This window comes from Balearica regulorum, chromosome 1 (assembly GCF_011004875.1).
Source record: "Balearica regulorum gibbericeps isolate bBalReg1 chromosome 1, bBalReg1.pri, whole genome shotgun sequence".
Taxonomy (NCBI): Eukaryota; Metazoa; Chordata; class Aves; order Gruiformes; family Gruidae; genus Balearica; species Balearica regulorum.
Genome location: NC_046184.1, coordinates 94165442 through 94452484, shown reverse-complemented (window position 1 = coordinate 94452484; position 287043 = coordinate 94165442). Strand labels below are relative to the sequence as shown.

Genomic DNA, 287043 nt, shown 5'->3' with positions numbered 1-287043 from the left:
CCTGAGTAGGAAAGCAGGTCTCAAAATTAAGTTTGGTAGGAAAAGGAAGGAGATGCAAAGTGTATCCCACCAAAGTAATTGGGACATCAGCAGAAGAAAAACCCAAACCACTAGCAAAGCAAGAAGTAAAAGAGATAGGGGAAATTGGACAGGCAGAGGACATCAGAGCATGCATAAAGGCAGAAAGAGAGAAGACAGAGCAAAAGAAATCCACCACCAGCCCTGAAAAGGCAGGAGGATGCAGGCTGTGGAGAAATGAGGCAGCAGGGAGCTGGTGGCTTAGGACAAAGGAGGAGGGTTGCAGTAAGACCATAAAGGCTCACAGGAAAGGATGGGGATGATCCTCCATAGTATGAACACAAGACACAAAGAGATGGGGAAGGAGGGGCAGGGAGAGATGAGAGAATGGCCAAAGCAAGCTGAAAGCAAAGCTAATGGATTTAACAAAGGCGCAGAGGAGTCCCCAGCAGTATGGCAACAATAATTAAGAGGATGTGGCACCAAGATATGATGGCAGCAAATAATTAAAGGTTGGAAAGAGGCAGTAATTTAAGGCTAATAAGAGGCAGTAATTTATCAGGAGCCAACAAGAGTAAAGAGTACAGGAGCAGTTAATTCAACAATGGAATAAAAATAAACAGGCAGAGCAAGAACCAGAGCCACTAGCATGATAACAAGGACAACAACGCAGCAGCATATAAGCTCTGTACACACACGGAGAGCAGCTGATGGAAGCCCAGATGGAGCTGCCGGGTCTCCTCCCTCTCCTTACTCAAATCTTCCCCAAATACCCACCTGCACCAGGAGGTCTTTAGGAAGATGTCAAGCCAGTGACCAGGGAAGATGTACCTTTTTGAAGTAAAGCCCCTATTGTACTTATCTCTGCACCTGGCATCTAGCCCAAGAGCTCTTTGGGCCAGAGGCCCATCATAAGATCCCCACCATGCATGGGGTGGACAAGGTGGGGACAGCCGCAAGGAAGGGGGGCATTTCCAGGGGACAGCAGCCACCACTAGATCCCTGAAGGAAGTTGCCATCACCAGGCTTGTGGAGCACAGGCAGCCCAACAAAGGGGCAAGTGGGCTTAATAGTTGCAGCCCCAACTAAGGAGCAACAACCAGGCACCTCCCTGGAAAGCAAAGGACCATACTCCCACAGGAGCGGGGAAACAGGAGTCCAGGCTTCAACTGGGGAGGGCAGGAGGAGCAGGCTGCCTTCCCCATAGCTCTTGCTTTCCAGCACCTTCCTAGAAAGCACATCAAGCTCACTAGCCCTGCTCCTGGTGCTCCTGCTCCTTCTAGCCCAGATGAACAGGACACAATTGCCTTTGTCCCTGCAGCAAGGATACCTGTCACTCACTCATGCCCAAGGACCGAAGCCAGGCAGCCAGAGGTATGCACCCACCCCACTGCTGTCTGCACCCAACCTTGAAAATCCCGATCCTGAACTGGGGCCACTCCAAAGCGGGTCAGTGCCCAGCGACTGCATGATGGCGGTCAGGTTCGCTCCAGCTCTCCCGCCCGTCAGCTGTCCCCAGGCTCAGCCGCCGCAGCCCAGCCTGTGCTTACAGCTGGGGACACAAGGCGTGGAAAGAAAGGGCTGCCGTGAAATCAAGAGAAGTGCCTTGAGACACTGATGCAGAAAGCGTGGGAAAGAGGCTAACGACATTCATGTTCATCAGGAGACAGATAAAACCACTACAATAATAAAATTTCATTATGACATCTAAGGAAGAAGAAACAAAAATTCTTTGTTTACTGTGTCTGTAATAAAGTACAAAGGTATCTGCCATTGCACTACTGGTTGCACAGGCAGGTTTCAGCCCCGGGTGAGGGCTAAAGTTGCTTATGCTCTGTATGTCATTTTCCAGGCAGCAGATCAGCCCTTTGCAGGGCTAACTCAGCCCTCTGTGGCACAAGGTGCATGCAAAACTCCTTTCCTGGGGTCCTTCTCCTTACAGGTACAGAGAGAGGAGACTGCAAGATTTACTGATTCACACAGACTTACAGATTTATGAATTTATCGAGGAAAAACAGGGAGGGCATTAGGGCCCTCACCAACTGCCAAGGACTGTGCTTCATCCTTACTAGGCATGGGAGAGTCTACGTTGGCGTTCATTCTCAGGACAGAAAGCCATTAGAAACCTGACTTTTATTCCTCATAGAGCTTTGGTTTTTACTACAGGTCTTTACTAGTGCATTCAATTTGCAAATCCAAGGGAATAATATGGGAAAAGTTTCTATTTTTAACAAAAGAAAGTAAAAACTTCTGAAGTAATGAACTACTGGATAAAAAGATTAATCTTCTTGAAAGAGCTTTGCTGCCTTATGTACTCCCACACAATACATTTTACATACTTACATTTTGCATGCATATATACATACAATTCTCCTGCAGAGTACAAAAATAAATTGATCCATATTATAAACGTACTCTACATATGCATGTTTCTTATTCACAGACGTGTGTGAGAAAGTTTGAGAAAACGAAAAACCGTAACAGCCTGCTACTAGGGCCAGGGGCAAGGACAGAGCTGGATAAAAGCTCTCTATTCTAGGCAGTAAAGCATCCTCTCCTATCTGCTCACTTTTAAAGACTTTTTTTTGTCCTCCCCTATTATTTTTGTTAAGAAAAGTCTGTCTATCCTGAGCACCTGAGCAGCTGGCCCAATAGCATAGTTACCTCCTGGTGAGTCATCCATGTCCTGAGCTGAATCTTGCCACCCCCATCCCAACAGTAAGACTTATTTTATATAGCTCCAGAGCATTCATGGTGATGTCTTAAGCACCATTAAAAGCCCATATCACTAAGACAAATGTTTATTTCTCAGTTTGAATCATCTCCCTTCTTTTTTGAGAAAACCATTAATGACTAAGCATGTTTCATGACCAGCTCTTAAATGTCTTTATACAATTTCACGTCACTTAAAAAAGCTTTCATACCTTTGCCTCAAATGTTCACAAAATGCAATGACTAGAGATACGGGTCTAGCTCAGAGTTCCCTGCAGTCATACCATACTGAATTTGCTTCAGTGTATTTTTTCCTAGTCTGGGTCTGCTTTTTCTGTTCCTCTTACCGCAATCTTGGCTTATAAAGATGAAAATTTTCAGGGGAAAAAATAGTTTGCAGCTCATTTTTGAGTTTTTGTCCAATGGCTGATCTGAACAGTCTGGCAATCCTAGAAGTGAGCAAAAGCAGTATCACAGGCAGGGTCTCTGATCAATGTGAGTGCCCAAAAGATATGAACTAAGCATGAATGACCTACAGATCAGTCACTGCACACTGTGTTATTCAGCAAATTTAGAAAGAGCAAGCAGGTCGAAAGATAATTGTAAGCCTGCACTGCCTTTGGATGAAGCTCCTGCGGTTCTTTGAGTATGTTCAGATGAGCTTCTTTCTCCCTGCCTCTGGTTTCTTATCTAGCTGATGGGATTAGTGATTATTACTGGCTTCTGAAGCCACCTGGAAATCTACTGATGAATAATGATAATAGCACACTACTAATGGTTTTCCTCAAATTGCTCCTAAAACACTTCCCCTCAAAATGTACGTGGGCTGCCACTGGTGACCCAGTTCTTAGTCCTACACCGTAGGCCCAACTGCAGTGCAGTGTAAAGGATGAGGTCATAGGTAGCTCTGTAATCACGTCTCAAGATCTTTCATTGCTGTGACCTCAAATTGCCAATTCTTCTTACAGAAACCCCAAATTTACTGGCATCACTTACTGGGCTGTTTTTAGTGGTGTGAAAGTCCTTGGGCAAGGACCAGTGGTCTGCCTGAGGATAACAACAAGATGTACCTGCTCAGCTCCACAGGGTTTAATGGCTGGCCACGAACAGCAGTGTTTATGTAGTCCCAGTCCTCTTTTACAGTAAGCCTGAGTTTGAAGCTTACAGGGCAGAGCTGTAAGCTCTGGGCCTTCCCAAAAATACCTCAAGAGCCACATGAGCAATGACTGAAGGCTGTCCCAAGGACCCACGGATGGAAATGATCCAACTTCTACCTCTCTCCCAGGTCAAGTTGATGGAAAGAGCTCAGCACTGCTCAAGAGATCTTTTATTTGGGGCCTAAAAACCAGCCACAGGCAGCCAACACACAGCATTTGGTACCGTGACCTACCATGGTACTAAATGGTGCCTTCCACGGTACCACAAGGTCATATATGTGACTGATGCTATCTGAACAGAACTACAAGCTTTCATTAAATGTATGCGAAAGCATCTCTGCACTGCATCCACGTGAAGTCATTTTACTCAGACTCTTCGCAGTCTGACTCGCAGCCCAGACAAGTTTACAGAAGCAATGGGCAACTTCTTTCAATTGTCTGCTCCCCCTCCTAAATCTGAAGCACCACCTTAGTCATCTTTCCCTCAGGCTTTCTGACTAGCAGAGGGGACAGGAGAAATTTCACTAGAAACTAAGATGAAAACCACATGTGAAGTATAGGTTGGTTAGTGCAGCAACCACTTTCTCAAAACAGCCTAGATCACGTTTTCAGAGCTAAGAGTAAGGTTTACCAGGTGAAACAAAGACTTATTGAGTCAGCCTCTTAATCACGAGCACTGAAAACAAATACACACTAAACAAACACAGCCCAAGATATATTACCTTTCTCCAGCAAGGCCAAAATAGGCACCTGAAAGAGAAACCAATCCCCAAATCCCACTATTTGAAAAAAGACAACCTCTTGTGTAGCATCTCCATACTAGTGCGGTTCCCAGTTTCATTAGTGCTGCGTTGAGTTTTTTGCTAATGGTGATCGAATCTAAAGAAATACTGTCAGATTAGACACTGGTCCATTAGCCAGCAACACTTGCTAAATTTTGCCAGGTAACAGAGCTGCCCATATGGGCTTTGTGTACAGATGAGCATTCCCAGATAGCAAGGCCACCTGTCATGAACAATTTCATTTAGAGGCAGAAATATCAGCAGTCCATCCCTTGAGCAAACTAAACCTTTCTCAAATTAGTATTTCATCTTCTAGAAGAAATTCAAATCTGCTATGAGAGGCTTCCGCTCAAAACAGCAAAATGCTGCCAAGGGAGCCCTCACTGCAGCCCCGAGGAGGGCGGGATGCTGCTTGAAAGATGCCCTGACATCTGGGGGTGCCGCTTGCCTTTCTAAACCCAGGCACAGGTCAGTGCCTGCACCAGCAATGCTGGTCCATGTCCTAATCATGAGAAATGGAAGGTAGCAGTATTGGAGGCTGGATGGCACTTAGCCAGCTTAATGAGGAGTCAGTTGTATGACTCTCCCAAGCCATTAGTATCTCAGACCAAGACCACCACCAAACACTCAGGAAAGGTAATAGATAACAATAAAAGAATTTGTTCTGAATGCACTGAAAGACCAGGTCATTTTTTGTCAGATACTTTAATTGCAGGAACCTGTTCTTTAGCTTCCCCTGTTCACTGCACTTTAATCATCCTCAGCTCTTCCCTTACACACAAGAGCCTATATATTTTTAAAAGAAAGGCAACCAGATAAGCAAACTGTCAGGCGAGAAGAACAAGCAGTTCGTGTCATATCTTTGAAGTCGCTTCTACCACACCCAACCTCTTTAAGAATGCACTTCCTGTATATGTTTTTTTTTCCTGATAAAAATATAAAATGAGCAATAAATGTGGGAAATGTACTTTTTCCATCCCCAGAAGCAGAACACATTTCTTGTAAATCGTGGATTGCCACCTTCCACAAATCCAGCCAAATGAATTGCCCACAAAAATCAAAAAGCAACCCTTTCCTGAGGTTTGGCTTACTTAGACAAACAAATCAGAAACATCCTGGGAACAAAACTCCATGTGTCTTAATATCCCTACTCGGACCCAAGCCAGAGTCTCTTCTGCCTCTACTCCAGCCAGAGAAATAAATGGTGCACCTGCATCCCAGTCAATAAAAGCTATTCAGCACTTTCCCAGCACCATAAGTTTTCAGGTAACCACTATTAGCCTGCTAAATATTTAGTGCCACTTTTACCCTTCAGTAAAAAGGGATTGTTTATAATAACTAGTTATATCATGTCAGATACACCAGAACTTCCCAATATTATAGAGGAGAAAAATGAGTCAGTTATACTCAGAGTAGAATCATAGAATCATTTAGGCTAGAAAAGACTTTCAAGATCATTGAGTCCAACTCTAAACCTAACACTGCCAAGTCCACCATTAAACCATGTCCCTAAGTGCCACGTCTCTTAAACGCCTCCAGTAGGGATGCTTTCTTGTGAAATTGCCTAATGAGCTCTTGAGACAATGAAATTAGGCTCTAGGCAGATCATTTTCAAACACTTCAGTCTCCCCTCAGGAATTTTCTAACTTGGAGTGCCAGGAGCACCCCTTCCAGAAGGGCACAAATGCTGCTGAAAGCACCGCGCCGCTTCCTACATGCCTCTCACCAGCAGCACCTACTTCGTGCTCAAGCACTGACTGAGCACATGCTTGTGCTCCGCCACCCTTACAAGCCCAGGGTAGTTTATTCCTGTGTGAGATGACTCAGTCGACACCACCCAGAAAGGAGTGCCAGGCAGCCAGATTGGGCTGATCTGAAGGGCCAGAATTTCTCATCAGTAATTCTTTTTTCTGTGTAATCACCTCATATAAAGAAAATGGAAATGAAGTGAAAACAGTACTATCAGGCTCCTTATACCAAAAAAAATAAAAGACCTAAGGCAGGCTCATGTGCAGTGAGAGGTGCAGATGACTGCATCTTCAACACAATCTAGGCCCAATTAGCTGTTGACACAAAGAGGTGCCACTTAATCTTTGGATACCCTAACTAGAAATTCAATTCCATTTCCAGTCTCCATCATTTCCCACTCTTATCTGCTAAACAACATACAACCTCCTCTGTCACCTTACCTCAGCACCAGAAGCCATTTTTGAGATTTCCAGGGACAAGTTTTTACACAGAACAGAGGATCTACGAGCACCCCCCTGAAGCACTTGACTGGCTGTAAGATGATTTTCCTACATTTTCTGCTCCTTAAAGGTGCAACCAATATCAGTGGAGCCAGACTGAAGCCATGAGCCACTAAGTCTAACCACAATGATTTGGGTGAAGGATATAATCTAGTCTGGTATCAGGTCTATGACAGTGTCCCCAGGGGACAGCTGGGAGCAGGGCAAGCCTGTGGTACAGAACTTCACCCTCCAACACAGAGAGGACTGCCTCATGTGATTAATGTCTTCAGTAACCCTCCACTAAAAGGTCCTTCTTCTAGCCCTCCCCACATCAACAAATGTCTTGTTTCTACTATATTCGTCAACTATCTCAAGGAATTGTATCTTGTTGTCTGTCATGTACCTGGTATCTTCATTAGTAGCCTCCAGCTTGTGCTGGAAGGGACAGAGAGCAGTTCATCCCAATCCAGTTTCTCTGGCCTGACATGACTCTGCAGGCCTGTCATGACTCCGCAGGCCTGTCATACCTGCTTGTCAGCCATTGCTTTTCCAGCTGAAGAGCCCTCATCTGCTCTGTTGCTCCCTGCAGAGAGGCTCCTCCACACATCTGGGCCTCTGCCAACCCTAAAACACTTCAATCTGAGAGGACACCCCAGCCACACACAGCAGTGAGGCAGGGGCAGACAACAGGTTTATACAATAGCAAAGAAGCACACTTGTTTTTCTTCAGTTCCTTTCCTACAGATCCTAATGCTTCATCTGCTTTTCTTGGCTGTTGGCATCTCCCCAGCTCAGTGCTCAGCAAGGACAGTCTGATGACAGTTCTTCCTCCTCAAAGGTCATGGCCAGCTCAGAGCCCATCTTTTTTTATTTGTGAAGCAAGGAGAGCCTTTCCCCATGGGTATAGCCTCATTTGCTCACACAGACTTCCACCTGTGCCAAGGTGACTGCTTGTACCTAAGCTGTACGAATTGAGGACCAAGGCAAGGAAGCCACGGGAAAGACATGACGTTGTCGTAACTGCTATCATTCCTCCAACTATACAGGAACAAGTGTTCAGGTAACAACCTGCAACTTGGACAACCTGGTGACTATTAACTCTATTTGGGGAGTATCTACTAAATACACAAGCAATACAACTGCATGGTGCATGATCCAAAACACTCAAGCACCAGTTTCAAAACCAGCATCAAACAAGAGAAAGCATAAACAGCGGGATGGAGATACTTCATTTCATCCTTAACAAATGGACCTTCACCAGTCTCACAGTATTACTGTGCTAAGTCAGTTTTGTCTCAAGCTTGATTTCATCACAATTATTTGTATCACAGACATTAACCACCAAAATTTAATTAGCATGTTTATTCAAACACAAGTTACATGAGACCCCTCAAGAAATACATTGCAACCAGGCCTCAACATATCAGATTTTTTCACTTAGCTTGTCTACAAGACATACTTTGTCAAAATAGCACGATCAGACTAATTAAATGGTTATGGCAGAGAACTGCATGTGATGCAAAAACAGTTTAAGAGCAAAGACCAAACAGAGAACATATTACTGGATTACAGCCCAGCACGGATCGCTCAGAAAGTGATAGGAGGAAGAAGTTTTCTCCAACAGAACACAAGTATATAGCATCATTAGTATACATTTTGCATTAATACTCATAATTATTAAAAAATAGAAAAATGTTAACTTCAAATATTACTTGGCTAGCCACTATACCTATAAGGTAAAACCATAAATGGACTAACTCTGCTTAGGAGGTGAAAAACATTAAGACTCTAGTATTAACTAGAGCCCAATTCAGCAAACTTCTTATGCACGTGCTTAAGTCCTACTGAGACTAGTGGGGCTTACACATATTGAAGTATTATAATTAACATGGAACAATTTCAGTATGCATCCAGTTAAGCACATGCTAAATATTTTCACTGAATCAGGATCATATTCCTTAAAGTACAAAGTTATATATGCTATAGAAGTCATGATCTTTCTCCCTTAATCTATTGTCCCATCAAAAGAAAAACCTCTACTGGGTACAAGAAAGACCGATACAGTCCCCTGAAGAAGCATGGCTTTTCATGTTTTATTAACAACTCCAAAAGCATGCACAAATCAGTGCTAGGGACATAGGGACAATCTATCTTAGCTGTACTTTCAGTCTTCCAAAACAACAGAATTTACCCAATTTGCACCAGTATAGTATTAGAACTCTATATGCAATTTGCAAGTTCAAGATCAAGGAACTTGTTTGTTCAGTTCATTCCCCAAGCGATCAATAGATTCTTAGAACTATACAGCTGTACAATAATGCCAGTGACTATATACAATCCTGCATGAGATACTGGAAGAAAGCTACAAAGTTACATAAATGTTCAACTTCAAAAATACTTGCTTTCTCTAGCACTTAATACTTAAGTGTTTTTAATAACACAACAAAAAAAACCAACTCTGCAATGTTGACATGTATCAGCCCTCTCTAAGAAGATTTCCTGTAGAATTGTTCTTGTCCAGAATTTATCTGCATGGCTGTTTAAATAACATCAGTCTTGCCGTAGCTATGAAATCCAGGTATCCAGGTGAATGTTCTACATACTTAGGAATGAAATATTCCCGTTTGCTCGGAGGAATTTGATTGTCGGCGTTCGGGTTGTTGTTTTTTTTTTTTTTTTACTCTTATATAACCCACTATATGATAGTGAACAAAATACTTTTGTTTCATAGAAACAACTAACATTTGCCCACACTGGGCAAATGGTCTATTTACAGATACATTAGGACTGCCTGACTGACAGTGAGTGTGAGTTGCTGAACTCCAAGAAACATGGAGCTTAAAATGGCGACACTCTCTGCTGAATCGCCTTCCCTTTTAGGATACGTCTTATCTGCAGAAGAGAAAAAAGACAAAGCATTAGTATTTATCATCCCAAAGTGAGTCATCATCTGAAAAAAAGAACACCTAGACCCAGCTCTGCATTCCTTATTTATCCGAGCCTAGGTTCTGAGTTCAGTTACACCAGAATTGATCCAATTTTACAGCATTTGGACAAAAGAAAGGCAACAGAATTACTCAGTTGCTTAAGTTATTAGCTTCTTAGGTCAAGATACACCTTTTTCATCATGTATTTGTATAGCTCCTAGGAAAAAGGGATTTTCTTCAATTGTTATTCAGGCCTAAGAACTGCCATTACTAATTATGACAAGAGCAACAAAAGCATGATCTCAGGCAGTACCAAGATGAGCAAGAGAAGGGATATTACAAGGTTACAAAGAAAAAAAACCCTTAGTTTGACAGGAAAAAGCTTTTGAGATGGACAAAGTAAAAACTACAAGTAAAACCTGTAATTTCAGGTATTTGTATAGTCTGTCTGATCCAGACATTAAAACTAAAGATCCCTGAATAAAATGGCATTTGCTAAGGTTTTTTTGCTTAAAAGCTGCAATTCAAAACCCAAAAGAATCTTTTGTAGAGGAATAAGGCTTTTGTGTGAGGACAGATGGGAGGAGAGGAGAGGGTTGCTTGTTTTGTTTTGGTTTTTACCTGGTCTCCTATAAGGCCATCAGGAACCAGATGAACTGGCTGCTCATTCTCCAAGTTTCTGGCACTTGGATCAGCTCCCTTCCGCATTAGCAGGCGCACAGCATCCAACTGACTCACCCGATACTGCAGGCTGGCAGCCACGTGGAGAGCTGTGTTGCCATTGTAAGCCTGCAGAAGACGAAGTAACGCCGTGAAGCAAAGGCAAGGGCACGAGCCTCAGGACACTCGCGGTGCCACACATGAACATCCTGGATTATACCTGCACTCTGGAACAACCAACGTACCTTTGCATTAACAAAAGAGAGGCAGTTGGGCAGCTCCAAAAAGAGACGAATGAGCTCCAGGTTCGCTTCTTCTGCTGCCAAATGTAAAGCAGAGCGACCACTTTTGCGATCCTATCAAAAAAGAAACTGTTAGCTTTCCCTGCAGGTGCTTCACCTATCCAGGGTAAACATGCAGACAAATAAAACAGAAAGCAGAGTAACTGCAGAGTGTTGAACAAACATTTGCACTACAACTCACTGAAAGTCAATCTGAGTATCTATTTTAATATGAATATGAATGAATGATGGACCAGATCTCTTTTGGCAGTAAGCCTACATAGCCAAAATATCAAATGTTATACCAAGTAATGATCCGGCCCAGCACCGACCTAAACTGGACAGGGAAGCAGTTTTTAATTAAAATTTACAGTTCAAGAACAAGGTATCATCAATGCCCTATTACTAGGGATACCTCAGAGTGCTCCAAACATATTCTTACTTTCAAGACACAGCCAGCTACAGCCAACATAGCATCATTCTTAATCCAGAAATTAGACTGTCACCTCCCTCTTTCCCTATGGTTCATTTGCATTGATAATACCTTATTCTGAATATATGCAACATTCTCATTCCACTTGGGTAAATTAAGCTGTAGGGAAGCTTTCTAATTAGTCTACTTCCTTTGTAATAAAGCTAAGATGTGGCGTGGGAGAAAGGGACATGTTCTGCTTCCACATTCTCTTTGGATCTGTAACTTCACACAAAGCCGCTGTACTTACTTTCGCTTCAACGGATGCTCCCATTTGTATTAGAGTCTTGATGGTTTCTACCAGGCTCTTGTTCCTCAGCAGAAGCTCCTGGACCTCAGGGGAGTGAGGTGGTTGACTGTTTTGCAGTTCATGCAGCACAGCATTATGGGCCAGAACAGCACAGTGCAACGCTGTCAAACCTTAACATTAAAAACAAATCATCGTTAATGAACAAATGCAATATAGAAGTATTGAATGGCTGCTTGGTTTGAAGGATGGATAAAGGAGCTTCTCCTCCTGTCAAGGCCAGGGACGGTTCCACATTTTTAAGCGACAGTGATTGCTCTTGAATGGCTCAGGATGTGGGTTGTCCATTGCCAGAGGAGTTAAGTAGCAACCTACTATGACCTTTGAGCCAGAAGATAATAAAAGAATCAATTTCTGATGTGGGTTTTTGTTTTTTTGTTTTTTTGTTTTTTTTTTTTTACAAAATACACTTTAGAATGAGCTATTGTGTGGAAAGTGGTTCAACTAAAACAGCTCTCTGGTGTCAGAGATTCTGGCTTCTGTATCCACCAATGTATCCCTGGCACTCACACATTTTTACCAGCCTGTTACCACCTACGCTCTCCACGTCAAACATGGCGATCACACATAAGAGGGAAGAGGTCCTGACAGGCACAGACTAACCATGTTTTTATCTGACAGATATGCCAATTGTAATGTAATTTCAATTGTAATTGTAAATTTCAACCTGGCAAAGGTATATTCCATTTTATTGCTTCTCAACCCAGGATAACGTTCACATCAGCAGCCATAAAACATTACAACATCCAGTAACTCTGTAAATTATAAACTCTTAACTACTCACCATCATAGTTTGTTGCCTCAAGGTCCACATACTGATTGCTTCCCATGGCTCCCTTTTGGATCGCCTACAAAAGTGGGAACAGGTATGCATTTAGGTCTTATTCAAACCACATATTGCTTCCTCAAGCTTGTATAGTCTTACTGCAACAAAGTTGCAATAAACAACAGCATTAAGAGGAGATCTATTTATTGTTTTTGTATACTGGAGGATTCAACCAAATTACTTTAAAACATTGGTGACAACCTTAACATGAAACTCAGTCTCGCTTTAAGCCATTACTGTGGAGCCCTCAGACATACTCACAAGGCTACAGAGAAAGATAAGGGGAGGAGTGGCATTTTCAGAGTTTTCCAAGACAACTCTGAAGAAACATAAATCTTACGGACAGGGCAGAGCTACACCTGCCTGGTTCTTACCTGAAGGACCTGGGCATGCCCCTTCTCAGCGCAAACATGCAACGGCGTTCTACCCCAGCAGTCGGTGGTGTTGACTTGAGCCCCCAAGCTAACCAAGTCCTGCACAATGAGATGCTGATTGGCAGCCACGGCAACCTGGAAAGCACTCTGCAAACATCGAGAAGAAAATTTAAACTATCAGTCATCTGATCGCTAACAGGAAAGAGCAACTAAAACAAATAAAAAGCCTAGCTACCTGGCATTATTTAAACAGTGATTATGAATACCAGGAAGCCAGGACAATGAAGCAGAGCACATAGTTTTACCAGCTCAAGGTGATCCCAAGAAGTATTAATAGCTCAAGGTTAATATTAGTATGCAGGCTAAATCTCGGGGTTAATATTAAATAAGCATTTCAAGGTCCAGACACACAGAGCACTCAGGTGCAAAGATTTTGAGAACCTCACCTGGCCATTGTGCTCTTTAATATCCAGCATGTGCAAGGCAGCCATCTTCCTCGCAAGAACATAGGAGAGCGCTCGTCGGCCCTGGGCAACCGCAATGTGAAGGAAGCTGCAGGAACGAGGGGAAACAGAGTTACACCACCATACAACCCGGGGCTCGAGACATTGCAGAGATGCAAACGTACGGGGATGGTGTTATGCTGCCAGCTTCAGACCTCTCTGGGTGACTAAGACAGGAATACAGGCACCTTCTTCAAAGGACAATTCAAAGCATCTAAATTAGAATCTTTTTCTCCCCATTTACTTGATGAAAGTCTAATTTCATGTACTTATCGTTAGAGGATACAAACGCCTCATCTATTCAATGTGCTGCAACTCTGTGCGTCACAGTCCACCAGCAAGACCACATGTCATTTGATTAGCAGAACTACTGCACCCCTGATACAAGCACTGCTAATGAACAGCTTCCATTAAACCCCATGGTCCACCAGAACCCAAATAGAAATATTCCCCAACCTTCCACATCAGAAACACCGAGATAAACAGCACTCACGTGTCTCCATCCGAGTCTTTTGCAAGGAACTGGTCTTGAGAGATGTTTGCTAGTTTGTTTTCCTCCTGCTCCACTTGCCATTGAAAAAATGACTTGCCCAGCTGCGTCGTGCTTCTGGCGATGTTTTGGTCAGGTAGAGAGACATTCAAAGTAGCCAAAGAGACACTGCGCTCCAGATTACCACAGACGTTACTGGAAAGCAAGCTGAAGTTCGGAGGCGGGGGGCCGACGTCAGCCTGTGGGTGGGCACTGGCGAGCGGCTGGAGGGGAGCGGCGATGCCCTCCGAGCCTTCAGAGTCGTTCAAAAGGGAGGAGAAGCTCTGCGAGGGGCAGTACTGCAGTTCATGGCTCTCAAAGGTATTCTGCTGGTAGCCAGGAGACTGGTCATTGGCAGCAAACGGCCTGTACTCCAGGGAGGTGTCCGAAGGATAGCTCTGTGACAAATCTTGATTCTGGGACGGAGGGAACTGGTAATGCTGCGGCGGATCAAGCATATGCTGGGAGGTGTGATCTTGGAATGCTTGGTACTTCTGGGACGGGGAAAAAGCCTGTGTTCCCGGGCTGTCCTGGTACTGCTCGCCGGGCGAGCTGTGAGTGGAGACAGTGTGCAACCAGCTAACCTGCACTGTGTTCAGAGAAACGGGGCTCGACTCGTTCTTGATGTTTATAATGCTCTGAAGCAGATCAGAATTGTTGTCATGCTTTGGGTCATTTTTATGAGTCTCTTCCATGTTATCCATAGAAGTCGGTGTCTGGGGTGGCGTCTGTCAGGAAAAATAAAGGAAAATCAAAACAAGCCCCAGAAAGTTAGAAATGTAGTTGTGTCTGGTAGTTTCTGATCACATAAAGCAAACTGAAAGATAAAGGCACAGAAAAACATACTACAAGCTTACCAGGAGGTGTGGGTGAATAGTAGCTTGGCGTTTGAAAGAAGGTCCATCAGAAAGGAGCTCAGGAGCCTTTCTTTTGCCACTGTGACCTAGTATGCTTTTCAGCTCTGCTAAAGACAAAATAAATTTGGGGGTTACTCTCACAATCAACTTTTAAAATCTTATTGCAGGGTATTTTAAAAAAAGGGTTTGGTTTGTTTTTTTTTTACCTGTGTACTGCTCGTAGTTCACCAATCCTCCTTGTGCCTTTGGAAAAAAATCCAGATTATTCCACTATTATAATGCGACTTCAGAAAAAAAAACACAACAAAAACCCAAACCAAGAGGGAAGCAGCAGCAACTTCAATAGGAGCAAACATAGAATATATATACCTTAGAATAATTTTAGTACATGATTGTCTAACCCTAATTTAATTGCTTTTAATTACGGTTAGAAAATGGAAAGACTTTTATGGAACTTAAATGAAAGCCACCATTTTTCTTAAGGCTTTTTAAGCTATTTGTTACAATACCACAAAACTCAAGAAAATCTAGGGAAAGACACTGTTCCTTACTGAGGTCTGAGGACTTTTTTTTTTTTTAAACATAAATAAACCAGCCGATTTTATACTTCTTCAATGCCGTGAACTTTTCTATGCAAAACTGTTCCTGTGACAACACTTATCTAGGAAGCTCACAAACACACACTCAGAAAGACTATTAAAAAATATCCCCTTTAATCTTCCCAGAATTCCTACATTTTTTTCCAGTTTCCAGACTGGAGGGGTCTGCCTTTATGCTGTGTGCTCCAGACAGTGGAGCGCAATTGCATGACAAACGATCCTCTTCTGAGAAGATTCCCCAACTCTTACAATGAATGACCTCATTCGAGTTAACAGGGAGTTTCTGTGGTTTCATAACACAAACGTATCTTTATCCAAACTCCTTTTCAAAAACAAAGCTTAGTAAGAACATTTTCAAGTGCCTCCTTCTCCCGCACTAAACCTTCCCACTAACTTCTTCCCAGCTCTGTTCTTCCATTACGTATTGAAAAGGAAAAACACTGACTCCAGCCACATCAGATAAAGCAGCAAGCGCGTTTCTAGCGTTATCGCGTGCCTGTTTTTGCCAGCTTCATTAACAGCAATTAAGTCAGTGCTGAAAAATGCTGGTTACCTTGCTTTCCTCCGCGGCGGAGCCCGAGGACATCTGTTTGCTGCTCCTGAAGTGCAGCAGGAGCTCCTTCACCGAGTTCTTCACACGGACCCCCTGGAAAGGTCCCCTGTGCTGCTTTCCCCCCGCCATGTGTTGTTCAACTGTTGAGACATGAAAACAAAACCCCGATTTAAGCCACTGACTCCGCTTTTGCTTAAAAAAAATAAAGAAAACCCCCAAACATAAAAGCGGGAACGCTCGGGGAAAACAACCTAAATCCACGGTTCAGCAGAGAGGAGCCAAGGCGGTGCCCCCCGCACCCTCCCAGCCGTGCGGCTCCCCCCGCCGCCGCCTCCTCCTCCTCACCCGGGGACCCCCCCGGCCGCTCCCGCAATACCCCGTGCGGGGGCACGCAGCGCCGCCGAAACGCTCCTGCCCGACGCGGAGCTCCCGCTTTTCACCGCTTCGGGGGCTTTTAGGCCCGAAAGGGTCCGCGACCGGCTTCACTCCCGGTGGGGACGGAGCGGGAACCGCGGCTTCGCGCCGTCCCCCGCCGCCGCCGCCGCCGCTCCCCCGGGCCCAGGGGGCCGGGACCGCCGCCGGGGCACGCCGTACCTTGCAGCGCGGGGCGGGCACCGCCCCGGGGGTCCCTCCGGCCGCCGCCGCGGCTGCTCACCGAGAGGTCCGAGTCGGAGCCCGGCGAGCCCGGGGCGGAGTGCGCCGGCGAGCAGCTGCCCTCGCTGGAGTGGGGCGAGGCCCCGTAGAAGTAGGCGAGGTTGATGGGGCTGCTGAGGGCGCTGCCGTCACCGCCATCGGGCGCCGCGTCCCGGCTGCTCTCCACGATCATGGCGGTGCCGCGGGGCGGCGGGCGGCGACGGCGGCGGAGGAGGACGGCGGGCGGCGGAGCGGGCACGGGCACTGCCAGATCCAGGGCTGGGCGGACAGCGCGGCGGCGAGTGGAGGGCGGCGGCCTTGGCGCCGCCGGTTATAGGGGCTCCGCCCCCCGCGGGGGCGGGACCGAGGCAGGGCGGGGACGCGCTTCCCGTAAGGGAGGTGGCCGCGCCCGGGGCGGGGCGGGGCGAAGTAGGCTGGGCTCGGTGCCCGCCCCGCCCCGCCCGGGGCCCCACCGCCCCCGGGAGCGGGCACGGGAGGGAGGGGCCGGCGGCGGCGTCCCGCTCTTCCAGGCCGGGCACCCCGCAGCGCCACCGCGGCCCCGCCGGGGAGGGGATGGGGGTGGTGGGGTGGGGATGATGGGAATGGAGATGATGGGGATGGGGTTGGGGTGGGATGGAGACCATAGAATCACAGAATGGGTTGGGTTGGGTTGGAAGGGACCTCAAAGATCCTGTAGTTCCAACCCCCCTGCCATGGGCAGGGACACCCTCCACTAGACCAGGTTGCCCAAAGCCCCATCCAACCTGGCCTTGAACACTTCCAGGGAGGGGGCATCCACAACCTCTCTGGGCAACCTGTGCCAGTGCCTCACCACCCTCACAGTGAAGAATTTCTTCCTAATTCTAATGATGGGGATGGTGATGGATGTCACCTCGCACCCTGTCCTCCAAGATTGCCCCTGGAGGCCTCCTACAGCTTTTGCAGGCCCCGCTCGCAAGGCACACAACCCCAAATTTCCAGCCTCTCATGCAGCTGCAGAGATGGAAACCACGAGCATCGCCTTCAACCTCCCACCACTGCTGATGCAGGCTCACATCCCCACGCGCACGTACCCCTCACCCCAAGTGCGATGGTGCGGGACCGTCCGCCCCGCTCCTGCCAGGCTTCGGCTCCGGAGACACGGGCTTGGGAGTACGGGGATTTTTTGGTCATGTGCATCAAGTGGGCAGCATCCAGAGAGAAGGGGAACGTGAGTGGTTACTCACAACAGAGATGAGTCATCTCTTTTCCTCTGTTATCGGAGCATGTAGGAGGCAGGGAGCAGGCACAGAAGTTATTTTGGGTTTAGGTTGCAACATACTGCGGTGGCAAAGCCTCTCGGTCGAGGCTGGCAGGGAGAAGCGGGTAACCAATACCGAAACAAAAAGTGGGCAAAACCATGTGCCTGTGATTACTGTTAACAACACTACCGAGTTATTACCAATATTGGCAGGGGAGACTCCTCAGATTTCTACTTTTCAAACAAATATTTCTGCTTTCCTTGTTTCCACTGAGGTCACCATCTTCTAAAAAACGAGCATGCATTTATCTCCATGCAATGCTGCGATTAGGATGTTTTTAGCGCCGCAGATCCCCCAAAAAACACGTAGTAAAACAACACGGTATTTCTAAAGTATATTATGCAAAAGGCAGTTCTATAATTTAGATTATTATACATGTTTTAATTGTATTAAAAAACATGGGACAGGTGCAACATGAAATTATATTAATCGACCCATGAGGAGGCAGGAGGGAATTACTTTATATTATTCAAATATTTCTTCTGCTGCCAGATGGATGAAGGGTTTTACTGGGAATTAGCTAGTCAGTTTTCTATTCCAAAGACTGTTGGTTTATGCCATAGATTGAATTTATGCAGTCACAGTAAAATTTGCAAATGTAACCCATAAAATGAAATCAGACACCGAGTAGTACCAGAAATAGCATCATCCAATAAAGGTAAAAATTTGCTCGCTCCCTAATCAGCAGCTATCTCCCAAGCACGTGTTCTCACCGATTTCAGTGAACCTCTTTATGCATGTGAGGATTTGTGAAATCAGGCTGTATGTTTTAAACATGCAAGGAGACGGTTCTCCGTTGTTCTTCAAGCCTTAAATCTCAGTTAGGATACCTTAGCCTTAGGTAGACACTTCAAGCGTTTCCCTGTCGAAAAATGTTTGCTGCTCATAGATCCTTTAGCCCCCGAACGCTCTTTGCAGGCTCAGTGGCTGATGGGAGGATCCGCAACCCAGCTTTCCGAAAGCAGATCCGACCGATCAACCTTTGCATTCACATCCCTGCCAGGCAGCCAGGAAAGCGAGCCATTTTAATCTAACCAGGAGGGTCTCCAACTACAGCAGCAAGTGGGTCTTGTCTTTTAACATGCCAATGGTAGCATGAATCCAGAAAATCAGATTTGGCACACAATTCCCTTCAAAATATCAAGCCTAAAAGTAGTTTTCAAACCAAAAGTGGATTTCTGTCATGGTAGTCCTACTGTGTCCTGGAAGGTCCTAAAGCACACGCAGGCAAGGACAGACAGCACCTTTATCCTTGCTATTCAGTAATTATTTTGGAATGGATTTAACTGAAGATTAGTCTCTGCATATGAATGAGAACTATCCTATAAAACAATTTAATGAGGTTTTTTTCTTGAAGAGGGCGTGGAATTTCTTTTTCTCTTCTATTCCAAAGTTTCTACTCTACCGAAGGCTGAATTGCTGACTTGCTGTCATCCTACCAAGCAAAATCCACTTCGGGCAATGCTCTGATACCTCAACTTATACTTGTTTCATCAGCAACATCTTATTTATCAGGTCTTCTGGCATAAATCGACTCCCAGTCAAAGCAGATTAAGACAAGTCTAATTTCACCAAGCTCTGTAACAAAAGGCTCTTTCAAAAATACACACACCCATCGGTTGCACAAGATGAGCTGGCTCCCAGCAGCCTTGTGCTTTCAAAGTGCTTCCATGCAAGTTACTGGTAAATTCTTGCTACATCTACAAATCCTAATTATTTATGCTCTGGACTGCGAGCATCTGCTTTTTGGCCCAAACACTACGTAACATCTCTGGTGACCCAAACCCCATGAGGCGTCTTCAGTCTAAGAAAGTTCCTCCTGGGTGAGGTGGTGACCAAAAGCACTTGTCAGCTCTTCTCCTGACGGAAAACCTGGCTCAGCCGGTACAGACAGCAACAAACTGGGGAAAAGGAGGGTCAGCTGGGAAGGCACCACAGCGCTGCGGCGGCCGGCTGGTTTCAGCTTCCTTTGGCCAGGCTGTGCCACAGTGCAACCCACCAACCTCCAGAGCTGGAGAAGGCTGCGAGGCGAGCAGAGAGGAGGATGCCTCAGCTCCCCCAGCGGTGCCCTCCTGGGGTTTTATCGCACCACTTCCATTTACTGGGATGCATCAATAATGCCAACTAGCGGCCAGTATTAGCCATGTTTGTCCTGAAACCTGTCTTATATACACCTGCAGACAGTGAGATGTGCTTATCTTGGTAGCTCAGACCACTGTATAAATAGGAAACAAAATGCATTTGTTTCTGAAAACTCTGCTTCTTCCCTCACTTCAGAACACAGCCTGGACAAGTATTGTGGAATCAAAGCTAATCAGTCTTGGTTTAGGTTATGCCGATATACTCAATTACCGAAACAGCTTTTGAGAGTGTGACTTGTGCGTACCCATGAGCTACTTTGAAGGGATCTGAAAATTCTGATAAGAACAGAAAAAAATCCTGTTGTGTCAAAGCTTGCACTCACTGGGTAGGGATGTCATTGCAAAAGTCGGAAAGGTTGAAAGCCAACACCTTAGACTTTCACCACCAACTAAGCATCTAGGCTTATATATCGGTCATATATCTTATATTATATCTTATATATATCTTATTATATCTTATATAACGGTCATATATCTCCCTTCTGCTATCCTATTCAGAGCCAGCGCAGAGGAAGGATACACTGGACCTGCTGTGCTGGATTTCCTGTGCGTTAGGGCCTCCAGCAACTGTGTCCTTGTTACATGGAAACAGCTGAGCCACTGTCCTAAGTCAAAGCAAAATCAAGGACCCTGCTTAGTGTTTTGGGGTTTTTCTGTTAAAACAGACTTCCATGTATTCAACATCCTTTCTAACGCTAACCATGAGTTCTTCTCTCATGTCCGGGCCCTCATACTGAGGACAGCGTTTCAATAAAGATTGCATGAATTCAGACTGAGGGAGAGATTTTGCTGCCCGGCTTTCAGCCATCTCTGGTTTATCCTTTCAGACGTGAGCTTTGCAGTCCGAGCTGTGACACCGCAGGGCAGGGGACCTCCGGGTCATCCTGCAAAGCGGTAGCAAGGCAGCCAAAAGGAAACCTCCAGCAGAACTGCCTGTGATCAGCCCAGCAAAGCCCACACACAGCACAAGGCAGCGGAACAGGTACCCGGCAGACGGGTTGAGGACTCTCAGCTTGGAAAAATCTGGGCTGTAAAGCTCAGGCAGAGATTTGTGCGTGCTTGCAGAGACATCCTCCCAACACCCTATGCCATCCCTTATAGCTTTGTGTGTAAGTGATCACCGCTGATCTAATCTCTGATGTAACTAGTCCCAACCTCTATATGGTCAAAGGATGTGGCCCCACAGTTTCCCCTCATGTCCTGGTCTCAGGATTGCTCTTATGGGAGCTCAATTCTGGGGTCGCTGGTGAGAGAAACTAGCTCCTTTTGGGTGAAGCCTGGGCATGGTTTGCTCCAGGACTGCTCCCTAGAGATGGCATGAGCAAGACTGCCAGTTGTCTTCCTCTATGTTAGCTTACTCTCCAAAAAGGCATCTTACCTCCTGTTCCCCCTCAGAAAAGTCCCCTTGAAGACGTAGCTCCAAGTCCCACGTGCAACAGTTGAAAAGGAAAAAAACCCAAATGAACAGAAGATGTGTCCCAGGGAGGCCAAATGGGGCTCAGGAGAGACCAAGGCTGCGAAAGGGTTGTTACACTGTATGGATGTGGCCGGTGGGCCGTAAGGAAAGGGCTAGCCTTTACAGCATTGGTGTGCCTGCACTGCTTGGTCCCTGGGGCATGAATGCTATAAAGGATGTAGGCTTTAAAGAAATAAACCAAGCCCAGAAAGTGGAGCTTTGCCTTCCCTGTAGAGCAGCTCATAGTCGCTCTGCCAGGCACGCAGCCCCTCCTGACTGCGAGAGAGGAGCGTGCCAGCTTTCAGAGCAGCCCATGGTTCAGCGGCATGGGAGCAGAATAAACATCTCTCTTTGGACCGTCTCCTAAGCAGCAGCGCAGGACAAGGGTCAGCCTCCAGTAAAGTGGCAGAGCACAAACTACTGGTAACAAGAACTTGGTTTTGCAACACGTTTCTGGAGCAGTATAACTTTTGTGGCATTTCTTAAACTGGAAATCAAAGTGGTAGTTCACAATCCAGTTGCTTAATGCACGTGAATATTTGTTATATGGATGTCAAATGCTCCTTATTTTCCAATGGGTGTAATTAGCCTCCTGCTGCAGACTGTGAATGGAGACGTGCGAACACCACCACCACGCCTCTGTACGCTTGCAGCATTTCCACACAGCGCGCAAACCCCAAGCCATCCAGCGTAACGCTCTGTTTGCTTTCAGAATAGCATCAAGAAAACCAGAGGTAAAAGCGTAGTAACTATTCCACTCCTAGAGACTGTTCAGGATCGATACGTGTGTTTGCTTTAACGGTTTAGGAGATCACATGTCAGCAGGTTGGAAATGGTCCGTGACATGATTTTCCTCTAAAAGCCAGTACAGAGGAGTCAGTGTTTCCTCCTTCTTTGCTATACTTGTATTGCCACATTTTTCCTAGACGTTGGTCTCCAAGACTGACATTCTGGGATTAGCCTGAACTTCAAAAGGGGACATGTATAATTCTTCATATTAAAGGAAAACTCAGACTATTTATTTAACATAAGTCTTTTGGGGCTTGCTCCTTTGATCTGAAGAATGCCCTCAATTCTGCTTTTTTCTCCCGGGTTGTTTGATATTTAAAAAAAAAAAAAGGAAAAAGAATAAAAAAATTGGGTTGCTCTTAAGTAGATCCTTTCACACCAGGTATATAAAGCAGCTGAAATCAGTATGGAGGAAAAGAAAGCCCAAACCCAGCAAGTGTTACAAAGCTGGCTAAGTGGATCTGATTTCTGTACAAGTAAACAATTTCCCTGTACGTACACCTTGTGTTTGTAGACATTCCTCTCAACGTACTCACTGCCCTGATTAGTCACATTTTCTCGTAAGCTTACATATCTCATTAGTTCATTAGCACCTTGCAGTAGGAATGCATGGCTAAAACAGACACGCACAACTGATGTCACAGCGTGTAAACAAGGAGCAGAAGGCCATTTCCCCATAGCAAAGGGCAACCTGTAAAGGATGCCGTGTATACCTAGATGAGGTAAGTAGTGCATGTTCTTGTCTCAAAATATTTTGCTCGTTACGATATTCCAGTTTAGAAAGGGAGGTTAGCACAGTTTCTCAGTGCTGTCAAGGACTCTCAGTGTAGGTCTAAAGGAGTAAGCCTCAGTTTTCCTCGTGACGCACGCTGAAGACCTTTTTCCTCTTAACTTGTGCAACCAACCTGGGCCAAAACCTGTCATTCTGCGCCCGTATCAATTTTATTTTCTGCTCGCAGATGCAAGAGCCTGTGCTGTAACCACAGCAGGTGTGTTAGGCTCTGGTGGACTTCCATTTCAGTCTTCTTACCTTCCACAAACAAGGACCACTTCAACCACCTGTAAACCAAAATCACTTTCTAGCATGGACTGCAGAGCTGTCCCAATGCAGCATCGCCATCACCATTCAACTCTTTAGTACAGGAACAGGAGGAAAAGCTGCTTTATCTCAGTCAGACTAACCCAGAAAAATACGATTTGTCAAACTGCAATCTATCCAGGGCCCCACTTTTCTAATCTCTCAATTTATGTGTAGCAATGGGTAACCTCTCTAAGGTTAAGGTTGCCGTACATCCAGGGTTCCCAAACACATGTTTTTGCACTCAAAAACGTTGTCCAGGCAGATTTTGAAAATTTACCCACTTCTTGGACATGGCAAACCAGTCACATCTACCGGACAGCAGATCCAACCAGGCTGATCAGTCCAGAAATCCCAGGCACACCAGCAGCACGCGTGCAGATCAGGCGTGCTGCAGTTGCGTGGCAGGATCAACACCTGCAGGAAGCCTCAGCACTGATTTGCACAATCCTACACAGCCCGTGAGCATACCCTCAGCTCAAGGGTGCACATCGGCATGGAGGAAAGCCCAGGCAGAAACAAGACCACCACAGCAAAAGAAAGAGACTTGTAGCATGTTAACACTGCAAAGATCATCAATCCTCTTATGTCCTGATCTTATTTCACTGTGTTTTCCAGCTTATAAATGCCTTCTGTTCAGACTTCCATTCACTAGAGAAACCCCAGCTTTCAAAACAAATGGCTATCTGACCTTGGGAAAGTCCTGAAACTCAGCTGTAGAGCTGTTCTCCATTAGTCAGACAAAAATTCAATAAACAGGAAATTTTTTCATTTAAAAAAGCACCTAAAACAAGGCAGCCAACTAAAATTTTATTATGGTAGGGAAAATCTTAGGTTGCTTCCAAGCAGCGGTATAAGAACTTTGTTGGTGCTTGGGAAGAATTGCATATACTAGGGTAGGTTTTATCTTTAGTTAAATGTGTGCAGTCATCTCCATCTGGAACAAGGTCGCTCCACCTATGGGTCAGAATTTGCTGCCACATATGTCTGAACCATAGGTGTTCTATATCTGATAAATTAATATCGTGGAAAAGGATACTAATACCACGTTCTTTCTTGCTTCTGCTGACTTAATAGCCAGTTGCTACACATTTAGAAAGAAATCCATGACAGTAATGACAAATTTACAGTAATATGTAAATCGTGCTCGAGTTAGCATAAAACACCAAGAAAGTTGGAAATAAACCCTTTGATTTGGTGGGGCACAGTGCAAAGCTCTGTTCCCAGGCATTGGCTCCCTCCTCCAATTCTCAGCTGGGAAAAGACACCGACCGAAGCCAGACACATCCTGTCTTACAGGACGCTGCTCTTCACAGAAGCTAGCTTATGGATGTTTAAGTTTCCTTTTAATTTCCTGCCAATTTCTTAACAAGAAAGGAAGAGTAAAGGCAGCTCTTGTTTCTACCTTGCACATTTTGTCTCAGGAGCTTGTGACTGGGAACGTGAAAAAAAACAACAAAAAACTACCACACAGAGGTTTCTCAGCAGCACCGTCGGGATTGAGTTCTGCTGCTCCTGGAAGGCCGGGGGGTGGAAGCGAAGCCAGGTCAGGCCACCCCGGCTGCGGCGGGAGGCAGAGCCGAAGGGAGGGATGGGGCTGTGCCCGCCACACCGCTGCTCTGGGCAGCCCAGGGTGGGAAGGGAAGCTTCCCAGCACCCAGGAGAGCTGCTGGAAGCCCATTTCCAGCAACTGGTTGCTGCTGCTGGTGGTGGTGGTGGTATCCCAACCATTGCCTCCGGGGCGGCAGCGGGGCTCTGGCAGAGGCAGGGGGCAGGGCTGAGGCTGCTCTGCTGCCTCAGGCAGCCCTGGACTCTGCCAGAGGAAGAGGGCATTTCCTCCCCACACACCCCCTCCTCCTATCCACTGCCATTAAACGCAACGGGAAACACGTGGCTTGCTGTAAAGAAAGTCAATAAAAGGTCTAAATAGCCAAAAAGAAACCGCTCGCCTCAGGAACAAAGCTGACGCTGGCGTTTCGTTTGGAGCAGAAATGTCACCTTCTTCCCATTTGTCCCTGACCGATGGTCACCCGGGCTGGCTGAGGGACAGCCCAGGGTATCCCCCTTTCTCTGCCCCCTGTGTGCCTCCAGGCAAACCACGATATCCCAGATGAAAATACCTGACTTCCATCTACAGTACTTGCAAGCTACCCGTCCCCAGCCACATGCGAGACTCTGATGACACCACGGTACAAACATGCCTCCAAATTTTGAGGGTCTAAAATCCAGACATCATTTCATCCTCTGCAGGAAGCTTAGTGCTGAGCTGCCTTCCCTGCCTGCCAGATACGGGACGGGTAATGGCCTGGGGTGCTGTGAAATCCACCTCATGTGGTAAGCTAGAGAAACCCTCACCAGGTGATGAAAAGAAGTTTATGGTTTGGTTTAATAAACACCTTAGCATAACAAAATTTAAAGTGAAGTTTAAGTTCATTAAACTTACTTCTTTTCATTCCTACAGATTTTTTGCTAAATCATAAGAAAGTAAGCATAGATCCCTATTTTTATATATGTTTCCCTGTGTTGTCTCACACTCTGCCATGACAGTTTAATCCTGTCCTACTGATGCTGGCAGGCTTGTATGCTGATGATGCTCTGCTATTCCAAAATTACTGATGATCTGCCAGGAAAAAAACTGTAATCAAGATTATACAAAATACTTGCTCCCACTAACAATGTTTCTTCCATGCATTGCCCTCAGAGCTTAACTTCCCATCCATCCATCCATCCATCCATCCTCGGAAAAGCTACTACATCCTCTCTGAAAAAAAGATTGTTTCTGAGAGAATTTCCCCAAACATCTAAGTTAATTAGGGGTATTTTGTTCATAGCTCCACTGTGGGCTCTCAAAAATCCCACCATTTATTGTGGTTTCTTCGATATTGGTTATTACCTGTTACCTTCCCAAAAGCCAGCCATTCTTCCATACCTGACCCCAAAACACACATGAATAATTATAGCACAAGCCACGTGCAAGTCTATTAGAAGTAAAAAAATAACGAGAAGCCAATATTGTTCCCATCAATTACAGGTTTTAAACAATAAAGCAAATAAAATAATAATAGTGTACCTTCATGTCGGAGGAGTGAAGTTAGAATTAGCTCTACAGGAGACAAGCCAGGTCTTTGTACCCCACTGGCAGCTGATCGTCCCTTACAGCCACGTCTGTGTGAATGATTGAAAAGTTCCTCTGAGGTTTAACGGTATGAAACAGAGAAGCAGCAACAAGGAAACTTCCCCCCCCCCCCAAAAAAAAGTCCTGCTTACTCTGGCTTTCTGGTCACAGAAAAAAAAATATTTAAAAAAAAAAAGACACCGTAAATACACCCCCCAAGTTTATTACAGCTCCAGGCTGAGTACTCATGGGGCTTTTTTTATTGCAGTGGATCACACACCACTTATCTTTGAGCCCTGGTTAACCCGGGGGGATGTTATGACATGTGAGAGGAAGCAGCAGGGTGGAGGAGGAGGGCAGTGTGAGCGTAGCTCCCTGGACTTTTTTCTGCGCGGTGGAATTTCCCAGGCAGGGTAAGCCCTGGCAGGGACATTCCCCTGCCAAAGAGGCTGGCAGGAAACCCCAGGCTGGCGTAACACTGCCAAAAAAGGGTCTAGAAGATGCAAATGTCATGACAAGAACAATGAAAAAAGGGCTGTACAACAAAGGGGCGAAGAGAAACCTGCAGCGTGCGACATGCCGGGGTTTCTTTCCTGACAGGGTCAGGTTCTCCTCCTTGCCCACCTCCCGCCCGCACCGCTGCCTGTACGACCGCGAGCAGTCACGCTGCGTCTCGTAGCCCTTCCCCGCCTTGGCACTGCAGGGTAACCTGGACAAGCAGGTGCCTGCATAGCGGTCGTATAGGAAGCGAGAGAGATGCAGTGTCCCGCAGATAAAAAAAACCAGCTCCAGCCTTTGGGAGGTAGAGCAGGGCAAACACCTCTCCTTGGCGACTGCCTGGATTTCAGTGGGATTTTGCCCTCAGAAACGTCGGAATGAGTTTCACGGAGACTTAGTTATGCATGAGTTATGAATGAGTTTCACTTAGCAGGAAAGCTCCATAGAGCCAGAAGCCTGGCTAAAATGGAGGGGCTGTAAAAAAAAAAAAAAAAAAAAAACCACCCAGGAAAAAAGTACTCCCCTTTGTCACAGATGTATCACATGTAAGAGTCACCTGCTCCAGTAGATACAACAACATTCAGCATGGAGGAAGTTTTCCAGGATTTTCCTAAAAGGTGAGCGGGTCTATCTGAATCGTGCTGCCTGCTCTTCTCCTTTCAGCAGCGGCACAGGTCAGGATTCGCCATGCTTATCAAACATGGCAAGTAAGGACAGGACACCCAAATCTTCTCAGAGCAAACACGCCCTGGCTTCAACGCCCTTCATTACCCCTTCTCAAACGCAGTTAACGCATACAGTTCCCGGCAGCTGGCACCAACAAGGTAAAAGCACTGAACCACTTGTCCCCTGCCCGTTGCATCCCCAGTGCCTCTCGCACTGGAACGTAGATGTTCAAACCAACCAAACAAAAAACCCCCTCAGACTTTGCCCTGTCTCAGCAAGCTGCAGGAGGGAGGTAGGAGAGAACTTCTCCTTCCCAAAGGTGATAATTTTGAAACCTTCCCCCTGCAGGCAGGAAACGCTGCGTGGGCTCCATCTTCCTGTTCGCAGATGTATTATATCACTGGAACATGTTCAACTGATAATCTTGATGGGCTCAATATTTTTCTTTGAAATAAGGGCAGTTTGTTCCAGCCAGGGCTGGTATTTGTTTGCTCTCCAACGGACGGCCCACGGTGCCCTCAGCCTTGTCTGATGCATGGCAGGGCATTGCCCCGGCCAGACCCTTGCCCTGCTCTCTCCCGCAGCAGCTGGGGAGCAAAGCGTGCTGCCGTCGGGGACCTGAGAGGCCTCTGGGTGGTTTCAGAAGGTACCAAGATCTCTCTTTGCAAAGAGGGGAAGCTGCAGCCCCAGGCGGGGGATGGATGGTCCAATATCGTGGGAGGAAGGAGCAGCACCCGGAGCACCACTCAGTTCATCCAGCTTCTCCATCTCTTTCTCCCCAGGTTCCCTGCCTCTTGCATCAGGGCAGCTCACGTGCTCTAGCTCCTAAAGCCATGGGGGACACTCATTATCAGCCTTAATTGTAGCAGTACTTGTTGCACAAAAGAACGGGGACATCAGGAGGTCAGAAATAAATTTGTGTAGAGAACCTGCATTTCAAACAATGGATATTAAATTGTTGGGATTAGAAGATACACATATATTGGACACATTTTACAACAATGTAAAATAATTGTAATATCTGCTTGTTACTGGAGACCTTGAAGGTTTTTTTTTCATTGGATTTTTAAGACAGTATCTTTTTTCTGTAAAGTAACTATTTTTTTTCTATTTTTACTTATCAAAGCAAAGGCAAAACCCAGACACAGCAGAAGCAAATAATAATAACACAAATACACAGGGCAACAATCGTAAAGGTGGAGCAGAAAGAGAAGAAACCATCAGAAGGAAGAAACAGCTAAAGACAGAAATAGCTGCCTTGCCAGAGGCAAGTGACAATTCCCTGAGAGAAGCGATTCAGGCAGAGAAAGACAGCAGGCAGGACTGGAAACCGTGACTCACCAGCCCAGGGAAAACCAGAGGGTAGGAAGGAGTGGAAAGAACTGAGCACAGGATGGCAAGAGGGGGAAAAAAAAAAAAACCAAAACCCTGTGAATTTGTCATGGTTCTTTCACCACAGGTACTTTTGCCATGCCTCTCATCTGCTGAACTCCAATGGGCACGTCCCACCTGGAAGCTCTTTTGCGAGACAGCTTTCAGAGCGGGCTGCCATGCCGCAGCAGAGAGCTTGTCATGTAGCTAGTCCCGATCGTCGCAAACAACGTGCAGCAGAGATTTAGAGTGAAAAGGGAGAGCCTCGTATCAAGCTGAACCAAAAAATAACAGGTCCATACAGAGGGCCCAAAGGTGAAAAGCAGTTGTCTATTTTCAGAGCTGGCCAGGGAAGGGAGAGAAGAGCAAGAAGAGGGGCAGGACGAAATGTTTAACGGATGGCTGAACCAGGGAACACTGACTGCCATAGCCTGGGCTTGCTGTCAGATCACAGAGTCTGCTAAATCTTATGTGTTGCAGGAAGAAGGTTTGACTTGAGATGGACTGTTCTATCCCAGTAAAGTTTACTCCTCTGGATCCTTTTGTGACTTAGGGAAAAAAATCAGATTTAAGAGAATATTCAGGGTGAAAAAAATCATCCTCTGAAGGACAGTCGTAAGGCAATTTAAGCGTTACAACTTCTATGTCATCAACTGAATTTCATTCGAAAATGAACTCCAAGAGCTTCATCCAGTGGTGTTTGTGCCATTTGTTTTCAAAACACAATTACCCAGGAGTTAGAAAACAAACCACCATGAAGACTATTATATTGTGGCTTATGTTCTTCATTTGAGAGTCATCCCAGGCTGTTTTTCAGTGCCTCAAAGCCCTCTTCTGGCCACATTCATTAAGAATTCACTAATCTACTAAGCCCACGCCAGCTGACAGTCAGGATGTGGGGGAGGGCATGTTGTACTTTCACTTGGGTTTAGCGATGTGCTTACTCTGCGTCTGGGGCTCATACAAAATAACTCACATGCTCTTAATTCTCTAGCATCCTCCCACAAAATCCCTCTCTCCCATTCCAGGCAGAGAAGCTACAGTGCAATTCACCATGACAGACCCACAGAGCAGACCAGTTTATTGCACCCCAAAAGGCTATTGAATATGGTCACGAGAGGCTAGTAACACCAACAGTGAAGGAGGACACAGTAATTTGGACAGGATTTGGCCGGATGGTCACACTCAAAGAGTTGTGGTCAATGGCTCGAAGTCCAAGTGGAGAACGGTAACAAGTGGTGTTCCTCAGGGGTTGGTGCTGGGACCGGCACTGTTCAACATCTTTGTTGGCAACATGGACAGCTGGATCGAGTGCACCCTCAGCAAGTTTGCCAGCCACACCAAGCTGTGTGGTGTGGTCGACACGCTGGAGGGAAGGGATGCCATCCAGAGGGACCTTGACAGGCTGGAGAGGTGGGCCCGTGCGAACCGCATGAAGTTCAACAAGGCCAAGTGCAAGGTCCTGCATGTGGGTCGGTGCAACCCCAAGCAAGACTGTAGGCTGGGCGAGGAATGGATTGAGAGCAGCCCTGAGGAGAAGGACTTGTGGGTATTGATTGATGAGAAGCTCAACATGAGCCGGCAGTGTGCGCCTGCAGCCCAGAAAGCCAACCGTGTCCTGGGCTGCATCCAAAGAGGTGTGACCAGCAGGTCGAGGGAGGTGATCCTGCCCCTCTACTCCGCTCTGGTGAGACCCCACCTGGAGTACTGTGTCCAGCTCTGGGGGCCCCAGTACAGGAGAGACATGGAGCTGCTGGAGTGAGTCCAGAGGAGGGCCACAAAGCTGATCAGAGGGCTGGAGCACCTCTCCTATGAGGGCAGGCTGAGAGAGTTGGGGTTGTTCAGCCTGGAGAAGAGAAGGCTCCAGGGAGACCTTATAGCAGCCTTCCAGTACCTAAAGGGGACCTACAGGAAAGCTGGAGAGGGACTGTTTATGAGGGAGTGTAGTGACAGGACAAGGGGTAATGGGTTTAAGCTGAAGGAGGGTTGATTTAGATTAGATGTTAGAAAGAAATTCTTCACTGTGGGGGGGTGGTGAGGCACTGGAACAGGTTGCCCAGAGAGGTTGTGGCTGCCCCATCCCTGGAAGTGTTCAAGGCCAGGTTGGATGAGGCTTTGGGCAACATGGTCTAGTGCAGGGTATCCCTGCCCACAGCAGGGGGGTTGGAACTAGATGATCTTTAAGGTCCCTTCCAACCCAAACCATTCTATGATTCTATGATTTGGGAGTCACTGCCCAGATATGAGCTACGTTACCTTATGTGAGAGTTCAGATCCAGGTGACAAGCCCCATTCCAACCAGATCAGAAGCCACGTGGTCTCGGCTCTTTGCCAGCCCCGGTGAGCCTCCCATCCCTCTGTGTGGTGGTATGATGCTCAAGCCCCTTCCCTGCCAAGCACCTGTGCCATCTCAGGAGAGTTACACGTCTTCCCTGACTCACCACAGGCTCTGAAGAGCACACAACATACGATGAAAGGCTGCCTGTGCACTCCTCATTCTGGTTATAAATGCTTTGGTTTTGTTTTAAAAAGTTCCCCACCTATGATATCTGTCACATCTACACACATGTGAAAACCCAATATACATGGGTTCAAACCAACGTTAAGCAGAATGTTTGGAACAGTACCTAACATATGATTGCTGTGACCTTGCTGTCCGGAGGGAGTAGAAGAAGAGATGGGTGAGCAGCCTGGGTGGGAAGAACTGCTCCTTTTTTGACACATTTGGAGAAATACGTGTACGCATGTATCGGTCTGCTGTATCAGAGGAGTGACTCTGTCCCACAGAATTGATATTGCCTTTGGAAACCTCCACATGAGCAAATTCCCAACCTTCTTCCTCTCTTTAAACGCTGTCCTTCCTTCCGTCCCACCCTACCCTTTTTGCTCCCCGTCTCCTTCCTATCCCTCACTCCCATTTCCCCTCTAAGCATGCCTGGGGCCTGACCTCACACCCCACTGAAGAGCAGCTCATCCTTTGCAGCCTTTCTCCTCCAGTTTTGGCTAAGCGAAGGCTGACATAGGTGGCACATGATGGCAGTACACTTCACTTTGAGTTTCCAGAGCAAAATGCTGGGAATAAGGTACTTTGCCTTCGCCCTGTTAGGTAGTGGCTGTTGGGTGGCATCGGCGAGAGCAGGCTGGGGCGGGAACCAGCTCTTTGTTTTGGAGGAACTTAAGAGCAGCACCCTAGATCACTCCACCGGCCACTGCCCCCTACCCTGCCTCCTTCAGCAGTCACCATCAAATGAGAGGGGGAGCAGAGAAACAGAGCAAACACTTAGCCATGCTGCCTCAGTGTACTCTCTTCTAGTTTCCAGGAATTGGTAGTTCAGGGATTTTTCCCAGTCGAAAAGGCTATTTTTGGCTATAGGGGTAGGAAATCAGCAAACGGGGCAATGCATCCTGCTTACTTCTTTTCCAGCTATGAATCCTGGCTGCAAACTAACGCCGAGACAACCCTGTAGCCATCCCCCAACTCCTCCACGCTGGCTCTCCAGCCACCCCGGAGGCTCCCCAGTCTGTGCCATGCAGCCACTCTCTCCTGCCCGCCACGGCCCTGCCAACACGGCTCTTGGGCTCCCATGGCAGCGGGGCAGTGCAGGATGCCCCACGGCCCTCGAACGCACTGACTGACTTACAGGACAGATCTCGCCTTGATTTTTCTTCCATTACTTAAAGTAAAAACTGTTTATAAGCTAGAGAAGCAATGACCACATTGCCATCTCCTCTGTTCTTCACACTGCTTTTTTAAATGAAGTAGCTTACAGAATCCTGTTGGCTTGCTGGGTTGCAAAAGCCGCCAAAGAAGGAAGCCTGGATTCTGTACAAGCTTTTATTATGTGTCACATCTGATACACTGACAACAGGAAACATCAGTGTGCTGCAGTGCTAGATCTCACGTCAGGCTCGTGCTGCTTGCACAGATCGCTCCCCTCCAAATACACATTATCAGAAAAAAAACTTTTAAAAGAGATTTTAAGCTATAAACCATAGCATGAAACTTCTACTCAACACACAGCACAAAACCATAATAGGTAAAACTAAGGGAACTACTACACAACTACAAAAACATGAAGTATGTGGGGTTATGGCAAACAATAAATTGAGACTAAAATCAGATGAAACAGTTTACTTAAACTTGCCCTCTTTATTAGGAACTTTTTATTCTTTGAGCTGTTTGGCTATTTAAATTGTTTTTCTGATCACAGGAAATAAAAGACATTAGAGCCTTCTTTGTATTGTAAGCATTTCAATGATATACGTGTAATAGGAAAAAACCCTCTTTGAAAACAAGTTCTTTCTCTAACACAGAGATACGGAGTCCTTCGCTTCTACCAACAGATAACAAGAGTCTTCCAAATAGTCGAAATATATATGAGTAGAACCTAAGCATGAAGTGATCCGGACTGAGCAAGTGCTTTATAAATTAAATACACTTTTGTGATGGAAGTTTTTTGCTGTTACTTGAACTGTCATGAATGGAACAATATTTTAACCCACACTTCTGCAACAAAAACAAAGCAAAACACCAGCACCCTCAACCCTTCCCAGGAGACAACTTCAAATCTTTGTTTTTGTAATGCATACATGGAATTGTCACATGTAGTACATTAAATGTCGTGCAGACCCTTACAGTCGTAAGCAAAGTTGCCGTTTTTAAATGCTTACCTCTAACAAGTAAAGCAATAAAGAATGATGATTTGAATCTCGTAAAGCCGAGCTGCAATAGGGCTGCATAGCAGATGAAATTGGAAGCAACTGAAAACTTGAAAAAAGGAAAAACTTCTGCTTTTTATTCTCTCTTTTCATCAACATTTCAGCTAACATTTCTACTAAATTTCTAGAATGAAGAAATCAGCCTAGCATGATACATATGAGACACAAGATTCTCAAAATATCAGGTGCAGAAAATCACCATGTATCAGTCTAATATGTAAAATGGAGTTTACTTATTTTATAAATAAACTGCTCTGAAATCTTCTGATGAACACCATAAAAATACAGTCTTCACTGGGATTTGAGTGAGCTAGATTTTGAATAAAGAAATTAAAAAGGAAAAAAATATCTGTATTGAAAGATTAACAATTAAAAGACTCAGAACGAGAATGAAAGTATCAAAAAGAATATAATTTCTTCCCTTCAAGTGAAGAAAATAGAAAAAGGAAGACAGGGCTTTGAAAAATCTCATGAAATAAATCTCTACATGTAAAGGAAGATACTTAACTGATAACTGAGAAATTCCTTTCCAGTCCTGTTTCATGTTAAGTAACTCGAAAAATAACCAACTTCTTAACCTAAGTCCTTATTAAAATACATTTAGAGGCTTACAGGTTTAAAGAAACCAAATTAAAAATATTTTATTGCTTCTATGTTTCCATTTACAGTACATACACAACTGCTGCAACTGGTAACAAGACGAGACTAGAAATGAAAAAGCATTTATAGTTCAACTGAATGACATATAAAAACATAGTGTCCCCACACTTCATCTTAAAACATGAGTAAATCCTCAGTTTCTCCCTTTCTCCTCCCTGTCTATTCCAGAGCCCAAAGAAATGAAATATTGGTCCTCATTCCAAATCAACGCGCAATTTCCCTCAAGTTCATTGCCTAAAAGTTAGTTAATCTGTTATTAAAAAATTAATCTAATTAATCTAAAAGGGAGACGTTCTACTAGAACGTTATTAAACACCTTTGCTAATAGCAGTCTTGTTCTCTTTCCCTCAATTGTCCAAACATTCCAAAAAAATACGCTTTTCTCTATTTGTTCTTGGCTGCTAAAAGCGATATAAAGTTGCTGTGGAAGAAAGGGCAGTGGTGAGCACTACAACATTTGGAGAAGAAACATGCCACCACAACACTTTCACACATGGTATGGCTTTATGAGGAAAACCAAATGGTTAGTCCACAAATTAAGTAGTTTCCTTCAAAGTAAAAGTTTGAAGTCTTATTTTCATTAACATTATTTGGATAGATTTGTTATTCAGGATGAAAGCCTTATACTCTACCTATTTAAAAAAAAAGCATACCTGGAAAAGATGAAAGGTCATTTTACATTGTGGTGGTTTACTTTCCCAGACCTGAATTGGTCTGGTCTCTTTTTAGCAGAGAATAAGTTGCCATTAACATATTAAAGTAAGAAATAGTTACCTAAAGCTAATGTATGGACAGATACTATGTGAGACAGTTGTCGATAGGAACCGGCAAATTGCACCTCCTTAATTCTGATTTCAAATAAATAAATGCTATTCCAGTGTATGCCACTCCTCCAGTCATTTTAAAACATTTTAAAATTGGTATGTGTATAGATGGATGCTACTGACAACTTTTACATGCTAAAAGCATTTACGTGTTTTTAAAACAGTTCTCAGTTGTCTTTTAAAATGAACAAAACAAAAATACTGTTCCTGTAGCTGGCAGCATTAGCTCTCTTGGGGCTCCAGCAGTAAGAGTACAATCTTCCTAACATAGCAGCAAACCTGGCAAAGAGTAAAACATTTCTAATACGAAGACATTTCAACTATTCCACTCTCTGCAACCTACCAATTTGCCTTACTAATCTTCTCAGTTAGCTCACAAAGACTCAACTTTCATATTCTACTTAAGCATGATGAGCTGCTTCAGAAGCACTCCACTACTGTTTTGAGAAATAGAATCAGAGAATTGTTTTGGTTGGAAAAGACCTTTAGGATCATCAAGTCTAACCGTTAACCTAGCACTGCCAAGTCCACCATTAAACCATGTCCCTAAGTGCCACGTCTACATGTTTCTTAAATATCCCCAGAGATGGTGACTCAACCACTTCCCTGGACAGCCTGTTCCATTGCTTGACAACCCTTTCGGTGAAGAACTTTTTCCTAATATCCAATCTAAACCTCCCCTGGTGCATGTTCCTCATGTCCTTTCTCAGTGAGGCCGCTGATAAAGACGACATCTGGCCTGAGTGGGACCAGAAACATGGAACACTTCTCTGCTGTTTCATTTGGGGGTAGAATTTAATCAAAACCTTCTTTACAAAACGCTACTCGTTAAAACTATAGACAGGCTCAGTCAAATTAGCAGTGGCAAACGCCACGCCAAAAGGCCCAAGAGCCACCAGCTTTCACATCAGCAAAACCGCAAATACTTACCAAGCATCTGTATGAAGGGCAACCCTCTGTGTGTTTGGCTTTTGGATGCGGGTTTTTTGGCCTTTCATACTGGCAGCAGTGAAGCTCATGAATAAATGAGAAAACTGCCAAACACAGAAGGGGCATCATCGCATGGCGTTGACACCAGTGAGTACCCGTTACTGTTACCCATTGCCAAACATCGTCAAGTGCATTCAGGTCACTTGGCTTCTCCATGCAGGCACAACGTATAAATGATGTACGAGAGTAATCATCAGAAGTTCAGCTTTGCAGGAGCATAACGGAATAGCTTTGTCTTACAGGGAAGGGAAACACTTTTAAGTTGTAAATGCTTCAAGCTTCAAGTAGGCGAGCCTGCAACTTGAACTTGCAGAAACTGCCTGAGACAATGTCTTCACTGAGGTCATAATATACACGTTTCTTCATTACAGATAAATGAAGAAGTAGACAGTGTATCAAAGCTCAGAAGAGATTCAGTAGTACAGGAAACCAAACTAAAATACTGGCTATTTGCATTATTTAGCAGCCATCTGTAAACACCAAGGGTGCCTAACTAGTGTGCTCTATTAAATTTCAGCAAATTCTTGAAAACTTATTACTACAGATACTTTGATTGTGCTTCCTTGATTGATATTAGTGATTTTGGTACACTCCCTTCATGTTGCCAATCAGGACTTTGAAACAAGAACAGACACTGTGCTTCCTGAGGTACAACTGGAGGGGATGTCCCTCAAACTCCAGAACACTGAGGGAAAGACCCCTCCCAAAATCCTTCCCAGGTTTCACACACAGTTCTGAGCAGCAAGACCCTGGCAACAGAATCAGTATCATATGGATTAAATCAAGCATACGGTGCAGACAACTAGTAAAGCTAATAACCCACATAATTTCTCACTGAATCCTGTCAATTTAATTTAAGGTGCTCTCTAATAATCTTGGATATGACTGATAAGGTTGAAAGGAACCAACCTTGCAGGAAGAACAGTCAACTCCTCTTTACCACCCTTCACAGCTACCCAGAGTTAAGGCCACCCCGCCTGTACTGCATGCAAGTACAATAACCAGAGTTCTTCCATACCATCCGACATAATTCGATAGCTCTGGCAAAGAGCAACTTTACTTCAGCTATAGCAAAAGATGACATAGGGATACCCACTTCTGCTAAGTTTGCAGAGGGCACACATAAGATAAAAATGCATCTATTTGATTCTTAACAATGACTTCTTTTGGGTGCAAGTTATGTGGCAAGTAATGAGCCAGAGACATCTCCCAAGCATCCACAAAGTGCACAGCAATTCCTGAGAACATTTTCCTCATGACAGAATCAAGCTGAAAGGAATACCAGTCACTGTTAAAGAGGCTCACTTCTGGTCCAAGCTCCTGAACGTTAGCGGTTCTGATGACGATTAAAGTCTTGGGGCTGCGATCCAGCAGTTGAATAATTGATCTCCGAATGTTCCTCAGCCGCCGGATATACACTTCCACAGGGAAAGTGCTGAAGTGGGACCATATAGTGATAGCTATCACCGTGTTTCTCCCACCCACTATGCCATTCAGTTCGTTGGCAATGTAGCGCAGTTCACTGCTAAAGACTGTTGAAAAGCGAATGGGTGGCCCGTGACAGCGGAACTTCAGTAGGATACTGTGCTTCAGATCCACAGACATGAAAGGGCCCACGTTCTTAGGACTCCCCAGGTTAAATTCCACTAGATCTGAAAACCCAAGAATAAGCATTAGTGAGAGATGGCATAAGATCAACAAGATGCTAGGACCACAGGGCAAAAATAGCAGGAGATAAGGAAATCTGAACATAATTCTAAGAACTCTAAAATGAAACAGAAGATGAATGTCATACACGTGCTAGCTGCATATTTCAGAGTGGAGTTTCTGGCTATTGAAATTTGCAGGACAGCACACTTCAGCTTCTAAGGCTGTCAATGCCTTTTCCAAGTTTCCCAAACTATTTTCTTCTCTCTCTCATAAAAAAGACATTTTCCAAATAGACTCCTTCAGTCATTGTTGCCCTATGAATCCAGTGCTCATGGGAACCCTTCTGGCAACTTTAGGACTCCATTAAATTTAAAGATGACTTCAACTTGTAGGCATTAAGGAGCCTCAAAGTCTGTGCTCCAACACAACTTAACTGCTTTGGGGCTAAGGGGTGAGGGAGGAATATCTAATTGGCTACCGAAATTCTGTTATTTAATTTAAAATAAGGGAAATACAAGAAAGGCCCCAAGCCCAATCTACAGTAATGGAAGTAATTTGCTACTTCATTCCAAAGTCACTGGTGTGACTGGGATGCTACAAGGCCTTATGCAGGCACCCTAACTGACTTCTGCCATGCCCCCCAGGTGGCCACCTTAACTCACAGCCACAGCATCGGTCCTCATTGGTGAAAAGTTTTACAAGGGCAACTTCGCAGACACCTTGTGGCCCCATTTCCAAGGCCTACATATTTCCCGTGTCTGCCCAAGCATTTGACTAACTGCCTTTCTGCCAGAACTTGTGATGATGTTTTAACTTTCCTCTTTCCTTTGTTTTGTCATTGTCATTCAGTAAGATTGACTCTGTATCTGAGATGCAAGAAATAAGGCTTTGCATAGGTCTTTAAGGACAAAACTAAATTAAAAAAAAATAACCTGGAACAAATGCTGTCAGATATTCAAACCACTGCCTTATTGTAGAGTCGCCAAACAAGTGGATTACTTTTCCTTGTAAGCACTTGGTTATATCATCTGAATTGTTAAAATGATGGATCCAGTGTGTTCTGGACCTCCACTGGTCTTCATAATAAAAACCAGAAGGAGAAACTGTGGGATCTTCAGCTTTGTCCATACTGCTGGAATCTGGAAGAGAAAAATTCTTTGAAATTAACATACAACAAAATTAGCCACCATAGCCTTTGTGGACGCATAGCCAGTGATGGATGATCTTCCCTAGTTTAAAGCCAAAGAGTATGATGTACTGTGTAGATTAAAAAGCTCGATGCGTCACACTTCTGTAAGCTCAAGTATTTCACCCCCTATTTCTGCAGCAAAACCTGCAATTACTGACAGAGTTAGTTGAACAATTACAGTTTAACTTGGTTTAAATTAAATGGTATCTCTGATGATAAGTCAAAAATAGTAAGTGTCTGACATCTTTCACACTTTCACACTGAAGTGCTCAATCGTGGATGCTTGCAAAGGGTACAGAAGAGCACAGGCAGAAGGATCAGCAGAGCACCTTCTTCTCCCAGCCTGGGCCAGGTGCCAGAACGCCCAGCCCCACCGTCCCTTGGCTGGGGACACCTGCAGCCCCTGTGCCAAAGCGCACTGCTCCCCTCTATTGTCTGTGCCCTTTGCACGTATGAATTATGAGACTCTCTAATTCCACGGATTTCATTCTTTCTCTCTGCCATGTAGCCCCTTTCCCCTTTTACTGCCTGGGATAGGTGGCCCCCTGAGGAGTAACTGGACTACACCAGGAGAGCTCTGTCCTGTAGGATGCCCATTTCACTTGCAGAAGTTGGATGATACCTTGCAAGCAAGGTCCAGCGATTACAGGAAGAGAAGCTGCCATCTCATGGTTATGTCAGTCAAATGTTGCCATATTTCTCTTAGTATCCGGTGTGATACTAGGACGTTGAACTTCCGTGAGGTCGTTACAGGTTCCTCCTTTACCACATGCATATTCAAACACCTAAACTAAACAAGCACGGAGCTGCTCCCTGACACAAACACCAGCTGCGTGGTGCAGACACATCCAGCTGTTTAAACACTTTTACTGACCTTGGCGTGGAGACTACCTGTTAAGAACAGCCCCTGCCCTATCCTAACTTGCAGCTGTTTGCAAAAGCACACATTGCCATGGCCAAAATCATGTCAGGGACCATTCTAACTATGTAAAAGTACAGGCAGTGGAATTCCAGGGCCCAGAAGCATCCTCTGGTAGATGCTTCATTATAACACAGGTATAGCCAAACTCTAAACACTCAAAAAAATCAGACTATAAGCATCTATAAACACCCATTCCTAACAGGCATTTTTGGTCTCACTGTTTCTATACAATATTCTCTATGTCTTGTATTAGTAGATCTTAACCTCCTTAGACCTCACAGGGACACTGTAAAAAGCAAACTACTATTATGTTTGTATAACTGTCCTGGTTTCGACTGAGATCGAGTTAATTTTCTTCCTAGCAGCTGGTGTAGTGCTGTGGTTTGGATTTAGGGTGAGAATAACGTTGGTAACACACTGATACTCTAGTTGTTGCCAAGCAGTCAAGGACTTTTCAGCTTCTCATACTGCCCTGCCAACAAGAAGGCTGGGGGTGCCCAAGAAGCTGGGAGGGGACACAGCCAGGACAGCTGACCCAAACTGGCCAAAGGGATATTCCATACCATATGACGCCATGCTCCGTATATAACTGGGGGGGGTGGGGGGGTGGGCCAGGAGGTGGTGCAGCTCAGGAACTAGCTGAGCATTGGCTTTGGGTGGTGAGCAATTGTGCTGTGCATCACTTGTTTTGTATATTCTTTTATCATTATTATTAACTTCCTTTTCTGTCCTGTTAAACTGTCTTTATCTCAGCCCATGAGTTTTACCTTTTTTTTTTTTTCTTTTCGATTCTCTTCCCCCATCCCACTGGGGTGAGGGGGAGTGAGCGAATAGCTGTGTGGTTGGTTTAGCTGCCAGCTTGGTTAAACCCCGACAGACCTTTTGGCACCCACCATGGGGCACAAAGGGTTGAGATAATGACAGATCTGACCAGAGCATGTTAAAACAAATTCCTTGTAAGCATTCGTTATATTAGTTTAATAGTCACTGGTCACAATGTTGTATTATTTGTTTGTATGGTTGTGTAAAGTAATTCTTTACATGCGTTATGTATTCCCTACGGTGCTGTTTATCACCTCTGGGAGCTAGATTAGAACTTTCCTTTTGCTGCACTATGTCCTACTCGCTTATGATAACGTTATTGACCATAAGAATGATTTGGTCTGTGTAGTCAGCATTGCTGTCATTTCTGTACCTCGGGCGCCATCTCCTGGGAATTATTAATAATCACACTCTCTACCTTTTTTTTCCCCAGAGAACAAATCTACAGGGGAGACTGTGGAAATACTTTCAGCTTCACCTCCCCTTTTTCCTTCAGGCTGGTTACAACAGCTCTTGAGAATGTTGAATATCCTTAGGATGTTCAGACCAGCACGCTGCTATTGCTGTTTCCCCCGAATGTGTTTCAAGTCTTGTTTAGGGTTAAACAACTATTTAAAAATATCGCCCAGAGATCTGCCCCGAGGCTGGATAGTTCTGAGTGGCAGGGTATGTGGGATAGCATGGGCAAATGCCTAGGACAGTAGGCATCTCCACTGCTTTGGAACTTCACCCCTGAACAAGTGCAGAATCCTGAAAAGCTAATAGAATATTTGGAAGAAGTATACTGTCACCCTGGCAGTTCTAGAGAGACACAAATCACTGCAATGTGCTGGGGCCTGGCCCATGCCTACCGAGCTCTGTTCAACACTATTCAGTACCCTCAGAGGGAAAAGAAGGTCTCTGGATCTGAGGACAAAATGACAAGCACTGCAGACATTCCAACCCCAGCAACAGGCACTGCAGCTGAACCAGAGAACCCACCCATGCCACTATCAGTCACCCCTAAACACAAGAAGAAATACACAGAAAAATCAGTTCCCTTAGTAGGGGATGACGATGAACCAGGACCATCACAAGAACAGGAGGAGGAGGCAGAACCAGAGGTAATCACCCGATCCCTGTCCCTGAGTGAGCTGCGAGACATGAGAAACGATTTCAGCCGCCGTCCAGGCGAGCACATTGTCATCTGGCTGCTCCAATGCTGGGATAATGGGGCCAGTAGCCTGGAATTAGAGGGCAGGGAAGCCAAGCAGCTGGGATCTCTGTCCAGGGAAGGGGGGGCATTGACAAGGGCGATTGGGAAAAAGACACAAGCCCTCAGCCTCTGGAGGCAACTCTTGTCAGGCAGAGGAAAGGGACAACCAGGACTGTGTGCATTCAATGGCCTGGCACGTCAGATCCACAGGAGTGTAAGGCTCTAGTGGACACCGCTGCACAGTGTACCCTAATGCCATCCAGCCATGAAGGGGCAGAACCCACCTGTATCTCTGGAGTGACAGGGGCATCCCAACAGCTGACTGTACTGGAGGCCAAAGTGAGTCTAACTGGGAATGAGTGGCAAAAGGCCCAGTCACTGGGCCTGCAAAGTGACTGGCCCAGAGGCTCCCTGCATCCCGGGCACAGACTGCCTCCAGAGAGGCTATTTCAGGGACCCAAAAGGTACCGGTGGGCTCTTGGCATAGCTGCCTTGGAGACAGAGGAAACTGAACAGCTGTCTACCTTGCCCAGTCTCTCAGAGGACCCTTCTGGTGTGGGGTTACTGAGGGTCCAAGAACAACAGGTGCCAATCGCTACCCCGAGGGTGCACCGGCGGCAATATCACACCAACCGAGACTCCCCAACTCCCATCCATAAGCTGATTCGTCAGCTGGAGAGCCAGGGAGTGATTAGCAGAACCCGCTCACCCTTTAACACTCCCCTGTGGCCAGTGCGGAATGGGGAGTGGAGACTGACGGTAGACTGTCGTGGCCTGAATGAAGTCATGCCACCGCTGAGCGCTGCCATGCCGGACATGCTAGAACTTCAATACGAGCTGGAGTCAAAGGCAGCCAAGCGCTATGCCACAATTGATATCGTGAATGCATTTTTCTCAATCCCTTCGGTGGCAGAGCGCAGGCCACAGTTTGCTTTCACTTGGAGGGGCATCCAGTACGCCTGGAATCGACTGCCCCAGGGGCGGAAACAGCCCCACCATTTGCCATGGACTGATCCGCACTGGAACAGGGTGAAGCTCTGGAGCATGTGCAATACATTGATGACATCGTTATATGGGGCAAGACAGCAGAAGTTGTTTCTGAGAAAGGGAAGAAAATAGTCCAAATCCTTCTGAAAGCCGGTTTTGCCACAAATCTAAGTAAGGTCAAGGGACCTGCACAGGAGACTCAGATTTTAGGAATAAAATGGCAAGACGGGTGTCATCAGATCCCAATGGATCTGATGTGATCAACAAAATAGCAGCCCTGTCTCCACCGACTCGCAAAAAGGAAACACAAGCTTTCTTAGGTGTTGCAGGTTTTTGGGGAATGCATGTTCCAGGTTAAAGTCTGATTGTAAGCCCTCTCTATCAGGTCACCAGGAAGAAGAATAATTTCAAACATGGCCCTGAGCAACAACGAGACTTTGAACAAATTAAACAGGAAAGAGTTCATGCAGTAGCCCTTGGGCCAGTCCGGGCAGGAGCAGATGTAAAGACCGTGCTCTACACCACAGCCAGGGATAACGGCACCACACGGAGCCTCTGGCAGAAAGTGCCTGGAGAGATTCAAGGTGATGCCTGGGGTTTTGGAGTAGGGGATATAGAGTATCTGAAGGTCATTGCACTCCAACTGAAAAAGAGATATTGGCAGCACGTGAAGGGGTTCGAGCTGCTTTGGAAGTGATTGGTGCTGAAGCACAGCTCCTCCTGGCACCCCAACTGCCGGTGCTGGGCTGGAGGTTCAAAGGGAGGGTCCCCTCTACACACCACACAATGGATGCTACGTGGAGTAAGCGGGTCATACTGATCATGCAGCAGGCTCCAATAGGAGACCCCGGTCATCCAGGAATCTTGGAAGTGATCACAGACTGGCCAGAAGGCAAAGATTTCAGAATGATGCCAGAGGAGGAGGTGACACCTGCTGAAGAGGCCCCACCACATAAGAAACTGCCAGGAAATGAGAAGTCATATGCCCCGTTCACTGACGGGTCCTGTCGCATCGTGGGAAAGCACCAGAGGTGGAAGGCTGCCCTATGGAGTCCTGCATGACAAGTCGCAGAAGCTGCTGAAGGAGAAGGTGAATCGAGCCAGTTTGCAGAGGTGAAAGCCATCCAGCTGGCTTTAGACATTGCTGAACGAGAAATGCGGCTGATGCTCTGTCTCTGTACTGACAGAGATGGACGGTGGCCAATGTCCTGTGGGTGGTGGTTACAGCAATGGCAGCAGAGCAACTGGCAGCGCAGAGGCAAACCCATCCGGGCTGCCCCAGTGTGGCACGATACTGCTGCCCGGCTAGAGAAGCTGGTTGTAAAAGGACGTCACGTAGGTGCTCACGTCCCCAAGAGTCGGGCCACTGAGGAACATTCAAAGCAACCATCAGGTTGCTCAGATTGAAGTGGCTCAGGTGGATCTGGACTGGCAACATAAGGGTGATTTATTTATAGCTCGCTGGGCCCATGACACATGAGGCCATCAAGGAAGGGATGCAACATACAAATGGACTCGTGATCGAGGGGTGGACTTCACCATGGACACTATCGCACAGGTTATCCATGAATGTGAAAGATGCGCTGCAACCAAGCAAGCCATGTGGTTAAAGCCTCTGTGATGTGGAGGACCTCATAGACACTTGGGTCAAAGAGCATGGCATGGAGTGGTGTATCACATGACCTGTCATGCACCAGCCTCCAGGAAAATCGAACGATACAATGGACTGCTAAAGACTACACTGAGAGCAATGGGTGGTGGGACCCTCAAGCATTGGGATACACATTTAGCAAAGGCCACCTGGCTAGTTAACACCAGGGGGTCTGCCAATTGAGCTGGCCCTGCCCAATCACAACTTTTACATACTGTAGGAACGGATAATGTCCCCACAGTGCACATGAAGCCAGTCTGGGTTACTCATGCTTCATGCAAAAGTAAACCCATCCGCAGGATTGCTTTTGCTCAAGGGCCTGGATGCACTTGGTGGGTGATGCGAAAGGATGAGGCAGTCCCATATATACCTCAAGGGGATTTGATTTTGAGTGAGAATAGTCAGATTTAAATTGTATGATGTTAATTGCTACATAATAATGCATGTCATCACTAGTTTGATTGCTATATGCCATAACAACAGTATTACAGTAAGAATCACCCATATTAATGAAGAATGAGCCTCGATGAAACCGAGCAAAATGCAGCAATCATGAAACCAGAACTAGCTTCAGCAACTGGCGCCCAGCAACTTCCTCAAAATTGACATCTTTGACCTGTAGAGTGTGAGCAAGGGCCACGTCAGATACATCATCTACAAGCTCCAGATGCAGCATGCAACAATACACCACATAGCATCTCCCCCACCCTGAGAGACTGTTACAACAGATGGAGCCCAAAGTCATGGACTAAAGGAACCCAATGGATGTTTTGTGGACCTTTATGACCGTTTTACAGACATTTCACAGCAGTGGTCCATTGACTAAGGGAATGATATTCTGTGTGTATATAACAAAAGACAGGAAAAGTGGTGGTGATTAATTGCAATGTATTGCAAGGTGTGGGACCCGGGCATGACGTAGATGGTATAGAGTAAGAGGTGGATACTGTCCTGGTTTATGCTGGGATAGAGTTAATTTTCTTCCTAGCAGCTGGTGTAGTGCTGTGGTTTGGATTTAGGGTGAGAATAACGTTGGTAACACACTGATACTCTAGTTGTTGCCAAGCAGTCAAGGACTTTTCAGCTTCTCATACTGCCCTGCCAACAAGAAGGCTGGGGGTGCACAAGAAGCTGGGAGGGGACACAGCCAGGACAGCTGACCCAAACTGGCCAAAGGGATATTCCATACCATATGACGCCATGCTCCGTATATAACTGGGGGGGGGGTGGGGGGGTGGGCCAGGAGGTGGCGCAGCTCAGGAACTAGCTGAGCATTGGCTTTGGGTGGTGAGCAATTGTGCTGTGCATCACTTGTTTTGTATATTCTTTTATCATTATTATTAACTTCCTTTTCTGTCCTGTTAAACTGTCTTTATCTCAATCCACGAGTTTTACCTTTTTTTTTTTTCCTTTTCAATTCTCTCTCCCCTCCCACTGGGGAGGGAGGGGAGTGAGCAAACAGATGTGTGGTTGTTTTAGCTACCTGCCAGGTTAAACCATGACAATAATACAAAGACTATAATCATGAGTACCACAGAAAAAAAGCCACTAGAAAATTTTATCTTTGGATGATTCTTTAAATCAGACAACAGGGACAATGAAGGAAGAGAATAAAAACCCAACTAGTAATGTTGACTCATCTAATACGTATGAAACAGGAATCCTAAAAGAAAAGGAAAAAAACCCTCTTCATACGGTCATATAATTAAAGACTAATTCATAATATGAATTCATAACTTCAGATCATTTGTTTCTTAAGTGTTGATGTAAAAACATTTCCATTTTTTACCTTTAGAATTGATGCTTACACTACACATATTTTTTTATATATATAAAAATGGTACTAGAACAACTTTTTGGTGCCTCACACTAGAACATCAACATTTCAAATCTGTGTATAGTATCATACCAGTTTTTGCTCCTGAATTCAGAAAACTATTACTTTTGGATTTTATAGAAGAGAGTAAAAGCTCCAATCTGAATAGCTACAAACCAATAGAAATAAAAGCTTATATTTCAGAAAAATAAAGTTTTTTAAATCAACTTGATCTACATTTACCCCCAAACAGAAAGGTATGTGCAAAACCAACAACGGCAGAACAGTAATTTAAGTGTGCCATCAATCCTAACAAATCTAAACATCCATGATCATTATACCAATGTATTAAGTTTGTTTATTCAGAGACTATTCTTCTTAGAAGGAATTTCCCTGAGGAATACTGTGCTACTCCTATCAACCCTTTCTAACCCAGTATTAATCCTCAGGAAATGCAGACAAGCTTTGATCATCTGTAACTCCTGAAAGATGGGCAATATAATCAAATTTGCAGCAGTTTCTGTGAGGAAATATATAAGATTAAAAAAGCAACCAAAAACATGTCATCTAAAGGATCTGGAGAAAGAAAGAAAGGGAAGAAAGTGCTGCTGGCCTAATAGCAGCACTCTGGTTCTTTCAGTGAACAGCAAAACTAAAAGCAAAAAATGCAGTAGGCTGTTTTCTGTTAAGACTTTAATGCTCAGGTAAGAAGTCTACCTTTATTGTCTCCTACAACCTTATAAAAAAAAAAAATTCTGAAAAGCTTTTGTCCTGCTTTTCATCTGGGATAGAGTTAATTTTCACCAGAAGCTGGGAGGGGACACAGCCAGGACAGCTGACCCAAACTGGCCAAAGGGATATTCCATACCATGTGATGTCGTGCTCAGTATATAAAATGGGGAGCTGGCCAGGGAGGAGTTGGGGACGGCCTGGGCATTGGGTTCCAGGCAGTGAGCAAATTGCAGTGTGTATCACCCACATTATATATTTTAAGTATTGTTTTTGTTATTTCCCTCTCCCTTTGCTGTCTCAGTAAACTGTCCTTATCCCAAACCATGGGTTTTACCTTTTTCTTCCCATTCTCGTCCCCATCCCGCTAGGGGCGAGGAGCAAGCGAGAAGCCACGTGGTGCTCAGCTGCCGGCTGGGGCTAAACCACATCAGCTTTGAATTAAGAAGTAATTTGCTGTGTATCACATTTTATGCAGGCTTTTTAGAGGCATAAAAAGCATGCACATGGATATGAATGAGATAAAACCTCTTAGTACAGACTGTCACTTTGTTCTGTTTTTAGACAGGGTACAGAACAATTGGGTTCTGGTCCACAACTGTAGGTTCTGACATCCTGTGGTAACACAAATGGTAGTAATACTTAAATGCAAATTGTTGAAATCTGTTAGATAAAATTCTTAACAAAGCCAGGAATTACGAAACACCACACAGCTGCTTTTGCTAGATTACCTTGAGAGTTTGGTGAGCAGTTACTGTAAGACATTTTATATCTCTGAGTAAATGCTAGAAAAAAAGATACTTTTGGCAAGAGAACAAACTTTTTTTTTTAATTATTTTTGCTAAAAATCCCATTTATGTATATAATTTTAGAAATTTTGTTATTTGCACTGACCTTGTATTACAGTAATACCTAAAAGCCTTCACGTTCTCAATACGAATTTAAAAGTTAATTTCTAATGCATGCTATGAAAATGAATCAATTATTGTCTCATGCCTGGTGTTCTTTTTTATAAATTTAATTACAAATTACAAACAAGAATCTTTTAAAGTTCACTTTACCTGTTAATGCCTTGGGCTTTACAATCACTGAATCAGGTCCACTGGAGAGTATTGGCCTTTTGATATTCACATCACTTGAACAAAAAACAATAATAATAGTTGTAAAATTTACCGTAAAATTTGAAGGTAGTATTAATCTCATTTTTTCTTAATCCACTTCAAATAAGCACATAGGACTCACACTAAGAATTTTTTACTTTAAGTTTAGTCTGCTTCCTGTAGCTAAATTCATTCTGCACTCATTTCCTCATTTCCTATCATTATTCTGAATCAGAATTCAAAATTTCATAGCACTAGGACACAAATCTCGCGCACGTTTTCACTAGCACAAACCTAGATCAAGCTATCAGAGGTCTGCAAGAAAGTTTGGGGGATTTACTACAAAGATGGGAAGTTCCCAGCTTGCGGTACGTGTATCACTGCCAGGAGACAAGCCACTGAAGGGGCGTGCTGCAGCAGCAGCAGCTCCCAGCTCTCTTCCACAGGCGCTTACCGCAGTAAATCCCTCTGTCGAGGTAATTGCCCCTTTCAGCCCCCGTAATCCCACAGCCTGCTCCCCAGCAGATAGCGGAGCTTGTGGCGGTCCAGCATCACCACCACCTGCAGTGCCAGCTCTAGACTAGGCTAGCAGAGGTCTGTCCTGCCTCTGGGGGAGACGGTAGCACCAGCCAATGTCCAACCAACTTCAGAGATCCCTAGGAATGAAGTCTGCCAGTAGGACAGCAATTTGCTGAATACAGAAACAAAGATCATCCCCCTAAATACCAACAAACTTCACAAGCATTTGTTTGTGGACAACAATGAATTCTGATCAGGTTGTGTTGGACACATCACTATGGTACAGCTGTGACAGATGAGGAGATTTAATACTAGGTTCTTGTTTTGTCTTTTGTTGCTGTTTTAATGAGAATCCCTCTCTAATGTTTTTCTCTATTTAAGAAATAAATTATTTGGAATTTCTATAAGCCATTTCAGTCAAGAATCTCAGAGCTGAACGAAACAAACAAAACAAGCTAAAAAAAAAACCCCAAACATTCCCACTCCCATTTGGAAACATCATCAATCAGTATCAGCCATATTTTACAGATGAACTGCCCAAGGCACAGAAAGTCAAAAGACCTACTTACAAACTTGATAAGGAATAGCGAAAAAACAATGCAACTGATTTTGATTTCTGGTCTTCAGTTACAAACATGCATACATACTTTCCTAATTAAATATCTGGAGCTGCTGCTCTAAAATCTTTCCCAATTTAAGCCTCAAGTGGACACACTGCTAAAACATTTTCCTTCAGCACCTTGTTTGGAGAGCAAGGCAGTAGCCTACATCTACTGTAGTTCTGACACTACACAGTAGCTAACTTTGTCTAATTTCAGCTGAGGGTACACCCAGAAGCAGTCCTGTCACATTTAGCCATTCACTAAGAGATGTATCTTTTTAAAGTGCTGAATGCAGCAGAAAAAGATGACTGTGAAACTAATTTAACTTGACGCTTTATACAATATGCACAGATGATTTCCACTTGCACAGGTATTGCTCAGCAGTTTGTTGTACCAGGTGTTTTCTTCATGAATGACTTAAAATTATTCCTAAGATTTGAAAGTCACACTGAGCAACAAGGAACACATTGCATTATATGTAAGATGACTTTTGCTGAGGATAAAAGCAATTGGTATTTTGCGTAAAAATAAGTCTAAAACCTAGACCTTTCTTAGGTAGTTCAGACTTGGCCAAAAATACATCTCAAAGCATTGTTACTTGTATTGCAAGTGCAGGTGTGGAAACAAAAAAATAAGGAAACAGTCCCCAGACTACCACCTGCACTGGGTCTGGCTGAGGTGGGGTTAATTTCCCCACAGCAGCCCTCGCAGCGCTGTGCTGCGTACAGGCACCAGCAAGGTGTTGGTAACACACCGGTGTTTTGGGAGCTGCTGAGCAGCGCTGGCACAGCACCACGGCTGTGTCTCTCCAACAGCCCCCTCACCAGCAGGCTGGGGGTGGGCAAGGTCTTGGGAGGGGACACAGCCAGGACAGCCGACCCCAACTGACCACAGGGATATTCCATACCATATCACGTCTGCTCAGCAATAAAAAGCCACCAGATTTAGACAGCATACTCTTGTGAAATTTAGCAGGTGTACCAGGGTTGAATTCAGAGCACAGAGAACCACACTCCAAGTTTCTTTAGTTTAAGATGACTGTGTTCTTGCATGGCTGAATGGAGGGGAAGAGAATATTCAACAACTCACATCAAACACCCGCTCCTGCAGATGCACACCTCCTGTAAGGCAATCTATCATATTTCACCAATAACCTAGAGTTTGTGTTTTAAAAAAAAAAACAACACATAACACACAAAACCAAAAACTTAACTGAGTAGATATAAATTCAACAACATACGTACCTTTGGAAAAAGAGGCTTTCATCTTGTGTCAGAAGACCTTTTTGATATCCACCCTTGGCGTGGCTGATTCGGCTGGCACAGGACAGCTTTCGAGGCTTATAACAAAACCATGGCTCACCCGTGTAAAGATCTGTGAAGTTGCAGACCGGGAGATCTCCAGGCAAGCAAACATTGCACTCGGTAGTTTCCGAAAACCTCCCAGACTTGAACGAGCTTTTGAAATAGACCCTGTCCGGCCTTTCTTCTCGCAAACGCAGGAGGACTTGGATTGCTTCACTCGGATGGACAAGTGACACAGAAACTTTAACCTCTCCTGGCCAAAGCAAGGTAAAGAAGACTTTGTAAAGGCCATTACGGCAATCTACAATCCTTCCTGTTGCTCCAGCTTTCAGGAGAGGAGAGTGAATTCGTGCCTGTAGATAGTCTCCACCATACTGCTTGGGTTTGCCTTGGAAATCCTTCACGCGAACAAGCACCTCTAACTCATCCCCCACCTTGAAGAACCTGCTGGGTTTCACAATCACAAAGTCACTATGTGCAGGATCAGTGCTTTCTACGAAGGCAATTTTGCCATCAGGGGGTTTTGGCCACAGTATTGCAGCAAGCAACGATTCCTGTTCCACTTGTTCTCTTTTGGACAATGTCTGCTGCTTGTAACTGCAGTAAGGCTTCCTGGTAGTTTTGGTTGTCTGGGATAGAGAATGCTGGACATTGTTTTCAGTTATCCAATTTGATCCCGAAATTGTGTCATCATCCAGGTGCTGGGGAGGAAAAAGATTACCTGAAACCATGCTATTAAATGAAACACTATGAATAACAGATGCTTTGTCAGGAAACGATCCCAAGAACTGGGTTTTGCTTTACACAGTTATGAAGCTGACTTCACCAGAACACACAAATCTATTACCTTGACTGTGGACTTTCTAAGGAGACAGGTAGGCAACCTCTGGTTACCCTGCTCTGGCAAAGCTTTTATGTAAAGCAGGCCAAATATTTTCTATGGCAGTATTCTGGCTACCAGTATATTCTGCAAGTATCGGCAATGTGAAAAAAAATAATTACAAAAGATCGCATGGTTAAACAGTAAATTGTAACTCCTGATTAATTTTCTTACTGTAGGAACATTTTAGTGTTCGAGCACAGTAAGTCTAGTAGCTGTCCGACATAATGCAAGAAAAAGGGGTTTCTTTGAGACATTACACTGCAGATGGATCCGATGCACCGCCTGCATGTGCTTTCTGGAGAAGTCTGCTGCATGTAGCAGCCGCAGTCATTTATCTGGTCACACTCACATTGCTTCTTATCTAATTATCTGAAATGTGGTTTTCCCTGTAATGTACAGATGAAAGAAATGGAGGAAAAAGAAGGAATGTTTCCTTTGCATTTGAATGCATTGGAAGGGCAATGAATTTATGAACTGGTGGGCAAGTAAAATAGCCTAGGACAAGCTAGGACTAAACAGGCAAAAAAAAAATCTGTTTACTTTTAAGATTTTAAAATCTATATGCAGCTTCTTCTAGAGCCGAATGAAACACAAGCAAAGCATCCCCTAATCCACACAAGAGTTTAAAAATTCAAACAGTTAAACACAGTGCTAGACTAAGAGAGGGGGCTTCTGTTGTGATTTGAGTCTGCCCAACACTGTATTTTTATGCAAATAGCCACAGAGATACCATCTTCTTCATGACATAGCACAATTTTGCAGGATTGCATTAGGAAAATTTAAAAAATAGGACAGTCTAAGACCCCAGAGCTACCTGTAAGATTCCTAATCAGCAAATCCAAACTTACACCTCTAATATGCACAAAATGAGTACTTAATTATCAGGTGTATATAGTAGAACTTATCCATACTTGTATTTCATAGAGAAGCAAAATACGTCAAATCATTTTATAAGCAAAGATTAAAATTATACAATGTATCGTTCACATGGCATCAGAGAATATGCTAGTTTAGATTTGAAAGATTGCTAAAAAATTAAAACTACACTATTTGAAATTTGTTAAAAGATCATTGTATTTACCAATATCCTAGTGTTTTCCATTCACTTCCTCCATAATTAACTGCCCAGTAAGGTACTAAAATTCCCAGCACTTACATTAAAGCCTTACTTGTTGTTATAAACCTTTCTTAGTTCATTGAAATATCACCTAGAGTACATGTACATACCAAGTAGTTCCCCCCGCTACAATTTATTTTAATTTGCCAGTATATTACAGTCATTTGAACAACACAGAGATTCAGTATAGTTTTTTTAGAAGAAAGATAAAGCTAACAAGCAATTGAAACGCACAAGCATTTGAAGGCTGTTACAGAAGTCGGTTTTGATCAGCTTAAGAGTAAGAGGATAATGAGCACACTAGGATACACAGAATCTTCTCTTTGATATCCATGTTAATTATAAAATCTGAAATTGTAAATTGTTACATTTTAACCATAAAATGTAAATTACAGGTATCCACAGATACAGAGAATGTTATTATCACAATAAAAGTTTTTGCTTCTCCTTTACATTTCCACCCAGGATTTAACAAATTTTCCCTGAAGGCCACCTGAGGTAATTTGTAATTATTTCTATTTCCCATCACAGCAGGCAAAAACACAAACATCGCTGCATGTTACTTTTATTAATCCAGTAAATTTCAGGCAAAGCTGAGAATGAATCTCAGGCATAGTTCTACTTTAAATCTTGCCTACGTGCATTCTTGAATTAAGCCAAGTTTCTATTTTTGGATACCTTCACAACTTCACTTTCACTTCTCATGCATATATACATAACACAGAAAATACTGTATGGAAATATTTTTAAAAGATAGCTATATATTTTGATGCATCCAACAAGCTGGTAACTATGTCTCAGTCAGCAAAAATATTTAAGCATTTTCCTAAGGAGGGGTGGAGAGGAAGAGTACCTGTGTTTGGACACTCTTGTGTTCAGTGCCAGCTCCCAAGATAAAGTTTCTATATTTCAGTTGGTTCTTCAATGGTTGGTACTTCAAGGGGGGAGGGATGCATGGAAAAAAAATCCTTTCAGATAAAGAAGAGAGATGACTATCTAAGGACTTAAAAACAGACCCATCACTATTTTTAACCTTCTATAAATTTCTTCAGGGTTTTTAACCCAGTCTTTTTGTCAGAGATCTAGATGATGTTGTTTATGGCCTAGCTAGCCTTGCTGAAGTCTTTCCAAGGACACACCTATATATTTCTGTGGAAAAGGGTGTAGAGAACACTAAGCCAACAAACTCATACCTTCAGAAAACAGAGCAAAGAACATAGTTCAATGTCTCTAAAGCAGTCCACCTACACAGCCTTTTTAGTAAAGCCCCAGGTCAAAGCTCTTCGTTTGTATGCAGCTGAAGTCCTGGACAAGCACTGTCACTTCAACTCCAGCATCTCTAGGTTATGACCCAAATGTTTCCTCAGTCAATCTTCAAGGGGGAAAAAACCAAACAACCTCTATGAAGGTAAAACCAGAGCTTCTTCAACATCCTGAAGGACCATTCTTTCTGTCACATCCTTGTTCATCCTTACAGCCCTCTCCCAACCCCAAACAGGAACATGTATTATTGCAGAATTAAAGCTTACATGTGAAAGTAAACTACACCATGTATGCTATTCACAGGAGAAAATATCACAGAGATTCCATTTTCCAGTTAAGGCAGGGAAAGCTTGACGGTCAATTCATATACCAAAGATCCTTGACTGGAATAGAAAACCTTTCCAAACCATCTCCCTTTAAGTGCTTCCCAGGCTCATCTCCAAAAAAGTGCTCAAGCTCTCCTACCCCTATGGATACACTTGGCTTGCCCTGAGGCAGATTAATAGCTTAGTCTGTCCCCACTCTATTCTCTACTCTCTCTTTCACTGGCATTTCCAAATCTCTCTGGCTCCTGTACGTTAAGAAGTCATACTGAGACCATGCAGAACTGCAGGGTCTCGTCTCTAGCTAGCAGCCAAAATGAAATAAAATTTCCTTTAAGGAGGGCAGATAAAGAGCATTTCTCAAGATCTCTCTAGAGTCCTCTTCTTTGTCATGGTTTTACCCCAGCTGGCAGCTCAGCCCCACACAGCTGCTCACTCACTCCCCCCCCTCCCCGCACCCCCCCCCCCCCCAGCAGGATGGGGGAGAGAATCAGAAGAGTAAAAATGGGAAAACTCATGGGTTGAGATACAGTTTAACAGGTAAAGCAAAAGCCACACACACAAACAAAGCAAAGCAAGGAATTCATTCCCCACTTCCCATGGGCAGGCAGGTGTTCAGCCATCACCAGGAAAGCAGGGCTCCGTCACGCGTAATGGTTACTTGGGAAGACAAACGCCATCACTCCAAACATCACCCCCCCCTTCCTCCTCCTTCTTCTCCCAGCTCTATACACTGAGCATGATGTCATATGGTATGGAATATCCCTTTGGTCGGTTGGGGTCAGCTGTCCCAGCTGTGTCCCCTCCCAACTGCTTGTGCACCCCCAGTCCCCTCGCTGGTGGGGTGGGGTGAGGAGCAGCAAAGGCCTTGGCTCTGTGTGAGCGCTGCTCAGCAGGAACCAAACCATCCCTGTGTTAGCAGCACTGGTGCCAGCACAAATCCAAACCATAGCCACATGCTAGCTACTATGAAGAAAATTAACTCCACTCCAGCCAAAACCAGCACATTCTCCACCCCTTATTCCATACCATTTACATCATGCTCAGGTCCCACACTATCCAATACATCCCCATTAATGCCCACCACCCTTCCCATCCTTTCATAGATTACAGAGATATCATTCCCTTAGTCTATGGACCACTCCTGTGAAATGTCTGTAAAACATCCGCAAATGTCCATGAAAAGTCCATTGAATTTATTTAGCCCATGACTCTGGGCTCTATCTGTTATGGTGGTCACTCAGGACAGGATAAGTGGTGTGTTGTGTAAGTTACTGGGCACCAAAGCCAGCTCAGGTCAGGTCACTGCTGCACTTGCACTGCTTCTTGTAAGGTTTGTCCTCCATTGGTTCAGAAGGTTCCTACTATAGTAATTTCTATAAAATGGAACTCAAATCCCAGGTTAAAACAATTTCAAGGTATTTCCATTACAATCTCCACCCTTGGTCCCTTTGGGCCAGGTTATAGAGTTTACCACTGCAATGAACTCCTCCCCTTGCTCCTAGCCTGGTTAGCAACAAGGTGTTCCTGCTAAAGTAATTCCCAGAACATGCAACTCAAATCATGGGTTATTTTCACCCAGGATTAAATCCCCTTGACATACACATTGGACTCCACCATCCTTCTGTATTACCCACCAAGTGCACCCAGGTCCTTGAGCAAAAACAAACCCATGAATAGGTCTACCCTTACCCAAGGAAGGAATAACCCAGACTGTTTTTCCCAACAAGTTCCTTATAAGTACTATGAGGATCTTATCTCCTTCCACAGCATGCAGGGGTTTTTATTGGGCAGGGCCAGATCAATTAGTAGATCCCCTTGTGTTAACTAGCCAGGTGGCCTTTGCTAAATGTGTATCCCAATGCTTGAGGGTCCCACCACCCATTGCTCTCAGTGTAGTCTTTAGCAGTCCGTTGTACCGTTGGATTCTCCCAGAGGCTGGTGCATGACAGGGGACGTGATACACCACTCCATGCCATGCTCTTTGGCCCAGGTGTCTATGAGGTTGTTTCGGAAATGAGTCCCATTGTCTGACTCAGTTCTTTCTGGGGTGCCATGCTGCCACAGGACTTGCTTTTCAAAGCCCAGGATAGTGTTCCGGGTGGTGGCATGGGACATGTTTCCAGCCATCTGGTGGTTGCTTAAGCCATTGTAAGCACAGGGTGCTTGCCTTGGTGGGTTTGTGGGAGTGTGATGTAATCAACCTGCCAGGCCTCCCCCATATTGATATTTCAGCCATCGTCATACCACAGAGGCTTTAACCACATGGCTTGCTTGGTTGCAGCGCATCTTTCACATTCATGGATAACCTGTGCGATAGTGTCCATGGTGAAGTCCACCCCTCGATCATGAGTCCATTTGTATGTTGCATCCCTTCCTTGATGGCCTCATGTGTCATGGGCCCAGCGAGCTATAAATAAATCACCCTTATGTTGCCAGTCCAGATCCACCTGAGCCACTTCAATCTGAGCAACCTGATGGTTGCTTTGAAAGTTCCTCAGTGGCCCGACTCTTGGGGACGTGAGCACCTACGTGACGTCCTTTTACAACCAGCTTCTCTAGCCGGGCAGCAGTATCTTGCCACACTGGGGCAGCCCGGATGGGTTTGCCTCTGCGCTGCCAGTTGCTCTGCTGCCATTGCTGTAACCACCACCCACAGGACATTGGCCACCGTCCATCTCTGTCAGTACAGAGGCAGAGCATCAGCCGCTTTTCTCGTTCAGCAATGTCTAAAGCCAGCTGGATGGCTTTCACCTCTGCAAACTGGCTCGATTCACCTTCTCCTTCAGCAGCTTCTGCGACTTGTCATGCAGGACTCCATAGGGCAGCCTTCCACCTCTGGTGCTTTCCCACGATGCGACAGGACCCGTCAGTGAACGGGGCATATGACTTCTCATTTCCTGGCAGTTTCTTACGTGGTGGGGCCTCTTCAGCAGGTGTCACCTCCTCCTCTGGCATCATTCTGAAATCTTTGCCTTCTGGCCAGTCCGTGATCACTTCCAAGATTCCTGGATGACCGGGGTCTCCTATTGGAGCCCGCTGCATGATCAGTGCGACACGCTTACTCCACGTAGCATCCATTGTGTGGTGTGTAGAGGGGACCCTCCCTTTGAACCTCCAGCCCAGCACCGGCAGTTGGGGTGCCAGGAGGAGCTGTGCTTCAGCACCAATCACTTCCAAAGCAGCGCAAACCCCTTCACGTGCTGCCAATATCTCTTTTTCAGTTGGAGTGCAATGACCTTCAGATACTCTATATCCCCTACTCCAAAACCCCAGGCATCACCTTGAATCTCTCCAGGCACTTTCTGCCAGAGGCTCCGTGTGGTGCCGTTATCCCTGGCTGTGGTGTAGAGCACGGTCTTTACATCTGCTCCTGCCCGGACTGGCCCAAGGGCTACTGCATGAACTCTTTCCTGTTTAATTTGTTCAAAGGCTTGCTGCTGCTCAGAGTCCCGTTCAGTCGTTCTTTTTTCCAGGTCACTTGATAGAGAAGGCTTACAATCAGACTTTAACCTGGAATATGCATTCTCCAAAACCCCGCAACACCTAAGAAAGCTTGTGGGGGTTTTTTGTTAGCTGGTGGAGACACAGCTCTTTTGTTGATCACATCCATTAGGATATGACAACAGCCATCTTGCCATTTTTTTTTCCAAAAACCTTGATCTCCTGTGCAGGTCCTTTGACTTGACTATGCTTTATAGCAAAACCAACTTTCAAAAGAATTTGGATTATTCTTATTCCTTTCTCAAACATTTTCTCCACTGTGTTGCCCCACCCAATGATGTCATCAATATACTTAGGTGTTCAGGAGTTTCACCCTGTTCCAGTGCAGTCTGGATCAGTCCATGGCAAATGGTGGGGCTGTTTCCGCCCCTGGGGCAGTCGATTCCAGGCGTACTGGGTGCCCCTCCAAGTGAAAGCAAACTGTGGCCTGCGCTCTGCCACCGAAGGGATTGAGAAAAATGCATTCACGATATCAGTTGTGGCATAGCGCTTGGCTGCCTTTGACTCCAGTTCGTATTGAAGTTCTAGCATGTCTGGTATATTCTCACAGAGCCAGGGTCATATTCCTAAACTGCTTGTTAACCTTAGACAAAACCAAAGCAATATTTCTAAGAAATACCAATAGAAGTATTTTAACAGCCCAAGATGGCCTCCGACTGCCACATCACCTACAAGTCTTCCTCTGATCGCAAACAACAGGTCCAGCGAGGCGTCTTCCCTAGTTGGCTCACTCACCCGTTTAATAGGTGTCTGCCAAGTAACACAGGCAGGACAGAACATGTCAATTAAGCAAGAACAAACAAATGTACAAGCTGTTCCTGGGGCATGAGAGATGTCATAAAAAGGAAAAAAGCATTCTCACCACCAACTAAGCAAAGGTTAGATATAACATACAGCCCCATCCCCGCAATCGTGCTCTCAAAGATATTCTACAGGGGTTCACAGGGTACCTGGTTAGACCTGCAACGAACACTTGTCCTCAGTTAAACGCAATAATGTTGGTGGCTAAAAAAACCCCTCTGAGTATTTCAATTGCTGCTGAAAAGGTGGGACTCCATCTCAAAGTCCAATATTTTCCACCAGCTGTACTTCTGAGCTTGGTTGGCCAAGTACATTCAGAACAATTGCTGTAAACCTGCACATGTCACTAACATCAGAGCAGGAAACATCACAGAGGATTCCCAGGTAACAGGCATGGAGGGGAAAAAAAGTTCCAGTTTGCCCAATAGAGAGTCTTAACTTATGCAGCAGAAAATATTTGAAACTGAACAAATACCAATTACTGAAAGGTCAGTTGCCTTATTTTCAGTAATTCTACACTCCAGGTACTTTACCCCTATTTGTTGTCTAAGACACAGCACTGAGCGGGTGCTAAGTTACTCTAAATGTCAAAGCTAATCCTAAAAAGCCATCACCTGACAGAGAAATGTTCCAGCAATAATCCAAATAAGATGATGCAATTATCTTTTGTAGGCATCTGCAATTTAGCAGCGAGAATAAAAAAATTTTTTGCATTGGTCTTTTGTTCAATTTCAGCCATTTGATTCCACGCACCATTCCTTCATCCTTGCAAGCAACTTCCCTTCTCCCCACACAGTCTCTTTTCTAAGTGCTTTCAAATAAAAGAATGCTCACAACCAATCCTGAAGTGGTTCTGTCGCTCTAAAGGCAATTGGTACACACACACAAAACCCTCTTGTATCCTAAAGGCATGATGTTCCTTCTTGGCAACAACCTGGTACTTTGTGGAAAATTATTGAACATTTTTTCTGTGTTCCTGTGTTTGCAAAAAAAAAAAAAAAAAAAAAAAAAGAAAAAAAAAAGAAAAAAAAAAAGAAAAATACATTTCTTCTGGTACTATAATGCAGCTGTGGACCTCAAGGGAGGATTGACTCTATACTAAAAGCAAATTAATAAGCAGGCTATCAAATGTTTTGCGGACAGCTTGATTATTTTAATTATTTCATTTTTTTTAAACACAAAGTAAGAAAAGTAAAATTCCAGCATGGGTAGGACTGTTGAGAGGGTATCATCAGTAGCTTAAGAATTCAAGAGGGAAGATTCCAACATGAAAAAGTATAAAATCCTAAAAAGAAAAAGTAAGAAGGCTAGCTGGGAGCTAGCTGATAACTGCCTTAGCTCTTTAGCTTTAGTCAGCTAAATTAGATGATTTCAGGATGAGAAGCATGTCTGATGCATTTAAAAATTTGGAATGTCAGATGTGTAAAGGTCAACAAAGCCACATAGTCACTTGTCATGAATTGTGGCAAGAAAAAGCCCAGAGTGAACACTCATACTGCATTTTTCATTTCACTCTCATCTGTCAGAGCCCTTTTCTCTAAGAAAAGTAATTTAAAAAAAAAAAAAAGGAAGAAAAAAGTCTAAGATTCAAAATACCAAAACTGTTCTTCATGTAACATCCTAGGCCAAAAAACATAGAAAGAGACAAGAAAAAACCCACTACCTTCTACATTACATAAAAATGATCATGCTAACTCAAACCAAAGGTCCATCAACCCAGTATGTTGATTTTCAGTAGTTTCCAACACCAGGTATGTGGGAAAAGAATACAAGCCAAACAAGTTGTGACAATTCCTCCTGAAGACTTAATCCAGTCTCTAGCCCTTTATGGCTTAAAGGCTTCTTAAACACTAGAGCTGACATATTTAAGATCTAGTATCCCCTAATGGATGTTTCTTCTATGAATTCATCCAGACTTTTTGAATATATGTTTTAGCAGCTACACAGTCTTACTGCAAGGACTTCTGCAGCTTTGCTGCAATCCATAAAAAAACATCCCTACTTCCTTTGAATTCGGTATCTGCAGTTTAAATTTAATGTCTCCACTAGTACTGGAATAGGCAATAAACATTCATTCTTTAGTTATTGATCCTGCGCCACACTCAAACATCTTCCTTATCTGAACCTCTTCCAATTCAACTATATCTTTTTGGGAGTGAGAAGGGATTTTACAGCCCCTCTTTTGGACCATTTCACTTGGGTATCACTAGCCAGGAGAAAAAAAAAACAAACCCGCAACCACTCTGCAAGCAGGATACACCCAACTTGTAAGCATAAAGTAATTATTGATTGCCTAACATGCACAAAAGATAGCTAGAATTTAACGAGGTATTACGCTAAGCATTATTATGCTCAGCCACCAAATGCCGCACTGGATAGTCTGGCCAGGCAGGCAGCCAGCGGTCAGGCTCAGCCTCCAAGGCTGCCTGGAACGGCTCCTCAGTGATTTGATCTGTCTTGACTTTAGACTGGGGTGATGGACTAATGCAGTTTGATAGTACCTCTGCACTAAAGCAGTGAGAAAATGAAGAAATATGCAAGTCAGGCACAGCAGAAGGAAAAAGGAAAAGGCAAAGTTCAGGCTGGAGATAACCAGCTAGCTAACAGGTCTGCAGAAAAAGACCTGGGTATTCCAGTGGACAGCAATGAATTAACAAGAGCATAACCAGCAAATTGAGTGAGGTGGTAATTCTCCTCAACTTGACCTTGGTGAAGTTATATCTAGAACACTGTGTCTGGTTTTTGGACACTCTGTGTCAGACTGCAGAGACCAGCAAGAACCCCGAGATGATTAGGGGACTGGAGTACATGACCAAAAGGAGACACTAAGGGAACCAGACTTTTTTGTTTTTTAAAGACGACCAAGAGGGGATCTAACTGCAGTCTTTCACTACCTAAAGGGGAGTTACAGAGGAACTGGAGTCAGAAGTACCCACTAAAAGGACAAGAGGCAACTCTTCCACCTGCACATAAGAGAAACATTCTTCCCTACGAGAGGGGTGCAGCGCTGCAACAGGCTGTCCAGGCAGGTGGTGAAACCTGACTGTCCTTAAGACTGTCAAAACTCAACTCAACAATACCCTGTGCCATCCAAGCTAACTTTGAAGTTAGGGGGGTGTTGGATTAAATACCTTCAATCATCCCTTCCAGTCTGCATTTTCTGTGGTTCCAAGTTGTAGCTAAATGCTATCAGTCACAATTCTAACCTTATGCTCAAAGAGGAAGAGCGTTCCTCAAGCCATCTTGGAGAAGAAACAGGCTCCACTTACCTCTAACTGAAAAAAATTATGGACCAGCACTACGATAGCCAGTCCTGCCATAAGCAGGCAGAAGATTTGCAATCTGAACGAGTCACGCCACATTGTCCATTCATGTCTTTCCCGCCCATGTTAGATGCTGCCATGACTTCCATTCACCATAAACATGAATGTCATTTCGTCTCAGTAGTGCACAAGAGAATTCAGTTGACTTCCACTTCATTCCTGCAAATGCATTTACAAAAATTATATTAAGACACCACAGTATTATCAGAAGTTAATACTGAAAATATATAAATGGTGGAACCTCACACGGCAACAACTGATACAATAGAACCATTAAGACAGATTTTTGTGGCATTAATCTGATCAGTACTGTCTATTACGCTACTTAATTCTCTCAGGCATCTCAATGCAAAAACCTTGTCATAAAGCCAGTCCCACTTGTATTTGATACCAAAAAACCCCAAAAAAACCCCAAAAGAAGAGTGCAAAATTTCTTTCTGACAACCAAAAAACCAAAACAAACAACCACCACCCTATTCATCCATTAGGCCACACTATCACCATCCAGCCATCATGAGCCCAAGACTTCTAACAAAACCTTGTGGTTTTAGACATCTCCCTATTGTGTTGGGTTTGCATGGCAAGGTTTTGATAGCGAAGGGGGCTACAGGGGTGGCTTCTGTGAGAAGCTGCTAGAAGCTTCCCCTGTGTCTGACAGAGCCAGTTCCAGCTGGCTCCAAGATGGACCCGCTGCTGGCCAAGGCCAAGCTAATCAGCGCCTCTGTGATAACATATTTAAGAAGGACAAAAAAACAGTTAGAGAGAGCTTTTGCAGCCAGAGAGAGGAGTGAGAAGATGTAAGAAACTCTGCAGATGCCAAGGTCAGTGCAGAAGGAGGGGGAGGAGGTGCTCCAGGCACCGGAGCAGAGATTCCCCTGCAGCCCATGGTGGAGACCATGGTGAAGCAGGCTGTCCCCCTGCAGCCCATGAAGGATGAGGAGGTGGAGAGATTCCACCTGCAGCCTGTGGAGGACCCCATGCCAGAGCAGGTGGAGGCACCTGAAGGAGGCTGTGACCCCATGGGAAGCCCATGCTGGAGCAAGCTCCTGGCAGGACCTGTGGCCCTGTGGAAAGAGGAGCCCACGCCAGAGCAGGTTTGCTGACAGGACTTGTGACCCCGTGGGGGACCCACGCTGGAGCAGTGTGCTCCTGAAGGTTTGGTCCTGCACCCTGTGGGAGAGACCCATGCTGGAGCAGTTCATGAAGGACTGTCTCCTGTGAGAGGGACTCCACACTGGGGCAGGGGAACAATGAGAGGAGTCCTCCTCCTGAGGATGAAGGAGCAGCAGAAACAACGTGTGGTGAACTGACTGTAACCCCCATTCCCCGTCCCCCCTGTGCCGCTGGGGGTGAGGAGGTAGAAACCAGGAGTGAATTTAAGCCCGGGAAGATGGGAGGGATGGAGGGAAATGTTTTAAGATTTGATTTTATTTCTCATTGCTCTACTCTGTTTTGCTTGGTTATAAATTAGATTAATTTTTTCTTTAAGTTGAGTCTGTTTTGCCCATGACACTAGTTGGTGAGTGATCTCTCCCTGTCCTTACCCCTTTTGTTACATTTCCTCTCCCCTGTCTAGTGAAGGAGGGGGAGTGATAGAGCAGCTCTGGGTAGCACCTGGCCTCCAGACAGGGTCAACCCACCACACCTGTTTACCTGATTAGAGATTCCAATAAGGTCTTCTTACTAAAGACTAAGGTCTGAAACAAGTCTGGATAAGCAATTAAAAATATACTTTCTTCAGTCTTCTGTGGGGGGCAGGGGAAAAAATTAGCTTTAACACCTATCAGTTAAACAGGAGATATCTCACAGGATTGAATGCACTAAAATTGAACTTCAAAAATCTTCTATAACATTAGACTACATCCTCCCTGTTGGTTGTTTTTTTTTTTTTTTTTATCATTCCTTTTACATTGTGTACCCTTATGCAGCTCTAATGGTAAAAAAGTAAACTTCTGAGAAGAATGCACGGTGTTGGGTTTTGGATTTGTTGTGATTTTTGGGGGGCTTTGGTTTTGTTGTGATTTTTTAAAAAATAAAATATAATAATAGTCATGTTTTTAATAAAACTTAACTTTCATGAAATATATTGTTTCTTTGAGGTTGCTTGATAGTTGATCCGTTATAAAATCACAGACTTAACAGCTGTTGATAAACAGTTCTCACAGCTTAATGCTTGTTCAGTTTGACTCTTCTACGTTCCTTCTTTTTCAAAGGGACAATTTTGAGACAGTCATTTTGCAAGCAAAAAGGGTGCTGTTCTTGCAGAAGGAGAAGCTCTAAACTTGGAAACAGATAACAGATGGCAAGGAGAGACAGTAAAAAGACACCAGTCTCTTCAAACCTAATTTTCTGAAAGCAGTGCTACTCATACAACCATCCACCAAGTGCAACAACATCATCAAATGATTAGATAAATTTTGTATAACTTCCTATAAATAGTATAACTGAAAAGTTATAATGATACATTAAATATCAAAATTAGCTAAATAAATCATTCATTCAACGAACATAGACTAGAAAACTGAAATGTATTATTGGTATAACCAGGGCAGTCTCAAAATAGACTGCACATGAAATTGTTTTACAAGGATTATAAGGATTATAACTTCAAATGCTTTGCTGAGAATTACAGATTGTATTTCTGACTGATGAACAAGCATTGAAAGAGCAAGACATCCATTAAAGTATCAAACTGACAAAATGCAACAAAAATGCAGCTTTGTTGGAACAGTTCTGTGCTAATATAAAGTATTCAATTTGTATAATGGTAATTGATAATGAATATACCTAAATACATTAAAATGCTAATTTAAGACCATATGTGATGATTTGAGGAACAGAAACAAATACATTAGAGAAAAATGGAATTTCCAATTTTGTTGCTGAGAACTCTCTTCATATCACTGAAAAACATGAGACACTGAAAAGGAACAGAATGTAATTTCATATACCTAAAAAGGCCACAGAGGCTACTCCCATGTATTTTTGTTCAAAAGTTTCTGTATTTCTATAAACATCACATGTTCTAAAACATTCAAACGTACGGGTTTAGAGCTTTCTTTATACTAAAGGCCTTAACATACTTCCAGTTTCATCATCCCTGAATAATTGATCTAGTTCATTTTTTATATAATGGAAGCACATAAGTATGCCAAAAAGCCTTAGATTCTTACCCTATTCTTGGAGCATTCTCTGAAGCCATCCACACGAAAGGCCAAAAATAGCCTTGGAAACAATACGGGGGGGGGGGGGGGAATATATATATACATACACATATATACACCCAAATATTTTTAAATAAAATTTCATATATTGGTGGTTTGCTTGCAGTGACACAAAATAACGTAAGAGTTAAGACTGCTTACCCATAAAATTAATTTTGTATCTACAGTAATCCAGGGATTTTTTTAAAGGTTGTTTGGGGGTTATTTCCTAACTTCAGTCCTACACCTTTGAATTTTCTGCTATCTATTGTTAAGTATTACTCCTCTCAGCTTTGTTCCGTGTTATTACAGGCCTAATTTTGCCCAAGGCTAAAAACAAAAACAATTACATTTTTACAAGCAGTCTTAAAGTTCTGTCATGCTTAATTACAGGGTTAGGTTTTTGTTTGGTTTGGGTTTTTTTTTAAGTCTTAGTAGCACTACAAAAGCACGTATCCGTGCAACTGCTTCAAAGAACCGTCACCGATTAGCAAATCGCTAATGCAGACAAACCCCTAACTCTGGTGATGGCAAACCCATGTCACTGAGGCACGACGTTTCTAGGCTAGACGTTTGCCTTGCTGCAGTCACAGAAAATCAGATTTGCTACCGTTTTTTCCGAATTCAGCCTCGCTCCCTAAAAGAGCGGGGATCACCGCCCCTACGGCCGGCTGACATTCAGAGGTCGGCACAGACCACTCGCAGGAGCTGGCTCTGCTGCAGCTCCCTGCAGCAGCCCTGCTCTAGGAGAACAAGCCCGCTCCCACACGGCGGTACGAGCGCTGCCTAACTCCACGGCGAAGGAATATTCGCCCACAAGTAAGAGACGAGGGAGGGGAAGCAAACAGGAAGCACTGCCACCAGCAATGTAAATTGCAAAGCGGTATTTCACTGCTTTGAAGGTACTTTTTTCATCGCGCTCTTCCGACCCAAGCACACGCTCCCCCGCGGCTCGGCAGCCCCACGCAGCAGCCCGGGCACACGCCGCGGAGCCGGCCGGCCTCCGGCTGTCACGGCGGCTCGCACCCCTCGGGGGAGCGGCACAAGAGGCTGCCAGGCACAAACTCGGCAGCCCCTGCACCGGCATGAAGCATCTTCAGCCGCCGCCGACATAAAACCCGAGCGACGCAGGCAGGCGGGCCCGGCAGCGGGGCGCAGCAGCGTGGGGAATGGGGGGCACCTAAGCAGGACACCCGCCAACCCCGGGAGCCCTCACCTCAGCCGGGCACCCGCCCCCGCAGCGGCGCCCCGGCTCCCGAGGCCGCCGGGCCTCCCTACAACGGCCCCGGCCCCGCCGCCGCTCCTCCCCAGCGCCGCTCCGGCTTCCCCTGCCAGAGTTTCCCCCCCCAGCTCCTCACACGAGCCCCGCACGCCGCAGCAACCCCGCGTCCCCTCACCGCAGCCCCAGCCGTTTCCCCGGACCAGGCAGCGGCGTCACCCCCGGCCCGGCGGCGGCTCGCCGTATATCTATGGGCCCCACCGCCCCTCCTTCCGCCCCGCCCCGACCGGCAGCGGCTATCGTACCGCCTCCCGGTCCCGCCTCTACCGACCGCCCCCGGCCAGCTCCAGCGGCCGCTTGCTCCCATTCGATAGAAGAGGAAAATTTTTCACAATGAGAACAATCAGCCATGGGAATAATTTCCCCAGGGAAACGGTGGATTCCCGACATTGAGCACATGGGGGCTGTACGATGGATGAAGGAAGAAGAGAGAGTTCAGGCTGTAGAACTTCTCAGTGTTTCCCGTTTCTCCTCAGGTCCCACAGCCTCTACTACAGCAGCGGTAACCTCCTCAGCCCATTTTCCATGCACTTCCCACACCAGAAAACGTGCTGCAGGTTCTCAAGGGACTGGAGAACTTCAGCTGGTGTAACAAAAATGGACAGGAAGAGGCATCACAAAGGTTGCCGTGTGAATGCAGTTCAGCACAATGCTAACAAAACTGCCCCAGCTGCTAGACTGCTGTTTCTCACAATCCCGCATTGTTTAAGAATTGTTTAGGCTTTTTAACAGTTTATTGCTTTCGGCCCCACACATGAACAATTTCAACACAATGTGCACAGATTTTACATTGTCCAGGGCACCCTTCATGATCATGGGCCTCCCAGTTTTCACTGACGAACTAAAAAGGCTTGGAAGTCAAAGGCTGTGACTGGTTTCATTCGAGCATCCTGTACACCATTTCCTGCTATTTCTTCCCTTGTTTAATGCTGTCTTCCACATATCAGAAAAAGCAGGCAAACAGGATCTTGGCAAGGAAAAAGGGGATAGACTTGAGCAATCCCAAAGCCCTTGCATTCACAAATTCTGCCAGAAACAACCTGGGCTGTACCTGAAAAGGTCCTAGCAACCCTCGAGAACTCCCCACTGGGACAACAGGCACAATTGCCCAGGGTAGCATGTTAACTCCATTGATCTTGATGCTCCTAGAACCAAGGAACATGCTGGATCACTTGCAGGACTCGTGGCAGTCCCATGCACCTTCCCAGACCCACAAGAAGTTATGACAGAGTGTCACAAGGTCTGAAAATATCCTTATGTATAGGCAAAACCCATGCTGAGCTATAGAAAATGAGAATGAGCTCCATCAGTGGCAGGGATCAAGTTGAGGAAGCCCACATGTCTGTCAAGATCTCCATGTCCTGTCCCATGTAGGCCAAAGTAATACTTCCTTCTCCCTAGACCCCAAATTGATGCTTTATATTGCCACAGATCCTTCACAAACGCAGTACTACGGCTTGAAATCAATGATGCACTGATGCAAGCTATGCTGGGACATAGTGGGTTGTGCTTCTGCAACTGTATTAATACAGTAGAGAAAAACTAGTTTTCACACCAAAACACCTGAGTGAAGGGAAAAAATACCTCACCTACCATCTGGATGGAATGTTATACAGAATTAACAGGACTTTTTCAAACCACGCTGTCATATGCAAAAGAAACTCAGCTCCTAGCATATGTAAGGATTTCAGGCCGTAAAACTCATAGTAACTATTTCCATTTGACCAAAATTGGGTTCATCCACTAAATATGTTTATCCCTTTATCTTCCAACTCTAGCCAAGTATTTTAATGTCCAATCTCATTATAAGTATGAATCAAAAACAGGAACAAGAGGGACCCTTCAACCTGAGCTCCTGAAGTTATGGTTACTATCCCTACAATACACAGCATTTAAACTTAATAGTACAGCTTTAATGTCTTCACTACTCCAAGAGAAAATAGCACTACTCTTCTCTAAGACTTGACGTGAAGTCACTTTAGCTATGCCCATTTCCATCTTTTAAATATCTTCATAGAAGAGGAGGAGTCTCACTTACAAACCTCAGCTAATTTCTTCAGTGTAACAAAGTGGAAACACATAGTAGAGTTAAAAAAATGCCCATTAACCTCCATGTGTCAAATGAGAGTTAAGCAAAACAAAGTTATTTGGGGTTTTTTCAGGTTTGTTTTTTTACCTTTGGGATGACTGTCCTGCAGTAAAACATGACTTTCAGGTATGTCTGAGCTCCTAAACTGTCTGTCTGTTAAAGCCTGAAAAATGTTTAATTAGTCTCCATTTATTTAAGCACACAGCAGGTATCTGACCAAAACAAAATAGTAGGAGAGGGACCAACATGCTTTGCAATTGTATTTCTCTTGATAAGCCCATAGCCTTAATTCTCTTTCTCAAAATCTCTGTACAGAATACTGCCACATCTTTTAATTTAAACACAGTAGGGAATTAAGAACATGAAAGAGAGGACCAATGACAGAAACAAAGGTATTCAGGGCACGAATACCAATTTCGGTGGCATCTACTAATCAATTGGTATATAGGTTTCGAGTACCCTACCACACTCCTACTGTCTTTACCACTGAAACAGTCGGCCATTAGATGCCTCAGCTGTACCAAGTCATCAATGCTAATGCTTATCTTGCCATCACTGTTTTGTATTTCTAAACTTCTCATCTCCAAAATAGCCCTCCAATGGTACGACAATGACTATTAGCTGTAAGATGAAGGATCAAGTACAAATTAACATTTTCAATAAATGTACAAATCATTTATTTAAAAGTCAAAACTCAGAGGTACAAACAAAATATTTAAGAAACAATAAATCCAGAAATGTCAACACTTATAGAAAATATACGAACTGTACCAATTTAACCACCCACCATTTTTCACAGAAAATAGTGAGAAGTAGAAAGATAAATCAATGCCTAATTGTTGGGTTTTGGTTTTTTTCAAATTCTAGTTTAGAGGTAGAATACTACTGTGAAAGCCTCGACAAAATTTAGTTCAGTAGAATTATGCTACAAGTTAATTTGGCCCATATAAATGTAATGAAGCCAGAAAAGAAGTTTCTTATTGAGAGCTTTTATACAATAAAATTTGGCACGGCACTTTCCAAGAGATAAAGCACCTTTCCTGATAAATACTGGTTTATGCTTTTGCAAGAAAAGGATCCTGTGCTTTTTGCATCGCTGACATAAAGAAAGCATTTAAAAATAGACAGAAAGTCCCAACTGTTTAGCAGACATATAGAAAGCAAGTGTCTTTCAGTAACTTGTCCCAGAAAGCCAAACTGGAGGGGAAAAAACCAACAAACAGTAACTAGGAAAGAAAACTTTTTGAAAGACTTCATGCGTACTTGATGCTTACTTATTTGGGTGGCACAGTCCTCAAGGGGAAAAAAAAAAAGTTAATACAACAGAAAAAAGTCTCTTTTCCAGTAGCTAAAAGCAGGGGAACTGACCAGTTCTTATTGTCATACAGTCAGTCCCCACTAAATGCTACATTTCTATCCTCTCAGGAAAAAGTGTATCTGTACGAGACACACTAACTTCAAGTCCAGTAAAAAGTACCCAGGTAGTCTCAAAGGAATTTATCTTCCATTTTTGTTCATCAAACAACCTACTACAAGTAGAAATTAAGATTAGAGTTCTTCAAACAATATATACAAATCCATAAAAACCAGAAACAATTTGCAAGCTCAATGACATACAACATTATTCAGAAAAAGAACCAAACTTGGTTTTTATATACAGATAGACTGGCTGCTAAGTGCATTATTTAATTTGCTGCATGCAAATAGTAGAATCTATGGTCATTTAAGGAACTTTACTATAAACAAATGGTTAAGCTTCTGCAATTTAGTTTAACAAAGATTTTCTCAAGTATTTGCTGAAAGATATCTGTGTTTTAGAAGCAACAAAATAAAATTTGCTGTCTTAATGCCTTCTCGCTTTGTGGTAATAAGAACACTTCTGGAGGTGTAAATACGATAAAATCCCAATTTAGACAGCCAGTTCACAAGGACTCAACTTAAGCATGACCCTGCTTCTTTTAAGGAAGGGAAAGCAGAGTGAGGCCAATGTTCAGTACATTTTAAAAATTCCATCCTTGCAACACGTCCTTTTTTTACAAAATAGCACCACACAAAAATAGTCACCACAAAACCCCCCACATCAGAGTTGCTGCTTTCACTCAGCAGCTAAACCTGCCATTCATTTAAGTTACAGCTTTAGGTACTAAAAAGAGAGTTGTGACCATTAAGGTCAGTTCATAGAAGGTGGCAGAAAGAGAAGTGTACTTACTTTCATTAATGAGGCATTGCCTTGTGGTTTTCTTTTGTAAAGAAGTTATCTAACAGAGAGAAATCAACGCAACCCAAGTATCTTAAAAAAACCCCTTGAAATATAAAATATGAACAGGACTGCTTTCAGGATATTCTCCCTTTCGAAATACCATCTAGAACAGTGTCTATCAAATATTACACGCAGTAGAAAAATTACATTCTTGAGTACATGAAAGATTGAAACATGTAAACTATAGAAACAATTGGAAGAAAATGGAAGTGGTAACACCAACTCTTTTCTGATTGCTATCACAGACCAAACCTGAAAACACAGATAAATGCATTCCCACCTTCCACCTTGTACCCCATCTTCAGAAAAGCAGGAAAAGAATAATTTCTGCCAGAGACTGGGTGAAAGAGGTTTGCATGTGCCAACCATCTCCTTGGGGCAAAACGAGCTGTGTGGCATAGTTTAAATAGTTAGTCTGAGCTATATTTAACTGTTTTTGCTAAAGCAAATTAAAGAAGCACTTAAACTGTACTCACAGCAGAGCTGACAACATTACCTGACAAATAACCCCTGACAAATAACCATTAGTAATCTCTTCCATCAACACTGGAGGATCAGTCCAGGATAAAATACAACAGGCAAGCTTTTCCTTCTGCAAAGTACATTCTTCTGGTGAATATGAAGCCTTGCAAAAGGAAAATGCTGTAAGACATAAAATATTAATACAGGAAAATTTCAGACATGGATTTTCATATATTAGGCTTTTGGATTCCTTTATGAAATTCCCATCATCTCCAAAGGAAGCTCTCCATCCCTATCCGGGGAAAACAATATTACATACCTAGATTAAGAAAACTTATACAGACAAAGAAGAGTAAATGTTAAGCCATATATTAAACTATGGTATTTTCATATCATGATTCTCTGAAAGCTCCAGACTGAAAGAAACCATTTTTAAGTATGCATCCAGTTTGATTTGTTATTTTTCCACTCTATCTCCCATTATGTCTTTCTCTGTATGTATTTTAATAGTCAGGATGAAAATATTTTGTGTATATACAAACTAATTACATTTAACCCTGTAAAAACTAATTCAAAACTTCACCATTCTTTGTGATTTCTGTATCTTTAGGCAACTCATCTTCTACACATGCACAATACTTTTCAGAATGTCAGAAAAAAGTCTTTCATATTTCTCAGCTTCTGCAAAAGAGTAAGTTAAAGCTGATTATGTGTCAGTACACACTTTGCTGTACCTTCATGAAATCACTCTTGGATATACAAGTTTAAAAAAAGCCAACAATTGAGCTAGGCATTAGTTAAAATAAGTAACCTTGTGTTTCTGTTTGCAAGCCCTAATAACAGGGGAAATGTCAAGAAACATCTAGGGTTTCCATGAAAAAGTTTCACCAAGTTTTCCCCCTTTGACACCTCCAAAATTAAAGTTGTTTCTCCTCTAATTCTGCAGTAAAAGTGACAGTAATAGAAAATAGCAAAATATATATGATCCCTTGGTGTCTTCAGTAAGTACACTAATACAGCACCCTGCCACAAAAGAGAACTTATTGTTTTATTACACCTAACCACTGCCTCCAGAGTGTATGGTCCAACAACTGTTTCACAGACAGAAATCATTTCTCTCTCAAACCTCAAAGAAAGTCTCTTTAAAGGTTCACACAAGATCTTTTTTTATAACAGATTGACTGTCAAAGAGCCAAATCCTATGAACTGCAGAGATCTCCAAGCATGGCAGATTTAAATCCAAGTTGAGAACCTTCAGACAACAAGGGTATGATCACGTAGACTACACATTTCTTTGCACAGTTAATTAGATGCTGTGATACATTAATACACCTGTACCACTTTCAATACCCAAGCACACTCATGCTCTAAGATCTAATTATGAATATGGTTATGCTACAAACATGCTGTAACTAGACTGAGTTAGAAAGATAGCACATTAAGAATCTACCGCCTCCTTGTTTTTTGGTTTGTTTTTGGGTTGTTTTTTTTTTTAAACACTGTCATGTATGCAAGGCACAGTCAAATGTCAGCTTGACTGCAATGACGGCACTTTGGAGAAAAGTTAGTGCCCTAGAACTTTTTTTTTTGGGGGGTGAGGAAAAAGAGGTGATGGCTACTCTATACACAGCGGCAAGATTTATTCTTCCAAGGTGAACTTCACCACTGGGCAGATGTCTGGTACAAGGCCAATACACCATTTATGTCCTAAATAAAGGCTATTTTGAGGCCTCAAGCGGATACTGGCCTCATGCCAAACTCCTGAGTAGTGGTAAATTTCAGCTCAGAACCTAAAAGCAGACAAGCAACCAAAGCGTTTACAAAATTTAAATTATTTTACATGGTAATATGGCCATAAGAGTCACTTTAAAACAGCACTAGCTGATTTTAATGACACCATAGCACCAGAAGGTAACCTATGGCTACACAGAATTATAATATGCATGTGTCTTTGTATTTGAGAAATTAATACTAACAAACTACTGAAACACTGGCCTTCCAGTACACATTGCAAAATGCAGTATTAGCAAACTGAACTGACCCCTAGAAGTCACAACATCAACTTTTATTTTACTAGTGTCCATCACAAATTACATGGCAAAACAGATTTCCCTTGCAACGTTTGCAGTATACTAAGATACCTGATGTTTTTCCATTAAAAAAACCAATATGGCAACAGCTAGGCAAGATACAAACCCTACTGCTTACCCAGTGTTTAAGTGGAAAGCACAGCCTAGATAAATTAGCACATTTGCCAACAGGGAAGAAATACAGCTTTTATCCACATCTAATTAGAATGTCAAATACTAGGCATACAGAGAAAAAAATAAAAACAAACAAAAAACCCAAGAGAGATATCAAGAAATAATTTTAAGTCATGGCATTTGCTTTTAATATTTATACCTGTGGATAGAAGTAGCTGTGATCCATCAAATGCACTAATGTCTTGAAAGCCATGCAGATCCAAATCCCAAAATGACATTAGCATCCTTGTGGAGGCAAAACACATGTCACCAAGTTTGCTGCTGAAGAACTTCACATGCCCTTTTGAAATTCTTATTTAGTAAAGGCTGCTACTGGTTACACTTTGAGTCTTACCTGAGAAAGCAGGGAAATTCAACCCAGGGCAAACAAAGGTCAAAGTTTGTTTGAAGGTCCCTAAGGTCTGAATCCTGTAAGTTCTTGTTTCAGTGTGTATGTGAATGACCTAATTCCTAGCCAGTAGCTTCAAGTAAATGATAAAAAGAAGTTACTGACTTGGACACTGGTTTCATGGAATGCAGCTTTGAAACACTAATCAAACTACTCTTGTTAAAGTCAGAAGAAGTCCGAAAGGCAACTACTTTCATCTTTCTCATTAGGTTGTATCCATACACGCACACGCTGCCTATATTGACTCTGTTTCTTCCCATATTGTTTCCTTCTCTTTGCAAAGTAAGAATTCAATCCTGCTTTTTAGAAAAAAATTCAAAGACTTACTAACACATTCACTGCAGTGAATTTACAGCAAACATGCTCCCCAACAACATGCCCAATCTTCAGAATTAATTTAATGGAAGCCAGGTATTAGGATATCGGGTTTATGTCTGAAAATAAAGTGCATAATGACTGTCACTGAGAACTTTGCTTATTTCAAATTAGCATAGTTAGTGTCAGTTCTCAGCAACATCAATAAAATAACAATTAAAACATTAATTGATAACATGAGTCAAAGTCTAAAACAGCACACATGAAAAATCAGTTTTATATAAATGGAAAAAAGAGAAAGGGAAGTGAAATGGAATCCCTAGGCCTTTGTGAAACTGAGCCTACTACACAGCTATCCCAACATGCAGCATCTGAAATGAAGAATCGCAGTCCGTTTGCTTCCCTTCTACCATTCCTGAATTCAGTTTGCAGCTTTCTGGTGCCTGACTGATTTCACTGCGGGCAGGGGAAGATGTATCTTGAGGGAGGTCTACAGAGACAGTGTCAAATGAAGAACCTTGGCTTTCTGCTGAAACAGCGATCGGTGGCCAGCTACCGTCTGTTTCATCATTGCAATGTGTTCCTTCATCAGCCTCTTCCAGCTGCTGAACAGATTCCAAATACTGTTGTATTAGTCCGTTGTCCTGCTCATTACTAGAGCTCTCTTTACTTTGCCCACATTTCCCACAGCCATCCTCTACATCTGAGGAATACGATGAAACAGAATGGCCACATTGTTTGACAGTTTCCATTGAAAGAGAGCTCTCAGTCCCTTCTGTTAAACTCTTTTCAGAGCTACAAAAGTCACTGGCATGAGTCTGATCAGCCATGGAAGAATGAAAACCAGAATCTGGGAACTGCAACAAAGACTTTTCCTGAAGAACATCACTAGCTGGAACTAACCAAGCAGAACTAACAGCTGGTGGGGCTCCTTGCTCAAGCGCGGATGATCGAGTAGATGGCTCGGATGGACAGAAAGTACCAGCTGAAGGGATCCCAGGTTGCCAAGTGGCACCTACATTTTGTGTCACTGAAAGCTGCCACTGTTGAAGGGATTTAACCTGTAAAGTATAGAGAGGATTTCATTATGAAATGCAATTAAGAAAGTACTTTGGTTTCTAGAGTATTTCTTGCAACAAAAATCTAGTATAAAACTTAAGACCAAGTAAACTAACAAAAGGTTTGCTATATCTTTAGGGAAAATATGTTCTTCCCACTGTTAAATAATGGGTTTTAAACCTAGATGCCCAACAGTGACAGAGCACACAAGCCTCCCAGTTCAAATACCTGAAGAAAAAGGAGCCTGCTCTTGAAAACAGAAAGGATAGGGAACCTTTATCTTACACTTAAGAAAATAATTAGTCTTATTTTTTTGAAGAATAGCTTATTAGAAGATGTATTAATACAGCTTTTCTGCTTTAGAAATGAGTTGCTCACAAGCAACACTGCGAGATGCTCAGGGCAAATGAAGTGGTGTCAAGCTGTCACATCATGTTTCGCACTTCTGCTATGTTTATTTAGCTTTCCTTGCATTTTGCCCTCCTTCTCGCATCAGCCTATAATTTAGCCTTTGGTAACAATACCAGTGTTATTGTGCTAATACTTCTGAATGTTACTTTCCACCAGAATACCAGCATAGCAAACTAGATGGCAATCAGATTCTAATAAGCCCCCTAATTCATCATTGGAAAAAATGAACCATATTGACTACCTCTTCAGGATCTACAGTATGAAATAATGCCTTTCACATTCATATGTAAGCAGGAAAATAAGAGAATTAAAACTATTTACCTGGTTCCAGAGAAATCTGACAGCTTCCTCCTGTACAAGCCTCTGAATCTTATCTTCCTCTCTTTCTTTTCTTAGTCTGCAAGAACACACATCCAAATTTATGCAGCTTAAATAAGCAACATTTGGGTAACAAGATCAACAAGAATACATAAAAATGCCTATTTATATAACAGCACTCTTGAAAGATACAACAGAGCCTAACGTTAAGACATTACTGCAGTCTGGCTTGCCATCAATATCCAGCTGCTGACTTCAAGTTTCTTTTTCAGAGTTACATTAAAGATTCTTCTTCCTTTTGCTGCAGCACATTTATTGACTTGCTAATACTTTAAGTGTCTTTTTGTAAGCTGAACCTGAGCTCTTCATTTTAAGTAGATGTGCTTCTTTTTCCTGCACACACACACACAAAAAAGCAAACCCCAAAACAGTGCTTCTTCATTTCAAATTATGCTCTCCCCGCTGATATCACTTGGATGCGGGCAAGATGTGTAAGAATTGAGAATTTCTAGAGGTTCACTGAGGGCTCAACTTGATTCACAGAACTTTTGTCACTTGCGATAGTGACAGAAAAGAGCCTGTCAGACCACCAGTTCCCAGGCTGATCCTGAAAGATATTAACTAACTCTGCAATTTATATCTTACAAATTGAGAGACTTTGATAATGATCTCCCCCAAAACGTGGATTCATAGGATCAAAAACCCAGAATCAAGCACAGAACTGCATTTTAAAATTGTATCATGCAAGACAGAGAGAGAATCCTTCTTTTCATCAATAAATCAATAACAGAGGAATGACTCTAAATACAGACGCTTCATTTTCAGACTCTGTAACTGCTAGGAGACAAGCGAAAAAAAAAAAATCACACTTAGCAATTTCTATTTTGGTTATGCAGTGAAACATGCAAGTCCTGCTAATCAAGGAACATAAAAATTTATTCTAACCCAACCCACTCATAGAAGGCACTTTGAAAGTATGAACAACGATGTGCATGACTGTGCTTTTCTTAAAGGAAGCAATCGTCTACTGTAATCACAGTTTTCTATTACCGATGCTAGGTTCTACAGTAAGTAGTTATATCAAGACCCAGTTATATCTGGTTATATTCATTCAGATTTTAAAATACGCAGCATGACCTGAACTTACTTTTCTATTTCATCAGTTAAGCAAATGATATGCTCCTGCATTCTTTTTAGCCGAATTTCATACCGCACTTCCTTGGCCCTGGGATGGTAGTTCCTTGTATAAAATCCTCTCCAGCAGGCTTGAAGCTTGGTAGCTGCTTTAGTCATTCTTTGTAGTTCACCTGCACCTTTATCAACAACAGCTAATGCATCAGAACTTTCTCCTGCCCTCTGGTCAAGACAGAGAGTTGTAACTCCCGATTCAGCACCCACTGAGGTGCTGGGGCGACTATGCAGACCTTGGTCTTCAGAAGATGCTGAAGAGTTGCTAGTATTAGCCGTCAGGCTCGCTGTTACTGGATCAGAGGTCAACAGCATACTCTCTTTGATATTCTCTTGAGATTCCATGCTTCCCACTGTTCTGCTGGAGTGCTCTCCTGTAATACATGAAGCTTCTTGCTTGTTAGCTGTTTCTCTGCTATTAATCTCTCTCACACATTCAATCACTGTATCATCATCTTCTAGGCCCAAATTGATTCCATGTAGCTTCAGGTCTGAAGTAGGAGACACTGGAGACAATCCTGAAGCAACTGGCATGAAAGTAGACTCTGAGGATAAAAGGCTGCTGTTTAGTTTGTCTTCATCTGTCTGTATATCTTCAAGGTATAGCTCCTTGCGAAAACTTCTTTCAAGAAGAAAAGTGTTCTTTACTGCATAGGAATGATCATCATTTGCACTTGGTCCAACCCAAGAATTCTTCTGGACGATAGGTTCTAGATAGGCAGAAAGCCATATTCAAAAGTGTCATAATATTTCAGTAACATATCTTCTTTTATTTCACAATTTGGTTTAGATAGTTAGAACCTGGGTGTGTAAGAAGATCTAAAATGCCAGTAATGATAAGCATTACTTCTATATAACAATAAGAACAGTAACTACTTATCACAGTAACATCCACAAACTTGGCAAATACTGGGTACAGTAAATTGCACAAACTGTGCCTTCCTGGAGAAGTTACACTTTTATCAGGTAACTCTTCAGTTTGTTGGATTGTGCTTTTCACCTAACAATCTTACTAGCATTTCAAGACATGAACAAGCATGGAATGTATTTCTAGAAAACAAAGTATAGCTTCAATTGTAAATCTCAAAAAACAAAACAAAATAAATCAATAGAATAAAATAATAACAGAGCTTTGTTCTGAAATTCTCTCCACAAAGATAACATGTTAAAAAAAATATCTACTTATTTCCATAGGGTAGATCACAGGTGCAGATTAGCTTCTTACCACTTTCAAGAACTATCTGTGGTGGCTGGGCTGGACTGCTGTGTTCATAAGTAACTGGTAGCATTTTGTTGGGAGTAGAAGATGTAGGTGGTCCTTCGTTTTGGTTTTGATGCATCAACTGCCTCTGGTGGAGCCTAAGCACAAAGTTCAACAGATTTTATATTTATTTTAAGCTTTTTTGGTACAGAAGACATCTAAAAGAAACTATAAACTACTTTCAAGTAATCAAAGTGATCAAACCATTCTAAAACAAGAGCCTAGTTCTGCAGACCCCTACACCTACAAGATACTAACAGGACTACTCACAAAGTAGGGGATTGCACAGACTGCTCCCGTTCCCCTTCCTCCTGCCTCTTTTTCTTCGTTACATGTACAAAAAAAAAAAAAAAAAGAAAAAATCCAACATGCAATTCTGCCTATAGACTGAAAACCATAAAGAATTTCTACACACAAAGAAGGACTGCAGATATCTTAAGTGTCTACTGCAGGATACATTATGTTTGTATGCACAGAGAAGTTTGAGGAATGGAGGGAGTGTCTTTTACACTTGAAAATGACTGAATCAAGGAAAAGGTATCCCTGTTACTAAAGGGACAAAATCCTAATACAAATCAACAAACATTGTCACAAATGTAAAATCATCCTTTACAAACTGAGAAAACATACAGTTTGTTTCAGCCCAGCTAAATTCAAAGATCATGAAGTAGATGTCAGAAAGTCAAACTGCCTTAAAAATCATCTATATATGTTTGTGTGTATATATATGGGTGGGGTCTTTTTTTGGTGAGGTTTTGTTTTGTTTGTTGGGTTTGTTTGTTTTTTTTTTAATTTTTAAAGAGTTATGTTTTCCCCAGAAACATCACATGAATGTCAGAGCACTTAGCTGGAAATTCCAACGTTAATATGCTTTTATTGTACCTTCTCCTCTGAAATGGCCCTAACATTTCTGTAATTTCCTCCTGCAGATCAATCTACACTGATAAAGTATGCAGTAGCTCCTTCCAGATGCTCCCAGGTTTCCATCCCTTTTGATGAGATGCCGTCCTTCTGCTTACCACATGGCTTTTGTTGCCCAACTTTCTACCCACACTATGCCATTAACATAGCAGAAGACTCAGCTCAAAGGAACAGGCTCTGATCTTTCTGCAACAAAAGTTTGTCAGTAAGTCCTGGGGAACAGGAATACCTGTATTGTAATGTTTTCTGGCTTTTAATCCTAATTAGTTCAGCTTTTCATGGGAGGAAAGTGCACCACAGTAACTCTCCTGATCTATTTGCATAGAACTTAGCAAACCGGCTACCCCTGGCAGGACCAGCAGGCTCTACAGAGGCCTCTGCTGACAGACCCAAGATGCCAGACACAGAGATCATCAAGTGCATCACTGGGAACAGCGTACCTCAAAGGACAACCTTAACTTTAAAGCCAAGAAAGGACACGCTAACAACAAAAAAGTGGCTAATTCACTGTATCACAGTGGCTAATTCAGTGTACCACAACATTCTTCATTTACAATTAGAACAAAAGTTAATCTAAGCTCCTTTTTGAGGTCTTCCTCACTTTCTCTGTGGCAAAAAAAATCTCAGTGGGTAGTTTATTTTAATCACAATCCTAACACAAATCACCTTCAATGTCCTACAGAGCATAGACTGAAAAATACAGAAAATTCACACCTAGGTGGCCCAGCAAGCAGGAAAACACTCCTGCTGCTGTTTTGCCTCTCATTCCCCTCTAGAACACATCCTGCACCTCCATGACTCTTCCTATCTCCAGCACTCACTGTTGCTTTGCAATACTTAAAAGGAAACATATCTAACACATAAGACAACATAATAATATGTTCTTAATCACATTCTCTAACAATAGAGAAACAAGAAGTTCTCACCTTTGCTTACTCAGTATTTTTTCCAGTTTGGCATCCTCTTCAGTCTGGAGACCATATGTAGATATAAGAGGACAAACAGTAGCCAAGTACTGGACCAGCTGAACATGCTGCCCAGGTCGGTATGATCTTCCTTTACCTTGACTGTAGAGCCATTCTGCTTTCAAACTGTTAGGAAGAGGGAAAATGGTCACCATTAATGCATGGCATAAAGCCCCTAACTTTCCTTTGATTACTATTGTTCTAATAGGTACTTAAGAGTTAATCTACAAATCTAATCAAAACTTGGAACATGAGCAGTGCCCAGAGGAACTGGGAATTTCATTACCAGGATAATGAATAAAGTATTCTGTCACATAAGCATCAATGAAACAAAAAAAAACCTCTGACCAACACTGTGCAGTCTCTGCTTTATCTGCATGTAGTCTTTGACCACTGAAAACACATTTGTGTCAATGAAATTATCAGCAAAGTTTTCACAGAAAAGTTCACACAAACATGCAGAATAGCCATAGGGAACTAATCTTGCTGGAAGTATTCAACAATGGAAATCTGTTTTTACATTAAATGATCTTCAACCTGAGAATATTTAGTATAATGTGTGCATATATAATTATACAGTTGATAGAGAAAAACCCATTAGTCATGAAAAAAAATATCTAGAACTCTTACAGGCAACTTTTTGGGAAAGTCATAATATGTTATGATGAAACAAAAACAGGATTGGTTTACCTTTGACCAAAAAGGCAGCTTTTTATTTTAGTAACAGGGAAAAAAAGGCATTTATGTCCTGGAATATGTTAACGTATTGGACTAGAATGTGTTTATACTGGATAATGTTTATGCTTGGACTGTTCTGATATAGAGTACTTTAAGAAGACATCTCTATTGTCATACAGATATCATAGTGATAGAATGACCACAATGATACAAGTGATTTGACCAAAATAATATTTGACTGATACAAAAAAATGCCAGATCTAGAAATGCACATGCAAGTCAAGCCCTTTATAAAAGGGCACGTTTGAGCTGTCCCCAAGACAATAGCTTTAATATCTGCTGATTGTCTCACTCTGCAAAGTCAAACGGGCTGTAAGCTTGGAAGGGATAATAGACAATTGATAAATTGCTACCACAGTCTTTGCTGCTGCTTTGTAGAAGTGCTACTGTGAGTTGAGTAACAAAACAGAAACTTAACTTTATATTTCTACTTAAATAAACTTGTGATCTTACATAATAATTCCAGTGTAGCAGATGAAAAATTTAGCAAAAGTAACACTGCTAATTGGCCTCTATCTCATATGGCCATTACCAAGACAAAGAGAATTTCAGATCATTAACACTTTTCCATTTTTTTATTATCTAAAAATGCAATTTCAGCTTAGCCAAACTTTATTTAATAATTTCAGAGATTTAATACTACTATGTTACCTCTCCTTCTGAGAAATCACATATCCATCAAGAACTTTAAGGTTCAGACACCAGCTGACAATATACGGCCTGTAGTCAAAGCCAGGGATGGAAGGTGTGGCCATCACACAAGGATTGTTCATAATGGACAACTGTTCCAATTGACGAAGAGAGGCCAGGAAAGAAACCTTGAGAAAACAAGATATATTTGTTAACTGAACAGAACCCATTAAATGCTTACAGAACACACCACACTTCTCCTAGTTACAGATAGACATCTCACACAAATAATTACAAGTACAATGAAAATCACATTTGCTTTTTGAACATGAGCATCTTCAAAAGACCTTCTATCAACTGCTGCCATTTTCCCATCAATTCTCCTGTAATAACTACAGCCCTTAGAAAGTATTACCTTCTCTTGAAATCTGGGAATGAGGCTTTATGTATAGAAAAGTATCGTATTTCTAAGATTCCAGTTCACTACAACAAGTTTTGAGATTTTGACCAAAAAAAAAGGCAAGCCAAAAAGCTGGAGAAACACTGTCCGGCTTTGAAGAAAAATGTATTACCAAAATAAGATTTTCCTTCCAACATGGAAGTCAAACTGATAGTTTTGGCTGCTACTTATATTAAAAAAACCAAACAAAACCAAACCAAACCACACCAAAAATAGAGACAAAAGTCACAGGTAGAATATTTATTTCTTTCATATATCATTTGAGAAATAGATAAAATAAGGCACGGGCCCAAAAGTGTTTAGTTGCAACAAGCACAATTCAAACCTCTGTTCTAAACACAGCAGCTGCAGAAGCCCTCTGCAGCAGCTAATCAGCTCAGCTTTCAACCTTCAATCATGAAAAGCTCTCTATGAATTTTAGTCCTTAAAGCATACTTCTGACATCCTTGACTAATATAAAAACATAAAATAAAAAAGGCAAAGTTTCCTTCAAGGACAAATTGTAAAAGGCATCTAATGCAAGTATAGTGCAACAAATCTAATGCAAGGCTTGTGCAACTAATGCAAGTATAGGTATTACATATAAACTATTAAAAGTTACTTCTATCAACATGGGTTGTTTTAAAGAGCAGAGCCCATTTTCAGTCACATCCTCAAAAGAATTATCCAATTAGCTGCTTTCAGTCTACCTAAAGACAAGGTGATGTATCTTCTATATCTTACCTCATTTAAGTCTCTGATTTCATTTTCTGCCAAAGAAAAAACAGTCAGATTCTGAGGTAGGCAAACAGGGGCAGTGCGAAGTGAAGTTATAATATTTCCATGTAGCAAGAGAGTCTATAAAATAAAAATGCAGTGATGAAATGTACGTTTGATCAAAATCCTCACATTTTTTGTTCAGGCAATACCTGCACAATATACACAAAAGAACTATAATTGAGGCTTTCTGATATCATCAAAATTATTTTTATTTATTGCAGAAGGGAAAACTAATTTTTATATTTTAGAGCAAAATCTTTGCATTTTAAAATGCAGAACTGTAGTCACGGTTACAAAAAACATATTTAGAAACATTTTTTTCTCTGCAGTGTTCATGCTGAAAGAGTTAACACTGTATTTTGTTTTGATTCATGACATGAGACAAGAGAATCGAGAGCTATGAACAAGATCTCACCATGTTATCTTTGTCAAACTCATTAGAATGGTTATAGAAAAAGCACTGCCTCAGTTCCTACAACTTGAGAACAAGGAAAAGAATTCTTACACATTTTCCTCCAGAAATTATAGTGATTAATTAAAATACTTTAAGAGCTAATGTATGAATAATGAATGCTTTAAAAGGCAGCAATTTTCAAAGCAGATTTCTTTATGCAAAGAATGTAACAAAATCAGAGATAAAATAGCATCTACCTTCAGCGACGTAAGCTTGGAGAGATCGCCTAATTGAGCTATGTTATTGTCTGACAAATCAAGATGCTGAAGGGATAGACAGGAATTGATTTGTTCAATGGCCTACAAAAATAAAGAAGTTAATTACTCACAGTAACTCTTCCTCAGTCATTAAATAAAACTAGATATCAATGATTATAAATTGTTTTGAAAGCTAAAAAACACTGGATAAGTAACCCAAAACAAAGCCCATGTTTTTACATGGTTTCATTTTAAATATGATAATTCTTTTCCTATTTTGGAGACTATTTCCCAATTCTTGTTACATTTTGATATCAAACCTTTTATTTTTTTCCTAGAAAATTCTTGTCCAGAAGAATTTCCCTCTTCTATTTCACAAACCAGTAAATGCAAAACTTCAGCGTTTGTTCCAATCAAAACCAGAAACATATTCAGATTTCTTTGCAGCATTTTCCAAATTTCTACAACACTAGATTCTGGAAATTTTATGAAGACTAAATACTTTACCTTAAGGTTATTTCCTGCCAAGTTCAGCCATTCCAGGTGCACCAAATCCTTCAGCCCTTCCACATACCCAATACTATTATGAGGCAAGTTTAGCACCCGGAGCTTAGTCAGTTTTGCTACACCCATCATTCGCACCAAACGATTGTTGGCTACAGAGAGCTGCAGATTGACATACAAAAGAAACAGTTTTAACTATTACACTGTACAGACAGAATAGGCTTTTATTTTTAGTGGTTAAAAATCTAATCCAACAGGAACTTCTTCAATCTACATATTCCATTTCCAAGCAAGTAACACAGATACAAAAAACTGCAAGAGCCAGGAAATAAGTTACTGATCAAAGAAAGTAGTCTTCCCAACTCACTCTGCAAACTTAAGAGGAAATCCTCCTAGCAACAGCCAAATAAAGGATAATGAATGAGGAATCGTGTCATATGAAAGTAAGATTTTAAAATCAGAATTGCCAAATCATTGTGCAAATTGTTGCACCATTCCTGGTGTAAAAATCATACTTACTATCAATATGGCAGAGGACAAAATATATTTCACATGATTCTCAAAAAGGTCCAATGCTAACAGGCCCATAAATCACAAGCTTTTTAAAGGATAAATCCTCATTAGACATACACAGTAATAACATGACTACCAAGCTGGCAGACTGGTGAAGGTTTGTTGTAGAAACCACCTCTTCTGTCTCAATTTAGCCTGTCTCTAGAAGCTCTTTGGTGGCTTCAAGTCTATCTGGAGGCACTTTCAGCAATAATTAACACGGACTTGTACAGCTTTGTCCTGGAGGCATTAATACTCTGATTTTTGCAAGCACCATGCACAGGCTTAACATTGTTATCACTAATAGCCTCATGAACTTAAACGGACTGCTGCTAGTATTAAAATTAAGGGTAAGTACTAGCACCATCAGGGCCTCCATGAATCGATATGTTAACAAGACTACATAGATCCCTCCCACTTAACTTTTTTTAATCTGCTATTTCTATTTTAAGCTAATCCCCATGGCTTTCTTTTTTTTCTTCCCTGTAAATTAAGGCTACTAATCTGCTTCCTCTGTGAAGAGTTCTGAAACCCAAATGCAGACTAGAGTCCTGTATGTAAGTCTGCATGTTTACAATCACACAGAGGAAAGGTAAAACAAAGTTAATTTTAAGGTTACAAAGCTCAAGCATTCAAAAGCTATCAAGTATCAAAATTTGGCTTATCAGTGACTTTTCTAAGTGTTCTTATGATCTCCCCTTCCCCCATCAGAATTTATTTAGTTCATTTTTAGTTACCTAGGTAACCAGCAAAACAGCCTCTCCCACTGTCAACTGCAGAGCTACACTGAAAACAAAGCTTTCTATTTTAGTTAGCCATTGTTTATCTTCCTGTGAAGACAGTAAGTTATAACTTATTTCAATAACATATTATGGCCTTAAAGCAGAAGTATTTTAACTGGCATCACAGTACCATTATTTCATAGCAAATTCAAGTCAGGTAACACTGACCTGCATCAGATTCCTGCATTTCTCCAAGTGTTCCAATTTAATTATCTGGTTTTTGTCCAGTATCAGAGTGTGAGTATCAGCATCACAGGGTAAGGTTGGACCCAGTTTTTGCAATCCTTGACCTGACCAGTTGACTACCAAACCTTAGAAGAAAAAGGAGAAAAAAAAAAAAAAAGAGTCCCAAGTCAACAATTTCTATATGAGAACATATTCTGAAAAAGCAAAGCAAGATAAACACATTTGTTTTATAATGCATGCAGCTAGTTTGCAAATACAAATTAACTTTCTTTTCCACGCAAAACTGAAGCACATTACTTCAGACCAAACACATTAGAGTAACTGATCCAGTTACTGGAAGATATGGATTCCAGACCCCATCCTATAAAGAATTCTGGTAGAATTCTGGTAAAGTCAGTAACAGAGCCTCTGAAGTGGGCAGCAGGGCAAAATATCAGTAGCTAAATTTAAAGGTGTGATCCTCAAAACCCCAAATTTCAAAAGCCCCTAAATTTTTAAATTCTTCAAAGATTTCAAGTTTTGAGCAGCTTGACAACTACCTATGTGTAGGCACTCTATCTAAATTCCTGCATGTAGACAAACCCAGAACATGCCTAGCACACATCTGTAGAATCACACTCTACACACTCACAGCAACCATACCTGTCACTAAAAAACAATTTAAAGAGGGGAGGAGTCTGGAAAAAGGATAAGCAACATCCATCCTTACGTGGGAAACCTGATCAGGATGCAAACCTACAAACTTCACCTTCCTATAAAGTTCCATCAAACACCTTGCTAAAGTACTTGAAGGTTAGGGCACTTAACTCACAAATGTGAAACACCCATGTGATTAGTCCTCAGTCAGAGGAAAATAAACAGCCTTATCATGAGCAAGTCTTCAAAAAGCTAGACCATTGAATAAAAGCCTGCAGTTTTCTCCTCTTCCTTTTGGCCAAGGAAAAATATTATTAGCGTACACTTTTTTTTTTTTTTTAAAGTGCACTCCAGGTGCAAACTTGAAGCAGGGGTTTCAGCCTGTGAAACCAAAACCGACACCTCTCTGTTGTCAGCAGTTGGATGCTTAAATTTCAGAGAAGAAACAAACTTAAGATTCAACCCTCCCTTCAAAACTTCCTCAGATATTTTAAGACATGCTCCCTTTTAGCAGTTTGGCCGCTGCAAAACCTAATCTTAAGTATTTAACTGTCTTAACTTATTGGGTAGGGCATGTGTCTAATTCAGAGCCAAAGATTCCACTCCAGGACTTCACTGGCCAAATCCCCGAGTACATCTTGCCTTGGGATTTTGGTGCTGGTGTCCCCAAACTTAATATGACACTATAAGTGTCCCATATTCCAGCAAAGTACCTAGTGAAAAGTCAGAACAAAGAACCCATTCATATAGCCATACTACAGTACTGCTGACATTTGGGCAGGAGCAAATTGTAAATAGCCTAGCATATCATTTAATTAATAGAACACACAAATAAAATGTTTCATGCAAAAACTGTTACTATATAAAGTTTAAAGGAAAACATTTGCCATCTACAGGGAACTTGAATCATTGGGTACTCACTGTGACACCTGCTAATAATAATTTTCAGACATTAAGCCTCTGCTGTGTGTTTTACATACATACACCATTCTAGTGTTTGCTCTTCTCTTACTATCTGCTCAGTAAATAATGCTGCCTTTTTCAGCTGCATGTTCCAGGAAAATATTCTTACCCCAACATGCACTATGTATTAATATTCTTGCAGTTTGCAGGTTTTTAGGCTGTAGTTATGCTAAGGATGGAGACAAACATCTTTTGTGTATCATTTTGTCAACAAGAGAATACGCTTTTCTAAGAAGCATCTCTGATGTCACTTACTACATTTCCATTGCTTCTCAAATCCACAGCCACCTGAAGAGCTCTGAAGAGTGGTAATGCAGAGCCAGCAGTACCAGAAATAGTCACACTCCTGTCTTTGCATGTTTAGGGAGAAGGTACTGCATGTTTCTCACTTAAGTGACCACCTCTGCAACCAATTGGTTACTTTAACTAAATAGAGAAATTTCGCATTGGCCCATTTATCCAAGGGCTTGTTACAAAAATTCACAACTGGCCCACACTGACCAAGGAGGGAGGCTAGGACCCACAGTATAGAATTACAAAAGTAATCCTTCTATTCATGCACATGAGGCGTCTCATTCAAACTGAGGCACCTGGAATGTGGTTTTACACACGGTTCTCATACTTTTCAAGCATTCAGGTACAACATGATTTGCTACTTAAAACACACACACTACCATTTGCAAAGAAACTATATTTCTATGGCATCATCATCCACCTGCTTCTCTATGGGCCTAGACATCCCTGGAGTCAGTCTTGATATACTTATCTACAATTCCAGGAAATGGGATAGTTTCACAGTGGTGTTAGAGAAGCTAGGATGCTGACGCTACCTTGGTTATCTGGGGCTATCCTTTATCCTTTGTGGGCAGCTTTAAGATTCAGTGGAGCAAATGTCCCTATTTCAAGGGGGTCTGTCCTTCTCCTCCTTGTAATGAGCTGGGGTACTTTAGTTTTCTTGCTTATGCATTACTATTCAGCATACAGCGTGAACTATATATATATGTATCTTAACAAAGTTAATATGATTTCATACTATAAAGACTCATTGGTGTAATACTTTGGGAATGAGATTTTCCTAACAGGCTCTCAGTACCCGGGAAAATGTTTCAGAATTGCTGATTACTCGTTTGGCAGCTATGTACCTTATTAGACCTCAGAAGCTCACAATTTTTGCTCAGGCCTCTGCTCACTCACTGAGCCCTTAAGCCTTCAAAGCCAGACTTGCATTGTTATAACGCACCATCCTTTTGGACGGGGGCAGGAAGCAAGAAAGTGCACCCTCAGAGGGGGCCCTGCCTTCCAAGACCTCTCTGCCCTCCACTATAGGAAAAAAGAGGCCTTATTTCAACTCCTGCCCTACCTTTTACAAAGCAGAGGGCAAACCCTTCCTTAGGGCCCCGGGTCTCAGCAGGATGAACAACCCCCCTCCGCGCCCCCTTCCTCCCGCCCATGCCCAGAGCCAAACCCGCTGCTGGGCGGCGACCCCCGCTCCTCAGGGCAGGCTGCCCCAGAGCGGGAAGCCGCGTCGACAACGCTCTCCTCGCCCCCCGCTATGCTGACAGCTTCCAGCCCCACTTAGGGACCGCAGGTGCCGGCCGCAGGCGGGGAGGAGAGCACAGAGAGGGAAGAGGGGAGCAGCCAAGCCGCCCCCGAGCCCTCAAAAGCAGAGGGCGCGCCCCTGCCCCCCACCCCCCGTACCGCCGCAGCTCCCCCTCAGCCGAGCCCCCCCGCGCCCCACTCAAGGGCCGCACGGGCTTTCGGGACTTGTAGTCCGAACCCCGCAAGCGCGGGAAGAGCACAGCTCGCCGGGTACTACAGCCCCCACAGTGCGCTGCGCGCCCTCGCCGCTCACCGGCACTCAGCGGAGACCCAAACAAACCCCCGCCGGCGCAACGCCCAGCCGGCCCCCGACACCTGCAACCCGGCCGCGCAGCTCCCGGTAGGCTCGTGGCCTTCGGTGCTCCCCTTACCCCCTCCAGCCGGCGAGACGGCCTCGGTCCTCGCCGCAACCCCCGTCGCCGCCATGCTTCCCGCTTGCCGTCGCCGCCAGGCAACCAAGCGCCGAACGCCGATTGGCTGCCTTGCTCAGCTACGGGAAAATTGTGTCTTTTATTCTCGATAGGGCGGAAAGTCCCACATATGGTGCCGCCCGGTAGGATTTTAACCGAATAGTGAAAAACGCGGCCGCCGTGAGCGCTCCTACAGAGGACCCCGCAGACCTTTCCAGCTCTGCTGTGCCGTGCTGTGCCGTGCTGCCCCCCGCCCCCCGCTCCCCTCCCGTCAGGCGCTGCGCGGGAGGAGCCGTCCCGGCATGCTGCGCGCGGCGCACAGAACGCCGTTTCCCGTCATCCTCTCTTCCTCTTCACCCCGGCCGCCGCCCGCTTCGGAGCTGCTGCCATCATGAAGTAAGAGCCTTGGGGGCTCCCCGCCGCTCCATCCGGGGCCATCCGCTGCGGGGATGCCGCTGGAGGGTCGCGCCTTCCTTCTTCGCTAACGGGTTCTCTCCCCTAACTCTTCTCTCCCGCGCAGGGTCGAGCTGTGCAGCTTCAGCGGGTACAAGATCTACCCGGGCCATGGGCGCCGCTACGCCCGCACCGACGGCAAGGTGAGGCCGGGGAGGCCAGGGCGAGTCCCATGGGGCGAGGGCAGCCGCGGTGCTGGGCGGCAGGGACGAGCAGGAGCGGGCCTTGCAGAAGGGAGAGGGCGGTAGGCCTGATTGAGGCTGGCGCGGCGCTGGGGGGGAGCGAAGGCCTCGCACTGGAGGCGCGGAGGGGAACTCGGTGTTGCCCGGGGTCTCCGGTGGCGTTGCGGTAGTGTCTGCCTGAGCGGCTCGTATTGAGCGGTATGGGAATAGCATCGCGGTGCTTCCGTCGGTGTCCAGGTGTCGCGACTACCGTCAGACCTGGTCCCCGGGAGAACCGTGTTTGCGCTGTAGCTTTGGAATTTTGAGTCGGGTTTTAGGTTCTAATTTGGGAAGGGTGTCGTAAAGCATCTGGTCTAAAGTACCAAAGTTGTGTAGAAAATACTGCTTAGACATACTGTATCTAATGGTTGGATTTGCTAAAGCAAACATCTGGACTTGCAAATAATTCATGTATGGATTATTGGGATAAAATAGGGAGGAGAGCCCTTTTGGGCTGTCGTATCTCATACAGGTAGGACTGTCAGAAATACACTATTTCTGTCTACAAAAGGCGGGTTTGGGTTTTGGATATCCCAGTATAGTGGTCTTACTGTACAGAATGTCCCGCAAAATAATAGCAAAGTAAATGGACTGACTGAATCCTCGGTTGCTCTCCTGGGAATTTGTTTATACTTCAGATGTAATTGTATGGCTCTTAATAAATCAGCCCGCTAATTCTGCCTGTTATTCTAGGCAAGGAGGTTAGCGTAACTATGCAAGAAGGAGTTGGGTGGAATATTGGTCTCTCTGTGTTCCTTATGCCAATTTTTGACTCATGCTTACAGGAAGCATGTAGTTACTTGAAAAGTATGATGCTAGATATGGCTGTTCATGCTGCACCTAGAATGCAGTGCAGCAGTGGATGCAAGTGGTAATTTGAACTTTCCTCAGTAAAAATAAGCTGCTTAGTTGTATTATGAAAACAAAAACTGTAACAGGAGGCTTTATTGTGAGAGAACTAAATGAGGCTTGGAAAATTCCTTATAATGGAATGCCTTGTGAGACATCAGTTTAATTGATGGAACAAAATTCCAAACTTTAAATTTTATAAATTACGTTCTAAGATTTTGGGTTGTCAGAGCTGTGTAAAGAAATACAAAACCATCACTGTTGAAAAACACTGAATTAAATAATTACTTGGTATGCTAATGTAAACTGTAATAATGCCTTTCATAGAAACAAAGCTTACACAAAATACTTTACCTTCCCAGGTTTTTCAGTTCTTGAATGCAAAATGTGAGTCTGCATTCCTTTCCAAGAGAAACCCCCGTCAAATCAACTGGACTGTTCTGTATAGGCGCAAACACAAGAAAGGGCAGTCAGTAAGTATATACCAACTAACGCTGCTCTAAAGTTTTCCATCAAAAGGTAAAGTCTGTTAGAACAGAGGTGACTTCAGTATGCTGCTGTTTAGCAGAAGCATGACCCATGTAACCAGGATGATGACTGGCCAATGTTGCTTTATGTCTGAAAGCTAACCAGTTCAGCAAAAGCATTGCATTTGTATTATATCACTTCTTTGAGGGTTCACTCAGAATCACAGTAGGTTCAGTTGATTTCAACGCTTGTGTGAATAGCATATGTTTTAAAAAATTAGTTGTACAGACAGTGCGTAATGCTCTTTAATATATAGACTTTCTAAAAGTTTAGACTTGTGAACTTCCTGAATGATGACAGCATAGAGACCTGAAAATACAGTGGGTCATAGTTCCAAACAGATGATTTGGGCGTTAAAGGGTGGGGGAACTTTTAATGTACCCTTCTTGAAAACTTTGGGCTGTAACTTAGTAGGTCTTTCCTATGTAGTTGTCATTGCATGAAAAAAGATAATAAGGAATATAGCATGAGGTATTTTCAGTGCTCTTGCTTAAACTTGAAGAGCAAAAGAACATTTAGAAAGGCTTACAGATGTGTTATAAGTCTATGCTTTCACCAGTTTGGAGAAGGAAAGTTGATGCTCAATGGCTTACACTGCTGCCCAGCACCGTGATCCCGCTTGAAACAGATGGGAAGTGTCTTCCTTTTAGAACATTCCATCAATGCAGATTTTATTCCTCCCTCATTTTTTTCCTGGGAGTTACAGAAGGCTGAACTTCTGACATTCTTACAAAATTTTTTATGCTTTGCAAAGGAGAATACATTGTTCTTTTTTAGCTATTCATCTGCTTTGGCAAATCAGGAAATCAGGTGCCTCCAAAGTGAGGTACCTCACTTTGCATACAGTTTTATAATAGCTTCAATCTTAATAGCAGCTGGTTTCTATAATTGTCTTTAGCCTTTTATTTAATGTCTTGTGATACTAATTGTCTCCATCTCCTGCCATTTTAGGAAGAGATACAAAAGAAGCGCACACGTCGTGCTGTTAAGTTTCAGAGAGCTATCACTGGTGCATCTTTAGCTGAGATTATGGCTAAACGAAATCAGAAGCCTGAAGTACGAAAGGCGCAGAGGGAACAAGCTATTAGGTGAGAAATCAGAGGTAAAATGGAGCTATCCTAGGCTTTTCAAAGTTTAATAATGCTTTTTGTACACGAGCTTAAACTCTAGATGAGCTCTGTGTTTTATAAGCTTTTTTGTTGGTGCTTTGTTTTTTTTTAATCAGTATATTTGGAGGTAATACTGAGTAATCTCAGCAAGAGATAGCAGCAGCAGCGAAGGGTCTCTTCTTACCCTCTCCCTTTGTCAAAATACCACTTTTGTCGCACACAGTTCTGCTGTCTCTGTCGTAGTCTCCCTAGAGGGTACTGAATGCAGAGGATAAACCTGAAATAATACATTCCTTTCTTGATCTTAGGGAGCTCTTATAGTGCCGAGACAAAGAAACAGTGAATGGCAGACACAAATAACTGTTCCTCTTTTTCTGTGAATTAATAGGGCTGCAAAAGAAGCTAAGAAGGCTAAGCAGGCAACCAAGAAAACAGCTGTTTCTGCTGCAAAGGTAAGCTGCAATAGGTGGACAAAAATCATGAAATGGAGTATACAGTGTTGCAAGACAACATTCTGTTGCAGCGCTTTTTGGAAATTCCCATTTGTGTTTGGAAGAAGCATTTGCTTATCTATTTTGATCTAGAAGCACCTTGACCAAACTTTAGTACAAAAGCTAAACGCACCCAAACAGCTGAATAGCATGAACCTTTTTTTACAGAAGAACTAAATATTACAGTAAAACAACTTTCTGGCCTTATGTCAGAAATTCTTGATCACTAAAAACTTGTCTGGATGTGACATCTTCACTATCTAGGAACTTCGTAACAATGTATTAATGAATGCTAGCATCTGTTTAATTATTACTTATGAATTAATCCCATGCGTTGGCGTCGTATATGCTGTAGGCTTACAGTGGTATGTGTGTAAGAAATCTATTAACATGATTCTAATCTGATAGATTGTTATTCTAATTAATTTAAATTGCCCAACTTCTGTCAAGAATCTTAAATATATAGAGACACTTTCAGGACTGCAGATAAATTGCTTCTCTTTGCTCATGCTTTATTATTTCTCCACAGGCTCCTACAAAGGCAGCACCTAAGCAGAAGATTGTGAAACCAGTGAAGGTTTCTGCTCCCCGTGTTGGTGGAAAGCGCTAACTTTCAAAACTGTTAGTCATGCTGAATAAACATCTGACTAACATCCATAACTTGTGCCATATTCTCTTCAACTGTTGGAAGATATACTGAAGAGAATTAATCTATGAAATAACCATGTCTGGTTTTGCAGACTGATAAACATCATCTTGCCATGAAACATTTGGTTTCTTAGACAATCTGCTGTATTAGCACACATTTCCTAAGTCTTTAAGGAAGGACCCAGGTGGCAGGGGAAATGGAGCTGTTTGAGAAGCTGTTCTTTCCTGAAGGATAAAACAGCACAAGAGTACAAGTTTACTCTGCATCTATGTCAGGTGGCATAAAAAGAGGCTTCTAAGTTGAGATGCAAACTAATGGGGTGTGTGAAGCAGTACCCTCTGTAAGACACTTAAAAAGGCTGATGCACTACTTGTGTTGTGGAATGCACAAGGATAAAAGGTTGAAAAAAGGGAATGGATGGCTTCATGTATCGCATGGTTGTTACACGCAAAGGTTCAGTGGAGCTCCTGGGTCAGGAAGTAAAACCATGGATTGCTGGAAGCTGTTGTCAGGAAAAGGATGGCTGTAAAGGTCCTGCCTTGCACTCATTCAGTAAGCTAGATGGATTTCTGGACCCACTGTGGCCATTCTTCTGCAATTATGATCCAGTTAGCAGCAGTTGCAATGCTGGTAACGAGTTGAATGAGCCTCAAATGCAGCTGATGGTATACAATTACTTCAAGCCCATTTATGTTCCTATTTAATTTCCAGAATGCAGATAAGGGTTCCCTTAGTAATTCCCCACCTTCCCATCCCTAGAGGGAGTGGCCATTTGTTAAACTCTTTATGTTAAGTATTCATCTGGCCACTTCAGTAATTATACTATGTAGACTGTCCTCTGACTTAGTAGAAGCACAGGAGAATATGAACCTTTTCTATTTTCTGAATCAGATACTTCTCAGTTTATTGATGCCACATCTTCATACCTGTTTGCTTTGAGGGCTTGCTTTATCTTCTACACTAGGCAAGAAAGCAGCTCTCTTTTCACAGTTTTGCTTCCTGCAGTTCTTTTGGACTTCAAAAGCACTATGGCTGTAATAGGCAATTGGGTTATATTTTGAATTATATCATACTTTGGGTTTATTAATAAAATAGATACAGGTCTGGATGAAGGTTGCAACCCATTTAAAATAGGTCTAGCTTGATGACATTAGGGGAATTTGCACCATTATCTTCCAAACAATTACGCTTTTTGCTGTTAAAAAGCATAGGAGGTCCTCATGTTTAGAATTAAATTGAAGGCTTTTAAACTGGTCAACACACTTGAAAAAGGAGCCAGAAACTAGAGGGGGGAAAGACGGGAAGGAAAACTGCTTATTGTTACAGGGAAAGGAATTTTTAATAATTTAAAACTGAAGGCTGAAAACACGACTGAAAGTTACCTATGCTAGTGATGACTATATAAAATCCTGATTAAATCAGCGTCTTGTAGAAAGCATCTGGTGCACTGCATGCATGCTTGTGAAAGTTTTGAGGTAAACAGCTGAAAGTGAAGGTGAGCATTTACAATTTGCGTGAAATACTGTTAATTATATATAGGAATTGATTGTCAGATACAACTAATTAGTAAGTCAGTATTTGTTAATGCTTTGAAGTTTGCAGGCTTTGGCTGCCTGGTGTTACAGCAGAGGTGCACAGAAATGCTGTAAGATTACTCTTGCTGTTTATTCATGAGTTCTGACTGATGCGGTGAGATGGGAGTAGAGTAACAACCCATCAGGTTACTCCTCTCACACGGTATGCTTCAAGTGAGTGAGGTGGGCTGTTCAAAGCAGGGCCTTAACCTGTTGTAACTGCACGCTGTTCAGCTCAAAGATACAATGCAATGAATTAACATGGAAATTAATAAATTTAAGTCCTTTTTACCTAATACAACATAATTAATCCTCATAAGTATCACTAAAAATAGAGTACTTAAATTTTTCATAGACCCATAGAATAATTTAGGTTGAAAAGGACCTCCAGAAGTCATCTAGTCCAAAGCATGTCTATTTAGATCAGGTTGCTCAGAGCTGTATCCAGCTGAGTCTTGAACAACTCCGAAGACAGAGGTTCCATAACCTCTTATGATGGCCTAAGTTCCAGTATTTGACTGCCTCCATGGCTTAAAAAAAAAATAAAAATCCTTATATGTAACTAGGATTTCCTGTGTTCTAATCCGTGCCTGTTGCCTATTGCTGTGCAACCCTGAGAAGAGCTTGCCTCTGTCTTCTCTGTGTCCTCTGGTGAGGTTAAGTGTGGACAGCAAGGTCCTTACAAAACCTTCACCTTTTTAAGGCTGAAAAAGCCTGTCTCTCAGCTTCGTCCCTCATGCTCTGATCCATGACCACCTTTGTGGCTTTCTGCAGACTTGCTCCATCCAGTCTGTATTTGCATTTGGGGGGATGATGGTACTCCAGATGCTGTCTTGAAAGTACTTAGCACAAAGGAAGGGTCACTGCTGGCTATGCTCCTGCCTGGGCTCCTGCGTTTCATGTCTCTGTTACGGGTGCAAAAATCAGGTCAGAACTCGGACGAGAAAAAAACAGAAGTTGACGTTCAAAATATTTTCTTTCTTTCTTTTTATAAATGAAAAAGAGCACACTCAACACACCCAGACATAGCCTCCACCTCTCCTTGTCTGTGCTGGTGCAGCTGTCACCAGCTGTGCTGCTCCTGATAGGTATGCTCACACTGCATCATGAAATCGTACTTCCAATTTCCTCGTAGCTCCTACTCCCGAGGCAATTTTGCAGCGGAGGCTGCTCGTTTCGGAAGGACTATAGAAGTATTGATTTAGGAGCGTCCCCTCCTCCCAGCGCCATGGCTGTGCCCGCCCTCACAGGCTTTGACCGGCTCTAAGATGGCCGCCTCTAGCCTTCCGCCCGGCCTCTCCTTTGCCCGACTCCAAGATGGCGGCTTTGTTCCTCCGATGAGCTGCGCCCTCCCTGCGCAGACGCCCCTCCCATCCGCGCGGACTTCTGACCTCACTTCCTCTTGTGCAGCAGCCATTTTGTCTTTCCGTTGCTGCTGCTGCCCGAGCTTCTCCCTCCCACCCGCCGCCGCTGGCTGCGAAACTCCAGTTCCCCCCCGGGCCTGGCTCCCGCCGGCCGCGCTCTCCGGGCTCCCCGTGCCCGGGCGAGGGGCCGGCGGAGGCGCGGGAGGCCCCGATCCTCCTTCCCTCGGCAGCGCATGCTTTCCCTGCCCCGGGAGGCGCCTCCGCAGCCCCACGGACCCCCGCGACGAGGGTCGGGGCGCCTCTCCCCCCACGGCCCCGCCGCATGTAACTGGCCCGGGCGGGCCCCGTCCCGCGCGGAGACGCTGCCCCGCAGCCGCCTCTGCCCCGGGGGCGAGAGCCTGACCCTCCTCCCCTTCCGCCCGCCCTCCGACAGCGGCGTGCCCAGCACCGTGCCCTTGCCCGCCGGCGAGGGGGCAAGCCCGGCTTGGCTCTGAGGGCTCGGGGGAGCCGCGCGGAGGCCGCCCCTTCATTGCCCCCCCCCCCCGCCCCGTCCTCCTCCTGCCCCTCTGCCCCCCCGCCCCGCCATGTCCAGCGAGGAGAGCTACCTGGCCATCCTGCGCTACCTGACCAACGAGCGGGAGCCCTACGCGCCGGGGACGGAAGGCAACGCCAAGCGAAAGATCCGCAAAGCTGCCGCCTGCTACGTGGTGCGCGGCGGCACCCTCTACTACCAGCGGCGGCAACGGGACCAGCAGCGCTTCGCCGAGCTCGAAGTGGTGCTGCAGGCCGAGCGCCGCGCCCGCCTCATCCGCGCCGCCCACCTGGCGCCCGACGGCGCCCACCGCACCCGGCTGCAGACCTGGCAGGGGCTCTCGCAGAAGTACTGGTGGCGAGGTAAGCCGGGGGGGGGGGGTCGGGGGAGGGGGGAAGGTCCGGTCGGGCAGCGGGAGAAACCCCACCGAGCTGGGGGATGGGGGGTAGAAGGCCGCTCCGCAGTTACAAGCCCTGCGGCGCAGGGTCGGTGTCCGGGTTTGTGAGGAAGGTGGCTGTGTACCCTGCCGGGAGAACGCGGGAGGGGACTATCGCTCGCTGACTGACTGCTGCCTTGAAACGCTCCCTCTCAACGCGCATGGTCTGTAGGCTCCCACTGTGGGTCTGTCCTTAAGAGGCAGGCCTCGCTGCGCGGGTTGCACCTCCGTCAGCAGATCGTCCTGTGTCTTCTTGTTGGGTAGCGCTGTCTTGCATGTATAGAAACACAGAGCATCGCTATCCCCACCCAAGTGTTGCATGCAGCCTGCTTAAGGTAGCAATTTCTCAACTTCTACGCTTTGTACAGGGTGATAATCTGATCCATATGACCTAGTTCAGCGTTTAACCTCATAATACCTTTTCCAACTACCCTGTGGATGGTATTCATGTAATAGTAGAGCTGCCAGTGATGGTTCGTAGTCCTTGCACTCATTGTTTTATTTGTCTCTTTCTTCCAATGAGAAGCCAAAAAGACCAAACTAATTCTCAATTGGGTCCTGAGTGATGTCATAGGCGTTAGAAATGGTAGTGTATGAACAGCAGTAATTCCCAATCAGGGCCTTCTTTCGGCTGAGCCAATGGTTTCGTATCTGTGTTCCCTTTGGATTTGGTGTTCTACTTTTATATATCCATTAAACAAATATCCCGCTTTTCAGTTGCCCGGGGCCCACTTTCTGTTTGTACTTTTTCTCCTCTTCTGCTTTTTTGGTCCATCAGTCAGCACGTCTGTCATTTCAGCTTTAGTTTTCTGTACTTGGAGGCTTTTTTGTCTAGCTGTAGTCCAGATCTCATTGACTTGAAGATCTTTGATGTGAAAAAGAATTTGATGTCTCAAAGTTGATATATTCATTCTGGATGATGGTCATCTTGCCTTTATCTGAGTTCTCGTCGTCCACCCGATATTGGACTGTTCTAGCATCTACTGTCATCCTATGCTGGAAACTTCCTTAATGGACCTCAGTATATCTTCTCTTCACCAGAAGAGACCTTTCTATATTCTGCATCTTTGGATCTTATTGGTTACCTTTATTTGCACAACCTGTATTATCTTATTTCTCTTGCACTGAGAATACTAAAATTCATGCCCTGCTTTCAGTTCAAGCGTTTTGTTTCATATCTGTGTCTCCTTGAAAACATTGTTTTCCCCTGCCATAATAAGACTCTTCTGCTGCTAGTGGACAGCAGCTTTGACCCAGTCACCATCCTGAGATGGGCACCAGTCTGTTGTGTCTGCTGCTCTGTAACTGGGAAGCAATGGGCTGGAGTGTGGCTCAGTGGCCAGAAAGGGTGTTAGAGATGGGATCTGAAGACCAGAAATCTTCTGTCCTGAGAACTAGCCGTGAAATCAAGGAAACGTAAAAATGTTTGAAATGGGCATGAATGTCCTGGGTTAGAGTGTCTTGGGTTGCCTGAAGTCCGTGTTTTCCTCATCTTTACAGAGATATGTATGCTGTGGTAGCACATCTCGTGCTCTGAAAAGGGGTGAGCGGTGCAAATCTAACTCAATGAAATGTCAGACAAGTTTCTGATCTGTGCTAGATTTTGAACTACAGAGACACGGCTGTTGTTATGTATGCTTTTATATTGTCCTAGTGAAGAAAATTAAATTCTATTGAAAGCCATACACTGAAAATGCTTTGGTACCTAGAGGAGGACCCTGAGCTTAGGAACTGTTGAGTATCTAAAACTATTTACTTACATTGGTTAAAGTAATGGTGGGAAATTAATTTCTTTAAATTCCAAAATCATAGGCAATTGATTTAAATCTGTGTTAATAATACATATCAGCATCATTGCATATAAGACAGTTGATCCCGATTTTGAAAAAGCCCTTAGGCGAGCCTTCCAATTCTTGTCCCCTTCAGTAAGGACAAGCAGAGATCCACTTGCACGGGCTAAATGCAGGATCAGGTTACACCTTTCCTTGTCTTGGCATTCTTAGGGCGAATGTATAAATACAAATTTTTTTTTCTAGCCTTAGAAATCTCTTCTGGGAGGGTCTGCTTGATATAGTGATGTTCTAAATGTTCTACCTCAAATTAACGATGGATTACAGTAGTGACATACAGTATCATACAATAGTGTGAGAGAAGCAAAACTGGTAAAAAGAAGTCAGAGAAGGAAAGTATAGGTGACCAACTTCATTTTTCTCAGTAAGCGTGTAATATTGTTTTGCTAATCACCTACATATTTAATTACATGTTTAAGGTAAATTAAATAAAGATTAGAAGTCTAATTAAGCTCCTTTTAATTTTTCTTAGGTATTCTTAAGCAGGTTAAGGATTACATTAAAGAATGCAGCAAGTGCCAGGAAAAGCTAGATCGCTCTAGATCTCTGACAGATCCTTCTGAAATGCTGGAGGAACTAGGACTGGATGCAAAATCTCATGAAGATGGTGATGAAACAGATGATGAATTGAGAAGTACGACATCAATCCCAGCTGCATCCCTAAGGCCTGTGAAGAAGAAGCCAATAGCGAAGCATGAGCTTGTATTTGTAAGTACCGTTGTTTACATCTGAATGTATTTAAGATGTTTGTTAATGTGTTCTTAGTCACATACTTATTTTCCATTGTTGTGATAGCCTTGCAATAATAAGACGACATAAATTTTGCCAAAGATATTCAATATGTGGAAATGGGTTACTGGTGTATAATACATGAAATTAACTATAGTACATCATCTTTGGAAAATAAAATTACTCTGATTCCTCTTTGTGTATATAGGACCCAAGGGAAAATGAATGGCAAAAGTATAAGTAGTAAAGCATCACATACAAGATTCTCATGGAATCTACATCTGTTCCTTAATAAATGATGCTATATTTATATATAAAATTATTGATGATAACTGCGGGCTTGTATGCATGTAAAGACTTTTGAATCTAGAAACCATTTCAGACTGTAGCATTGAAAAATACGTTCAAGGAACTGTTTGAATACCCGTGTCTTCCCATTTTTCCAGTTGCCTGTTTTAACTGTGTTTGAAGGGAGGGTGAGAGTTGATGTATTTAAAGAAAGAAACCAATAGTAAAGTTAAGCTTTATTACTATAAATTAAGTTAAGCTTATTTATTATTATACAGGCTTAAACTGATTGTACGGTTGTAGAAAATAATCCGTTTCTGTGTTTCAGTGTGAATGCTTAAAAAGGCACAGTCTAAATGTAATGAAGTTCTCGTAATGTTGTTTATGACAGGTTGACAGTAAGGGCCTTGTGAAGCAGTCATCTTCCAAACATTGTCTGTCAGTCTTAAACCAACTGAATCAGCAGAGGCTTTCCAATCAGTTCTGTGATGTGACTCTGCTGATTGAAGGAGAGGAGTACAAAGCTCACAAATCTGTCTTGGCAGCCAACAGCGAGTACTTCCGAGAGCTCTTCATTGAAAAGGGAGCTGTGTCTAGTCATGAAGCTGTAGTGGATCTGTCAGGTGAATTGTTGTGGGTTTCAAAGCTAGAAATCATAATATCCGAACTAAGGTGTACAGTATTTGATTCAGTCTTTCTTGAGTGTTCAAGACAACTGCATATTTTATCTTGCTTTTTTCTCTCTTTTAATCTAAAAGTATTTTGTGTGCATTTTAATGCTAAAGTGATTGCTCTGGTTTTGCATAATCTGATCTTCCATACTGAATGGACTATCACATTTCATCTTAAAATTTCTGAGAAGCTTTGGACTGATTTTTACCTTGCTGAGGCACTTTTTATCCTTGTGTTAATCACAAGGATAAAAAAAGAGAACATAATCAAATACTTGAATACATCAAGAGGGGATACTGACTAGCTTCTCAGAGAGCTGTTTTGCTGAACAAAACCTAAATTCTTTCTTATGTCTGTGAAACACTATTATATGTGTTTCTACTTATTTCTCAAACCTTCTGGTTCCTTAAAGATAGGAGACAATCCTAAAATAAGTGTTCTAAAAATAACTTTGTAGTGATGAAGAATATTGTGCAGAACATACGCCTACTGCATTGCTTTCTCATGAGTTTCTGAACTGTGTCTGTCTCTGCATGAACAATAGACATGCATGAACAATAGATTTCTAGTATGATGGTCCAGAAGGTCCCCCAAATAAAATATGTGATTTGTGATTTACAGAACTGTGGAAAATTATACCAAATGCTTCTTTTTAAGCATTTCTATCTATATATCCGTACCTTTATTTTTTTCATTAGCCACTTTCTTGTCGTATTTTTATGCCACGTCAGTTGTTACTTAAGTCCTGGCTACTTTCTGAATGTAGCAGGTCCAGAAAGACTTTGGTTAATCTGCTTCAAAAATATTGTGACTCTCCCAGCATCTTGAAACATTCTTCTAGAGACTTTCATTGTGAAAATACCTTCCTTACTTATTGGTAGAATTGTCTGAGCTTACGTCAATGTAGAAAATACACGAGGACACTTTTGCGTAAATGACAATTAATTGAGTCCAGTGGAGGGGCTTCAATGTTGCTTGCAAGTGTGTTATTTTGCTCTAAATATCTGACTTAACTATGTCAAAGGTGAACTGTTGTGTCCCTCATGGGATATTTTGCTGTAATTTGGGGTCATCAGTGTTTGGTCTAATCTCTTGTTTTATTCCTGGTAGGGTTCTGCAAGTCCAGTTTCCTGCCTCTATTGGAATTTGCTTATACTTCAGAATTAACTTTTGACTTCTGTAGTATGGCAGAAGTGGCCATGCTTGCCCGGCATCTCTTCATGTCAGAGGTCCTTGAAATCTGTGAGAATGTGCACAAACAGATGGAAGAGAAACAAATTACGGTGTACCAAAAGGGAGATATTCAAACAGTAGAGTCAACACAAAATTTAACAGAGCAGGCTGAAGTTGAGACGCAGCACGTGGATGGTACTGAGCAACCTGAGCTGGCAGCCAGCAAAGTGCCGGTAGCTGTGAATGGAGCTCCTTCCTCTGCTGGGCCAGAGGAAGCAGCAGCACTCCAGCCTGAACTCCTGCCCCCAGAGCCTATGGACATCGCTCCAGATGATCTTTCAAAGCCTGCAAAACAGTGTGAAGCAGCTGAAAATTACATCAAGACGCAGCTGCTAGAGAGCGTTTCAAATAGCTCCGTGTCTGTCATAGAAGCTGAGCCGTCGGTGGTGGAAGCCATGGACATGCAAAGTAAAATGGAAATTAAGACAGACCAAAATGAAAGTGGTACAGCAAACGTGGACACTGCTTCTGAAGACTCCTCAGAAACGCTCAAGCAAAAGCGTGGCAGGCAAAGTAAAGAACAGAGCGTTTCAGTTTCACAACCGGAAAGCTTAGCTTCCAGCCAAGATGATACTTACAAAAGCAAGCTTCGCCAGCGTTCTGTTAGTGAAGGGGGATATATCAGATTGCATAAAGGAATTGAAAAAAAACTGCAAAATAGAAAGACAAATCCTAAATCTGCAATACAGCAGGTATTCTATCTGTCTTTAGGCCTGTTGTCAGTAATCGTCCAGTGTTTCGAAACCAATCTGAAAAGACTGTTTCCCGATTCCAAGCACTGTCTGGCAAATGTTTTTCTTTTTTTGAGTGATTAACATTACTGCAAACCAAAGTAACGTCTAAGTTGTGACAGTTGTGATGCAAAAAAACCCCAACCATTGGCGTCAAAATTCCTTCCATATTGAAGAAATTTAGAATGCTCGGTGACCTTAGCCCAGCTTGAGTATCTTCTCACAGCTTCTTATGGTTGGACAGAAGGTGTATCTTCTCCCTAAAATTCTTAATGATCTGGGAATTTAATTCTTAACTAGCATGTGTGTATGTCAGTCATAGACAAATGTATTTATCTGTTAGAGAAGTGAGACCCTACATTTGTTAAGACTTGAAAACAAAGCATTGGGGATGAAAAATTTGACATCCGATGTAGATCTTAAGACATAGTCATAAGTTACAATAATGCAGTCCTACTACCTTCAGATTGGGGTCAGTTAGAAAAAAAAAAAGGTTCAGAGAGAACTGGTATTAAAAACTCTAGCACTCGGACATATTAAATGTTTAGTAATTGAACTAGTTGTTTCAATTTTTTTTTAATTTTTTTTTAAATGAAACAGTCTTCTTACTCTTTCCCCTTCAGGAGCCTTTCCTCTTTTAGTGCCTGTGGATAGCTGACATTTACCTCCCTGAGCATAAATACATCCATTTTTGTGACACAGTACACTTTGCGGTGCTCATTGCATGTTGGGTAAATCTTACGAAGAACTGTTAATTTCCAGAAGCATTCCGTGAGATGTTTACATACTAGAGCCACCAGTCCCCCAGACAGGGGAATAATTTGTTATCATTACAACACCATTGCAGATAGAAATCGTAGCATTAGTCGCCTTTTACAGAGGGACAACTTAAAGCCCAGTTGCTAAAACTAGCACAATCAAAATATTTGAGCAACCTATTTATGATGGTTGGAAAATGACATGTTTTTGTTCTGTTTTGGGAGGGGGGAATATCTACATTCAGGAAGAGCCCCTGTTAACTTTATTTTGCAGTTTTTACATCTGGCCCCTTGACAGATGAGGTCTATAGACAGTGGCCACCTATGGGGAAAAAAAAAAATTGATATAGATAATTGCTCAGAATTGGACTCAGGAATAGGTTTCTGCTTTCCTAGCTTGCTTCATAGCTTTTAGCATTTTTGTCTCATGCATCCCTCAACTCCCCGCCATGGCACTGGATTTTGTATAAGCATTGGGAAGGGGACGCTCCTTCCTGAGTTCCCAGTTTTGATGCTGGAAGAATAACAGGAAAGAGAGGTTGCAGGAAAAATGCTGCTGACTTTGGAACTGCAGTAATTGCAGCTGACTTGGAGATATTAGGGATGAGGCGTGCTTTGTATGAATGGATTATTTTCCAAGCTCTTACTAATCGTCTACTGAAAAAAATTATTTTTGTGCCTTCACAATTTAGCCAAGTTTGCGTAAGTTTTCAGAACAACAGCAAAATTAAAAAAAAATTAAAATATTGTCCCTGTGTTGAGTTTCAGTTTGTTTTTGAGAGACATGGAAGGGCTAGCATGTCTTCAAAAACTGTTAGATACCTCACTTGAGCGAACAGGAAGAAGAAATGGGGATGCTTGTACTTTTTTCCCTTACCTTATTCTCAGAAGCCTGAAGGGGAGATACCTGATAGAGGGAATTTCAGCCTGATCACTTACGATTTGGCTTTTAAAGAATTTGACGGCAAATTTCTACAAAGGAAAACAAGATTGTCAGCTGCAGGTAGCACTGCCAATACTGCCTAACAGAAAACATTAGTGCCTAACAAAAAAGACAATAGTAAAGCTGGAATGCTCCTAATCAGAAAGAACTTTGCTTAAATACTGTAAATTTTTTCACAGGTTATTATTATTCACAGTTTTTGCTGGCTGGTAAAAATTAATTGGGCCACTTTTTGTTTGTTTGTTTTTTAGTCTGATGACTTTTATAGTAAAGCAAATGTAAATCTTGAAAAGGGAAGTTGGAGCCTAGGAAAGGGTTGGAAACATTTGATAGAAGTTGTGAGTGGCAGTACCTTGTGGTTCCTCTGTAACTATCCCTTAGCTCTCACTTAGGCAGTTACTCAGGTTTGAGTAGTTAGTTGTCTCTGAACTGATAAGTCATTGTCTGCCTATAATTATAATCAGTTTATGGTTTTAAAACAAGACCAATTTTTCACCCACTATGAGATCTGTAGTTTTGCAGTTAACTGAAAGGGGGTAACTTTCTAGCAGCTAAGTAAACTGAGCAAAATTAGGTGGTATAGTAACACACAGAAGCATCAGCTTTTAGTACTAACTTGCAGAGGAAATACACAATGTAGTAAAGTTCATGCAAGGGTTATGTTTTTCCAACTTAGGTTGCCATGAAGCTGGTACAAAGAGGGAAAAAAATGAAACAGCCCAAAAGAGAAACTACGGAAAATAATGAAGTAGAACCTCAGCACAAATGCACCGAGTGTGGAATGGTCTTCCAGCGGCGCTATGCACTTATAATGCACACACTGAAACATGAAAGATCGAAAGATTATAAATGCCCAGTAAGTTTGGTTTTTTTCATCTGTAAACCTCCCTCTTTAGGAAAATTCATTCAGTAATTACATTCGTAATTATTTTTCTTGCCTCTTTTCATATGTGTATTTACTTTCCTTACGGATTTCAGAGACGGATGCAGCCCTGATCTGGATGGGGTGGGGTAAAACGTGGTGAAGCCACATGGTCTGACAGCACCATGTGACATGGGAGTGCGCTTGCTGCTCAGGACAGCACTGGAGTGGGCTTTACTTCCGACCTTAACAGCAAATTTGCAACTGCATTCAGATTAGCCTGGAAGTTAGCCTCAGTGGGAAGTGATCAGTGGTTCTGTTGGTAGCTGTAAAGTTCAAAATTTACAACTATTAATTAACCTGAGATAAAATGCCTATTGGAGTCAGGCTATAGACCCAGCTAATCATATTGCTATACTTAAAACCTTTGATTACCTTTTTTTTTTTTTTTTTAAATAATTTTGGAGCATTAAATGCAAAGTAAAGTTGTAATATTTCCTTTCCCAGTTGTGTAAAAAAGAGTTCCAGTATGGTGCCTCCCTGCGAGCCCATCTCGTCCGGCACACTCGGAAGACGGAAGTGAACACTGCAGCCGCTAGTGTAGAAGGGACAGGCACGTCTTCAGTGAAAGGGAGAACTAAACGGGAATTTATATGTGATATATGCGGGAGAACTCTACCTAAGCTCTATTCTCTCAGAATACATATGCTGAAACATACAGGTGTAAAACCACATGCGTGCAAGGTAAAGAGAAAGTCCTTTTACTCTGTAATTAACTTATTAATGTTTTCTTGATATTTTAGTATTGACACTCTGTCCTAAAATTTAGGTTAATTTAGGTCACTTCAGAATGGGGAAAACTACTGTAACATTCCTGATGAAAATTCTTGTAGTCCAAAACTGAGAAAATTAGAATGAAATTAAATCATGAAAGTTCATATTCCTGTGTCTAGAAGAATGCCTTCCCCTTGAATATTCTTTTTTTAACAGACCAGTTCTGCCACTGGTGCAAAATCACAGGCTTGGCCATCCAGGTTCCCAAGAAATACAGGTGGTTTTGTTCTATTTGAAGTTAAACACCTATTACATAATGAGTTTTATTTGTCCTATTCCACTGGATATGGATTTTTTTAGGTTTGTGGAAAGACCTTTACGTATAAGCATGGATTAAAAATGCACTTAGCTCTCCATGAAGTACAGAAACAGTTCAAGTGTGACTTGTGTGAAAAGTCTTTTGTCACAAAAAGAAGTCTTCAGGAACATATGAGCATTCATACAGGTAAGCGATGAGAAAGAGACTCCTTTTACTTTGGTTGGCTGTTGTATGCTGCTGAACTTTAACATTGTTCTTCAGTATCAAAGGAACTGTTTAAAAAAAATAGTAGATTCTCCTTTTTGTTCTACTGGTCAGGCAGCTGAGATAGAGGTAGGTAGTCATTTTACATTTATTTTCTGGGCTTACTTTACAGTAGTTTAATGTTATTATCCAAATGTTCTATACAAGAACAGGGAATCATGGTTGGTCTGTTCCTATGTTTTTACATACATATTTATGCCTGTATCGTGTCAATTCAACAAAGATAGGCAACAGGTTCTGGAGCACTTACACTTCCAGCCTGTCTTTTCAGAGGAAACCATGCTAAGTTAAATCTCTGAGAATCTCTGTGTATGTTTTACAAGACTTGCTGTACTAGTACTGAAATTTTATAAAACCTGGAATCTTGAAAGATCTTAGCATGTGAAAGATGACAGTAATTTAATACAAGCAGGGATTTAAAATTGTATTGTGTAGAAATTGTCCATTTCTTGTTTCCTGCGTTGGGTGGAATCAAAAGTAAAGAGACTGTTTTTGTTAAGACAATTTGTTCCAGAAATGAAGGAATTTATATTAGTACTGAGCACTTGATGAATTCGAGCAGAAAACTTATTTTAAGGTGTTATTCCACAAATTCAAGATTTAAGTCATCCATAAGCAATACCGTGTTGCTGGAGAAGTTGCATATTATATGAACACAAGCAATTGTGGTTGTTTTGGGGTTTTTTCACACAAGAGGTGAATTTTTTTTAGACTGTTCACATTTCATGACCAATTAGTAGCTGCAATGTTGTACCTGTGTTTGAAAAAATGCAATAAAGTAATTTAGAGTTGCTGTTCCCCCCTCTGCATATCATTACATTGGAACATACAAAATGCACTTAAAAATTCCATCTGTGTGTAATTAAACCAACTTCTCTTTGTAGCACTGCTCTGATTACTTAAGAGAAATTCTGTGAGAAGAAAAAAAACACTCTCACAAAGCACTCTAGAGATGCGGAAGCCGGGCTTTGTAATGTTTTGTTTTCTTTTTTTTGCCAGGAGAATCCAAATATCTTTGCTCCATCTGTGGAAAATCTTTCCATAGGGCATCAGGACTCAGTAAACACATAAAGAAACACCAGCCAAAGCCTGAAGTTCGTGGGTATCAGTGCAATCAGTAAGTTGGTTGGTGGGGTTTTTTTTGGTGGGCTTTTTCTCTTAACATTAATGACCTTAGTAATTTTCAAGATTAAAAGTAGCTCCTTGTTGTAGTGTTGTAGTGGAATTAGACATTTACACTTTAAAAGTAAAATTGCACTTTTGTCAATACCTGCATTGGAGAGCAAAAGCTTGATTTTTAACTGTTACCTAGCTCTAGTTTCATACAGTTGTTTTTTAATGAGTGTGTGTGCGCTTGTAGCTGCAATCAGTAGTTTTTAAATGTGGTTTTAAAGCTCCCTTGTAGGACAGATAGAAGAGTGGTGAACTTGTCAGAAGCCAAGGGCCTTCAGCCTCTTCTTGCCCTCTTTTACTGTGATAGTTGATCTCAGTTTAAGGTGAAAATTTCCTATACAGTCTATGATGTCATGTACCTGTGTGGGCTGCAGTATACACTGTGTTTAGCAAACAGCTCTGTAGGAACATCATAAATTAAGATTCACTGACTATTGCAGTTAACTTGATTATAAAACTTATATGACCACCTAAGTATCTTTGCATTATGGACTTGAGTTTAGCAGAAACTCTGTAACTGGAAAGAGCCTGTCTCCTAGTGTGTTAGCAAAACATGGATACTTTTTCCATGACCAAGCAGCCTGTAGGAGAACTTTTGAAGTGACCTGCAAAAGCGCAAATGGTGCTTAATTTCCAAACTGTCAGTTAGGTCTCTAGAAAACTCTCTCAGGTATTAAGAGGGGTTGTACAGTTTATATGATTGCCTGTATGCAGTTCATAGTTTTAATGAAAGTTTTAATCTAAAGTATTATTTAAAGTATCCCTGGTAGTGCTGCTGCATGCTAGCAAAAATAATACTTTCTAACTGCTGAATACTCACTTTAATGCTGTCACCAATGTTTTTATATAATGCTTTGTAATGCTAAAAATAGTGATCTTAGAAAAACAACAAATAGAGCTAATAGGGACCTTAACAGGGACAGAACTGTTTAATGAAACGTACTAGGAAAGGCAATTTTGGTTTTGACAGAAAAAAATATTTTTAAAATAAATTATTTTTACTCAAGGCAGTACAGTCATGGATGCAAAATATTACCTTGACAGAGAAGATATTTTGATTCCCCAACTCCTTCAAAACACACAGTCCTTGTTTCTTCTACGGTGAAGATCTCTACTAAGACTATAATTCATGTTGTCACCAATGGTTTAGAGAGCTTCACTAAGCAATAACCAGACTTCAGTTTCCTAGTTTGGTGGGTTGGTATGTAAATCTCCCTGCCAGGCTTCAGTGTGAGCTTCTGGCCCAGTTGAGCGAAGCTTAACATGAGTTATTTTCCTAAAATGATCGTGGAAGTTTCCAGTGAAGTAGGTATTGGATTAAATTGCAGTAGTGCGTGAGTGTGTCAGAGGGTGGTGGTGGTTGCTTGAGATTTTTACTTCTCTAATGGCTTTTCCAAATATGCAGTCCTTGGGGGGAGAGCACCAAGTGCCAACCCTATTCAAGACCCTGAGGGGTCTTTGTGATACTTTTTGATGTGGATCTGCAAACCAAGATCCTTGAGAGCCCCATTGGAACTGGAGCTGTCGGGTTTTCCAGCCTAGGAGGAAGAGGTTGTTTGGGTGGCTCAGGGACCATCACCTTTTTTTTTTTTTAGCTTTCCCCCCACCCCCCTTCTGGAAAGTGAAGAAGGCCTTTTTCCTCTTCAGAATGCCCATTCTCCAGGAAATGTAATATTAAAAGTCTTGTTCCTGTATGGAAGTGTCTTTCTTTTCAGATTCCCCTGGAGGTTGGGAATTCTGACATTCCCTCATTCAAGAGGTAGATCAGCTGTAGAAGGTGAATCTTCCACGTTTGCTGGCTGGCATTTCTCTGCCTCTGTCCTTTCTTGAGTCATACAGGTATATGATGTTACATGAGGAAGAGATGCAGATGATCAAGCAAAGATGTCTGAAGAGCAGAATTTGTTTCAAAGGGAGAAAGCATGTCTTTGATTAGACTAACCTCTGTAGTTTTCATACCAAGAGGAGCTAGTGATTTGTAATTTTACATAGTCATACTATGGCAAGGTATAAATGAAGGAAAACTAGGAATTTGCCTGGTTTTAGAGATATACAAACAGCAAGCTAAGGAATGACTATCACTACTTTCAGATGCTTTCTTTTAGGATTCTGAATTTAATTTTTTTAATTTCTAAAAAAATAACATTTGAGCATTACAAACAACAAGTCCCAGTTATCTTTGTATCAATAATGAATCCTCTTTGGTTAAGGGAAGAAACAGCTGTTACTATCCTCATAAGTTCACATGGTATAATACAAATTTCTGATGTCTTGCAGTCAGTTTGCCTTTGATTATTCCCCCAAATAATAACAGAAAGAATATAGTTACCCATAACAGACAAAAGTGTTTCAGAGGTCCTCAAGTTATATTCCAGACTTTCAGATAAGCTGCTGTTCCTTTTAATTTTCCCTAGTTAAGGGAAAGGGAATTGGGGATTTATGCAAAGGGATTGTGCTTTATATAGATATTGATGCACAATAGGTGTTGTCTTCTGAAAGTCTCAAGTTGCCATTAAAGAAGAGGGTTCTAGTGCCTTTGAAATCAGGATCACCAAGATCTTTCTTATATGGGATGCTAAAACCTTTACCGTTGCAGGTGTGAAAAGAGTTTCTATGAAGCTCGAGATCTTCGGCAGCATATGAATAAACATTTAGGTGTGAAGCCATTTCAATGTCAGTTCTGTGGAAAATGTTATAGTTGGAAGAAAGACTGGTATTCTCATGTAAAGTCTCATTCTGTCACAGATCCTTATAGGTAAGAGGAAATTCCTTTAACAACTGAACTGTACTTATCAATATGAGGTTATGCAAATCCACAGCCAGTCACCAAGGAACTGCCTAGTCCATTGTCAGAGTACCAATTGATTGATGTTGTCTGTGGTGTTGAGTTCTTGAGAATGGATGGATGACTTCAGATAGTGTGGTCCAACTGTTCACCTGCTGGTGCAATCCTGCAACTAATACGTACAAAGTTGTAAGAGGATAAATATAATTGATGAAGTTAGAAATGTTTTGTATGTGATCTCACTTCTCTAGAATGGTAAGTGGAAGATTTGTGGCTGTGAATAAGAGAAAACATAGCTCAGTCCAGCAATATTATTTCTAATTATGGAACTACTTGTCATATGAGACAGTATTCCCAGTAAACTTTGCCTGCTCTAATTAAAGTGCATTTTGGTTTGAAAAGCATAACATAAGCACAGCATAATGGTTTCAGTAGATTTCTCAACACTTTTTAGGTGTAATATATGTGGTAAAGAATTTTACGAGAAAGCTTTGTACAGAAGACATGTGCAGAAAGCCACACATGGTAAAAAAGGAAGAGCAAAACAAAATCTGGAACGAGTTTGTGAGCATTGCGGAAGAAAATTCACACAACTCCGGGAATATAGAAGACACATGAACAATCATGAAGGTATGTAGAACACAAGTAGTCGTGATGTCCCTCAACCCCTAAAAACATGATGGACAAAGGAGTAATTGTTCTTTGAGTCTGTGTATGTCCTGTGTTGCAAGATGCACAGAAGGTCTTACATATTCTCTCCAGTTAGTTTTATGCCAGTTCTGGTTTAACTTCCAGTCCTTCCCAGAAGCGGCTGTTGGGATCTTTCTAAAACGGCAGTCACGCACAGGGACAGTGGCAGTTTGTGCTTCTCAGAACTTTAATGGAAGAGGAACTTTTTTAGAAGTGATGAAAATATGTATATCTGGCAAAGAATTGGATGTCAAACATTCTCCGGTTTGAAAGGTGCACACGGTTAACAAAATACTCTTCAACGAGGAGACTGATTAGCTTGAATTTAAAAAAAAGGACCACTGCTGCAAATTGGTCAACCTCATGATTTGTAACAAGCAGTAAACTATATGAAGTTTTGGGAAAATATGAAAACATTTTATAATAATAATAAAAAAGTCTGTGCATTTTTACTTTAGACGTGAAGTATGATACTGATTTTTGAGTATTTGGTTGTTCCAGTTATTTTGGAAGTCTATATATGCTTCTGTCTCGGGGCAAAAAACCACTTCTTTGAAGCGTGCCTTCTTTTAGAGAACTGTTATGAATAAATCTAACTATTGAAATAGAGATTTTGTGTTTGTTTCTAAACAGAGAACGTGTCCTGTAATAGGTATCTAGCCTAAACCTACAGTAACTGTTACGGAGGAAAAGCCAGTATTGAAATAGTGTTTGTTGCCACCCACATGCCCCATTGGATACTAGAGGCCGCAGACGTAAGGGAGACTAAGATTATACAAACAGCAGATGCAGCATTTGAACACCTGTGGTGTGGAGGAGGAGGGAAAAAGCTGTAGATGGCATTACAAGCTCAACTAGAATAAGTGCTGATTTGATGAGATGTGTACAGCAAGATTTACAGAAACAAAGTGTGACTAAGAATGTAAGCGACAAATTCTATTAAGTAAAGCACGGTTTCAGAAAGGCATCGCCAGCAAAAAATAATTTGAATTTTATTAAGCAGCACGTTCTTAAAATAGGGGAGAAACTGCATTTAAAGGAATTTTGAAAAAAAAAAAAATATTAGATTGGGCAGAGCATTTGTGGACAATCTTACCATTGGTTGTGTTATGCTTGCATTATATTGTAGTACAGAAATGGTAAAGGTGGTCTCTTTCTTACATGGCAAAAATTATAGTATTTCTTTTGTTCTTTTATACTGCTGTTCTCGCTGTCACTTCTCATCATTGCTTGTGCATATTTATGAATGCTGACGGTCACCTTTTCCTTGCCTTCCCTTTGAAAACAGGTGTGAAGCCATTTGAATGTCTAACTTGCGGAGTAGCCTGGGCCGATGCGCGTTCATTGAAGCGTCACGTGAGGACACATACCGGTGAACGACCGTATGTCTGTCCTGTGTGCAATGAAGCTTACATAGATGCCAGGACGCTGCGGAAGCACATGACCAAGTTTCATAGGGACTACGTACCCTGCAAAATCATGCTGGAAAAAGATACTCTTCAGTTTCATAATCAGGGGACACAGGTGGAACATGCCATCAGCATTTTAGCAGCAGACGTGCAGGAACAAGAAACAGAGATTAGCGTTGACAGTGGTGAGATTGAGACTGTGGTAGTGACAGGAGAGACACTTGAAGCCATCGAAGCAGTTGCGGCTACTGAGGAATGTACATCAGTCTCTACTCTTTCTGACCAAAGCATCATGCAGGTGGTAAATTATGTATTGGCACAACAGCAAGGACAGAAAATGGCTGAAGTGGCACAGGCCATTGAAACTGTAGAAGTGGCCCATGTTACAAAGACAGAGTCAATATAGTATACTGGAGAGCAAGAAGGGTGAGGTCTTACGATCTGTGAGAGCCTGGTATTTAACTAGGTATCTGAGGCTTACAGTAATACCTATTTTCAAACAGTTAATCCCCAGTACTGAATGTCTTGGTGAGAAAATACTGCACCACGCGTTAGGGGGAAAAAGTTAAGATGCTTCAGTGTGGGCCAAGGCTTTGAAGGCAAAGACTTCTGCACTGACCATAACTGAGGGGGAAAAAAAAAAAGTTGGAAGAATAATGTTTTCTGTGTCATGGAGTAAATATCATGCTGTAACTTCTGAAAAACAAGAAAATATAAAGAGGCTGCACTAAAAACTGGAAATGCACAGGTATCAGTAGCATTATTTTACTTTTGTTTTTATGTGCATTTCATCAAATTTGTGAACAATTTACCTGTGCTATATTCTGTTTACTCCCCAAAACAAGGGGATGGTAGAATGCTTTGTGCACTGTGGGCTTCTTGCAACCTACAGAAAATCTGAGGCTTTTCTCTTCGGGTAGACACACCATCGGCAGATAGCTTATCCCAGTTTTGAATAACTTACGTAAATTCCAGGTCGGTGGGTGGCAGGTCCAAGGTTCAGCAAACCACTGTAAAACGTTTTACAGATAATGGGTGGGGGGTCCACAGAAATCTGAGGAAGTGGTTCTCCGAGACGGATTCTGAATTTAAGTTGACCAGAGGACAGCCCACTGCAGGGAGACTGCTTAGAGACGTAAACCACTTTTTATCTGTAAGCGAGGAGCTTGCACTTCAGCCTCTGCGCACAACCACGTTTCGTTTAACAATGTTTGGTTGCGTAAAGGAAGCTACCGCCTGCATTGTTGTATGTATCCAAAGCAGGCAACCCAATGATGGATGCTACCAATTTTGCATTACATTTGATGTAGAAACTCTCAAATGGCATGCTTCTCTAGGAATATAAACGGACTGAAGAAGTCCAGCTAGTTACGATCTGATCTTGTCTTGTATCCTCTTGAAAGGAGGAGCCCTGCTAATTCCCAAATGGGACACAAGCAATGTCAGGATAGAGAACTATGAAAATCTTAGTATGGGGTAGAAATTAAATTTCTCTCAAAATACCGGAGTCTTCAGAAGACATTATTACTGCTGCTGTAAGAAAATACTTCTAGGGCAAGCTAATTCCTGGCGTTACACCACATAGATGGAAAAAATGTTTACTAGGTTTTCCTGTGGTAAGCATCAATCACAGCCATGCTTGGCCCAAGTTTAAATGCCTGTGATTTAACACCATGAACACCGCACATCTTTATCTGTCCAAGGTGTGGGTTCTTTCATTGCTGTTTGGGGTTTTTTTTAAGCAAGAAACATCTATCAAGGCATAACTGAATGTGCTATGCCCAGGAACAATGAGACCTGTATTCTTTACATTGTTCTCAATCTATAGTAGTATCAAATGTTTCCCAACTTTGGTATCCAAGGAGCCAAAAGCCTATAATACTGCAGGCTAAACTTCGTCAATAAAGTTACATGCCTGTAACTCTGCTACCTGTGAAACCGATCCACTGAACAAAATTGAAGCAAAATCTGTGACAAACTAACTGCCTGATTTGAATATTTCTACCTTTCATCTTATTTAACTGTTTGAGTATCTGTCTGCTAAGCTACAGAATGGACTGTTCTTTTTATACTTGGCAAGCATGTAGATAAGCGGTCATTGAAAATTTTTTAAGCAATGTGTAGTTTGAGTTCCTGCCTTGGATGGGAATTAATCTGTAGATGACTATTTCAAAGGTCAAGGTCTTCCTGCAGAGAAGTAATGTAGTTTATTTATACATCCCTACAGCCCTTTACAGTTGTATTCTTTTCTAATTACCAAATGGAGTAAAACTAAAATGAATACTTCAAAAATAAATAAATACTGCTAGCTGTAACTCTTGAATTTTTGTATGGTCAAGAATCTGGAGATAGCCATCCTGCTTAAAATTAAAAAGTACTACCATTATGATGGGAAAAGATTTAAAAGAGTGTTAGGTGAACTTTAAAATTTACGTCAATGTTTGTATCTTACAACTAATTATGTATTGCTAAAGTGAGGAAATGTTCAAGGAAAATAGCTGTAAATAGTGCTAGAACATTATTTGTATATTTAGTGTGTTACCTTACAAAAAGAATATTACCAGCACCTTAGTTTAATCTTCGGTGCATTTATTTATTTGCCCAACCTATGGAAGAGACAGAAGTGAATCTGAATTTCAGAGCCATGTTACTCACTGTAAAACCACTTCAACTGACTTGATGGCCTGCCATTTAAAAACAAAAACCAAACGGACAAACAAAAAAGTCACAAAAGGTTGTTTCCTAAACGAGACTCAGCCAGGAACGTCAAAGCTGAATGTTGTGGCACCCCTCTCCTAACATACTGTGCCTTACCTTTTCAGAAGGGTAGTGTACACGAGGTAAGTAGGGAGCGTCACTCTTAGCTTTGCTGTTCCCATATATGTGAAGTTGCCTTATGTTTTTCTTCAGATGTCAGCTCTTAATTTAAGACGTTCGCTACCCTTCTGCAATCTGTTTGAAGTCAGACTGCAAATACGCAGTTGATATTATTTAATTTGATTTTTTTTAAATAAAATGAGAAGTGTCCATTTATAAAGTATTCCTGGTGAATTCCTGTACATAATGAATTTGATCTGTACATTCTGCTGTTTTTATTTAGTGTTTTATGTATAAAGTTATGGTTATTTCTGTCATTAAATAAACTGAGCTTTGCCATGAATTTATAGACAGATGTCTGAGCTGTTCGAACAATGCCTACTTTTTAATGTTTGCTTAAGGCTCCAAAAATTAACTTGTATGAGGACAGGCAATCCCCTGCCCACCTAAGTTGTGTCAGAGCAGTGTGATACGAGAGTACAACATTAACAAAGCACAGTGTATATTTATACTGAAATCACTTTGGCTGCAAGACCTCTTGGTGGATGGGGCACCCACTCAGACCCTTAACGTATAGGTAGTACTGCAACTGTGTGTACATTTAACAACATTCAGGAGCCACTCTTACAGCTGCTGCTGACGAGGCTGTGGGAACCTAGCACCTCTCAAGCAGTTCTTCTGAGACCCGTTCTCATGCGGGAGAGTCCCAGCTCCTGAAGGTGAGAGGCCCCAGCTCCCGTTGTTGCCAGCTGTTGGGCAATATGCTTACAAGTCTAGGGTGGTGTCACAGGGACTCTTCACAAAGGAAGTTTGTCTTGCACCCCTGAGAAAAGTTTTGTCCTGAGGGCAGTGTTTCTTGCCTTAGGTAAAGTGCCCTGCCTTACAGGTGGTAACATCAGCATTAACTTAGTGCTTTTAGATGTGTAGTAGCCCAAGTTCTTCTTGGCGGCCTTAAATTTAACATGTGAGCAAGACCCTGTTAAACAAGCATCTGAGTAACAAAAATAAAGCACAGCCTATGATACTTGCTAGTTTCACAATTTCTCTTTACGCTATGCTGCTGTATTTGGTGCCTGCAATTCTATATAGCAGAGGCTGGTGTACATACGAATGTGAAGGGCTACCACAGGTCTGCTTCTTTCACAAAAACAAAGGCAGAATTATAATTTTATAACCAGCTACTGAGCATCAGCCAACACTTTATATGCAACTGCTATGTTTACAAATTACGGAAAGCTGGGGGAGAAAAGGAGAGATAATTACATTTTTATTATGACTTGCATTACCTTAAGTTAATACACTTGTACTGCAAGCAAAACACAAGCATAGACTCATGACGTCAAGTTTCAGTGGAGCTCCTGCTACAGAACCACAGACACTATTTGCACATCTGTCTCATCCGGAAACCCAATCCCAAGAACCAAATTTAAGAACTAAGTCACAAGATCAGCAAAGGTTTTTAAGATCTCACTCTATGCCACTGAATGAAGAAATATACACTCTACCTGCGCACTGTGACAGTCACCGCCACTCCTACCTACTCTACACGCCTAAAGGGTAGCTGGCATGTATCTATTTACACCACAAAAAGCGTGCACTGTAGAGTTTAAAGGCTTGCTTTGGTAACTAAATCTTACTTGGACTCCCACCGCTCCAGACTTATAAATGGAAGTCCATAAACAGAAATTTAACACGCTCTATACAGAGTTCAAGTGTAACAGTTCACGTTTCATGCTTTTAAGTCAATGGATAAGTACGCATCTACCCTGAGGCAATGACTCCCCATCATTAAACACCAGCAGCTTTCCTAAGTAAGCACTATGCAGTTTTTAAGATGGCAATATATCAAAATTAGAGAACAGTAGGAGATCCCTCTGTTAATAAAAGCAAAAGAAATAATGAAGGTATCAATAGGATAAAGTAAAAAGCAAATTGTTAATTGTCCAATTTTTATGGTGTTCCAGTGTCTCTTGGCAGAGGAACTACAGATCATGATGACTTTAGAATGTAACCTTCCCTTCTGTAGCTTAAGGGCAGAACTACTCAGCATTCCTCAATTTATAATTTTATAGTGAATTTAAAAAAACCCAATCTCTTTTTGCAGAACACCTTTTAAAGCTACTAACTAGACAGAGAAAAAGCCTTCTTGAAATTCTGTTGCTTCTCCAGATTTCTTATCTTATGGCAGCCTAGAAAAAGTTCTAGTTACACCTGTGATTTCCAATAGTTTAAAGCCTCAGTTTGTCTCTTCAAGAAGCAGAAGCAGCCGTTTTCTCACAAGCTGACATTTCCTCCAAGTCTCAGCACAAAAGCTTTGGTAAAGCCACCCCCAGCAGACAGAAGTCGGCATAGTCACCCGAGTTCTGACAAGGAGGTGCTCGACAGCTCTGGCAGACACGGAGATCAGGCCTGAACGCAGCTGCGGCTGCTGCTGTGACGGTCACGTTAGGACACAGTAGTTGGTTTTGTCAAAGTTGGCTGAACACTGTAGTTAGGTCATGGGAGTAAGCCCATGAACTTAAAGTAGCATCCATCAGTTACCTCACAGACAAGCTGCTGCATGCTGCTGATAAAATAGATTCTGAGCATTCGCACAGTGCGCCACCTATGCTTTTAATAGAATGGAGTTAGGTGTGAAAGGGGCTACACCAGTGGTGCTTGAATCACTTCCACCAAGTAGCTGACTGTTTTGCTGTTTGTTTGGGGCTTTTAATTATTTCTATTTTATATTAACTATGACTATAGTTAGTATTAAGATGAGTTTGGACCCATTCACAAGCAGCAGGCTCAAAAGGGGCCTAGCTGCAGGGTGGCACGGAGAAGGTTATAGGGTAACTAGTTACATCTTTACCTAATGTCTTGAATGTTTTGCAGGCTGCTCAGATGCTAAGTAAAGCTTTGCTGCTAAGCAAGCACAAGCCTTCTGAGATAAAACTGCATGAGTTACATGGATACATTCCAAGCACTGATAGGTATACATACCTTGCTATACTAAGCAGCTAAAGGTCTCAGCATATATCCTGGAAGCACTTAAGATTGCTAAATCAGGTAGTTTACCAGGAGCTTTAGGATCCCTGAAAAAGAACAAGAAAATAACACACATACCCCCCAGGACTACCTTCAAGCAAAGACAATGACTATTGTAACGAAAGCCTAAAACATCAAGTGAAGTTCCACCTAACATTTCTGTGGTGGGTTGTCCCTAGCTGGACACCAGGTGCCTACCAAGGCTGCTCTATCACTCACCTCCTCAGCTGGACAGGGAGGCGGAGAAAATAACATGGAAAAAACCTCACGGGTCAAGATAAAGGCAGTTTAATAAAGCAAAAGCAAATGTTGTGCACAGAAGCAAAGAAAAACAAAAGATTTATTCTCTACTTCCCATCAGTAGGCAATGTCCAGCCACTTCCCATAAGACAAATGTCATAAATAAACGCCCCCACTTCCTCTTCCTTCCTCTCAGCTTTTTATTGCTGAGCAGACGTGATATGGTATGGGATATCCCTGTGGTCAGTTGGGGTCGGCTGTCCTGGCTGTGTCCCCTCCCAAGACCTTGCCCACCCCCAGCCTGCTGGTGAGGGGGCTGTTGGAGAGACACAGCCGTGGTGCTGTGCCAGCGCTGCTCAGCAGCTCCCAAAACACCGGTGTGTTACCAACACCTTGCTGGTGCCTGTACGCAGCACAGCGCTGCGAGGGCTGCTGTGGGGAAATTAACCCCACCTCAGCCAGACCCAGTGCAATTTGCCTTGATGATACTTTTCAGATCTTTCCTGTAAGCGACACCAGACACCAGCAGACACCCTTGCAGCTACAAGATCAAGCCTGTTAGGCACTCAGTCCCAAGAGGATTTAGGCCATCCTGATCAATCTTCTTCTGTGAAGCACTGAGAAGGAACAGAACTCATACATCTCCTGAGGCAGGATCTCTGCTCACCTTCAGCTGAGAGCTAGAAGCTGCTGCAGTCTCTCACAATGTCTAGAATTATATTTATTGACCACAGGTGTAAGAGAAATACAACTTGTGCTCTCTGACTTGCACGGAAGGTAAATCCTAGCATGACTGCTGTTCTGCCTAGCAATTTCCTAAAGGATTTTCAAGTACCAGGAAAGCCTGTTGAAATGATTGTCTACTTGAGCCAAAGATGTGGAAGACATTGTTGGTGGCAGGCTAACTAAAAAAGAATAGGTCTCAAAGTCATCCTCTTACTCCAAGTTCCCTTTTGCTTTTTCTTAATACAAGTGACCAAGATAGTATCAAGTAACTACTAAGGAGCAAGATAAAGTAGTTATTCACTGTGAATTACCACTATCTTAAAGGGATTTATTTCAACAAACATAACCACATGTGATGAAAATAAGTGAAAAGTAAATGCTTCATTTTGCCTTGCCTAGTTCCAGTAATGCCCAAATCAGTTTTGGAAGTCCTGAAAGTCTGTTTTGAAAGTGTGTTTTGTTTTAAATAACCCAAAGATTTCTGCTATGGAAAAAAAATAATGTATACATTTTTATGTTACGTTTATAACAAGGCTTTGAAAGAAAATAGTTACAGGTATTCAACTGCATCGGACTTCAAAAGAAAAAAGATTACACACACAATACAAAAATACAAAAAAATATTTCTTAGAACTTACAAACTCAAAAGTCTAAGTGGTCAGAGTTTTCCTAAAATAAAATAATAAAAAAAAAAACCACTTAAAGATGCACTTTCCTTTCTGCACTTGCAGGTTCAACTTTAGCATAAAGAAAGGTTTTAGAGGCAGGATGAAAACAATTAACATACTGAATTCTACAACCTGTTCCAGGCTGAAGTTAATTCAGTGGTTGACACTATCAGGTATCTGAGTTTAAAAAGAACCTTACATTTAGTATGGGTGTGTGTGGGGGGGTGTGTTACTGTTGATAACTTTTTGTTTAACCAGTTCTGCTAGTAAAATGTTTTAAAAATATACAATCTGAATTAGACTGCAATTTAAACAGTCCTTACTAGGTTTGAAATCCTACAGCACTGTTCTGCAGTATGAAAGTGAGGAAATTAAATTGACCTGACTAATGTCCTTGCTGAAAATTACAGCAAGAGGCAGACAGGTAGGAAAAGGTCAAGTTTTATTTCTGAAGTTGACTCTTGTTAGAAGCATTAGGACTGAAAATATAGGATTCGTCTTTAACCTGATAGTGTCCACTGAGGTCACAGGCATCAAGGCATTTTGTTTTAAATGACAAGACAGGGAAAGCGCATCTTACATTTTTCATACTTAAGCAGTGAGTTACCGATTTTTGGTGTGGCTTTTATTCCTTCTAGGCATAGTAAAGAAAAGTATTTCAACCAAATGTGAAGCTTAATGTACATTAGCTTGTCTTTTTTGGTGGTGGCTTTTGTGTACCACAAGGAATGCTAACAAGCACTACTCAAGGCTAATGATTTAAGAGGAGCACACTGAAAATATTGATTTACCTTTGTAGTGAGTATTCTTTACAGACTGTATCTAATATACAGACAAGGCCCATTTCCTTAGGATGAAACAGGCCACAGAAGGTTACACATCCTACATGAAGTTTTAAACAAGATTAGAGCTAAGTTACCAGAGCCACTCAGAGCAGCATAATTTCTAGTTTGCAGAGACTTAACAAAACGTGACTGCAGGGAGAAAAAAAATAAAAATATCCAGGTTCTTATTATTTCCTGCATAAGTTTATATTCAAATGAATAGTCCAGTCACACTTCTAGCACAAGACAATGCTTACTTTCTTTAGCAGTATTCCTAGGAGTCAACTGTTTCTCCTGTTACACAGAGGGAGCCAGAAGTGAGAATGCGAGAGCATTCAATGTTAACCTGATTAAAGAGACAGTAACCTTTTTCATCCACCTTAATCACTGACCAAAAAAAAAAAAAAAATCTTAAAAAGGTACCACTCCAATTTCTTTATTATCTGTAACCTTTTGAAACTAATCACATGGAACTACAAAATTAGCAAATGCCTTGAAATCTGTATACAAAACATAAATTACCTCTAATTTCAAACTCAGTTATTAGTGTACCACTCAAAATCTTAAAAAAGTGGCTCCAAAGATAGTCTTACACCATTCTTAAAAAAGGAAACTGTTCCTTTAATGTTACACCCTCCCCTCCCCCCAAACACCCAACTCTCAATCCACATCATTTAGTTATTTTCTTGGTCATGGACATTTCCAAGATGAGATTTTATATTTCGTTCCCATAGCTTCTGGTTGTCAGAAAAACCATGCTTTCCTTTATTGAAGGAATTTGGTCCTGCTGAGGTTGGTGTATCCCTGTGAAAAGTAAAACAAGATCAGTTGAGAAAATCAGTTCAACTGTAGTAGTCTGTGCAACATGACACCGAAAACATCAATTTCAAGTCCAACACGCTGCCAGAAACTACGACGCTTTTTTTTCTTTCCATGACATCAGGAGTCCTCATTATTTGCAAATGAAAGTTGGCCACAGAACTGATCTCTCTGCAGCAGGTCAAGACAGAGCAATGAGCTGGGGCAGCAGAGGAGGTGGGAGTGACAGTAACAGCTGCTGGCTGTGAAGAATTTGTTGCAATGGCTACAAAATTGAGGATTCAAATTTGCTACTGGAGAAAAAACTGCACTGAACAGTAAAGAGCTTCCAGGGGACTGACTTTAAAAGCAGTCTATCATGATAAACATCTTTAAAATATATATGCTCAAAATTGATCCCTAACTTAAGTGAAGCCTCCTTTGAAAATGTCCCTATTTATTTCAGGATTGGCCCAATACTCAAATTTGTGTCAAGCAAAAGACTTATATATATTTGTTTTAAAAGTAAATAAGCTATTCTTTGTCTCTCTGCAAGAGATGATTCTCATCTTCCCCTTGCATGGAAGTTTAAAAATCTGAGCAGACTACCCTACTTCAGGGCAATTTATAAAATGGAGAACTAGAAAGAGAGAGAGTTTAGCAGCAAGCAGGAACTCCCACTTACTACCTTCTGAAAAAGCTAGCTAGCTTCTGTTTCATATAGAACCAATTTCTTCCTCAGAAGGTGGCAAATAAGATTCAAAATGCAAAAGAAAATGTACTATTAATGAACAGGCGAAACATTAGGAAATAACTATATTAAAATTTTCTTGTTTCAGGAGAAAAACTTTTTGAACCTATTCTATATTCCTCTATTTCTAAACCATCTGCAAGATCTGACCTGTGCTCGAGAAGGTATTTTCATGCACTCACCCTTCTCCAAACCATAGTTAAAAGCTGACCTACCTTCCAATGTTCTTCATGCGCATCTTGGCTTCTGGAGGCATTTCTTCTGGTTCACTCTACAGAAAGAAAGGAGGTTAGAGTGTGGCTGGCTGCTATATTTTGAATATTTCAAATGCCTGACAAGATACAGTATGGACTACAGCCCTACAGGAAAGCAAAGTGGCTGAGGACAAAACAGAGGTCCTACAAGGTTATAGAAAGCAATACAAATTCCTTTGTTCACCTCTGTGTAAGATGGAGCAGTAACAACACAACAATTAAATATTTAGCAAAGTGGAAGAAGCACAACTTTTCTTCGCCTCTCCTTTATCAAGCCCAGAGAAAGCAATCATTAATTTAAATTATGTTGTGCATCTCATTTTCAGGGAAATTTGTCAACACTTCAATGATCTCTTGAACCAACACAAAGCTACAAAGTTTTACATTCTGATACAGAAACACAAGAGATGTTTCTAGGTTGAAAAATCCTGACATTATATAAAGAACCTTAAACGACCCACTCACTCTACCTAATTCTAACCCATAATGGTACTTTAAGTCATGTTGATTGCTAGCTTATTACTCACATCTTCATCTTCATTGAAAGCTGCTGCTACGGAAAGAGTTTTTGGAGCAAGGGTTGGAACAGGCTCTTTAGGCTTCTGAAAAAGACCAAATGCACAAGTAAGGTAAGTCTACTAACTCAAAAAAAGCTACCCTTGATATTTTAAATATTTTAGTAAAATGAAGTCAAAGATCTTCACTGAAATGGGCAACAAGGGGTAAAAGTGGTTTTGGTTGAATCAAGCAGATAAAGGTTTCTCTCTAATGAAAACAGAAAATGGCTGCTCATTTGCACTAGAGACACCGAAAAGCAAGCTGAGCCCTCTCACATTACAATTCCCCACAAGCAAGTCTTAACTTTCTAGCACACTGCAGGGGTACGCAGCCACTGGTGCGTGACATGAACAATTAAATCAAAACCTGAATAAGTTGTATTCAAAATTTTACTATGTCACCGTTTCCATTATTTTTTTGAGTATTCTTATCCATCAGTGCCAGGAAGATGAGTCCATCTATTTTCTTGTCTTTTAACAACATAACAGCTTTCTGGCTTAAAATAATTCAATACTTTATAACTAGCATCAGTGTGCATGACACAGTCTGACTAATATCAGGCTCCTTTAAAAGGTATTTGATTTCCAATAAATACCTTCCTCTATTTAAAGCATAAGAAGATATCAAACTCATGATTATCACATTTAATACAGCAGACATATCAAAAGTAATGTCAAGACCACTAAGAAAGCATTGAGTCAGCAGTAACAGTTTGCTTCTACAGTACTATCAATTATCTAAATCAACTATGTACAATGCTCCATCCATTTTGACTTCATCAATGATTATTTCATAGACACTCACAGTTTTTGAATCTGATACTGCAGCAGAGTGCCTACAGCTATTTCTCACCAATAGTGTACAACATATAAATATTCTGCCATTTTTTGAAGCATCAGCTCCACAGGAATGGGTAACATACTAAGGGAGTAAAAATGACTAAAAAGAAACAGGGTAAGATGCAGCACTGTCCAATCTGGAACACTGTCAGTCACCCACTAAATTCAGTGAGCCAGAAATCCTGTGCCAAATTTATTGCCACTGGAAGTATCTTTCTACATGAGAAATCGGAGCTTGCTAGTGGCTCAGAGAAGGCAGCTTTGTCAATTTTTCCAAAGTCTGAGCTGACTTGATTGCATTTATACCCTAGAATGCTGCCAACCCACATCTCCCTCCAATCTCAAAATAACAGAGCGCTCTTCTCATCTTCTGCAGATCTGTAAAATGCTGGCATTGCAGGTGCAAGCCTTTCATGATTACAGTTTGAATTTAAACCAGACAGGGACTTATAATGTATCCACCACAGTGGGACGTGGGAAGTGTAAATGAACCGTATTAAATAGAGAGGCAGCATCTAGCTTGTCCTTGCCCAAGCTAGTAGAGGATTACTTTGGTAGTAAAGAGAAGCATCAGATTCACATCTGAACAAGCACAAGGATACCTTGTACTGGACAATAAAGGGGATCAAAATTCTTAGTAACCTGTGTAACAAAGCATATAGTATAAATGAGTCATACTGACCTTGCAAAGAACAGGCAAAGTCATTGAAAAATAAACTATAGTTCCCCGTGCTATAAGATCTTTGGAGTGGAAGACGACCCATTAAGCCATCTAGGAGAGTACTTGCTTTTTTGTAGCTTTAAGCATCCTATGCAATGAAGCTCCCAGCATTCATTTCAAAGTAGCCTGAACAGTTTAACAACTCTGTTCATTTCCCTCAGGAAATTACTCCAGACTTATCAAATCTCATTACAAAATTATTCTGTATGTTCAAAGATCTACAGCTCATTTCAATCAAGTCTTATGCTTCCTGAGACAACTGACCTAGTATTAATCATCTTGAAGTACTTACATTTGCATGACTAGCTGGCCCTGCAATGCTTTCTTAAACTTTATCCAAGTTCCACACATCTAATTCAAGGTTTTCCTTCTGCAGGGAAACCTCCCCAAAGTATTTCCCCTTTGCCTCACTTTCCTTAAAATTAAAAGCCCTCAGACAACTTACATTTGCTCCTAGTTTGATGGATATTGCAGATGCCTTCTTTGCTGTCTGACTGCCTATGGAAAATCCAAACTTGGACATTTTGGCAGGAGCAGGCTTTGTGGTGAAGTCTTCAGCTTCTTCATTAGCTGCCCGTTTCTCTGCGCTGCGACTCGAACTTTCTCCTCCATTACTGGAAGAAACAGTCTTAGTTTTCACAGGTTTTTCTGCCTCTTCTTCAGGTCCTGGTGAAGTCGAAACAACTTACCAAGATGAGCTATTTTTACTGAGCAGATTGATGGGAGCAGCAACCTCAAAAAGCATTATACTTTGGGTGCAATAGGTAAGGTGTTTTTAGTGACAGCAGTTTCCACCAACGTACATTTAGTAGACAGCAAAACACAAAGAGGAGAAGAAACTGCAAGCACTCCACTACTTGTAAAGAACTTCTTGTGTATGAGCCAGGAAAACAATCTTGAAGCACCATCTCTTTATTTAGTATGGAAGTCAAAGTTCACGTAGTAAATTAAATGTAGATCACTAAATCTTTTTAGGGTTTAAATTGCTATAGATAAGCTTTCATAATTGGAATCCCAATTCCAAATCTAGAGTAGATAATCTAAGTTAAAATTAATTCTACTAAATTTCTACAAAAACATGTCCATGCCAGTCTCTAGGCTCGTCTGGCACAACTCTAAAATCATGGAAGTGACTACAGTGAGGATGGCTGTCTCAATCACGTTTCAAGTCACTGCTTGTCCGCATCTCATCTGTAATAAATCTGCCAAGCTCTGCTTGAGGAAGAAATCAGCACTAGAAAAACATATATATAAATTTCATCTTTTCTGGTTTTGTATAAAGTCATGGAAAACACAGCAGCCGAACAATGATCCACAGAGAAAAACCACTCAAATCGCATTTTCATTCCTATACACTCGGCTTCTTCAGCTACACCAAGAGACAAAGGTGTCCTTGGAAAACTCATACTGAGCATAGTAAATGTTTCAGCAAAAATACATTTCTCTGCTGCTGCAATAAGCAAATCACTGCAGTAACAGAAAGAAAGAAAGAAAAAAAACCAGACAACACACCTCATGCATTGGGGAGTGGACAGAGTGGACAGCAAAGTGCTCACACTATCAGTCTAAGAAAAACTGGAGCTAGCACCAGTTCCTCATTATATCAAGTGGAGAACAGGACCCTCCGTGCACAGCAAATTCAGATCATCAGGGAAGAAAGTTCTTTGCACTGCTCTCTAACAGAAAAAAGCTATTAAGTAAAATAGAGCAGTGGGAGAGAAGCTAGTCTGAACTGGAGGTCAACAAGATTGTAGCTCTTAGAAAAAAAAGGAAGCGAACAACATCAGGAGAAAGAAAAACTAGGGACACCATCTATATATATTTTTCTGCTATTTCCCAAATCATGAACAGCAGAACATATTCTTTCTACCCCACTCTTCTAGCTATCAAGATAAGAAGTGATTGGAACAAAAATGGATTTATTATTCACCTTTGGAAACATGGCAGATCACAAAAAAAAAAAAAAATCAGTAACTTTAATCAATTTCACTCTGTTAAAAAATGGTACTAATATGCACCACTAGAAATTTGACCCAGAAAGTAAAGATATAAGAGTGACAAATAAAGGAGGAAAGAGAAACAAGCAAAATTTACACAAGTGACCTTGGGTACTGGTTGCTGTCTTAGCACAGTTTTCCAAACAGCTGTCTTCAAGGCTATGAGAAGCTCTTTACAGCTAGTTCATTAAGCAGAATATTCAATTACAAGTCCAGTTTAGGTACGCTATAGACTGTGAGGTGATTCGAGGGTAAGTAGGAAATTCATTGGCCTTAAAAGTATTGGAACTGTAGGCCTAAAGTCATCTTTTTCATTAGATACAAAATCCGCAGCAGCCCAAATCTCAGGGCACACTGAACCAGTCCAGGTTCCTAAGCTAATGCTAGCTCAAAGCTAATTGCACTATGGCTTGCTTCTTTGACTGCAAATTCTAGTCTAAGCACAAGATAAAGCCTAACACAATCTACCCACATCTGTTTTCTCACCAAAATATTCAATAGCTTCTCTCTCAATATTAGTTCCTATCACCACTGCTTTCTGAATGTTACTTCTACTAGACTCCACTTAGGATGAACTGTAGACTGCTGAAAGAAACACTCTCACTTGCTGAAGGAGCTATAAAGGGCATAGGACAACTGGGCTAGATGGGGAGGGAGCCATTGTGCTGTTCTATTTCTGCACGAAATAGTTAGAAATACAGACATATATTATCCACTAAACAGGTCTCTCCCATCTCCCATGCCAATGCTTATATATTTTTCAAGATACTAAGGCTTCTTTATTATTTCCCAGAGATCTCAAGGAGGTCATACTTCACTTACAGAAAGCACCAATACTACTTTGAAAATTAGCCTGACCAGTGCTCTTTTCATGGATCATAGTAATAAAAAGCTGTCCTACTTCCCAGATGAGTTTTTCTCATGAGTATCAACAAGCTACGTAAGTGAACAACTTCCACTACTAGTTGGTTTAAATGACGAGACTGACAGTGCTAATTGTACAGTATTTCAGGATGTCTTGCCCATTGGGGCGTGACCACTGGTGGCAGTGGTGTGAACAAACCATTCACAACTAAGTTAACTTTAAGGTAAACCCCACTGATCTTGGCAAAAGCTAAAGACCAAATTGCTGTCAAAAATCATCAGGGATTAATCACCTTCCTTAGGGCCAATGTACCATAACTCATTAAGATCATGTTCCAGTACATAAGATGGTATGGATAACTGACATACTGATGCTGTCCAGTTACTGTATTACTAACTAAAAAAAAACCCAACCTCAAAAACCCAACAAAACCAACAGAGAACTAAGAGTCAAGGAACTACATAAAATCATGTATTACTGTTCATATTTTGTGATTGTCAGAAATAACATTCACTGCTGAGGTTATTCTAACTGGTTTACAAGCTTGATTTAATCTTTCAACAGATCAAATAAACGCCCTATAGATATACTTAAACCAAAAAGAAAAAAAAAAAAAACCACAAAAAAACCAACCAAAACCAACCAAACCAGGAAATGGAAGCTTTGTATTTGCAAAGACACTATCATCTCAAATTTAAGTCAGGAGGGAAAAAAAAAAAAAAAAGAAGAAACACAGGATTAAAAAATTTAGGAAAACTGATTAAGTAGTACAGAAGATGACAGGAATATCCAAGTCATAATATAAATAATATAAAACCAAACAAAAAAACTTGCAAATTGCTGTCAAGCAAAAAACCCAGGATGATTAAAACAGCAGATAAGGAATATTCACAGTACCCGTTCTTGAAAAGGTAGCACAGCTGTTAAAAGCTAATCTTTAAGGTGTTTTCTTCATCCCTGCCAACAGCAACAGCCAAATTTCTCTCATTACACGGCAGAACTATTCCGTGTACTTTTTAGAGAGAGAAATAACGCATTTACATGAACAAGGAGAAGCTGTTAGATTTTTTTTTAAAAAAAACTCCTCTAAGGCTGAGGCTAACCCTCGGGCGTGAGGGCAGCGGGCCCAGACCTCGGCCTCTCTTCCAGCGCAGCCCCCTCAGGCCCGGACCGCCCCCACTCCCCGCAGGGCCGGGCATCTCTCGGCCCGGCCCCGGCCTACCCGGCCGGAAGCGATACTCCCGGACCCCCTCAACCCCTGGGGGACCGGCCCAGGTCCCCTGCCCACCCCACAGCTACGCGGCGAGAGGCGCTACATGTTCACCTCCTCCGGGCTGCGGCCGCTTCGCCTTCTCCCCCTCAGCTCTGCCGTCCGCCATTTTCCCCCGCCTCCGCCTCCCGCGCTGCGCATGCGCGCCGCCCCGCCGCGGCTCTTCCACCCCCTCGGCCTTCCCCCGACCATAGAGAAAGCGCGGGCGGAGGCCAGAGCGGCCGGGCCGGCCACGCCTTCAACGGCGCAGCGGGAATGACGCACAGGAAGCTTTGTTCTCAGAGACGGCTATGGGGGCGGGAAAGGTTCGAGTGACGCTACTCTAACGCGCTTCCGGCGGATAGGCCCGAGCGCGAAGGGCAAACGAGGCGGCGCTGCGCACCAGAGGACCACTTCCTTCCCTCGCTGGGGAGCCTTGAGGCTCAACCTCACACGCAGAACTCTCACGTCACCAGTGTCCAGAAGAACCACATCCACGCACAAAAGCACTGCCCTAGGGTGAAGTTTTGCGTACTACCCAAGCACAGGCAGCCGAAAGGAAGCAAGTCGTTCTCCAAGCCAGGGGATCTCCCTGCGCAGCGGCCCCTGCGCTTCACCGGCAGCGAAGGGCAGCGTTGGGGTGGCGCGTCCTCTGTCCTCCAACCCCTCCTCACCATGGAGGGCAGGAGAAGGCAAAACAGGGAACAGATCACCACCAACCCCCCCTGTAAATGAGCCTACTCTTTGGAATTACGTTCCCCACTCCTAGTTTTTGAATTTTCAGGACAAAGCCCCCCCTCCCCCAATCAAGTTTAAGCACTGGGGTAGTCAACATCATTAAAAAATATTTAAGCACCCATAAAGGTACAAAGAAATCCCTCCTCATCCTACAGACAGCAGAACGAACTATACTTGACGTATCCCTGGTAGCTCTGCAGCCTGAACACAGGCTTCCACAGAGGGACTGATCTTTACATTGTCAGCTGTGAGAAATACTAAAAGGCTCTCTGCTCCTCTAAGTATTTACTAACAGGACTGTTTATCAAAGTTCCAGCACTTTGGGACATCTACATTACACAAACTGAAAAAAACAGGCACTCAGGGATAAGTCTTACACAAAAGTACATAAAGTGTAGTTTTGGCAGGGTCAAGAAAATTTTAATTATTCCTTCCAAACAGGGACTCGATTCGTGCCAGATAGAACACCCAGAAACAAACCATGCAACTCCCCAAACTCATGCTACACATCAAAAGAGGATTCAGGAAGTAATGGGGAAAGGTCTCTTCTATTTTGCCTTACCTAACCTGTTAGAGTAAGATGGCCTCCACCCCTTGCAAACTCAAAGCACTGAGGCATTCTCTGAAGAGCAACCTTTGCATTCAGTTACAATCACCCTTGTCCCAGCACAATTCAACTGAACAGTTTTGTATTCTTTGTACAGAGTAATTTTAAAAACAGATTATCATATTTCTCTTACATAATTTCAATAATGTGTGAATAAGTTCAAGCAGCTGGAATACAAAGGTAATTTTTTTTTAAAAATCCCTAACAACAGTCCTTTCAAACTTGACCAACAAGGCATTTTTAGGGATAAATAGCTGAATACAGTTCTAGAAGTCCCAAGAAACTGGAGCATTCAAGGGCACATCTTGCCTGCGATAAATCATTCTCTTCCCCGTCGCTCTACTTTTGCGTTAGCTTCTTAGAGTAGCTCTTGGCAAATTGCTTTTGTACTTCTTCCTGTCTCTTCCCAAGTTTAAGAGTGTTGATGAGGTTTAAGGTTTTTTGCAGTTGATGTACAGGCTTGCTTACAAAGCCATAATATTTCCTTTTTGGAACAAATTCCAGAGCCGCCTTCCAGTCTCCGGTATCTTTCAATGTTAATAAAATTTGCATCATTTGATCCAGCGTGAGATTTTTAGCACCAGTATTCCAAAGCAGGTACTTCTCCAACGGAAGGGCTGCAGTCTCCAACCCCAATCGCTTTGCCCGTGCTAAAGAGACTCCTGGTTTTATGCTCCTGTCAACCATTGACCCAACAATATAGATTTTATCATGATCGAATGTTTTCATTACTTTGGGAGAATCAGCAGTTAGATAGATAAGCTTATCTTTCGGAAAGACATCTGTGTAGCACTGGTCTGTCACAGTGATAAGCAATTTGCCCCATGCCTCTCTATAATGCTTGATAAATTCCTTATGATAGAGGCTGTCGTCTTTGAAGTTACAGAAGTGGATGTGGAACGGATCCACAGATCTTCGATTGCAGCCTTCGCTTAACACTATCTGTCGCACTGTATTTGCAACTTCTCGGACGGACATATCTTTTTCGTAAGACATGTCAAATATTAGAGGTTGGCCAAAGATCATAGACTGAGCAACCCTCCAACTGTATGCTCTATCCATACAGTTGGCCCACAAACACACAAATGAATTCCTTTTGTTCTCATCAGTTTTTGAAGCTTGCTCTTGTGATTCCAACCTCCTTTCCCTTTTCTCATCCATCTTTCTTTTGTCATTTTTCTTGTATAGTTCTTTGAGATGCAAATATCTTAAATACTTCTTTTTGGCTGACTTGGAAGGACATTCCAGAAAGGTTTTTAGCTGTTCATCACTGATATTTTCTGGAACCGATCTGCCAGCTAGTCTCCACATCTCCAAAAGCTCACGTGCAGCAGCCAAAGCGGAAAGCTCCTTACGCTCAGAGACAGTCTCGCTGACTTCTTCTTGCAACCCAGACTTCATTACCTTTTTCCATGCATCTAAATCTAGTTTTTCTGAGGGATTGCATGAATTGTCCTCCTTCAGGCAAAGTGATAAACTCAGAGTTCTACTGAGTGGAAACAAGTCCTTTTTCATCCCATGCTGTGCAGCAAATGGAAGGACAGAACTTCTTACAATTTTTTTCAGAAGTACATTAGCAGACTGCATACTTGTGCTGTGTTCAAACACTTATCTGCAAAACACCAATTAGAGTGGAAAAAAACTTGTCAGAAATCACAAAGAAAACACACACAAATATTCATCCTTAGTAACACTGCCAGACAATAACTTACTTGTTGGAGAACACTAGAAATTCCTGTTTCCACTATTACTTTTCTACTGTTTTCTAAATAAAAACAGCATATGTAGCACTGCTGTGAATAGACATGGTTAGCTCTGCTGCTTAAAACAGCTATACTTACTGCAATCCAAAATGTGGTCAAACGACCTTTAAGTATTGTCTGAGATCTATTTAAATTACCTGTATCACATGACAGATAAGAACCTTCACAACCAAAGCAAGCAAAACCCTGCATGGGACCAAAAATATTTCTATACACATACCTAATTTACCTATAACATCAAAATGGACAGGATGCTTCAACATCTTGTGCAACTCTATCATAGATGATCACGTTTTTGCTTTTACCACTATATTTTGGGAAAGCTCTATTGGCAACCTTTAGTACTGAAGTTTTTCCTCTTCTATGTATTTCCACATTGCAGGTCACTGGAACAACTCAAACTACCAATGCTATCGTTTTGCTAAGCCAAAACTACTGCCAATGAAGGCATTCCTATGTCCCCTGAGCCCCTTGTTCCTGCTCTGTCAGCAGTCCAAGCATTCAGATAGCTGCACTATCAGATCTCAGGGACAGCTAAGCAGCTAACAAGGAGGTGGAGAAAGGAAAAAAAGCTAGTTAGCATCCCACCCAAATGAGCTTCCATGTCCGATTCACTGGACATCTTATAAAGAGGAGATGGAAGAATTAGTACAGAAAAAGACCATTTTTCTTCTTTTTGCTAAATGCCTGTGAAGTTGATGTTGGCATATAAAGCTAAGGGCATGAAACTCACAGTCCCGTTAATTTCATACGCATCTGTATTTAAATGTAAAAGGTCTACAAAAAGAAAAAACAAAGAATGTTTAGTATTTTCCTTGTCCTTTGCAAACTCACTGAAGTAAAAATCAGTGAAGTTTGTGTTTGAGAAAACATGATTTGGCCAAAACATAAAAGTTAGCTCCAAATTTTAAAAGCAAAATTCATAATCTCCCTAATATCTTACCACCAGAAAATAATTTGATATTCACGAGAACAAGTTAAATCTAATTTTTGGGGTTATATATATACACCTGCCCAAAGAGCCACAGAAAGAGCAGCATATTATTAGGAAACATTACATAAACTGGCATGCATTTTACAATACTGTAACGGTCAAGTTGGTGACTGAACTTGCATTTTCTGTTATTAAGATAAAATAAACAAAAACCCCCACAACCTAATAGTGTGACGTTAAGAGAAAATTCCTAAGTGTTACAACAGAGATGTTCATAATTCTACATTTAAGTGGTACAGATACTGACAAAAGTAATAAGCAAAAAAGTACGTTGTCCAGCTTGGAGAACTGGATCAGCCCCTCAGTTAACTTGCACTACTGGAGTTCCAACTGAGTCAATAGCTGAAAGGCAGATTTACACAATCTGAATACTTGATGACAGCTTCTGATAAAAACCAAATTACCTCTCAATGTGTCCAACATGCACTCTACCACGTCATTACTGCAAGAATTACTCTAGGTCTCTTTGAAGAACCTAAAGGAACAGAAAAGCCCTTCACTGATATTTCAGAGACCGAATCAGTCGTTCCTTCCCCCAGCACAGAAGCCTACACACGGCTGCCCGCAGGCCTGACCTCTATGCAGCGATGCGGGCCGAAAGGCCGTGCGGGGGTGGGGGGGCGCACCAGACCAGGGCAAGCAGCCATGCGGCTCCTCCCGAGACACCGGGACTACGCGCTCCTTAACAACTTTTAAAGCAGCCCACAACTGAACCGAGCCGCGACAAGCTAGGTAAAACCTCAAATCACCGCGCTGTGCCCCACAGCCCTCCCGGGAATACCAGCGCGCCTCGCTCCCCAGTGCTGCGGCGGGGACCGGCGGGGCAGCGCGGCCTCTGGAGCACCGCGCCGCAGGCCCGACCCGCGCCCGCCGAGGAAAGCCGGGCTGAGCAGCACGGCAGGGAGGCGAAAGAGGGCTCCCAAGGTGACCGGGAGCCACCGGCGGGACGAGGAAGGGAGCATGACGGGACAGCTCAGGCGCCCCAGGCCCGCGGGCGAGTCTCTCGCCCGTAGCCCCCAACGGCGGGAAACACGGGGCGGGAGAGGCCTCCCTCTCCAGCGGCTCTGCCCACACTTGCCCGAGCTCCGGCCGCGCTCCAGCCCGCCTGACCTCCGTTTCATCCCACCCGGGAAGGGGGAAGGCGGGAAGGCAGGCAAGCAGACACCTGTGGGCGATGGACGCAGCTAAGAACTGCCCCACGGCAGCACCAACGCGGCCGCCACCCCGAGCTCACCTCAGAGGGAGCGGCCTGCGCATGCGCAGGGAGGGGTGCGGCGCCGCGCTCGTTGGCTGTCCCCTGGGTGCCGCGGCTGCACGGCAAAGGTTCCGTCTCCCTCTTCTCCCGACACCGCAGGGCCTTGCGGGGTACGGTGATCCCCTCGGGGCAAGCCCAGGCCGTGGCGGCGGTCTGCTCCGGGGCCCCGCGGGGAGCCTCCGGGCCCTGAGGCGGGCTGTCGGTGAGGTCCTGCCGCTGCCCTGTGCGGACCGAGGCCCTGCGCGGGGGGGAGGGCCATTACGGGTGACGGGGGGCGGTTGCGCCTGGGCCCTGCCGCCGTGCTGGGCTGGGGCGTGAGGCAGGCGCTGGAGCCTGAGGGGTTTGTCAGCCCGGTGTGGTGGTGGGTGATTTCTCTCTCTTTTTTTTAATAGCATGGAGAAGTTTCGCTGCTTTTTGACGCAGGGTTTTTTTTTCCTAACTGTCAGGTAGGGATTGTAGTGGAAGCCGTGGTCTGTCGGGATGAGTTTTCTGCTGCCCAAACTGACCTGTAAGAGGGAAGTGGATCAGGCAATAAAAAGCGTGGCCGAGAAGGTTTTGGTTCTCCGATTTGGAAGAGATAACGATGCTGTTTGTCTGCAGCTCGATGATATTGTAAGAGCAATTTTTTTTTTCTTTTTTTTTTTTCTATTAAACTCTACTCCTATACATGTTGCATGTCATATGTTGCCTTTGGATAATATGATGTCTCATGAAAACTTTGGTGACAATTAAATGTAAAATGAAATAATACTATATTCATAAAACAGTTTGAAAATTAAGCAAATGTTTATGTTATTGTAGTGGGTGTACAAAGTGCTTGAAGTAGATAAAACATTATATTTTTGCCCTGCCTAAACCGGTAAGACATAAGGGAAATGAGCTTTATAAAGTTTGCCACCTTTTTTCCTCTTGTGTCTCAATCCATTTATCATCCATATTTCTCACTCTTTTCAGCTTGCAAAGACAGCTCATGACCTAAGTAAAATGGCAGTCATTTACCTAGTGGATGTGAACAAGGTTCCAGTGTACACCCAGTATTTTGACATCAGTTATATTCCCTCTACGGTATTTTTCTTCAATGGACAACACATGAAGGTTGATTATGGGTATGTCATCCTACCTGGCATTATCTATAATTTCTGTAAGAATTATCAGTCTTTCTCTATGTTACCATGTCTGGGGGAAGTAACGTTTGAAAACTATAATGTTGTTACCAGCATCTGCATGGAGAACTCTGTAGGAAGCCAGAAGGACGTAAAATTAAGAAGTATTTTGAAATATGCTCTGATGCAGTAAGTAGGTGTCAGGTGAAACATGCCTGACTCTGCAAAAAATAGTATGGTTGAAGTCTTAGACATGACACTACGCCTTTTTGAACTTTGGAGGTCACAGCATATTCCTGACTCAGTTATGCTGTTACCAGTGCAGTTCATTTTTTCAGAATGACCAAATGAGAACCCATAATGTCATTGCACATCTTTTCTTGTCTTTATGTGTTTGTGCTTTGAGCACTTTAACATTACAATTCTACCTTTATCTTATATTTAGGTCACCAGATCATACCAAATTTGTAGGAAGCTTCAAAACAAAGCAAGACTTTATAGATCTGATTGAAGTGATTTACCGTGGAGCAATGCGTGGAAAGCTCATTGTGAGAAGTCCTATTGATCCCAATAACATTCCTAAATACGACCTTCTCTACCAAGGAATTTAATGGGTTGACCTGAGATAATTACAGAAATGGCCAATGTCCAATGTTCTAGATGCCTTTTTTTTTTTTAAGTATTTTTAACCACCTCTAACACCATGGGACAGTTTGAGAATTTATGTTGAAGGATCATATTGGTCTCCTTCTAAAGACAGACATTCTGTCACCTTGTACTTCTCTTATAAATAAAGCTACATTTTCATGCGTACAATTCACGCAAGTGACTCTTCTTTGAGTTGCATACTGACCTGCACTTACAAAACAGGCAGGTTGTATGCATCCTCAATGATGGCATCTCTAGTGCAACTTTCTGAAGTGAACTAAAGCACCATATAGTCTATTAATTGACTATTTAGTACCACTTTCATTCAGCTGTAATAACAATAAACCTATCTCTATATAAAAAGCTATGCTTACTCTCAAGAGCATTGAACTGATCGTGCCTTTCCAATGGAATTTTACACTTTTGCCCATTACTGGGTAACAGGAAAAAAGTTTTTTCAAACAGTATTAGAGATGACTGAAATCCGAAATGGATACAAACACAAAAGTGAAATTTTCTCTGGTACCCAGTTTTACTGTTCAACAATTTTTTTGACTGAGATGAGAACTGAAGGTGTAGGACAAGGTTTTGTCATCCCCAAAGGTCATTTGCAGCCACTAAGAACTTTTAATTCTCACATGATTAGACTGGAAATTCAGAATAACCATTTTGTTTATTAAAGGTTATTTGACCTTCTGCTTGTATAAATTGCAAACCTTGAGTACAGACATTTAAAAATTGTCTCTCCCACCTCTGTCTAAAATTAAACAGCTGAGAGAAAACAGCAACATCATTCTTTTGCATCAGTTTGGTAATTGCAGGTTCCTAGAGTATTTGTATTTATATAGCAGCTCATGCCCAGTAATCTCACAGTTTAGTTGGCTTTAAAATGGAAACTACTTTAGCTCACTGCATCATGTTTGGGGCATACCCTCTTTGACTGGAGGGAAGGTGGTAGTATGTATTCCCTGAAGTATTGTTCAACTGAACAGTAAACGTTTCAAGGGGGAAGGTAGATGTTCCAGCTCTTGAAAGATTTTAAACACTATGTGGTATATAGTGAGGAGGAAATAGATCCCTTACATGCTTTTTGTATTCCAGATTTGTCCTTTTAATGAAAGCTATGCACTTAAGTGATTGTTTTCCTGATAGTTTAATCTGATTATAGAGCCATAACTGCAGAATGCTTATTTAAAAAATTATACAGATGAGAGTTGATACACCTTAACATCTTTATTTTGTGCAACTTTAAATTTCACAGATAGCTGAAGGGTTGTGGCTTAAAGCTTTCGACAGTGTACTTCTTTCCTAATAGTTAACTTGTATTTGTCTGTTTCTCAAAAACAAACAGACTAGCTTCAAACTTAGAACTGTAAGTTGCTCCACAGTGAGAGGAAGGTCCTTAGATGACTGAAAGGTGCAGGGGCAGTTATGAAAGGAAGAGACCACTATCAAGACCGAATCAGTATTCCTTTATTTATTGCCTCTCTTCTTACTTGTGCTGCTTCTGGTTGCAACAGGGGAATGCCTAAAGGCTGTTGTGGTCTTGGCTTTCAGTGTGCTCTTCAGGTACTTACAGATGGCACGTAAGCAGCAGGAGGGTGCTAAACTGTACTTCTCTGTTCCAGCAGAGACAGTAGGACAATTCACTCTCATGGGAGAACCCACAGCTTTATCTAGAGGCTTACTGTTTGACACCCATTCACGGCAGCGTTTCTGTATCCATTCTTGTATTTGCGGATCGCTTCTAGCCTGGTGCTGTGTGTTGTGCGTGGAGTCGATGAATGCCACAGCGTACACTTTATTTGTTACCTCCCATTTTCTCTGCACCAGCAGATCAACGAACACCAAGCCACCGTAGCCATGGGCAATGAAGGCCACGTTCTTGGCTGCGCTCTTTGAAATGAAATGATCCCATACATACATGGTATGCTCCTCGGGGCTGCTGCTGCTCCTCTTGGGGATCCACCAGACAGACTGCGGAGAAGTCAGTGCTTCTTCCCCAGTATAAAAGCTTAACCTCTCCTTTTCAGTCTTCAGATCAACAAAGTTGTCATTGGGATTCAGTACTATCACTCCCCCGTGGCTCTGAAGGGCCATTTTGATGAATGGTATTTGTGTTCCATGGCCCAGGCCCTCGCTGACAATCGTCCTTTGCCCCCACTGTCCAGCACGAAAAACTCCACGGTCTTGAAGAAGGACAATTAGGCTAGAGGAACTCTTTAGTGCATTCTCACTCATGAAAAAGAAACTTCTTGGTTCATCCTCTGTAGCATCAGTAGGAATATAAACTTTCTGCAGCATGCAGACTCTTTCCAGGAGCTCATAAACATATTGGGTAATCAAATGTCCCAAAACTTGATAGCGTTTATGATTCTGCTCGTGTGCATTCTTGAAATAGTTGAAAACAAAGGACTCATTTGTATCCAGATGCCTCAGTTCCCCTTTTGTATTGAAGTCGTACTTCAGTTGCTCTTGATACTCTGAACCCTCTATTAGTTTCCTCAAGCTTAGTTCATGCTCTATTTGTAACCACTACAAATTAAGAAGATTATTTAAATACAGTGATAGACCTCCATACAACACCTACATAAAGAAAGCCTATTGTATTAGAATTCAGTTTTAAAAGTGGTTACAAAGTACTCCTTGATACAGACTATCTCTTGGTGGTTTGTAGTAAACCAGCTGCTTGTAAAGCCTCTCACAGATTTCAGTTGCTAAATTCCAACAGCACTACACTAATCATAGTATCTCCAGTTATTCGTCCATCCTTACAAGCACTTGCCACATGGAAATTGTGGAATGGATGACAGAATAAGCTAGCCACTGTGACCCAGGAACAGGAGAAAAGAAAGTCCATGCAGCAAACTTTCATGAGATTAGATTGAGGCCTCCAGTTTCAGCTAAGATCATTTTTCAACTGATTGTGACTGATCAACTGATAAGAATTATCCCAGGAAGTGGCTTCCATGCAACTGAAAAATTAAACTTATCATAACCTTCTATTTTCTTAATAACTCTTCAGTCTACTACTGACTGTCACTGACTGTAGAACGGTAAATATGGGGGTAATCTTTGGTGTGGTTAGAAGTCTGCTTTTATAGGATTCTTGTCCTAACAACAGAGATTTGCAAGCATTAAATTCCCACAATTATTAGTATTTTAAAATGAATTTACCATCTTAACACAGTAATTTTGTTTTGGCAAATGGTTAAAATGAAGTTATATTTGGCAAATACATTGGTACAAGCTACTGTATACCTTTAAGTTCTTCTTGCTGAACTAACGGAGGTTTTCAGAACACAGAAAATCACATTCTCTGTTAAAGCTCACTCTACAAGGGTGTTTATTCTGGAAGCCTTTACAATTGTTATTTTGATTTTTAAAAGTTACTGTTGGAGGGAGAAGGGGGAAATTCCTCTTTCCCTTCCTCCTGCTTTTCTGTTTGGATTGTAAGATTCTTCAGCTGTAAACACTAGCTGAGTTCATTGCAGCAGGTGGCATATTTGAAACACTACTACAGTATAAGCATTTCTCTTTATGAGATTTTCCATTTAAAACCAGTTTCTTTTAATAAAGCCCAACATTACCATATGCTCTCCTGTAAAATCTGTCATCATCATAGTTGCAAATCTTTTTCACTCTGGGACTGTAGACAATTTCTCTGCATGAAAGAAAATAAATCCATCTTAGTTCAGGTTTCATTACTTTATGTACTTTACTCTGGGGCGTATCTATAAAGTAGATCAGTTGCTGATAGTTAGGGCCAACTAAAATGTTTGATAGTTTCAAGTTACAAGCCAACATCTCATGGTTGTAATTTACAACTAACCATAAGTTAAAGCTAAGCATCTTCAGTGTGAAGCTAAAAAGTTGCCACAACTAGTGTTGCACAGCTTCCCATTACTTGATATAAAGGCACTACAAGAGGACAAAACAGAAAAGCTACACACAAAGCTTACAATTCTGAAGCTGCCCTGAAGAGCAAAACCCCGAAAACCAACAACAACCGAATCTTTGTCTCCACTCGGCTGCGGGAGATTTCCCGAGGCCACCGGCTGACAACCGCGGCGACGGCGGGGGCTGTGAGGGCGCCGGGCGGCCCAAGCTCCCTCCGGCCTCGGCAGCAGGGCGCTGTACCTGTGAGCTGCCCGCCGCGGGGGGCGGGGGTTTAACCCATCCTCTGGGCGCTGACTGAGGCGAGGGCTCAGCTCAGCGAGGAAAATGCCCGTAGCCGGGTACAATTTAAACCCGGTTCGGTTGGGTTCTGTGGTACTTAAATGCCGAGGTTTTCTTGATTCCTTCTACAAATTTTAATATTTCTCCCGTTTTCTTGACATTTGCTAGCCTGTGCTTCCTTTAACTATATTTTAGTGCGTTCGCAGAACTACCAATTTTGTTTCTACTCGTCAGTTTGTCAGGCGCAGCTGCGCAACCTGTAACCTGTCACACCTGTGACACTATCATTTGCTCTACACCATTTACGTTTTTTTCCCTCAGCGGTTCAGTATGAGGCTAATCGCAAGGAAGTTAAAATCCGGAGGGGCCGATTTAGGGGGGTTAACGCTCGCGCAGGCAGTACGCGGTTGGGGAGGGGGAGCCCGCGGGTACACGGCGGTGGGGCTGAGGAGAGAGAGAGAGGGGGAGGGGGAGAGGGAGAGAGAGGGGGAGGGGGAGAGGGAGGGGGAGAGGGCGGAGAGACGGTTACCGCCGTTGCGGGGCGGGGCGGGGCGCGGCGCGGGCGGCCCTCTCGGGCCGGGCAGAGGCGGTGCCAATCCCGGAAGTACCTGGGGAAGCCGCGCAGGGCGGCGGTGGGGCCTCGGTAAACAACAACGGCAGCGCAGCTGTGGCGGTGAGTGTTGTGGGGTACCGTTTGTTCCCCCCTCGCTTCCCCGCCTTTTAGCCGCTGAAGGCGGGGGTCAAGCTGAGATAAAGCTGGCTGACAGTGCCCCCGTGGGTTCCGTGTAGTCGTTGTCTGTTCTGCGCTGGATGGAGTATCTATCGTGAAGAGTGAAGCCGGTAGGGGAGGATGGATGAGCGGCCGGACACCGGGGGAGGGAGAGCTGGTGTCAGCGGCGTTGTTGCTCCGTTATGAGGAGGCTAACGAGAGTTTGGGAATGCGGAATTGCTGACCCTCGGAACTTGTCTGTTTGTCAGTGAGAAGCCCGTTCCCTTCCTAGCGAGAGGAGCTGGCGGCTGGGTTAGGAGCTGGGGGTGCGGGGTGACCCCGCTCTGCCCCGCCGCCCTGCTTGGCAGCGGTCACCGGCGTGGCAGGGGCGGGCTTATGCGGTGCCACCCCTGGGAGGTGCCGCTCTTTCCCCCCAGAGTTGTCAAAAGGCCGTCGTCTGTCAGCTTTTCCACTGGGCAGCCGCCGGAATAGACAGTAGTTCGGCTTTCCTATAGATGTTGCCGTTCCCCACACCAGGGGACTGGGGCTGTAAGTTGAAACACTGGCGAGCTAAATGAAAGTGCATGAACTTAAAGGTCTTCTTGAGAGACTTCAAACTAGCTGTAAGGTTTGAAGGTCTGACACCAGACTCATACAGAGTATTTATAGAGAGAATAAACCCATTTGAATGCTGGAAGCTCTGAAGCTGTGTTCTTCCACTGAGGAAGAAGTTTATCTGCTAACAGGAATCCTTGAATTTTATTTATTCTTAAAGATCTTGTAGTCTTACAGATGTCTTCTGTGACTCCTTTTTTCACTTTATAATCAGAGCCTGAATTGCTTATTAGTTGCTGCTTGCAAGGGGGTGCAGTTATGCAGTAAATGCCATCACTAAGGATAAATTCTAGTGAAAACTTTGTTAACAGTTCTGTCCAGCAAGGTGCACAAGCATACATCTGTCTTGTAATGTGGCTGTCAATGACTTTTTGCCAAGGCCTGTAGTGACAGAACAAGGGGCAATTCTTTTAAACTGAAAGATTAGGTTGGATATAAGGAAGAAATTCTTTATGGTGAGGGTGGTAAGGAACAGAGTGCTCAGAGAAGCTGTGGCTGCCCCATCCCTAGAATTGTTCAAGGCCAGATTGGATGGAGCTTTGAGCAACCTGGTCTAGTGGAGGGTGTCCCTGCCCATGGCAGGGGATGTTGGATTAGATGATCTTTAAAGGTCCCTTCCAAGCCAAACAATGCAATGAATGTGTTTTCTTTGTGCTGGCTTGCTCAAAAATTATTTTCTTATTCAGTACCTACTGCAGTGGTTTTGCTTCCCTCTGAATAAATAGCATCCAAATTGCTAAGCTTATGTTGTATCTTTTTTTCAGCAGAGAAAATAATGGAAGGAAGAACATCATCTTCAAGTCATGGCAGTGTAAGTCTTCCTACAATACGCAACAATTTATTTTGAGGTTGTGGGTATCCTAGGGTGTTCTGATGTATTTGCACAACCACATTTGTTCTCCAGTGGTCCACCTTTTTCTATGTTGGAGCACTCTTTCCTGAGAAACAGTTTATTCAGATAGCAGTCAATAGTAATGTCTGCTGTTGAATGTGTATTAATACATGATAGGCTTATTTAATTTTACATAAACAGCGTGTTTTCAAGGATATGTTAAGATCTAAGTTAACGTCTAAAATGTTAAGAGTAAAGCTGAAGTAAGTGGAGCACTGTGTAACTGCATAGTTATCTGCAGAGATGTGTTCAGAAACTACTTATGCTAGTGTTTATTTCTTCTAAATTATCCCTATTAATAGTAATTTCTAGCAATGGAAGTACTGGTGAAAACAAATTGTAGCCACAGCAGCTGGTTTGATCTGGTAACATCTGGACTGCCTAGTGTTTTCAAATAAGGTGTTTCCAGCACCTTGTTTATGCACTTTCTCTGACAGTTGCTTCTACAGGTGGGAACCTTCAGAAAAGTACTGCTCGTTTAGATGAGAATTCCGCTAAGTGCGTATGCACGTGTATGTGTTGAGTTAGCCGCTATTAGGGAAAAGCTGAGGCAACTACATAGATTGCACTGTAGAGATGGGCTCCTGTTGGTTACCTCTTGAATTTGTGCTTGTTCTGTGAGTTGACTGTGGGCACTAGAAACCAATATCATCTTAATGAATGCAAGCATTGGGAAGTTATTGTACTGTGAGGTGGAAACTTTGCTGATGAAAGTATCTTGTGCTTTTTATCCCTTTCTGTCTGTCCATCTTTCTGTTTTCTGAGTCTGACTTTACCTGTTCTCAATGTTATCTGTTACATTATTACAGAGTTTATCTGAACCTCTGTAACTCTAAATGCATATTTAAATTTTAGATGAATATGTGTTCCTAGGAAGCTCATAACAGAAGCCACTGGTCAGGCAGCAGGTGGAGTTCTGAAATAAGAAATTTGTACCTGGCCATTAAGGTGCAGATCAGAAAAATTCCTTTTGACTGATAAACTGTGTTTGTAGGCCACTTCTCAAAAAGAAGTTTAAAAAAATCAATCTAATTGCAGATGTTCTTGAATAAGAAAATGTTTAGTTCAATCCTTAAATGTTGATTGAAAGATAAGGGAAGTACTTATATCAGAAGTTGTTGCCTGTGTGTAACACTTACATCCTTTATAACTTGAGGAATATGTTATTAAAGGCATATTTGTTATTACAGTGTTTGACCAGCAAAAGCAGTTTGAGGTACTGTATAGAAATTCAAGTCTAATTGCTAAAAAAATAGATCTTTGTTTCAAAGAAATGTAGAGAAGGAATAAGAGCACTCACAATTCAGAAGGAAGAATTGAAGGATTATCTTATTATGTTATAGTATACTTCAGTTGTGGTCTGTCTGAAGGACTACCTACAGAGCTAATGAATGCAGTTTCTGTGTTAATTATTGTTAGCATTGCTGTTCTAAAGTCCTTGCTTGTAACTTCATGCTACAAGGTAGGGCATCTAGCAGCTTGCAAATTAAGTTCATAATGCACTTGACAGTAGCCATCATATGGAGTAGCTTTGGATTTGTCCTGGATGAGATAGGCTCAGTTGTCTGAATGATGTAAATGTTGCGTTCTCTCTCTGTATTCTAATCTGGCCATATTTGCTGTGTAAGCTTTTGCTTCTCGGGATACCTGGAGAAATGCCAAGACTTGCGCTTTAATTCTTTCAGTTGATATTATTTTAACTGGTTTAATTAACTGATAGGGCATGTCACCCTCTTTCCTTGTCTTGGTGAACTGGTAGGAGTTTAGTTTGACCATTTTTGGTTTGAATTTCAATGAATAAACATTATTTCCTACATAGTTTTCTGAATTGGCAGATTTCTATGAATTACTAACTGCTTTATCTTTCAATGATTACTTTTGAAATGCTGGTTCCACTTTTGCAAAGGTTGGCAAAGACAATAGCTGATACCACTTTCAGTACATTCTAGCGTATTGATGCTAAATTATCATACCAAAATACTTACTATTCTAAGATATAATTGCTCTTAATCCTGATTTTTTTTTTGAGAGAGAGCAAACCTGGTGTGGCATTCATCATGACACTCAGCTGTTTTGTTTTCCCTTTATCATTCTGTAAAAGGGGATAATTAAACTAGGGTATAAACAAATTGCAGGGAAATACGAAAACTAAGTGCCATTAGATTGGTTCTCACTTTTGGGTACACGTTTGAAGTTGTTGTAAGGTTGATGAAATAGAGCTTTTCCTTGCTTTTTGAGACAGTTCATATGTGGTATGACACATGAATTAGGATCAAGCATCAGTGAGGAATGCATTTAAATTAAGGTCACAGGTCAGTGCTTCCCTTGCAACTTTATTTTGTCTGGCAGTTAAGAAAACTTTGTAAGTGGCAGTATGTCAGCTCACAGCATGGGTGGATCATTTAGTTTTATCATGTGTGTAACATAATCTATTTTCAGTTTCATATACCAAAGAAGAAAACAAACACCAAGTCAGAGGATGTCCAAGTTCAGTCCCCTTTGGCAAGGCTCCCAGGCTCCCACCATTGGGACTACCCTTTAAAAGAGGTAAAGAGAAGTTGTTCGGAATGTAAAGTGCGTAGGAGAATGTTACGTGGGGTTTTGATTCTGTTTTGGAGGCTGGATTTTTTCAGTACTGAGTGCTGCCTTGTGACCAATATCTGGCTCAGATTGTCTTGGAAAGAAATGAGTGTGTAGGTCTGAAATCTACCTGCAAGCATACAGTTACAGAAATGGAAATCTCAATGCTATGTTGCCAGTCTAAATAATTTAAGAGCAAAGTTGGTGTTCAGGTGTAGTTTGACATTATCTTGAAAATAATTTAATTTAAATGCAAATATAGTATTATTTTTAGTTAATTATCTTCTGATTCATGAAGTTTTATATTCAGGCCACTTACTAAACTTTTTGTTATGACTTGGAAATAATTTTTACATTGAGTTTTCAATTAGTCCATTAGTTCAATTATATCCAAGAGCTTAAGCTTTAAGAGAATATATTAAGTACTGTATGACTTCTGACAGAATTTTAGGTGCTAATACAGAAATAACTGATTTCAGTATTAAGACCAAAAGATTGTAAGAGTACTCATATGGCATTTATCATAAATGACTGTCTTGATCATCTCAGTTGTATACAGAAGCAACTATTTGCTTCTATAAATCTGTTCCAAATTCAGTAAGCATTTTTAAAACACCAAGTTTTGGAAACGTATTTTGCTAGTCTTAACTCCTTCAGCTCAGCATTGAAAGTTTGTTGCTGGTTTTAGTGATTTCAGAATCACAGGGCTAGACAAAGAGGCTCCCCCACAGAGGAGTTTTAAAAACCTAGTGAGGGGAAGTTAGAAACTTTTTTTTTTTGACTTACAGTAGTGGTGATAATGTGACCCAGGTCTCTTGGTAGGCCTGGTCATTTGAGCACGCTGCAATACAAACTCACTGTGTGGTTGTGTTCTATACTGTTAATACTTAATGTGAGCAGAGCATTCAGTTACAGTCAGGTTTTGAAGTCAGAAGTAATGTCTCCTGTGGTTACAAGCAGCAGTCTTTTAGGCAGAGCCAGACAGGGCTTGTATGGAATTCTTCCTGTCTTTCTCTCTGCCTCTATAAAAACAATGATTAGACTGGGTGAATTGAAAAACATTTTTTTATTCCTTGTTATTTCCTGTATATTGTCTAATTTTCCATTTCTTATTTTTCTTACCTTTGTCTATATATTTCAGACTTTTCCATGTGGTAGAGGGTTTTGTATGTTTTAAACACTGACTAGTCTTTATATTTTACTTTAAAAGAAAAGATTGCTTATAAGGTATCATAATTAAAAGAAATGTTACTGTTTTATCCATACAAAGGTCTGTCCAGGTTGTATTTAGTGTTGCCAGAGTTTGTTCCATGTTTGAGAAATTTGTGCAGCTTTCAGAGATGTGGGCATATAGGTATCTAACATGCCTGAAGACCAGTGCTATGAGGTGAACTGGATGATGTTTGAGGAGGAGAGAGCACCTTCAAGGCAGTTTCTTGCTGCCAGCTTTTTTAAAAATGAGGGTATTTTCCATTACAGAATTGACCTCTATGGCAGGGAAAAGATTGACTTGGGGTGCAAATTCAGACTTCACTAAAGTATACAATATGCATGGGTATGAATTTTTCAGATGCCTTTTCACTCCACACTTAAACAGAAATGAAGATAAGTTTGTTTGTTTTCAGCCTGACTGGCATAATTATCAAACATCTATTTGGTTTATTATCTTTTACATAAAAAGAAAAAGTGAGGAGAGATTAGGAGGAGGTAGTGGCAGAGGGAGATGGATTTCTAGAATTACATGTTTTGGTGGGGCTTCATTTATTTAATTTGAAAATAAAAGTGCATTTTGGTAAGGTAAGAAAATTTGGAAGAATGAAGTCTTGCTGTTTTGGGGTTTGCTACCTGAATACCAAACCATCAAATTCTTCTTTCATCTCAGAATTTTATATCTTTGAGTGGAATGTAATTTGGTTAAATGCATGCAGTTAAATAAAGTAGACATTATGTAAAACAGGCCTGATATTTAAGTCTCTGTTTGGGATAGTCCTCCATTAAATAGGGAGATAATTGAATTGTCCTGTATTGTCACACTTCTTTAGGAGAAAAAAATTCCACTCAAGATCAGGTGGTACATGGGTGCTTTAAATTAGGCAGATTAGTTCTTTGCAAAATTGTTTTGTGTACTCTGTGGCTCTGCTTGGTTTGATCAGTTGCATTGTTTCAATGTCTGGCATTGTTTCCTTTTTTAGTGTAATACCCATTATGGCATAGTTACTTCTATTGAAATCTGCCTATTTTGTTTGTTTTATTTCAGTGGAAATTAAGTGCCAACAACAGAGCGCCTTCCACAAAAGGAAAAAGGCAAAAGGTCTGTGACAGACACAGCTCTAATGATGAAGGATCAGTTGGGTAAGAAGTCATCTCAAAATTACCTCTTCTCTGTTTGTATATGCAGAGTTTCATAATCTTTCTTGAAGACAAGTATCTCTGGTCTCTAGCTAATTATTTGTCATGCAGAGATGACTTTCAAGCTGTGAAGTAGCTCACCTCTAGAGAATCATGTTTCAAGTGATTTAAGGGCTTTGGGAATTATGAAGCAATTGTAACTCTTTCTTTGTTTTAACACAACACAAGACTGTGACATCAGAATGGGAATCAACACTTACTAGAGGAATTACTGCTTGTTGACCTGCTTGGAATACTGAAAGGTGTTCATTATTTAAGTGTAAATTATCATTCTAGCTCTAGATATTTTAGATATTTGGGAGGTTTCTCTGATTATCTTTTGCTTGTTGCTTTTTGCTCTGTAGTCAGCGATCATTAAGCTGGCTTTATCAGCTCTTAAAAACAACAACAAAAAAACCTCAAAACCCAAGTGATATGGTGAGTAGTATGGGAAGGCAATAAAAAACTAGAGGTTTTTGTTATAGTTAAGTAATATTTGTTATGTTGTAGTCAAGACACCTGAGTAAATAAGACTGCCAATGTGCCATTTCTTATTTGCTTTTGGCAACAAAGCATAATCTTGGTTTCTTTGAGATCATGGCAAATTATTTAAAATCAGCTTCTGTGAGGCTGTCAGCTAGATAATTGTTTATCCAAGAAAATTTTGAAGCTGTAAGAACCATAGTTGACAAATGGAAATGAAAATGTAGAATTAGATTCATTAACAGCAGCTAGGAAGCATAATGACTTCAAGATGAAATGAATTATATTTATCTTAATGAAGCAATTGTTATTCCACAAATCATTCAAGTCTAAAGAAATAAGAGTATGCATTCTCTGCCCCATTTTCTAGCTGGAACTTAACTTGACCATAAGTGATTTCTTGTCAGAAGAGGCTCTTAAAAACAAAGTGCACAGGTAATGAAAGTGCTTAATGACAGCAGGTGATTTTGGCACTCAATTCAGTGGTTTTATCACCTATGATAGTCATCATTTAGCCTGGTCTTCATGTTCAGAATGCTTTAAACTGTTGCAGGGAAGAGCTGAACTTATAAGAGACTTTTAATTTATTTTTTCTACCTCCTCAGAGGCATAGCTGTCAGTTTGCATGTAGTTACCTCAAAATGCTTCTCTCAGTAACTTTAACTGAGGGAGTGGCTCACAGGTCAACCTAGCAGAATTTAAAAGCATGTTAATTGCAGTTTCCTTAGCTTTAATTATGCTGTGAAATGGCTGATATCTGATACCAATCTCTAAAGGTCTTTCAGTAAACTTTGAACTGACCTTTCAGTGTTGATGAGCATTAAAAAAAATAAAACACCACCAGTCTTTGGGTCTGTTACATGTGTTAATTTTATGTGAGAGACTTTCAAGTAGCACTTGTAGGTGTTCCAACATTTTTACCAAAATTCTTACCAGCACATTAGTAAGACATGATTTAAATTGTAAAGATATAGTAAATATTCAGATATTAAACCCATGCATTTTTCACTACCTCAAAGATGTGTGTCTAGAGATTAGCTGGAGGCTCTGTGTAGAATAAACTTAATCTACTGACTGCAGTAAAGTTTGTTCCGAGTATTCCATTTGGATACCCACTGTTTATCAGTAAGTCAAAATCAACACACTGACTTCATTGCATAATAAGTAGAAAGAGCACACGGGTTCTAAAGAGGTGATATTTGTTGAGAAGTCTGAGAACTGACAAAACTCGGAAGAAGAAAGTGTGAAGTGGCATGTTGAGAATCTTTCTAATGCAAAAGTTTCTCTGTTTCTTCTTCCTGATGATGAATTTTTCATTTGCATTGAGAAGCAGGAAATAAATCTTAATGACAAACTCCTGTTAGCTCCTGATATTTTAAAACCACTTTATTGATAGGAGGTAAACTCAAATATTTAGGGAGCTGTATCTAAAAACACTTTCATGTAAAGTGTTGCTTAAGCATTGTTATTGCCACTTAATTTAGTCAGAAAGGACAAAGTGGATGTTTTAGCAAAAACCCACATTCACTTGTGTTTTTAACTGAAGTTCTGGATTATACATTGTGATAGTTGATTGCTTCTCTCAGTCCTGCTGTGATGTGAGACCACAGGGGCTGGAAGCAGCAATGGCACCTGCTCTCACTTTAACACCTCTGCTCATAGCCTAGTGAAAGGTCACTGTCAGGTCACTTGTTTGTGATCCCAGACAGGGTGCTCAGGGCAGGTTACTTCTCTAGTCCTCATACACTGGAGATCTCTTACATGTTCCTATGATTGTGTCACAAAACAGATTAGGACTGTCATGAAATATGAATAGTGCAATTTATTAGTGTCATTGCAGAAAGTTAGGTATTGTGTTATATGTAATTGGTCAATTAATGTTTTGTATCCCACTTATGAAACTTTTTTGTCAAAGCAGATAATGCTGTTTCAAGGGTGGCTACCACCACCTGGAAATAGAGCTTAAAGGCATCCACTTATTTCAGCTGTATTACTCCTGCATTCTCCCAAGAGGGAAATAGAAACAAAATAGAACACTGTTTTGAAATTTAAGCTTCTCATCCTGGTCTGTCAAGTTTTCTACAGGAGGGAGGAGTACTTTCAATAAGGTGTGTGACTATTTCAGCTCAGTATTTTAAATGTTAATTGAAATAATTTGTCATGGCTGAATCAAGCCCTTACAATAAGGGTTTAAAGGAGGATCCAGGAAATTTTATAGGCCCATCAGTCTTACTTCAGTTCCTGGAAAAGTTATGGAACTAATCCTCCTGGGGGGCTATCACAAGTCAAATGAAGCACAATTGGGAAAAGCCAGCATGGATTCACCAAGGGCAAATCATGCTTGACAAAGTAACCTGCTTGGTTGATGTGGGACAAGCAGTGGACGATGTCTACCTGGATTTCTCCAAGGCTTTTGATATGGTTCCCCACAGCCTCCTCCAACAGAAGTGGATGTATTGTGGTCTAGACGAGTGGTCCGTGTGGTGGGTAGGGGGTGCAGCTGCTAGGCTGCACCCAGAGGGTGGTGGTAAATAGCTCTTTTTCAAACTGGCAACCTGTCACAAGTGAGGCCAACACTGCTTAATAGCTTCATAAGTGATCTGGATGATGGGATCAAGTGCACCCTGATGAAGTTGGTGGATGATACTGCAGTGGGGAAGTAGACACTTCAGAAGGGAGAGCCACCCTGCAGGAAGACCTGGATAGGCTGGAAGAGTGGGCTAACAAGAACCATATGAAGTTCAACAAGGACAAGTGTAAGGTCTTGCACCTGGGAAAACATAATCCAGGAGTGTGACACAGACTGGGATCCACCTGGCTGGACAGCAGCTCTGTGGAGAGGGACCTGGGGATCCTGGTGGACAGCAAGCTCAGTATGAGTGACCAGTGTGCTGCAGTGGCAAAGAAAGCCAACAGGATACTGGGTTGCATCAACAAGGGCATCACCAGCAGAGACAAAGAAGTCATTATCCCACTCTACTCAGTGCTTTTCAGGCCACACCTGGAATACTGGGTTCAGTTTTGGTCCTCACTATACAAGAAAGATGTGGACAGGCTGGAGAGGGCCCACAGAAGGGCCACCAGGATGATCAAAGGACTGGGAAGCCTGTCATATGAGGAAAGGCTGAGAGAATTGGGTTTGTTCAGCCTTGAGAAAAGAAGGCCTAGTGGAGACCTCATTACCATGTTCCAGTACTTGAAGGGTGGCTACAATGAAGATGGAGACTCCCTTTTTACAAGGAGTCACGTGGAAAAGACAAGGGGTAATGGGTGCAAGTTATTCCTGGGGAGATTCTGACTGGACTCTAGAGGAAAATTTTTCCCAATGAGAACAATCAGCCTTTGGAATAATCTCCCCAGGGAAGTGGTGAATTCCCCAACATTGGACACTGTTAAGATTCGGCTGGACAGGATGCTGGGCCATCTGGTCTAGATAGAACTTTTGCCAAGAAAGTTTGGATCAGATGGTCCTTGAGGTCTCTGCCAACCTGGTACTCTATGAAGTACTGACCCCATAGCAGTCAGGTTTTTGTGGCAGTCATTTACATACTGGTTCCCCTTGCCCTGACAAGCACATTTTGGCAGTAATAACTTCCTGATCCAGCAAAGCAAGGAGGTTAGTAGGGATGTTCCCGTTTGCTGTTAAAACATTGACTTTTGATCAGTTGATGAAAGGTCACAGCCAAGGAGAAGGACAGATAGAGGCTTTCTTACCAGGGTGTAGTCAATGAATGTGGCAGTTGGAGTTTCCTGTTAACGATAGTGCATCACGTTATTCTTTTGGGCTCTGAAAAGCCAAGGACCTCCTGAGCTGTGAATGTGCTACAGAAGCTTGGGTAGATGAATACACATCAAATCTGTCAGTGGCTTTATTCTGTAAACCCAGCACAAGTGTTCAACTTTTATGGGAACTGACAGGGTGACCCTAGCATGGTATGTGGCATCCCACTGTCAAAATATTTATTCCCTTAGAACTTGAGTTTACTAGTAGAATAACGTAGGTATGAAGATGGTGGTGTAGACAATTAATAATAATTTACTCCAAAAGGAGTTTGTGGCTTCCAGGTCTCATTTTGGTCACGCTCTGTAATACAGATTTGGAAAAATTTGAGCCAGTGGTTACAGCACTGGTGTGTACACAAATTATAATAATTGATAAAGGAACTGGATCTAGCAGCTCTGACAGTTGAGTCAACTAGAGGTCAAACATTTTATCCAAAGGGGTACAAACAATTAATAGCTTTGGTCCTGCACTTTGTAAGGTAGGATAATCCCTTTTTGCCTGTGAAAAGTGATTTGAGACTTGTCAGGAGCAGCTAACATAATTTTTCATAATACATATTCTGTCTGTTTCATCCTTACATGTGTAAGTATGTTTTCATTACCTTTGCTTATGTATATTTTCTCTTTAGTGGAGATGGAGAAGAGGGAATATGATAGGTGCTTGCTTTAGAAACAAAAATAATTGCCTTTGGTTTTCCTTCACCAAGATGCCTCCAGTCTTACTGTTGTGCAGGTTACTTGCTGGGTCTGCTGGTGGGACTTGCTTTTAATGTATACTTTGCTTACTTTTTTCCTGCTTGACATTAATTTTTATCTTTTGAAATGTCTTTTGCATGACTTGCTTACTTTATTCTGTGGACAATTTAACAGGTAATTTAGGGATGTGTGTCCCAACTATTGTTTACAGATATGCAGGCTGGATTAAATGTAGATGTTTCTCCTGAATCTATTTTATGCTCAGTGTTAACATTTTTTAAGATTTTTTTTAAGAAATGCTGCCAGATGCCATTCTTCCTTTAGAAAGGGAAGCCACTGAAAGCTCTGAAGCCACTGTACAGCTCTGAAGATCAGATCAGAACCAGCTGTCCTATCAAGGTCTTCAGTCAAAAACTGGTGCCACATAAGAAGTGATGCATTAGCCTGGCACTAACGTTTTTAAGAATAGCCAAATGTATACTGTTTTCTTCCTCCTTGTTTGGAGGTTATTCTCCTTTGCACAGGTTTCCAGTGCAAAGCTAGTTGCACAGGGGGGTGTGCTTTAACTTGCAAGATCATTTTTACAAAGATATTCACTTAAAATTTAAAAACGTCATTAAAATTGAGTGGGAAACATAGCAAATGCTGTACCTAATAGCAAGCAGTAAACTAAATCACAGAGAGACCTGGAGCCTCTAAAGTTTTAGCCTGACATGAATGTGAACAAAGGATGTCCGATCTGAGTTTACAAGGTGGCCAACAAACTATAGGTATAAGAAATCTAGTTTCACTGGAAATTCTGCTTCTCAATCCTTTACCTCCTGCTGTTGGCTTTCTCTGTCACGATGGTATTGTTAAGGACCCTAAAGGTTGGAATCTTTTCTGTTATCTTTAAAAGTCCTGATCATACAATTAAAATAAAGACTCTGTGACCATGTATGTTCCCACTGGACTAACCTTGCAAGTTCAGGCTAAATTTAATAAAATTTCATTATGGTATCTTGCACTTGACAAATAGAAAGGAAAAAAACCCAACCCTGGCACTTCTACAAGGTAGAACAATGAAAACAGAAAGAATTTAGATCTGGGAAATAGACTGTTAAGTTTGGCATGATTCTAGTCAGGAGAGCTAAAGTGCTCAATAGAGAATAACATGTTTATGTTGTCTTATGGTGCTCTACAGTATTTTACTTTTTTAAGGAGAAACAATTTCTGATTCCTATCTTCATATTGGTAGGGCCCACTTCTGCAACTGTTTTTGTATTTGTAGGAAAAATGCCATTTAGATACTTCAGGGTTTGATTTGTAATTTCAAGTCCTGCTAAGGGAAGAGGGGAAGTGTCTGGCTTAGTCTTTCATTGCTTCATCACTTCTGGCACCCCGAAAGATTAAATGTCTTTCCATTACAGTTCTTTAGTAACTGGACCTCTAAAGTAGTTTGAGTCTCCCTTATTGTTAAGGAGGAGATTAAAGCACAGGAATAAATGTGTAGGTCTGTAAGATGAATTTGCATGAATTGCTTGATGACTTTTACCTTGAAATTGCCTTTAACAGCTTTAGTAGTTGTAAATTTTTTTAACAGTCTAATAGGTTCTTGTGTAGCTGAATTTTTGAATCTTCATCACATTTCTTAAATGTATAATCTTTATTTCCTTAGATGTTGCTTATATATTCCTTATTTCTAATATGTCTTACAGTTGGACAAACAACAAATGAAGTCTGGTCACTGTAAGCTGTTCTTATTAAACTATGGTTAATGTATCAACTCTGAACATTTGAGAAGCCCAGAAAAAAGCTAGAACTTCTGACTTAGCAGGGACTTCCGTAGGGGGGAAAAAAGTCTCTTGCTTCCTATGCTAGATCAAGAGCACTGTGCAGGCTTGATACATGCTTGCTAGGCTGCTACAGTTGGGCTCCACCATGTAAGACAGTGTTACTAAACTGTCCCTCATGGCCTGTATTAATTTTCCAAGCTTTTCAGTAGTTAAAGTGTATCTTTAAATGAAACTCCAGTCTCTGGATCCTTGGAGTGTAGAACAAACCTTTTTTTTTTCTCTAGTATTTGCAGAGCATGCTCAGACTCTGAAATAGGTTCTTAAAAGCAACAGTTCTTTGCACTAGTAGTCAGAGTGTATACAGGTCTAGGTAAAAGAACAAATGTATACGTGCGTCTTCCTGACCCTACCCAAAACATTCTGGAGCACTCCTGTGGTTTAGGTCAGTCTTCTGATGAGGCCATCTTTGTACATATGACTTCTCATTGCCCTCACATGGTCAATCTCTTGCTTCAGAAACTCTGGATTGTTTTTCCAACTGCTAGTTAGCACCCATCTGTGACATAATGCTCTTCCCCTCTGTCCAGATTCTTGGCATTAGAGTGCTTTAACTCAGGATTTTTTCTAATCCCTCAGCATATTTTATTTTTGAGACAAAGCTTTAGCTCTTTGCCACTTAGTTTTTTCTTTGGGGAACTTCTAAGAGAAGCCCAGAGAGTGGAGGAAAGTACCTTCACTTGAACTTCCTCAGTTAGCTTTGAATGGGAGCCGTTTAGGTTTATTGTCTGTCTAGATAGTGGTCTCCAAGGTGTGGTGTGTGCAAGACAATCCATTGGGGTGCAAGAAGGAAATATTTTTTGTACAATTAATAAGTTTATTTCCTCTTTATTGCATCCTTTTTTAAATTTCTATTTGTGTTTTATGATGTACATAAGTATAATTTATATAGATGTACTAATATGTTGAGGGTGCATGCTCAGAATACTTCTATTGATGGGGCGCATGATCAAAAGTAGTTTGGAGATGAGTGGTCTAGGAAATGCATAGCAGTTTGTAAGAGAAAGCAGCTCATTGCATCCACGTTATGGCATTCAGAGTTGCAGAAATCTGATAAGATTGACTGGTTGTCTTAGCTTATATGCAGGTTCTCAAAGCTGTGCATAGGAACCTTACTGTCTTCAGGTTCAGTAAGGGGTCATGTGTCTTGTTAACGTGGTAAGTAACCAGTTGCTGCTACATGCAGCAACTACTGAAAATAGTAGCAAAATACAGGGATTATGTGAAATGTCTTCCCCAAGTTTCATGTGTTTCACTGGCATGGCAGTTCCAAGTAATTTTTTTTTAGGTTCAAGCATATTTATCTTTAGGAGTTTTCATGCCATGCCTAGATCTGTTTACCACTAGGTACCATGTAACCTGCTGAACGCAGCGTGTCAATGGGAAAAGTGTAATTTCCTAAAAGTTGTTTGTGCAGTTGTCAACCCGCTGAGGAACAGAACCCGTTTGCTTAAGAAATGTCACTGCAGCACGCATGTAACATCTATGCGAGTACTAAAAGGTTTTCTGTAGCTAAAAAGGATTCTTGCTCCACAATGTGGACAATTCAGTTTGTTATACAATATATGCACTAGAAAAAGGAATTCTTGCCTCTGTAATCTTTTAAAACCAACAAATGAGCCTGAATTTTAGTGTCCTGTTAGGACCAGCCCTGGGAAAACAAGTCTGATTCTCATCTGTTTGAAAATAAAGTCAATCCTGACAGATCATCTATGATATATGGTACTTCTAAGCTGATAAGGAAACTGTCCAAATTACTGACCATGCAGCAGAATTAATTCTTTGTGAAGACTTCCATACCAATCTAGCAGAATCAGTATAGATACTTGTTTAAAGAACTTCAATAGGGAATTTTTACTAACTTTGTAATTCATAATTGTATGTAATTTTAGTGAAATCGAATAGAAATCAGTTGGAGCTTCAACACATAGAGATTATACTAGCTTAATTTTTTTCTCTAGCAAGATCATAATCTAATTTGTGATACGGGAACCAATAATGTTAATGGTTCTGAAATAAAATGCTACAACATAAGTGCTTAAGTGTATACTTAACAGTTTGTAAGGCCACAGTGACACCACTCCCAACATTTTGCAATAAAAAGTTGCACCAAAGCTTCCATGCTTCGGCACTGAAAGTTTGTCTCTTCAGAATCACATATGGATGTGTTAGTCACTGATGCCAGAAGAATAAACCTTGAAAGGCTGTCTTAATCAAGACATGTGTTTGTGATTCTTCTTTTCCAAAGAAAACTGCTTTGTAAATTGTCAGGGAAGTGAACTTAATCCCACTGAAGGTATAAGGTATGATGCAGAGACAGTAAGCTCATAGAAAAACTTTGTTGAATTCATGTAATTTAAGAAGTTCTCAGCACCCTATTATTAATTTATTATTGTATGTATGGCAGGCAACCCAAAGTTATTTTGACGAATGTCCTGAGGACGAAAATAGGAAGAAAATACACACAGGCACAACCTGAAATTGGTGCTATTTTTTCTGATGCTGGCAAGCTGCAGTCAGATCAACCACCCTCATCGTCTGCTGCCAGCCTAAAGATATGGCAAATTTTAAACCCTACTCTCCAAAGCCTTTTTCTATCTAAAAGGTACGTTGTCTTTGCCTCATGTTACTAAACAAAATAATTTTCCTTTCAGTTGTTTTTTAATAACAAAGTATTCTTTGTTGTACCACAGCTGTCTTGTTCATGAAATGTCTCATTCTCATGTCATCTGACTTGATTGAATTCCTTTGTACCTGGTTCCTTTTGATAATTATAGAGACATGGTGCCAGGCACGCTGTGGTATGTTTTCTGATCAGATGGCTTCTAGATGGTCCTGTAGTGACAGGACCAATTAATTCTGATTCAGCCACTGAACAATCAAAATGTTTCAGTTTTTTTATTCTTGTGAAAAGAAGAGTACAGTTGTATTTAACTGCCCTCTTTTCTCAAAGGAGGTATCAAGATGTATTTTCACTATTACTGTTTCAGACTACTCATGAAAATATGAGAACTGGAATAAATCATAGAATTGTAGAATATCCTGAGTTGGAAGGGACCCATAAGGATCATTGAGTCCAACTCCTGGCTCCACACAGGACCAGCTGAATCAGACCATATGACTGAGACCATTGTCCAGATGCTTCTTGAACTCAGTCAAGCTTGCTGCTGTGAGCACTTCCCTGGGGGACCTGTTCCAGTGCCCAGCCACCCTCTCAGTGAAGAACCTTTTCCTAATATCCAACCTAAACCTCCCCTGTCGCAGCTTCATTCCGTTCCCTTGGGTTATATCACTGGTCACCAGAACGAGGAGATCAGCACCTGCCCCTTTGCTCCCCCTCATGAGGAAGCTATAGGCTGCAATGAGGTCTCCCCTCAGTCTCCTCTAGGCTGAACAAACCAAGGGGCTTTAGCCTCTCCTCATATGTCTTCCCCTCTAGACTCTTCACCATCTTTGTTGCCCTCCTTTGGACACTCTCCAATAGTTTTATGTCCTTTTTGTACTGTGGCACCCAAAACTGCACATGTACTTGAGGTGAGGCTGCACCAGCACAGTGTAGAGGGGGCAATCACTTCCCTGGACTGGCTGGCACTGCTGTGGTTGATGTACCCCAGGATACGGTTGGCCTTCCTGGCAGCCTGGGCACACTGTTGGCTCATGTTCAACTTGCTGTTGACCAAGGCCCCCAAGTGCCATTCAGCATGGCTGGTCTCCAGTGTCTCATTGCCCAGTCTGTATGTATAGCCAGGGCTGCCCCTTCCCAGGTGCAGAATCTGGCACTATGTTTTTGTTAAACCTCATGCAGTTGGTGATTGCCCAGTTCTCCAATCTGTCCAGATCTCTCTGCAAGGCCTCTCCACCCTCAACGGAATCAATAGCTCCTCCCAGTTTGGTGTCATCTGCAAACTTGCTCACAACACCTTCTAGTCCTACATCCAAGTCATTTATGAAAACATTAAAAAGAACTGGCCCTAAAATGGAGCCCTGGGGAACCCCACTAGTGACTGGCCACCAGCCTGAAGTAACTCCGTTTACCATAACTCTTCGGGCCTGACCCATCAACCAGTTGCTCACCTATCACACTATGTTTTTGTCAAACTGTATGCTGGATGTTTTGTCTAGAAGGATACTGTGAGAGACAGTATTGAAAGCTTTACTGAAATCTAAAAAAATTACATCAACTGGCTTCTCTTGGTCAACTAGATGGATGACCTTGTCATAAAAGGAAACTAAGTTTGTTAAACAGGCCCTTCCTCTCATGAACCCGTGTTGGCGGTGACCAACAACTGCGTTGTCCTTCAGATGTTTTTCGATAACTCCCAGCATAATTTTCTCCATAATTTTACCAGGCACTGAAGTGAGACTGACAGGCCTGTAATTACCAGGGTCTTCTTTCTTGCCCTTCTTGAAGATTGGAACAACATTTGCCAGCTTCCAGTCAACTGGGACCTCTCCAGATTCCCAAGACTGTTGAAAAATAATGAAGGGTCAGAAGAAAAGCACATTAAGTCCAGCATCCTTCTCCCTCCCCAAGCAGTGGTCAGTTGCAGATACTCAAGGAAAAGCATGACTAGAGTGAATGCTTTTTTCACTGAGCTTTCTCTCTGAGCTTCTAATGATGAAAGCTTAGGGACTTGCTTTATTGGAGGTTACATCCAGACTGCAGTGTTCTTCTGTATCAGACTTTTCCTCTAAATCATATTCTCATTGCTTATCACCTGTGTGCCTCTGCAGCATCTTGTCTGTAAGGTAGTCTCCTGATTAAAAGCAAATTTACATAGTGCAAGAGGAGATCTGAGTGCTCCCCAGACATTGTGCGGTCTGTGCTGGAGTGTGCTTTGTGGATGAATGTGAGTAACAGGAGAATTATGCAGTCGATACCCAAAAGACAATGTTGTTGATGACAGATTCAAAAAAGGCTATGACATTACATCCTAATCCAAAATAAATTGCAATGAAAGCAGTATAATTTAAATCCCAGTTTGAGAAACTAAGTGGGTAAAACAATGGCTATACACCAAGCTAGCTGCATTGTCATTGTATGAAATAAATTGTGCTGCTCTTACACATCTGTGTTCAAGTGGGCAGTTGCATCTTCATATTTCTGGTTAGCTTATTTTGGATGCTTGTCTCTTCTAATGCTTGCAGATGTTTTTCTGAACCTTGTTATTGCTATTCTATGGACTGCTACCTGGAAGTTGAGGAGGGGAACAAAATCTAATGCTGCCTCTTTGTGTGTGTGCTACTTTTCTACCTGTTGATTAAGTGCTTGAGAAAATTCAGTCTATTTTACTGGAGGCTTCTTGTTCACAGGAAAATCAAGATTGTTCACTCCATAGTTCTGAGAAACGTGTACAGATATTGCATGAAAACTATTTAGAGATAAACATTTACTAGTTTTTAGCCAATACTTAGATGACATGTTAGAGGTAATACAGTGTGAGTTGTATCTGGCTAAGGTGAAATTAGATAGCTAGCATTTCTTACCCTAGTCTCTTGTTGCTTTTTTTGTGTTTATCTGCTTACCTTGGTTTTTAAGTTCCTTAACATTGGACTGAAAGTAACAATGTTTGGTGATTATCAAATCTCCAAGATACATGAATTTAACAAAAAGTTTCTTTCTCTGGATTTCAGTGCAGTATTTGTGATTTACTGTTATATATATGGCAGGCAACCCAAAGTTATCTTGACGAATGTCCTGAGGACGAAAATTGGAAGAAAATACATAGACAGCCACGTAATGATTGATGCAAATTTATCTGATGCTGACAAATTACAATCGGGTCAACTACCCTCATCATCTGTTGCCAGCCTACAGACATGTCAAATATTAAGTTCTCATCATGAAAGTTCTTTTCTGTCTGAAAGGTATGTTACTTACAGCTGATTTTGCCAGTCTTCCTGAAATGACATAACTTCACCATGGAAAAGAATTTCCCTGAAACAATTTTTGTTATACTCTTGTGTTGAAACAGGAGATCAATCTCCTGAGTGCAAACTAACACACTGCTCCAATGAGCCATTTTAATATTGCATTTATTCTGATTTGCTGTACCTGATGTTAATAGGCTAATTCAAACACATGTAAGTTGGCTTTGTGTCCAGAACCAAAATCTTGCTTTCCTGTTGATGTTAATGTGTTCTAGCATGATTTCAAGTAACTTCTTTTGCAACATTTCTCCAAATTCCTCATTGTGATAGTTCATTTCTTTTCACATTAATCCACCAGTGGTCTCAATTCCAACAGAGTGCCATTGTTTAAGGACTGTATGTGTGTCCTCTCATTGTTTAACATCTATTTTTCCTCTTCCTACGATTAGGTTGACTGAGCATCACACTAACGCTTGACATATAAAACTAGCAGAAATCTGATATTAGAATTATATAACATTTGTTTTAGTCTAAAATGGCAGTTGAGTTCAGAGTAAGCTGTTTCCTCTTGTCTTTTATGGCCACCTATTTGCTCAACAGCAAAGTATCCACAGGAACAAATAGCAAGAAATTTGGGGGAAGAAAATAGAAAGAGGAAGGAAGAGAAGAATGATTTGTGAGGGCAGGAATAATCAACAGTTCCCAGGTTAAAGAAATCTTAAAAATTCCTGAAAAAAAGTAAGTTATAGTCCTCATTCTGATACATGAACATCTTAGAGAACCTAAATTAGTAATTCCTTTCTCTTTTTCTGTTGAGATTCCCATTGCTGTTTAAATTAATCTGCCAAAGCTGCAATTTAAATTAGAAATTTAGAACAGTTTATTAGACTTTCTCATTTTAGAAATACTACATTTGTTGCTAGTAATTTTCCATAACTTTATGCTGACTAAAGTGTGGGGACTTTGTTTGGATTGTTAGAGTTCTTTTGTTGTTGTTGTTTTGCTTTACTACAAAATATTTAAGATCTATAATTTTTAGTAGCCAATTTTTCCACTTGGTCTTGTTTTGGATGATGGGAGGTAGTGGGTTCATAGAGAGGAAAACATGAAGTCTTGTATGTAACTCTAAATCTGAGGAAACATCTTGCATATTTTTTCAAGCTCATATCTGAAGGGTGGCTGTTGAGTTTTGTGTTAAGCATAAGAATGGTTTGAACTAATCAAGTTTTTTACTAGTTGGTGTACACAACTTGCTTTAGATTTGGAGCGTTTCATTGCTTGAAGGATTAATATTCTGTTCCTGTGATATCTAATGTATTAAGTAAAAGGCTCGTTGTTAGCAGGAACGAACATTAGGAGGCTTTTCCAACCCTCCACAGTAACTAGCACATTAGTGCAAGTTGTAATAGATACCACACGGGAAATGGAGAATTTAGGAATTATTTCAACAAAGACATGGTTTGATCCTGGTCACCTGTCTATAACTAAGATCTGTGCATAAGATACACTTGGCACTGATTCTTATGGGGGTCTGTTCTTTCAGAGGAGAGTAAAAGCTCCCCCCTATACTGGTTAGGTGCATATATGCACATGGCCATACAGAGATTCTTTTGTATTGTCAGAGTAGCTAGAATGCATGCTCTGTTTTACTGAAAATTGTGCTGGTTTTGTAGTATGGAAATTTCAGATTATATCAAAGAATTGTGTGTGATCAGAACAGGGTAGTAATAAGTTAACCTTTCTCTGTCAGCTAGAACTTGCTGCAAGTTCCCTGTTTCCTTTCTTGCTTTTGGTATTACAGAATTAGGGGATTTTGCATTGCCTGTTCACTGCAACCCAGTGTGAAATGCATTTGCTTAAGTCACCACTGACCTATCAGTATAATTAACGAATTTGAGGTAGGTTTTAAATGTAAAGAAACTTAGGGTTTTAAAGTGTGTTTCCTACTTGTTTCTTATGGCTCTTGAGAACACTTAATATATACTGCCATAGCTTCTTAGTCTATATATATATCTGTTCAGATGTGCATTTTAAACTGAGTTATCAGTGAAGATTGGAAGTGAAAATAAAATGTGCGGAATTTGTGTATAGAGCAAATATATTTAGGGAAGTCTGTTAGCCGAAACATTCCTACTGAAACGTTTCCTATTGTTGAAATGCCTGAATTGTGATGTTGGCGTAAAATAAATGCTAAAAAAGCACTTAATGGTTTTGTATGGTCTTCTAAGGCAGTCAAATCTATATAGCTGTTATGCATATAAATATTTGAGACAGATGTGGGTTCCAAAATCAAGTTTTCTGTAGTGAGGTTATTCCAGAACTAGAGCTGCCTGATCTATGGAAGACTCACTCTTGTTCAATACACAGAATGAATAATAGCACTTTCTGAACACTTTTTCTGTATATGATCCAATTAATGATTCTTTGTGAATGGAAAGATAATCAGTAATTTCTTCATAGTACTTATATAATGTTCATCACTGTAGTATCAGAGCAGTCTGGAAATCTTTATTTGTCTTTACAGTATTCCCAAAGAGCAGCGATACTCCAGTCTACAGATATGGCACTGAAGAACAGGCATCTGTTTAGAAAGTGTCCAACAGTTTTGACTATCTAGTTAGAGATGTCAAGAAACCATTTCTCGCATGTCCTTCTTTTTAGAATGAAACTACAAACAACTCGTTTGAACACCTGTAGGTTGCCTAGTTTCTCTTACTGTAATCCTTTTCTGTTTCTTTTCTGTTTCTCCCTCATTCACGTGTCCTGTCCCTGCCACCTCCTTCAAAGTTACTGTTTCAGGCCCTTTTGAGCAGGATGTTCTATTGCAAATCTTTTCTCGTTGCAGGAACTTACTCAGTGGATTCTATTAGGAGTTCTAAATGTAAATTAAAAATATACTACCTTGCCTCATTCCCACCGCATTCATGACAAAGGCAAGAATACACAGAACTGACTGTTGTTCTTTGGGGTTTTTTTTCTTGTTATGTGTTCTTGTTACAGTCATGCTTTACAGCAAAATAATATTTCAGTGTCTGATGTCAAGCATGTCAGATTTTCATTCTTTGCACCTTTTAGAAGCATCCATTTCATTAATAATGTCAGAGTATCTGTGTATTTCCATAATGGGAAATGAATTAGTGTGTGTTTCATTTGCCAAGCTCCACATGCTTACGAGAGAAGCAGAAGTTTGTGGTCTAACCAACTCTTTTTTTCTGTTGGGATTTTTATTCAGTATTCTTTCAAAATTAAAGATAAGTCATAGTTAATACTCTTTACAGGTCTGAGCGTTGCCTGAGAAACACAAATGATGATCTGTGTAAATTGACCAAGGCCGCTAAGGAACCAGAAAAAAATGTCTTCACTTTTAGAAGACGGGAGCTGCAGAAGAAAGGTTTGTAGTGAGCAATAGCCTGGCATTTAAATATGAAGTTTGGAAATTTTCTTTTTTTCGTCTAGTATTATGAGGGGAGCACAGAAATAAAGTAGGCATTGCACACAGTATATATGTTTCCTCAAAATGCATTATTTTACAGATATGGTAAAATATATCAAATAGCTGTTTTTAAGTAGGAATGGTGAATCAAATCTGTGGGGGAAAAAAAAAAGGAAACAGAAGCCTCACTGCACCATAATAATCCTGATTTCATAAAAAGTCTTTTATTCTCAAGAATGTAATACATTAAGAATGCTCAAATGGTTTGTGAAACCTGCTAAAATGTTTATATTATATGACAATATTTGTATTTACTGCTGAAAAATTATAAGCTCTGTTCTGAGTCTCCAGGGAGAATGTACTGTCTTTTAATACTGGTTAGTAATATTTGCAGATTAGAGCAGGAAGTGGAGAATATTGTATCCAGCAGAACGTAAAAGATAGACTGTGGAATATGGAGTGCTAATTCTTACTTGGAAGGGAGCTCTGAATTTGGTTATACCCTTATGTTAACTAATTGTGCAATAATAATCTTTCCTTAATTATTTTAAGGAATATATTCTGGCAGCCACGCACAATTGAAAAAGGAAAGAACTATTGTGGAAATTATCTGCTTCCATGCATTAAGACATAACAGATGTCTTAAATAAATAGGTTTTTTAAGGATAACCCATTAAATAATTTTTTTTTTTTCTGACACAGAAAATAAGAACTCTACTGAACTGGAAAAGAGGAGCAGAAGCATGAATAGCACCACTCTTAATCAGAAGGAATCGGGCTCTATTGATTCTGAGAAAAGGAAAAGAAGATCTAGTGGCCATATTTCTGATGATTGTAATGCACACATTCCAGAAAAATCACTTCTACTGTCTGTAAGTTGGACTTAATTTTAATGTATGTGCACACACATGCACACACACTGCAGTGGCAGCAGTAGCAACATCCAAAATAAAAGATTTATCCTAATAAGTAAGATATCTAGGGATACTGTTACACCTGTTGAGGGAAAGTAGTTCAGTGATACATCAAGAAGAGTGAGTATATGTATTTCTATCTACATCAGAATATGCTTGTTGTAGCAGAAAGTGTGTGAGAGGTGAATGACAAGTGTTTCCTTCAGAACTCACAGGAGCATGGAGTAAAACAATTTTGGAAATAACGCATCTAGCTACTTAAGTGAAGCTTCTTTCACAAATGGTATAGAACTAATTAGGGACTTTGATACAAAAATTACAAAGTATACCTGGGGTTATTGAAATCTTGCAGATGTCATCTTTCTTCATCCTCCTCAGTCTATCGTACCCTTCCCTCAAGTTTTATTCTTATCTGTCATTAAGATTTGGAGGAAAAAAAAGAAAAAAGACTGAGGGAATCAGTCAGTCAAGTACAAACTGTGATATTATATTCAAGCATTTGAATATAATAAAGGCATCTCTGTAATCTTCTCATTAAAACCCCACAGAAGTAGGTAGTTGCTGAGTCCTGTTCACCCAGTTGACTAAGCCACACATTTGCAAAGTAGTGAACATGACCAGTGCTTGGTCTTTCAGTGTCAGTGAGAGAACTGCTAAAATTCGGAAATGGTTTCTTTTTCAGTTTGAATGGGGTTCATACTAGACTTTTAAAAGGTTGTCCCTCATACCATTATGTAATAACCTTTGGAATAGGAGGAGGGAGAAATTACCCTGACTTGAGCTCTAAATGCAGCTGCATTAAGCTATAATTATTTGTCTAGCACATAGCTAAGTCTCAGTGATCACTAATGTGAACCATCATAGAAATGTCAAGAAATAAACATATATCCTGTCTCTGACTCCTGTTTTCTAGAAAGAGAAAAGATTGAGTTCAACTCAGTCTCCTGGCCGCAGAACACCCTGTGAGGGTGGACAAAGTCGCAGATCTAATACAATTCTGGTGCCAGATTGTATTCCACAGCCATTAGAGAGAGACTATAAAGACACTTCCACCCACAACCACTTAATGCCTGCTCACAGCTGCACAGAGGAACCTGGCTCAGAGTCTCCTCCCAGAAATTTGTCAGAGAAACAGCTTTCTGCCACCAGTGAGGACGTGATTTCACCACGAGTTAGTACCATCAGGAAATTAAAGATGGACACATCAGAGTACCTGAGCAAGCTGCGGAACAGAGTCTGCAGGGGTAATCGGCAACTTGTTTCAGTTGACCCAAGTATGTACTGTATCTGTGCTGCTGACCGTTATGGGTATGCTGAGGTTCTGGGAGAACTTGTGCATGACTGACTAGTTGAAACATATGGAACAAAAGATTGAAGACAGAGATTATGCTGTTTGTAATGCATTGTGCAGGTTAGAGAACAGTGCCTAGTGCCAGTGTCCTCTACTGGAGTGTAGAGGGTCTTATACTTGAGAAACAGGATAGACAGCAGGATTTTCAAATTCCAATCCTTATTTTGCAGCTGATTTTGTGGCTATGGAAAATCAAGCTCGTACTTTTTAATGATGCTTAAACTGCGAAACAATATTCTCTCTTCTTTGAAGCAGCTATGTTGTGGCCTGTTTCCTTTAATAGTCAAATAATTTTGAGGATCTTGGGTAAAAAATATTAATAAAGATACAGAGCAGTACTTGTTGCATACACTTTCATGCACGTAGACATTGACTGGTTTGGGCAATGTACTTTGATGTTACGTACTGCAAGAGAGAATTCTTTGCTCATCTGAAATCCACAATGAATGAAACATTCTCAAGTCTGCATCTTGTAGTAAATGTACACTTCTTTTTTCCTCTTTAGTTGTCCTTTCCAGTGACGATGAAGATGGACCTTCTGAACCAAAACACACAGAGCTGCTGCAGGATAAAATCACTGACAATAAAGGAACAGACCAACAGTCTGACTTAGGTTTCTTAGCAAAGCAATTGGAAGATAAGATGGAAAGTCACACAGAGCAGGTGGTCCAGTTTTTGGCCTATGTATTGTTATGCCAACCCTTTAATTTATTTCTCCAATGTTTATTTTTTCTTGCATGTTAGAACAAAAGTGAAATGCTTAGAGCAGATATGATTAGTCCCAGCAACAAGCCATAGCTGCAGTAATTTATTTCACAGATAGAATTCTGTACGGTCTTCAGAGAAGTTCTCTGACTTGGAAGCTTGAGTGTTTTTGCAACATACAGTGTATTTCACATTTTGAAAATAAATATTTGGAAATGTTTAATATTACAAAACAGGAAGGATCAAATAGTTATCTGAACTAAAGGTGAACATGGTGAAGGTACATCTGTGAAAAGTTTTTTTTCACACAATGTTTTATATTGATGATAGTTCAAGTCAGTAGTTTCTTCTTGTCATCCACTCCTCTGTTGTAATTCAGCACGGATTTTTGTTGAAAGCAGAGAGAGATAGGGTAAAGTTCCCTTTCCTGTGTGGCTAGCAGTGGAATTTGAATCTAAAACTAGCCATAAATGTTGTTGCCCCGTTTTGGACTTGATTAGCCTTGTGCTGCTTGCTCTGACCTGGATTTGGGTTATCTCTGTAATCCTGAAACAAGTCAGAAGAGCCATTGCTGCCTTTTCTCACAGATGTATCATTTTGATAATAAGCCTTGAATTGGATTCTGTACCTTTGATATCAGAAGAGTATTTTTTTGTTGCTCTTTTGTTTGAGGTTTTTCTTGGCTCTAGATTAGCAAAGAGCACAGGTTGTGTCTTGGCAATGGGAACTTTAGAGGTGGAGTAAGATACTGTCCTTAAGGACATTGTCAGTAATGATTGTAGTAACATTTACAGCTTTTTAATATGGAGTTCTTATATGGAAGTTGGCTTTGAGAATAAAGTCTTACAAACATAAACAGAAAATTCCTAAGGTTACAGGAGGGAAGTATCTCATTTAAATACCTGTAGTAAATATACTTTTTCTCCCAGTTTTTAACAGAGTCAATTGAAGATAAATGTCCCATCAGCTTACCTTCAGGAAGCAGACCTGGAAAACAGATGAACCTGGCATTGGATGTTGAATTTCATTGTCTATATATTGGAAAATTTAAATGGTTATCAACAGGCCCTGCTAGGGTAAGTTGGTTTACTATGATGATTTTTTGAGAATATTTAAAAATTAAAATTCTGGTTAAGCAAAGCTACTGGTACTCAGTGTAGAAGCGCTGAGTTTTGATTATTGTTCATCAAATTGCTTTGGCTGAACAATGGAGTGTGTAGTCCATTACCTTGTATGTTTGTATTGTTGTCAGTAGAAAAGCTAACTGGGATTTTCTGCGGCCCCAGTTTTGAGAGGTGAAGGTTTTGTATAAATTCTGTACTGGAACAGAAATCATACTAAGGAAGCTTTCCATGAATCCTAACAGAAAATAACGGCCATGTTAGAGTTAGTGTCACTTGAAATAAACAGCACTTTTCTCAGAAATAGTACAGATATTAAAGTAATCCATAGTGATCAGAGTTCAGATATATACTATGTGCTAATCTTTCCTTTTAAACAGAAAATTGCTTGTTTTATAGTTTTAAAGAGCATAAAAATAACACTAGAAGCATTAGCGCATAGGCATATGCTATTCACAGTGTATAGAAATATAAGTGAAGGTGTACTTCAGATGGAGTAATACCAGCTGCAGGAGTTTAAAGAGATCTTTGACCAGGCTCATTCTTTATATTGGAATTGAAAAATAAATGTTTGAACATGTATATCTCTTTTTTGCGGACAGTAAGATGTTTTGAAATCTTGGACTGTAGTAATAATTTCAGCTTTTCACAAAACAGCAGTTTTGTGCAGCAGTTCTCATGCAGTAATAAAAACATTTCATGGAAATTTCCTGAATTAATAGGCCAAAATCATTTGAGAGATGAGTTGAAATATTTTTAGAATCAATACTTTTAAGTGGACAGTGAAATTTTTCTTTGGAAAGAACAACTTTGTGCGTACTGTGGTAACATAAGAGAAACGTCTTCACTCAATGTATATGACAACCTTCTGTCAAAGGGACAATAAAGCATTCTTTAGTTAGCTGAGTCTTTTTAGCATAGCAGCAGTGTAAGTGGAAACTTCAATTCAAAGGTTAAGGTAAACAGCAAAGTAACACCCCAGTGTTGGACCGTTTATATAGTGTCCTTAATTCAAATAGTGCAGCTGACAGCCTTTATCATGGGGTGCTTACAAAGAAGCTCCTTTTGTCCCAAGTGTTCATCATTTTTTTTTCTTCTTAAAGAGCCTGTAGGCAGCTCTGCAACTTTCTGCCTATTTCTCAGTGCTGAGCACCTCTGGAAGTCAGTTTGCTGTCATTTAGATTCTGCAATGTGTATTTAGAAGTGTTGTTTTAGGTGAAATAGGCAATATTAAGTCTTAAATTAGGGATATTGGACTGAGTAGTGTTAGGTTAACGGTTGGACTCTGTGATCTTAAGGGTCTTTTCCAACCTAAATGATTCTATGATATTATTTTCAATTTATTTGGCTATAAGCAAAGATGTGCAGGTAATTAAAAAACAACTTACTTTGTTGTAATCAATTTGTAAAAAGCAAACTAATTTGGTTTTTTTTTTAATCTTATTTCAGTTTACAATCAAGTATATTACGATCCCAATTCAGGGTAAGAGATTTTTTTTCTTTAGCCTTCTCTTAACTATATCTTTAAAGTATTGCATTAAAATACTCAGTATTATATTCTGAATAATTTATAATCTTGTTTGCTTTCTCAAAGATATTAAATAATTTTTTAAATTTACATTTTTCAATAAATAAAAGTATCGGTGTCAATAGTGTAAGCATTAATAACTTACCAGCTTCTTACACTTTTAAGTTGAACTTGTAGTTTTAATGGCCTTGCCTCACGCATTCCTGCATATATTAAGTGTTGAACTATAGTAAATATGACTATGTGTGCTTTTGAGGTGAAACATTAATCTTTTCAGATTAGGATTTTAGACCCTTAGGTTTCTTAAAGAAAAATCTATGAGTTGACTAAAGCTAAGAGGAATATAACTATAGATTTGCATTCATTCCATTTTCCAAAGATGATGCATGGTTTCTGTATCTTACAGGAGAAGGTTTGTGAGCACTTTTGAATTGGATTGGCTAAAAGCAAATAGGAGGAAAAATATTTGCAATATTTTTTCTGTATTTGTAGGTAACTGTGGTTATTCTGAGCAAAAATACAACTTTTTCTTGAAGAATCCTGCATGCAGATGTTTAGCTTTTGGTTTTACAGTTTGGTAACTTTGTTTTACATAGTTTGATATAACTGATTTAAGTATTACATTCTCAACACATTTTATGCAATTCCAGGAACAAAATCTACAAGTACTGTTTTAATACACTCTGATCATACTTATGTCTTAGTATCTAATTACTATAACATGTATGACTTTATAATTAGCCATGGCTGTGAAAGATATGACTATTTTAAATTCTATTTCTACAGTGGCTCTTAATAAGAATATTAAGCTGACAGTGGATACTCTGGATCTGAGAAGGTTTGGCTTGTGGAGAAGTGATGGTGGCTGTTCTTCAACAATGATCATTTTCCTTTGGTTGTCTGTGGATTATGTAGAAAAAATTGAAACCCAATTAGGAAAGTTAGTTATCAGTAAGCCATGTGAGTAGTCTCTTCCCTTAAATGCAATGAAAAGGTCTAATATATGGCATGTCAATAAAGCAGTTATTTTACAGAGGAAAACCTATAGCTTTTTAAAAATAAGTTGGTCAGTTTTGCTTTCTAAAATGCATAGCCTCGCTATACTTGTATTTGGAAGAAAATTGTAACAAAATGTGATTCAAAACCACTGCTACTTATTAAAAGGACCTTGTAACACAGTTCAATTGTAATCTGTGTGAGGGAGGCCTTCTAAAACTAGGCTTGTGTGTAAAGTACCTCTCTCTTTAAAATTAATGGGATGTTTTAACTGTCCTTGCTCTTGAGTAATGTATATGCTAGATGAAAGACTTGGCAGATGAAGGTTGATTTTGACAAGACTGTGTTGGGCCATTGCATTATTACTGGAGAAAATTTCCACTAAAGGCCAAATGGACTATTTAGCCTGTATGTCTTATGGACTGGCTCTGTTTGTTTTTCTAGCATGAAGCTCTGTAAAACTGAATATAACTTTTGCGGAAATATTCAGAGTGACACAATCACACAAGATTAAATATGTAGTAGTGTAAATATTTTGAAATGTGTGTAGAGACTGTTGAAACAAATCAGTGGTGGTTTTACAGATTGTGGAAATGGTTGCTATGATTCTGCTCTGCCTTCTTAGTGTGTTAATATTAGAGGAAAATGTATCATACCAGATCTGAGAGCCTGAGAGGGGTGAGGCTGCTGCAGCTCCATGTCCCCAGGTCCAGCCAGTAGCAAGGCTGAAGATGTATTCCTAATAGGTAGAGCACACACATACACCACATATATACATACCTGGCCACACAGACAACAGACACACAGCACTCACATGAACACAGCACTGACAGCCTCATCCTGCTTCCCTGTCTGGCTGAGCAGGATGGAGGCCCACTACGAAGAAAATACATATCTGTACATACACACATATGTACAAGGTGGCTCCCTCTGTCAGTTGGGCTCAAATACTCAGTTGCTGGACATACAACTGCCGGTTGCTGTTAGAGACCGTCATGCGCCCACAGGCACACAGCTGGCCAGGACTCCCCTGGTCCCAATAGCTGACCCCCTGCTGACCTCCCAACAGCTAACCCCCCTCTCTCATTCTTAGAGATACACAGGCAGTCTCACAGCCAGAGCTGTCCCTTAGGGACCTGCTCAGCCCCCTGGCTCCCAGGGCACTTCACCTCTTCACCTAGTTTGGCTTGATCTTCACTAGCAATCGCATGCTCACTTGCACATGCGCACTCACTCCACTTGCTGAGCTCAGACCCCCATGCATACATTTTGAATAGAGTCCCTCACCCAGGAGAGAGTTAGAAAAGACAACAGGACAGACTACACTGATCAATGCGCAGGGCATGGCCAGACAAGTGTACTGGTGAGCAAAGTATTTAGATGTGACTGGTCCTTTTAATGCCATTAGCTCTGTTTTACCACACTTGTTCCTCCCCAAATCACCTAAACACCTCCCTTTTCCTGCCTTTGGTTCTTCCCCTAAACATCCCATAAATAGTCCTGGGCAACCCCAGAATGCTCTTCTCCTGCATCCCATCATGCGTGCCATACACCTCAGCAGTCCAAAAGGTGCTCTGGCCTTGACTCGTCTTGATGGGTTTCGGGTCTAGACCCTGGGGCAGAGGCTCGCCTGGAACGGCCTTGGGAAGGGCCCAGACCGGGTGTCCCTTCCTCCCAGTCCTTAATTTAGTTTCCTGCTTGCCATTGGGCCCCTGTGCTTCTCTGGGCTTGTGGAGGCGGGCCTTTGGTGGGCTGATGGTGGCAGGGTATTGTTTGGGCTCCCCCCCTGCCATTGTCTCTCTATGCTCCTTTGTGGGTGTGCAGACAAGTTTTTATCACATAAGCTAATAGTTAATATTATCCATTCTCTCCTTTTTCCAGCCAAGTCTACTAGATTTGTATTTCTTGAACTGTCCCAAGCACTCACAGAATGGGAAGAAGACAGACTGACTGAATTGATTACAAATGTGAGCAAGAAGAACAGAGCACCAGATCTCCCTGACTTTTTGTCTTTGAAGCAAGCATTACCCTTGTTTAAGGATCTTTCTCCTGAAGAGAGTACTTTTATGAGTTACAGTAAGGATCTACTAAAGCAATGTATGCCAAAAGACAATACCTCAGATGCTCATGAGCCAGCAGTTCAGGTTAGTGAGTAGCTGTTGCTTGATTCATCACCACCTGTTGGCATTCACGTATTCTAGTAAATTTTAGATCAGCCAGTTGCAGAAAATAAATTCTTTCTTAATCCATAGCTCAAAAAAAAAAAAAAAAATCAGTCATGTTTGTTATTTCTCTCTCACAGTGGGACAAGATTTGCAGTAAACTAGATTCTGCCCACAAAGGGATAGTGTATAGACCTCATCAGTAAGTGGCAAATACTGAAGCTTTAGGTTGACTCATGGTTGCATATGCCTAAAACCACAGGGATTTCCTACCCTTGTGGTGTCTCCAGGGCAGCAAGTTGGGAGTTAATCAAGTAATGAGTGATGGAGCCATTTCTCAGTTGATTTGGAAGTGAAGGGGTGCAGCACAGGAGTAGCTGTGTATCTTGCTCATTCCAGAAACCTGTAGACATTCTTGTGGGGGTTCCACAGCTTGAAACGCTGAATGATTCCTAAGGCTCTTGGGGACATGGGGCTGTGCAAGTTAATGTGTTAATACACCTCACTCTGAGGAGTATGTGTGTCTCAACCCAACCTCACATCATTGTCACTTCAGAAATTACATATGTTTGTTCTCATCACTAGGAAGCACAGAGACGACAGATCAATCTGGCTATGAAACTGGGAACTTAAAAATTGAGCCAACCAGTTAAAATCTGTATCATTTTTAGGCAAATTGTTAAGAACTAGATTTTCAAACCTTCCAAGCATACACAGCTCCTAGTCTGATACTTGTCTCCATCCTTTCAGGTCCTGTTTCTTCTCCAAAACCAATTCTGCGTCAGTTGGCTGAATAATGCTTAAACAGTTTTAGAGAGAGGTTATGAACAGATGAAGACCTGCCATCATTTTAAAAGGGACATAACTTTTTTATTGTCTGAGCAGTGGCACATTTGCCTAAATACTGATGTTTACACTTCTGCTTTCCAGCAAACTTCCTCTTCAGTGATACAGGGTATTCTTGCAGGCTTCAGGCTTGGTTTTTGTATGTTCTGTTTTACATATCAAGCTGTGTAATGCTTTTTACTATTATTATTGTTTGGATTTTTTCTGGTAGGAATCAACCCCAAAAGTGACCAGGCCCAGTTATGCCCTTGCAAATAAGCAGAACAGTGGTTGCTATTCTATCTCTCTGTCCTCTGCGCTGAATGAAGAATGGAAAGAAGTAAGAGAAACCGGATCAGTTAAGAAGTAAGTATATTTCATATAAGTGAGAAGGTGAAAATAAACTGAATAAACAAATTGCTGGAATAAAAGCATTCTCCAGTTGATTTGGAAGTGTTATGTAAAAGATGCTCTAGACATCTAAAATATCACCAAGTATGAATGTAGTTACTCCTGTTTCCATCCCAATAGTTAACAGACAAAATGGATGTGTTACAGGATGACAGAAAATCTCACAGAAATCAGAGAATATCTGAATTGTGATGACAAGATCATATAATGGATGCATCAATAGGAGGGCAGGGACCTCATGACCTCTCTGAGTGTCCATCTAAGTCCATATCACAGCAAAACTATTGCTAACCTAAGCTGAGCCTTTTTTTTTTTCATCTGAACAATGTTTTATTTCACTGTTCTCTCACAATCTAGTTTGTCATACAATTTACTAGTTGGCACAGGAGCTTGGTTAACAAAAGACATTAGAAAATGAGAACACACAAATGTGTAATGCAGCAAGATACTATGAGAGCGCTGACATGCCTCAGTTCTGTCTGCACTAGCCTGTTAGTCCTCATACTTCTTGTATGGTAAACATTAGTGAAGTAAATTGCTCTTAAGAATTCTTGTCCTTTACCGTCACTGTTTTTACTGACAGCATAGCAGTTGGTTTTGTTTCTGCAACAGCAAAAACGCTCAGTTCATGGTTCCAGTCAAGTAATATGGTTGTTAATCTAGAGCTTTTAAAATATATTTTAAATACTAGCGTTAGAAGTAACTTTGGCAGTTTCAAACCACTTACAGTACATATGCTGCATGGTGTGTAAACTCAAGTTTCGTGCTTGAAAATGTGGGAGTCCTTGTGGGAGTTTTAATGAATAAAAAATCACTGTTCATTCATACCATCTGAGAATATGCCCTCTAGTGTTTATTCCCATTTTATATAGCTTTTTGTCAATTACTTCTATCAAAAAAGTAATTTTCTATTTTTTTTATTTTCTATCTTTTTATCAAAAATAGAAAAACAAGATGAAAGTAAAAAATAATCTCCTTTTCAAAAGTTTTCTCAAAATCTCAGTGTGCGGTGGGGTGCATATTTCCTTTGTAACACTTAACTATTGAGGAAGAAATGGTAAAGGATTTTTGAGTTAGTCAATAGTTTTGAGAACTACCTCTTTTAACAGGTTTTCTAGAAAATCTTCTACATGTGGAACAGCCATACTAAGAGGAACGTCATGTAAACCATAGTTTGTCACTGTTACAATGTGATTTGTGTTTTCTAGTTTAATTGTTTATCCACCCCCACCTGCAAAAGGAGGACTGGGAGTTACTAGAGAAGACCTGGAGTGCTTAGAATATGGAGAGTTTCTCAATGATGTCATCATTGATTTCTATCTTAAGTAAGTAATCATAGCCTTAATTGTACCCTTCTTTCTGGGACGTGATCTGGACTTGAATGTTACTGTAAATGTTGGTCACTAAATACGATACAACAATTTTAGAAGTAACAGTATGATGAATATGTAAGTTGGGCTTTTTTTAAAGCTTTTATGTGTTCTCAGCAGTTTAATGTCCCTCTAAAGGGCTGTGATGTAATCCAGACAGAATAACTGGGGGGAAAAAAGCCTCTTGGCAGCCTCACAGAACAGAAAGTGCTGAGCAGTTTTAAACAGGCAGTTGAACAAAGTAGACAGTCTGTACTAGGTAGTTTATTTACTAAGTTTGCATGAAGTGAAGCACCCTCTGCTATTCAGTGCAAGAGTTTAGGAATTCTTCTGATGCACAGCTCCTACACAAAGGAACACAGCTAATACTTCTTGAGGAAGTTGTGCTTGTCTTACCTGCTTCATACCATCCTGCTAAAGTTGCTTGTGAAAGCAAGCTTTCCAGAACCAGCATTGTGGGCCACCATTCCCTAAAGGTGAGGTTTATGTTCCCTATGCTGATTTAAACCTAAGCAGAATTCTGGCTCTTTTGAAGGTTATCTGCAAGAATTGCATTTTGCTTGGCATCCAGCATGGCTGCGGTAACTGTGAGCAATAGGAAGCCAGTTAAAACTTCTTGTCTAGAGGAGCAGGAAAGGAAATGTGTACCAGAGTGTTTCAGCATGGTTTTGCAGCAAAACCACCTGTATTTTGCTATAAACTAGAAATAAATCACACAGTGTGGTCCTCTCAATAGCTGTAGCTTCATCTTGCCAGAAGAGGAAGATTTGAAAAAAGGAATTTAATGCAATCATTGCAGAAACCCCTCTGCTTTTAAAATTTGTTAGACTTCCCACATTCTCAGTTTTTGTTGTGTTGCAAGCTGTGTCATGTATGACTGTGTTGCCCATGTCATTGGGTGAAGCTGAAGGCACCTTGTATAGGATGACTGCAATAATGAGAGCTTTGGCCTTCTAAGATGACAGAATAAACACTCAAACTGATGTTTATAGTAAAATGATCAACAGTAAAGTCATACAGAATGAGTACCTGTAGAATATTTGTCTTAACTTTCATATGCATAACCCGTAGAAGTAAAATGGACAATTTATAGTACTGAACTGTTCTATGCTTTTTGTATATGCAGGAGTCTAACACTCCACAGGCTTATACTTGGCTAGGTTTTCAAGCCTGTCTTAATTGCAAGGGCTAGAAACCTAACTCTAAAAATAAATTCAGAAGCATTAATACTGGAGCACAAATCTGAGATTAAAAAACCTTGTATTCGTAGTAGTTGCTTGGCTGTTACATACTCATGATGTCCACCCATGTGCATATTGAAAATAGAGAAAAGTTTGACATGATTAGCAGCTGTGAAGACAACTGATAGCAAGTGTAACCTGAGTATGACAAGTCATTAAAATAGTTGTCCTTCTTTAGCAGTAATGGTGCTTTCTAGAAAAAGAATTTAATAACTTCCTTTTTTCTTTGGTAGATATCTGTTGTTGGAGAAGGTGCCAAAACATCTTGCTGATCGTACACACATTTTTAGCAGTTTCTTCTATAAGTGCCTGACCAGGACAGAAAAAAACTCTGAAGGCGATCTCAAAGTTTCGTAAGTTCATTTTAGATGCCATTGTGACCAGAAATAAGCTATCTATTGATGCCACTTGGAAGTTCTGCAGACCATCTCCTAATTAGCACATAAAATAGTAATCAGTGTTCTCCAAAGAATTCGTGGTTAAACGTTGTAACTTACAATTTAAGCATACTGGTGTTTTTCATTAAAATCTACGTGTGATTCATACTGAATATGAATGAAAATGTTATCACCTTTCTCCAACTTTATCTGAATCTTTACTTCAGACATTTATTCATGTACATTGATCTTTTTATTATAAATTCAGACTTTTGCAAGGTATGCATCATTTTAAGAAATTTCACTTCTCAAAATATTTTTAGATTTACCACATATTTCATTTTACATATTGGTAATAAATTATTGTCCAAATTTTTAGTAAGAAAATTTTCTTACACACCAAGTTTATATATTTTGGTTTTAACACTGAAGCACTCTGGAGTTGGAGATACACAAAAAGGTATCATTCAGAGCTCAAGAACCCTGTATCACTTTGTCTTTCCAGCTAAGACTGTATAGAGGGTAGGACCATCCCTCTCTAGCACACTTTCTGTTCCCTTTCAACACTGATGTTTGAGAGTGGAGCTTGCCCTGCCACTTACAGTGATGATCTGCCAGCAACTTTTATTCTGTTTTCATCATTCAGCTTATTTAAAGGGTTTTTTTCTGTTTCTCTGAAGTGTTTTTTCTTCTGTTATCCATGAAATCCCCAGGTTTTTCATTCTGGGAAGTAAGGCCACCTGCGCAAAGAGGTGTGCCATCTTTTTTGTGTTATGGTCACTGCTGGGTTAAAGCTATATTAAAGGGAAAAAAAGCAACTCCTGTAATATTTTCAAAGATGTCTCATAATTCAAGGAGCTGTGCTTGATAGAATTTCTTCCATCATTTTACTGTCTTCTGACTCTGAATGTTCTGAGGTAGAGACAAATTTATCCATGTTAAGAATGCTGTTGTGCCTTGGTCTGATTCCTTTTGCAAGGCTGGACTGTCCATAACCTTCTTGAGGAACTAGAATAGCACTCTTAATTCACCATATTTCAAGGACTGTAGCTGCTCCAGATCAGGAGATAGCTTTAGAAATTCTAGTTTTGGGTTTGGGCTTGGATACTTACCTGGTGATTACAGGTAGTTTGGGTTTTGTTTCTGTGGGGGTTTTTTTTTGATAAATGGATAGTGGAAAATTTGGCTCTGTACTGTTGTAAATGAAATTAATCTCAACTGATGTAGCTACTGAACTTCAAGACCCATTGCTTCTCTTTCTTCACACTGCTTAGGCAGTAGACTGAGAAAGCTCCTTCTATAGGAGCTTTCCCAGGCTGCAAACATGCCTTCCTCTTAAGTTCCCAGTGCTTCTGGAGTCGTATAGCAGAGGAAGTTTGCAGCAAGTCTTCACTGAATGCTGGCCCATGCAGAGTCCCACAGCAGCTTGTTTTTCCATTCCTCACTCCTTTTCTCCCATTCCTTCTACACTGAAGTTACGTTTCTCGATCACAGATCAGGAAGGAACCAGAGTGGTAATAGGCATGTCTCCTGAGCAGACTGAATTTTGCTTTCAGATCATATTGGAGCAAAGTTCTATGAACCGTTGGTTTCTATTTCAACTTGTGCAAACTAAGACAGTTGAAAATCTAAATTTAAGTTTCTTCTCAAATTTTTCTTGTTCTTGTAGTATCCTGTCCTCATGCTTTATGTCTGTAGGACTAAAAATGAAATGTGCTCCAGAATTTAAAACTCAGGACTGGAGGAAATCTATTTCAGTTCTGGCTTTGCTATAAGTGTGTTGCATGACCCTATGCAAGGCGTTTAGCCTTTTCCTTTAGACAGGCCTTTAAAAGTGGTATTGTGAAGTTTAATTCATGGACATTTGTAAATGGCTGCAGATCTGTTTTTACACTGGCTGGTGTTTAGATGAGACTTTTGCATTTAGTGTAGTAAATAAATTACTAGATAAATAACTGCAAGAAATCCTTTCAAATCTATGGATGACTTTTTTCCAGAAGAGTTTAAGATGGTGTGGAAACGGCTTGTTAGTCACTTGGGCTTAATGGTGTGCTGATTTACTTTTTCTCTGTCGGGGAAATTTCAAGAGTAAACAAAAAACACATTGAGGGAGATTGGGAAGATGTAGGAGTACTAATCCCTATACCTTGCTGGAAGTAGAAAGAACAAATCTGAACAACAATTGTCATTTGGTTTCTGCAGAGCGGCACAGAGAAGACACAGAAGAGTAAGAACATGGACTCGTCATATAAACATCTTCAGTAAAGATTATATCTTCGTGCCTGTGAACGAGGAGTAAGTCTATGTGTTTTAGACACCTTTTCTGGTATTTAAAGATTTAAATATTTGAATGTTGTGGGGATAAAAAGATTTATGGCTGTAAGCTTGGATCATTGGAAATGAACACATTAAATTTTGAAGAAGTAACAGGTGTGGAATGAGTAATTCTGAAGTGTCCTCAAAAGTTAAACTTTTTATTGTCTTCAATAATCTTTGCATCTTTATTTTTTGTTTTACTGAAAATTGCTTTTGTGTATTTTTCAAAATAGTTTTTGTGTCATTATGATGGTTCATATGCACTTAAGTAGTATTTCTATAAAGAAATCAGAGCAACTCAGACTGTTAATGGATCAGGAATCGTACTTCCATGGTCTGTGCCTTGGCCTGGTTGAATAACTGACCTGCACATGGAAACTCCAGTAAAACTGAATAGTCATTGAGAGTTACATGTGCAAAACAGCTGCAGAAAGAGATAAGGCTAGAGGCATGCCATACCCTCAGCTATATTCAAAACTGGGATCACCATCACAGATATTTTTTTTTTTTTACAATGTGGGATGGGTGGTGAGGCACTGATAAATTGCTGTGATGGGTTTGCTGGGATTTTTAAAAGGAATTAATACTTATTTTTGTTGTTATGCCAACAATGCAAAGTAAAAAAATGAGTGAGAGGATTAGTATGAGGTGCCATGGAAGAACACGGCAATGATGGTAACGCATCACAGAACAGTTGTCCATGAGCTCTCAATGTTATAAAAACTTTTCATATCCTTTTCAGAACCAAATGTTATACAGTTTTGACGGATTTTCCCCCCTCTCCCCACTGCTGGGCAGGTCCCATTGGTACATTGCAGTTATCTGTTTTCCTTGGTTAGAAGAAGCTGTGTATGAGGAGTGTCCCCATCAGAATTCATTATATCACCAGCCTCAACAGTCTCCACTTTGGTCAGAGAGTGAGAACACTAAAACTGGTTCAGAGCTGGCCTTTCCCAGTAACTGCAAGGATGAAGAAATGGATGCTAACAGAAGTTTATTCTCAAAAGGTAGGTAATCTAGAAGAAAATTATGTCAAGCCATATACAGTTCTAATAGTGTCTTAATCCTTGAAGGAGAGATACAATGTCTTTAAAAGTATCTTTCACGTCAAGATTGATGTAATATGGTTTTTGTATTACCATGCATAGCAAGGACTGCAGTGCATTCTTGTTGTCCCCAACTCTAGAAAATACTGGAAGGGACATGTAAAATCAGTGGCTCAGATCCCATCATGAGTGGAAAGTTCTTGGATTTCAGTAGCAATTTTATCAGGAAGGAAGACCCTCAGTAACTCTGCTATTTGAACATTTGGAAGGGAAGCAAAATTAGTTTATGCTTCACTATGGTATTTTTAATACTAATAATCATGAATTTGAAAATAAAAATATTTCATTTAGGAAATATTTTCTTAAGACTTTTAAATTTGTTATTTTGTGCTAGGTGGCAATGAAATTGCTGCTGCTTCTTCAGTCCTGGATTCAGGTATTTCTAAGGTAAGTGCCTTTGTGTACTGACAGAGGAAACACGTATTACTCTATTTCTGAAAGCTCTGAGACTGGACCAAGTGATGTTGCATCATCTTTTTTTGCAGCAGCTGTCACTGTTTGCATGGACTGCAGCATGTGCAAGGCACTTTGAATTAGCCTACAGTCCTCCTTTGCCTACCTTTGTTGCCTATGCTATGGTTTCACGTGTGTTTAAAAATTATCTATAAGTTTCTCCCTTTCTGAAATGGGAGCATCTCTGGCTTTACCTTTAAATCTGTGACGACATTGTATAGAGTTTATAATTGTTGTAGTTTTTTTAAGGTTATTTTTATTTTCTCTTCTCCCAGATCTCCTTAAGTAACTCCAAAAGGCAGATTTGTAAAAGGTACGTTTCTGTTTTCATACTAATATTGTAGCATTAGATTATATTAAGAAATTCTGCAGTCATTCAGTTATTTGTCATAAAGCCACAACTGTAGAAACTTGTCCATTTTTTTCTGTGTTTGTTCAGATATTGATGCTTTTGTTAAGCTGTATTCAAAGGAAATATTTGTTTCAGTAGTGTTGGTAATGAAAGACTACAATAATTTTTGTTTATTTTTGTTGTGTACAGGCCTTGTATACTCATCTTAGATTCTTTGAAAGCTGGTTCCGTGCAGAAAACAGTTCAGGTTTTGAGAGAGTAAGTAACTACAGTTTCTATTTATTAGAAAGAGATGCTGCTGGTAATATTTCTAAGTTCAAAATCCTTTTCTCTGTAAAAGTGTACATTTCTAATGCTAAAGGAAAAAACATAAAGAGCCACAATAAATAAAATTGTAATAGCAATACAGAGGCTTGTGTGAAAAGGCTGTCTGTTCTGCAGTGCACATGTAATGCAAAAATTGTAAAGTGGACAGTCTTTTTGAAATTGGAAAAAAACCACAACTAAAAGTAGAGAGGAGTTTGTTGTTTGGGGTTTTTTTTAATCCCCTCCAGTTCAGTAATGGAGAGTGGTTTTAACGGTAGAAAAACCAGATTCTTTAAAATGAATAATTTGCAGTTTAAATTATTACTTTTCCAAAGGGCTGATCTTAATTTTTTGGATAGAGCTTACAGAATTATAGTGTTAAATCCACTCCTATCTATTTGCCAAAAAATAGAAACTTGACTGAAGCTGTCTAAAAGCTTGATGTGTTGGTATAATTATATTGGAATGCTATTATTTGTTTTTATTCTCAGAATTGCAAGGACTTGGGACTTTTTGAAATCAAGCACATGTTCTGACTTAATGTATATATTTTTTTATTCCCTAAAGTCAGACCTTATGTTTGATTTTCACAGGCCCTGAGCCTTTGCAACTCTGAATAAAGTCAGCAGAAAAGTATAGGTAACTCTAGCCTTTGAAAATCAGATCCTTATGCTTTCAATCCCATCTTCGAAATGCCAGCCCAGAATGTGGGGGGTCAGTGAGTTGCTACTGAAGCACAAGAACACTAGAAAAGCCTGATAACAAATAAGTCATAATCATTAAAGAAGTGATACCTTAACGTTTTAAACAAGTCTTTATATACCTTATACGCTAGCAGGTTGGTTATATTGGTGTAATTGTAACTTAAGTTGTTTATAAGGTGAATTCTAAGGTTTTTTAAAATAGTTGCTTAGGTTAGAAAACCACTGCTGGCCTCTTAGGATGAACCCAAGATACCCTGTGTGATAGCCAGGAAAAGTGGCTTGAGTTCTTCCTTTAGTAAAGGTTTAAAAATCTCTGGTTTGTTTTTAAATAATGTCATGCATCTTTCTGTTTTGTATATTGCATATTATATGGTGGAGATGCCTCTGAGTGTGATAGAATATTGGATAGTGGAAATTGTGCTGTTCCTTGTGTGAATTTCTTTGACAGATTCTGTGAAAGAAATTGGTTAAAGCTATTTTAGATTTTGGCCAGCTCCAGAACAATATTGAGTAGTATCCCAAAAATGCATTGAGCTTGGGAGTTATTTCTCAAGTATTTAATCTGTTTGCTTTCTTTTTTAGGTACCTTGAAGTGGAATGGGAAGCTAAACGAAAAACACATCGAGAATTCAATAAATCAACGATGATTGACCTGTGTCCCAGAGTGCCTAAACAAGATAACAGCAGTGATTGTGGGGTCTATTTGCTGCAATATGTGGAAAGCTTCTTCCAGGTACAAATAGAAACTACCTTCCCTTTTCACCAAAATCACCTTAAACCCCCAAAACCTATTTCTGTACGAAACAGCCAGACACAAAAGCCTGTGATGCTCAGCCTTAAGAGTGTCAAAGCTATTTGAGGAAGAGGCAATAAAACCCATTCTTCAAGTAATGGTAGGGGTCTTTGTGTCTGGAGCACGGACAGTTTCTCATCTGTGTATGTTGCAAACATTTCTGACCTTCTAGTTTAATGTTGCTTTTACATTGACACATTCAATATCCCAAACTATTTGGGTGTATTTGGAGTCTATTCAGTTTACACATTTCTGACCTACAGATGGCATCTTTACTGTCAATCTCTTTTTGTAGCCTCTAAAACTTTGGTAAGCTTGTGCAGTGGCCTTTGAGTGGCTCTGCAGGCGGCAGCTTCTGCAGAGAGAGGGAAGGAGGAATCCCTAAAAAGGAATGCAGAGAGCTAAGGGATCCTCTCTTTCCTGTTCAGCGCATACCTTTAAACATCTGCAGATGCTGAGCTTCAGGCACTGTCTTTTAGGGTGTCCCCAACTCTTCCTCCCTCTGATCAGTGCACTCCCCTCTTGCTCTGTCCTTTGAATGGCTCTGCTTGTTTGATACTTAAACATGTGGTCCACATTCTGTCTGGGAGTCCTGTGCGTGGAAAGCCTTGTGTGGGGCCTTGGCCAGTCAACAGTTTTTTCTTCTGTAGTAGAACAGATTGCCAGATCATGGGGATGTTGTAGGATAGCTCACATAACTGGAGTGCTGTGATAGATGGATACAGGCTCTTTAGGCTCAGAAGACGAGGAGGTAGAGTTGCCCTTTATGTGAGAGAGCAGCTGAAATGCACGGAACTCTGCCTAGGGTTGGATAAGGAGCCAGCTGAGAACTTATGGGTAGTGGTTAAAGAGCAGACTAAGCTGGGTGATGTAGTAGTGGGCATCTGCTGTATGCTACCTGATCAGGAAGAACAGGTGGATCAGGCCTTCTACAGACAGCTAGAAGCAGCTTCACATTCACAAGCCCTCGTCCCTGTAGGGGACTTTAACCACCCTGACATCTGCTGGGGGGACAACACAGAAGGATATAAGCAATCCGGGAGGTTCCTGGAGAGCATTGATGGCAGATGACCCAAGTAAAGCAGCTCCTTCACCTCCAAGTTCGTCCAAACAAGCAGGAAGTCAAGCAAAGATGCCAGGAGGCATCCATGGATGGAGGAGAGCAGCTCCTCGCAAAACTCAAACATAAAAAGGAAGCATACAGAAGACAGAAGCAGGCACAAGTAACCTGAGAGGAATATAGAGACACTGTCCAAGCATGCAGAGACTTAATTCGGAAAGCCAAACCCAACTGGAGTTTAATCTGGTGAGGGACATCAAAGGCAACAAGAAGGGCTTCTATAATTGCGTAAACAGCAAAAGGAAGCGTAGGGAAGATGAGGGGAGAGCAGTGGATATTGTCGACCTGGTCTTCAGTGAGGCCTTTGACACTGTCTCCCATAAGATCCTCATAGAGAAGCTGATGGAGTATGGGCTGGATGAGCAGACAGTGAGTTTGATTGAAAACTGGCTGACTGGATGGATCCCAAGGGTGGTAATCAGTGGCAGGCGGTCTAGTTGGAGGCCAGTAATTAGCACTGTACCCCAGGAGTCAATACTGGGTCAAGTCCTGCTTAACATCTTCATTAATGATCTGGATGTTGGGGCAGAGTGCACCCTCAGCAAGTTCACAGATGACACAAAACTGGGAGGAGTGGCTGATAACGCCAGAGCGTTGTGCTGCCATCCAGAGGGATCTCGAAGTGCCAGAGAATGGGCTGACAGGAATCTCATGAAGTTCAACAAGAAGTGTAGAGTCCTGTGCCCAGGGAGTAACAACCTCAGGCACCACTATATCCTGGGGGTCACCCAGCTGGAGAGAAGCTTTGCTGAAAAGGACCTAAGGGTTCTGGTGGACACCAAGTTGAACATGTGCCAGCAGTGTGTCCTTGCAGTGAAGAAGGATAGTGGTATCCTGGTCTATGTTAGGAGGAATGTTGCCAGCAGTTGGAGGGAGATGATCCTTCCCCTCTCCTCAGTGCTGTGTCCAGTTCTGGTCTCCCCAGTACGAGAGAGAGATGGTGCTATTGGAGCAAGTCCAGTTAAGGGTCACAAAGATGATTAAGGTACTGGAGCATCTCTCCTGTGAGGAAAGGTTGAGAGAGCTGTGACTCAGAGAAGGCTTGGGGGGATCCTATCAATGTGTACAAATATCTGAAGGCAGGGTGCAAATTGGACAGAGCCATCTCTTTTCAGTGGTGCCCAGTGACAGGACAAGAGGCAATGGATGCAAACTGAAACACAGGAGGTTCCCTCTGAATGTGAAGAAATGCTCTTTTTTACTGTGAGGGTGACCAAGTGCTCTGGTTTGCCCAGAGAAGTTGTGGAGTCTCCCTCCTTGGAGATATTCAAAAGTCATCCGGACATGGTCCTGGCAACCGTCTCTAGGTGGCCTGGCTTGAGCAGGGACGTTGGACCAGATGACCTCCAGAAGTTCCTTCAATTCTCAACCATTCTGTGATAGATGAGTTGAGCTCTTGTGTAGGTGGAAAATGAAATTATTTACCAATGCTTTTGAACTGCCATTCTCTTAACAGTGGGGTCATGTTCTGCGTGCAGAAGCAAGGCCAGGACAAGGTGGTTGTAATTTGTCCTAAACATACCAGGGCTCTTAGACAGCAAATCATGATGTGTTTTTCCCTTTGCTTTTTCAATTTATCACATACTACTTTATTCAAAGGAAGGAGAAGGTGAAATATAAGTATGGCAAAAGAATGAAGAGGGAAAGAGGAAAAAAAAATTGACTTTCGCAGATCAGATGTGGTGGTGTGGTCTTACTGCTGAACCTACCAGTGTCTCTCAGCCATTTCAGTTTGCTATCCTCTTTTGTTCCGAATTCTTCTCCTCTCATGTCCTGCTAAAATTGCTAGCGGTGTTCTTGCTTCTTTGCTGTCTTCCATCAGACTGACCATGTCATGACAGAAAAACATATGCCTGAGGCAACAAAACCTCATCATGCTTAGCTGCTGTAAGTTTGATCCTTCCCTATAGTGTGATTGTACGTGTGTGTTCTGTGACCAAAGTGTGTCTGTCCCATTAGATATCAGGAGTATGCCTAATTGTATCATAGTACATGGAATCTGCCTTGAATATGTGCTTATACTGATGTATCTTTAAGAGAAGTTGTGGTTGCCTCCTCCCTGGAAGTGTTCAAGGCCAGGTTGGATGGGGCTTTGGGCAACGTGGTCTAGTGGAGGGTGTCCCTGCCCATGGCAGGGGGGTTGGAACTAGATGATCTTTGATGTCCCTTCCAACCCAAACCATTCTGTGATTCTAATTGGTGATAACCTGTTTGGTGTTTACCATGAATAGCTTGTGGTAAAGGTCTGTATATATGTCATTACCACAGAGGAACTGGAATTTGACTTTGAGGCCTGTCACTGTCTTAGGGAAACTCGTTTGTGCCCTCTTGGTCTCAGCAGCAATGGAAAGGTTTGAAATTCTTTCTGAAGGTTGCTTTAGGAAATTCATGCTGTAAATACTCCTTTTTTTGTTACCAGAATCCCATAGTTAACTTTGAACAGCCACTGCATCTGGAGAAGTGGTTCCCTCGCCAGCTGATCAGAAGCAAAAGAGAAGAAATTCGAGACCTGATCTTGCAACTGCACTTTCAACAGCATAGTGGCAGCAGCAGCTAATAAATCTAATAAGCCAGACCTGGCAAAGAACATTGCTGTATAAAGTAACTGGAACTCTGCTTATCAGCACTTGGGCTCTTTCTGCCTTGCTAGGAAGAAAAAAAATAACAAAGAACCAGAAGAAGTATTTTGTTTGTTCAGTGTGTATTTATTTAAATATTTTCTTTTCATTTGGGTTGTGTTGTCACAGAATGCAGTTGTGGGGGGGAAAGGAGAAGGTTGTAGATAAAAGTGTAAATGATTCTTTACTTGCAATATGAAAGCTGTGTACAGGTATGTACCACAAGGATGTAAAATATTTTTATCATTTGGAGCCTGTTCTTTACAATTCTATGTAAACATGGATGATCATTTAGGAGTCAGGCCTGAAGACAGGATTTTGACCCTATACTGTGTCTCTCTTGATTTTGCAGGTCATACATATAGAATGAATACTATATATTGTTTTAATTTAAGGATCTAATATTGAGTCTTTTTAGAGATGTATCTTTTGTTTTGTTTGAGATTCTATACAGAGGTAGTCTGTACATGTCAGAAAATTCTGCCAAGATTTGAGGCTGCTGAGTTTTGATTTTATTTTTATTCTTTTCCCTCCCTAGAATTTTCCTCATAAAAATTTATTTCCATGAGTGGAAGACATTTACTTGAGAGTTGGTCATTGAAATCTCTTAAAGTCAAGAGTGGATTTTTTTAAGTATTTTTTATGAATTTTTTTTTTTCTTATCAGATTTTTAGAAGAAATCTTACTCTCAAAGTACATGCCAATACAATACATGTAGGCAGTAGATTTTTAATCCTATTTGCCTTATTTTTGGGAGTTATACCTGCAAATCTTATGGCATCACTTGCATTAGAAAGGCAAGCAGGTTGTGGCTTAAGAACCTCAAAGGTTTGAGGTGTTTTACTGAAAAATAAGGCTGTTTTCATTCAAATAGTCATCATGTCATATATAATATCTCTTTAAGATATGTACTTTACATATAAGACAAACAGGATTTATACTTTGCTCAGGAGAATTGAGTAAAGATGTCCGAATATCCGAGTGTTTCAACTCAGAATTGATTTGATAAACTAGCGTAAGTTGATTCTTGTCTTAATATATGTTTATGTAGTTTTTCCTCAAACAGTGATCACATAAAACTTCAATAATATTTTGACATATGCACACTTTTTTCTGTAGTTACTGCACGATAGAAGGTGACTGTTTTAAGAGGATGCTTTCTCCTGTTCCCCACTGTAAGTAAACTTAAGTGTCATCGCACTCATCGGAAGCACCATTTGTCAGATAACCACCAAAATCACCTGTGTCATAAACGTATCTGCAAAACCAGAGCTTTTAAAGCTGGAAGTAAGCTAGAGAGTTAAAATAAAAATGGAGGGCAACCCAAAGATGTGAACGTTTTTGTGGCATTGCAGAATTCTCAGGGCCCTTTCCCTCAAGACAACTCTGAAACCTAGCATTTGGAAAATCCAGTTATTACTTCAGGTTCTGTACAGTCATTCAAAAAAATTCCCCACCATTGTTTCTCAAACCAGGAAGCATTCTTTCTGGAGAAGAGAGGCAATTTTAAATCAAAATAATTTGCTGAGCACAGTTACCTTCTGTATAGCTGTGAGCAGCCTAGTGCAATTACTGTGTGATTTTTGTCTTTATTTCTACTTTAATTCTGTAGTTTGTCACTACCCTCCACCAACATCTGTCCCCCTCATCCCAGAGCTTTTGTGGCTTTCATCACCTAAATCACAATGTCGGCATTACTTACAGGGATAATCTGTGTATTTATTGTAAGGCAGATAAAGGATAAAATGCAAAAATGTGTGCCCTTTCTCTACAGCGTTTTAATTGATGCATATGTTCAGTGTTCCCTTATGACAAATAGTTTGGGCTTTTTCTTATGGTAAAGTTAGTTTTTATCATAAAGTAATTTGTTCTTTTTTAGATTGACTGGTTTATAGCTATTTAAAAGCAAAAGTGATGTATACATTTTTCTAAATTGGTTTTATAACATTAAAGGATTGCCTTTGTAGTTTTGTTAGATATGTGCTATGAGAATGCCAATACATTTGATATTAAAATTATCTCCAGAAGTTGCTGAATGTGATTGTTACCATTCTTTTCCCAGCTGCCACAAATAGCCAATGAGCCTAAGCATAAGCTAGGCCATCTGACTGCTTTTAGGGTATTTACACAATATGCGTATCTTAACTCAATTTGTATCACAGTGATTATTTGATCTTCAGTCTTTATAAAGACATGCAGCTAGTTCACAGCTTCTTGTGGCAAGCAAGGCTGCTTTTTGACTCAAGAGCCTTACAGTAGTTTTCTGTAGTTAGGCTAACAGTCTTGGCAGCCTGAATGGCTATCTTGGGAAATGCCTGGGTCCACCAGCCGCAACCCACCCCATTCCAGCCATTTGCATGCAACAGATACATGGTGAATGCGAGGAAGTGACTGTGGAAAAAGTTATACTCCAGGTACCTTTGTCTTTCCTTTTTAGTTGCTGGAACTTCCCAGAGGTAACTTTTAGCACGTATAAGACACCAGTGTCACTCAGGGACCTTTCTGCTCATTTCCTGCATCGCCATTTCCTGTATTAATCCCTGTTTAACTGAAATGAGGGAGTGGCGTGATACTTCAAAGCAAACCAATCTTTGCGAGGCTCTTTAACTACACTGTGTAATTTTGATTTCAAGACAAGGAATTGTACTCAAAGTGTTAAATGTAGCTATAGTTTCTTAAGAGAAACAGCTACATTCTGGTTTCCATGAAGAAACCTGAGTCATGGAGATCCGTTTAAGGTACTGTTGGCAAGCATGACACAAGAAACAAGGTGGAAGAGAAGTAACTTGTAGGAAGTAAATCTTCTGGGAAAACATAAAATCCCCCATAGTTTTCATCAAGAGCTGAAGAAGTGAATGATGAAACTGCAAGTGTGCTTTTTGGAAAAGTATCTGTGGACTGCTGTTTTTCCTCTGGAATTGCAGGCATAGATTTCATTGCACTCCATCTGTCCTTTCTGGGACTCACCTCCTAGAATTTGACCCTGAAATGAGCTTGCAGTACTCAGTAAGTACTACACCTTACAAAATAATAAAGACTTAAAAGCCAGAGTAGTAACACTTTTATCTTGATTATGACAGGGAAGCAGAATATTGCTTCTGGCAACCCCCCCCCAAAAAAAAAGACTGGTTTCTAGATGGAAAAGCAGGAATTGTAGAATGACACTTGAAAGGTCTCAGGATTGAAAATGTTTCCATTAATGGTTGAATAAAACCAAGACCAACAGCAATAATTCTGTCCAAACTGAAGTTGGAAACACTATTCGAAGATGAAGTATAGGCACCTGGATCATCTTGGACTGTTGAGCAAGGTAAGGGATACTTACCTTATCAACAGTTCAGGAAAAGAGGAGTGCTGAGAATAGGCTTACATTACAAGGACAATGTAGATCAATGAAGTGTTAGAGTAATTTGGTTGACCTCGCTTCCTGATTTTTCTGCTCCAAAGACTTTACAGTACTACGTGATGGAAGAGGTGGCAGTACGACAGGCTATGATGGGCTGAATTTGGTCAGCTGGAAGGCTAAACAGCCTCAGACCTTGCTTATTCTTGAGAGACAGTTGACCAGAGAACTCTCCAGGAGCTGAAGCAAAAAGTGGTAATGGCAAAATGCTTGGCAACAGCAACCACAGAAACTGAACAAGTGAAAAGGTTTTGTCTGATCTAATTTTCTCATTTAAACTGATTGGGAATTTTGTTGGTGAATCCTGTCAAATGCCGTAAAGTCAGTTGCTGTAGTCCAGTCACAGGAGACAATTTATAATCTTGGTATAAAGCTGTGTGAGCTTGGAGATAGGGAGTATCTGTCATCATATGTCTCTTCATTAGAGGCATTTTCATTAAGGTATACCTCTATTTTGCAATATTTAGCTACAGATGAGTGGATTAAGCTTTTTTAATAAATTGGTTTTGAAAAACAATTAAATTATTTAGAACAGTATGTGTGCAGTAGCAGAATTTCAGTGACCATTACCTTGTAGAGAACTGTAATTCAGCTAAGCACATCTGCTATATGAAAGTGCATGTCCTTTCTTTTCAGAAATACAAATTGTCAGTAAATTGTCTTTTTATTTTTGGGGGTACTGATGTGACCTCAGTGTGTTACATCACTAGGTTTATACTTCCCTTCCCCCCCGCCCCCAGCAAGAATATACTTTTCTTGAGTACTTTTCAACAGGTACAGTTTGGCTGCTGGAAATGAAGAATTATGCATCTTCTGCTCTTCAGGCCATTCTATGATTCAATGATTACTGTAAAGGCTTTAGTCAAATCAAGGGAGGAGTTAATTTTCCAAGGTTATTTTGGCATTCTGTTGCCAGAGTTGTTTTGCTTGTTTTAAGAAATTTTAAATTATGATTATGCTTTTAGTTATGTCTTTTGCTATCATAAATGTAGAAGACTTGCATCTGTTGCAAATCTGAATTTTGGTGCTGAACTCAGTGTTGAATTTAAAATTGATAGCTTGAACTAATATTAATAAAATGGAATTTAAATGTTTAAAATATTTTGTCACACAGAAGCTGACATAGCCATACCATAGAAAACAAATTTTGACAGATATAAAACGGGTAGTTTTTATAGTATTTATGTTCTGAGTGCCTTTGCATACTTTGCTGGTGAAAAAACAGCGATGCTGTAAATCTGAAGATTCTCCACGAAAACTTTTAATTGAGTTTCATGCTTTTACTGAAGCACGTGTATTCTGAGAATTTTCTCTAAAAGGATTAGTTGTCATGCATTCTTGAGGTAAGTTAGCCTTTGCCTTTATAGGCATGTATAATATTTCTAATCTTGATTCAGTTGCATTTTTGCAGGGTAATGCAAGCAAAAGCAATCATGACATTGAAAGCACCAGTCTCTGCAGCAGATGAAAAAAAAATCTGGTCTGTGTTGTTGAATCCAGGATTCTAATAAAGGTACCCAAGTCAGCGTCAAAAATTGCCCTGTCTACCTAGAGATGCTGAATAGGACTTTGAAACGGTTTGTGAGCACCAGTGCAATGCTCCTGTGCCTCGTATCATCGGGACCATTCAATTTACAGCTCCAGTGTGGTGTACTGCACTTGGTGCTGCTGTCAGCATTGTAGTTAGCTTGGCAGAGCAAGCCTAGGTGAACAGTGCTGGTTTGATAGATCCAAAATGTCTGATTCTAAGAAAACTGTTTGGGAGTATTAGAGCAGCTCAGTGGTTTAACTTAAAGTTAGTAGCAGCAATTTAGTAGTTTTATGGAAAAAATCCAGGCAACTATGTTGTTCTTTTGAAAAATATCTACAAGAGTTTGTTAGATGTCAGAAGACAGAAACTAAAAACAAAGGTGGATTTATTTGATTCCTGTGAGTGTCCTGTGTGTAGTATCAGGAATTACCAGTGTTATCTGAATTACTGGAGTTCAGCAGAGCAGCTAGAAGAGAGCCAGCACTGTATACCTAAGGAGCTCTGTGTAAATGCTCTGCAGATTGTCATCTGGGAAGCTTTGAAATATTTATGCAAAACCACTACCAAAAATAGTCATTTCAGAGAAACCAGCAGTTTGCTCAGATTGATCTGAATGCAGTAACCAGCAAGCCCTGAGTTAACACCACCCAGAGACAGCTCTGATGGGTTTTTTCCTAGTGGTCTGAATGCTATCTGCCGTTGCAGGACTGCTTCCGTACGCATTTCCACAATGAGCTGCCCCTGGACAGGAGGGGAGCTGAGATTGCTGCTGGTGGTGTCCTGCACTCTGTCCTTTCTGCAGTTCTTAGCTGATCATCTCTTCAGGTATCTGTGCTAATTTGTTCCTGCTGCTCATGTCAGATAATACCTGAACAGAGATGACAGAATCACAGCTTGCCCTGGCGTTATCTTTGGGGGAAAAACCTCTTCTGGGATGCAAGGGACAGAGGCGTAGCATCACATTTTCTGCTTTAGTGCAGACTGGGGCAGCAGGGCTGCATTAGCTCTGTCACCAGAAGAAACAGTCCTACAGAAGGATTTGCTTTGGTGTTATCTGTGCATGCATCGGCTTTTAAGTGCGTCAGTGCATTTTTAGATGCATATATTTGTACAAGCAGATCACAAAGCACACTGAGACCTTCCACTGAAGACGAGTGTGCTCCCTCTGATGTTTTGTGGTCAGCATGATTTTTTAAAAGGGCAGAAATTGAAGGGCCAATGAAAAAATGTGGTTAATTAAATGTGAAAGGTGCTGTCCTTGTTTGGACTGTCTGTTAATGGTATGACAAGCTCTGGTAAAGAGCTTAGCTGGCCAGATTAAAATTAAAAAATTGTCTCAGTCCATCTGCTGGCTCCAAGGAGTTTACTTCCATCACCTTTTCTTGTTTCTTCACTAAAGCGGAATACTGTCATTGAAAAGAATATTCCCAGGATGTCTTGGTTGACTTTTTTTACCTAATGTTTTTTCCAAAGGTAATTATATGTGACGTCAAGACATTTTCAAGGAGGGAAATGCTCTTGGTTAGTTCAAGGATACGTTAAAGACAACAGCTCTTTTGCTAAAAGGGACTTTTTTTTTGACTACTTTTTTTTTTTTTTTTTTTTTTTTTGGACACAAATAAGTATGTTTGGCATCATTTGGAAAATCTTTCTTTGCCTTCCATTTTTGGGAATGATTAAAGGTGATCTTCAAATAGTTGCAGGTAATGCAGAAATCTTATTCATATTCTTGTTTTCAAAGTCTACCTATGGCAGTGTGTAGAAATAAAAATACCTCTGTGCTTTAATTATAACAAAGGGGACTATGTTAAAGGAGAACTGTTTGATCAAATCTATGCCATGATATCAGTGTAAATATAGAATAAATAGAGTGATTTCCAGGAGGTGTTACTGTACATTTGAGTTGGTTTGAGTGTAGAATATAGCTACAGGAGGCAAGTTTTTCCAGCTTTGAGAGACATTAAATACTGATGTTTTACTTGGTCCTTTTTTCTTTAATAATTTTGTATTAAATTTTAAAAAGTGAGGTTCTCTTCTGCTTAGGTACACCAAAGATGTGTCAGTTTGGACGAAGATTGGGCTTTTGCCTTAGTGACCTTTTTTGATGTTCCCTTCTCTTTCTGATGTACTATCTGGTGGTGGTGTTCTGCACTGGAGCTGACTGTGAATATATCATCAAAATAACCACATTCTTCATCTTTCAGCCATCAAGTCAAAGGTGCTGTTGACTTTGAAGTTGCAGAATAAGCTCATAATCTGTGGGATGAAAAATGTTATACACTCATTACTGTTCTTTCTCTAATAAAGGATTCATTGTGATTCTTCTTCAGTCATGTTTTCTGGGGGAAAAGTGAACAAAGAAAGTTGAATTAACTAATTCAGATCAGCTGACTCTGGAGGACAGAGAATTAGACTGTCAGACTAAAACCAAATAGACAGCTTTCTTGAGGCAAGGGATATAAATGTTTCTTGTGGAAAGAAAGTAGGGAATAAGGACGCTTGTTAATTAATTCATTATTTCGTTCCTGGCCCTGAAAGCTTCTAAGTAAATGTTTGTTCACAAATATAGTCCCATTGACTTAAGCCAAATCACAGAAGGGAAGTTAAACACAAAACATTAATATTCAAAAGGTTAGGCCTTTAAGTTACGTTATCATTTGACGGGATGCTTGTAAAGAGCTTACGGTTATTTATAATAGTACGGTCATACAGACAGGTTTTGTTAACAGAAAAAAGCAGTTATGACCTTGAGAGACCAGAACAATGGCATTAAGATACATATGACTGCATCACTACCTCATCTGAGAAATTCATGTGTGATTTTAATTTTACAGCAGAAAGTTATTCAGCTACAGGAGGAGGACAGGCTAAAGATGGTTCACCAGCCCCTCAGCTCAGTGGCTGGCAGTTGGCAAACCCTTCTCAGCCTCCTGAGTTGAAAAAGCTTAATGGCATTGTGGAGGCTGAACGGGTCGACAAGCATTTGCTGTTACGAAGGAAGCGGTCCATTCTGTTTCCCAGTGGAGTTAAGATCTGCCCTGATGAATCTGTTGAGCAGGCTATTGCCAACCATCTGAAATACTTCAGGCTCAGAGGTAAGTGATTGTATGTCTCATGGGTAATAGATGAAGAACATTTACTTATAAAAAAATAACACATGAAGCTTTTAAACATAATAAATACCATGCAATAGGAAATACACTGCTACCCAAGAAACTTAGTTTTCTGTGATAATTTTCTTTGAGAGCTGTTCTGAGCTAAAAAAACACCTTTTGGTTATACTCATATATCATAAAACCTCAGTCCCTGAAACCACAGTTAATGTTTAATAATTACTCATCCTTTCTCATAGAACAATTTGAATGCTAAGAAAAAATAGACGTTATGTACAGGTTAGCTAAATGGCAGAGCTCGTTGGTTTTACTTACTGTTCTTTAAGTGCTAGTAGAATTCACTGAGGGATCTTTCAGAAAAGAGTCAAGTCTGAGACATTAGTGTCTCAGCTATGTCACCTTTGACGGTGGCTGGTTGTGCAAAGTGTAGTATATTCTCTTGTCTAGAAAGCCAATCTCTGTGTATCAGGTTGTAGTATAATAGAGATGAAGCCTTTCTTTTAAGATGTAGAAGTTGGTGTGACAGAGCTTTCTCTGAAAAGCTGAAATACTCCCAGTAACAGCTTCTTTCATGTGATGAAATATTACAGCAATATGATGTATTTTAAACCCTTCCATCTAACAACATTGGAATGGGGTGTCAAGGTCATTCAGTGCTTTCTGGTATCTGTGTGTGTCTGTATTGTAGCATTGAAACAATTCATAATGTCTTAACATGTTTGCACATAATTGGTGAAATGGGAAAGAGCTGCTGTCACAGACACATGTTTAATGAGACTTTTTTGATTGCCTCTAGAAGAGAGTCCCACTGGTAACTTGATTTATTCACTTAGAGTAGTGAAAAACAATTCAAACTGGGAGTTGCTGAGTGTCTGCCGAAAAGTAAACATAAAGAATGTATTTGGAGAACAGATTGGAATTATACAGGATCAGACCCTCATTCAAATATGAATTGTGTCCAGCTTGCAAGGGATGTCAACACTGATGACCACACAGAGTTTAACAGGCTTTGCAAGCTGCTTGTTTGTGTCCACCCAGTTACACTCAACTGTTTTGTTTTGCTCAAAATGAATCCATACCATGTGCTTTAACTGCAGTTGCCTCTCAATTATCTGTGATAGGGGTATGTAAGGGCAATAGCAAGTAAGCAAAAGTGTGAGTGATAATAAAGAAGCAAAATCTGTAAATTAGGTTGTAAAAGCTTATTTAGAACTTAACAGTCCCAGGTTAAATCAAAAATCCACCTAGTCCATCTGCTTTCCTACTGGACTTAGGGCTTTCACAATCCACGAGGACTTCTTGAGCAGACTTGCTACGACCACCCTTAGCACATTTAGCTTAAAACTTTTTCAAAAGATCTCTGCAAGAAGCACAGGTGACTTTAATTAGCAGCAAGTCAAGCAAGGTCTGGTTCAAGCAATTTGTCATCTTCATGTTAGCGGCAATGTGCTGCATCACAAGTACTTGGTGATGTCTAGTTAATCACATCCTGAGTAAATGCACCCGAGGTAAATGAGAGTTGATGATGCTGTTACTTTCATTCATAGTAAAGCTGTCCCTTGAATGTTACTGAGTTATATACCAGCTTTTTCTTGAAACCATGTTTTCACTAGCTAGCTGAATCAGTGTAGTGATAAAATAGTGAGATGGACTTTCTTGTCTGCACCGTCAACAAAATAGTCCTAGGAAAGAATGTGGTCACTGTTTAGCACTTGGAGACCAGGTACTGTCAGTGATTAGAAAAATAACACCCCACAAGGGAATAAATATGAAGGCACACAGAATCTGTTGATTTTTCAATCTTTGCATTTTTTAGAATCTTCCTTGTATTCTGTATCAGTTGAAGTAAGGAATGACTTTAATATCCCATACTTTCTCTGGAAAGGATGGTTTCAATACAGTCTAGTCTAGTCTTTCCTTTGGTTTTACGTTACAGTGCCACTACCATGGAAGGAAAGATTGACTGTTGTTTTGATATAAGACCTTGTTAGAAAAAAAAGAAACCTTTTGCATGTGTTGATTATCCAGGTTATGTTTGTTCTATCTATATCTACTTTAGAAGAAAACAGGTGGGAATATAATTATCTGTCTGTAGCCCCAAGCTTTATTTACTTTTGCTAGCTTGCTAAAGCCTCTATTAGTGTCAGAGACTGACTGACGAACATTTCTGCCATAGGCTTTAAGCAAGTGCTTATGTCATATAGCTGTAGGCTTAACAGTATACAGCGTTGGTGGGGTTTTGGTTTTTTGGTGGGTTTTGGGTTTTTTTCCCCAGACTAAAACATCTGGATTTTTTTCAGCCTTAAAAAGATAGAAGATAAAGAGATATGGCAAATACATTATAAATCATTAAAAAAATCAAAGGATGGCAAAATACAGGGATGTGGAGAAAAATCAGTATTTTCTAAAACAGCAGTAGGACCCTTCAGCGTATGAAAGTCTAAGTAATGATATGATTGTTCACTGGTGGTGGTTGTTATTACTGTAGTAGTCAGAAGCACCAGCCAAGAATAGGGGTGGTTTTGTACTTGTTTCTCTACACCTGCAGTCTAGAAAACAGATTTCTCAAGTGCTGATTTATTCCTACAGTCCATCACATTGCAGAACAGAGTTTTGTATTAGCAGAAGATATTATTTTCAGTCTCTTTTGAGATGATTCTTGGATGATGATTGTCTCTGTGCTCCCCAGGATGATATAGTCTATGCATCTCTTGCAGCTGTATATGGAGGTCGCTGCTGTTGGCTGGCTTTGTATTTCATTTCTTAGAATATAAAGATGGAAATCAGTCATAGATGCTTACAGATTGGATACTGTAGGCCTATGGGTTGGGTCTTACAGAGTATTTTTAACACATGTGCTTTTAAATGGTAGTAATGTTACGGTTGCTGGTGGAAGAGTCACGTAAACCTAGCGCTGGTTCATAGCTGGACTGTCATGATGAACACAAAGTGTGTCCAATGGGCAACTGGAGGTTTTACAAAACAGATTTTGTGGAAATCTAATAGTGTGATTTCAGATAGTGTGTGCACTGTATGTGGTAAATGAATAATGATGTTCTTTATTGCTGACAGGGAGATGGTAGCCCAAGCCCCTGTTAAATAAAAATTCTTATATGAAAAATAGCCATACCTGCTCAGACCAAAAGTCTGTCATGACCAGTCACCTTACATAGACAATTCAGTGAATCTGTCCATTTCCTTTGGTGTAAATTGCCAGTAGATGCCTGAGGATTGCAATAGACTTGGAAGTTGAATTAGCCAGTAAAACAGAAACAAGATAAGGTTTGCAAGGGAGCATGGCTTGCACTGTTTTCCCTATCCTATCCCTGTTAACTAGGTAAAACAAGGGCTGCTGGATTTTGACTTCAAGGTTCAGAGTTAATACTGCTGCTCTTTGCCACCTCTGAGATATAATTACTGTGGTGGCTACCTCTCCTGAATTCTGTTTGCATTTTTTTCCTATTGTAATCCACTGTTTTAAACAGTTCAGTGTATGCTTGTGAGTGAGTACGTCTTCTTTTCACAAGAGTAGATCAGAGAGTCTCTCTGCCAGAACCATTTTTGTCAGCCAGAGCTTCAGATAAAGCTGAAAATCGAAAGATAGTGTTTAAAGATACTGACCAAAGAAGGAAGTAGACGATATTCTAGCGTGTCACAGCTGATAAGAGACAAGGACATTTTGGTCCTTTGGAAAGAATAAAAGGTATTTATCAGGAATGAAGTTCTATGCATGATTATAATCCCTAGATTTGTACTCTTGGGCATAGCACTGAGCGTTCTCGTTTTTCCCCTTTCTTGGGAAACTTGCTGAGGCTGTACTCAATGCCACTGTCCATGTTGCCAACAAAGATGTTAAATAAAGTGTCTGGCTGAGTGAGCCTTTTCTCCTTGTTTCCCCCTCATCCCTGGCCCGTATTATGCATAGCTCGTGCTCAGCTGATAAATTTCTGAAGTTTATTTGTAGAAGGTGTAGTTCTGTCTCTCTCTACATTTGAATTATTAGATGTCAACATATGCTTCTAAAAAGCTTGCCTTTTCCCATGAAAGACAATACTTCGTAGTTACTGAAATATTACTGGTGAGAATAATTTCTGTGCTAGAGTTTAGTATGTTAGCATTCAAAGAAAAAAATCTTTTGTGTGGATTAGCTAATTCACGTTCAACTATTTTCATTTAAAATCCTGGTTTGTTGTGTATATTGTTTAAGGGTTGCTAGGTTATAGGCCATACACAGCAGTATTTCAGCAACAGATGAAGTGATTTCTCTGCATGTGTGTATATTAATTTGTTTAGCGAGTGCTAAGTCTTTGCAGGAAAGATGTCTTAGGAGGTGTCTGTCAGTCTCCCTGTCACTGTAGTCCTTATCCAAACCCACCGAAATTAAGCCATTCAGTTGTGCAGAAATTGTTAGAGAGGAGGAGTTGGCCTCATGTTGCCTCAAAATAGAATATTCAGCCTGATTCAGTGCTCCTAGCCACTGTACATGATTCAACTCTTAAGAAGCACTAATGGGATTTAACTGGGATTTAGCTCCAGCACTGCCCACTTACACAAATGGCCAGAAAGCCACCCTGCCCCCTACTAGGTGCCCAGTGCTGTCATGTGGTGCCCCTTCTGTTAACCTCAGAAATCCCTGAGCACAGACTGAGTGTAATAGGCTAATGGTCTCTCATTTGAGAGATAAATGCATCCTGAATGGTAAATCTGGAGCCATAGAGACGATATATCCTACCCAGGTGCATGAGAGGTAGCAATTTCAGAGAGAGAGATCATCTCATCACAGATCTTAGCTGGAGGTTTTTAAAAGAACAATAAAAGTCTTTAGCAAAGGAAACTTCAAGTAGACTTTTTTCCACCCCTTCCTACAGATTTAGAGGATTGAAAAGAGGTTGTGCTTGACTATGTGGAATTTTTTTGGCTGAAACACGATTTATCTTAAGCTTTTCAGGATATTCTCTATTATTTGTAAGTATTACATGAGCGTAAACACTGCATTTGAAGCAGATAAGCTCCCAAGGGCTGGGCTTTTTGGCTTCTGGAGTAGATATGCTAGGATTCACATGGTCTTACTATATGTCTGGCTTTCTGAGGCAGCCTTTGAAACCTGTTACAGCCTTTAAATGTCAAGGCTTTGCCTACTTTAAGTGCCTATGACACTTTGCTCAAATGGAAGTTTGCACAAGGGCATGGGCCAGACATGCTGTCCTTTCCATTTTTACTGCCTTGGTGCTCTCTCTCACATTGAAGATGATTATCTCAGTAATGAGTTAAGTGACTTGAATTTCTGAGGCATTTCAGGATGGACTACAGGCAAAATGTAGTATGTGCGTGCAAAATGTACTACGGAGAAAAATCACAGAACAAGCAGTTTGGTTTGCATTCTTGGTTTGAATTCTGGTTTGTCATGTCAATCAGTTACACATCTTCTGCATACTTGCTTCCTTTCTTGTAGACACCTGGTGTGATCACATCTTTGTGGCAGGGAGCCTTTGTCTGTCTCACAAGTCTTCATATTTTTAGCATTTGAATTCTTCAGAGGAAAATTGCAAAGTACCCAAAAGATCAGTTAACACTAAAATACAAGTTATTTATTACCGCACCCATGGGATGAAGGAAGTAATTTTCTAGAGGAGCTTACCTTCCCACCCACGTGTAGCTTCAAGGCTCTTAGCTCACTGCCTTAAAAGATTGATCTCGATTTTATGATGCTTTTAATCAGTATTGTTTGCCAGGGATTAGAGGCCTCATCGCAAATCCTGTCTCCTCCAGGGCCTGGTGTTGCTAATGCTGTCCCACATATCTGTGCCTGTGGCTATCCCGGTAGCAGGCTAGTGAAAGTTTGGCGTGAGATCTAGCCATAAAGACTGGTTCTTCTCACACGCCTTGAGCGCTGATCTGCTCTTCAGGTGGCATGTGGCAGCACTGCTGGATTGGCTCAGCAGTTCCTTCCTGATCCTGGCAGGGCTGGCTGCTTGGTCGGTTGGTTTTTAAGGGTTGTGCAGCTAGTCTTGGAAACCTAATTCCTGGAAAGATCGTAACTCAAAGCCTGTGCAGCACGTTTATTTTATTTAATAGTTGAGGTGTGTTAACATATCATGCTGTATTAAGCGAACAGCTTCAGTCATAGCACTGAACTGTTGGGCTCCTGTCAATTTATTGTAAGCTCTGATGCTGAATTTTTTTTCCCATTCTTTATTTGCTTTAAATGTTTTATAATTAAAATTCAAAGTTACATTGCTAGTCAAAAAGCTTACTGGTAGATCTGTTTGGGTTGTCATCAGGCCTCTGACTCTCATTTTCTTTTATTTTCCATTTTGGTTTCAAGGAGATGCTATTTTAAATAGTAGTCAAAAGTTGCTTCATTTATTGTCAGCATATGTAGATAGTTTATGTAGCACAGACACTGGCAAGTTGCTGGAAGGTCAGAAAGGGAATATAGTGAATTATTTTTATAGAGTAAAATACAGTTATTTACTAAAGCTTCCAGTCAAGCCCTGTTTAACTTTGTTTACATTTTTATGTCTCCAAGTTTTGTCTACAATGTCTCAGAATGCTTATAACCTAGTTATGAAAAACATGGGTTTCTTATATGGGAGTTCTCAAGAATTTGTTGATAAGAAATTTTGAAAAGCCTCCCTTGCCAGCAGATAGTGGAAAACTCACCCCAGGGATGGGCTCCACCTTCAAGTTAAAAAAAGGTTAATGGCACTTGAATGTGCTGTGAGGGTGGTGTCTCTTCAGTTCCCTGGGTGGCCACGTCAATGAAGCCATGATAAGAACTGGCTCCTTCTTTGACATACCTGAACGAGATGGGAGATAGAATCATGCTTGTTTCTTTCTTTACATGAGCATGATTTGAACCACCTTGAAGAAACCGTGCTGTTCTTTTTCTGTGCTTGGAGTGGCAACTCTCATCTAACTACAAAGCATTGAAAAAAGTGTACGAGAAAGACAGACTGAAACAAAATTGTTCCTTTTCTTAGCCAGGCTACAGATTTGCTCTGGAACACCATATAGGTAAGCGTGCCAGGGGATGGGTCTTGGGTTGAGCCCTTACAGCCCGCATGTGTTATCCTGCAAAGCAATTCCCTGCTTTACAAACTGGCCGGTGGGAATAAACAGGACAATGACAAGATGGACTGCATGTCAGCAAGGTTGCGAGGTGACTGTGTGTGGCAAGCAGCTCACCGTGGATGAGGATGCAGTTTCCTGGGCAAGGCTAACAGAAGTGTTGAAATGGCAATTGTAGTAGATGTTTGCCTGGGGTTTTTAATCCCTCCCTGTGTGTCAGAACTAACAAACTCTCAGACTACTCAGGAGGAAGAAATGGGCCAGCCTTTTCCTTCTGAATATGGAAACAATTTCTGCCATGTGGTCCAACTTGTTACTGCTCGCCGCAGTGGAAATGGCTAGATAGGAAACAGGCTAGAGAGGACAGAATGTAGCTCCTTATCCGCATCCCCTTTCTTTTTTCCACAGAAAATATGACCCTGTTCTGACAGCTTAGGTCTGATTAATGGGCTCAGAGCCCACAGATGGCACAAAGCCTTTGGGCCTGGAATTCAGTGAGGTGTCTAATTCCAAATGAAAAGACACAGAACAAATCCTTAATCTATTGGGAGCTGATCAGGACAACTGTTCATGCAGCAGCAGCTTGTATTCAGGCAAGGCACTGTCTTCATCACCTTTATTTTAAAAAAGAGATTAAACTTATTTAAGACCATTAAGGAAAACTGCCTTAAATTATTATTGGCAATTATTACTTGCAACTGGAAAGCCAGTCCTTTGCCCGTTGCCATTTGAAAACTGTAGGATTAGACAGTGCCACTGCAATGTATTTGCAAGCTATTGCCATAGCTCCAACTTTTACTGCTAGCCTGCTGAAGATTTATCCCGGCCTTAGGGAATAATCTCATTGCAGGATTGTTGCTGTACAATGTTGCACCTGGAATGAAAGATCCATTAGTCAGAATGCAGGATACAAATACCTACCGAAGAAACCAGAGAGTGCAGTATTCCTTAGTGTAGGCTTCTGGATTTGAAATTTGACCTTGGTCTTCTGCTGGATGACCAGGTCTTAGGAGTCAGATGGCAGAGAGGATACTACAGATGTCATTGTGCTTCAGGAAGCTTATTAGTACTCCAGCAGGATCCAGAAATCCCAGAGCAGGATTATGGCTTCATTGCCTGAGGTCTGTGCAGAGGTCATACAGAAATGTGGTCCCTGCCTCAAAGAGCTTGCTTCCTCAGCTACTGAGGAAACAAGCTTATCTTGAGGGGGAGTGTGAGTGGGTGCATAGATGCTTGTAAATTTGGCTGTTTATTTCTGAATAATAAAGATGCATAAGCAAAACTGATTGGAAGCATCTCAAATAGTCCTTACCTAATTACTGTGTCTTACATATAAAGGTAGCTACCTAGAAGCTGAAGGGGTGCTAGAGCAGTAATATACTACTGACAGTTAATAATGCAGAGTTTGAAGACTATTCCTCACTAGTCATACATGTCAAATGAGCTACAAGGCTAATCGCCATGTAGGAAAGCTGTCAGGAATGTGGCATGGAAATGAGAGATATCTGTGTACCTGTAGAGTTCCACAATGGAGAAATGTTCTCAACTGCTCTGATAAACTGAAATTCGTGGTGGAGAAAAGAGCTTTTCTGCATGTTGCCATCCAGGGTGACAGAATCAGCTGAGCTTTAAGGGGGCTACTGTATGTGAAATGGTTCCTTAAGGTTGTTATTTATCAAGCCTTTGCATTTAAGAAAAATGTCCATCTCTTGGTTGAATGAAGCTATGTTTCCATATGTGATCTATGTGTTAAGTTTTACACAAGTACATGTAATCGATTTTGGAATTGAGAATACAGAGTATCAAGAAGAAATAGCAGTAAGGTACTGTTTTTGGCAGCCTGGAGTGTATTTTTAAGCTGATTGAAGAAAATGACTTTCCGAAGATAGATTCATGGTCAGTGTCGTGTAGGGTCTTGCTTACGATGTCAAGACTTTCCCTGAATGCAAAGCATTCCTCTGCTGAAGTGGGTGTATATATAAGTAGTGAAATCCGATTAAGACCAAAAAGCAGGTTTGTCTGCTACTACTCCAAGCTGGCATCTGCTGTGAGTGATTTTTAGAGTTGTTCTCCTTCTAATGTTGTTCTCTTCCAGGACACAAGGAAAATCCTATAAATCTTCCTCTCTTCCAGTTATCCTGGGTCACAGAGAGGTTTTTGCTTGAGCGTTATGTGACCAACTGCTCTGATTGGCAAAGAGCACACTGAGAGATAGGGAGGTTAAAGCAGCTGGTGTGGTACAAGATAATTTAACCCTTAATTCACGGACCGTTCAGTTAGAGATGTCTAGTTCTTTCTCAGTGCATACATGCAGTAGGGTTAGAGGTTGACTTATTTCTTAGCATACTGTGTTATTGTGTCATCATCTTGCCTTGTTTTTAAAATTATTAATGCAATTATAATTTTGAAACTCATTTTAAATTCCATGTAAAGATGAGTCCAAAGGAATTGTTACTAATTGAGCCTCTACAGCTTTGATCAGTGCAACTATCATTCTTGCAAATTAAGCTCCACCTCTACTTTCTGTGAGGACATTTGCCATACTGTTCTGGTTTTCTAAATTTTCTAAAAATTTGACCCATTGATCAAGGGCAGCTTCACTCAGTGAAAATACTGTTGTTCTTGATGGTTGTTAGGAGACAAGTGTGCTCTCTCTTGCTTTCTTTTTTTTTTTTCTTTAGTGAAGTAATTAATTCAGTTAAAAAAATCAGGGAGGGAAGTAGCATGAATGTGGAAGATCCACCAGATCTTCATTGTCAGTCCCTCTAACACCTTACACATTTACATGTAGGTGTACAGTCACTGTATTCTACATATTAATATACTGAAAAGCATACAGCGTTTGGACAATACCATCCTGGCCACCCATGCCATGGAAGCACTCTTGTTGTACTAACACTAGACCTTTCTTGTGCCTTCAGTGTGTCAGGAAACAGTCTGGGAGGTGTTCAAGACATTCTGGGATAGACTGCCAGAGCGTGAAGAATACCACACCTGGATGAGCCTGTGTGAGGAAGGAACAATGAGTATCTTTGAAATGGGCATGAACTTCAGTCAGTCTGAGGAGCACCGGAGTCTGATTGTGAAGGTGGGTGCAGCTCCTGGTTGGTGTTTTCTCATAAGCAAGGGCATAATGTCCCACTGCAACATGCAGCTTGGTATGTGGCAGGTGGTAACATGTGGAGCACGTAAATGGACAGGCATGAGTATCCCAGCTCTTGGATCCATAGTTCCAAAAGTAAAGTTGTATCTGATTTGAGGGAGGAGAAACTAACAATGGTGAAGAGAATGTTGTCTTCAATAGGTAATGTTCCTGACAAGTGGATGATGTCTAGACCTCTTGTCTGAAAAGGCAGCATGACATGGGGCAGGCTGTGGCACATTACCCACTGTGGCGTGTAGCAGCCTTCCTGCTCTGGACTGAACTTCAGTTCAAAAAGCACTTTGAACCAGCAAGTTCTGAGCTGTGTTTCTGATGATACCGAGACATATGGCAAAATTACCTGTTTGATGTTTTGCATTGCTGTAGGTTTCTGACATCTCTGCGCTGCAGCCTGACTGAAATGAGTGTGGCTATAAATATAAAAAGCTTCGGTGTCCTGTGATGGCAATTGATAACATTGTCACCATGGGAAGTTGCAGAGGTTAAAATCAGAGTATGAGTGTAAAACAGTTTAATTAAAAATTGCTGAATATCTTGGTATAGTCTGCTATTTCAATTGAAGCAAGCTTATTTTAGCTTAAAGCAAATAAAAGGAGTATTAAGCCAAACTAAAGAAGCCTATCTCAAATGAAATATGAAGATGTCTATTCAGGAGTTTGTGAATTTTAAAATTAAGTCCTTACTACAGAATTAAGCGCTTAACTTTGTACGCATCTAAGATACAGTAGATACCTTAATTTCTCTGGATAAAAGGCTGTCTTAAAATGTATGGTGGTTTGTGGATCTTCTTTAAGATTACAATTTCTTCTATTATTGCAATGTAATGGATGAGTAGTTTTATGAAACTTAAATGTATGATCTCATAGAATCAGTAATATTTTGCTAGTATGAATGTGCTGACATTTTTCCTTTCTGCTCTTTTATGGACTCCTGTGCTAGGAATGTGCACTAGGGAATGTGAGTGTGAAAACAGTTGTGGATAATGGAGAGAGGGGTTTTTTCTGAGCCTACATGTTAGTCTTCACAGGTGGGTGCTAGCCAAAGTTTGCTTCTGCAATGTCTGATGGTACTGTTGTCCTTAGAAGACTTTGCAAAAAGATGGAGACAAATAGAATTCATCTGAACTTTTTCTGTGCATAGTGAATGTATCGTTGCTTTATGTAAGATTTGGTAATGAGATGATCTGCAGTGGGAGCTTATTAAAAGAAATCGGGATGATTCTTGGAAGCAGGATGATGCATCTAACTTCTCACCTGCTGCTGTACTTTTTGGGGTATGGCCCTTCAGCATTACAGTGTAGTCAGATAAAGTGCTCTGTGTTGGATTTATTCAGATGATTTATGTGTAATTTAGGTTTTATTTCTCCTGTAGATGGATATATTCTCTTCAGCATTGCAATATTCTGGAAAAGGACTGTTCATCTTTCTGTTTGCTTTCAGCACAGTTGTTAGAAGGTGACGGGTTTTGGGCTGATTTGATGGGAGACTGGTCTGCTTGAAGGGGGATTGAGTGCTGTCACCACTGTGTTTCACATAGCGTGTCATGAATCTATCAGGTGACTTTTTTAAAATAAAAGCCTGAACTCAATTTAAACTTGAACCAAAGACTGAAGGTGAGAGCACTCTATCCTATCTCTGATCAGCCAGCTTCAAAAGCTCTGATGGTGTATTTTTGAACACATAGGTCAGAGTGTGGATTTAATTACTAACTCTAGTACTGACTCACTCTTTCTCAGATGTGCTCATGCACCAAATGCTTGTCAGAGTGTGAAACCTCTTTAAGTCCAAACAGATGCAGCAGTTACGACTCTGCTTTTAAGAGCATCCTTTCTCCTGCTAGTTGCTTGCTCCAGTCTAATGTGGTGGTAAGAGCTGGGGCTCAGCCTGTGGGACCAAGCATACTTACTAAAGCACTGTGTCCTGCCATCTCATTCCATTTTCACCAGCTAAGTTGACCAACTTGCATGGCTAAGCCTTTCCCTTACTTGTGGGATTTTTTTTCTCTCATTACAGCATGTTCATTCGTTTGTTCACGGTCAGCTGTTGTAATATATTTTTATTTCATGCCTGAGGTTTGATCGATAAAGTGCTGAGCACTTCTCACCAAAGGGCTGCCATTATTTCACAGCATGCACAGTAGTCTGTAGCGTGCATGCGTGATACATGTGAATAGTCCACACTCTCAACTGCTTGAAAGGAAGACTCACTTCTGCCCGGCACTGTAGAAAAGCAGCATATGTGGTTGCCGGTATTTCTTCAGCCATTACATGCCTCATTCAATACCACTTGTTTCTAATCTTCTTCTGCTCTCCAGTGTCTGTGAATCATCTGTGGTTAATTTCAATCTGTGGCTTCTACTGGTGTGGAGGTGTGCCTCAGAAGGCAATGCTGGTGCTGCTCTTTAATAAGCAAGCTATGTGCCATGTGTTGTCTTGGAGAATCGAGGCCTGACTCTGTGTGATTGCCGATACACGTGTATATATATGTGTGTGTATATATATGCATGTTATACAATAATATATAATATATATACTACGTTTTCATCAGGTTCTTAAAGCAATTCACTGACAGATTTTCAGAAGGAGCAGATGAACAGCTTTACAGATTTATGCCTTAAAAAATTATTTAAAATATTCTTTTTCTTTTCCTCAAATTCTTTCATTTTACTTTCTGTGTGATCATGTTAAATTAAAGTACTTTACATAGGATGAATATAAGCCTGACTAATTTCTTTGGATATTAAGTAGATTTGCAAAGTGTGGGATTATGTTATCCCTCCATCTCTTTTGAAATCTTGGCGGAACTGGAAAAGGAGAAGGTAATTCTAATCTAAAGGGAAGTTTTGTTTGCAGTATATTTCTTCACATAAACCTTCCTTAATATAAATTAACTCTGCTTGTGTTCTTTACTGTGTTGCTGTGTCTCAGGGGAAGTATAACTCTGTATTATGTAGAATGTTCTCATTCTACCCTTTGGGACATGTGTGTCTGGAATTCTGATATTGCCGAAACCTGCCCCCACTCTGCCTCGTGACTATGGCCGTGTTCACGCTTTTGCTAGATTTTTTTTGAAAAATCCAAGAGAGCAGAAACACAAGCTATAGAAGCTATCAGGTTCCTAGGAACCTTATATTTCTTGCTACAACATTGAAGCACTGCTGCCAAACCATCACAATCTGTGCTGTCCATAAGCGCATTTACAGCTAGCATATGATATTCTTTGTAAAATGCCCACATAGCTGCTAGGCACGTTTTTTTACTTTATAAATTACTGAAATAATCCTGCAGTTCTGGAGTAGCTGGTTGAACTGTTTTTACATCTGCTTTCCTGCTTTTTCTGTCTTTTAGAGAAGACTAATTTTCTTCTGTGTTGTCTAGGGATTCTTCAAGGAGGGCTTTTTTAGCTACAAAAAAAATGGCTTCCCTGCCTATTTCTTTCTACATTTTTTCTTTAATTCTGTGTGGCTTGTCATATAAAATGAAACCAGAGGTTTGCATTTTCACATGCAGCCTGTTCTTATAGTAAATAAGAAGATTAAAGGAGAATCAGTTGCCAGTGCTTCCCTTGTTTCTTCCTTTAACTGCACGGACCTGCTCACCAGGCATGCGGTCAGGAGGTGGTTTGGGTATTTGGTGAACTCCCAAACTAGACCACCAGTGCCTCGTCCTTGCATCCAAGAGCTTCATCAGAGCAATACAAACTTCTGCTTCCCCTGAAACCTGTTGGGGCTGAGCAATGGTGTTGGGGACAGAGTTTGTGGTTTTCTCTTCTATTTGTAGTATTTCTAGACAACGGACTTATTGCACATTGAGAATCAAATACTGTAACAGTCAAAGGAACTTTTTTGTAGACTGATTGTCTACCATGTCTCCTTAGCATGCTGAGAGATATCGTAAGGTTCCTGTCCAGTTTTTGGAGATTCATACAACTTCCATAGAGGCATCTGCTCCTGACAGTGATTAGGAAGAAGAAATCAAGCTAGGTGGACTAAAGCCTCAACTCATGTCAGGGTTTTTTCCTTTTCTTTTTTTTCCCCCTGTTTAATCCTTCTAGTTTCAACAACACAAAGCTTTGCTGCTGTTTCAGCCAGAATGCAACTGGAAAAAGTGTACCACACCAACCAGATGCTCTTCCAAAGCCTTTTTTTGTTGAAGAGATGAGGAAAGTTCAGAAAATTGGTGGCTTTGTGGTGCCTAAACAAAATTTTGCACACCTTGAGGCTCACCAATCTGTAGCATAAACAAAGCAATTAATATAAGAAGTTGCAAGCAATCTTTTGTACAAATTGCATCAGAAGATGCTGCACTGAATATTCAAGTGTGAAAGAACAAAGTTAAAAGAACTGAAGGTGTGAAAAATGTGCAGTGGTAGTAAGAACAAAGATTTTTTAAGAGGTTTAAAAAAGTAGATGTGAAATCAAGCACATCCTTATATAGTTTGTGGTTCTTTGAAATCAAAACCGAAACCACAATGTGCAGGATACATTGTAAAAACTCAGTTTCTGTTGAAAGATACTGGTGATTCCCTTTTACCCTGCAGATACCTTGATTGTTTACATTTTTTGATGGAGCCTCAGGTGATTTCACATTGACTAGTAATATATGTGCTTATATAGGAAGAAACAATGTCAGGCCTTGTTATGAATATAATTCATAAATGTACTGTGATTAGAAGAGGAGAGAAAAATTAAAATTCCTGCCTAGTGAATAAAAAGTAATCTTACCAAGTCATGCTTATAATTTTTTTTACTTTTCAATTTTTTCATTAGCCTGACATTGTATCACAGAAAACAAGGTATAACAAAGCATATCTGAACAGTGTTGGGCAAATGAGACACATGACAGCATGGATTATGTCATGAATCCTTTCCAAAGGAAGCAGGGCTGTGTGATTTCTGGATGCTGGTGAGAAGGAGATTTGTCTTGTGTGCACCTTTTGGTGGGGCTGAGATCCAAGAGTTAAGCTGAGAGTTAGCTGTGGAAAGGAGTTTGTAGTACAGCTTTGAGAACCAAAAGCAGACAGTTTCACCAGGAATCCCCAAAACAGTGACAGGAGGTGCTCACCTACCGAAAGTCAACTCAAAAAGCTCCTGGGCCAAGAAACAAAACCTGCAATTGTGTTTGCTCAGCGGTACTTTTGCTTAGTATTGACTTTAAAGCCCATCAGCAGCTCTATCTATTTCAGTGTGTTTGGAGCACAGACTAACTGCTCAGTGAAGGAGACTAAGATGACAGGGGCAGAAGGCAACCCTGCCTTAGGATGTCTTAATGGCATAGCATAACAAAACACCTTCTTCGCATGCTGAAATGGGCACTCAGCAATGTAAAATACATCATTTCTCCTGAATTCTGAGCTGTGTTCAAAGGTGGGATGTAGCACCCCAATGGTGTGAGTTGTTTGTAACCACTTAGACTCAGTGCTGTAGCTTCTGATCACCTCACACAGTAGATGATTTTGTCTTCCTAAAGTTCCTCTGAGGCAGAAAGACCTCTTCTGCTGTTTCTCCGTTTCCTGTTCTGTGACCTTCCTTGCTAACCATTGTCTTTATTTAATCAAATGTCCTATTCACAGTTTCCAGTATCTTTTTGATTGCTGTCTTAGATACTTTAACATATTTTTCTTTGCATAGAACATCTCCAGTTTCTTCTAAATCTGGAAAAAAGCAGATTTCATCTGCTCTTTCACACCCTCCACCTACTCTTACAGATGCAAAAAAACTGGCTTCTGTTGTCCTCCTTTGAGCCATTATGTCAGATTCCTTCACCCCCTTTCTTATCACCACACTTACTATTCTCCTATTGACTGGCTCTTTCTTTTTGCATTGCAAGTTTTAGCCTCCTCTAACTTAAAAAGAAAAAAACCCCAGACCTTCACCACGTATACGCAAATAGATTAATTAGCTCCAGTTGCTTCTCCAAATCTTGCCTTATCTCCCTTTCATCTCTTAAGCTCTTTCTGTGTTAATTCTCTCTTTGGTCACTCTCCTCCAGTTCCAGCCTAAATCTTCCTTTTCAGTCTCTCTGACACCTGGCACAGCACAGAAACTGTCAGCCAGGAAGCCTGAGCTCAGAACCGATATTTCATCCTTGTCATCCTTGTCTGATCAGTTCCTTTACTCTGCAAATCTGTAGTTCTTCCTTGTTTTCCCTGTTTTTCACCTCATTTCTAGATAGCACTGCCTAACACACACTGAAGAATCACTTCTATGTTGAGAGTTCCCCTCTGCTATGGAGCTGATTCTTCCTGGGCAGAATGGACCCTTAGCTTGTTTCTGACACCTTACCATGGATCTCCAGCCTTCATTTGAACATGGCTAAAACAATTTCTGTTCCACCAAGTTTTCCCTGCTGTCTCTCCTCTTGCTCACTGTAAACCATATTTTCACCTTACCTGTCAGGGCTGTGCTTCAGGGCACTGCTCTCCATCCTGGCTTTGCCCTCCAGCTTCAGTTGTCATCCATCTCCTTGGATTCCCTCCAGTGCTTTAGCCTTGCCGCCACGACAGCGTGGTTCTGCCACACACTGTGGTGGGGAATCAGGACAGGCAAAGAGAGAATCATTTCTTGATATTACTTTCCTGTTGGAAATTATGTGTTCAGGTGGGTTAAATCAAACGTGCTTGGTACAATCCTGCATAGATGGGATTAAACTAATATGAGATTATTTAAGATCTCCTTGACATTGCTTCTACCTTTTTCTCCTGCCTGGAATTATCTCTGAGATATTTTCTCTTCTGTGCCTAACGATCATCTCTTAGGAGCAGACAAGACTATCCTGTGTAACTGCTTTTTTGCAAGTTCACGAGTTGACAGCTCATCCATCCAGTCGGTACTGTATGTGATTCGTGGTATTGTGGTAGCCGGTATTTAATTCTATGGACTTTTATTAATTCATGATAATTTTGCATTAGATAAACTAACTGTGGCCTGTTGAGAAAGGGAAGCACTAGTGCAACTGACACAAAACTCAGCTTCCAGCTTTAGAAGAATTAGTATAATAATGTTATGAAGGTCTCGCTTCAAGAGAACTAATTTTATACAAAGCATCTCTCAGAGGTAACTTCACTGAGTAAAAGCTGTCCCCTCAAGCCTTGGTGTGGCTGCTGCTGCTATGTAGAACTATTTATAGATCACTTCAAGTATTCAAAGGGTAAAGATGTTAATCAATCCTTGCAGATCCTTGTGTGGTAGGTATGTTTATGACTCCATCTTTTAAATGAAGGAACTAAGCCAGAGAGGTGAGGTGATTTGGAAAACGCTATTCTGTACTGAAGGAGAAACCAAGGCAGCATTAGAACTCTAGACCCCTTGGCTTCTAATTAGGGGGTGAAGGTCCCTGTTTGCCATGAAACTAAAATATGTCAGTGCTTGCCCGCACCCCAGAGTGGAATGCAAGTTAGACATTTAAGAGAGAGGAAGGCAATCGCACTACAAACTATTGCAGACCATGCCAGCTTAGCAATGGTGGATGCTTCATTTTCACATCCTCAGCTGCAAAAAACCCAAACCACATTTAACATAATAAAAAAAAAGTCTTATATTTCAGTCTGTAAGACTGATCCAAAAATGTGTGAATCTGTTTTTCAGCCCTCTGTAGACTGTAAGAAACTGAAGACTGGGTATTGAGATCATACTTTCCTTTTGAATTTCCTGTAAACCCTAAGATTTTACCTGTGACATAAAGCTGCAAGATGATAATAATCTCTGTGCAAGCTTTGCACTGGCAGATGGGTTTTAATGGATGACTGATAATTCTTTTATCAACTCATTTGTAATTTACAATTCATGCATTTTTTGTTGTTGTTTTCACAATGGCTTCACAGCATTATATAGCAACCAAATGTAAGGGTGACAATCTTTATCATTATTTCTCAAAGCTACCATTGAATCTAGGGGGATATTTTGTCTGAGAAAGATTTGTGAAAAATCAGGTCATTTAAACAGTCATTTAAAGCATATAATTCTTTAAAGTTATTTTATTTCACAAAAGATGTGATTCACAATGAAGAGAGAATATTCTGTCTTGAACTAGGTGAATTAAGGAATAATCCAGCTGCCCCATGCAGAGGCTGTCATTGAAAGCCAATCACACAGTATTAGGCTTTGCTAGTTTACTACAAAATTAGATGACAACTCAGTAATTTATGACAACTTAGTAATTTTATGCCTCTTTTAAAAGGTAGATGTAGAGATAGTGTCATGTTTTTATTCTAGATCTTGGCCATTAAAATAACAATTTGGCATTTCCAGTTTGGTTCTTACAAGTTCTTTTTATAATTTATTGAATAGAAGACTTGGAAATAACAAGACATCTTAGTCAAGTCCTGGGACCCAGACTCAGGAAAGCTGGGTGCCACCAGCTCCTCAGGCTGTCCTGCAACAGAGCTTTGGCCAAGATGCCCCTCACTGGGGCATCTCTGTTTCCTTGCTCTATGAAATGATCAGGACTATAGTGACCTCTGCTGTCAATGGCCTCTGCGGACTAGTGAGTAAAGCTGCTGGGTACAGACTACCAGGTGGTATAAAAAAATGTGTGGGACCCCTAATAACCAGGTTTGGTTTTAATAGCATCTACAAACTGCCTTGACTGACTGAATATGGAAGAAAGTCTCTCTTTCTAATGAACAAACACCTTTTACTAAAAGGGCTACTACTTACATATAACTTCCTAAAAGCTTGTAGAGATGGAATCGGTTTCTCTATTCCTTGCAGAACCCAGTACACAAAAGCTGAGTACAAACACTGTATAGAGCAGCATAATGACTCCTTAAAAAAAAATACCCCAAGTCCAGTACAGTTTTCTTGGCCCCAAGTTAGACTTTTCACTTTAGACTACCTAGTCTTCCTAATTTCTTCGTTTGTCACTTAAAACTGGTCTAGTTGTGTTTTAATTTTTTCACACTTTAGTATCTCCTATCTCCAAATACTTGATTTAATGGACTTGTACAATAAAGGTTGGCCAAAGGACATGCTGAAAAGCAAACTGACTGAAATCAGTATTTTGGCAAGCCCTCCTCAGGCTGGTATCCAGGCCTGCCATTCTAGCTGTGATCACACTTACTGTCCACAGATGTCCTGGAAAGAAGAGAAAGGTAGTCACTGGTGTGGCTCCAAATCAATAAAACCTGAAGTTCTAGACTTCCTTAGAAACACAGGTGAAGAGAATGAGCAGGCTAACCTGTTCAAAAAGTCTCTTTTGCCTTTCCACTCCTCCTTCGCAAAAAGAATCATGAGTCTAGCTTGGAGTGTCAGTCCTTAGGTCACTAAATACATATGGGTGTTTTGTAGGGAAGTTTTCAAAGTGGAAATACTATGTGTTAAGTTCATTGTAATTTAACTTCAAAGTAGATATTTGAGTCGATCCATTTTGGGTTGAGTTTTTACTGGAAAATGTATCTGCACTGATTATGTAAAGAAAGCCAGCCCAATAAACAAACCACCAAACAATACTCTTTCCCCTAAAACCAGAGACAAACAGAAAATACATGGCTGGACAATAAACTTCTATAAGTACTTTGTATTCTGTTCACATTGGTACAGGGTACAGCAGGGTACAGCATTATTCTTCAACAGCTATCATGCTGCAAACTGCTCAGCATCTCCTCCACTTCTTGTGGGGTTCCCCACAGACACTCCTGTGACTCCCCTGTAGAACCAATGTCACTAACACCAGGAGAATTTTGATGAAAAATCATGAACTGTGTAGCTCTGCCTTAGTCTTCATACACCAATTAATGAAAAAAATGTCATCCTTGTCACTTGTATAACCCTAAACAAAGTCATCAGACTAATCCTACTACCTTATTTTTAAGCTGTAACTGTACTTTCAAAAATACAGTTTTAAATCTGTAGGCAAGTAGCGGAAGTAATAGTGTCTTTCTTAAGATCCTTTTAAGCAAGTGATCTTATTGCTAGCCTCCTCTAAGGTGAGGGAACATTGTTCCTGCAGAACAATGCAGAAATGCAGTGCATCTTCTGACAAATCTAGTGCTCTTTACAGTATCTGTTGTTCAGTTTCAGTTGTATTTTGGAAATGTAAGACTTGTTTTCTTTTCAGCGGGGACTTTGTTAATGAATTTTGAACTTAAAAAATGAACACAGAATAAAGAAAAGAGAATTATTTTGGCACAAGGGAGGAAACAAAGTGGTATAAACTGCATTTCAGATACTCAAATATACTTAGGGTTTGTTTGTTTGTTTTCCAGAAACTGTCCTATACAAAGGAAGCAATGGGCAGGTGAGTACCTGTGTTTGCCTTGCATTTTACTCTGGAAATAACAGCAGGGCTGAGTTGTGACATTTTGTAACCTTTTCTCTCTTTTTCTTGTCAGCTCCTGCACTGATTGGTCATGTGGGTAAGTAATTTTCCCTTTTTAAAGCCTTGTGGTTCTCCCATGCGAAGCACTGGCTGGCTGTCCTGGCATGCTTGGCATGCTCAAAATACCTTAACCAATCTGGGGCTTGCACTTTTGCTTAAGTATGTCATCACCTTGTTGGCCTTCGGGCACAGATGCAGGCTATTATTTACCTGAAGAGCTTTAGTGAGGGAAATGTATTTTGGGAAGGAGATGTGTCCTTAGTTACTTGTGTTGGAGTTCCGGTTACCCTGAGAACATTTCCCAAAGGCTTTAACTGTAGTCCTGGTCGTCATTACAAAAAGCAAAAAAAAAAGTGGAATGTTTCTGAAGTGCTTTAAAAAAACACCCCACTTTTAAGAGATGTGCTCTAAAAACAGTTACAAGGGAATTGGCTGCTTGGGCTCCTCACACTTTTAACAAGGCAATAAAAATGAAAGCTAGTCTGAATTGTGGCTGCTTTTTTACCAAAGCAAACCTGAACTTGACCTGTTATTTTCATGTCTTTTTCAAACTCAAAGGAAAATCAGTTCAAATTATTATTACTCCATTCCTACTTAGAACTTTAAGCTGTTACTTTTAGAGCAATTCAAACCCAAACAACCTGGTGCTGAAGTCATCTGAAAAATTGGCAGGTTCAATTCCCTGCTTTACTGGCCATATAAAGCTATGATAAATGAGTAATTTGCTTACTGGGAATAGTATTAACAGTCTTTAAAAAAAGCCCAGCTTCCCAAATTAGGTATCCTCATCATGATTTCATAACCACAACTTTATATATTAAAATTAATAACATGAGATGATAAGGACAAAAGTGATTCCTAAGAAATTGGTTACTCTCTGTCCTGTTGAGCTGAACACTCCCCTGACATGAGCAGTCCCTGAAGCCTCCAGGTCAGTTGGGTAGTGTACATCTGTTCAGAACTTCCTCTGTTGAGAACGCAACATTGACCAAATTTTCCAAGAGAAAATAAATTAAAAAAAAAAAAAGTCTTGTAAACTCTGTGGGTCCAATTCTTTCTCATTAGCATCAGTCATTCTCTAGACTGGCTCTTTATGCGAATGGAACCACATCTTATTTATCAGAAAAAGTGAATGCAGAGATACAGTTATCTCCGTTTGAATGTTGACAACTCTGAAAAAATTCATCTTTCTGAAGTTGTTTGCGTTTGAAAACCTACTGTATCCCTCTACGTGATTCCGGAAATCTAGTAAATGTGGAGATAGATGAGAGGAATTAGAGTCAACACTAATTAATCTAGACTCCCTACGTGCACTGGCTAAGCAACCTAACAATGCAAAAAGCCCAACATTTGATTGAAAGGTGGATCAGAATGATTAATGTTGTACTCGTACAAAAGCCATCTTATCAAGTGTTTTGTGACAGGCATTAAAGGGGCTCCAGTAGACAAATGACAAGCTTTACCCAGCTGAATTCACTGTGGGGCTTTACTGCATTGCTCTCAAAAACACATTGCTTTTATCCCAGTATATATTATTTCAGACTGTTTCTACCTTTAGAATGGGATCTTTGCTATTACCATCAGTTTAAACTTTGGGTTTACTATGTCTTTTCCTCTAAAAGTTATCGTTTGTCTTGTGCTTGGATATGATACTGCATAAAGAGTGTGATACAAGACTGAAGCAGTGAGATAGACACAAGTAGATTTGCTCTGGATAATGAAGCATCGGGAAGAAATTAAAATAATTTATTTTTTGCAAAATTAATCCCCACACACAACCCTTATTCTAAGAGTGTTCTGGGCATCTCTGCACCACAAAGTTTAAGCAGTGAAGTTTGAAAGCCAAGATCATGTAAAAACATCGGCTGTCATGGGTAGAATATGTCTTAGCTAACTTCAGACATCCTACATCAAGAGTGAGTGAGCCATCTAAGTATTGCCAACAGCCAACATTATTATTTCCTGAAAAAATACACCAGACTTCCCACTACACATCAGAATAAAATTAAGACCTTTCAAAAATGTTCTGTAAGAAATCGGTGTAAGGACCTAAACCAGGATCACCTCCAGTCCTTTGGGCACAGTGTGGGAAATCCAGCGTCAAGTCCCTCCTGCACAGGAGGAGATGTGAGTGTGCTTCTGGCATTTCCTGAGCAGTGCTGTAGCCACAGGCTGACCCATACGTGCAGAGAGGGGCTGGTCCAGTGCAGGGCAATGCAGTGATTTGAGCATGGCTGTATTGCCACACGGCTGTGCCATCTGTGTCAGAATGGGGAATTGACCTGGTCTCATGTCTCAAGGGATGGCAGCACTATCCTAAAGCACCTGCGTTGGGTACCTAGCTGAGATGTTCGAGTGAGGCTCTCACATTGCCCGGGAAGGACAGGCTTCTCCAGAGAATGCCTCGAAGCAAGGGTCTAACAGAGGTGTTCTGATTTGTCCTCTGAGGAGCTCCAGTTTCTCTGGTGACTGTGCAGAAGCAGTCATTTCAGTCTGGAGGCCTAGCATTAGGCATATTTCTAAGTCTGTTTTCCCACTGATGAGAACATAGGAATTTTTGCAGTAGGTTTGTTTTCTAGAGCATAGCCCAGGCACAAGAAACTAAAAGAATGTTTTCTTTTTATGAGCTTTGACCAATCTGGTTTTTCTGTGAAACAGTTGGGGGTCCGTTTCCTTATTTTGGGGCTGATCTGGCACAGAAGACAGACCCTGGATATCTGTTGGTCATTTTAACCATGCTACCTTTCTAGACTAAAGCAAAACTGTGCTGAAAGCTATAAAGAGCTGTAGAATTGAAGCTGTGATTTAAATCATTTAATACATCTCATAATCCTACCTAGATGTCAATATCGTGTCTCTAGCTGGAAAAAGCTGGCTTCAGCTAGTTAAACACTAGGATGGTAGGATAGTTTTAGTGTAGCCTACAGAAAGGTGGCTTGTACTTGTGTAATTTACTTCCCAGAATAACTCACAATCCGGCATTACTGACAATTGCGTAACAGCAGGATGAAAGTTTGTTCCTGTAAGGCTAGTGCATGCATTCACGTAGGTTAAATGCTCAGCTAGCCTGGCCTTTTAAGGAACGGAGGGATTAAATTAAGTACCACTGAGGAGAAAACCTCAAAGGAAAAGTAATATATGGGACACAATCCAGATGTGTATAGAGCAGCCCAGTGGATATTGTGGACTTTAGCCCCAGTGGGAAGTGTGGGAGCACTACATCAGCTCAAGACTTTTAATAATAGCTTTATTCCTTAGGTTATTGGGACTTTGCATAATGAATTTTGCTCTCTTAATTTTGGAGTATGTCTCATGACAATAGGACAGTTGTTTTGTCTAATTCCTGTGGGGGAGTCAAAAGCCAGACCTTGAGAATCAACAGAAAGCAAACGAGTAGCACAAAACTGCTGCAATAGAAAAATATACCTTTTATGTCAGAGCCTTGCTTGAATGCTGTATACACAATAACATACTGAAGAAAAGGAGAATGGGATAGGTGAAAAGGATGACTATAATGCACAACTTTTTCACTTCTTCAGAAGTGGCTATTAATGTCAAATGAAATAGAAGCGTGTGTCTTTTCTGAGTGGTACTTGCTGATTCTGGACTCACTGAAATTAGTTGCAATAAATCATGTCCGGACCTCCTTTGTTCTGTCCATGTTCTCTGCTTTGAAATGCATTGGCAAATTTAGGATCCACATTTCATCAGTGGTGGCAGCAAGGGTTGATGATGTATCAACTCAAATTTTGTACCATTTATCTAAATGTGCATTATAAAAGAAAAAGAGTTTGTCTTCCATGTTGGGATCATTTCAACAGTTCAGCAGTTCTGCCTGCAATTAAGTAGAAACATACCTGAGTTCCTTTATTGTCTGCATGTGGACTTGGCAACGATATTGCTTGTTTCAGAAATTTTTTAGCATCTGCACAGCTTCACCCCATGTGAAGAGTTCCATATTGCTCCTCTTCAGTTGTAGATTTTCTTTTGTGGTCCCTACTGTCAGGTATGAAAGGTGCGTCCTGCTTTAATTAAAACCAGAAGAGGTCAAAATTCAAGAACTACCTAAATGAAAATTAAGATACATGCAAGTACAATTTAAAAGGAAAATAATCTGAATCAGTTTTGCATTCTGTACGTGGATAAAAATACTTCTGAAATCACATACTTAGTTCAAGGACATGTGATTAAAACATTTCAAAAGGAGAAAATCAGACCATAAAATGATTGTCCAATATAAGCATTGAAATAATAATGTTGAAGAACATTAATTTCTTGACATAGCAAATTAGGACATTCAAATTGATAAACAAATTGATGGATGTCCAGAACATGTAGTACAAATCTGAATATGTTACCTTCTTCAACCACAGACTTAAGTTTGTGTTAAACCTTGAGGAGTTATGTAGAGAAGAATGTAACTAATACCTTTAAAAAGGTCATAGCAGGGGGTGAAACGGTATTACCAATACCACATTGCCAGGTCCAGAGTGGTATTTTTCCTTAATAACACAGTATGGTTGCACGTAAAGAACTTGTTTAGGCTCTACAGTTGCCCCTGAGTCAATGGGACACTCTGTGCTTTGGTGGACTGGAACCTATAGAGTCTTTTCCTGACATGACTGATGTCACACAGAAGTACTTACCAAGGGGCTTGAAAAACAGGAATATAGGCTGTATTTATGAGCTGTGTTTGCTGTATAATATGTATAGGCTGTCTATAAGCACTGTTTGCTTCAGATCAACTTCTGAGGCCCTTATGGGTCTTCCCTTGCACCTGCCTGGATCCAGGCGTCTAACAGAGCTGTGTGATCTGAAACCGGTTGTTTCTGCTAAGGAAACAGTGCAGTGTTGTTCATTCTGCTGCATAGACATCTGCTTGTGCAAATTCCTTCCTGCCTCTCCATACAGATGTGTATGTTTTTATATTTTGCTTACTGCTCAGCCAAGGTGGTCCAGGGCATCACTCATGCAGGTAGGACAACAGAAATTACATTTCATATGTACGTGTCTCAAATTCATAGTAAGCTCTTGCTTGAATATAGTCCCTCCACCTGGAGTGGCTTGCTTGTGTAGGTATAGTTAAAAATAAAGCCTGGGCCCTGGATTAAGCCTGGGGCAAAAAAAACAATCCCCGATATTTTAAATGGTGTCACTGAAGGGGAATCTGTATTTACCTTGAAGATCAATGTGTTCAGGCAAATCGGTATATGCATTGTCATGTGCATTTTGAGTGGCTTCTTTAGAGATACCTAGTACTATTGCTGCTTTTTTTGGAGATTAATAAAGGGGGCATTTGAAAAATTAAAATGCTAAGGGGAAGTAGAAGGCAAAAAGAAATGGATGCAAAAAGAAAGCAAACCTCACCGTTCCAGTAAAGTAATGAAAAAACAATGTTGTGCACAAAGTGAGGTCAGTTATGGCACACTTTCTTAAAATAGTATTTTTATCCTCCTGACAAAAACTGGTAACTGTTAAATTGGCCAAATTCGGTACTTGACTGGTCTTGCTTTGTTAGATTGATTAGGGTTTTACTAGGTGTTATTTAAGCCCTTGGCTTTTAATTTTCAGCCAGCTGTGAGCCAGAATTTTGTCAGAAAATTGGTTAGCTCTTGGGGGCTTGTATTTAAAAGCCTCTCAGTACCAGTAAGAACATATTATCCGGCCTTGACAAGCCTGTTAATGCTTAAGGTGATGGGTTTGCTGTGCTGTAAATGACAACGACCTTGCTTTTCAGCACTCGCACAGTTGCCCCATGGCGTGGTTTGGTCTGTGGTTGGCACCAAGTGGCTAACCCCACGCCGAAGTTGTTGTTACCAACCAAAGTACCCTGTCAGATGAGTCAGTGATGGTGAGAGTGCTCCGGGACCTTTGAAAAATTGGAGAATTTTATTTTGAACATCTATAACCAGTGATCTAATCTAGAAGTAGTACTCTACTCTGGAAAACTAATTTTAGACTTTTCCATTTGTACACTGCTCCTCTTTTAAAATGTGATTTATACCACACCATAGCATTGTCCTTGTTTTTTCTTGCCTACTTTGAGGATTTTTCCTTTAAAAACTCAAGCAACTTAAAATTGATCTTGCGGTACTGGGTGTGGGTGCCCAGGCGCTGGTGGGGTTGCTGCAGGGCGGCCCCTGTGAGGAGCGGCCGGGGCTGCCCCACGCCGGACACAGCCGGTTCCGGCCAGGTCTGAGGGACCCACCGCAGGGCACGGCTGAGCCCCGCAGCCGAGCTAGTGGTACCTCAGGGAAAACATGTTTAAGAAGGGCAAAAACACTTCACAGAGAGAAGAGGAGGGCACAGAAAGAATGAGAAATGACAGCACAGGGAACACCAAGGTCGGAGGAGCACGTATTCCTTGCAGGCTGTGGAGGAGTCATGCTGGAGCAGATAGGTATGTCCTGAAGGAACTGCCGCCCGCGCAGAGCCCACACCAGGTAGAGGAGTCAGGAGTGAAGCTGAGCCTGGGAAAGGGTGGAGGAAAGGTGGTGTTTTAGTGTTTGTTTCTCACTACCCAAATCTGTTTATATGCGATAACTTAACTTTCCCCAAGGTGTGTGTGTTTTCCCTGTGGAGCTTATTGGTAAGCAATCTTCCTGTCTTTATCTCAACCCATGAACTTTTTTGTCTTATTTTCTCCCCTGTCTTGTTGAGAAGGAGGAATGAGAGAGCAGCTGGGTGGGCATCTGGCCTTTAGGCAAGACTAACCCACTGCTCAGGTGGTCAGATAGCCTTTTAGGTCCTTTTGAGATGCCCTAAGTTACAGCAGACATCTGCAGAAGGCTGGCAGGGACGACGTGGCATCCGTGGGTGGCCAGTGCCTTCCAGGGCAGCAGCTGGAGGTCAGGAGTGCCTGGAGGCCCCTTGAAGTATACTGGGTACTGACTTGTGGGTAGCTGGGCCGAGTCCTGTGAGTCTCAGGTTGAGCTCAGAGCCTAAATTATTCTACTAAAGCAAATCACATTTCTTGCTGTTCCCTTCTCGAGAAAAGGGGGTTGATACAGGGCTTAGCTAATGTTTATTATATGAGTTTGAGCACTTCAGTTCAAACAAATCCCGTGGCAGAGTTCTTTCACAGCACATTACATTGCTTTTGTTGAGTTTTTATTCTGACCTTGGTTACACTAAACAGTTTGTATTAAGTAAAATCCCAGATTGTTTCACCTCTCCTGAAAAGTAGAATCACATTTGCTTCTGAACATACCATCATTAGATATGATGCACTAAAATGCTTTATTTATGGATGCTGTAATTTGGTGAGACTCTGGTATAGATGTAATCTAATGCCTATTGAAATTGGTAAGAGTAATCCATCCTTGGAGTTAAGTGAATTTAATTGGAAAATATTTCATCTGACCAATTAATAATTAAGCAATAGTTTTAATTTCAGTTCTAAGATCATAAACAAGTAAGGAGACTGAATACCTCTGAAATATAACCAGCATTCTTAAGAAAATCTAAATCTTTTTAATATGGAAATTTTTGGGGGTTTTGTAGCAGAAAGAAGTTGGTGTTTTTTGAATGAGTTACTTGGAAGTCTTTGTACGTGTGATGGCAGTGGCAGAGAGGATAAGAGAGGATATCTTGTCGAAATTATGCTTGCTAGTACAATGTGGCTTTCCAGTCTTGGAAATCACTGCAAGATTTACTGAGGTTGTCAAAGAATTGGTAGAGAGCTGCCTTGCACTGTGCTGGCTGAAAACCGGTACCAGTGTCCACGAGATGGAAGCAGACACAAATAACTGTACATTCCAAAGCTTGCATATAGCTCATCGGCTTTAGTTGTTCAGGAAAATACATGAAGGTTTTGTTTAAACTCTTAAATAAGTATTTTCTGCTTTGTTCATCTGGAGATTATTTTATTTTTCATTAACATTTTATGATTGTTATGTAGATCTCTGTCAGTTTAACATTCCCTGAACTTACTATATTTTGGTATAGTTAATCATTATGTACAGGACTAGCCTGTGCCTCCAAGGGAAGGATGAGTGAGAAGATTCTTGGCTTAAACAGAAAATTCATCAAATTTCTCTTCAGGTCTGTTTATTGGCAAGTGTTATGTGCCTGTGAGAGGCAGGGGGAGAGACAGAGTTTGGGATGTTAACTCAGTGAAACTGTCATTTGATCGTATGCTTGTGCCCTGGTAACTTTAGTATGTAACTTTGGATCTGGTTGTCTGGGTGGTACTGGAAGCCTTTGATTTTTTGAGTGATGCGGAGACTGATTTGAAGCCCTGAAGGAGGCAAAATATCCATCAACTTTGACTGGAGTTTTGCTTGAGGACAGTCTGCAAGACCAGTGATCTAGTAATGTGAATTAAAAATCAGACCTGGCAAGGCTAGGAAGCATGGCTCACATAATATCAGAGCTTGTGTATATTACAGTGAAGGCTCTTTGCTGCAATGCTTATTTTATGGCACAAGTACAACCACCAATAAAAAATAAGTTCCTTGAGAAGTGAGAGAAATACGTCAATACAATGAACTTCAATGATTTTCTGAAGTCTGCAGTTCAGTTTCTCTCCAGCACTTAAACTTCCAATCTTACAGATTGGGCTGAATATATTAAAAATAATGACAAACCTGAAAAATAATTTTTTCTTCATTCAAGAAAGACTTGTTTCTGTCAGAGCATGTCTCCCACTCTTGGTAACTTGACAGTTGCTCAGGGCTAACAGGATTCACCCCAAGGAGCTTGGGTTTACTGTAAGAGCCATGTCAAAGCTGTTAGTTTTTCTTCAAGGCTGACAGTCTTCATGTGATTTTTATCTGAAATGTTTTTCTTTTCCACATTTGGCCTAGAGTTGTTTTATGTGTGTGTGAATACAATAATTGGATTTGGAAAATGATGCCTTTTGAAGATATGATTTTGATTTGAAGATATGATTTCCAAATAAGCAGGGTAAAAGTCATGATGAGAAGAACCCATCTTCTTGCAGTGATTTCAGTACAGTTACAATGTTTTAGTGCACTGGAGAGTATTTTAAAAACTATTTTATAGAATACTACACGTTATCTTTGTGTTTTATGTCTGGTCTTTGCATTTGCTTCCTTTACAGAACTGCTAGAAGGCAAAATGTATGGGGGGGGGGCACTCCAAGTCGGTTGGAATATAAGGAGGTTAGCAACCGACAGAGGCATATGGTGTGTTGTGTGATGCAAGTGACCCAATGTCTGGGTTGCAAAAGATAACTGAAATATTGCAAAGCCTAATTTTTATGAAGTTACCAGCATAGTAGTACTATAACAAATTTATTTTGCAAACGTGCTTTTTGGTGTGGCAGCAGAATCACAGATAAATCAAAAACTAATAAATCTGTCTCACCATGTCCAACTTCAATTTCTGATTTTATTTTTATTTAGCAGTAGTGAGACTCCAACTCCAGCTTCGGATGCTGATGTTACCACATTGAGAGGTCAGTTTTCATCTAATTCCTGTCAAGGCTGATTCTGAATTACTAGAAAATTGAGAAATTCGGTGGTGGTTGGATTTGAGAGCGAGCAAAAGAGCTATGAATTTTTGTATCTCAAATAATGCTGTTTGTGATCTGGAGATCATGTTATATGCTGATGTTACTTTCATACTTTTCAAACTTATTGTATGAATCATGAAAATCCTATTTGAGAAATTAGTTCTGTGTACTTTTTATTGCACTTAACTTAATGTTCCCAAAAATACATCTGCTGAGACAGAACATTAGCATTTTATTCTGATTAGTGTATTTGATACTTTTCCTCAAGCTCTTCAGGTGTTTCCTGTGTTGTTTCTGTCATGATGATAGGAATAGGAATCAAATGTTACTGTTGCTTTATGCTTGTTGATCTACTGCTATGTGTATCTACATGTACATGGGTATAAAAAAACTCAAACAAAATAATACTGCTCTTTTTCAATCTCAGATGCAGCTGCCAATGTTCCTCCTGCTCACGAGATCTCTGTTGAGAGTCCTGCGGGTGGTACCATCCATGAGATTGAAGATGCAGACACTACTGTGAGTGGTTTGGTTTTTTTTCATTTGGTTCAGCATTCTGTTGCCTTTTCTAAATAATATTGTTTGTGGTCATTTGCATTTCCTAGTACTTAAAGTTGTTAGCAAATTAAGATTTCATAAAAACAGGGCATGAACTTTAGAAAGTTTTAAAATAATTTCCTGGGCAGGTATTTTTTCATTTGCAGAGGATTTGCAATGCCGCTTCCCCCACCGTGGGAGAGAACAGGTCAGTTGAGCTATCAGGTAAGGATTTTGCTGGTGACATAGGACTAGACAAGGAATGCCTAGGGCTTCTGAGAGCTCCAGGAAGAATATGGAGCATTATTATTCCTATGGAAACAAAATACATCTTTGTGGTGGGTTGACCCTGGCAGGAGGCCAGGTGCCCACCAAGGCTGCTCTATCACTCCCCTCCTCAGCTGGACAGGGGAGAGGAAATGTAATGAAAGGCTCATGGGTTGAGATAAGGACAAGGGGAGAGATCACTCACCAATTAGTGTCATGGGCAAAACAGACTAAACTTGGGGAAATTAGTTTAATTCATTACCAATCAAATCAGAGAACGATAATGAGAAATAAAAACTGAATCTTACAAACACTTCCCCCCACCTCTCCCTTCTTCCTGGGCTTAACTTGACTCCCAGTTTTCTCTACTGTCTCTCCCCCAGTGGCATAGAGGGACAGAGAACAGGGGTTGCAGTCAGTTTATCACATGTTGTCTCTGCTGCTCCTTCCTCCTCAGAAGGAAGACTCCTCACCCTCTGCCTCTGCTCCAACACGGGGTCCCTCCCACGGGAGACAGTCCTCCACGAACTTCTCCAGTGTGAGTCCTTCCCACGGGCTGCAGTTCTTCATGAACTGCTCCAGCATAGGTCCCTTTCACTGAGTGCAGTCCCTCAGGAACAGACTGCTCCAGCGTGGGCTCCTCTCTCCATGGGGCCACAGGTTCTGCAAGGAGCTTGCTCCAGCGCAGGCTTCCCATGGGGTCACAGCCTCCTTTGGGCATCCACCTGCTCTGGTGTGGGGTCCTCCATGGGCTGCAGGTGGATGTCTGCTCCACCATGGACCTCCATGGGCTGCAGGGGGACAGCCTGCCTCACCATGGTCTTCTCCATGGGCTGCAGGAGAATCTCTGCTCCTGTGCCTGGAGCACCTCCTCCCCCTCCTTCACTGACTTTGGTGTCTGCAGAGTTGTTTCTGTCACATATTCTCACTCCTCTCTGGCTGCAGTTGCCATTGCACAACAACTTTTTCCCCTTCTTAACTCTGTTATCCCAGAGGTGCTACCCCTGTGGCTGATGGGCTCGGCCTTGGCCAGCAGTGGGTCTGTCTTGGAGCCAGCTAGCACTGGTTCTGTTGGACATGGGGGGAGCTTCTAGCGGCTTCTCACAGAAGCCACCCCTGTAGCCCCCTCCACTACCAAAACCTTGCCATGTGTCGTGGTTTTACCCCAGCCGGCAGCTGAGCACCACGCAGCCGCTTGTTCACTCCCTCCCCATCAGGATGGGGGAGAGAATTGGAAGAGTTAAAGTGAGAAAACTCGTGGGTTGAGATAAAGACGGTTTAATAGGTAAAGCAAAAGCCGCTCGCACAAGCAAAGCAAAACAAGGAATTCATTCACCACTTCCCATGGGCAGGCAGGTGTTCAGCCATCCCCAGGAAAGCAGGGCTCTGTCACGCGTAATGGTTACTTGGGAAGACAAACACCATTGCTCCGAACGCTGCCGCCCCCCCCCCTCCCCTTTCCCCAAGCTCCTTATAAACTGAGCATGATGTCATATAGTATGGAATATCCCTTTGGTCAGTTTGGGTCACCTGTCCTGTCTGTGTCTCCTCCCAACTTCTTGTGCACCCCCAGCCATCCCGCTGGCAGGGCAGTGCGAGAAGCAGAAAAGGCCTTGGCCCCGTGTAAACACTGCTCAACAATAGGTCCATAGAACAAAAACATCTCTATATTATCAATGCTGTTTCCAGCACAAATCCAAAACGTATCCCCACACTAGCTACTATGAAGAAAAATCAATCCTCTCAGCTGAAACCAGCACACCATGCAAACCCAATACAACCTTAAATTGCTTAAATTCAAGGGTCCATGTGGTACAATTGTGTAGGACAGCAGAGAGATGGCCTAGATAGCCTTGAAGATGCCTTCCAATTCTCTGCTCCTTTTCCTCTGCTGACATGGGTGAACTTTTATTTATCATCTTACAGTCACCCTGACCTTGATATTGAAACAAAACTCCCAACACAGGGAATCCTACATCAAGTATCTAAAACGTCTGTGTAAAAGTGAGCTTGCTTTCAGAAGCGCCGACCACCACATAGGTCCCAGGGAAGTATTTGCTTCCAGGAAACAGCTCCTCTGCATTAAAATGTAAGCCTGAACTCTAGATTCCAAATGCAGTATTCATGGGCTTACATGACTGAAGAAAATTTTGCAAACCAGTGATATGAATCAGCTGGCTTTTGTTTTCTTATAAATGTGAAACTCTCAGTGGATTTACTGAGAACTTACAAAGTTGCATATGCTGCATATAAGTAGAAACTGATTTATGGTACTGGGTTTAACTGCGCTGTTCTGTAACCTAGTATGGCCATGAAACAAAGCTGGGCCAAACTGTGCTTTCTTCTAGAGCTTTCAAGGCTGACTGTGGAGCTCTGATACTGTGCTTCCAAGAATAAATACTGAATATGAAACAGGCAGACAGCTTCTGACTCAAGTCCAGGTTCTGACTTTATATTAAGTATGAAGACTTGTGGTTTGGTCCCATGTACACCATTATTATTTTTTGAGACACAACTGCCTGAAGTATTTCTGTCTGAGCAGAGAATAGGACCACTCAGTAAATCAGAAAGAAACCAGAATTAGATAGCTGCTGCTACAATGTTTTCACTCTATACAGTTACATCACACCTCATCATTGCTCTGTGCAGCCAAAATGCATTGCAGATTACAAGACCAAGAGTCAGCGAAGCTCATCTTCTGCACTCATATGTTGATTGCACTTTTGGTTTTGAGGGACTGATAAACGATTGAAACTCCATGATGTTGCAAACAGCCATACAGTAGCAGCACATATATACCTGCTAGGTATGTATCTCTCAAATGCTAACTACCTTTAAGCAGTGTACCAGTCATTATGGTCCTTAACAGTTATTTAGTTAAACAGGGATGAGAGGAGGAAGAGAATTTAACTAAAAATTTTTAGAGGGTCCCTAAACAATGTATAAGTTGCTCACTGGTGACAGCTAAACTTTCTGGAGAAAGGTTTTTCCATTTCCTGCACCATACATAACACAGGCTGCAGTGTTGCTGAAAAGGTCTGTTTTGTTGGCTCTCTTTTTTCCTTTTTAACGGGGAAAAAGCAACAACTGCGTGTAAATAGCTAAAGACATTTGGCTATTTGGCTAAAGTTAACTTAAGCCAGCCTTCCCTTTCCTCCCCTACAAATCTCAATTTTTTGTTTTAGAACAAACCAGTAAAACAGTATCTGGTTTTTCTCATGTCTTTCAGTATACCACAAGGAATAGTATCGTTGTTGTAAAATACTAGAGAACTAAGCAGAAAGTGTTCTTTCTGTGTTGCTCAGTCATTCAAATTAGATTAAAACTTGGAATTCACTGCTGCCCCTGGCAGCCATGATAGCTACACATGTCCCTGATACATTGCACAGCCACTGCTGTGGGGCTTCTTGGGCAACTGTAGACCTACCAGTTGAAGCCCACCACTTTAGCTCAGCAGAGGTCCCTGCAGATCTCCCAGTGCCCATTGTGTATCTGGGGGGATCCTTCACTTACTGAGGCTGAACAATACAGGGTGTTGTTCTGAATGTAGAACTTGGCAAGGGTAACTTGTCTTCCAGGTGGAATAGTAAGTAGGAGCCTTGTGATAAATGAGTAAATTTGGGGTAAATCAGCCTATTGCTGACTGGGCTCAAGTGAGCTGTTCATATATCCATAGTTGCACTTTAATTTGCCTCATGAACATTCCACACAACTGGATTTCTTTTTGTAGCTGAGCTCAACTAGATGGCCTTGCACTAGAGTAAAGATGTGCAAATGGAAAATAGAATTATCTGCAAAACAAGAATTATCAAAAAATGTTCTTGCTTAGTAGATTGCCTGATTAGTTGCCACTTCCGTCCCTGAGGCTTCATGAGCATCCCATTATAGTGCAAGGCAAGCAGGTATGCTGATGGCTCAAGTGAGCATGCTGTGCTTTGGACTGCGGTTTTCACGTGTCATTAAGTATATCCGTGACCATCAGTGTGGCTCACCAATAGTGCTGCGAGGTATTCCTGTCCATACAGCATTTATGGAGAGGGCTCAGGCTTTCTGCTCCATCGCAAGCCAGAGAAACCTCCAGGTTTGCAGCAGCTGGGGAAGTTTCGGGCCCACATGAGAAAGATGTTTGGACCCAAGCTTAGGAATGTCGTGGGCTGTTGATAGATGGCAGACCGTATGTACGTATACGTATCTAGGGATGCTTTTTACATGGAGTAAATCCAGGATAGGTGGGAATCTGGTCTGTGGTGAGTAACGAGGATTTATTTCTTGGGAAAAAACAACAACTGGCAAAACAAAAAAAGGCATTAAATCACCTCTTGTTTTCTCCCTTCTCCCTTCCCTTCCAGATCAATAATGAGATAAAGAAGCACGATGAGAAGCTAGTGAGACCTGTAACTGAGCAGATGATTGAGTTCAGCATTTTGATTGTTGGTGAAAAGTACAGTGAGGAGCTGAGGGACCCAGCCGCTGTGAAGCGTCAACTGCTCTCAGAACAATTCATTTCTCAGGTAATTTCCTTCCCTGGCTTCCTTTTTCTTTTTGCTGGCTCTGCAAAGCAGTAGCAGTGCATAGAACCTGTGTTAGGACTGCCTTTTTCTCATGGGCTCTACAGAACCAGCTTAGGGCTTTTGTTGTCTGAGGCAGGCTGGAAAATACTCCCCCACTATGAGAATACACCGTTCTGTCTGACATGCTGCCTTTTTGAAGTAGCAGAGTGCCATATGTTGTGTGTAGCATACCAGTTGCCAAAACCCAATTACTCTAGTTTTCTTTTTGTGTTTCTCATGGAATAGACTGCTGTCATTTTTGCAGGCAAAAGAGGTAAAAGCATGCTTTTGGGAGGATCAGAAAATTATGCTGAACACCTGAATGGGGACATACTTTAGATAGGACCCTTCTGAGGGACTGTTCGCTCTCTCTCCCCCATTTTCCAATTTTCTTAATTTACTTTGCCTCGTGTTAGCAAAAGAAACTGAGCCAGATGTTACTAATAAATGAAAAACTTTTCCACTTATTTTAGTCCTTTTAAAGACCTATTTCTACCAGGGCTAACTTTGACCTTACAATCCTTTCAGAATCTTTAGTACCTCTCCCTGTCAGTGTTACTGCAGTAGAGCTTTTAAACTCACAGAGAAGTGACAAGATTCTTGTTTGCCTCTTGACGCAACTTCATTAGTTCTTTAAGTATTAGGACTTGAAAATCTTAAATTTTAAAGATACATTTAACACCTCTCTAGTGACCAGTCTGCCTGGAGTTTATTTCAGTGCTTTCTAATCTTGTTGTCCAGTTCAAGTTCTTCTGAAACGTAGTTGGTTTGAAACTGGGGAGTGAAAAATGCAATTTGAGGGTCTTAGCAAACCACCCTGCCCACACTCTCAAATGGCAGCAAATGAATTGACTGCAGGTCAGAGCCATCAACCTGTGCTGAGGCAGTGCTGGAAGGCAGCTCAAGTAATTCAGGTATAGCACCACATTAACGTGGAGCGCAGGCAGAAGGCGCACAGGTCCATCAGCATCTGCCTATGTGGGCATGCTCTGGGTCTCATACAGAAGCTGAGCACTGAAATGGGATATAGGATATCCCCATGATTACGCAGTGTTCAGATTTTGGACTGCAGAAGAAACTCTGGCATCAGTCTAGAGAATCTGTCTATACAGAGTAGGTGTTAGATGAGGAAATCAGAAGAAGTCGCAAATAGCAGAACTCATTCATTATTTCTGCTCAGGAGCAACATGTCTTCGAATGAATCATTGTGCACTGCAGTGAGATACTCTCTGAAATCTAGGCTGCCGAGAGAACTCCTGCTCCTCATTTATGCCCAGGATCGGCAGTGCATGTGAGCATATTTTAAAACCCTCCAGCCAGTTCTTAAACACATGCTTAAATTCCGTTGGCGTCAGTGGGAACGAACCATGATTAGACTGTTAGGCAGCTACTTCAAAGAAATATACATATAAATATATACAAATACACATACATGCATGATTTATTAAAACTTGATTTCAAGTTAATTTAATTTTAATTAAAATGTATTGGCTAAATTGGTATGCTACAAATAAAGTTACTGGCCCACCAATATACAAATGCATATTTAAAATACGATCATACTGCTATCTCCTGACTTTCCTTTCCTTATTGTTTCCAATTTTTTTTTTTTCTATAATGATGGTAATTTTTTTACCATCATTTTCTTGGAGCAGGGAGTTTGTCTTTCCTTTCTCTTGGGAGAGGCATCTAGGGTACCATACAGCAGCGCATCATGAGGCTTATCTTTTCTCTAGCTTTGCTTCCTTCTTAGTCCCATTTAGTTGGGGTTTTCTGTTCAGCCCCTTTTACTGGGGTTAAGCCTGTGCCAGATCCTGGTCCAGGTGGGAAAGAGATGTACCCTTCACTGCAGCCAAAAAGCATCACCACAACTGTCACAAGTTGCTAGCGTAGGCTAGACATCTTAATTTTCCTAGTTGTGTGGCCAAGTAGCAAGGCCATACTGTGCTTGTGGAAGAAATGTCAGATGGGACAGAGTCCACCTGGCACACGGATGTTCCACTCCTTTGATCCCTTGCCTGGTTTTCTCTGTGCTTGGACAAAGAAGCTCTTGAAAAAAAGAAAGTCGGCAGCACTTCGATTGTTTAAGTCTCACCAGAGACAGTTTAAAAATAGGGAGACTGGGGAGGCGAAGAAGAATTTGAGGAGTAAAAAATAATCCTCAACTGGCAAGGATCTTCTGGGAGGAAAAAAAATGCAACAAACCGGCACGAACTGTCAATACTATATTTCTTGGTTTTGTCTCGTGTAACACAGTTGACTATTGAATTAGGCCTGGATGTCCTGCCATTTTGCTGCCCACACTTGTCTTTCGTGAGTAGCACTGCCAGTCACTCCTGAGCCCTTTGTATGTTTAGAGCAGTGGAGATGAGCCATGTTTTGCACTATGTAATGCATTCGTGCCTCTTTGAAGTCTAAGAAGTTCCTGTTCCTCCGGTATCTGCTGCTCCTCTTCTTTAAGTTGCTAAGGTCCAAAGCATTTTCCTGAATTTTTTTTAATCCAAAGAGGTTTGGGAGGTAATGGAAACCTTTTGGGCAGAGTAGGGTTTGTGCTGCATAAATAGGAGAAAGAATGTAGTCTGCTATGGGCAGTGCAGATCTCTGCAGAGTCTGTTTCAATTTCCCCTCCTTTGAATGTTTCTTACAGTTCTTGGGGAATGCTGGATGTTGTTCTTCATACTTTTTCTTTTCCTTTCCTAATAATGAGACAGTGTCACCAAAACTCTTCTTCCATAAAGAGAGAGAATATTCAACCATTTTTCTCCTATTAGATGTAACAGCTCAGATACATTTTTAGAAAATGTTGAAAATTCTTCCTGTTTTTTTCACTAAATGAATAGGGTGAAGGAAATCTGTGTTAATTTTTTGTTTTCCCCTCAAAATAGATCGAAAGTGTATTTGAAGGACTACCTGGTTACAAAAGCATCCATGTCCTGGATTACAGGTAAAAAGATAGTGATGCATACATGGTGATTGAAACCGATCACGTACAGTGGTGCGATGTGCTACCACCATACTTGGAAGAATGTCAGGCATGTGTGTGGGAGTTCCTAGGATGTATTAACCAAAGCACAAGTTCTTTCATATTTGGTATCTCTCTATATAGAGAGGGTGAAATAGAAATACAGAACTGTATGTAAATGTAATCATCTCTGGCATCCACCAGAGAATCTCACATGATATGCTTGCCTTGATTTTAAAACAAGGCATTTTTATTCAAGATTCTATCTTAAAATTGAGAGAGATCTTTTCTCATTTAAAATTAGTATCTGATACTTGTTCAGTATTGTTGACATGTCCTAGTATTAAACGAGGAAGAGCACAGAAACCTTTTTGGAAAAACGTGGTGTATTTAAATTTTTGTAAACTTCTTAATGTTAATTTGGGATTACTCTAAAGGTTGATGGTTGAGATATGTAAAGGTCTTGCTCCCTTTGATCTAAGCAAAGGCGGGTGAATAGTTTGATAAATGATATGCAATGTTTTAACTTTATTCTTACAAATATTTTTTTAAAGGCTAGTTTCCTCAGATCAATTTGTGCTTCGGAATGACATTTTAAATTCATTTGAGGGAAAAGGGGATCCTGTGTATTATGCATTGAACACCTGATGTCTGAGTTTTGGGATACATGGATGACAGATTACAATATAACTTTCAGAATCTAATGAGACTGTTCATGAGTTTATCTAAATTGTGTTTTCTTTGAGACTTTGTAAGCTGTGTTTCTTAGAATTTATTGGCTGTAAGATTGTAGCTAGAATACATGCAGGTAGCAAAGCAGCTATGGTGAGAAAGGTTTTATGGTTGAACCCTGGACTGTGTTCAGTTTCCAGCCTGGAAGGCAGCAAAACCTTCCGTCTTGGTATCTGCACTCTAATACGTTTGCAAGCTCTTGGTTGATTGGAGAAGACAGATAAAAGGTCGATATTTCTGACAAAGCACCAGAGCTCTGTGCTCTGCTGTCCATGACAAAAAAACGTGTTTGTAAACTAAACCTTTAGGTAGAATTAGTGAGCCTTGATTTTCTTGGTGCTGACAGCAATTTGACTGCATTATTTGCAATAAGGTGAGATGGCTCTGCTCTGCTAATTCCTTGTGATTAATAGGAAATAGTTCAGTCAAAGCAGAACAGTTTATGATGTAGCAGAATACCTATGCGACTTACAACCGTTTTGCTGTATGCTTTTTCAAATTTGTGTGCCCTCTAGAATACCAAAGCAGATTTGCTAAAGATAGAAGACTTAAAGGAAATTATAACATTGATTTAACAGGTTTTGTTGTGTTTTGTTTTGTTTCTATATTCAGCTCTCCTGAGGAGGACAGGTAAAGACAACTTTTTTATAGCTATTGTCATAATACAGATGGAAAAAACATGTTTAGCTGGAGGACACTGTTTTGGGGATTTGTAGTGTTGGCTCCAGAGCGAGATAGTTATCCAGCATAAATATTATGTGAGGGGGTTCTACCAGAAACTGCAAGTAACTCAAACTCTGTTTGGATTATGTATGGATAAACCTTATTTGCTTATTTAAGTCCTAATCATAAAAAAATTACTTGGGGAAAATGTTCTAAGCACAAGTCAGCTACTGGGCTAACTTGGGTATAGGAGTCTCTTTTGTGAAGAAAACAAGATTGATGATGACTCAAAGTCTTTATACTTTGCAGCAAAGTCTTGAATAGATACGGGATGATTATTATTATTATTATAGAAACTAAAGTACATAAGGAAAACTATAGTTGTCCAGCAAAGCAGTTGGCTTAGCTACTTCAAGGCCAGAGGTGCTGCACGTCTTAGTAGCAGTTTTATAAACATTCCTTAGCAGGAGATGGGATCAGTCTGGACTTGTTTTTCATCAGACATATGCAGGTTAAACATCCAAAATTTTTCTCCTTTAGTATTTTAAGAATTTCACAAGACAGAAAATGAACTGCAGCCTTTTACGTACCAGATGTATTATTTTCTTTTGTGTATTTCTCAGCAAAGGTGTAATCAGTTTCCACAAACAGTTTTACAAAGAATGAGCATTTTAATTTTAGAATAAAGGTTAGAAAACACAAATCTCTTCACAAACAATAGCGACTTAAAGCCATCCTCTACTCTTCTGTGCTTCTGCAGGCTAAGATGCATGCAACTATTCACAAAGACTGTATTCCAAGCACCAGATGTTTTAGCCCTTCGCGGATAGATGATGGTGTCATAGTTATTAGTTAGGAATTATTAACTGCAACGGACAGCACAGTTGTATTAAATCTAAATGTTACTTTTGAGGAGCATACTGTATTCCATCTTTGCTGTGCCTTTTCACTACTGCTGCCCTTTTCTATTTCCTGTGCTGACTGTCAGTGCCCATGGTGAGCCTTTGGTGGGCTCATTTCAATGATAGAGCCAGCAGCAAAACTCCAGCAGGCTCCTGGTTTTAGTCAGTGTCTTTGCTGATTATGTCTCTGCTGTATCTGGGGCTTTAGAGACTTCTCTGAACAGAAGCATTACTTTAACAATCCAGTCCAGCTCTGTGGAATGAGGAAAACCTGTCTTTGAAGCACATTTTTCTAACACTTCATAGATTACTTAATTTTCTTGCTATGCCCTGTGTACAGCCAAAATATGTTATATTTTCTAAAGCTCCCTTGTGCTTATGCCCGGTGTATGGTAAATCTGATTGCTGCCTACGCTGTCATGTGGGAAAGGACATCCACGTGTATTCAGGAAAAGAAAATTAAGAACATGGAGGAGAGTTAATATGAAAAAAGCTAAGCTGTACACAGAGACAAAACTTAGTTCAAGAATAAATGATCAAATGAGTCTCAACAAATTATGCCAATTATAAGCTGTATAAAATACTATTTTATTGCTATTAAAGACATTATTTCAAGCAGATTGCCACTGCACGGTGAGTGATCAGGGCTCCCTCTTGCTACTGTAGATTGCTACTATATACAGCCTGGTTTTCCTTGCTGTTTTGATACCTCAGAGCCATTCCCATCATTGGCATGATCTTAAAATCATCGCTCGCACCACTGCATGCTGGTGGGCCCATTAATAATGCTGGCAGAAAGCCAACGTTTTGGTCTGCTTGTGGTCTGTCTGCCATTCGCTAGTAGAAATACAGGGCTGGGACCAGACCAGATGTCAGGTTCTGGTAGACTTTTCCTCGAGAACTTTGCAGTGGTGGAAAGCACAGGCAGGCAGGCAAAGGTGTGAAAAGAATTAAATTGTTTTTATTTAGAATCCTTTAAAGCAATATATTTTTATATTAAAAAAGGTTATTGACACAAGTTCTTGGGGAAAAAAAAAAATCATAGTGTTTGCTATACGTTGGAAAACCTTGCATCTCTCATCTGTGTTCTCTTTTTCTTTGTACAACCGAAGTGGGGTGGAAGTTCACTATGCTGTTACGTTTGATGGAAAAGCGATCAGCAATGCCACCTTGGACCTGATTAACCTTCATTCCAACAAGGTCGAGGACAACTCCTTTATGGGCATTGAGGATAATCCAACAGTTGTGTACACCATCAGTGATTTCCGGGATTATATTGCTGAAATCCTCCAGAAAAATGCCTTGCTTGAAAACACTTCCTTATCTTTAGACCCTAACTCTCTCCAACTTACTAATGGTGGGTATTACTTATGATGCATCGGTGGGCCACACATCTGAAGTTTTATAAAATAAATCTCAGATGAGTGAATTATTCAGCTGTGGTGTAGCTTGTTTTGCTCTGATCTTAACTAGTAATATCCAATTCTTAATCCATTAGATTAGCCTCTTCTGTTGACACCAAGGTTTGTGGTATGTAATTTCAGTAATACTTCCGAAAATTAACAGGAATTGAGGGGGAATGTGGTAGACATGATGCACGTTGCACCAAGACGACCTTCAGCTTAGTAGCCCTGTGTTGGCCTTGAGCAGCACAAAGGAAATACCTGGTTTATTGCTGAATATTCAATGATCCTGCTGGAGGTGTCGGAGGAGTGCTGTCCACCCCTCTGTTCTCATCTTTCCTCTGTACTTCCTGTCAGAGATCTAGGGGCATTTCCAGAAACAAAATCTGGCAAACTTTTTGAAAAGATTTTACTCGTAAATCTGAGATGCGGGAGGGTTTTTCAGTGAGTCTTCAAAACCAACTTCCTCACACTGCTACTGCAGCCTTTAGATCCCAAGTATTTGTATTTCCACAGTGAAAGAAATACTGCATCCTACACCAGAAGACCTAGCCTGGATTACTGAGCATCCAGTTGTGCTGGAGCACCCGGAGTTCCATGTGAGTATGGTTCTGAGTGGTGGCCTTTGGACACATTTTAACACTTAGCAAGGCAAAATTGCAGCCAGCAGCCAGACCTTCTCTGTCCTGTTGTTCACGCACAATAAGTAGTAATGAAGGCACATCTGGTGAAATCTCTCGTCTGATAATTTGATATCTGTTGCACAACAGTTTTCTGTGATCATCTTCTGTTACATGGTAGTACCGTGTTCCTGGCTGTACAGCCAGGCCTTGCTGCTTAGGCTTCCTTTGTCTGTTTTTTCATTACGTTTAGACTGTAAATTGCTGTAAAGAAATGATTCTTCCCACAATACTATCTTCCTGTGGAAAGCGAGAAATGGATGTAAGCACTAAAGCTGGCTGCTAGAAGAGATAAAATGATAAGTTTTGTATGCTCCTTTTGTTACTGTATTGCTTTCACTGACAGTCCTCAGTTCAGTTTTAAAATGATGCCCATCTCCTTAATGCCAGCAAAGGAAACACACAGAAATAATAGCTAGTGGTTTCTTTTTTTTTTTTTTCTCTTTTTTTTTTTCTCTTTTTTTTTTTTCTCTTTTTTTTTTCTTTCTTTTTTTTTCTCTTGAAATCATAATTATCTCCTCTGATTACCGCTGGAACAACCCAGGACAGGGACTGAAGTTCCCCATTGGACAGGAGATGTAGTATCCCCGACCATGTCTGTACAATGCGAAGGGGCTTTAAGCAGAGATGCCAAGTCAGGTGCCAGCAACACTGAGATCAAGTCAATTAGTTCTGCTGACAGCTAGAATTTCTCAATGGTGGAGCATTGTCTAGGCTTAAGGATTTATCCAGTAGGTTTCTGCTCTGCAGTCTGTTGTGCCCCACCGATGCGCCTTCCAAGAAGAAATGAGCTCAGTTTGTGCCACAAAATCCCGGTCCACCTATGCTTGATGGTAGGTTCTCACTAAGTTCATTGTGAGATGATATTGTGAACACAGACACATTTAATTTCAGGCCAACTTCTGATCTTTAGAGAAGCAAAATTCATAGTCACTTCACAGAACTGAAATATTCTTGCTACAGAGGTCACAGGTATAAAAATAACATCCTTAATTTCGTGCCAGTTTTCCCTGAATTTTAAAAACTAATCATTGATGTCTAAAATGCAAATTCATATGGATTTGCCATAAATGGCTTAAATATGGTGTGGATAAACATGAATTTAAGTTAGCTTTCAGGAAAGGGCTTTCTCTTTACTAGAGGTATCTGACTAGATTAAAATATTGCAGATTTTTTTTTTTTTTTTTTAAGTAAGACAAAGAATTCTGCCATCTTTACATCCTCTCTGTGGATACTCTGATAGATGTGCAGGCAAGAAGATTTTAAAGTAGAGGTAGCTTTGCAATAATAAATTTTAAACCAGTTTTAGGGAATAGTATGTACAAGAAAAATTTCTGGAAGTTACATTTTTCTAATCATGGACTATGAATAATAATAATGTCCCCTATGTCTTCCATCAAAGATTCTAATTATGTAGAAGATACTGAGTATACCCAAAAATGAGCTGTGTACAATCTGCAATACACAGAAAATTTAGGAAGTAACTTCAGATAAATTGAAAAAAATCATAAACATGTTTGAACAGTAAACAAGGCTGAAACAATTAAGTCAATTACTTCCACAGATGTCAAATCTTTATGGTTCAAGTAGATACTGTTAAGTGGAACTGTTGCCTATGAAAAAGAATTTTGCTGTTATTTTTCTTAGCTGATTTGAGAATAAATTGGATTTGTATTATCATACATACTCATGACATAATGTAGGACTATCATAACTTCACCATCTACTTGGAAGCAGATGGTACCAACAAATCATTAATTCTTTTGTTTTGAGTTTTACAGCGGTCTTAAAAAGTGAAGAAAAAATCAAGTCTAGTTTTTGAAATCTGTATTTTCTTGTTATTTCTGTTGAGTTGCAACAGGTAGAATGCTCTGGCTTTCTGAATACAATGCCTTTCTGGCAGCAGCAAATGGAAAATGAGGGAGGGGATTCTGTGTTTGCAGTCATCTGTCATATTTGTAAGCCTTTCAAAAGACATTAGCAAAAAGCAGAACTTGCCAATGTGATATTAAACTTGTTAATATAATATATTGCACTGTAACAAGAATCTTTGAATAATGTTAGTTGTCATAGGAACATCTGTCCACATTCAAATAAATGATGAAGTGCAATCCCTGGCAACTAAATGCTCACATAAAAAACAAATGTATTGAGAAGCTATTGCTGGTAGTCCTTATTCTTTCTTTGTGGAATTTATATGTATAATTTGTTTCTAATCTTGCACAGTAACTTTTTTTACAGCTTTATTTATAGTGGTCAATTTTGCCAAAAAAGACAAATGCTGGAGCATATGTCTATATGGTATATATACTTTTCAACTGTTACTGTAAAAATGAAAAAATGTGAGGAGACTGTGGTGGCATAACTACTAGCTATAAAAATGTGATCAGTACAAGTAGACAAATAATTTAATAGAAATACCTGAACTGGCTTGTTTCCAAAGCGCTCAAATGCAGTTTGAATGAAGTTGAAAATTTAGTTCACCGATGTTTCAACCAGGAGTAATATTTCCAATTGAAAAGTATTTGGACTCTTTCTGTTATTCATGCTGGTCAAGTAAAAGAAAGAGACGGGGCTGGAATGGTGAGCTACAGAAATGGTTAAAATTATTTTGAACTGTAATATGTAGTACCGAAACCTGTGTCCACTGCCCACTTAACTTTACTAGTCACCATCAGCAACTGGTTAGTTCTTAGTAAATTGCTGCTTCTTGAAATTGTTTGGCAGTTTTTCATACCCCAAGGGGGTTTTTTGTCCATATCAGACTATTGCACAGCATTGATGCGTGGGCAGGTATCCATGTGAAGCACTAGTTAGTGTGCAGTCAGGGTGCTTTTTTAGCCGTGACCAAATAACTTAATCTTTTCATTCAATATAATTATCTCATGAAACACTGAGGTAGTAGATTAATATTCAGAGATGAAATGTGCTAAGTATTCTAACTGTAAACCAAATAATGATTGGGGTATGGAGAAGTAAGCGGTATGAAAATTGGAGATTTAAAAACACATTCTTTTTTCATATTGCAAAGTTTGCAGATTCATTGTGCATACTCTTTGTTGTTCATCATTACCGCTGATAGATTTCTTTTTTTTCTGCACCTCAGCTTTGAGACTAAAATTATTCCAGGTTCTAAACACTCTTCTTTATATTATGGTCTTTGCTTCCCTCCTGGGTTCTCAGACCCACATACTGAAAGACAGCAAGAAATGACCACAGGACATGCATACCAGTTCAGTTTCTAAACTGTTTTATGTATCATAGTGACTATAATATAATTACTGTATTGATTATGTAGGTGATGAATAATAGCTGGTAAGACCTCTTCATGCTTAAGGAAGGCAGACGGTACTGTGCGCATTTATCTTTGTTTTAAGTAGAAACAGACCTATCCATTTTTTCAGGGGAGGAGATGGGATGGGTATAGATGGTAAATCTCAATACCAGAACTGAAGCTGCACTCCAAACAATCTGAATGGCTTCTTTCCCTTTGTGGTGGTCACAACTGGGCATGAAATGTACGTCACAAGGATGTGCACTTTACATGTACATTGCATATGATTAGCAAAGGGTATATATTTGCCAGTTTGGCCCCTCCTGCTGCTGTGTGTTACTTTCTCACAGAGGCAGTAGTACCAGAGTTTGCTGTTGGCTGCTGTTAACACCCTCTGTGTGTTCAGCCCAACGCAGACAGCCAATGCTTCCCCTGTAATAGTGGAAATATTAATAGTGGGTTTATGTTCCAGGACAGCACCTTTTTAGCTGAACGGCCTTCGGCAGATGAATCAACTGTCAGCAATACCTTGCCCTTTGATTTCGCCAAACCAGATTCCGCTTCAGATAGTGAACAGTCCAATGACAATGAAATCTGGCCAAGACCAGAAAACCTGGACCCTGAGGCCAGTTTGGCACCTGAAGCTCCACTCTCCTCAGAGGCTGACATCACTTCTTTGCCTGATGGGCTGAATTTAGAGGATGAGAATCGGACTCCTCATTTGGTCACTGCGCCAGTGTTAGGGCGTGATTCTGTGGACTCTCTGGAATGGCTTTCAGCCCCCAGTTCTTTAGATGGTAAGTTAATTGATTAAGCCATTGACTGAAGCTTAAATTTGGATGCCAGTGCTTCCTGATACTCACCAGAGGTATAGTTCACCAAAATGACTTTTCAGAAAGGTCTAAAAAATTGTGTATCTTTCTCTGATAGTTTTTACCTTTCCTGTATGCATGTATCCAAGAACAATATGCTAAGGTTAAATGTTTGTAACAGCTAATAATCACTGTTTGTACCTTCAGGAAATGTATGCCCGTGATACTTGCTTAATTGCACAGAAGTATTTTCATATAGGGCTTGTTTAGTTGATGCCATACAGAGATAACTGATCTCTGAAGTAGACTGACTAGCCTAAGGACGTGCCGCACAGTTACTGCCTTTATTGCTTACTCTGCAGTTATGACTTGGCCCATAGAGTATCTGAATGAAAAGCGGGAGAGGTGAGCAGGGGTCCTTCTGACTTCAGCATATAAAGGCCAGGATGTATCATGGGAACATGCTGAACAGAGAGCTATAGACAATAAAATGAATGGACTTTGACACTTTTTATTATAAACAACAATTCCCACAGCATTCTTCTGGAGAAACTGGCTGCTCACAGCTTGGCTGGGCATACTCTTCACTGGGTGAAAATCTGGCTGGATGGCTGGGCCCAAAGAGTTGTGATGAATGGAATTAAATCCAGTTGGCGGCCAGTCACAAGTGGTGTTCCCCAGGGCTCCGTACTGGGGCCAGTGCTCTATAATATCTTTACCAATGATCTGGACAAGGGGATCGAGTGCACCCTCACTCAGTTTGCAAATGACACCAAGTTGGGCGGGAGTGTTGATGGGCTTGAGGGTAGGAAGGGTCTACAGAGGGATCTGGACAGGCTGGATCAATAGGCCAGGACCAAGTGCCTGAGGTTCAACAAGGCCAAGTGCCAGGTCCTGCACTTGGGTCACAACAACCTTGTGCAACGCTACAGGCTCAAGGAAGAGTGGCTGGAAAGCTGCCCGGCGGAAAAGGACCTGAGGGTGTCGGTCAACAGCTGGCTGAACATGAGCTGACAGTGTGCCCAGGTGGCCAAGAAGGCCAAGAGCACCTGGCTGGTATCAGAACTAGCATAGCCAGCAGGACTAGGGAAGTGATTGTCCCCCTTTACTTGGCACTGGGGAGGCTGCACCTTGAACACTGTTCGGTTTTGGGCCCCTCGTGATGAGAAAGACATTGAGGTGCCAGAGCATGTCCAAAGAAGGGCAATGAAGCTGGTGAAGGGTCTAGAGCACAAGTCTTATGAGGAGTGGCTGAGGGAACTGGGGTTGTTTAGTGCCTGGAGAAAAGGAGGCTGAGGGGAGACCTTATCACTCTCTGCAACTCCATGAGAGGAGGTTGTAGCCAGGTGGGTGTTGGTCTCTTCTCCCAAGTAACAAGCTCTAGGACAAGAGGAAATGGCCTCAAGTTGCACCAAAGGAGGTTTAGATTGGATATTGGGAAAAACGTCTCCACCAAAAGGGTTGTCAAGCACTGGAACAGCCCACCCAGGGACGTGGTTGAGTCACCATTCCTGCAGGTATTTAAAAGACGCGTAGATGTGGTGCTTAGGGATGTGGTTTAGTGGTGGACTTGGCAGTGCTTGGTTAACGGTTGGACTTGATCTTAAAGGTCTTTTCCAACCAAAACAATTCCATGATTCTAATTGGAAATTCTTTATTTTTAGCGTTTGAAGATACTGGACTATCTGAAGACCTTCCTTTGCCTTCAAGTCCTCTTCCTCACCTTGTGCCTAAAGAACCTCCATCTACAGATGATTATGCAGTTCCTCTGCTTGCTGCACCAACAGTGGCCTCTTCATCAGTCATAGAGACTGATATTGAAGAAACAGTATCTGTGGAGAAGGAAGAAGTAACTCAGGGTACTGCAGGCAGTAACAATGCAGACTCTGTGTTGCATGAGTCTGTAGAACAACTTAATTTTCCCTTAGAAGTACACCCTATGGAAGATGAAACTGATATATATCTTGGAGATAGAGTTATATATGATGATGGGTCTGGGTCAGCTCTTGATGGTTCGGGAAAAGAAATGGAATCAAGTATTTGGCCTTGGGACGAAGCAACACTGGAACCAGTTTTCTACCCTGGTCCTGATAGCTGGCTTGAAGATGACAATGAGTCTTTGTTAATCAGAACTGAGGATATTCCTGAAGGCATGATCTTAGACTATATTCTTAACTCTGGGAATAAATTAGATGATGATCCTTCCAAAGATGAGAATGAAGCTATGGCCAATGTAAAAGAAGATTTCCTGGATGAATCTGAAATATTTGTCTTTCCAGAGACTACAACTCAGCAGGTCCCTCTGTTACAGACAGAAGAGCCATCATCTGTGGAACCATCTACACAGACAGAAACATTGGGCACGTATGATCCTTTTGTTAAACCATCCTTCGTTTTGGAGCCTTCAGTGGACCGTTCCTTTGTAGACATGCCCACTGGAGAGGCCCCTGTCCCATTGCACAACACAGGTCTGTCTGTGGAAGATAGTCTCCTTACATCTACAGGGACCGTCAGTATGGAGCAACCCAAAGAGTCCGGTGTACGTCAGAACATCATTTCTGAAGCAGTTGAACACCAAAATGAAGACAGGACAATGGTGGTAGAACTGTTCACAGTGTCAGATGTAACTGAAGCTGCTACAATTGGCCACTTGGACACAAGCTCTTCAGAAACTATTCTGACTGCAGATCCTTCCGCAGTAAACCCTGATGCTTCCACAGGAGAGCAGCAAACCCTAGATTCATCGCTGGCAGACCAAGACACTACTGGATCAGCAGTGAAGAAACCAGCTGATGGCTGGCCTACTGACAGAGCACTAGAAAACTCATTAGATCCAACAGGGCAACCAGCAATGCCAGCTGCCACTCAAGTTTCAACTGCAGTTCCTTCTGAAATAGATCAGACCACTGTTCTAAAGGGCTTCACTGGACAGGGTGGTACAGATGATGACGTGCATGTTTCCATGAGCTTCAGCACTGTTACGAACTCTTACGTAATGGCGACTGTAACAACAAGCGCTATTGAACTTCCGTCCCATCTCCCTCCTGTGGGACCCACAGTGTCGTCGTCTGTGGCTACCTCAACAAAGCTGGGAGATGAAACGACAAGAGACCCGGATGTTTCAGCAGACCTGGATCATACAAGCACCGTTCGCTTTTCTCCTGAGCTGACTGAGGAGGGAAGGAGCATGACTGAAAGTCACGTGGAGCTAACAACTCGTCTCCAGTCCACAGAGATGGCCAGCGTGGCTTGGGCCACACACGAAAATCGCAACAGCACGCCTGTCTCATCACGAGCTCTAGTCGTGTTTTTCAGCCTTCGCGTTACCAACATGATGTTTTCAGAGGACCTGTTTAATAAAAACTCCCCTGAATACAAAGCGTTGGAGCAGCGATTCTTGGAACTGGTAAGAATCACTTCTGTGCTGACTATCCATTACCAGATAGACAAAAATTGTTGGTAAATAATAGTTTGTCAGCTCTCTTTTGCAGAGAGCAACTCAAGACTGGTGTTTACAGGTATTATTTGTGTCCCTCCATGGGAAAATTCTGTCTGGAAATGGGTGGGGTGTGTTGTTCAGTTTTTATTCAGTCAGTAGTCCCTCTAAGGTATAACTTTTTAGCGCTATGGGCCAGATGCTCTGCTGATGTCAACAGATGCAGTGGTATAGCTCAAGTCACTACAACACTCCCCTTATTTGCTTCCACACTGCTCTGTATTTAGTCTATAGGGAGAGATAAATAAGGAAACTGGTGCTGTGGGGAGGTAACTTTACTGCAACACATTCAACTCCTCCTCAGAGGTAGTTTAGGGAACTAAGCTGTTCTTAAACTGACTGGTGGCCAGCAAAGCGTCGCAGGTGTAATACAGCAACAACTGCCAAATTTTAATCTGGAAATTCCCCTCTCCTGACTGAAATGAACGTTTTGCTGTGGGAGATGGAGGGAGCAAAGGAGAGAGAGGGAAGGGGGACAAGCCTGAAGGAAATACCCTGTGAAGCTACGAGTATACCTGGTGCTCAGATCAAGGGAGAGCACCATGTATGTCCCGAGAATTGTATTTCTCAATCGTAGATTTTTGGAAAGTGTCTGCAAATCTGTATACGCTTGAGAACTGTCTGAAGTATGCGGACTCCTGGCAAGCTGCCAGCATGAGCCTCCATTGGGTAAAGTTTTAACACCCTGCTGTGGGATTTGGATAAAATAATTGAGAGTCCTGCTGTTTGATGCAATAACAGTGGAGCTGGCTTGAGTAGAGATTCAAAGATTCAGCTTTTCTGTCACGCCCCCTGCATTGCAGCTGGTGCCCTACCTTCAGTCAAACCTGACAGGCTTCCAGAATCTGGAAATCCTCAACTTCAGAAATGGCAGCATCGTGGTGAATAGCCGAATGAAGTTTGCCAAACCTGTGCCTCGGAACGTCACCAACGCTGTGTACATGATCCTGGAGGACTTCTGCAACACTGCATATCACACCATGAACCTGGCCATCGATAAATACTCTCTGGATGTGGAATCTGGTAAGGGTGGCAGGGAAACATGGTTTGGAGCAAGGGATTTAGAGCAGCTTCTACTTTAAGAACTCAATGGTAGCTGTTCTTCTGAGGTAGCTCTCTTATAAAGATGGTCTAATTAGCATGACAAATCTTGTGCTATTGATTGTTTAACTGTATGTCAGCCCTCTAAAGCTTAATACAAGTGAGCTACCTCAAATATTACAAGCTTGTGTTCCTTGCAGACAAAGGCAAATCACCTCACGGTAGTTGCTGAGTGCCCGACGTTCCCTTGCCCTTCCCTGTATACTGCGTAGGTTCTCTGTAACAAGAAATACTGGACATCAGCTGTGTTTTACTCATTTGCAAAATATAGTTCCAGCAGACAGAGAACATCTGAGGTACTGCACGTTCCAGTAAGAAAAAGAACATTTTATACTTGCTTTTTGATTGGCTTGTTGGGCGGTCTTAGTCACACCATTGACATGCACAGTGCAGGCAGAGAACACGTCCTGCTGCTTGTTCACCTTAGCAGAACCTTTTGTTACTCAGGAAAAATGCACGCTGGCTTTTTGTGGATTATTTTAACTAAGAGACTGTTAGAGAAAATGGCAGCAGACAGACAGCGCTTTGCCTCAGTTAAGGGTCTCCTCTAGCGTTCATATTTTCTCCTTTGTGTATTCTCAGGTGAGCAAGCAGATCCCTGCAAGTTCCAGGCCTGCAATGAGTTCTCTGAGTGCTTAGTAAATCGCTGGAGTGGGGAAGCTGAGTGCGTCTGCAATCCTGGCTACCTAAGCATCGACGGGCTGCCGTGCAATAGCATTTGTGATCTGCAACCAAACTTTTGCCTGAATGACGGGAAGTGCGACATAAGCCCTGGGCAAGGGGCCATCTGTAGGTAGGTCATCTTGCTGTTTGTTTGAAGTATGTGCTTCCTGTATGGCAACCCTTACTGTCTCCTCTGTTGTACCATTTGACAAGATTCGTGCAGAATTCAGTAAGATAATGTGTAACAAGTGAGGTGGTAATGATTATCACTCATGTTGTGCTGCCGGATGGAGGTCCCAATATGAACGTTAGTCCTCCTATAGGAAACAGATTTCTTTAATAGAATAGAAACATCAGGAAATAAAATGAACTAGGAGAAATGGTAGTAATGGAACGTACTCAGTTGTTCAAATCACCCTCGTTGACCTTTGGGGACAGAATTTATCTCCAGAGGTATTCTCAATTAGCAAAGTGTTGGTTGATAATGTCATAACACATAGAGAGTTAATTCCATACCAGAAAATTGTATCTGAAAGGCATATTCGTACAGCATAAATCTATTAAAAATAATGCTCTTGGTTAAAAAAAAAAAGTCATAAAAGTAAATAATTGGCCATTTGGGCAAAATCATGTGCAGTTCATAAAATGATCAAGGCACAGACCCCCTGGCTCAAATATTTGCTTTTAAAAAGATACAGATGCATTTGAACAGGATCTCTCTATTTTACAGGTAATGGAAAAGACTTATCACAAGATGTAGACAAATCGATGCTCCCTCTGACATTGCACTTAATTCTTTCCTTTTCAAGCAATGTAACAAGTCTATTTTTAAAAACAAAACATACCTATCAACAGGAGACATTGAATAAAGAATATTACTACTAGTGGTTATTATTTATGTTACTTCGGGTGATTTATTTTTTTTTAAAAGCTTACCTAGAATGTCTCTAAAGTCAATCTGAAAGTCCTAGCAATTAACCGGAGAAATAACAATGTTTTTAAACCTACCAAAACGGGTGCTATCACAGATGTAGTATACATTTTATCATAGTTATATAATGGTGTTAATTAGAAATAGGTAAGCATCTGAACTCAGGCATGCTCCAGCCAGTATTTATTAAGCAATTGTTGGAAAACTTACTTAAAGTATTGCTTACTACTTTCAGAAACTATTGCACATAGTTAGGTTAGAAGACTTATTTTACTGTTCTTTCTTATTAACAAGGTTCATTACTGTGAGTGCTCATAATACCTTACAGTTCCTTGAGTTTTTACAGCAAAAACTCCCAAAAACATACATAATGCAAATACATTATTTTTACTGGTATATTTAAAGTCAGTATTAACATTAAAGTTCTTATGTTCAAAACCACAGCAAGGCAGAAATACTGACTGCTGGTTTGGGTTCGGGCAACCATTTCAACGCTACATCTTGAACGCACACTTCTTTCTAGTAATTTATTTTAAGTATTTAACTAACCATTGTGGAGTTCACTATACTAGAAACTTTCTGCTCGTTTAAGACACCTTCATTTGTATTTACATTACAAGGTGATTAAGACAACTGCTTACTACCTTTACAGTGTTTGCTATGTCACGTGCAAGGTTCAATCAAGGCGTAACTTTTTACTTAAGTCTAGACACCTTCCAGTCTAGAGAGGATACTCTAAATTACAAAACCCACAGGCTTTTTTATCCTTTTATTATTTTACCTATCATCTTCACTCAATTCAGTAACTGGGGCCATTCAGCTCGGAGAAGAGGCGGCTTTCAATACTTAAAGGGGGCTTCTAAGAAAGATGGGGACAGGCTTTTTAGCAGGGCCTGGTGTGCTAGGACAAGGGGTAATGGTTTTACACTATAAAGAGGGTAGATTCAGACTAGTTAAAGGAAGAAATTTTTGACAATGAGGTTGGTGAGGCACTGGAGCAGGTTGCCCAGAGAGGTGGTAGATGCCCCATCCCTGGAAACATCCAAGGTCAAGTTGGATGGGGCCATCTCAGAGCCTAATCTAGTTGAAGATGTCCCTGCTCATTGCAGGGCTGTTGGACCAGATGACAGATGACCTTTAAAGGGCCCCTCCAACCCAAACCATTCCATGGTTCTGTACCAAAAAGGCTGTTCACAATAATAATAATAATAAAAGAAAGTTGGTGCTTGAACATGCAAAGGTATTTATTGAGGTGAGTTAACTGAGGGTATGTCATACCAGGAAGTTAAATACATTTACATTAAGCAAAGCTTTTGCTGGTGTTCAGTTTCCCCATTTCTTTGTTGCAGGTGTCGTGTGGGGGAGAACTGGTGGTACAGAGGAGAGCACTGTGAAGAATATGTCTCTGAGCCACTGGTTGTGGGTATTGCAATTGCTTCTGTGGCAGGATTCCTTCTTGTGGCGTCTGCTGTCATCTTCTTCTTGGCCAGGACCCTTCGAGACCAGTACACAAAGAGTGACACTGAGGACTCACAGGGGTAAGTGACACCGTGTAATATTTTAAAACACATCTTCTACAATAAGGATAATTCTGTTGTAAGTCTTCTATCACACAGTTGAGAAACAACAGGATGTACAGGTGCCTCCAACTGCCAGGCTTCCTTAATCTATCTGCCGCCCTTCCAGGCTGCAGAGAAGCTCACAGTTTGTTTATTGCTCCCCCAGGCAGGGTGACAGCCTCTCATCCATTGAGAACGCAGTTAAATACAACCCCATGTATGAAAGTGATACGACTGGCTACAGCCATTATTACCGGAGATACCCTCAGCTAACGTCCTACAGTTCTACCAGTGCAGAGACATCCACAGACTACAGCAGTGAAGAGATCAGGCACATTTATGAAAACAGTGAGCTTACTAAGGAGGTAAATTACCTTGTTTTCATAGCGGCATGGAAAAGATCACGTGAACAATAAGCTCATTGCACACTTGTAACCTGAGAGCTGGGCCCAACCTGTCCCCCGTGTCTGTGCTCTAGATACACAAGTTGCAACTACTGGAGAGAAGAGAGAAAAGATTTCTTTCCCTGCTGGCTATTAGGTATAGAGAAAGGAATGGGTGTGTTCTGACCTGTAATGAATGTCACACAATAGAGGAGCTGACTGCTTAAGCAACTTCACGGGAGCTGGAGAGGTTTGCTGCTCTACTGCTCAACACAGCCTTGAGCTTTTAATGCCAACTACCTTCTGTAAGAGTCGTTATGCAGTGAAAAGCTGGCACATCCAGGCCTTTTTACAGGTTTGGGATTTTTTTTTTAAAGTTTAGATCTTTCTATAACCTGCAGGTTAGATCACATTTTTCTCCTTTCTTCCTGTATACACAATATCCAGGATTTACTCTAGAAGGCTAAAGAGAAGGGATTTACATCCAGGAAGTAACCACAGATCCTTAAGCAACTGTGGGAGGTGCGAATCCAGCCTGTAGCTGGGCTTGTAGGCAAAGTATGTGTATTTAAAAATAAAGTATTACTGAATTCCAATGAACTGCTTCACTTTAAAAAAAAAAAAAAAGGCAGTAAAGAAGAATTTTAGTATTGGAGTGCCCAATTTCAAGCTCTACTCCTTGAAATGGCAAAGCATAGAAGCTTAATTTTCAAAAAACAGAAAGCAGTTATTTCAGTAGTATTCTAATTTCTATTATGTCCTTACAATTGTGTGTGTTGTCTTCTAGGAAATTCAGGACAGAATTCGAATTATAGAGCTCTACGCTAAAGACCGTCAGTTTGCAGAATTTGTTAGGCAGCATCAAATGTGAGTGAAATGTCTTGTCTGGATAACTTCTTTGATGTTTTCTCATGTGGCCTTGACTGCATTACTGTATTTTTCATATAAAGGGTCTAGAACTGCTGGGGCATTAGAAGTTAAGATTTCAACATTATTTCTGAAGAGGCTCAACCCTTTTAAAGTACTTAAAATAATCCGTGTCAAAAGTAGGTATGTTAACAGCAGCGAAGAGGAATCCCAAAGTTAATGGGTGTCAGAGAAGCACTGACACCAATTTTTAGGTCCTTGAAAGAACCTTCTTAACTCTTCTAGTGTACTTAGTATTGCCTGGTGTTCTATTTAAAACAGGAATTTTAAAAGCATCTTAGTTTATCTGGAGTTCTCAAGACTTGGCAACTAACCAAAAAACCAACAGCTCACTTGCACAATCCTGTCTGGTGTGGTTAGCACCTACCATAATAGAACGCTTACACTTCCAAACAATTAACCAAGCTGAGCTGCCTGCTTTGATGAGAGCTAACCATGAAAAAGGCCATCAAGGAATTAATTATTAGCATACATGCTCTTATGAACTGTACTCTCACTGTAGCAAGCAGCAAATTACAGCTAGCTGTGTTAGTTTGAAAGATAGTGTAACACAAGTCCTTGGGATCCTATTAAAAATAGCTACAGTAGCAAAAATCTTGTGTTCCAAGATCATCAACTATACTTTTCTTTTTTTTAATTGCAAATAACAGCAGTTCACTTTTTTCCATGTCAGTTGTTCATTTTTCATCTTGAAAAGGATCAGCATCTAAATTTTCCACAGCTGGAAAGTAGTAAGGGCTGCCTTACTGCCTCGAATCCAATGTTTGAAAGAGACTAACTTAATCATTGCTTCTCTGTTTTTCATTTCAGGAAGCTGCTTTAAGAAAAAAAAGAAATCAGTAGAATGCACGTGGGAGATAAAGACTACCTTGTTGCCATAGCAATGGGCTCAGATGTAACTACAAAGTTACTTATAGTCTTAACATTGCATGGATGGATACAGATGTTTTCTAAATGAATGGCTAGAACTTACAGATGTCTGTTTATCTCAATTACTTCTGGCTTTTCTGTGTAAAGTGACATTTTTAAGAGGTGATCAGAAGTGGCAGAGGTTATGAGAGTTCATTTTTCTTTAACTCTGAAATGGACAGTGTAAATTTGTATACTGAGGCAAAAAAATTTCCTCGGGTAAGAGAAGATATGCACAACCAAAATAAAATCTACATTTAAAACCCCTGCCTGGCAGTTATCCCCTCACTGGAGACTACTGTAGCCATTTCACAGGTATAAAACACTAGTGGAAAGAAATATTTGGTTTGCACAGGAACAATTTGTAGGGGAGAACTATTGTGCTAGAATGACATTAGCATTATTTTAGAGCATTCCCACTATAAACACAAACATAACCTCGCTGGAAAAATTGTTCTTTTGTACAGATGCCCGATATACATTTTGTCACCTGGCACCAGCAAAACAGGACAGAGCACCTCCAAAAGGCTCTCCCCGGTGCCTGTCAGTGACCCCTCGGCAAGGCAGGGCAGTGCTGCTGCAGTACAGCACCCTGGTTTTAAAGCCAGCTGCTCCTGACAGACACACCAGCTGGGGCACAGAAGGGCCTCTATCATACCAATGTTCTGTGAAGCTGAAGTGACTAACATTGACTTTTTTGTATGTAGACAAATGGTTTGATATTTTACAAGTTAGTATGTATTATTTATTTGTTGTGTATTTCCCTACCAGCTTATTTTTCATAATAGATTTAACTGTTGAAATAGAAAGATGAATAGGTTAATGATGAAATACTACAGTGGCATTTGTGCCCATCCTTTTTAAAAACGTATTTAGTGTTTACTCAATGTTGAATTCAGCCAACTAATATTTGACTTTTCTTTACTGAACTTGGCAATAGCCTGCCACGAACTCTGTTTCAAAATCAGGCTGCGCTATTTAAGTGCATGCATATTTGGGATGGCAGCAATTTCCTATGGGGAAGGGAAAAAAAAAAGAGATTATCCTTGGCTTAGTGGAAGTCAGTGTAGAAATCTTTAAACAGAAGTGATCAGCCTGAGACATTTTAAAGTAGCTAAATTGAGGTGGGGACCTCCCTTGGTACAGAAATGGAGTTTTATCTTTAAGTTAGGAAGAGAGTTGTGACTACGTGTTGAGGTGTGTCGGAGCTCTGTTCAGTCACCCAGTGTCTCTTGTTTAAGGCATTAACCTGGCTGTCAGGGTTAGGGCACTGATAGTCTCACATTAGCTTCTGCTAGCAAACAAGGCCAAGTCATTTGTTATTTCTACAACATCTGTAGTTCTTGGCCCACATGTGCCAACAGCCACCTGATACTGTTTAGAGTTAAGTGATAATGAGAATTACTTACTTGTCCATAGGCAGCTTAGCTAAACAAGTGAAGATTTCAACGCAATTCCTCTTGTGTTCTGGAGAACCTCACTGGATTGCTTGCGTAGCATCTTCTTGCCTTGAGTGGCAGGGAATGGGTACCAGAGTCACACATCTGTCAAATGCTTAGATAAACCACTGTAAGCCCAAATAATGCAAGCCAGCAGGAAGTAATACGGTGCTGCTGAACACTCCTGTGACCAGATGTTACAGGCTCTCAGAGCAGCTGGTCCAGAGGGTCTGAGGCACAGCCCACTCCCTCCTGCCCTTGCAGCAGCACGGCTGAGCCATCCTGCTACACCAAGGCCTTGTGATCATGGTAACTGCACAGTGTGGAGGAGTACTGGGCTCAGGGGTGGCATCAGCTTGTGACTTCTTTCTGTGCAGCTGGGCTACTAGCCCTGGGAAGCCAGCTTCAGTGCTGCTCCTGCTAAGTGCAGCTGTGGGTGGTGGCTGGGATCAGGCATGTTTTAAAGGTATTCTTGTATTTGCTGTGCACAAACTGAGGAGAGTCTCGGTCACACTGGGTATGAAGTATTTCAGTGTATATATGGTGAATCTTATCTTTTTGTGTGTGTGTGTATACATATGAATATAATGTTATCTTAATTTCATTACAATAAAAAATTATTTCCAAAATATTTTTTCTATAAAGTTCATGTAGAGACAATGAGTTTGATATGAAGAGAGAAGGGATCTCAGCCGTGATGATTTGTGCGTGTAGGATCAGAAAGTTTGTTGTTTTGGTTTTTTTTAAACAGAGTTGGTTAAGCTGTTAAACTCCTTTGCTAACAAAAGTGCCAAATGTGATTCATTATCACTTGCAAGGTGATACTCTGAAAATTCATGCTGAGAAGTACGTAATTGAGTGCTCTGCTTTCAATTAAGCTCTTTCTTTGCTCATTTTGAAGATGTTTCGGCTGTAATCAAAGAGGCAAAACATGTTGTTACTTAGGTGATCTTGAAGTCTTAAACATAAAAGCAAACACCCCCTCCCCTTCAAACCTCTTCATCTAAACTGATGATACATCTGACAGCACGCCAAGAAGGACTTAATGAACTTTCTTTGATACTTTCCCAATCCAAAGCAAAGAACTCTAAATATCCTACCAAAAAACCCAAAGCAAACCAAAAAAACCCCACAAAAACCAACCCCACACCAGCTCTGTGTACCAATCTACCACTACTTGTTATCAGTTAACATGCAGGTTTTCACTTGCTAAAAGTAACAAGTGCAGGTTTGAATGACTTTAAGGACATGGACAAAAGCCGTTATTGTTTACTGAACACTGACAGGTCTATCAGCCCTGGAGGGGCTAATCAATTTCACACAGCAGAAAAGAGGCCCTGCACGACACTGTCAGCTGCCCCCTTAACAGAGTATCTATCTCAAACATACAGCAACCTGTTTTGGACCACACTGCCACGTACTGCAAAAACCACTGGTTAAGTTCTCCCTATAATATTTTTGGAGTCTTTCACGGCCTTTTCTTCCCTTTTACACCTCAAGACACCTGTCCGCACTGGTAGAATTCTACTATGGCTGGTAATTCGAACAGAGAACAAGCATTCAGAGTTGCAAGACTGACAGCATTTCAGGAACTGTGTGCTTGCCTTTTTTGTGGTAGCTTTTTAGTGAAGGACAGAGCCTTCCACAGCAAAAAAAAAATACTCAGTTACTCCGTATCTTTTAGCTATTCTGTTAAGGTCCAGTCTGTGGGCTTCAGGTACCACTGGGTAACAATTTGGTTCTGGACATCAGATTTCTTCAGGTCTTCAGAGATACCTGAAACTGTAATTTTCTCCTATCTATCTCCTCCAAAGCAAGGAAGCACGGATAAAGTTTAGATTTTTTAAGAACTTACAGCTTAATTGCTAAAATGGAAAAAACATTTAACAATCAAGAATTTCACTCACATGCCTCATCAGACCTGCTGGAATCAGTCCTTGTGAAAGGCTGCAAAAGGAGCACAGGAAAACTGAGCACTCTTCCACATGAAGTCTGTGGAAAGCAGGCATGCTAAGGTGGTAGAGCTCCAGAGCGGGGACAGTCATCTCATCCTATTAAAACACAAAGCAAAAATATTCACCAACACCAATCTATCTGTTTGTCAGCACTGTCCGACAGACACAGGCTGACCTTGTACAGCATAGGAAACGTCACGGGGCATTGCTACTATTTAAATATTAGTAGAAAGCAAACAGAAATTTCGTGGCACTTTTTTACTGGAGTGTACTATAGCACCAGCAGCATTTCTGTCTCACCTGTCCAGTATGGGAACAGATGCTTTATGTTCTACATAACATCCATCCATTTGCTTTCATTTCTCAACTGAAAAAAAAAAATCCAAAGCTATTTCTGGATCAGAAAAGGCAATTTTTTCATTTGTCAGTCTAAGCAGGAATTATTTTTTTTACCACATTCAACATGAGCTGGGTCTCCTACTCCAGATTATTAATGATCCCCAGGAATTTTAGTTGAGTTCCTGTCCTCTTGGACTCTGGTCCATGCTGCCTCTCACCCTTCCTGCTGGGTCATCCACTGCACTTTGCACACTCACGGCAGGCAGCTCTGCTTGGAGGATGACAGCAGGTGGCAGGACTAAAACGACAGGTTGCCTGAGGCGCTACAGCCGTTCAGGAGGAGCCAGCTGAACATTACCTCAAACCCTGTCCTTTTAGTTTTCCTGTGTTTCCAATTCAACACAAAACCAGATTTTGACTCTTTGGCTTCAGGATGAAAAATACCCTCAATACTGGAATGCTGTGGGACACATGCTGATTTTTTTTTTTTTTTTAAATCAGTTCTGCCATCAGCACATCTAAGGACTATGTTTATGTATTAAGTATGTAAGTTGGAGTAAACTACACTTAAAGCCTGACCCTTTATAAGGGCCACCCCCCCCCTCACCAGCTCTCATTTATACAACCAAAATGACAAAAAATACTATCTGTCTTGAATCATTGGAGGCTGAAATGTTATTCAAAAGTCACATACTAAACACAAATCAGAGTTAGTGTTAACTGGAGTTGCGATTGCATCTCCACAGCTGATGACCAGATGGGGAAACTATGCCTTTCTGGAAAGGCTGACATAGCTTGAACAGAAATGAAAGCAGGAACAATAATGGATACGGCCATACATCAAAACTTTACGCAGTAACACAGGCATGTGGCTGGATAAAAGAGGGCAAGGGAAGAGGCAGACTCTCGGTGGTGTGCACACAAGCAATCCCAAGAGTGAAAGACCTCTATCTACTCATGGGAGACAGCTACAAGGAAATTCACTCAGCTCTGTCTAAAGAGGATTACACAGTGATTAAATGATCTCTCATCCCATAAAGGGAGGAGGATGCAAAGCACTTCTAGCACCAGCGCAGAGCTCGAGTCTCCTAGCATGACATACAGGTAACTGCTGGATGCAGGTCGCTGTTCACATTTCCAGTCATCTGCTTAGTAGGGGGCTGGCTGTTGTTTCCGTCCTTCTTTTCAGATGGGAAGATCAGAGGGTTTTGATCCACAAAAACGCTTTATGCAGCTCTCCAGAAACCAGTGACCACTGCACAGCTGGGGCTTTTTTGTTTTTTTCTTCTTTTCAGTATTTCTTATTTAAAGTTTTGGTCTAAAAAAACCACCACACACAAACCAGAACAACCAACACAAAGAAAACCCCACAAAAACAAAACCCCAACTTCCCACACTTACTCTTTTAGGATTTGCTTTCTACCTGCTCACCTTAGGCATGGATAGAAGCCCACAGCCATGGTGAGAAGGCAGTGAGGTTCTGCAGAGCCCCTCCACGCCACCAGCATTCTCCCCTTCTCCCCACCACACCAGCATTTATAATGTCAGCTCATGCGTGCCTGCCTTAAAAACATCAAGCAAAACAAACCACCCCAGACAGCAACATCCTCCCAAGGCTTGCAGTGAACATGGCTGGGAGCCTCGCACATGCAGAGACTGACCTTTCAAGAGAACCAAGTCTTTTGCATTATGCATACAGCTCCTGATGGGACATGTCATGTCTAATGCAACACTGAATACACCAAGCTAACAAAAAGCAGAATCAGTGGGTAGACGACTTAAGAGTAGGGCTGGTGGTGTTTTGGAGCCCTTCTCTCACCACACCACAGGATTCCACTGACATTTTTCAAAAGGCAAAGCGCACAAGAGTTCTGCGCTTACCTGCCAAGAAAATAGGAAATGGAAGCTGCTGGTAAGACATTTGAAGCAGAGAAACAGTCCATGGTTTGCAGGCAGCATAAGCCAGTCTCAGAAGGGATCATGTAGCCTGGGAAGGAGGAAGAAAGGCATGTTAGGAGCAGCAAAGCAAATAAACGGGGTTTTTTCCTATATAAGGAAGAGGAGAAACATTCCACAATCACTATGGTTTGATATGCATTCAAGTCAATAAGCTGTCCTGGCTAAGTATCCTTAATACTGCATTGTGGAGGGGAGGGCAGAACTCACTGTTTTGCCCAGTCAGGCCCTCTGCAACCTGCAGCTGCCACATCCAGAGATAATCACAGAGGAAAATTTAACTACAGCATACAGATCGAGCAAAGGAGGTTAATTGGAAAATTTTACTTCTGAAATATTAGTGAGGGATGTGCGTGACCAAGTATAGCTGAGGTTCTGCAGCTTCACTGCTCAACACTTACTTGAGAACTGTCTTGCAGCTAGTACCCCCAGCTGTCTATGAACAGGCTTGTAAACCATCAACTGTTCCTCTCCAGATGGAGCATTGCACAGTGTTCCACGTCATGATATAAAAACCTGATTAGCTGCGCTGACCAGTATGTTCCATAAACATATAACAAAACTTCCCACTGTTTAATTATTTGTGTGCAAAAAGCAGATAATTTTGTAACACAAAAAACTTGAACTGGCAGATCATGGGGGAAAAAAAACCCACAAAAAAACCCAGCAAAAATAGGAGAGCTATTCAGCCCTGTAATATAGAAAACCAAAAATGTGAATTCTTCAACCCTCATGTGAATCTCTCTCATGAACATTTTTAAAACCAGCTCTAGTTAACTAAGTCTCTTGCAGTCCAATGTCGAAATGGTCGGGCACAGTCCCTGTTCTGCTTTGGGAGATGGGAAACCTCAAATCTAGCAAAGATCAGTCTACAAACAGGATGCATTCAGGGACCACATTTGAAAACCAGAAGTATTTATCCAGTTTTAAATGTCAGATCATGCAGAAACCCACATGCAATTCATTCTGAAAAACAGATCTGGTACAGCAAAATAAAATCACTTACTCTTTGATGGGATTTTCTAAGATCATCAGCTGTCTCACACAGCTGGAGTTAACTTGATCATTTCAGGACTTCTGCTCATCTACACTGTGCTTGCCTCAAAATCCTGCCACTTTGAGCTTTCTTCCTTCCCCTCTAGTTAGTGTAAACAATATCAAAGAACTTCAGCTTGGAAGGGCCTAATTAGGACTTGGTTCAAATTAAAGAAGTGTTCAACGCAGCCCACTAGCAACAGCAATACTAACTGCTCTACATCTGCGTCAACTGGATCTCATTTCAGGATGCTTTTGGGGGTGGGAAGAAGGGGCAAAAGAAGGGGAGAAAAATGGACAAAAGACAAAGTTGGGCTACTGTCTGGGTCAGCAACAAGTCAGAAACAAAAGCCTAAGTGAAACTGTAGCTGCAAGCACACTGCAATGGAAGCAAGCAGTCCTGTCCACCTCTGGTTTTAAAGACTCCTACTAAGGGCAGAACAAAGGACAGAAGTATTTTCACAACAGGAGTGAAAGGAGCAGAATTCCTTGAGCTTTGGAGGAAGCCTGGAGGGACGTTTGCACCACAGGACATGAGGCACTCAAGGAAATACTCCTTTCAACTTTGAGTCTGTTTGCTATGTGCACTGAAACATCTGCTCTGGTTTTCCACACACAGAGCATGGTAAAACCAGAGTTAAAAATCTAACCTCTGAAATGAACTATGAGATGAACTAGAGCCAAGGCAAAGAATACCTTCAAACTGGAGGAGGAAGGGCCAAGGGGAAGAGCACTCGTGTTTCTTACCAGTGCCAAAACTCACAATTTGAAATCTCTCTACCTTTCCACACTTTTTGCGCCAACATAGGAAAAAAAACCCCACATACTGTTTCAGTTGGTTGTTTTGGTTGGTTGTTTTGTTTTGTTTTTTCCAAAACATAGGCTGTCCTTCCTTAACTTCCCAGATGAACTGTTCTATTTTTATTATCTATAATTACTGCATACTCAGACTCCTATCCCCAAACTCTACACCTGCATTGCCACTATGGCAAAACTTCTCTCACTAGCAGCTTCCACATACCTCTCCAACTCTAAGCTTCCTTTATTCAGAAGCTGAGAACAGAATGTCCTCCTATCAATCCAGTCATGTCTTTGTTTTCAATCTGTACTAAAATATTGCAAGAGCTTTTTCCAAAGCAGGTGTAGTGGGTTTTGGTTTAGCTTGTTTTTAAAATCAAAATGCAGCAATCTCACTAAGATACAGGATTGTTTTACTGATAACTATTTAAGATGTCAGATGTATAAACACCTTCTCATATTCATTCCAATTCAAGGGCACGGCTAGCAGTCTGCACCTCTATACCTGTTGATGTGGGGCAGAGATACTATACTTTCTCCACTTTTTATGGTACCAAAAGGTGACCAAATAGCCATGTCTGGAGTCCTATTCTCCATCCCAAGAAGCAGGAAGAGATGGATCAGCATACTCTAGTTACAAGGTTTTTGGTTGACTCCAACTTACAAAATCTCATTTGCAGCTGCCTTCAAAATACCATATGGATATATGTGGTTCTCCTGAGCATCAGCAAGAAAGCCAAAAGCAATCACAGCCTGCCAAGCAACTGTCAGCTCAGTAAAGCTTCCATATAATATGCAGACCACAAACAGCCAGCATCATACTAGAAGGGAAGACTATTAGCTTAACTTGGATTTAGGCCAGCGGTCTACAGGTAAAGATCCTGTGCAGGGTAGCACAGGGTGAAGTTCAGTGTAGGTTAATTTGCCTTCTTGGGTAAGCTAGTCTACATAGACTATGAGGCCACTCAGTTGAGCCAGTATGTGCACGGCAAAGCTGGCTCCAGGCCCGTCGCAGCGGAGCACACGGGACAGCACAAGTGATGGCTCGAGCAGTGCTGATTCAACTGCCTTGATCAGCAACAGAGCTCTGGAAAACCAGACTGGTGGCAGTGGCTGCTGGAGTGGCTGGCAATTGCTGGCCTGGAAAGGACCATCCCCCAGGGGCAGCCAGCATCCCTCTCTTCATTGCTCCTGCACCGACAGCGGGTGTCCTCTCAGCAAGACCCCTACCCATGCCTTCCCACAAGTAGGGAGGCCAAGCCCACTCCTCCAGTGATCATAGGGTAAGTCAGTCTGGCTGAGAAGCAGTGTGCTAGCTTTGGTGGGTGCCACGTATTTGTGGGTACTGGCTCCTGGCATACTCACAGTGCTGTCCTGGTTCTCTAAACAAGGCAGGGTGGAAGGGTGCTGGGTGCTGCCCACTGCCGACGATGGTAATGCTGAAACAGCAGCTGCAAAACTGATGTTTTCCAATGTCTCCTGAGAACACTGAACCACAAAGACAAAAGTATTCTCTGGTTTCATGTGTCTGAGGACAACTCTCCTCATCGTTTACTATAGAAACTGGTTCCATGACTGACTGCTCTGCAGAAGACATTAACTACTCATATAGTCTTTGCTTCTTAAAGGAAGACTGAATAAATGCAGTTCTATTCAAAGTGCCAGCATAAGTTTTCACATTTTTCTTGCTTTGAAAGTATTTCTTTAAATCACGCTGGAATGCTTAAGCCTATCACTTTTAATAAGCAACTTGTCAACTCAGACATTGACACATTTATGAAAAATCTGCTGCAAAGTGTTTCTGAAGATTAAAAGCTTCTGTTTCTGTTTCTTTGTACATAAATGGTATTTACTCACATGTCTTTATAATATAAAACATTCCTCAGAAGATATAACTGTTCAGCCAAACAGCCTTAATTCAAGCAGCAGTATTTTGCACCTACCCATGCAGTATCTGTACTGAAGCAGAAGCTGTTTCAGTGGTAATACAGTCATGTTAAACATATTTCATTAAGATCAAATTAAACATGCTCCCATCCCTTTCTAGAGGCAGTGTGTTGCAATTAGGATGCTTTCTGCAGAAAGCTGGCTGAACATTCCCCTCTGGACACCTACTAGCTTGAAGAACATCCAGCCACTGAATCCCTAAGCATGTCCTATGGGTCCAGAGTTCATCACAGGCTAGTCTCAAAATCTTGTTGTCTAGGTAACTCCTTCAACACTGATGATCTCCTTTGCATCCCCCTCCAAAACTGCCACCCACTCATGCAGTCATCAAGGTCCAATCTTTAATATCCTCCCTGTATCATAAATAAACCCTGCTCCCAGAACCTCAGAACAGTCTCATCCCAGTCTGGTAGATTCTTGCCAGCAGTGAAAAGAAGCACTGGCCATTGTTCACAATAAAACATTTTTTGTGGTAATGATCAGATATTATCCACCAGAACATGTATCACTTCCCAAGTTATCACACTTATTTGCAGTTTGCCTCTCTGCTAAGGCTGCCCGTGACAGTCCATATCCACTGGAGCCTGCAATGAGACGACAAACTCATTTCCCATAAGCCCCCAACTCACTATCCAAGGGCAATTAATTTTCTAGTTGGCACTGAATCTCAAGAACACTCACATAAAAAGAACACAAACCTAAGTTACACTTCATCTGAACATTGTCCACATAAATAAGCATGGACATTAATGCAAGAGAGATGTCAACACTAAAAGGTGTTGAAAATTATTTTAGGAATAACGAATGCTTCAGGGATTAACAGTACCATATGGTACCTTTCACCTCCAACTTGTTGGTACAAATCCAGCTACAGCAGCATGGATAAAAACCTTTACCATCTGCTGACTTATTACTTTATGGAAAATAAACAGGCGTTTGTATCTCACACACACAAAACCCACCATCATACCTGGAAGTCTTGTTGGCTTTCTTAGTAGAGGGATCAAAGAGGGCCAGAGTACTCTTCTCTCCCCCAGTAAAACTAGTCTATCTACATAAGAAGTGAGGACAGCTGAATGCCAAATACTACTACCACCCACTATCAGAAATGAAAATAGGATCTACCATATTTCCAGCAACACTCTTTTTCAAGGAACAGGAGGATTTATAGCTTTCAATCTGAAATCTCATCTGCAGCAGGCGTAACAATTTTCTCCCTCCCTACAAGCTTTATCTCGCTTGTATTCTTAGACCATCACTGCTATAAAATATTTCACATATTGGCCTTAACAAGGAGGCCTGAAGTAATCAGCATCCATACCCCATGGTTAATTTGAACATTATCTTTTTTTATTCAAGTACTGTCCAAGTTTGAGTTACCTGGTACGTTTAGAAATTTGCTCTCCCGTGCTCCAATTTCTTGCTATGAATTAGAAAGGAGGTATTATTAATTATTATTATTATTGTATGAAACATGCAAGCAGTTACTACTGGTTTTACACTTAATAGCAACAAGTACATAAATATCCTGAGTTCCCTCATCTCAATCAATTTATGTGGAAATCACTTTCTGTATAGCAGAATTTACTGGCTGTTTAATACATCTTATCTTTGTTAGTGACATATGGGAGCTTCTCTGAATACCTTGAGACTGGAATAGTCAGAAGATAATTTGCCTTCTTTAAAGCTCTATTTTTATCCTGGAGCAAGTGGAGTTTTTTTGGCTAAGGCTGAATGTAGCCACTCTCACAACATGTAATGATCAGAAGCACAAATCACATCAGAGAAATCTCTTAAGTTTCCTTGGCAAATCTGCACCTGCTGTTTTGTAGCTTCTTAATAAAAAACCCCCAGTAAGTATTCTTATTTCATTACCCCATGTACACTTTGAACACTACAGACCAAAAAGGCATGATAATACAGACCAGAGACTTTCTATTATTCCTCCTTTGACTGTTTTATCAGTATGATTAATGCAAATCAAGTAAGACAAAGCTAAAAATAACTGAGAGATTTATTAAACCAAAGATCTGCCAGAAACATCATCCTACAAATCACATTTTGTCTTTTCATACACCACTCACACTAGCTCCCTGGTCTGACCACCTGTGTCTGGACACACAGGCTCCCCAGGGAAAATTTTCATGGATCTCCTAGCCTTTTCCAGGTATCTTTGAGCTTTTATCCTTACTCTGCCAAATACACACATAATAAAATAAAGCATCAGTGACTACTAAGTTGCTAAATATTCAGGGCCAAAAGTGGTCCTGTACAACAGAGAACAGCTTGCATTAGTTCAAGATGACCAAGCTCCAGGCCCTAGTTTAAACAGAGTGTGCACCTAGGTCTCTGGAACAAGTTCTCCTTTCATTTCCAGTTCTTGTATGCTGTTAATTATACAGCTGCTGAACCATAGTGGAAATCCTGGGTTAATTAATGTGCAAGGTTTCAAGGGGTGCTCTCCCTGAAACTAAGTGCAATGCATAAACAGTTACTCAAGAATTTCAAAAGGACCAACAAGCACATGGACCCAGATGCTGTCATGTCAGCCACTGCCTGCTAGAAAGGCTTAACCCATTTTAGGATTTGCTTGGCACTTATCCATTTAAGATTTTAATCCACAGCCTTTGTCCTTCAGATTCTTCTATGTATCTGTGGCACAGACAGAAGGCAAGACTGCTTAATTTGAGTCTTGTTTTCAGATACCTTCCTTGATGGTCCTGACAAGTTTCCTGTTTCTCATTAAAATCACAGAATGGTTTGGGTTGGAAGGGACCGCAAACATCACCTAGTTCCAACCCCCCTGCCACAGGCAGGGACACCCTCCACTAGACCACATTGCCCAAAGCCCCATCCAACCTGGCCTTGAACACTTCCAGGGATGGGGCATCCAGAACCTCTCTGGGCAACCTGTGCCAGTGCCTCACCACCCTCACAGTAAAGAATTTCTTTCTAACATCTAATCTAAATTTCTTTCAGCTTAAAGCCATTACCCCTTGTCCTACCACTACACATCCTTATAAACAGTCCCTCTTCACCTTTCCTGTAGGCCCCTTCAGGTACTGGTAAGCCACAATTAGATCTCCCTGGAGCCGCCTTTTCTCCAGGCTGAACAACCCCAACTCTCTCAGCCTGTCCTCATAGGAGAGGTGCTCCAGCCCTCCGATCAGCTTCGTGGCCCTCCTCTGGACTCGCTCCAACAGCTCCATGTCTCTCCTGTACTGGGGCCCCCAGAGCTGGACGCAGTACTCCAGGTGGGGTCTCACCAGAGCGGAGTAGAGGGGCAGGATCACCTCCCTCGACCTGCTGGTCACACCTCTTTGGATGCAGCCCAGGACACGGCTTTCTGGGCTGCAAGCATGCATTGCCAGCTCACATTGAGCTTTTCATCAGTCATTACCCCCAAGTCCTCCTTCTCAGGGCTGCTCTCAATCCATTCTCCACCCAGCCTGTAGTTGTGCTTGGGATTGCCCTGACCCACGTACAGGACCTTGCACTTGGCCTTGTAGAACTTCACGCAGTTCACACAGGCCCACCTCTCAAGGTCCCTCTGGCTGGCAACCCTTCCCCTCCAGCGTGTCGACTGCACCACACAGCTTGGTGTTGTTGGCAAACTTGCTGAGGGTGCACTCAATCCCACTGTCCATGTCATGAAAGATGTCAAACAGCATCAGTCACAATACCGATCCCTGAGAAACACCACTTTGTGGAGGATAAATAAAGATTTATGAAAGATCCTATCAGCTACTAGACATGAATTACCTCTCCTCCATGTTACATCTATAAAATTCTCTGTGTTTATATTGTTCACCTATCTAGGCACTTTACCTTGTGCCTCATTAACCACAACATCAGTGTCTAGCAAGCGGTTAAGTGGCATCACTAATAATTTTTGTCTTAAAAACTGCATGGTGAACTACCAGCAAGAGAGCTCATCAGAAAGAATGAAGGAGAAAACCTGGCCAAAATTCTCTTTAATTTTCATTTATCCTTTAAGGACAATCAGGAGAACAGATGGTTTATAATTTCTGCACAGCTTCTGAGTAAAGACAGCTGATCCATTTATTTAAGAGCCTTAGCTCCTGTCAGCCCTGTGTTTGGGAAATGGCATATTGCAAGGTTTCCCCTTATTACAAGAATGCTTTCCCGACAGGCCTGGAAAAATTTAAGCTTCCCTGTCAGTCAGCTGAGCCCCTTTATCCCATTTGGTGACAAACCTTGGATAAAAATAGACTGCCATCTGACTACGCAACTGAGACTGAAAGGCACATGCTGGAATGCAACTGATCTGCATATTACTTAATCAGCTGATGCCTTTTCAGCAAAACTGTATGGCTGCTAGGAAAGCATATGAGACTCCTTTCAAAAGTACACTTAATTAAATTTAAAGCAAGCATTTGGCTTTGGGGCTTTTTTGTTTGGTTGCGTTTTTTTCAAGTGGCTATACTACAGCTTCCCTATTTTAAAGATGGCTTACTAACTTGAGCCCTCTTCCATGTGCTCTGTGTGGAAAGTCTCATGCTATTTTCTTTTCACCTTTTGTGCTTCTCTTCCCCTGTTCACTTTTTGGGACAGAAGGGAAAGATAACAGACTCAAAAGCAAATGTAGCTCAGAAGGCCTAAAAGACTTCTACATAAAGACTAATGAAATGCATACCAATCCACCAGTTTGGCATATGGGAATGACTGTTGTTGGTTATTAGGAAGGTAATAGAACAAATACGGATCAGCCTTTGTGATAGTGATATATTTCATGGTACCCTAACAGTATTAAGACTATTTTGGTTTTATTGACAGAAACTTCTTCTCATGAAGGTTATGCTTCCCTGTCTGAACCCCACATTTTGGACCACAGAGAAACACTCACCTGCCCTCCAACACTGCTTCTACTCCTTCGCTGTCAAATGTATTTAAGCAGATAACCTACAGCACACAGCTATCTCTGCTGAAACTTCTGGGCTGGTACTTAACTGAGAAACTGCAACATTCTTTTGTTCATGCTTCTCCAAGTAATTTACTTTTATACTTCTGTAAGTAATAATAAAAGTCGTATATTTGTGAGTGTTATTATTGTGCCCTAGAAGCAAATTAGAAGGAGTACCTGCCCTTCAAAGAACCAGCACAGTATTTTAGTAAAGAAATAGCACAAGTTTGGGTGCATCAGGGAAGTAGTCAATAACTACTGCCTTCAGGACAGACCAGACTAGAGTGTTACCTCTAGACTGCTACTGCTAAATTACTATGGAAGATACCACTTTAATGATAACTTTCAAGAAAAATTTAAACAAATACTATATTAGATATGAGAGGAAAAGCCAGTTTCCCAGAGAAGTGTGGAGATGCAGTATTAATTTCATTCATTTATGTCACATGACAATTCTGAAGGGAATAGTGGAAAAAAGAAAGTTCCTAATTTTTACTGTCACCCATCCTATAATTACTAGATCATCTTGAAGACATGTCACAGTCCTCAACAGGACTAGGTGAGCAATTAACCCAACACATCACCAGAAGACTACCATGTGTTTATAGTATCTCAGAGCAACATGAATTATAGAGGAAAACATATCTTCTTCAGTCCTCTACTGAAGTCTTTGAGGAGAGAAAGAAATCTCCAAGACATAACTACAATTAGTTTAGGGAAAGCTGCCACTTTCTACTCAAACTCCACAATAGAAAGATTCTGACTGATCCTCTGAATGCTGCTAGAAGGCAAAGCTGTTTACCATTTTGCAAGAGAAGAGCTAAATTACTTTGCACAACCCATTTGCCACCATGCAGGAAGTTTTGTTTGCTTGTCTGCTTTTTAAAAACTAACAATAACATCCTTTTACAAAGTGGTAGTAACCAGTTTGATACAAACAGTAAACAAATTCTTCCTATTCTGCCTACTCCCCATGTCATTTTATTGGATGATGAATGTTTCAGGTCTTGCAGAGGACATGTCCTTAGATCCCAGAGCACACAGGCAAAGTTCAAACTTACATCCTTTTAAAGATGGTGAGTGGTTCTCAGTCCACATATGCATTTTTTAATTGGGATACTAAAAAGAGAGTCTTAATTTTCTTCCAAGAATCACATCTTGCCACCTAGAAGAGGATAGTCTGTAAAGAATGAATGTATATATTAAGGAAAAGATGCTCAGATCACAGCAAAAATGGGAGCTTCCCATGTCTCCAAATGGTACTCTAATCTGCTAGAAGGAAGGTCATTTTAGGATTATTGTAGCATATACTTTCCATTAGCTGGGAGCCTCCTGCTCACCCATATGCTGCTTCTCCTTTTAAGTGCAGCAAGGACTATTCATCCTAGTCATGAGGCTGCATGCAAACTAAATTACTGTATTTGTGCTGACAAGGATCAAATGAATATGTAGGGTCAAAAAAATCTGTAGCAGTTGAGCTAATTATAGTGGGGGGGAGGGGAGATGAAAGCTGGTATGCTGCACTTTTTAACAAGTGATGTGAGTAAACCTGCAGAAGCATAAATTGCAATGCAAATGCAGGAGTGAGAACTTGAGTCATAACTGTCTCCTAGGCCAAGAAGATAGGATATGTGAGCTGTTGACCGTAACATGCTCTCAGCTTTCAGCAATATGAGTAAAACCAGCATGTCCTATTGCTGTTTTAGCACCTTTTTTTGCAGGGGTGTGCTTTCCAGCACCTATTTTTTGTGCCCGTAAGGCACAATAAAGCTCAGTGCAGAAACACCTGGGCTAGCCCTTCTGGACAAGGCGGAGTTGTACCACAGCCAGATTGCAGCTCCCACCCAAAAGCAGAGACAGCATAGAGCTGCACATCAGCAAGCTGAATCACCTGGGGCTTTGTAACAGCGTGCTGATACAGTGACAGTGCATCCAGCTCCAAAATGGGTAGTCTCTGCCTGAGCAGGTACACTGTGCCCTCATGGCATGATACACTCTTGCTTACTGGAGTGCCAGGCAAATTAAGTGCTTCAGCACTCAAAACCTCTGGCCCAACTGGCCAAGTTATCTGTCATAATCACAGCTAAAAGCCTGCAGCAACAAAAGCACTGGAAAGAACAGAAGCCTCATGCTTCAGGTCTTAATTCAATCCCAGGATTAGGGATTAAAAGCACAGGCTTTTGGGGCAGAAGCAAACACTCTGGTGTGGTGAGTTAAAACTTCACATGAAGAACAGAAAAACCAATATTAGTCCTTGCCAACTGAAGATGCTAGGGTACTGGGAAATTTCTTCAGATGGTACACAGTTGCACAGAGGGACTAAGACTTCAGAAATACCTATGTCATGGAGGTAAAATAGGGATGAAGTCCCACTCCTGCCACCTCTCTTACGGACTCTCATCTCTTTTTGCTCCCTTCAACTAACTCCCCTCCCTACAGTGCAGGGATGCTGTTGTAAATCTCAAAACCACCACTGTTCTCATTACCTTCTCTTTGCCTCCAAGACTGCTAAGTAGGTTAAAAGTAGTTATAAGTTCTGCTTCAAATTCTTTTCCAGGCTTTACTGACCTAGCTTCTGTCTTCTGCAGACTCAAAGCTCTAACATCTTCCACGATAAGATGAAAAGCCTTTCCTTCATACTTACTGACCTTAATCTCACCACACTCGTTTAAAAAAAAAAAAAAAAAAAGAGTCCAGCACACACTTCAGCAAGTAGTATCTTGTTTTCCCTACAACTTTAAGCGCACTAAGCCCAACCAGATGTAGTTTTTTTGACAGCCTATAAAACATGTTACCACAAACATATTCTCCACATAAAAGAAAGTGTCTGACTTTGCCATCTCCTCATTTTGTTCCTTAAAATTAGCTGAACTACCCATCACATTCTCACTTTGTCTGGATTTGTGACAATATTCCCTCTGTGTTGGTACAGACACCACGTGGATAAATTTTCATTTCTTCTGGTAAAAAATAAAACCCAAACCCAACAAACAGAACTTCAGGGAATCCCTGGTTTGAGTTTACTGAGGTTTTTCAGTGAGTTAAACTTGCTCACCCTAACTGCAAGGTAATTAAGTTCAATATGTTTGACAACTTGCAAGCACAGAACCAAGAAACACTCTTCACATTGCTGTATGAAAGTCAGTTGTGCATCATATGCATTTCAAAAGAGAGATTCAGCCAACACGTAAACAGCAGAGAGGCACAAACCACTGTAACTTTCATGTAGGTCAAAAGGAGGACAGAGCTGGTTTACCACAGTATTGTCAGGCAGATGTAGTGCCAGTGCAACACGCTTAGCAGTTTTGACCTACAAAGTCCTAAATAACTGTGACTACTCAGGAGACTGCCTTACCCAACTGGGACACTCCTGTGAGTAACATCACTAGAAAATCTTGGGCAGAAAGCTCCTGCATTACTCTTTCTAGCCTGACGTCAAGCGTCAAACAAGGTCTTTTAAACTTCATTTTCCTCTCCTAATTTAAGATTAAAAATACAAAAGGCTGGAGTGACAAGTACTTGATGATTCTGTATTAAAATATGTGTGTTGTTCCCCTGTTCTTGCACCAGTGGCACCGATTTGCTTCTGGCACAATTTCTTTTGCAATTACTGGTTGCCTTCTCGTCACGTTCTATACGGAGCAAAGCGTCACATGTGCTATTAGGTAAAAACTTGTTCGTTAGAACAAATGCCCACCTGGCAGCCATGCAAAAACCACATCTACCTTCTAGTTTATTTGGACCGCTCTATTAATTTGTATGATGTAGTTACACCAGTCACATCCAACACTAGAACCTTCTCTAAATTACCTCTGCTACATTTGTGATTGCACTCTTTACAGTTCTGCTGTAAGAGGGAACAAACACCTTTGATTTGAACTAGGAATAGAATCATAGACTATGTCAAGCTGGAAGGGACCCACGAAGATCATGAAGTCCAACTCCTTCCTCCTCACAGGACTACCTAAAACTAAACCACATGACTAAGAGTGTCATCCAGACATTCCTTGAACTCTGATGGGCTTTGTGCCATGACCACTTCCCTGGGCAGCCTGTTCCAGTGACCAACCACCCTCTCAGTGAGGAACCTTTTCCTACTGTCCAATCTAGACTGTGTGCTGGACTTAAGTACGTACTTTGTTAAAGCTGCTTCAATTATCTTTCAAACAGAAACATTATGAACACAAAGCTGGGGCAACAGCGTGGTGTCCTCAGAAAAACACAGACACGGGTGTGCCTGGAAACGGCCAAGTCTGAGCCAAAGCTGCAGTCTCCTGGTAGTCTCAGCCTGCTCGCTGCAACGCTGCCCGGCAAGAACAGTCCCCGCCGAGAACAGCTGGTAGGAGCCAAGCACCTGCCACCTCCCACAGCCAAGCAATGGAGGAGGTAGTCGACGGGGAAACCCCACCCTTGGGGGTCGAGACCCGGCTGGACCGAGCCCTCAGCAGCCGGGCCTGCCCTAGGGCCGAGCCCGCCGACAGCGGCCTGTGGTGCCGCGCTCCTGCCGCCAGAGGGCGGCAGAGGCTCAGGCCCGGCGCGGCGGGCTGCGCGGGGGGCGCCCGCCCCGGGTGCTACGGCCCGGCCGCTCAGCAGCCCCAGGGCCGGGAAGGTACGCAGTACCAGCTAGGAAGCTCCGTGTTCTCGGCCGCAGGGCTGAACAATCATTTCCAATGAAAAGTACTGTATCTACTGCATTATAGAAGTAAGATAATACTAGTAATGCTTACACATTAACTACAAATATGTAGTTAATTAATAAATCTTTACACATAATTATATAAAACTAGTATATATTTCATAATTTCCTATGAAATCATGCTCTCCTAGGAGTCAAAGCATCAATCCATTGAACTCCCTATCCCACCTGTTCATTGGCAATATCATCTGCTCCAGAGCAAAGTTTTTCTCTAGGAAACTTTTGGCACCAAGTGCTTTATGGCATTGAACTCTAGAGGCTATCTGAACTTGGTAAAAAGTAAATCGACATGAAGTCTGCTACTTGTATTTGACTATAAGTCTTTGCAACAAAGACGTGCAAACTCATTACCTATCTTCTTTCACTGATTGCATACGCTCCTGTATGTTGCCAAACTCTGGAAAGGTTGTATTCCTGTTTATTTGCAATGTTTTCACTCTTCCAAGCCTCATGACATTTCTATCACCACCATTTAATCACCTTTGTTTATCCTGTGTCTGGAATAGAATTCTATTTCATTTGTTCTACCTGTGCAAAAGGCATATAAAGCTCTGCTGCTCAGTGCACACAGATGAGTCCATGGGCTATATATACTCTTTTATAACATGGAAAACATTTATTTAAAAAAACCTGAGTTGCTTGTGAAACTCTGTTTTGTGAAGTGACTCAATATGTTCACCTGTGACAGCAGAATTGAAAGAAATAAAGTAAATACACACAATGTCACTTCAAATGACATTTCACAAGGGACTATCCTCTGTACATAGTACTGTGTAAAGATAAAGCTCATTAGTAGCTGTAGGACAGCTGAAAAAAGAATACTAAGTTCATTTCCCTTGCAAGGTAGGAAACGTTCTTTGCAGACCCCACAATTTTCAGTTCCTCATGCCCAACCTGTGGTACTGGACAAATGGCAGCAAAATATCAGCCCTCACTTCACTGCTCCTTCAAAAGGAGAGGACAACTGATCCCTCCAGCGAATACCATACATTCCTAAACTCTTTCAGTTAAACTAGAACTTAAGTTTATAAAACATCCCATGCTCAGGCCTAAATAACCTTAAATAACCTTGATAGTCTCATAACACAAGTAAAGGTTTAACATGAAATTGAATTCATCTTGATGCCACTCAGTTTTCTAGATCTTTTCTACATTCTCTTTCAGTCATATCTTTTGAAGAAGTCATCCAAGCTGTCACAGAGAGGAGAGAAGCAGTGACACCAAATAAATGAAAGTTCTATCTTAGTCAGGTCAGTTAACCTGATCCGGCTTAAGCTTCATACTTAAAAACTGACTGAAAAATAGTATCTTAAGAACTTTTCTTGCAGCAGGTGAAGATGAAGTAATAACTAAGATACACTGGAAAAAACAAAGGATGACTCAAAACCACACACTTCAGAAAAACATCAGGCACTTGTGATCCCACCAAAAAGAGGCTTTTGTCACTTGAAGAAACAGCTGCATTAGGACACAACCTGACACAATGCAATGGAGCTAGATTTTCTAGTCGTTCTTTGCACCACCTCTCTTTTGGAAACCTGGTCACTTACAGGGTGTATCTTCCATACTTAAAAATTCATTCTATATGTCAAACCTTGGATAAGACCCCTAATCACATCAGTTCAAATCAGCAACAGTGTCACTTAATCAGGAAAGAATTTATAATAGGGAGGGGAGGATGCTCTAAGATTAACATCTGTTGACACTGAATGAGGCAGAGCAGAAATTTGCCTCGTGTACTAACCTTATCCCGACACTAGAAAAAGGAGTTATTTAAGTTCAGACCTTAGATTTTATGCACAGCACATCATGTGTTTGCAGGTCTGTGATGTAAGCCAGCGTCACCCTAATGTGCCTGTATGGACTGAGATACTATCATCGGCTTCTCAGAAGAGCGTGCTAGCTGAGGTCCATCTCTGCGTTGCATGGCTTCTGCTCAGAGCTGGCCAGCATCCACCTGGCGCAAGGCACAGGCAGAGCAAGCTTGGGTCTGCCTGCTAAATACCATGCAAATGACCCCTTACTTTACAGTTCTGGTATGAAACGGACTATACTGTCCAAGAACGCACAATGAACAGAGTGTAATTACACAGTAAAAATAAAAAGAATATAGGTAGAGTTTTCAAGATAGCCAATATATATCAGCTGAAATGCATTCATAATGGTGGACTGAAGGGAATATGGATTAGAGTATATTTTATCCTACTATTATGTTGCACAACATTAGGACTGACTCCTGCTGAATTTTTATAAAATTGCTATTAGAATGAGACCTAACCTCTATATAAATTGCAACTAATTGTCTGTGGCACCTGTGGTTAACCAGAATTTAGAGGCTTAGATACTTAAACTGTGAGCGATGGTGTTTGAGAGCTACCTAAAGCCATACGCTTGCCTAGCATGCTGGCAAGTTGCTAGAATTTGACCATCATTCTGTACTCTGTGGAAAATATCAACTCCATTAGCATGCATACAGCTCAGCTTCAGATGTAAACACACTTCCATTTCATTAGCTGCTCACCAGCTAAGAGTAAGGAGAAAGATAAATTGCTGTGGATTGTGTTTAACATTTTATTTCATTAATCTGTATTACTAACCTCTCATACTGTCCACAGGTATGCAGAGTTTTAACTCCAATGGTAACTGTGTTGAAAACCATGCAGAATCAGCTTGCACTTTACAACAATTAGTAATAGTATCTCACTTTGATCATACAAGCAGTTTAGTCTTGGGGTCTTCATCTTCTCAGTTTTACACAGGAAGCCTGTTTCAGGTCTTAAGAACGTTGAGAACCATCATTTCTCCTCCTCTTTCCCCCTCCTTCCCCCAACCCCCCCAAACCAGCCCAACCAAAAAAAACCCCACAAACAAAACAAGAGCTGCTTTCCAGGACAGTAGGCTGATGGTATTTTCCAGATCTTACAAGACTAGGGTTTTTTTTCAGACTGGTCAAGGATAGAGAAGAAAACCAAGTGAGCAATAAGGAGTTGACAACAAAGCTGCAGTTTGTGGTTTTTTCTGTAGTGGATGAGGAACTTATATGAGATATACACGTCCCTCCCTCCATGACAAAACAGTTACCAACACATCTTTTCTCAGACACTAGTATTCTCATAGAGAAATGCTCTAACTGACATCCTGAATTACCAGAGATTACTTCACATGTTTGGTCAACAAGGACAGCTTACCAAGTTGTCACTCCGCCCTCCAACAAAGTTATTCCCTTGCCCAGTTCAGGCTACAGTCTTGAGAGTCCTATTGCTTATTCTCACCTCACTCTGAGGAGTCTGTGCTGGGTCTTTAGAAATACACCAGGAGCCGGTCAAGGTTGCCATCCTTACTGACTGATAATACTACTGAAGTTACTGCAGGGACTGCTCCCCTTTCCTAACTGAAGCTACCAATTGTCACAGGACAAGTGCCTCATTACAACATTGCTCATTACTCTTCCTCTGCAAAGATATGTCTGTAGGACATACATCATTGCTGTGTAACTATACCAGTGCTGGGGTGAGAGACGTCTATCCCACTTGAAATTATAATGCAAAGGAGGATCAACCTTGTGGATGTTCACAAGGGCCAAGTCAGATAAAACATTTAATACCAAGAACTAGCCAGCCATCTTTTCTGCAACAAGAAATAACCCACTATGAAGAATAAACCCCCTCAATGAATCATTCATTTTCATATAAACTGCTGTGTTTAGGTGGCCAGAGGGCTATTTTACACTCCCAAATGTAATACAAGCTGTCTCAGAGTTTGAGATTGTTGCCTGTATCAAAGATTTGGAAGACTGAGGAACTGGGCTCTTTGAATAACACAGTATTTCTCTTCATCTCATGTCTAGCTGTTTTATGTTGGCCATGACAGCGTGACTACATTTACCAGCTTTCAGAATATTGTAAGATTTATGGACAAACAGTATTGTCTCCATTCCAAAATTGGAAAAAACAAGAATAGCAAAGCAACTCGGGCAAGGTCAAGTAGCAACTATTTCTTGCTAATCTAAAGACACTAGCTTGTTAAAATGGCACAGCTAAGTTTATTCAACGTGTGCTTAAGTATACAATGCCAACATCAATCCAAGTCCAACTGCTGTGGATAAAGTGTTCCTGTATTAAACATTATAAACCTTTTCCAGTGCAACACATACAGCCTGGCAAGATACAGAAGGCATCAGTATACGTATGAACTGGAAATTCTCACCTATTTTATAGCAGCAGCCAGGCTCTTCCTCTGAATTTGATTTTGTCTATATCATTTGCTCAGGAGGAATGGGTCTTACAAAACACAAAACTCCCTCTTTTCATTAAATTTTTTAAAGTCAACGACTTTCCACATCTCTGTTGTTTAGTCTTTTATGCTTCTATATAATAATAGCATTTGGAGAAGTTTAGAACGGGTGAGGACATATTCTATTTTGACTAAAATTGTGAAAAGATACTGTATTATTTATAATACACCTTTCACGGTGGTATCTGAATGCTAAGAACTTTAGCAGACAGGCTTTAAAGGCAAATAAACAGAAAGGATAATTTACATTCCTTTCTTAGGCATGCCATTTGGATGTACTACTCTCTTTCCCCTCTACTACAGATGTTAAGAAAGCAACTGCAGAGTAAACTCAAGTCCAGTTAACTGCAATACTCCAGAATAATAAGCTTTCTGCAAGGTTTATTCTGTTCAAATGCAATTGTCACTGATCATGGTGCTTTATGTGCAATGAACTCCAAATCATTTTCTCCACAATAGGAAGCAAGGAGAGACTAATATAATACCTTTCTGATCTCAGTATTTTAAAAAAATTGTCTTCCTTGTAGATAGGAAATAAAAATTTGATTTTTAGTTCACATTAAAGTTCTTGAGGTGATGGCTTTGAGAGAGAAGTGCTAAGTTTTAATAAGTAATGCAGCCAACTAAAACAAAAAGCTATATATAAATCTTGGTTGGTGTTTAAAAAAACCCAAAATCCTGTCTGCTCTGAAAAGGATCAGTTTCTTTTCTGAGCTAGAATAGTGTTTTGGAAGCCAAACTACTTTCTGATTGACATAACACACCAAATGTAGTCAAATAAATATAGAAATGGGCTATTTAATCTGGAATCTTGGCTGACAATGGCTAGCATCAGAAAATTAGCAGGAGAAAATAGAAACCTCACATTTCAGAGATCAAATCTCGGCAATATGTCAGTAAAATTTGGACCTAGCCGTAAAGAATAGCAAAAACCCCACAAATACAGAAACAGATCCCTGGTTATTCTGAGTCCTAATAGATCATCACTATGTCAGAAAAAAGAAAAATCTACCTTCAGAAGTGCATTCACAGCTGTACAAGTGTAAGGCAGCTGCTATGTAGAATAAGAATATACTTTATTTATGCCTGATAAACAGGAATGAATACTGAGAACAACTTCTATTATGTCATTCCATAGGTCTGACTCAAACATGATTATTGTCCCCAAAGTAATTTACTGCTGTAATAACATTGCATTAGTTTCAACAATCATACTTAAAGAAAACCCCTCTCCCTCTACATAGCTGTGTTACACTAAATTTTAAGACGGTTAATATCTTAGCGTGACTGCTTTTGGTTTTTTTATTTGAAAGTGTCAACCAGTGCGGCTGTCTTTGGAAATTACACAAGGGATAACATCTGTTAGTACTGCTGTTCCAGCAAGAGTCATGGCCAATCCAGCTCAGATGTATAAAAAAGTAACTCAGAACCAAGTTTATGCTTTGCATTAAAGCTTACTGGAATCCTTAAGCCAATTCTCAATATTGTGAAAATGAAAGTTATAGCTAGGAAATTTTTCTGTTGGAAATGTATCAATCATCTATGCAACAACAACTAACACATACTTATGTATCACAAAGGTCCAAAACTTAACGAAGCACCCACTTAAAAGTCTGTATGATGAAGCCAAAACACCCAGTCCACAAACAACAACAAGACTTATAAGGTGTCTGGCATCTCAAGTCAGACATCTAATATGCTGAGATCATGCTGAACAGTGCTGCCTAATTGATTCCCTGTGTTTCCCTCCACCTCCCCAAATCCATGCTGTCCTAAGCCTAGTCTACTTTTTAAAAGTTTCACTAGCATAGTTATTAGGTGTACCTTCTACAATAGGAATATAACTATGTTTGTATCACTGTAGTTTTATGGTAGTTCACCTCCAATAGGAGGAAACAGAAACTTCAAAAATTAAATGAAACACAAGAACCAGCTAGAAAGGGCTATGAAAACAAAAGACAAGCAATCTGGGTATGAATACAGAATGGCAGCAAGTGGAAGGACACTAATAAAAGGGTGATGAGATCAAACAATGGCCCCAAGAATCATTTTTGAAGCTGCATTTTGCATTAATATAAGTACAAAAAGACTCCCACCTCTCAGAGTCTGCAAAATGGATGCTCTAATACCTAAGACAAAATAAGGAAAGCCTAGAGAAGAACAGATCTGTGCAGCTAAATTAGGAAAGCTGTATCATAACAGGAAAAACTGACAGTATTTTAATGTCACTTAGACAACAGTTTTGGCTTTCAATCCAAAGTAATCAAGTAATCACTCCCCTCTCACAAAGAAAAGAGACATCACAACCAGTGAGACTGGGTATATAAAAAGACGGATGACAAATTTCTGTAGGCCAGACACTATTGATCTGGATAGCTAGTAGCCAGCTGTGAGGAAAAAAAAGGCGGGGGGGAGGGTGTAATTCTTAGATGTCACCTAGATATGAAGTCCTGGGGAAAGGCTTTCACTAAAGAAAAATACCCTGAGTGTGAAAGTGAACGACAAGCAGAATGGCAGGACAGATTCTCTACAGCAGTCAGAGAGGTGGTAGATGAAAGACCTCAGGTTTTACATGTTTCTGCAGCCCATTCATGACAAACAAACAAAGTAATGGGGTAAGATTTCAATACTGAATATGACACAGATCTCTGGTTTACAGGCAAATATATGACTTGTCATCAGAGGGGGAAGCTGTATTTGTATTGGAAAGTGAGACTAGTTGGCAAAAAAAATCCTCCGACGGAAGAGTGATTAGAGATGTAGAAATTCAAACAGCATAGTCATATAAGCCAAGAGAATGAATGCGACATTTCAGGAACACTATGCTGACAGTACTAAAAGCCAACGCTAGAAGAAGTAGAAGAGTGAAATACTGTTTTTGAATTTTGACTTGGAAAATATCATGGGGAACTTTCTGGGAGTTGTTTCAGCAACACTAAGGGAAGACAACAGATTGCAACAAGCAGTCACAACCAGTGGCGGTGGACATATAGAAAGACAGAAGAGAAATAACTACAGGCCAGATGATACAGCTCTGTATAGCCAGCCATGACGCTCAGAAATAGTTCATAGGAGGATATTCCATATTCAATTTCCTATCCAAAGATAGCAACTTCCTGGACTTGAAATACAAGCCACTGTTTATAATTCAGTAAAAAGACATTCGCTGTCTTAAAAAATATGCATCAACTCTGCATATTCTCTAGAAGGCAAACTTTTGATAACGTCATATTGGCAGACCTCAAAAGAATTAAAGTTGTTTTGAAGGCAACACAAGAAAGGAAAACATGAAGAACTAGTTCTTGCTAAAGTAGTGAGGAAAGAAAGCAGAAAATATTCTGCAATAGCCAGAAGCAGAGGACAGTGGCCAATAGCAGAATCTCAGAACACAGACAGGTATCAAACAGAAGAGGTGCAGGTAACATCCAAGAAGATTCAAGAGGGAGTAAACAAACAAAAATATTCATGTGTCAAAACCAGGGATGAACACTGGTTCCAATGACAGAAGAGATTCCATAGTAGCTTTTTGGGGTATATAACAGTATGTAAACAGACAGCAGAGATCAGACATGAAGTCATCAGGAATTTGATCTATAAACTGCAAATAATCCTGCCATTCTGTTCACCAACTTCTTTGACCAAAAAAAAAAAAAGAAAAGGCAAAAACCCCAAAAATGTCTGCCTCAAAATGAACTCACAAGTTGGCTGAAAATCCAGAAGGAAATATGGGCATGAGATATCTTGAATAAAAATCTCACAAAGCAGATGGTCATTTTACACTATACAGTTTATTGTCAAAAGACTAATATGATTGGATCAGACCCTTTCAAAACAAGGGGTTTTTTTCCTGAGAAGTTTTCAGTTTGACAAAACAAAATAATAATCACACTGTCCAACATTTTCTCATCTGAGAAACCAAATTTTCCATCAAAAGAAGCTTGGTATTTTTTTTTTTACTCAGCAGTAATAGAAACTTAAGACATTTTTTTCTTTAGTAAAAATATTAGACCTGCTCCAATCCAAGTGCAATTATTAACCTAATTCTTCAGTTTTTTCTTCATTCAACATCTCATGTTAACATTACTGTTTAAAAAAAGATACTTAAACCAAAAGAAGTAACAAGAGACACCTACAAAACCAGATGGTAACAGGAACAAATATGCATGAAATACAAGAAATTTGTTTATCCTTATACAATTCAGAACAAGAAAGGAATGTGAAAACTGGAAATGTGTAAGTCACCAACAAAAACCAGACGTACCCCAAAGGAGTTGGGCTAGGCCTTTAATACATTTAAAAAAAAAAAAGTTGTATTTCATATCATTATCCTAAATTGAAATTTATGAGACTAAAACATTACATAGCATGAGCTGTTTAGCAAGCTAATAATCTTAAACTTGAGGCAAAAAACCCACTCCATTGTTAAGTTTTACCAAAAGGCCGTAATGGTTTTGTTCTAAGGAAGCCCAGATACTCTTTAAGGAGGTGAAATAAACCCCTTGTTAGGAGGGGATACCAAAATAAACTACTTAGTCCTAAAAAGAAACCCTTGAGTTGAGCAAAACAACAACAAAAATCTCCGAATAGGTATAAGGCTTAACATTATCATGTTTTAAAACTGTTTTGCTCTTCAAATTCAGAATACAGTACAAATGTATTTCACAGACTCACATTAAGCCTTCATGGCCTTCTATATATTGTTTAATGCTTCATATTACATGCCACAAAGTGCTATGCACTGTATTTATACAGAGGGATTAACTGTAATTTGTCTAGGACAGCACCTAATTCATAGAATCACTGAATGGTTTGGGTTGGAAGGGACCTTAAAGATCATCTAGTTCCAACCCCCCTGCTGCGGGCAGGCGCACTCTCCACTAGACCAGGTTGCCCAAAGCCCCATCCAACCTGGTCTTAAACACTTCCAATTATTCAAGACAGATGGAGAAGAGCAGGGAAGGTGCGACATACATATCTCACAGCATATCTCAATACAATAGAATGAATGAATGAACAGAAGCAAGTAGTTCTTGCTCTTTTGTTAGTCATGAAGAAGCTATTGGGAAGAATCATTACTTGTATAGTATTGCTCTACACTACTGCTGGTTCTATGAAATCAACACAGATTTAGTAGCAAGCATCACAGGCATACTGAGAAGTATATCCATATTGTTTTAATTTATTTTACACTTTCTTTGTGGTAACAAGTGAACACCCACTAGACTGGAACGGAAAATTAAGTGGCACATGAAAGGAAACTCCAAGATGTTACCAGCCCATTGCAACTAACCTCATCATAAACACCTTAGAGAAACCACCACTACAACTACAATCTTGAATCCACTCATGCAAGCAAAGGTTTTTTAAGAAGCCTTCAGAATCTCATCTTTATCTTACATGTTTCTAGAGCACCTACTAAAGAATTGACCACTAAAGCACTAAACCACAGGGATAAGTGAGTGAAGAAGATTCTGTTCTTTCCATCTACCAAAGAGTTGCACACTTGCCTTCCTCCTGTGCTGCTGATAATACTGAGGAAAAAGTTTGGGTTTATTTAGGATCTGTGTCAGAAAGAAAACAAATCTCAGGCCACAATTAGTCGTCCACCTGCAAGTTTCTTCATAGTCCTGACAACACTAGGAAGACACTGCTTTCATGCAACAGCCATAGACTTTCTAGATAAATAGATAAAAGCTGTCTGTTTGAGCTGCTTGTAAGCCCACTGCCAACAGTAGTTGCCACTGGCTTACTATCAATCCTTAAGTGCACACTGCCTTTTAAACAGTTTGCCACTAGATTGGTAACAAGCACACCCACCTGGGAGGAAGGTGAGAGCACCTTCTACAGCTGCCTTTCGATTTACCCACTAACATGACTGACAGAGTTCCTGTCCTTCCCCATGCTACCATCAGACTTAGTCTAAGGGGCTGTATTTGAATCTTCATTAGTTACTAAAACTCCACAGCTTACTGCACAGTGTCTGTGAAAAGAAGCGATCTCCATACTGAATCACAATCCCTCTGTACAATACTATTTCCATTTCTCAAAGTTTCCACTTGCTTGTTTCATGACTTCAAAGCCAATGAATACATAATTAAATGGCTACAGTTACAGATGAAACAATTAATTGTTTGTGAGGACAATTGGGTGTTTTAGGAAGATAGGAAGGGCTGGTATTAGTCAGAGCTGGCATCATCTGGGAGTGTTTGGCAACCCATCTGCTATTTCTTGCTTCTTCCTCACAAAGTAAAACATTGAGGGGGTTTTGCTAAGATAGTTGGAACAATGTCCTGGAATGCATTACTCTTCCCTGCTTAATGGCTCTTTTTACTAGATCAGTTTACAAGTGGATATATATTATTTCTAAACTCTCAGCCCTAAAATTACAGCAGAAGACCTTGAAAGTCAAGCTCTTATCTTTTTTTACCCATTTCTTAAAAGTCACAAAAAGAAATCTGCAACTGGAACTTCTCTAACAATAATAAAAATGGGAGCACATGCCCACAATCTCCAGCAAGAAATTACTAAGATAAACATCTTTGTGAATAAACCTATGACCCAGCCCAAGCGGCCAGACTTTTTAACATGCACACCTTTGTGCATATCAAGTCTTTGCATGTCGAATATGAATGTTGTCATTGACTAGGCTGTACATGCATGCAACTACTCTGTCAACATACATGATTTTACAGCTTACTGGCTTTGAAATCCACCTCAGTTTAATATATAAAAATGCAAGCCTGTTACACTCCTAACTATTACCTGTTAAGTAAAACTGCAGCAGGTTTCATGACTGATTCTAGAGCACTTTGATCATCCACAAGGCACCAAATATTAATTCTTAAAGAGCACTACTTGCTCTCTCTGAAATAAACTTGTGATTAAAGGGTTACCCACAATTATTTTAAACTCTGTGCACCTTCAGTTCAGTTCCTTTCTTACACAGATGCCACTAATTGTTACTGACAGGAGACATGGCTAAACACAGAGCTGGTCAAAATATTTTGGACTGATATGGAACTACACTGTTCCCAAACACCTCTGTAATACCAGAAGATGCAATTCCTGGTCATTTTTAAAGCAACCATAAGGAAATAACATAGATTCCTACAGATAACAATGACTGAGTATCTGGTGGGATTGACCTCCAAAGTTAATTAAAACACCATTATGTCCTTTCCATAGAAGTCTTCTTAGGAATGGGTGCAGAAAGTTATAAAGTAAATTTTAGAGGTATGCACCAGTTCAAGCAGTTAATATTAAGTTTTCTTATAAAACACTAGCAATAGAGGTTATGTAATCCCTTTCAAACAGCCAGCTATCAAGTTAGCCCAATTTTCTTCCATGAGACAAGGAAGGAAATGACTGTGGATTCTTATTTTGGATAAAGCCATGCTGAACTCATCTCAAAATTCCCTTGGTATCAGTAGATTCCAACATAATTTTTGGCCTATTCAGCACCATTCCTGTGTACAACCGTATATTTACCTATGTTACCCCTTCATAGAACTGGGACCGAGGGCTCCACTGGCTCTAGTCCACTGCTGGCCAACTCAAGATATTTCAGATGCTTAAGCATCCTCTTGAGGAAATTTTAGTTTGCAAACAGCTTTTCCGTAGTAATATTTTCACTAAAGAAAAAAACCAGATGCCCGTTGCAAAGGCTTCAAATAACACAACGCCAGTATTGAGGTTTTGTTTCACTTAGCCGGAATTTAGATTTTTCAGCATGGTGACTTTGGTAAGATGCCTTAACAGTCAACAAATCTCGAGAGCCAGCCTCAAGCAATGGGTTATTACTCTACTTATTTAGAGGATGCAATGCATCCAGAATGGATCCAATGGATCCAGAATCATACTCTCAGTCTTCTGTGCAATTCCAAGTCTAGATGTAACAGACTATCAGTCTTCAAGCCTGAAGTCAGGTAAAGTTAGCCTGAAGAGAACTAAGTCACAGTATTACTCATATACATAAATATGTCTCAAAGGAATTTTCAAATTCATTTCCTATGTGGCTGTTAGCTTGATTAGTAGAAACATTTTATTGAAACTTTGTTGCTGAGCCTACATTTGACAATTTTTTCTGCTGCAAGAGATAAAAGTCTTATAGCTGCTAATATAAATGCTGAAACAGAAACTTGCTTTTAAGTGTGTCAGCTGGCTTTCCAGATCAAATTCCAAGCAGCCAACACTTTCACAAGAACAGCCTCTTCTGTCAATAAGGCTATTTCCATAAAATTGCTTTCAGTAAGGAAGAAAAAGACAAACAAACCCCCCGCTGAATTAGACTGACCTAGTTAATATATTTTGAATGGTTTGGTCTTTGCTCTGTGTAGCCAGAAATAATTCTTTCATTCAGGGTCAGCCCTGCATAGTTCATCTAACAAATTGCAACATCCTCATGCTCAAATCCTACCATCTTTTTGGAAAGACATGGATACTTAAAGATGACTATTCATAAACCGAGATATGTACTATTATAAACTGCCAGAAAGTACTTAAACAGACCTTATTAAGAGACAAATTACTATCTTATTAATTTATCTATTTGCTAATCCAATCTAGAAATTCTGTTTTAAATAATTGTCCCAATCACCAGTCAGACAAATCAGGCAGCCTGTGATCATTCCAATAAAAAATCCACATATTGAAGGTCTGATTGAAGCCATAAAAGATTAAAAGACAGATTGAAGATAATAGTTACTGTGAGACACTGAAGGAGTTATTGTTATTTGAAAAGCGGGACCAGCTTCTCCACAGTATTAAACAATTACATTTTTAGTTTTCAGACCTCACCTCCTGCCTGAAGTTTTAATAGGTTTGGCAACCTATTAGCCTGCTTCAAAACATACTGTCACTGACAGACTGCTAATCCTACTGCTACAGTTAACCTGTGCTAAGAATAAAACATTAGCAATACCTAAAGCCCTCAGAGTAATAATTGCTGATACCAAAAAGAAAATTTCATAGCCTTGCCCACAGTTGCAGATTCCAAAGGGTTTTTTTTTTTATTTTTTTATATATATACACATACATACACACACACATATACAGTGCCCTTGGGTTTTTATATATAGTCTTTACATTCCTGGACATCCATATTAAAAAAAAAATGTGATCAAATCATAGAAGATAAAACAGATTTAAGGGAATAATAGGTAGATGATTTTACCTTACATCTGCAAAACAAATCTACTGCTAGGAGAGAAATCTGAAGTACATAAGGGAAACAGGTCATTAAGACAAAATTATTCATCATGATACCAAGCATTTTAGCAAGGACTAAATTGTTCTTTGACAGCCCTACATGGTGCATCAGGAATAGGCTTTGTATTTTCACTGTATCTCAAATATGCAGTTAGGAACCATGAGTACTGCAACTGAACATCAGTCTTACATCAAGCACAGTTGATGATTTCACCCACAGCACATATACCGTACACTCCAGTTTGAAAGCTACCCAAGAATTATCACTAATGAGCAAAGCAAGAGAGATTTATGTAGAGTTGTCAGCTGTCACTGTTGCAAAACATTCATGGCATATTGGCTGAGACTAGTCACCAGACAGGCCAAGTACTGTTAGTTGCAAAGAATACTTAGTTGTCATAATGGGTGACTGAACTGTCCTTTAATTTTAGTTACTAATGTAAAATAAAAAACATTTACTGAATTACTAGGTGTTTGAATAATATTTGACCAAATAACAGAAGGCAGTGCTAACCCTTCTACATGTCACATATGTTGTAGGCACATCTTTGTTGGCTGAGATACAGTAAGAACTAAATTACTGTCCCCAGCTCCTCATTAGACGCCCACTCCATTTCACTATCCTCTCAAGTCTGCTGGACAAACTGCTTGTCAGATGTCTCTCTAACTCATTATGGACAAATCAAACTCTTCAGCCAACAGAGAAGCAAGCGGATTAGGATATTCGTACACAGCCGGAAACTCCAGACTCACAGCAGCAGAAGAAAATCAAATGTCTGAAGCTGCCATTGCCCCTGAGCATAAGCCTCAGAGGCTAACAGAGAGTCATACATCTGCCCCTGAATTGCCAGTTTTCAGCTTAACACAATAAACTATTCACATGTGGCAGTGATTGTTAGTGATTAAGCATTTCAGAGCCACCCATCTTTCAGTTGTCCCATTTTAACCCACTTTTGACAGTCTGTCAGATCCTTAATCATATAATGATGGTACTACTATCATATCAATCAACCTTCTTAAGTAGTATCTTTAAAACACAAGTATTGGCTACGTCTTTGTAACTACACTTACACTTAATAATATGTTCAGTATCGGCACAAAAGTTTCACTGGCTTAAAACAAGGACTTAAAACATCCTAATTATGATGGCTTTCTCAGGCAGTGGTAAAAACTTAAAGCTGTACTAAGGTAAATACTTAGTCTTCCAAATTTACCATCATCATACTGTCTCCTAATGAAAGTACTTTGTACCACTTCTTCTGGTTTGATCATAGGCAGCCATCTTTCTGTGAACAACTTGTCAGGTCAGATGAACACAAAGGGCTGTAGCAGAAGATAACGAAGGTGAAAGGACAACATACAAATTCTCAATGGGTTCAATAAATCCTGCAGATGTTGGAATCTCCATTACTTCTTCCAAAATCCTGCCAGTACTGCATTTCTTTGCTTCGCTTCCTTTTCTGCCTGCCACTGAGTGCAAGAGTACAGCTGCTCAGAAAAGACAGGGCTTGCTTTTCTTTAAAACTATACCAGATGGGATGCTCATTTACCGACTCTGTCCAAAACAATAAGGCTTAGTGCAAGACAGTTTTCCAGATATGTACATGGCCAAGTCTTCTCTTCCCTCCTCTGTTCTTCTGTTGTAATTTTACATAAACCGTTGATTGTTAAACCATTTTGGAATAGATTTCTGCAAGGTCAACTAATTGCAGATTAGTTTCTGCTTTTAGTTTCTTTATAAACTAGTGAAGTATCACTATAGAGAAATACATAGTATTTTAAGATTTTTTTTATTATTATTATAAATAAATGTTTAGCAAAACTATAATGGCTAAACATTTATTTAAAGAGTGCCTGCTAGGGTCAGAAGACATAAAAATACTGCTCAAAATGTCTCCCTTCAAGTATTTGCAACATCTTTGGCCTGTATATCCAACAAGACCTCCAATTTATTTATTTAAGGGTTGAATAGAGGGAATCAGATTAATCTTCTCTAAATGATCTTCTCATAAACAAACATTAGCACTGTCAGTTGCATTTTATTGCTCGCTGTGGATATCAGAACCAAAAATACTTCCATAAGCAGACTCAAAGTATTTATTATGATTCTAATTTATTATGATTCTATCATTAGTTATTACTCCTAGGATTTACAGCCTCCTATGGGAGAGCTAACCATAAACACATGAGCAGTCCTGACTGATGCTTGTAGAGGGCAGTACTATGTATAAATACATTGATAGAGAAAAGGGGTTAATTAGACTTTGTTAAAAAAAGTTACTGCAGTCAACACCTACAACAGCACATTTTAATTATGGTGGATTAGACAGTTAAACAGACCTTTTCTTGAATCTGCATTAATTCACCATTTCTTTACAGGTTGCCAGTCATACAGATTGGAAAATACCTTTCCCTACTCCCAAGTCAAGACACCTATATTTAGAAAGTCACTCAGTTATAAATGCATTTTAAAAAATAATAATAATGACGATCTTTGATGCAGCTGCTTTTGAATCCTGAAGCCAGTCACAGATTTGAAATCTGCAGAATGATATTTCTAAGCTTTTCACAGCACACTAGTACCTGTCAGCCTACGACAAAATAGATAGAAAACCAGATGCCCACTAGAAGTGCTTGCCAAGCTCAACTGTGAGTTTACTGCATAGTACTGTTAATATCAGGGAGAGCTTTCAGGTACCTGGGCCAGAATGGGGAAGCGACCCAAAGTTGCTTCACTTATGGGCTGACGCAGACAGAAGTAGAATGTATCAGGACAGGATGTGCTACAGAAGCATATGAGGCAAAAGTCAACAGGGATTCAAAAGCAGAGAGATGTTCCCCATTGTGTCTCTTCCTCCCTCGCTATAAATCTATGTCAGTAGATATGCAGAAGCATAAATTCTTCAAATGATTCTCTGGATTCGTCTCCTCAAAGGGAGTCTTGTAGGTTGATTTAGCTGCTGCATAGTGCATCATTACCACTGTTAACACTTGCAACCTCCAAAAGCCTTCCAGCAGCCTGTGCTCTGGAGCACACTGCCTCTGCTATCTAGTGCCCCTGTGCACCACTCACATAGCTAGCTATACTCCGGCTATAGTTATTGTAACTGAACCTGCAAGATCTAATGGTTAATAATGTGTATTTCAGTAATTCTCAAGCTCTCATTTTTAGCATAAAAACTACTTTAGGTAGGATTTCAATACAACCTCTATTAACTACAGTTCCCCACTCATAGAGCAAGAGTAATTTTCCCTCTTAGTTCGTCCCTTTCCATTCTCCTTCCCTCTC

At 41.2% G+C, this 287043-nt stretch overlaps 11 protein-coding genes and 1 long non-coding RNA gene across 33 annotated transcripts; 5 read left to right on the top strand and 7 right to left on the bottom strand.

Annotated features, from left to right (window-relative positions):
* Positions 1–8247: 8247 nt before the first annotated feature.
* On the bottom strand, positions 8248–26359 carry NFKBIZ (NFKB inhibitor zeta). 7 transcript variants are annotated; one of them, XM_075767152.1, is made up of 12 exons: positions 16383–16719; positions 15789–15928; positions 14843–14879; positions 14637–14740; positions 13744–14507; positions 13194–13299; positions 12748–12894; positions 12332–12395; positions 11491–11660; positions 10733–10843; positions 10449–10616; positions 8248–9792 (listed from the first exon to the last, which is right to left on the bottom strand). In XM_075767152.1, the coding sequence occupies exons 1-12, from the start codon at positions 16612–16614 to the stop codon at positions 9739–9741; spliced, it is 2097 nt and encodes a 698-aa protein (XP_075623267.1). In that variant the 5' UTR covers positions 16615–16719; the 3' UTR covers positions 8248–9738. The 7 variants fall into 7 exon arrangements, with proteins under 7 accessions (XP_075623267.1, XP_075623292.1, XP_075623257.1 ...); XM_075767177.1 differs by having other exon boundaries at positions 9462–9792; positions 16444–16725; XM_075767142.1 differs by having other exon boundaries at positions 9462–9792; positions 14637–14743.
* Positions 26360–32966: 6607 nt separating this feature from the next.
* On the bottom strand, positions 32967–66415 carry NXPE3 (neurexophilin and PC-esterase domain family member 3). Of its 2 annotated transcripts, XM_075767101.1 has the most exons (8): positions 66330–66415; positions 64903–64954; positions 61676–61888; positions 53369–53449; positions 50456–51216; positions 48052–48125; positions 38612–38818; positions 32967–37681 (listed from the first exon to the last, which is right to left on the bottom strand). In XM_075767101.1, the coding sequence occupies exons 3-8, from the start codon at positions 61766–61768 to the stop codon at positions 37131–37133; spliced, it is 1767 nt and encodes a 588-aa protein (XP_075623216.1). In that variant the 5' UTR covers positions 61769–61888; positions 64903–64954; positions 66330–66415; the 3' UTR covers positions 32967–37130. The 2 variants fall into 2 exon arrangements, with proteins under 2 accessions (XP_075623216.1, XP_075623224.1); XM_075767109.1 differs by lacking the exon at positions 53369–53449.
* Positions 66416–74059: 7644 nt separating this feature from the next.
* Positions 74060–89257, bottom strand: CEP97 (centrosomal protein 97). The gene is made up of 11 exons (XM_075767078.1): positions 88944–89257; positions 85357–85499; positions 83858–84016; positions 83351–83452; positions 82664–82777; positions 81502–81668; positions 80074–80238; positions 78191–78324; positions 76925–77675; positions 75781–75856; positions 74060–75050 (listed from the first exon to the last, which is right to left on the bottom strand). The coding sequence occupies exons 1-11, from the start codon at positions 88996–88998 to the stop codon at positions 74334–74336; spliced, it is 2583 nt and encodes an 860-aa protein (XP_075623193.1). The 5' UTR covers positions 88999–89257; the 3' UTR covers positions 74060–74333.
* On the top strand, positions 89250–93293 carry RPL24 (ribosomal protein L24). The gene is made up of 6 exons (XM_075767090.1): positions 89250–89378; positions 89503–89578; positions 90868–90978; positions 91985–92121; positions 92531–92594; positions 93163–93293. The coding sequence occupies exons 1-6, from the start codon at positions 89374–89376 to the stop codon at positions 93241–93243; spliced, it is 474 nt and encodes a 157-aa protein (XP_075623205.1). The 5' UTR covers positions 89250–89373; the 3' UTR covers positions 93244–93293.
* A 2957-nt stretch (positions 93294–96250) lies between these two features.
* ZBTB11 (zinc finger and BTB domain containing 11) lies at positions 96251–113380 on the top strand. Its single transcript, XM_075767067.1, has 11 exons — positions 96251–97114; positions 99511–99746; positions 100447–100678; positions 101838–102652; positions 105069–105248; positions 105762–105998; positions 106389–106533; positions 107611–107728; positions 110381–110539; positions 111024–111199; positions 112548–113380. The coding sequence occupies exons 1-11, from the start codon at positions 96805–96807 to the stop codon at positions 113072–113074; spliced, it is 3135 nt and encodes a 1044-aa protein (XP_075623182.1). The 5' UTR covers positions 96251–96804; the 3' UTR covers positions 113075–113380.
* Positions 113381–119788: 6408 nt separating this feature from the next.
* Positions 119789–129199, bottom strand: PCNP (PEST proteolytic signal containing nuclear protein). 2 transcript variants are annotated; one of them, XM_075767046.1, is made up of 5 exons: positions 129078–129199; positions 125337–125557; positions 123301–123375; positions 122735–122790; positions 119789–121774 (listed from the first exon to the last, which is right to left on the bottom strand). In XM_075767046.1, exons 1-5 carry the CDS (start codon positions 129130–129132, stop codon positions 121645–121647), a joined length of 537 nt encoding a protein of 178 aa, XP_075623161.1. In that variant the 5' UTR covers positions 129133–129199; the 3' UTR covers positions 119789–121644. The 2 variants fall into 2 exon arrangements, with proteins under 2 accessions (XP_075623161.1, XP_075623172.1); XM_075767057.1 differs by lacking the exon at positions 129078–129199 and adding an exon at positions 125581–125760 and having other exon boundaries at positions 119968–121774; positions 125337–125505.
* Positions 129200–130107: 908 nt separating this feature from the next.
* On the bottom strand, positions 130108–134478 carry TRMT10C (tRNA methyltransferase 10C, mitochondrial RNase P subunit). Of its 9 annotated transcripts, XM_075766926.1 has the most exons (4): positions 134183–134332; positions 133509–133579; positions 132331–132887; positions 130413–131959 (listed from the first exon to the last, which is right to left on the bottom strand). In XM_075766926.1, the coding sequence occupies exon 4, from the start codon at positions 131932–131934 to the stop codon at positions 130687–130689; it is 1248 nt and encodes a 415-aa protein (XP_075623041.1). In that variant the 5' UTR covers positions 131935–131959; positions 132331–132887; positions 133509–133579; positions 134183–134332; the 3' UTR covers positions 130413–130686. The 9 variants fall into 9 exon arrangements, with proteins under 9 accessions (XP_075623121.1, XP_075623110.1, XP_075623041.1 ...); XM_075767006.1 differs by lacking the exon at positions 132331–132887 and having other exon boundaries at positions 130108–131959; positions 134215–134345; XM_075766995.1 differs by lacking the exon at positions 132331–132887 and having other exon boundaries at positions 130108–131959.
* On the top strand, positions 134365–136278 carry TXNL4B (thioredoxin like 4B). 3 transcript variants are annotated; one of them, XM_075767022.1, is made up of 4 exons: positions 134365–134469; positions 134806–134971; positions 135314–135465; positions 135908–136278. In XM_075767022.1, the coding sequence occupies exons 2-4, from the start codon at positions 134840–134842 to the stop codon at positions 136071–136073; spliced, it is 450 nt and encodes a 149-aa protein (XP_075623137.1). In that variant the 5' UTR covers positions 134365–134469; positions 134806–134839; the 3' UTR covers positions 136074–136278. The 3 variants fall into 3 exon arrangements, with proteins under 3 accessions (XP_075623137.1, XP_075623130.1, XP_075623146.1); XM_075767015.1 differs by having other exon boundaries at positions 134422–134561; XM_075767031.1 differs by lacking the exon at positions 134365–134469 and adding an exon at positions 134637–134724.
* Positions 136279–137129: 851 nt separating this feature from the next.
* Positions 137130–139917, bottom strand: LOC104632005 (putative protein ARB2BP). The gene is given in 3 exon segments (XM_010297738.2): positions 137130–138645; positions 139701–139774; positions 139833–139917. Coding segments are annotated over 3 exon segments (1221 nt in total). The 3' UTR covers positions 137130–137583.
* Positions 139918–140853: 936 nt separating this feature from the next.
* On the top strand, positions 140854–188367 carry SENP7 (SUMO specific peptidase 7). 4 transcript variants are annotated; one of them, XM_075766891.1, is made up of 24 exons: positions 140872–140968; positions 142378–142424; positions 144945–145052; positions 147343–147437; positions 156675–156872; positions 159938–160135; positions 163417–163529; positions 164274–164443; positions 165399–165729; positions 166342–166499; positions 167471–167617; positions 169112–169145; positions 169977–170150; positions 172068–172330; positions 173406–173539; positions 174793–174909; positions 176429–176548; positions 178775–178867; positions 179687–179895; positions 180329–180381; positions 180723–180760; positions 180989–181057; positions 182392–182542; positions 186142–188367. In XM_075766891.1, exons 2-24 carry the CDS (start codon positions 142389–142391, stop codon positions 186277–186279), a joined length of 3147 nt encoding a protein of 1048 aa, XP_075623006.1. In that variant the 5' UTR covers positions 140872–140968; positions 142378–142388; the 3' UTR covers positions 186280–188367. The 4 variants fall into 4 exon arrangements, with proteins under 4 accessions (XP_075623015.1, XP_075623020.1, XP_075623006.1 ...); XM_075766886.1 differs by having other exon boundaries at positions 165399–165759; XM_075766900.1 differs by lacking the exon at positions 144945–145052 and having other exon boundaries at positions 140854–140968; positions 165399–165759.
* Positions 188368–188495: 128 nt separating this feature from the next.
* IMPG2 (interphotoreceptor matrix proteoglycan 2) lies at positions 188496–253209 on the top strand. Its single transcript, XM_075766877.1, has 20 exons — positions 188496–192977; positions 194109–194369; positions 204380–204546; positions 214824–214855; positions 214950–214973; positions 224305–224357; positions 224842–224933; positions 229568–229729; positions 232654–232712; positions 234075–234092; positions 236140–236384; positions 236947–237029; positions 240857–241181; positions 242861–244602; positions 245496–245715; positions 246376–246586; positions 248737–248925; positions 249113–249311; positions 250117–250196; positions 251067–253209. Exons 1-20 carry the CDS (start codon positions 192899–192901, stop codon positions 251077–251079), a joined length of 4254 nt encoding a protein of 1417 aa, XP_075622992.1. The 5' UTR covers positions 188496–192898; the 3' UTR covers positions 251080–253209.
* LOC142603920 (uncharacterized) lies at positions 248743–283796 on the bottom strand. The gene is made up of 4 exons (XR_012837798.1): positions 283720–283796; positions 256780–256885; positions 254512–254655; positions 248743–248881 (listed from the first exon to the last, which is right to left on the bottom strand). It is a non-coding gene; the product is annotated as an uncharacterized LOC142603920 (long non-coding RNA).
* Positions 283797–287043: the final 3247 nt, after the last annotated feature.

What these genes read in the sequence shown, in the direction of transcription:
- IMPG2 (XM_075766877.1), top strand. Translation starts at nt 192,899, where the DNA reads ATGTTTGGCATCATTTGGAAAATCTTTCTTTGCCTTCCATTTTTGGGA. An exon ending in GAAATACTTCAGGCTCAGAG is followed by an intron (nt 194,370 to 204,379) that starts GTAAGTGATTGT and finishes TTGTGCCTTCAG; the next exon opens with TGTGTCAGGAAACAGTCTGG. An exon ending in TTGAAGATGCAGACACTACT is followed by an intron (nt 224,934 to 229,567) that starts GTGAGTGGTTTG and finishes CTTCCCTTCCAG; the next exon opens with ATCAATAATGAGATAAAGAA.
- RPL24 (XM_075767090.1), top strand. An exon ending in ACGCCCGCACCGACGGCAAG is followed by an intron (nt 89,579 to 90,867) that starts GTGAGGCCGGGG and finishes TTACCTTCCCAG; the next exon opens with GTTTTTCAGTTCTTGAATGC. An exon ending in CAGCTGTTTCTGCTGCAAAG is followed by an intron (nt 92,595 to 93,162) that starts GTAAGCTGCAAT and finishes ATTTCTCCACAG; the next exon opens with GCTCCTACAAAGGCAGCACC.
- ZBTB11 (XM_075767067.1), top strand. Translation starts at nt 96,805, where the DNA reads ATGTCCAGCGAGGAGAGCTACCTGGCCATCCTGCGCTACCTGACCAAC. An exon ending in CGAAAGATTATAAATGCCCA is followed by an intron (nt 105,249 to 105,761) that starts GTAAGTTTGGTT and finishes TTCCTTTCCCAG; the next exon opens with TTGTGTAAAAAAGAGTTCCA. An exon ending in CGTGGGTATCAGTGCAATCA is followed by an intron (nt 107,729 to 110,380) that starts GTAAGTTGGTTG and finishes TTACCGTTGCAG; the next exon opens with GTGTGAAAAGAGTTTCTATG.
- NFKBIZ (XM_075767123.1), bottom strand. Translation starts at nt 16,614, where the DNA reads ATGATCGTGGAGAGCAGCCGGGACGCGGCGCCCGATGGCGGTGACGGC. An exon ending in CTATTCACCCACACCTCCTG is followed by an intron (nt 14,508 to 14,636) that starts GTAAGCTTGTAG and finishes TTTTCCTGACAG; the next exon opens with ACGCCACCCCAGACACCGAC. An exon ending in AAAGACTCGGATGGAGACAC is followed by an intron (nt 13,300 to 13,743) that starts GTGAGTGCTGTT and finishes TCGTTCCTGCAG; the next exon opens with CTTCCTTCACATTGCGGTTG.
- PCNP (XM_075767046.1), bottom strand. Translation starts at nt 129,132, where the DNA reads ATGGCGGACGGCAGAGCTGAGGGGGAGAAGGCGAAGCGGCCGCAGCCC. An exon ending in GCGGCCGCAGCCCGGAGGAG is followed by an intron (nt 125,558 to 129,077) that starts GTGAACATGTAG and finishes CGACTTCACCAG; the next exon opens with GACCTGAAGAAGAGGCAGAA. An exon ending in CTTTCAATGAAGATGAAGAT is followed by an intron (nt 122,791 to 123,300) that starts GTGAGTAATAAG and finishes TTCTTTCTGTAG; the next exon opens with AGTGAACCAGAAGAAATGCC.
- NXPE3 (XM_075767101.1), bottom strand. Translation starts at nt 61,768, where the DNA reads ATGTGGCGTGACTCGTTCAGATTGCAAATCTTCTGCCTGCTTATGGCA. An exon ending in GAAAGCCTCTTTTTCCAAAG is followed by an intron (nt 48,126 to 50,455) that starts GTACGTATGTTG and finishes TTTTTGTTCAAG; the next exon opens with TGATGTGAATATCAAAAGGC. An exon ending in AAAGCCCAAGGCATTAACAG is followed by an intron (nt 38,819 to 48,051) that starts GTAAAGTGAACT and finishes TTTCTCTTCCAG; the next exon opens with ATTCCAGCAGTATGGACAAA.
- SENP7 (XM_075766886.1), top strand. Translation starts at nt 142,389, where the DNA reads ATGGAAGGAAGAACATCATCTTCAAGTCATGGCAGT. An exon ending in TATCAACAGGCCCTGCTAGG is followed by an intron (nt 167,618 to 169,111) that starts GTAAGTTGGTTT and finishes ATCTTATTTCAG; the next exon opens with TTTACAATCAAGTATATTAC. An exon ending in CTCATGAGCCAGCAGTTCAG is followed by an intron (nt 172,331 to 173,405) that starts GTTAGTGAGTAG and finishes TTTTTCTGGTAG; the next exon opens with GAATCAACCCCAAAAGTGAC.
- TXNL4B (XM_075767022.1), top strand. Translation starts at nt 134,840, where the DNA reads ATGAGTTTTCTGCTGCCCAAACTGACCTGTAAGAGGGAAGTGGATCAG. An exon ending in GTCTGCAGCTCGATGATATT is followed by an intron (nt 134,972 to 135,313) that starts GTAAGAGCAATT and finishes CACTCTTTTCAG; the next exon opens with CTTGCAAAGACAGCTCATGA. An exon ending in CACATGAAGGTTGATTATGG is followed by an intron (nt 135,466 to 135,907) that starts GTATGTCATCCT and finishes TCTTATATTTAG; the next exon opens with GTCACCAGATCATACCAAAT.
- CEP97 (XM_075767078.1), bottom strand. Translation starts at nt 88,998, where the DNA reads ATGGCGGCGACGGGGGTTGCGGCGAGGACCGAGGCCGTCTCGCCGGCT. An exon ending in AATGCAGGAATCTGATGCAG is followed by an intron (nt 84,017 to 85,356) that starts GTCAGTGTTACC and finishes GTCAATCTGCAG; the next exon opens with CTCTCTGTAGCCAACAATCG. An exon ending in GTGATTTCTCAGAAGGAGAG is followed by an intron (nt 80,239 to 81,501) that starts GTAACATAGTAG and finishes TCTTCCTAACAG; the next exon opens with TTTGAAAGCAGAATGGCTCT.
- TRMT10C (XM_075766984.1), bottom strand. Translation starts at nt 131,934, where the DNA reads ATGCAGTCTGCTAATGTACTTCTGAAAAAAATTGTAAGAAGTTCTGTC.